Source organism: Ranitomeya variabilis, chromosome 6 (genome assembly GCF_051348905.1).
Source record: "Ranitomeya variabilis isolate aRanVar5 chromosome 6, aRanVar5.hap1, whole genome shotgun sequence".
In the NCBI taxonomy this organism is placed as follows: domain Eukaryota; kingdom Metazoa; phylum Chordata; class Amphibia; order Anura; family Dendrobatidae; genus Ranitomeya; species Ranitomeya variabilis.
Window position 1 is genome coordinate 471,961,596 of NC_135237.1, and position 243,793 is coordinate 472,205,388.

General features: G+C 44.1%; 1 protein-coding gene across 2 annotated transcripts; it reads left to right on the top strand.

The window, feature by feature from the left end:
• The first annotated feature begins 72,660 nt into the window (after positions 1 to 72,660).
• On the top strand, positions 72,661 to 243,584 carry SLCO5A1 (solute carrier organic anion transporter family member 5A1). Of its 2 annotated transcripts, XM_077270631.1 has the most exons (10): positions 72,661 to 72,868; positions 90,523 to 91,919; positions 168,475 to 168,607; positions 182,238 to 182,464; positions 183,644 to 183,808; positions 215,534 to 215,732; positions 221,234 to 221,393; positions 225,086 to 225,327; positions 238,579 to 238,643; positions 241,684 to 243,584. In XM_077270631.1, exons 2-10 carry the CDS (start codon positions 90,893 to 90,895, stop codon positions 242,148 to 242,150), a joined length of 2,685 nt encoding a protein of 894 aa, XP_077126746.1. In that variant the 5' UTR covers positions 72,661 to 72,868; positions 90,523 to 90,892; the 3' UTR covers positions 242,151 to 243,584. The 2 variants fall into 2 exon arrangements, with proteins under 2 accessions (XP_077126746.1, XP_077126747.1); XM_077270632.1 differs by lacking the exon at positions 183,644 to 183,808.
• The last annotated feature ends 209 nt before the right edge of the window (positions 243,585 to 243,793 follow it).

Here is a 243,793-nt window from a genome sequence, read left to right on the forward strand (position 1 = left end):
TTTTAAAAAACAAAATGGTGGTTAGGGCCTACTAACGGCTTCTGTCCCTCCCTGGTGTTGCCCTCAACTGAATAAAGCTGAGCTTCTACCTTCCGGCTCTGATTAACTGCTGTTTTTAAACACATTGCTGGTTCCGGCCTACTAACGGTGTCTGCCCCTGCCTGGTGTTGCCCTCAACTGAATAAAGCTGAGCTTCAACCTTCTGGCTCTCATTAAGTGTTTTTTAAAAAACAAAATGGTGGTTCCGGCCTACTAACGGTGTCTGCCCCTGCCTGGTGTTGCCCTCAACTGAATAAAGCTGAGCTTCAACCTTCTGGCTCTCATTAAGTGTTTTTTAAAAAACAAAATGGTGGTTAGGGCCTACTAACGGTGTCTGCCCCTCCCTGGTGTTGTCCTCAACTGAACAAAGCTGAGCTTCCACATTCTGGCTTTCGGCCTATACTATCAGATATTAAACTGCATTTGGCCTACTAGTGTGGTTAGGCCCTTGAAACAGTGTCTGCTGCTCTTGGGTTTGCTACTCCACTGAACAAAGCAATGCCGCCTGTTTAGTCCTGTTACCAATTTTGATCTGCATTTAGCCTACTTTATTCTTTGGCCCTATATCTGTTTCCTCATCATCCTGCCCATTGCCCAGCCACTGCTAGATGAGTCTGCTGGTACATTGACCTAGACCACTACATTCCCCTTGTACTCTACACAGCCAGAATCTGACCCTGCTGAAAGTAAGGTTCCCCTTCCCGCATATTATACCACCTTACACAGGGACAAAGAGGAAGGTGCAGATGAAAGTGCAGGTTCCTTCATCAGGTGGGGGGGCATACTCGTTGGCGACGTCACTGGCACAGGGCCACTCAGAGTACGCAAAAGTGTCGCTGCTGGTGGGAGGCGCCCCCGCCATGCAAACACACCGCCGTACTTTGAGGGGCCCTGTGCCAGTGCCAATGCGAACGAGTGGGCCCCCCCCGCTTGCTCAGGATCACAGCACTTGCAACGTTGAAATACTTACCTCTCCCTGCTCCACCGCCATGACGTAGTCCATGTTTCCTGGGCCCACTAAAACCTTGAACCAGCCCTACCCCCACAACTTTTGCCAAATGACCCCCAATTTCCAGTGCCCAACTATTATTATAAAGTTAATTAAGATTGACAAGCTTCAGAAAACAAGAATGGATGTTTTTGGCAGTAAAATGTGCACTGTAGGTGTTTTCCTGGCCTCCACTCACTGCCGGCTATGCTTCCCCATTGACTTGCATTGGGTTTCGTGTTTCGGTCGATCCCCGACTTTTAGCGATAATCGGCCGACTTCACTCGACTCGACTCTGGACTAAATCGGGTTTCACAAAACCAGACTCGATCTTAAAAAAATGAAAGTCGCTCAACCCTATTAGCCAGTATTTGCTCAAGGTTCTCATGTGGCATGATATTTTGTAATTTTCCTTTATATCGTGGATCCAGGAGGCAGGCCAACCAGTAATCATCATCGGTCATCATTTTCATAATGCGGGGGTCCCTTTTTAAGATACGCAAGGCATACTCAGCCATGTGGGCCAATGTTCCAGGTGTCAATTCACTGCTTGTGCTGGGTTGAGGAGCACTTTCTTGCAAATCAACATCACTTGTGTCCCGCAAAAACCCTGTACCTGACCTTGCAACGCCACCAGTTTTGTATTGCCCCCTGAGAAGCATCCTCCCCCCATAAATATTCATCCCCATCATCCTCCTCCTCCGCCACCTCGTCCAGGAGAGTTCCCTGAGCAGACAATGGCTGACTGTCATCAAGGCTTCCCTCCTCCTCGCCTGCAGATGCCTGCTCCTTAATGTGCGTCACACTTTGCATCAGCAGACGCATTAGTGGGATGCTCATGCTTATGATGGTGTCGTCTGCACTTACCAGCCGTGTGCATTCCTCAAAACACTGAAGGACTTGACAGAGGTCTTGTAGCTTCAACCACTGCACACCAGACAACTCCATGTCTGCCATCCAAGTGCCTGCCTGTGTATGTGTATCCTCCCACAAATTAAAGCACACCTCTGTTTGCACAGCCTCTGAACCATGTGCAGTGTGGAGTTCCACCTTGTTGCAATGTCGATTATTAGGCGGTGCTGGGGAAGATTCAGCGATCGCTGATGGTTCAGCATACAGCTGGAGTGTACGGGCGACCGGTGGATGTGCGAGTAAAGTCTTCGCACCTTCAGGAGCAGGGCTGGTAACTGCAGATAATTTTTGAGGAAGCACTGCACCACCAGGTTCAAGGTGTGAGCCAGGCAAGGTATGTGTTTCAGTTCTGAAAGGGCTATGGCAGCCATAAAATTCCTTCCATTATCACTGACTACCTTGCCTGCCTCAAGATGTACACTGCCCAGCCATGACTGAGTTTCTTGTTGCAAGTACTCGGCCAGTACTTCCGCGGTGTGTCTGTTGTCACCCAAACACTTCATTTGTAACACAGCCTGCTGATGCTTACCACTAGCTGTTCGATAATGGGACACCTCGTGTGCAACACTGGCAGCTGCGGATGGAGTGGTCGTGTGACTGCGCTCTGTGGACGAGCTTTCGCTTCTGGAGGAGGAGGAGGGGTGGCGAACGCCTACAGACCGTGGGTTAGGCAGAACTGTCCCACTATGGCTGTCCCCTGTGGACCCTGCATCCACCACATTAACCCAGTGCGCCATGATGGACACGTAACGTCCCTGGCCATGCCTACTGGTCCATGCATCTGTTGTGAGGTGCACCTTTCCACTGACTGATTGCCTTAGTGCATTGACAATGCGGTCTTTGACATGCTGGTGGAGGGCTGGGATGGCTTTTCTCGCAAAGAAGTGCCGACTGGGTAGGTCATAGCGTGGTACTGCGTAGGCCATCAGGTCTTTGAAAGCTTCGCTTTCAACCAACCGGTAGGGCATCATCTCTAACGAGATTAGTCTAGCAATGTGGGCGTTCAAACCCTGTGTACGCGGATGAGAGGATGAGTACTTTCTTTTCCTAAAGAGAGTCTCTTGTAGGGTGAGCTGGACTGGAGAGCTGCATATGGTGGAACTAGCGGGGGTGGTGGTGGACATGGCGGATTGAGAGAGGGTTGGTGATGGTATTCTTGATGTTGGCCTACATACAGTGTTTCCTACCAATAACCTTGTGATTACCTGACTGCTTTGGCCTTGCGACGATATCTCCACATTTGCTGCTGGTGGTGTCCTAACTGGTGGGCTTACAGTGAGGGAAGCAATGTAGCGTTGCTGACTACCTTCATTCTGAGCAGGTGCACCAACGGTACGGGACGTTTGGTAGTTAGTCCAGGCTTGCAAGTGCATGCTGGTTAAATGTCTAAGCATGCACGTTGTATTTAAATTTTGAAGATTCTTCTCTCTGCTAAAGGTCTTTGAGCACTTCTTACAGATAACTTTTGACTGATCATTCGGATCTTGGTTAAAAAATTGCCACACTACACTCTTCCTACTATGGAATACCTTTTCAGGCATTGCACGCTGTGCTACTTTCACCGGATGGCCACGCTGTCCTAAAACTGTTTTTGTTTTTGACAAACGTTTTTTTGCCTGATACGGGCCTGCCAGATGACAGCTGTTGCGATGTAGATGGCTGCTGCGGATCCTCCTCCTCCGCTTCTGAGCTACTGGCAGTGGCACCCTCTTCCCCCAATGGCTGCCAATCTTGGTCAACAACTGGGTCATCTATCACCTCCTCTTCAATGTCATGTGCACCTTCCTCTGTGTCACCGTGTAAGGTGCTATAGCGTTCGGGACGGGGCACCATAGTCTCATCAGGGTCAGATTCTGGCTCAGTACACTGCGAGGGCAATGTAATGATCTGAGTCAATGGAACAGCATAATAATCTAGCTGTGGCTGTGCATCAGTGCACTCTGTGTCCGATTCATCTTGTAATGGGCAGTTAACAATTTCCCTTTCTAACCCAGGCACGGTATGTGTAAAGAGCTCCACGGAGTAACCTGTAGTGTCGCCTGACGCATCCTTCACTTTTGGTTTGGGCGAAGGACACAAGGAAACGTCTTGTTCCTGACCGGGAGCATCCACTGACGACTCGCTGCTTTTATATTTGGAACTTTCTGAAGAGGAGGTGAAAGAGCTAGGAGGCTGAGTCAGCAAGGAAAGCCAAAACTTTTTCCTGCTGCTCCGGCTTTAAAATCTGTTTTCCTACTCCCAGATAAGGGAGCCTTCAAGGCCTTGCGTAGCCAGACGATGACGCTGGCTCAACACCTCCAGCCTTAGGTGCTATTGTGATTTTGCCACTACCACCAGATGCACCACCACCATCAGTAGGAGCTGGCAACCACCGCCCACGGGCTCTTCCACCAGACTTCCTCATTTTTTGGAAAATCTAACCAAAATAACAACCGTTATATGGTACTGTAAAACAAGGTAGAAGGTGTATATAAACTTGTTGAGAATTTAAATCTCCCTTTTTTTTGGGGAGACTGAACCAAAACTCAGGCCCTGTGCATAAAACAACACAATGTAAGTGGCAGAAAGTGGCTGGCTGATATACGACAAGCTAACAGGACTGAAGTATATCCACTTTGTGAGAATTTGAATCTCACTTTTTTTTTTGGAGACTGAACCAAAACTCAGGCCCAGTGTATAAAACAACAAAATGTAAGTGGCAGAAAGTGGCTGAAAGATATATGAAAAAATACAAGGACTGTAGTACAATTTCAGTCTCTCTACAATGATCTCAGGACAATTATGGCAGCAATAAAAAGGACTGCTGCACACAAAAGTGTGGACAAATGAACAAGATAACTGTGCAGAAAGGAGCAACAGGATTTTTGCTTTTAAAAAAGCAGTTGATTTGCACAGCAGCGTGCAAACAGCAATGCAGCTATCAGGGAGCCTTATAAGGCAGCCTAATAAGCTACAGAGCTGATGCACAGAAATCTAGCCACTGTCCCTGCAAAAAAATGTGGTGTTGGACAGTGGAAATCGCTACAGCACAAGCAGTTTGGGGGTTAATCTTCCCTCCCTAACTATATCCCTTCTTCTGATGAAGCTGCAGCAACCTCTCCCTATGCTAAGATCGGCAGAAGTAAGATGGCGGTCGGCGTGTACGCCCCTTTATAGCCCCTGTGACGCCGCAGAAAGCAAGCCAATCACTGTCATGCCCTTCTCTAAGATGGTGGGGACCGAGACCTATGTCATCACGCTGCCCACACTCTGCGTCCTCCTTCATTGGCTGAAAAATGGCGCTGAAAGCGTCATATGAAACGTGACTTTTGCGCTCAGATCGGCGACCTCATGGCCGATCCCACACTAGGATCGGGTCGGGTTTCATGAAACCCGACTTTGCCGAAAGTCGGCGATTTTTGAATTTGTCCAATCTGTTTCGCTCAACTCTCTCTCTCTCTATATATTTACATGACTAATTACTTGAACCAACACAATATATACACAGTGCAGGGTCCTCTTTGTGAGCGCTCAGAGCAGACGCCCTGACAGAATGTCTTCAACAGTAAACAACTGAACTTGTTATTCTGAAGTCCGGCCACTAGATCAGCTTCCTAGGCCACCGACTTCTCTGATAAAGGTGCAGGTGCAGATTCAGATCAGTCCCAGTAGTAATTCACGGAGCTCTCCTATGGTATTCACGTTTTTACCAGCATCTCGATATACAGGATTTCACACAGTCTCTATCAGTCGATATGCAGTCTCAGAGGCAGGAATGTTCTTGGAGATGCTGAGAATACTATCTAACTCTCCCTAACGAAACAGTCGGTGACCGGTCACACATCCCAGTTTACACATGGGAGCCGCTCCCTCTAGGTCACACCGTCCAATCTGAATCACTTCAGGTTCCCAGTCTCTCTGTGTCTCTCAGGCAGGACTTCTCTCCATTTACCTCACGAGCTCCAGCCTCTAACACTTCCTGTTTCCAGAACTTTCTTCTCTTGTTCAATGTTGAACTCTTGTGGCCGATCTAAGTTACTGCAACATCATTTCTTATAACAGGAAACCTTAAAGGGAACCTGTCATCCCGTTTTTTCCGTATGAGATAAAAATACCGTTAAATAGGGCCTGAGCTGTGCATTACAATAGTGTATTTTGTGGACCCTGATTCCCCACATATGCTGCCGAAATACGTTACCAAAGCAGCCGTTTTCGCCTGTCAATCAGGCTGGTCTGGTCGGATGGGCATGGTGACATCGCTGTTTCTTCCCCCAGATCTTGCTTATTTTTCCGTTGGTGGCGTAGTGGTTTGCGCATGCCCAACTGCCGAATCCACTGCACAGGTGAGGAAAAAGAGCGCGATCTGCGCTATTCCCCTGGTGATCGGTGGGGGCGGCCATCTTCCTGAGGCCGCGCGTGCACAGATGGAGCGCTCTGCTGCCCGGGGCTTCAGGAAAATGTCCGCGGGATGCGCGTGCGTGTGCGCAGATGGAGATCGCGGCGGCCATTTTCCTGAAGCCGAGTTCACATCTGCGCACGCGCGGCCTCAGGAAGATGGCCGCCCCCACTGATCACCAGGGGAATAGCGCAGATCGCGCTCTTTTTCCTCACCTGTGCAGTGGATTCGGCAGTTGGGCATGCGCAAACCACTACGCCACCAACGGAAAAATAAGCAAGATCTGGGGGAAGACACCACGCCCATTTGACCAGACCAGCCTGATTGACAGGCGAAAACGGCGACTTTGGTAACGTATTTCGGCAGCATAGGTGGGGAATCGGGGTACACAAAATACACTATTGTAATGCACAGCTCAGGCCCTATTTAACGGTATTTTTATCTCATACGGAAAAAACGGGGTGACAGGTTCCCTTTAACATGTTACAGTCAACACAATCTACCTTTATTAAACATTATAGGCTAGATGTGACAGCTTCTCAGCCTTTGGTAACAGTGTGTTAGAGAAGGCTGCTCCTTAGATCCCCTCATTTCTTTTCATTGTTTATTAATTCCCATAGTGTGCAGCAATAGGAGGTCCAATAAAGGATAACATTTGTTATTGAAATTTTCACTTCCTGGAGTCTGTAGGCAGCATAAAATCCCCCTCAATAAATGTATTGTTGTATACTAACTCAAGTCTGGTTTATTTTCACGGTCTAATAAAGTATCAACTATTATTGCTGCTAATTATTGGTGATTAATTCTGTCTTCTGTTGTAACCAGTGAAGTTACCTCAACCTATACATTGCAGCTGTAGGACTCCAATGAAATGAAAATTTCAGGTAACAAATTTTAATTATTTTTTTCAGAGATAGGGTCCATTCAAATGAAGGTCTAAGATTATGCAATGCTGCCATCTAGTGGTCAAAAATAAATTGACACTACATATAAGGGTTTGCAGAAATACAGCATTAGGGTCTAATTGACGTTAGTGGAACATGACTGCTATAAGAAATATTAACATTTTTGGTGCACTGCATATCACAGCTATTCACATAAGTCAGATGACAATAAAGAACAATCATGTTAAAGGGAACCTGGCAGCTGATACATTCTTCCTGATATGTGACAGCATGTATCAGACGATGTCTGCATGATTCCAGCAATGCATATTTGAAACATTGCAGCATTTCAGTGAGAAGCTTATTTTAAAACCTGCCAAGGACCAAACTGCATGGGAAACTAGTTGGAAAGGCAGGTCCCGGCGACTGGTGCGGAGAAGCCACCATGTGCCCGCCTGTCCTATTAGTGTGTGGCTCCATCCTCAGCATCTTTTAACCCCTTTCTGGCATTGGACGTACTATTCCGTCAATGTGACCAGGGACATAACTGCCATGGACGGAATAGTACGTCCCTTGGGGAGCATGGCCGGGTGTCAGCTGATTGTCACAGCTGACACCTGGCACTTAGTGCCAGGAGCCATCATGGACCGCTCCTGGCACTATAACTCCAGGAACACTGTGATCAAACATGATTGCAGCGTTCTGGAGCCGGCACAGGGGCTGACAACATCCAAGTTACCAGAGCTGAGAGACTTCCTGTCATGGGCAATGCATGTCAGAAAGTCTCTAAGGTTAGTGCACAGAAGTTGCAGCGCTGACAGCTTCTATAGCATGCAGATCTGCATGCTATAGAAGCGATCAGCCTGCACAAAATGAGTGTCCCATAGTGGGACAAAGTGTAAAACTAAAAATGAAATAAAAAAAAAATGTAAAATTGTAAAAATATTAAAAAAATAATAATAAATAATAAAAATAAATATTTATTCCATCAATAAATAAATATTTGAATAAAAAATCTAAACAATAAAAGTATACATATTTAGTATCGCCGTGTCCGTAACGACCCGACCTATAAAACTGTCCCACAAGTTAACCCCTTTAGTGAACACAATTTAAAAAAAAACAAGGCAAAAAACAATGCTTTATCATCATATCGCCGAACAAAAATAACACGCGATCAAAAAGACAGATATAAATAACCATGGAACCGCTGAAAACATCATCTTGTCCCGCAAATAACAAGCCACCATACAGCTCCATCAGCTGAAAAATAAGAAAGTTATAGCTCTCAGAATAAAGCGATGCAAAAATATTTTTTATATAAAATAGTTACTATTGTATAAAAGCACCAAAACATAAAAAAAGATATAAATGAGGTATCGCTGTCATCATACTGACCCGAAGAATAAAACTGCTTTATCAATTTTACCACACGCGGAATGTATAAACGCCCTCCCCAAAATAAATTCATAAATTGCTGTTTTTTGTTCATTCTGCCTCACAAAAATTGGAATAAAAAGCGATCAAAAAATGTCATGTGCCCAAAAATGGTACCAACAAAAACGTCAACTCGTCCCACAAAAACATGACTCTGTGGGCCAAAATATGGAAAAAATATAGCTCTCAAAATGTGGTGATGCAAAAACTATTTTTTGCAATAAAAAGCGTCTTTTAGAGTGTGACAGCTGCCAAACATAAAAAAACGACTATAAAAACCCACTATAAATAGTAAATCAACCCCCCCTTTATCACCCCCTTAGTTAGGGAAAAATAATAAAATAAAAAAATGTATTTATTTCCATTTTCCCTTTAGGGTTAGGTTAAAGTAAGGGTTATGGTTGGGGCTAAAGTTAGGGTTAGAGTTGGGGCTAAAATAAGGGTTAGTGTTGGGGCTAAAGTTAGGGTTAGGGTTGGGGCTAGAGTTGGGGTTAGGGTTTGGATTACGTTTACCGTTGGGATTTGGGTTAGGGTTGGGATTAGGGGTGTGTCAGGGTTAGGTGTGTGGTTCGGGTTAGGGTTGGGATTAGGGTTAGGGGTGTGTTGGGGTTCTGCAGGGGGTGACCACAGACCATTTCTCTGTTTTCATCCTTTTTGGCTGTTATTTTGGTCACTTTTGCATTTTGTCATTGCTATCACCCCTGGATGTACTGTACTGTACTGTAGATACCACATGAGGCGGTATATACAACCCACAAATGTTGCTCAGGTAGTGCAGCTCATCCAGGATGGCACATCAATGCGTGCTGTGGCAAGAAGGGCAGCTGTGTCTGTCAGCACAGTGTCCAGAGTATAGAGCAGATTCCAGTAGAATGGCCAGTACACCAGATGTGGAGGGGGCCATAAGAGGGCTACAATTCGGCAGCAGGACCGTTACCTCATCCTTTGTACAAGGAACAGGAGGAGTAGTGCCAGGGCCCTGCATGACCTCCAGCAGGCCACTAACATCCATCTGTCTGCTCAAACTGTCAGTAACAGACTCCATGAGGGTGGTATGAGGGCCCGACATCCACAACTGGGTGTTGTGCTTACAGCCCAACACTGTGCAGTGCGATTGGCATTTGCCAGAGGACAAGATTGGCAGATTCGACATTGGCGACCTGTGCTATTCATGGAAGAGAGCAGGTTCACACTGAGACAATGTGACAGAGTCTGGAGATGGCGTGGAGAACGTTCTGCTGCCTGCAACATCCTCAAGCATGACTGGTTTGGCAGTTGGTCAGTAATGGTATGGGGAGGAAATTCTTTGGAGGGCCGCACAGCCCTCCATGTGCTAGCTAGAGGTACCCTGACTGCCATTAGGTACTGGGATGAGATCCTCGGACCCATTGTGAGACCATATGCAGGTGCACTGGCCCTGGTTTCCTTCTGATGCATGACAATGCTAGGCCTCATGTGGCTGAAATGTGTCAGCAGTTCCTGCATGATGAAGGCATTGATGCTTGTGGACTGGCCTGCCCGTTCCCCAGACCTGAATCCAATCAAGCACGTGGGACATCATGTCTCATCCCATCCACCAATCTCGTTGCACCACAGACTGTCCAGGAGTTGACTGATTCTTTAATTCAGGTTTGGGAGGAGATCCCTCAGGAGAACATCTGCCGCCTCATCAGGACCATGACCAGGCATTGTTGGGTGATCATACAGGCACGTGGAGGTTTCACACACTACTGAGCATCATTTCCTTGTCTTGAGGCATTTCCACTGAAGTTGAATCAGCCTGTAATTTGATTTTCCACTTTAATTTTGAGTTTCATTCCAAATTCATGGGTTATTCATTTTGATTTACATTGATCATTTTTACGTTTTATTGTTCTCAACGCATTCCTCTATGTAATGAATAAAGATTTTCAACTGAAATATTTAATTCAGTGATATCTAGCATGTCTGTGAGCTTTCCATTTTAAAAGGACCTTTCATCAGATCAGAAGTTTTTGCTCTTATTTTATTAAGCCTACAACCTGCAGTAACCACCGATCGACCAAACCGCTGCATGACCAGCTCTATCCTCACCTACTGTATCCTCACCCATCCCTTGTAGATTGTGAGCCCTCGTGGGCAGGGTCCTCTCTCCTCCTGTACCAGTTATGACTTGTATTGTTCAAGATTATTGTACTTGTTTTTATTATGTATACCCCTCCTCACATGTAAAGCGCCATGGAATAAATGACGCTATAACAATAAATAATAATAATAATTCCCGCTACTCCAAGAGTATTCAGTTTTTTGCCATACTGTTCCAGAGAAATGGACCTTATTATTTAGAGCTACTTTTATGGTCTTTACTAAGGGGGCATTGCTCACAGGGTAAATATGCAGAGTAGACTAGAGACATCAAAGGAATCCTGTGAGCCATGTTCCCTTGGTAAAGATCATAAACATTAAAAGCTGTATCTCTGTGATAATATGGTGGATTTAAAAAACAAACAAAGGACTGTGGAACAATCAAAGATTCTGAAGGCTAGATTTCTTGAGAAAAAATATCCCAAAAAATTAGTGCAAGGTGCATATGCAAAGAATCTGATAAAAACTCAGGCTGATTGCCTACCACAGAATAACCAGAAAATGGGATTATGAGCAATCTGAACAATGGAAGGGCTGAATCTTGGGGTCCTTCAAGAAAGAACCTAACAATAATAACAAATCCCTGGCCTTTTAATTTTGTAATTTTAATTCCTTGAAGAATTTTGGTACCTTTTAATTAAAGATCCCATCTTTAAGAATTTGTTACCGAAAAAAACTGGTATTACCTTTAAGAGGGGTTGCAGCATAAAAAATGTAATAGCGCCCAGCAACCTAAAAAAAACCCACAGATTTCACTTGTGGGTTTTCAAAAGCTGTCTCTAAAAATTAATCTCCTGGCGTCTACAAATGTGGATCGAGGAATTGCTATACATGCAACATCTCACAACATGAGTCTTGCTCGATCACTTCATATAGCACGGGTGAGGTCTTTGCGATTAAGCAACATCTGTCTTGCGACAGTGACTATGTTGTAATAATAATAATAATCTTTAATAATAATCTTTATTTTTATATAGCGCTAGCGCTTGTTTATGTGGTCACGTGTTGTTGCGGCCTCCAATATGTTGGCCGTACAACACAAACAGAGCAAGAATGATCGGACACCGTCATAATACTAAAATCGGTTTCTTTCAGCATAGCTTATCGCGGCACGTTATTAAAGCACAATAAAAAATTCCAAATAACAGTTACACCAGTAGAAACTATACCTTCTAGAGTGCTTAATCGCAATCAAATTTTAAACAAGAAGGAGTTTTTTTTAGATAATCAGGTTACAAACCCTGTACCCGAATGGTTCGAACGATGTGATAAAATTTAGAGATGCTATACCTATTGACCTAGCAATTAGGTTTTTTTCTTTTGTTGTTTTTTTTTGTTTTTTTCTTTATAATGTATTATTACCTTTCACTACAGCATAACTTTATAAGATATGTGGTTCACATTTACATCTAAATTCCTTGTTCCTCTTAGTCAATTATATCTCTTATCCCAGTGGCGTATCCAGGGGGGGCAACCGGGGCATGTGCCCTGGGCGCAGCCGACAGGGGGGTGCCAGCAGGCCGCCTGATGCGGCGGTCCAAGGAGGAGGCTCCCCGTCGGTGGAATTCTGCCGTCCCCACACTGAGATTCTTCCCTTCTCTGAGCCGGCTGTCAAATTGACAGCCGGCTCAGAGAAAATGCTGTGCGTTGGTTCCCAAGGAACCGCCCTGACCGCCGCCGGCACTTCCGCATCAGTGAAGCGCCAGCAGCGTGATCAGGTCACATGATCACGCTGCTGACATCACTCGCCGGCTCTTCACAGGCAGCCTTGCGGTTTGTGGTAAGTGCTCCAGCTCCAGACGGCTGGGTAATGGAGGCTTGAGCTGAAGACACCAAACTGCCAGGAGAGATGCGGGCTGTGCTGTATGCTACTGTATGGGCTGTGCTATATACTACTATGTGGGCTGTGCTGTATACTACTATGTGGGCTGTGCTGTATACTGCTATGTGGGCTGTGCTGTATACTACTGTGTGGGCTGTGCTGTATACTATGTGGGCTGTGCTGTATACTGCTATGTGGGCTGTGCTGTATACTACTGTGTAAGCTGTGCTGTATACTACTATGTGGGCTATGCTGTATACTGCTACGTGGGCTGTGCTGTATACTGCTACGTTGGCTGTGGTGTATACCACTGTGTGGACGGTGCTGTATACTACTGTGTGGGCTGTGCTATATACTACTATGTGGGCTGTACTGTATACTACTGTGTGGACTGTGCTGTATACTGCTACATGGGCTGTGCTGTATACTGCTACATGGGCTGTGCTGTATACTACTGTGTGGGCGGTGCTGTATACTACTGTGTGGGCAGTGCTGTATACTACCATGCGGGCTGTGCTATATACTACTAAGCGGGCTCTGCTGTATACTACTATGTTCCTCAGATTTCTCCACCACATGCAACTGCACCCGGGAAGGGAGGGGATGGGGGCAGAAATCAGGACATTATGGTGGCAGAAATCTGAGGACATTATGGGGGCAGAAATCTGACATTATAGGGGGCAGAAATATGAGGGAGGAAGGGGGGGCGCAAAACTGATCATTTGCCCCGGGTGCAGGAAGAGCTAGATACACCTCTGTCTTATCCACCTGTGCTAAAGAGTTAAACCAATAAAGAGGAGTAAGCAAATTAAGTGAAGGATTGGTGCTAGTAACAAACACTCCTCCCTTTCCATTTGTAAAAAGGGTTTATAAAGACATGGTTATTGTTTCAGTATGGATGTATATTTTACCTGATGAAGGCTTTTTTTAAGCTGAAATACGCTGTTTTTACTTGGTACATTTCAAAATAAAATATTTTTAAATAATTTTTTTTTATTATTATTATTTATGTATATAGCACCATTGATTCCATGGTGCTGTACATGAGAAGGGGTTACATACAAATTATACAAATTACAGATATCACTTACAGTAAGCAAACTAACAATGACAGACTGATACAGAGGGGCGAGGACCCTGCCCTTGCGGGCTTACATTCTACAGGATTTTAAATAAGCCGATCTATCACGTTACAATTTTCTGGAGCGCCAGCACCAGACTGGATTTCTGTTTCTTTTTACTTTTCACCTGCGGACGACTGAGGATCGCCCCGTTGACCAGGAGCCATGCAGCAGACCAAGTAACTAGGACCTTGGTTTGGGATACTTCCCCAGGGCCAATACACTGTTCCTTCAACCTCAGTTTGGTGAGTGCATCAGCTTGCACTTTATTTGTGACATTTTTAATATTGTGCTTAGATCCTGCGCGGTGCTGTCCCTTTTATATTCCCTATCCTCAGGGTACTATATGAAAAAGGACTTTGAATGTAAAACCTTCTGGCTAGAGATGGAATTGATATGCAGGAATCCGGTCCATCGGTCAGGTCAGTAATCTGTTACCTCCGGATGAAGACATGCCATTTTCTTATCTCTCATTCCCTGTTCTCCTTTTGATTACCTGGCTAATCAAAAGAACTAGAAATGCCAAGCGGTAAGGAGATTTGCTGGTTTTCTGCCCAGCAGTCACTGATTACTGACCTGACCGATAGTTCCTGAGAATCAATTCTTGTATCTCTACTTTGAGCCTTACCCAGTGCAGATGGCAGAAACTTTTTTGACACTTACAATTAAAGGTGTCATCTCATCATGAATAATGCCTAATATGGCAAATTGTACAAATGGATAAACCATGGTTTGAGGGAGTGAGCTGCTGGAAAGTATTGTCTTCAAAACAAATTTGATAAGGTTTTTATTGCAACACGTTTCAACGCCGGATCGGCACCTTCTTCAAGACCAAAATACAAATATCCCTCTACAAAGCAGTTTATGTCTTTTTGGTCACACTTCCAAATAATAAACAAATCTTTGATTTATCTCTTATACAGCACAATATTTGCAGCAAACTTCAATTTGTAAATATGTTGATCCTCAAAATTGCCCATAAAGAGATTAGCATAACTAGTGGCAAACCGTGTGCCCAATGCTATCCCCATAACTGTATGATAGGCGGTAGTCTGGAACGTAAAATAATTGTTTTCGAGGATAAATTCAAACCTTCTAATATATAATTGCCTAGAATACTACTTCCTGCAATTTGTGCCAACTTCCGTGGCTTTGTCCGGAGCTAATGTCCGGAGCTAATGTCCGGAGATAATGTCCGGAGATAATGTCCGGAGATAAGTGACGTCACCAGTGTCCTACACCCAGGCAGAGCACAGGGGCCCCAGGCAGCATATGGGGCCCCAGGCAGAGCACAGTGGCCCCAGGCAGAGCACAGGGGCCCCAGGCAGCATATGGGGCCCCAGGCAGAGCACAGTGGTCCCAGGCAGAGCACAGGGGCCCCAGGCAGCCTATGGGGCCCCAGGCAGAGCACAGTGGCCCCAGGCAGAGCACAGGGGCCCCAGGCAGCATATGGGGCCCCAGGCAGAGCACAGGGGCCCCAGGCAGCATATGGGGCCCCAGGCAGAGCACAGTGGCCCCAGGCAGAGCACAGGGGCCCCAGGCAGAACATGGGGCCCCAGGCAGAGCACAGGGGCCCCAGGCAGAGCACAGGGGCCCCAGGCAGCATATGGGGCCCCAGGCAGAGCACAGTGGCCCCAGGCAGAGCACAGGGGCCCCAGGCAGAACATGGGGCCCCAGGCAGAGCACAGGGGCCCCAGGCAGAGCACAGGGGCCCCAGGCAGCATATGGGGCCCCAGGGAGAGCACAGGGGCCCCAGGCAGAGCACAGGGGCCCCAGGCAGCATATGGGGCCCCAGGCAGAGCACAGGGGCCCCAGGCAGCATATGGGGCCCCAGGCAGAGCACAGTGGCCCCAGGCAGAGCACAGGGGCCCCAGGCAGAACATGGGGCCCCAGGCAGAGCACAGGGGCCCCAGGCAGCATATGGGGCCCCAGGCAGAGCACAGGGGCCCCAGGCAGCATATGGGGCACCAGGCAGAGCACAGTTGCCCCAGGCAGAGCACAGTGGCCCCAGGCAGAACATGGGGCCCCAGGCAGAGCACAGGGGCCCCAGGCAGCATATGGGGCCCCAGGCAGAGCACAGTGGCCCCAGGCAGAGCACAGGGGCCCCAGGCAGAACATGGGGCCCCAGGCAGAGCACAGGGGCCCCAGGCAGCATATGGGGCCCCAGGCAGAGCACAGGGGCCCCAGGCAGCATATGGGGCCCCAGGCAGAGCACAGTGGCCCCAGGCAGAGCACAGGGGCCCCAGGCAGAACATGGGGCCCCAGGCAGAGCACAGGGGCCCCAGGCAGAGCACAGTGGCCCCAGGCAGAGCACAGGGGCCCCAGGCAGCATATGGGGCCCCAGGCAGAGCACAGGGGCCCCAGGCAGCATATGGGTCCCCAGGCAGAGCACAGTGGCCCCAGGCAGCATATGGGGCCCCAGGCAGAGCACAGTGGCCCCAGGCAGAGCACAGGGGCCCCAGGCACCATATGGGGCCCCAGGCAGAGCACAGTGGTCCCAGGCAGAGCACAGGGGCCCCAGGCAGCTTATGGGGCCCCAGGCAGAGCACAGTGGCCCCAGGCAGAACATGGGGCCCCAGGCAGAGCACAGGGGCCCCAGGCAGAACATGGGGCCCCAGGCAGAGCACAGGGGCCCCAGGCAGAGCACAGGGGCCCCAGGCAGCATATGGGGCCCCAGGCAGAGCACAGGGGCCCCAGGCAGCATATGGGGCCCCAGGCAGAGCACAGTGGCCCCAGGCAGAGCAGAGGGGCCCCAGGCAGCATATGGGGCCCCAGGCAGAGCACAGTGGTCCCAGGCAGAGCACAGGGGCCCCAGGCAGAACATGGGGCCCCAGGCAGAGCACAGGGGCCCCAGGCAGAGCACAGGGGCCCCAGGCAGCATATGGGGCCCCAGGCAGAGCACAGTGGCGACAGGCAGAGCACAGGGGCCCCAGGCAGCATATGGGGCCCCAGGCAGAGCACAGTGGTCCCAGGCAGAGCACAGGGGCCCAAGGCAGCTTATGGGGCCCCAGGCAGAGCACAGTGGCCCCAGGCAGAACATGGGGCCCCAGGCAGAGCACAGTGGCCCCAGGCAGAGCACAGGGGCCCCAGGCAGAACATGGGGCCCCAGGCAGAGCACAGGGGCCCCAGGCAGAGCACAGGGGCCCCAGGCAGCATATGGGGCCCCAGGCAGAGCACAGGGGCCCCAGGCAGCATATGGGGCCCCAGGCAGAGCACAGTGGCCCCAGGCAGAGCACAGGGGCCCCAGGCAGCATATGGGTCCCCAGGCAGAGCACAGTGGCCCCAGGCAGCATATGGGGCCCCAGGCAGAGCACAGTGGCCCCAGGCAGAGCACAGGGGCCCCAGGCAGCATATGGGGCCCCAGGCAGAGCACAGTGGTCCCAGGCAGAGCACAGGGGCCCCAGGCAGCTTATGGGGCCCCAGGCAGAGCACAGTGGCCCCAGGCAGAACATGGGGCCCCAGGCAGAGCACAGTGGCCCCAGGCAGAGCACAGGGGCCCCAGGCAGAACATGGGGCCCCAGGCAGAGCACAGGGGCCCCAGGCAGAGCACAGGGGCCCCAGGCAGCATATGGGGCCCCAGGCAGAGCACAGTGGCCCCAGGCAGAGCACAGGGGCCCCAGGCAGCATATGGGGCCCCAGGCAGAGCACAGTGGTCCCAGGCAGAGCACAGGGGCACCAGGCAGCTTATGGGGCCCCAGGCAGAGCACAGTGGCCCCAGGCAGAACATGGGGCCCCAGGCAGAGCACAGTGGCCCCAGGCAGAGCACAGGGGCCCCAGGCAGAACATGGGGCCCCAGGCAGAGCACAGGGGCCCCAGGCAGAGCACAGGGGCCCCAGGCAGCATATGGGGCCCCAGGCAGAGCACAGGGGCCCCAGGCAGCATATGGGGCCCCAGGCAGAGCACAGTGGCCCCAGGCAGAGCACAGGGGCCCCAGGCAGCATATGGGGCCCCAGGCAGTGCACAGTGGTCCCAGGCAGAGCACAGGGGCCCCAGGCAGAACATGGGGCCCCAGGCAGAGCACAGGGGCCCCAGGCAGCATATGGGGCCCCAGGCAGAGCACAGTGGCCCCAGGCAGAGCACAGGGGCCCCAGGCAGCATATGGGGCCCCAGGCAGAGCACAGTGGTCCCAGGCAGAGCACAGGGGCCCAAGGCAGCTTATGGGGCCCCAGGCAGAGCACAGTGGCCCCAGGCAGAACATGTGGCCCCAGGCAGAGCACAGGGGCCCCAGGCAGAACATGGGGCCCCAGGCAGAGCACAGGGGCCCCAGGCAGCATATGGGGCCCCAGGCAGAGCACAGGGGCCCCAGGCAGAGCACAGGGGCCCCAGGCAGCATATGGGGCCCCAGGCAGAGCACAGAGGCCCCAGGCAGCATATGGGGCCCCAGGCAGAGCACAGGGGCCCCAGGCAGCATATGGGTCCCCAGGCAGAGCACAGTGGCCCCAGGCAGCATATGGGGCCCCAGGCAGAGCACAGTGGCCCCAGGCAGAGCACAGGGGCCCCAGGCAGCATATGAGGCCCCAGGCAGAGCACAGTGGTCCCAGGCAGAGCACAGGGGCCCCAGGAAGCTTATGGGGCCCCAGGCAGAGCACAGTGGCCCCAGGCAGAACATGGGGCCCCAGGCAGAGCACAGTGGCCCCAGGCAGAGCACAGAGGCCCCAGGCAGAACATGGGGCCCCAGGCAGAGCACAGGGGCCCCAGGCAGAGCACAGGGGCCCCAGGCAGCATATGGGGCCCCAGGAAGAGCACAGGGGCCCCAGGCAGCATATGGGGCCCCAGGCAGAGCACAGTGGCCCCAGGCAGAGCACAGGGGCCCCAGGCAGCATATGGGGCCCCAGGCAGTGCACAGTGGTCCCAGGCAGAGCACAGGGGCCTCAGGCAGAACATGGGGCCCCAGGCAGAGCACAGGGGCCCCAGGCAGAGCACAGGGGCCCCAGGCAGCATATGGGGCCCCAGGCAGAGCACAGTGGCCCCAGGCAGAGCACAGTGGCCCCAGGCAGCATATGGGGCCCCCGGCAGAGCACAGTGGTCCCAGGCAGAGCACAGGGGCCCAAGGCAGCTTATGGGGCCCCAGGCAGAGCACAGTGGCCCCAGGCATAACATGTGGCCCCAGGCAGAGCACAGTGGCCCCAGGCAGAGCACAGGGGCCCCAGGCAGAACATGGGGCCCCAGGCAGAGCACAGGGGCCCCAGGCAGAGCACAGGGGCCCCAGGCAGCATATGGGGCCCCAGGCAGAGCACAGGGGCCCCAGGCAGCATATGGGGCCCCAGGCAGAGCACAGTGGCCCCAGGCAGAGCACAGGGGCCCCAGGCAGCATATGGGGCCCCAGGCAGAGCACAGTGGTCCCAGGCAGAGCACAGGGGCCCCAGGCAGAACATGGGGCCCCAGGCAGAGCACAGGGGCCCCAGGCAGCTTATGGGGCCCCAGGCAGAGAACAGTGGCCCCAGGCAGAACATGGGGCCCCAGGCAGAGCACAGTGGCCCCAGGCAGAGCACAGGGGCCCCAGGCAGAACATGGGGCCCCAGGCAGAGCACAGGGGCCCCAGGCAGAGCACAGGGGCCCCAGGCAGCATATGGGGCCCCAGGCAGAGCACAGGGGCCCCAGGCAGCATATGGGGCCCCAGGCAGAGCACAGTGGCCCCAGGCAGAGCACAGGGGCCCCAGGCAGCATATGGGGCCCCAGGCAGTGCACAGTGGTCCCAGGCAGAGCACAGGGGCCCCAGGCAGAACATGGGGCCCCAGGCAGAGCACAGGGGCCCCAGGCAGAGCACAGGGGCCCCAGGCAGCATATGGGGCCCCAGGCAGAGCACAGTGGCCCCAGGCAGAGCACAGGGGCCCCAGGCAGCATATGGGGCCCCAGGCAGAGCACAGTGGTCCCAGGTAGAGCACAGGGGCCCCAGGCAGCCTATGGGGCCCCAGGCAGAGCACAGGGGCCCCAGGCAGCATATGGGGCCCCAGGCAGAGCACAGCGATATTTTGGACCACTGTGCGGTGTTTCAGACCCCCTGTGTGATGTCTGGGGCCCTGTTCTTAAGTATATTAAAGATTAAAGTAACGTATATTAAAGTATATTATAGATCAAATTTGACACGTTTATGAGCACCATTGAGTGATATACTCAAGAATGACATAATTTTTCAACATTTTATGGTTTCAAACTGTAAACACTCAGAGTTTTTTTTACTTCAACCAGAAAACCTTAACGGTTCATAAAAAACTTGACTGTTCAGGATATGATAAAAGTCATAGTATTCTGAATCTTTAACTTATAAAGATACCTTTACATGGGGTGATTATTGGTTCCAGAGAGGCTTTCGGCCGATAATCGTACACATGGCTGGTGACAGGACAATACAATATAAACGTTCAAAGGTAAACACTGATAACATTAAAATCTAATATATAATTGCCTAGAATACTACTTCCGGCAATTTGTGCCAACTTCCGTGGCTTTGTCCGGAGATAATGTCCGGAGATAAGTGACGTCACCAGCGTCCTACACCCGCTCAGGGTGGACAAAGATATATGCCTTCGTGGTGCGCGGCACTTTTCTGATTGGTTGCCGCCTGCTGCGAGCGACCAATCAGAAATGTGCCGTACTGTCAAGAATTGTCAAGAGCTGGTGAGTGCAGCCATTTTTTGTTCTTTCTTACTATTATTTATTAATTGTATTATTCTTACATTTGAATAAATAAAGTATATATGGATTCTAGACTCCCGATTCTTTAGAATCGGGCTGCCATCTAGTTCTAAGATAAAAGTTTTGGAATGTATATTTATTATTCTGGTATAACTTTCCAGATATTTGTTGCTACAGTAAAGTCAATAAACAATTCCCTTATTCTCCTGTGATCATGCCTCCCCAAGACTCAAACTCTCGACTCCATGTTCACAGGTACCAGCTCTACCAATGAGCCACAGACAACATGATAAACAGAGGAGAATTTGGTAATCGTGAGCTGTATTGCAGAGAACCCAGAAACAGATTATACAGGTACACAGGGCTGCCACTAGAAATTTTGGGGTCCCATACTGGAAAAATTTTCGGGGCCCCCTTGAGACTCTGCCCAGGCTGCACCCCAGCCCCGCCTCCACGCTACACCCCTCAAACTGTCCACAGTCCCACCGCTCTTTCTTGGAAAAACTCCACTTCTCACCTATCACACAATAACAGTTCCCATCAGCAGATCACACATATAGCCGGCAGCTTTTGATTTGGCCAAAAGATTTTTTAAGCCGCCACCATAACACGGTAGACACTTTTGGCCGGGCCCTACTCTACTGTAACCTATTAAATATTTGTTAAAATATGCAATACAATTTAGGTATATTTTTATTTATTTTTCAATTTATAAAATGACCAATAATATCACATTCAAAGAACAAATACCGCTACACCATGACCAGACCACATATTACCACCAAAGTGATCGAATAATATCAAATACAGGGAACAAATACCACAACACCATGACCAGACCACATATTACCACCAATGACCGAATAATATCACATACAAGGAACAAATACCACTGCACCATGACCAGACACCATATTACCACCACAAAGTGACCAAATAGCACATACAAGGGACAAATACCGCAACACCATGTCCAGACCACATATTACCACCACATAGTGAATGAATACTACAATACTGATCAGTAATAAAAAAACCACACAATACTATCACCATAAGTGCCATTACACACAGGAGATCTGTACTTGGTATGCAGTGTCTGTGTACAGGTAATAGTGATCACTGGTGATATTATACACAGGAGCTCTGTATATAATGTATAGGTAATACAGTGATCACTGGTGACATTATACAGAGGACCTCTGTATATAGTATGCAGTGTATAGTGTCAGTGTATAGGTAACACACCAGTGACGTCTCTAGGTGAAGTCCTTCATCTTTGTTTTTCATCCAGCACAGATCTCCATCACTTATTCCAGCCAGGGCTCATCTCTGCAGGAAATAACACAGTTATCTCGAGCTCCGCTTGCAGAAAACATTAATTAATTTTTCCCAACTTCTACATTACACCACATGAAGAAAAAAAGGCGACATAGTATCACTCAACACAGTAACAGGACCGCCCCCCATTTAAAACAGTATACTCAAAAAAATAAAATAAATACATCACTGCAGTAATAATATCCCTTAATTAGCCCCTGTGGTAATAATATTCGCCATCCTGGCCCCCGTGTGCCTCATTCTTGGCATCAGCCATATGTTCTCCCATTCTGCCCTCATGAGTATCCATTCTGCTCCATATGATCTCCCCATCCTACCCCATCTGTCTCCATCATATCCATCCTGCCCCATGATCCAATCATGCCCCGTATCTCCATTATGCCCCCTATGTCTCCAGCATTCTTCCCCCAATATGTCCAGCATTCTGCCCCCAATGTGTCTCCAGCATTCTGCCCCAGTGTCTCCAGCATTCTGCCCCAGTGTCTCTAGCATTCTGCCCCAGTGTCTCCAGCATTCTGCCCCCAGTGTGTCCAGCATTCTGCCCCCAGTGTGTCCAGCATTCTGCTCCCAGTGTATCCAGCATTCTGCCCCCAGTGTCCAGCATTCTGCCCCCAGTGTGTCCAGCATTCTGCCCCCAGTACCTCCAGCATTCTGCCCCTAGTGTCTCCAGCATTCTGCCCCCAGTGTCTCCAGCATTCTGCTCCCAGTGTCTCCAGCATTCTTCCCCCAGTGTGTCCAGCATTCTGCCCTCAGTGTGTCCAGCATTCTGCCCAGTGTCTCTAGCATTGTGCCCCCAGTGTCTACAGCATTCTGCCCCAGTGTCTCCAGCATTTTGCCCCAGTGCGTCCAGCATTCTGCTCCAGTGTGTCCAGCATTGTGCCTCCAGTGTGTCCAGCATTCTGCCCTAGTGTGTCCAGCATTGTGCCCCCAGTGTGTCCAGCATTGTGCTCCCAGTGTGTCCAGCATTGTGCCCCCAGTGTGTTCAGCAGTCTGCCCCCAGTGTCCAGCATTCTGCCCCAGTGTCTCCAGCATTGTGCCCCCAGTGTCTCCAGCATTGTGCCCCCAGAATTCTGCCCCAGTGTGTCCAGCATTCTGCCCCAGTGTGTCCAGCATTGTGCCCCCAGTGTGTCCAGCATTCTGCCCCAGTGTGTCCAGCATTGTGCCCCCAGTGTCCAGCATTCTGCCCCAAGTGTGTCCAACATTCTGCCCTCAGTGTGTCCAGCATTCTTCCCCAGTGTCTCCAGCATTGTGCCCCCAGTGTCTCCAGCATTCTGCCCCAGTGTGTCCAGCATTCTGCCCCAGTATGTCCAGCATTGTGCCCCCAGTGTGTCCAGCATTCTGCCCCAGTGTGTCCAGCTTTGTGCCGTGTCCAGCATTCTGACCCCAGTGTCTCCAGCATTCTGCCCCTAGTGCCTCCAGCATTCTGCCCCCAGTGTCTCCAGCATTCAGCTCCCAGTGTCTCCAGCATTCTTCCCCCAGTGTGTCCAGCATTCTGCCCCCAGTGTGTCCAGCATTCTGCCCCAGTGTCTCCAGCATTGTGCCCCAGTGTGTCCAGCATTCTGCCCCAGTGTGTCCAGCATTGTGTCTCCAGTGTGTCCAGCATTGTGCCCCAGTGTGTCCAGCATTGTGCCCCCAGTGTGTCCAGCACTGTGCCCCCAGTGTGTCCAGCATTCTGCCCCCAGTGTGTTCAGCAGTCTGCCCCCAGTGTGTCCAGAATTCTGCCCCCAGTGTCTCCAGCATTGTGCCCCCAGTGTCTCCAGCATTCTGCCCCAGTGTGTCCAGCATTCTGCCCCAGTGTGTCCAGCATTGTGCCCCCAGTGTGTCCGGCATTGTGCCCCAGTGTGTCCAGCATTGTGCTCCCAGTGTGTCCAGCAGTCTGCCCCCAGTGTGTCCAGCATTCTGCCCCAGTGTGTCCAGCATTGAGCCCCCAGTGTGTCCAGCAGTCTGTGCAGCACCCCAGAGTCCTGGTCGTTGCAGTACTGTGGCTCAGCCACTAAGGGGGGCTATGGTACGTCTGATGGCACTGAAGGAGTTCATCTGACCAGGTATCACAGACACCAATACATTTCACAGCCGGGCCTCCAGGGGGAGCTAAGGGTTCTATTCATTAGGCCACTCCTCACATACTGGTAAAACTGGGGGTCAGGCAGGAAGTTAGAACAGAAAGCTGACTGGGTTGGAACCAGGCAACACCTTGTGGCAGAGGGTGTTGTGGGAGAAGATTCGGTAGGGTCCCTGTCTGGGGTGGGATCCTGACAGAGGCCTGGCAACTTGAGAGAACGTAACGGGACCGTGCCTGCTCAGCATAGCGGCGGTGCCCAAGGAGGGATTGGAAGCGAGATAGATTGTGCTGAGTGAGAAACGAGATCAAAGCAAGAAGGAGAATACCAGTAGGAGTCGTGCTGTGAGACCGAGGCAACATCCTATTGAGGCGCACAACCGGCGGCCGGAACGCCGAGGAAGTATTACTATATTCAGCTTCAGGCAATACTTCAAACCAACGGCAGGACAGTCATTCATAGGCGGGCTTTCTCACCTAAATCACCTACGAAGACATAGGGGGCAACTTGTGGAGAGGGGCGACTCTAGGGTCCCGGAAGAGCTCCGAGCCTACCCGTCATACGGGTGCCGTCCTAACCGTAACATCAGGGAGGGACGGAAGATTAGCAGAACATCATCTAATCGAGTTGTGAGGGAACTTAAGAAACAGACACAACAGTTTTGGGGACTTTCTGTAAGCACAGCAGGGAAGGACCGCAACACATAGCGCTAGCAGGAAGGCACAGATTTCCACCTGCAAGGAGAACTCTGGAGGTGTCATTGGACCGGCCGGACTTGCGCAGCCTGGTTAACCGTATTCCGGATTGAGGACCCAGAGATCTTCAGTAAAGAGGTAAAGAGACTGCAACCTGGTGTCCTCGTTATTTACTGCACCGCACCACCACCACCATCCACATTTATCATTCACTGTACGCCCCTCAGCAGGGTCATGGACCGGGCCTAGCCACCGTGACAACCCCAGAGCAGAGACTCAGAGGCCCAGTATCGGGTACCCCTCGGTCCTGCGGCAGTGGGGGCGTTACAACTGCCTCCAGTGTGTCCAGCATTCTGCCCCAGTGTGTCCAGCATTCTGCCCCAGGGTGTTCAGCATTCTGCCCCAGTGTGTCCAGCATTATGCCCTCAGTGTTTCCAGCATTCTGCCCCAGTGTGTCCAGCATTCTGCCCCAGTATGTGCAGCATTGTGCCCCCAGTGTGTCCAGCATTCTGCCCCAGTGTGTCCAGCATTGTGCCCCAAGTGTGTCCAGCAGTCTGCCTCCAGTGTGTCCAGCATTGTGCCCCAGTGTGTCCAGCATTGTGCCCCAGTGTGTCCAGCATTGTGCCCCAGTGTGTCCAGCATTCTGCCCCAGTATGTCCAGCATTGTGCCCTCAGTGTGTCCAGCATTGTGCTCCCAGTGTTTCCACCAGTCTGCCCCAGTGTGTCCAGCATTGTGCCCCCAGTGTGTCCAGCAGTCTGCCTCCAGTGTTTCCAGCATTGTGCCCCAGTGTCTCCAGCATTCTGCCCCGGGGCCCCCCAGATCACCGCTCTCAATAATAATAATAAAAAAAAAGTTCTTACCTGGCCGTGCGCTGCGGCTGACGTCAGCTGCCAGCCTCCAATTGGCTGGTGGCTGTTAACTATTGACGTGCGGGCACGGGCCCGCACATCAATAGCTTTGCTGCCGCTGCGCCGCTAAGGGCCCGGTTTAGCCTGCCGGTAGGGGCCCGGTGAGCAGATGAGATGGGGCCCGATGTGGGCCCCCTCTGCCCACCGGGCCCCATACGCCAGTCAGGGCAGTAATGCCCTGATGGCGGCCCTGCAGGTACATATACAGTTGAAACCAAGGACAAAAGCAAAATATATTGTGAAGATGATGGTGGAAGCTGGTAAAATTGTGTCAATATCCACAGAGAAACGAGTACTGCTTCACCATGGGCTGAAAGGCCACTCTGCCAGGAATAAGCCAGAAGAAACATAAAAAAGCCAGATTAATGTTTGCAAATGCACACAGGAACAAAGACCTTAATTTTTGGAGACATGTCCTATGGTCTGATGAAACGAAAATTTAACTTTTGGGGCATAATCACCTTAGTTATGTTTGGAGGAAAAAGGGAGAAGCTTGGAAGCTTTGGAACACCATCCCAACTGTGAAACACGGGGGCAGCATCATGTTGTGGGGTTGTTATGCTGCAGGAGGCACTGATGCACATCCCATCACATCAGGGACGCCGCTACCATGAGGCGACTTGATCTCTTTGCTTCAGGCGGCAGAAGAGAGGGGGCGGCAGATTCTGTAACTGGATTTGCGCTGCTAGGTTTTTTTTTGTTTTTTTTTAAAACTCTGGGGTCAAGTGCCCGCCCCCCCTCCTCCCTCCTGCCCCCCTCCCTGAAGACGTAATACTCACCTTCCTCCAGCGGTGGCTGCAACTGTGTCTCTGTCTTGTCTCAGTGCCGGCAGTGCGTCCTGTCTTCAGCGGTCACATGGTACAGTCATTAAGGTCATGAATATGCGCATATTCATCACCTTAATGAGCGCTACCATGTGACCGCTGAAGACAGGAAGGAAGATGCTGCAGAGATGCCGGGAAGATCTGCGCCACCCGGTGAGAGGTGAGTATGACAGGGAAAAAGTATGGGGGAGCCACGCACGCAGGGGAGAAGGATGGGGGAGCCATGAAAGCAGGGGAGAAGGATGGGGAGCCATGAACGCAGGGGAGAAGGATGGGGAGCCATGAACGCAGGGGAGAAGAATGGGGGAGCCATGAACGCAGGGGAGAAGAATGGGGGAGCCATGAACGCAGGGGAGAAGAATGGGGGAGTGTTATGACCCCAATGGCAGAGGGTCTCAGAAATAATTACTAAGTCTGCAAACACAAAAAACCAGCTCATAGGGCAGTGGTAACTGAGCTGACCATATATCTAATCCTAGCACCACAAATAGCAGCAGCCGGGGAACGTGACTACGTTGGTTCTAGACGTCTCGCGCCAGCCGGAGAACTAACTACCCCTAGAAGGGAAAAGAAAGACCTTTCTTGCCTCCAGAGAAAAGACCCCAAAAGTTGGATACAAGCCCCCAACAAATAATAACGGTGAGGTAAGAGGAAAAGACAAACGTAAGAATGAGCTAGGTATTTAGCAAAGAGAGGCCCACTAGCTAATAGCAGAATATAGTAAGATGACTTATATGGTCAGCAAAAACCCTATCAAAATATCCACGCTGGATATTCAAGAACCCCCGAACCGTCTAACGGCCCGGGGGGAGAACACCAGCCCCCTAGAGCTTCCAGCAAAGTCAGGAATCACATTTAGTACAAGCTGGACCAAAAATAAGAGCAAGCAAATAACCAAAAAACAAAGAAGCAGGACTTAGCTTAATTATGCACGAACCAGGACCATCAGACAGGAGCAAACAGAAAGGATCTGATTAAAACGATGCCAGGCACTGGACTAAGGATCCAGGAAGTTTATATAGCAACACCCCTGGACTAACGACCCAGGTGGGTGCCAAACTGAGGAAAGACAATCCCAGAGTCATATCACTAGTAACCACAAGAGGGAGCCAAAAAGTCTAATTCACAACAGTACCCCCCCCCTTAAGGAGGGGTCACCGAACCCTCACCAAGACCACCAGGGCGATCAGGATGAGCAGCGTGAAAGGCACGAACTAAATCGGCCGCATGCACATCAGAAGCAACCACCCAGGAATTATCCTCCTGACCATAGCCCTTCCACTTGACCAGATACTGAAGCCTCCGTCTGGAGAGACGAGAATACAAGATCTTCTCCACCACGTACTCCAACTCGCCCTCAACCAACACCGGAGCAGGAGGCTCAACAGAAGGAACCACAGGTACAACGTACCGCCGCAACAAAGACCTATGGAACACGTTGTGAATGGCAAACGACACCGGAAGATCCAAGCGAAAGGACACAGGATTAAGGATTTCCAATATCTTGTAAGGACCGATGAAGCGAGGCTTAAATTTAGGAGAGGAGACCTTCATAGGAACAAATCGAGAAGACAGCCATACCAAATCCCCAACACGAAGTCGGGGACCCACACCGCGGCGGCGGTTGGCAAAACGCTGAGCCTTCTCCTGTGACAACTTCAAGTTGTCCACCACATGATTCCAGATCCGCTGCAACCTATCCACCACAGAATCTACCCTAGGACAGTCAGAAGGCTCCACATGTCCCGAGGAAAAACGAGGATGGAAACCAGAGTTGCAGAAAAATGGCGAAACCAAAGTAGCGGAACTAGCCCGATTATTAAGGGCAAACTCAGCCAACGGCAAGAAGGTCACCCAATCATCCTGATCTGCCGAAACAAAACACCTCAAATAAGCCTCCAGAGTCTGATTAGTTCGCTCCGTTTGTCCATTAGTCTGAGGATGAAAGGCAGACGAAAACGACAAATCAATGCCCATCCTAGCACAAAAGGATCGCCAGAACCTGGAAACAAACTGGGATCCTCTGTCAGACACAATATTCTCAGGAATGCCGTGTAAACGAACCACATTCTGAAAGAACACAGGAACCAGATCGGAAGAGGAAGGCAGCTTAGGCAAAGGCACCAAATGGACCATTTTAGAAAAGCGATCACATACCACCCAGATGACAGACATGCCCTGAGACACCGGGAGATCTGAAATGAAATCCATGGAAATGTGTGTCCAAGGCCTCTTCGGGACAGGCAAGGGCAAGAGCAACCCGCTGGCACGAGAACAGCAAGGCTTAGCTCGAGCACAAGTCCCACAGGACTGCACAAATGACCGCACATCCCGTGACAAGGAAGGCCACCAAAAGGACCTAGCCACCAGATCTCTGGTGCCAAAAATTCCCGGATGACCTGCCAACACCGAGGAATGAACCTCGGAAATGACTCTGCTGGTCCACTTATCAGGAACAAACAGTCTGTCCGGTGGACAAGAGTCAGGTCTACCAGCCTGAAATCTCTGCAACACAAGTCGCAAATCAGGAGAAATGGCCGACAAGATAACTCCCTCTTTAAGAATACCAACTGGTTCTGCGACTCCAGGAGAGTCAGGCACAAAGCTCCTTGAAAGAGCATCAGCCTTCACATTCTTTGAACCTGGTAAATACGAGACCACAAAGTCAAAACGGGAGAAAAACAATGACCAGCGGGCCTGTCTAGGATTCAGGCGTTTAGCAGACTCGAGATACATCAAATTCTTGTGATCAGTCAAGACCACCACACGATGCTTAGCACCCTCGAGCCAATGACGCCACTCCTCAAATGCCCACTTCATGGCCAGCAACTCCCGATTGCCAACATCATAATTCCGCTCAGCAGGCGAAAACTTCCTAGAGAAGAAAGCACATGGTCTCATTACCGAGCAACCAGGGCCTCTCTGCGACAAAACGGCCCCTGCCCCAATCTCAGAAGCATCCACTTCGACCTGAAAGGGAAGTGAGACATCAGGCTGGCACAAAACAGGCGCCGAAGTAAACCGGCGCTTCAACTCTTGGAACGCCTCCACGGCTGCAGGAGCCCAGTTAGCAACATCAGAACCTTTCTTGGTCATATCCGTCAAAGGTTTAACAACGCTAGAAAAATTAGCGATAAAAGGACGGTAGAAGTTAGCAAAACCCAAGAACTTCTGAAGACTCTTAACTGACGTGGGTTGAGTCCAATCATGAATAGCTCGGACCTTGACTGGGTCCATCTCCACAGCAGAAGGGGAAAAAATAAACCCCAAAAAGGGAACCTTCTGTACTCCAAAGAGACACTTTGAGCCTTTAACAAACAAAGCATTCTCACGCAAAACCTGAAACACCATCCTGACCTGCTCCACATGTGTGTCCCAATCTTCAGAGAAAACCAGAATATCATCCAGATAAACAATCATAAATTTATCCAGATACTTCCGGAAAATATCATGCATAAAGGACTGAAACACTGAGGGAGCATTAGAGAGCCCAAAAGGCATCACCAAGTACTCAAAATGACCTTCGGGCGTATTAAATGCTGTCTTCCATTCATCTCCTTGCTTAATGCGCACAAGGTTGTACGCACCACGAAGATCTATCTTGGTGAACCACTTGGCACCTTTAATCCGGGCAAACAAGTCCGACAACAGAGGCAAAGGATACTGAAATTTAACAGTGATTTTATTCAGAAGCCGATAGTCAATACAAGGTCTCAAAGATCCGTCCTTCTTGGCCACAAAAAAGAATCCCGCACCAAGAGGGGAAGAGGATGGACGGATATGCCCCTTCTCCAGAGACTCCTTGATATACGAACGCATTGCGGCATGCTCAGGTACAGACAGATTAAATAGTCTTCCCTTAGGAAATTTACTACCTGGAATCAAATCTATGGCGCAGTCACAGTCCCTATGAGGAGGCAGAGCCCTGGACCTGGACTCGCTGAATACATCCTGATAATCAGACAAATACTCAGGAACTTCCGAAGGAGTAGAGGAAGCAATAGACACCGGCGGGGAATCAGCATGAATTCCCTGACAGCCCCAACTTGACACAGACATTGCCTTCCAATCCAAGACTGGATTGTGGGTCTGTAACCATGGCAGACCCAAAACGACCAAATCATGCATTTTATGCAGAACAAGAAAACGAATCACCTCCCGATGTTCAGGAGTCATGCACATGGTTACCTGCGTCCAAAACTGCGGTTTATTTTCCGCCAATGGCATAGCATCAATACCTCTAAGAGGAATAGGATTTACCAACGGTTCAAGAACAAAACCACAGCGCTTGGCAAATGACAGATCCATAAGACTCAGGGCAGCACCTGAATCCACAAACGCCATAACAGGGTAAGAAGACAATGAGCAAATTAAAGTCACAGACAAAATAAATTTAGGTTGCAAATTACCAATGGCGACAGGACTAACAACCCTTGTTAGGCGTTTAGAGCATATAACATGTGTAGAATCACCACAGTAAAAACACAACCCATTCTGACGTCTATGATTTTTCCGCTCATTTCTAGTCTGAATTCTATCACATTGCATTAAATCAGGTGTTTGTTCAGACAACACCACCAGAGGATTAGCGGTTTTGCGCTCCCGCAAACGCCGGTCAATTTGAATAGCCAGCGCCATGGAATCATTCAGACTTGTAGGAATGGGGAAACCCACCATCACATTCTTAATGGCTTCAGAAAGGCCATTTCTGAAATTTGCGGCCAGAGCACACTCATTCCACTGAGTAAGCACGGACCATTTCCGAAATTTTTGGCAATACACTTCAGCTTCATCCTGGCCCTGAGAAATAGCCAGCAAGGCTTTTTCTGCCTGAACTTCAAGATTGGGTTCCTCGTAAAGCAATCCGAGCGCCAGAAAAAACGCATCAATATTTGCCAATGCCGGATCTCCTGGCGCTAGCGAGAAAGCCCAATCCTGAGGGTCGCCCCGTAAAAAAGAGATAACAATTTTAACTTGCTGAGCTGAATCTCCAGATGAACGGGGTCTCAGAGATAGAAACAATTTACAATTATTCCTGAAATTCCTAAACTTAAATCGGTCTCCAGAAAACAGTTCAGGAATAGGTATTTTAGGTTCAGACATTGGACTACTGGTAACAAAATCTTGTATGCCCTGCACACGAGCAGCAAGCTGGTCTACACTTGTAATCAAGGTCTGGACATTCATGTCTGCAGCAAGCACAAGCCACTCAGAGGTAAAGGGGAGGAAGAGAGGAAAAAAAAAAAAAAAACCTCAGAATTTCCTTTCTTAATATCCCACTTCTGCAATGCATTAAACATTCAATGTTGGCCTGGCATACTGTTATGACCCCAATGGCAGAGGGTCTCAGAAATAATTACTAAGTCTGCAAACACAAAAAAACAGCTCATAGGGCAGTGGTAACTGAGCTGACCATATATCTAATCCTAGCACCACAAATAGCAGCATATCCCAGAGTCATATCACTAGTAACCACAAGAGGGAGCCAAAAAGTCTAATTCACAACAGGGGAGCCATGAACGCAGGGGACAAGGATGGGGAGCCAAGAACGCAGGGGAGAAGGATGGGGGAGCCATGAATGCAGGGGAGAAGGATGGGGAGCCATGAACGCAGGGGAGAAGAATGGGGGAGCCATGAACGCAGGGGAGAAGAATGGGGGAGCCATGAACGCAGGGGAGAAGAATGGGGGAGCCATGAACGCAGGGGAGAAGAATGGGGGAGCCATGAACGCAGGGGAGAAGGATGGGGAGCCATGAACACAGGGGAGAAGGATGGGGAGCCATGAACGCAGGGGAGAAGGATGGGGAGCCATGAACGCAGGGGAGAAGGATGGGGGAGCCATGAACGCAGGGGAGAAGGATGGGGAGCCATGAACGCAGGGGAGAAGGATGGGGAGCCACGCACGCAGGGGAGAAGGATGGGGGAGCCACGCACACAGGGGAGAAGGATGGGGGAGCCACGCACGCAGGGGAGGAGGATGGGGGAGCCACGCACGCAGGGGAGGATGGGGGAGCCACGCACGCAGGGGGGAGGATGGGGGAGCCACGCACGCAGGGTGAGAGGATGGGGGAGCCACGCACGCAGGGGAGGAGGATGGAGCCACGCACGCAGGGTGGGAGGATGGGGGAGCCACGCACGCAGGGTGAGAGGATGGGGGAGCCACGCAGACAGGGTGGGAGGATGGGGGAGCCACACACACAGGGTGGGAGGATGGAGTATAAATATGGAGTATAAATACTAGGCCCTATAGGGGGGACACAGTGTGTATAGAAAGGAGAGGTCAGTGTAAAGAGCATGTACCATAAGAGGGACAGTGTGGGGGTCATATTTTGTGCAGACAATATAGTGAGGGGCAATTTTTCATTCAGGAGCATTATAATGACTTGTATCTTTAAGGGCATCATGTGGAGACTTTCTGCAAAAGAGCGGAGAAGATGGAAGTCTGCAGAGATGGCTGTGGATGAGAAAACGCATCATGGGGTCTGGATAAGATGAAGAAAAGGAGAACGACTCCAGAGACAACGTCATCTATAAGGTACCTGGATGTAAATGTTATTTGTGATACTGACTAACTCTCATGTTTTTATTTGTTAGGAGCATTAAAGGGGATGTCCAGTGTTATGATCCCAATGGCTTAGGATCACAAATCTAACCAACTAAGTCAGAGATAATAGGACAAGCTCTGGGGATGTGGTAACTGGACTGACTGCAAAACCTGATCCTAACCAAACACACTAAAGGTAGCCGTGGAACGTATCCTGAAATCCTAGACGTCTCTTCACGGCCTGAGAAACTGACTACCCCTAAAGAGAAAGTACAGACCTCACTTGCCTCAGAGAAATAACCCCAAAGATATAGAAGCCCCCACAAATAATAACGGTGAGTTAAGAGGAAAAGACAAACGCAGAGATGAAACAGATTAAGCAAATGAGGCCCGCTAACGCTAGATAGCAGAAAATAGCAAGGGATCTGTGCGGTCAGTAAAAAACCCTATGCAAAAATATCCACGCAGAGAATGCGAGAACCCCCACACCAACTAACGATGTGGGGGGAGCAACTCAGCACCCCAGAGCACCAGCAAGCAGGGAAATCACATATTAGCAAGCCGGACTAAACAAATCATATACTAGGACACATCTTGAACACAGATGAGCAAAAATAAGCAAACAAAACTTAGCTTCTCTTGGAGAGACTGATAACGGAAGTAGACAGGAGCAATCAGAATAGCACTGAATACAACGACAGCAGGCATGAACTGAGAGTCCAAGTGAGCTTAAATAGAAACCCAGACCACAGATAACGAGACAGCTGATGCCGGTCACCAACCTGCAGAAAGACAGCACTCACACAGTACCACTTGTGACCACAAGAGGGAGCCCAGAAATAGAGTTCACAACAGTCCAGGTTTGTAATGAGTCTGCAGTCATTCTTTGTGACTGCAGACTTCTGAGTTCTCACAGTGCGCCCTGCAAGCTGTCAGGATTCTCTCGTGCCGGCGATTTACATACATGCAATCACGTGCTGACTAGACATGTGTGGCCCCACTCTATGAAAATGAACTGAGTGAGGCCGGCCACGTCTAGTCGGAATGTGTTCAGAAGTATACAAATCGCATGCTTGTGCTGACATGACCGTCCACCGGCAAGGGAGAATCCTAAAAGTGTGCAGTGCATGAGTTGTGAGAATTCAGAAGCTGCGATGTCAGGATTCAGCTCTGCAGGTTCCAGTAGTCGTCACATGGACACTTCACTCACATGCGATTTTCATACTCATGGTCCTGTGACAACGAGCTTCTCTTCCCGCTTCTCTCAGTTTTTCACTGAACATTGAGAGCATTAGGGAGAGGAGCTCGTGGGTACATGACTGAGTGTGCAAATCGCATATGTCCTTGGTGGAGGGGGGGGAGGGGGGGCCAAAATGAATTCTTGCCCCTGGTGCCAGAAACCCTAGATACACCTCTGCTGGTATGCTACTGTGAGCGGCGATTACCGGGTTCGGTGGAGGGATGTGTGTGCACAGGCAGTGAGGCAGGGACTGTGTGTGTGTGTGTGTGTGTGGGGGGGGGGGGCGCCATTTTTCCTTTCGCCTCAGGCAGCAGAGAGGCTAGGTTCACCCCTGCATCACATCACAAAATAGGTGGCATTATGAGAAAAGAATATTATGTGGCAATACTTAAGCAACATCTCAAGACATCAGCCAGAAAATTAAAGCTACTGCCAAAATGGTAACAAAGTAGCTTAAGGATAACAAAGTCAATGTTTTGGAGAGGCCATCACAAAGCCCTGATCTCAATCCTACTGAAAATTTATGGGCAAAACTGAAAAGGCAGCTCCGAGGAAGGTGACCTACAAACCTGGATCAGTTACATCAGTTTTGCCAGGTGGAATCCTAATTGACCTAAAACGGGAAAGGTTTATTCTGATTTCATGTCAGATATTTAGAAAAACATGCGTATGTTTCTTTTTATATACTGTATGTAAACTTCTGGTTTCAACTGTACATTGTATTTCTATGCATCTTTACATGTGAGGAAAAAGTCACATCTTTTTTGTTTTTTTGTTGCTATAAAACTTCTAAAAATAGTGAAAAACAATTACAAAAATATTATTTACTCTTTTTTTTCTGAGTCTTCCAGGGGCTCTATCATTGTAGGCAGGAGATAAAGTTATTGAGCCACAGACTCATTTGATGTCAGTGAAATAATTTTGAATCCTTGATCTTTGGGCTCATTTCCACTGGCGAGGAAAACGGACGAGTGCAATCCGATAAAAAATCGGATTGCACTCGGACCAATGTTATTCAATAGGTGTCTTTTCATTTGCGATTTTTTTCTCAGCCGAAATCGGACTGAGAAAAAAATCGCAGCATGCTGCGATTTGCTGCGAGTCTCGGACGAGACTCGCCAATGCAAGTCAATGGGTGCGAGAAAAAAATCGCACAGCAGTCGCACCATGCGAGTACTGTCCGATTTTTACGCACCGGTGTCCTTTGAAAAGCCGGCAATTCAGCGCGGTGTACAGTAAAATCACACTGACAGGTTAGAATAGAGTAGATATATACACATAGAATAGGTATATATACATATATATATGTCAGTGAGACACCTATATATGTATATTTATATTTAATGCAGCGCAAGATAGCATTAAAGCCGCTAATTCAATTACCGGCTTTTTCTTTCTCCTTCCCATACCCGACAGGATATGAGACATGGTTTACATACAGTAAACCATCTCATATCCCCCTTTTTTTTGCATATTCCACACTACTAATGTTAGTAGTGTGTATGTGCAAAATTTCGGCGCTGTAGCTATTAAACTTAAGGGTTAAATCGCGGAAAAAATTGGCGTGGGCTCCCGCGCAATTTTCTCCGCCAGAGTAGTAAAGCCAGTGACTGAGGGCAGATATTAATAGCCAGGAGAGGGTCCATGGTTATTGGCCCCCCCGTGGCTAAAAACATCTGCCCCCAGCCACCCCAGAAAAGGCACATCTGGAAGATGCGCCTATTCTGGCACTAGGCCACTCTCTTCCCACTCCCTGTAGCGGTGGGATATGGGGTAATGAAGGGTTAATGCCACCTTGCTATTGTAAGGTGACATTAAGCCAGATTAATAATGGAGAGGCATCAATTATGACACCTATCCATTATTAATCCATTTGTCTGAAAGGGTTAAAAAACACACACACACATGATTAAAAAGTATTTTAATGAAATAAACAAACAGGGTTTTTAATAATTTATTGCTCTCTCAATCCATCAGCAACACCCTCGCTTGGCAAAATAATAAACACACAATATACATACCCTCCGATAAACTGTCACGTCCCACGAGGTAATCCATCTGAAGGGGTTAACTAATATTACAGGCAGGAGCTGTGATAATGCACTCGCTCGTGTCTGTAATCCCCGGGTGCTGAAAGGAAAGCAGTGATCTATACTTACATTCAGTCGCGGTGATGCGCCCCTGCTGGATGTTCTCATTAACTGCAGCCTGGGAACTTTTTCCCACGCTCCAGGTCATATGAGGGCATCCACCAGGGGGCGCATCACCGCGACTGAAGGTAACTATAGGTCATTGACCTACATTTCCTTCATTCCCCGGGGCTTACAAGCACGAGCACAGCTGCATTATAGCAGGGCTCCTGCTTGTAAAATATTTTAACCCCTTCAGATGGATTTACATCGTGGGACGTGAGAGTTCATCAGAGAGGGTATGTATATTGTTGGTTTATTATTTTTCCAAGCGAGGGTCATCACATGGATTGAGAGAGCAATAAAATATTAAATCAACCTGTGTGCTTATTTCATTAAAATACCTTTTAATCATGTGTGTGTGTTTTTTTAACCCTTTCATACTATTGGATTAATAATGGATAGGTGTCATAATTGACGCCTCTTCATTATTAATCTGGCTTAATGTCACCTTACAATAGCAAGGTGGCATTAACCCTTCATTACCCCATATCCCACTGCTACACGGGAGTGGGAAGAGAGTGGCCAAGTGCCAGAATAGGCGCATCTTCCAGATGTGCCTTTTCTGGGGTGGCTGGGGGCAGATGTTTTTAGCCACGGGGGGGCCAATAACCATGGACCCTCTCCTGGCTATTAATATCTGCCGTCAGTCACTGGCTTTACTACTCTGGCGGAGAAAATTGCGCGGGAGCCCACGCCAATTTTTTCCGCGATTTAACCCTTAAATTTAATAGCTACAGCGCCGAAATTTTGCACATACACACTACTAACATTAGTAGTGTGGAATATGCAAAAAAAAAGGGGGATATGAGATGGTTTACTGTATGTAAACCATGTCTCATATCATGTCGGGTTTGGGAAGGAGAAATGAAAAGCCGGCAATTGAATTAGCGGCTTTAATGCTATCTTGCGCTGCATTAAATATAAATATACATATATAGGTGTCTCACTGACATATATATATGTATATATACCTATTCTATGTGTATATATCTACTCTTTTCTAACCTGTCAGTGTGATTTTACTGTACACAGCACTGATTTGCCGGCTTTTCAAAGGACACCGGTGCGTACAAATCGGACAGTAATACGGATGTCATACGGATGTAAAACGGATGGTGCGATTAAAAATCGCATTGCACTCGCATTGCACTCGCATGACACTCGCATGACAATCGCATACGCTACATCCCTTTTTTCGGTCCAGATTACGGACCGATTTGTCTCTCGCCAGTGGAAATGAGCCCTTTATTTCAGGCTGTGACCCCTCAGACAGATTATACTGATACATAGAGATTAGGGATGAGGGAACTCAAGCCCTAGGTTTAGTAATGAAGCTAAACCAGTAAGTAGAGTTAAATAAACGCACACCCAGTCACCAGCCTATGTAGGAGCATTAACCCATATAGCTGTAACCAAACAGCAACTGTTAATTTTTGCAAAAAAAGAAAAAAAAATTGTGTGGGCTCCCGCATATTATTCACAACCAGCAGAGGGAAAGTTGACAGCTGATGTTAATATTCCCAGGCTTTAATATCAGCTCACATCTGTTTGCTTAGCCTTTACTGGTTAGTTTACAGAGAGACCCAGAAAAAAACAACTGATGCAGGGTCCCCCTATAAAATATAACCAGCAATGGCTAAGCAGACAGCTGCAGGCTGATATTAATAGCCTAGGAAGGGGCCATGGATATTGGCCCCCTCCCAGACTAAAAACATTAGCTCTCAGCCTCCCCAGAAATGGCGCATCTATAAGATGAGCCAAATCTGGCACTTGGCTTCGCTCTTCCCACTTGCCCTGTAGCGGTGGCAAGTGGGGTAATGGTTGGGGGTTGATGTGAGCTTTGTATTGGCAGATGACATCAAGCCCAGAAGTTAGTAATGGAGAGGCATCCCCATTACTAACCCCATAGTCATATTTTTTAAAAAGCACACCCTGAATAAAGTCCTTTATTTGAGATAATGACAGACTCCTTTATTAAATCGAAATTAAACCAAACGCCTAATCACCCCAAGCCAACGTCTCCTGTAAATGAATTAAAATAATAAACAATATTCCTCACTTGTCTGCCGAGAAGATAATAATCCATAATGTCCCACGACGAACCTGATGACTTTGACATTAGTGACTGCTCTCAAGGGCTACACACTAACACAGAAAGTAATCAATCCTGCAGTGTGTAGCGTTGGGTTGCTAGGAGAGAGTTCACTAGTATTCATCAGCTAATGAGTCCCGGTGATCTCACTTACGGCACCTTTGTTGTATGAGAAAGTTCTCACGGAACAGAGGTGCTGTGAGATTACCGAAGCTCATCAGCTGCACAGCACTTCAGGATTATCATTAAATTAGCTGGTATAAGGATTCTATAGCATTTTTTTGCCCATTTTCACGCAGAAAAACGCAGCGAAAACGCACCGTGTGCACACATCCTTGGACTCTCAAACTGGCGTCATCAGGGGAATGAGGCTACAAAGATGGTGACATGAGTTTGGTGAGACATGTTGGGGAGGCAAATGGTTGTTAATTTTTAATATCATAGGAGATGGCAGGTTCTAATAATATATGTGGGATATGAATATTACTATGATGGTCAAAAGCCACACAGCTTATAGATATTGGCAAGTACTCAACTACTTCCAATGTCTAGGGATTTATGTAACTAGGAGACTCCTTTCAGAGACTGATTGATCCTGGTATACTTTGAGACTTTAAACACTTCTTATTATCAAAAGAAAAACAATTTAAGGGCTAATTCAGACATCTGTGGGTCATGTAGGGGTTATGTTTGTGTTTATATAGCTAGGACATGTACCCCTTATAGTCTGTGTTTTTTGTTGACCGAGCCGTCTACATTACATCTTACTAAAAATTTTTTAGGATTTGATGTCTATTTCTTCTCATCAGAATTACTTTTACACAGGCTTAATTACCACTCTAAGGCTGCCGTCACACTAGCAGTATTTGGTCAGTATTTTGCATCAGTATTTGTAAGCCAAAACCAGGAGTGGGTGATAAATGCAGAAGTGGTGCAAATGTTTCTATTATACTTTTCCTCTAATTGTTCCACTCCTGGTTTTGGCTACAAATACTGATGTAAAACACTGACCAAATACTGCTAGTGTGACGGCAGCCTGAAAAACGAGGACAGTTGTTTTATTTGTGAGGCTGCTGTATTTTTAGAATATTATTTCTTTTTTGTTGAGCTTGATCAATTCTACTTTGGCTCAGTGAACTAAATAGCAGAAAGCGAACACGCAGTCAACTCAATAAGGAATTCCTGCACTTGCGTGACATTTTCCATGCGTACATGACTCTATGAGCCTCGATCCTTAATCCGCATCTCCCAACGTATATTCAGTCTGATGCTTTCCAGCTAAAATAAGTGTTACATAAGGACACAGAGACTTCATTAAATATGAATCATCGGGAGCACATCTGTTAAATGAAGCAAAAACCTTATATAAATGATAAACCAACAGCTGCGTCATTACTATCACTTGTGTATTAAATTGTCTAAGTGCAACCGTACTGTATTACTTAAAAAGATAGCAGAACTTATCGATGAAAACAACATAAATATATTTGAAACTTTTAGGAAAAAAATTGAAAGAATATGTTTCCATAGGTCGCTGAATGTATTGGAACCAGTAACACACATAAGTTGCAGATGTTAGTGGCGCCACGTGCAGCTCCATGACCTCGTCCACATAGCGGATGGGTGCAGGAGCTACCTGTCACACTAATAAAAATTAATGTCCCATAAAGGGACTAAGTAAAAATAAATTATTAAAAGTATGATTAAAAAATTATAAAATAAAAAGTTTAAACAAATATTAAACCAATAAATAGGTATATTTATGTAAAAAAAAATATAAACAAGAAATTACACATATTTGGAACGGCCTGACCTGTAAAACTGTCACACTATTTAAGCCCTTCAGTGAACGCCGTAAATAATAATAATAATTAAAAACCTATCAAAAAACAATGCTTTTTTATCATACTACCCAAAAAATGAGGAATAAAACGCAATCACTGAAAACGTCATCTTGTCCCGCCAAAAAAAAAACAGTTGTGATAAGTTTTAGAATTTTGGTGCAACTCAAGGCTGTACTATAAGTTGGTGACTTTTGGCGTTCTCATGCCATTTTTGCCCAGATATGACAAAGTAGGTGGGGGTCGTGGTGACCGACGCTCCTCAAATTCACAAGCGTTTGCTACGCCACAAATCTTGCTCCAGCGGTGTACGTAACTCGTCCAATACTCCCGATTCATGAAGATGCATAAGACTCTTCATGAATCAGGAGCGTCTGACTCCAGCACATTTCCTCAACACCTGCGTGAACAACATCAGTCTTGATGAATTGGGACATAAGTGTTGAATTCATCAAGATGTTTTCCTCAGTTTTCAGGCATAAAACACATTGAAATGTCACAAATGTTTGCACAAATTGATAATTTACAGCATTAGGGCTCACTCAGACAGGTGTATAGCCAGCATATTATATCACTCGCTCCAATATTATACTATGGAGCAGTGCTGACTTGCGTTTATTTTCTCGTGCCAAGATACCATGAAAAAAAAATCACTGCATGCTGAAATGGCAGCATATATCAGACAGCACGCACCCATACAAGTCTATGTGTGAGTGCAAAACATCTGACTGCAATTGGATGTTATTCGAGTGCAGTGTGATTACTGCGGACACCGGCAATGGAAGAGACAGAGAAACTACTCTCTCCGTCTCCTCTGCACCTGTGCTGCGATTCCCTCATGCAAGAAAATCGGAGCACAGTAAAATAGCACTCAGCTCCCGCTCACAGCAGAGTTTGAGCCGAGTGTCATTAGCATCAGATGCTATATGCTAATGTGACCCCGACCTTTAAGTGGTAGAAATAAGGACAGAAGTGTATTCTAGAACCTGGAGTCACATTTTTGACAGTGGCACATGGTAGTTGAAAGATGGACCAAATTTATTAAGAATCGCACGCCTTTTAATCAATTGGAGTATAAGCTGGAATGGTGAAAAGAAGCTTGAAGGACTGAACATATGCACAACAAGTCGTTTTTACATTGCAATGCTTATGTTCATTCTTTTTAGTGTCTTTTTAGAGCTTTTTCAGGTGGGTTATGTACCCTCCTGAAAAAAATGTGCACATGACCTTAGGTTGTTTTTAATTATTGCTGGATCATATCTTGTAAAATTTGAAGACTTTTGGCCTGGGAGATATATGAAAGGTATAGTGCCATCAAATAAGGGTAATTGGCCGATTTGTGCAGGAATGCCATTTAACACTCATACACTCAATGTTTGCATAGATCCATAGACTTGCACGGGTGATTTTGATCAATGACCGATCAAAAATGGACATGTCTCCGTGTTTTTTTTGTGGACCCGTGGTTCACACAAAAATAAGGACCCATGAACGATAGCCCCATAGAATATACTGTATACAGTATACTCGAGTATAAGCCGACCTGAGTATAAGCCGAGACCCCTAACTTTGCCACAAAAAACTGGGAAAACTTAAAGGGAACCTGTCACCCCGTTTTTTGAAGATGAGCTAAAAATACCGTTAAATAGGGGCAGAGCTGGGCGTTACATTAGTGTCTTTGTGTGCCTTTATTACCCACCTAAGCTGCCGAAATACCTTTGTAAAATCGCCGTTTTCTGCTGTCACTCACGCTGGTCCTATGGGCGTGGTGACAGCGCTGTTTCTCCCCCAGAAACCTGCTCATCATTACGTTGGTGGCATAGTGGTGTGCGCATGTCCAAAGCGAAGATCCACTGCCCAGGAGATTCAAAACAGCGCGGTCTTCGCTATTCGCCGTTTACCGGTGGGCGCGGCCATCTTTCCTGTGGCCGCGCGTGCGCAGATGGAGCGCTCTGCTGCCCGGGGCTTCAGGAAAATGGCCGCGGGATTCCGCACGTGCGCAGATGGAGATCGCGGCGGCCATTTTCCTGAAGCCCCGGGCAGCAGAGCGCTCCATCTGCGCACGCGCGGCCACAGGAAAGATGGCCGCGCCCACCGGTAAACGGCGAATAGCGAAGACCGCGCTGTTTTGAATCTCCTGGGCAGTGGATCTTTGCTTTGGACATGCGCACACCACTACGCCACCAACGTAATGATGAGCAGGTTTCTGGGGGAGAAACAGCGCTGTCACCACGCCCATATGACCAGACCAGCGTGAGTGACAGCAGAAAACGGCGACTTTACAAAGGTATTTCGGCAGCTTAGGTAGGTTATAAAGGCACACAAAAGACACTAATGTAACGCCCAGCTCTGCCCCTATTTAACGGTATTTTTAGCTCATCTTCAAAAAACGGGGTGACAGGTGCCCTTTAATGACTCAAGTATAAGCCTTAGGTGGAAAATGCAGCAGCTACCGGTAAATGTCAAAAATAAAAATAGATACCAATAAAAGTAAAATTAATTGAGAAATCAGTAGGTTAAGTGTTTTTGAATATCCATATTGAATCAGGAGCCCCATATAATGTTCCATACAGTTCATGATGGGCCCCATAAGATGCTCCATATTAAAATATCTATCTATATAATCGTCTATGGGTAACTTCCGTCTGTTTGTCTGTCACGGAAATCTCGCGTCGCTGTTTGGTCGAGGCTAGAGATGAGCCACCTCCCTAGTGTTCGGGTTCGGTTCGGTTTGTCAAACAGGGACGTATTCGACGAACACCGTCGAACCCCATTAAAACCAATGGCAGGCAAACACGAACACATACAAACACATGGAAAACACATAGAAAACACCTTAAAAGGTGTCCAAAAGCTGACAAACTGCTCAGAAGACACAACAAACACATGGAAAAGTCACAACTACATATAGTCATGTGAAAAGAAAAGAGGTGGAGGAGTAAAAGGAGGAGGAGACACATATATAGGCATGTCATGCCCTTCTAAAATCAAGAAAGGCTGGAGTAAAAATCTAAACTCACTCTACCAACACCCAGACGTCTTGACAAAAAAAATAAAAAAATAAGTATCTTTAGGTAGAATGGCGGCGGGTCCATTCAGAACACTTTCCTTAGAAGACGTAGTGGTACCCCCATTGGGAGTTGTGCCAAAAAATGAACCCAATACATTCAGACGAATCCACCATTTGTCATATCCAAGGGGCAGGTCAGTAAACGACAACATCAACGCGGAACCAAGTACAGTACTATGTACTGTACCTCCTTTGACGAGGCAATCAGGCGGGTCAAGAAGTTGGTAAGGGGCACCCTAATGGCTAAAACAGACATTGAGGGGGCGTTCCGGTTACTACCTGTGCCTCCGAATAGTGTCCTCCCATTGGGCTGCTTCTGTGAAGGAGCACACTACATAGATCACTGTTTGCCCATGGGGTGTTCCATAACCTGCTCACTATTTGAGGCGTTTAGTTGCTTCCTCGAATGTGTCGTCATGGACGTTTGTAAGGCGGCACATATTATCCATTACCTCGACGACTTCTTATGCCTGGGCCCAAAAGATTTGCCACAGTGTGAAAACACGCGGTAGTCCACCTGTGAGAAGGAGAGAGCTGGAGGGAGAGTGGACACCTCAGAGCCGAGGGGTTAGATTGAGAAAGAAAGAAGGCGGTGTAGCTTGCTTCATGGGTGAGGTACTCTGCTGAGTAGCAGAAATTGCTACTAGGCCCAAAAGGATTTACTGGGCCAGATGCCGTTACAAATAGTACTTAGGTAAACAGGCGGTGGGTGGCTGGGCTACTCTGCTGACTAGCAGACACTGAAGCTTTGGAGCAGACCTCTGAATCCCAGGCCATAGTATGAGTAAACAACTCTGCAGACGACCCCACCCACCTGGAAAAATTCGGTCACAGACACCACTTAAGTGGCATCAATTTTGCCAGAGTTTTTTAAAACGGTTGGTGAGGTGATTTTCAAAAATCATCAAGCTTTTAGTCTCCCCAAGATGACACAGGGGTAGAAAAGTCCTTGCGGATCCAGGATTTGTTCATCTTGATGAACGTTAGTCTGTCTACATTGTCACTGGACAGCCGCGTGCGCTTATCTGTCAGCGCTGAACACACAAAATGAGCAAGGGTCCAGTTCTACAGTCATGGCATCGATGTTAACTTGGAGATACTCTTGTACCATCCTCTCTAGGCATTGGCTGTGCGTCAGACTTCTTGTCTCCTGTGGCCTTGCAAAGGATGGTCTAAATAAATCTTGAAATGATTAGAAAAAATTGCTGTTACCACCAGATACGATGTTACTGTTACAGTTAGAGTGATGACTCGATAGTCCCACGGTTGGCAAGTTAGAACTCAGAGATTGACTACGCGCACCACTGGTGTTTTGTGGAAAAGCAGATGTTAGATTCTGTAACAGTCTCTGCTGATACTCCTGCATGCGTGAATCCATTTCTATGGCAGGAATTATTTCGCCAAATTTGCTTTTGTATCGGGGATCTAAGAGTGTGGCAACCCAGTAGTCGGCATTACTTCGGATTATGACAATCCGAGGGTCATGTTGCAGGTAGTGCAGCAAGAAGGCACTCATGTGTCTTGCGCATCCAGGAGGACCAAGTCCTTGTTGTCTTGGTGGTGGTGAGGTGAGAATCATGCTTCCTTCATCTGCCCTCTCCCCCAACCTCGCACAACAGAAATTTGATCAAGGTCTCCCTCATCTGATGAGTCTTCCATGCCCAGCGCCAGTTCGTCCTCCACTTCTTCCTCGCCTCCTGCACCTTCCTCAACAGTTTAGCTGCTACCATGCGCCCTCGGTAATCCTTCTCCCCCAACCTCCAATGCCAGCCGCCTTGGTGCAGCCAACCTTCTTGACCTTGGAGATATGATCCCTTCCGCATATGACTCCTCCTGTTCCTCCTCCTTCTCTTGTTCCACTACCAGACTCCGAACACTGTGTAAGGTGTGCTCCAGCATATAAATCACCGGAATGGTCATGCTGATAATGGCATCATCAGCACTAAACATCTTCGTTGCTATTTCAAAACTGTGCAGAAGGGTGCATAGGTCCCTGATCTGAGACCACTCCTGCAGCGTGATTTGCCCCAACTCTTGAGCTCGTTGGCCCAGGCTATACGTCATAAAGTATTGCACCAGGGCTCGTCGGACAGTGCAGACACTGCTCCTAGGCCCAAAACTATTAACTGGATTAGATGCAGTAAAAATTGAGATACACAGGCAGTATAGTTTGTTTCACAGGCGGGCTACTCTGTTGACGTGCAGACACTGCTCCTAGGCCCAAAACTATTAACTGGATTAGATGCAGTAAAAATTGAGATACACAGGCGGTATAGTTTGTTTCACAGGCGGTCTACTCTGCTGACGTGCAGACACTGCTCCTAGGCCCAAAACTATTAACTGGATTAGATGCAGTAAAAATTGAGGTACACAGGCGGTATAGTTTGTTTCACAGGCGGGCTACTCTGCTGACGTGCAGACACTGCTCCTAGGCCCAAAACTATTAACTGGATTAGATGCAGTGAAAATAGAGATACACAGGTGGTATAGTTAGTTTCACAGGCGGGCTACTCTGCTGACGTGCAGACACTGCTACTAAGCCCAAAACCCCAACGACTCGAACACCGAACAAAACAGCTCGAATTTGAAATTGGCGAACAGTTCGACTCGAACACCGCTCATCTCTAGTCGCGGCCCGCTATATCATATGATGGGGAATCTTCACCATAAACCTCTTCCATCTCATCAAACATCTCCTTTGGTGTGCAACCTTTCAAGTAAAGGAACTTAATAATGACTGCTCTTTATTCCACTGGGACCATTATCAAACCTCACACAACTTCAGCACCTGTAACATCAAGACCGCTATCAGTTCTGAGTTGCAAATTGACACGTGACCTTTAGAGACTTATATCATTACACATGTGCAGTTTCAGCATCCTGTGATAAATAGAAGTGGGTCAGGGGAAATCTTTAATGAACGCCCCTCAAATCTATATTAACCCCTTAATCCCATTGGACGTACTATCCCGTCGAGGTGACCTGGGACTTAATTCCCAGTGATGGGATAGTACGTCCAGCGCGATTAGCTGCGCTCACAGGGGGAGCGCGGCCGAGCGTCAGCTATCGCAGCTGACATCCGGCACTATGTGCCAGGAGCGGTCACGGACCGCTCCTGGCACATTAACCCCCGGAACACTGTGATCAAACATGATCGCAGCGTTCCGGCAGTACAGGGAAGCATCGCGCAGGGAGGGGGCTCCCTGCGTACTTCCCTGAGACCCTCGGTACAAGCGATGTGCTCACCTTGTACCGAGCGTCTCCTCCCTGCAGGCCCCGGATCCAAAATGGCCGCGGGGTTGCATCAGGGTCCTGCAGGGAGGTGGCTTACCAGCGCCTACTCAGACCAAGCGCTGATAAGCCTGCAGCCCTGCATGTCAGATCGCTGATCTGACACAGTGCTCTGCAAAGTGTCAGACCAGCGATCTGACCCTATAACATGATGCCCCCTCCCCGGGGCAATGTTATAAAGTAAGAAAAAAAATATTCACGTGTGAAAAAAAAAAAAAATCCTAACTAAAGAAAAAAATATATATATTGTTCCCATAAATACATTTCTTTATCTAAATAAAAAAAAAAAATAAAGTACACATATTTAGTATCGCCGCGTCCGTAACGACTTCACCTATAAAACTGTCCTGCTAGTTAACCCCTTCAGTGAACACAGTACATAAAAAAACGAGGCAAAATACGCTTTATTATCATACCGCTGAACAAAAAGTGGAATAACACGCGATCAAAAAGACGCATATAAATAACCATGGTATCGCTGAAAACATCATCTGGTCCTGCAAAAAACGAGCCACCATACAGCATCATCAGCGAAAAAATAAAAAAGTTATAGTCCTCAGAATAAAGCGGTGCAAAAATAATTATTTTTTCTATAAAATAGTTTTTACCGGATAAAAGCGCCAAAACATAAAAAAATGATATAACTCAGGAATCGCTGTAATCGTAATGACCCGAAGAATAACACTGCTTTATCAAGTTTACCAAACGTGGAACGGTATAAACGCCCCCCCCCAAAAAAAAAAGAAATTCATGAATTGCTTGTTTTTGGTCATTCTGCCTCACAAAAATTGGAATAAAAAGCGATCAAAAAATGTCACGTGCCTGGAAATGTTACCAATAAAAATATCAACTCGTCCTGCAAAAAACAAGACCTCACATGACTCTGTGGACCAAAATATGGAAAAATTATAGCTCTCAAAATATGGAGACGCAAAAACTATTTTTTGCAATAAAAAGCGTCTTTTAGTGTGTGACAGCTGCCAATCATAAAAATCCGCTAAAAAAACACTATAAATAGTAAATCAAACCCCCCTTCATCACCCCCTTAGTTAGTTCCACTTTCCCATTAGGGTTAGGGCTAGGGTTAGGGTTAGGGCTAGGGTTAGGGTTAAGGCTAGGGTTAGGGTTGGGGCTAGGGTTAGGGTTGGGGCTAGGGTTAGGGCTTCAGTTAGAATTGGGGGTTTCCACTGATTAGGCACATCAGGGGCTCTCCAAACGCGACATGGCGTCCGATCTCAATTCCAGCCAATTCTGCGTTGAAAAAATGAAACAGTGCTCCTTCCCTCCCGAGCTCTCCCGTGCGCCCAAACAGGGGTTTACCCCAATATATGGGGTATCAGCGTACTCAGGACAAATTGGACAACAACTTTTGGGGTCCAATTTCTCTTGTTACCCTTGGGAAAATAAAAATTTGGGGGGGCTAAAAAAACATTTTTGTGGGAGAAAAGTGATTTTTTTTAATTTTCACGACTCTGCATTATAAACTGTAGTGAAACACTTGGGGGTTCAAACTTCTCATAACACATTTAGATAAGTTCCTTGGGGGGTCTAGTTTCCAATATGGGGTCATTTGAGGGGGGTTTCGACTGTTTAGTTACATCAGGGGCTCTGCAAATGCAACGTGACGCCTGCAGACCAATCCATCTAAGTCTGCATTCCAAATGGCGCTCCTTCCCTTCCGAGCTCTGCCATGCGCCCAAACGGTGGTTCCCCTCCACATATGGGGTATCAGCGTACTCAGGACAAATTGCACAACAGCTTTTGGGGTCCAATTTCTTCTGTTAACCTTGGGAAAATAAAAAATTGGGGCCAAAAAATCATTTTTGTGAAAAAATATGATTTTTTATTTTTACGGCTCTACATTATAAACTTCTGTGAAGCACTTGGGGGTCAAAGTGCTCAACACACATCTAGATAAGTTACTTAGGGGGTCTACTTTCCAAAATGGTGTCACTTGTGGGGGATTTCAATGTTTAGGCACATCAGGGGCTCTCCAAAAACGACATGGTGTCCTTTCTCAATTTCAGTCAATTTTGCATTGAAAAGTCAAATGGCGCTCTGTTGTGTATCCGCTTTTTGGGCTCCCCTGGTGGTTGCTGGTGGTACTGGTGACTTGTTTGCACTTTGCTTCTTCTGTTCACCTGCTTCCATCAGTGTTTGGGAGTTTCCTATTTAGCCTTGCTCTCCAGTCATTTCCTTGCCGGTCATCATTGTAACCAGAGCCTTCGGTTGCATGTTCCTGCTACTAGTCTGCTGATCAGCTAAGTGGACTTTGTCCTTTTGTTTTGTACCTTTTGTCCAGTTTGCAGTTTTTGTAATCCTCTGTAGCTGGAAGCTCTTGCGGGCTGAAATTGCCACTCCTGTGTCATGAGTTGACACAGGAGTCTTAAAGTAATTTCAGGATGGTTTTTGAAAGGGTTTTCAGTTGACCGTGAAGTCCTCTTTTGTATCCTTCTGCTATCTAGTAAGTGGACCTCTCTTTGCTAAATCTACTTTCATACTGTGTATGTCTTTTCCTCTTAGTTCACCGTTATTACATGTGGGGGGCTGCTATCATCTTTTGGGGTATTTCCCTAGAGGTAAGCCAGGTCTGTTTCTTCCTCTACCAGGCGTAGTTAGTCCTCCGGCTGGCGCGTGGCATATAGGAAGCCGTAGGTATGCTCCCTGGCTACTGTTAGTTGTGTGGTAGATTTAGCTCACGGTCAACTCGAGTTTCCATCACCCGAGAGCTCGTTCGTTACTTATGTGTTTTTTACGTTCCCTTGCCATTGGGAACCATGACAGTATGACCGGCCCCCAAAGTGTTAATTGTTTGGGCTGAAGCAGGAGAAAAAGAAGTGTTGAAGGGAAATTTTTTTTTTCTTTCCCTCAGAGTTTTGCTGCCTAGCCCTTAATTGCTGTCTAGCTGCTTCTTACCTCCTCTTAACCCTTGAATGGCTCTGATCTTAGCTGTTTAACATGGATGTCCAGAGTTTGGCTGCAGGTTTAAATAATCTTGCTACGAAGGTTCAAAATTTACAATATTTTGTTATACATGCTCCTATTTCTGAACCTAAAATCCCTACACCAGAGGTGTTTTCCGGAGATAGATCTCGGTTTTTGAATTTCAAATATAATTGTAAATTATTCCTTTCTCTCAGACCTCACTCCTCAGGAGATCCTGTCCAGCAGGTTAAGATTGTACTCTCTTTGCTGCGAGGTGACCCTCAAAATTGGGCATTTTCATTGGCACCAGGGGATCCTGCGTTTCTCAATGTGGATGCGTTTTTCCTGGCTTTAGGGTTGCTTTATGAGGAACCTAATTTGGAGATTCAAGCTGAAAAAGCTTTGATAGCCCTATCTCAAGGGCAAGATGAAGCGGAGATATACTGCCAAAAATTTCGTAGGTGGTCTGTGCTTACTCAGTGGAATGAGTGCGCCTTAGCGGCAAATTTCAGAGAGGGCCTTTCTGATGCCGTTAAAGATGTTATGTGTTGTGAATTTACTTTTTGCTCCCTCTAGTGGTTACTAGTTTTTTGACTCTGGTTTTTCTGTCATTCCTTTTATCCGCACCTGGGTCGTTAGTTTAGGGTGTTGCTATTTAAGCTCCCTGGACCTTCAGTTCAATGCCTGGCAACGTAGTTATCAGAGCTAGTCTGCTGTGCTCTTGTCTACTGATCCTGGTTCCAGTTATATCAGCTAAGTCCGCTTTTTGCTATTTTGTTTTGGTTTTGTATTTTTGTCCAGCTTGTTCCAAATATATATCCTGACCTTTGCTGGAAGCTCTAGGGGGCTGGTGTTCTCCCCCCGGACCGTTAGACGGTTCGGGGGTTCTTGAATTTCCAGTGTGGATTTTGATAGGGTTTTTGTTGACCATATAAGTTACCTTTCTTTATTCTGCTATCAGTAAGCGGGCCTCTCTGTGCTAAACCTGGTTCATTTCTGTGTTTGTCATTTCCTCTTACCTCACCGTTATTATTTGTGGGGGGCTTCTATCCAGCTTTGGGGTCCCCTTCTCTGGAGGCAAGAAAGGTCTTTTGTTTTCCTCTACTAGGGGTAGCTAGATTCTCCGGCTGGAGCGTGTCATCTAGAATCAACGTAGGAATGATCCCCGGCTACTTCTAGTGTTGGCGTTAGGAGTAGATATATGGTCAACCCAGCTACCACTGCCCTATGAGCTGGATTTTTGTATTCTGCAGACTTCCACGTTCCTCTGAGACCCTCGCCATTGGGGTCATAACAGTTTGCCAGGCCAGTATTAAATGTTTAATGCATTGCAGAAGAGGGATTATAAGAAAGAAGATTCTGAGGTTTTTTTTTTTTTTTCTTCTTCCCCTTTACCTCAGAGTGGCTATGCTTGCTGCAGACATGAATGTCCAGACCTTGATTACAAGTGTGGACCAGCTGGCTACTCGTGTGCAGGGCATACAAGACTATGTTATCAGTAATCCTAGGTCAGAACCTAAAATACCGATTCCTGAACTGTTTTCCGGAGACAGGTTTAAGTTTAGGAATTTTGTGAATAATTGTAAATTGTTTTTGTCCCTGAGACCCTGTTCATCTGGAGACTCTGCTCAGCAAGTAAAAATTGTTATTTCGTTCTTACGGGGCGACCCTCAGGATTGGGCTTTTTCGCTGGCGCCAGGAGATCCGGCATTGGCTGATATTAATGCGTTTTTTCTGGCGCTCGGTTTACTTTATGAGGAACCCAATCTTGAGATTCAGGCAGAAAAGGCCTTGCTGGCTATGTCTCAGGGGCAGGACGAGGCTGAAGTGTACTGCCAAAAATTTCGGAAATGGTCCGTGCTGACACATTGGAACGAGTGTGCACTGGCCGCTAATTTTAGAAATGGCCTTTCTGAAGCCATTAAGAATGTTATGGTGGGTTTTCCCATTCCCACAGGTCTGAATGATACTATGGCACTGGCTATTCAAATTGACCGGCGGTTGCGGGAGCGCAAAACCGCAAATTCCCTCATGGTGTTGTCTGAACAGACACCTAATTCGGTGCAATGTGATAGAAAAATCGCAAATTCCCTCATGGTGTTGTCTGAACAGACACCTGATTTAATGCAATGTGATAGAATCCTGACTAGAAATGAGCGGAAAATTCATAGACGCCGGAATGGCTTGTGCTACTACTGTGGTGATTCTACACATATTATGTCAGCATGCTCTAAACGTATAGCTAAGGTTGTTAGTCCTGTCACCGTTGGTAATTTGCAACCTAAATTTATTCTGTCTGTAACTTTGATTTGCTCACTGTCGTCTTTTCCTGTCATGGCGTTTGTAGATTCAGGTGCTGCCCTGAGTCTTATGGATCTGTCATTTGCTAAGCACTGTGGTTTTACTCTTGAACCATTAGAAAATCCTATTCCTCTTAGGGGTATTGATGCTACGCCATTGGCAGCAAATAAACCGCAGTATTGGACACAGGTTACCATGTGCATGACTCCTGAACACCGCGAGGTGATACGTTTCCTGGTTTTACATAAAATGCATGATTTGGTTGTTTTAGGGCTGCCATGGTTACAGACCCATAATCCAGTCCTGGACTGGAAGGCTATGTCAGTCTCAAGTTGGGGCTGTCGTGGTATTCATGGGGATTCCCTGCCTGTGTCTATTGCTTCTTCTACGCCTTCGGAAGTTCCGGAGTATTTGTCTGATTATCAGGATGTCTTCAGTGAGTCTGAGTCCAGTGCACTGCCTCCTCATAGGGACTGTGACTGTGCTATAGATTTGATCCCAGGCAGTAAATTTCCTAAGGGAAGACTGTTTAATCTGTCGGTACCTGAACATACCGCTATGCGTTCATATATCAAGGAGTCTCTAGAGAAAGGACATATTCGTCCGTCTTCTTCCCCTCTTGGTGCGGGATTCTTTTTTGTGGCAAAAAAGGACGGATCTTTGAGACCTTGTATTGATTATCGGCTTTTAAATAAGATCACTGTCAAATTTCAGTATCCTTTACCGCTGTTGTCTGACTTGTTTGCCCGGATTAAAGGTGCCAAGTGGTTCACCAAGATAGATCTTCGTGGTGCGTACAACCTTGTGCGCATTAAGCAAGGTGATGAATGGAAAACCGCATTCAATACGCCCGAAGGTCATTTTGAGTACTTGGTGATGCCTTTTGGGCTCTCCAATGCGCCTTCAGTTTTTCAGTCCTTTATGCATGACATTTTCCGGAAGTATCTGGATAAATTTTTGATTGTTTATCTGGATGATATTTTGGTTTTTTCTGATAATTGGGATTCGCATGTGGAGCAGGTCAGGTTGGTCTTTAAAATTTTGCGTGAAAATTCTTTGTTTGTCAAGGGCTCAAAGTGTCTCTTTGGTGTACAGAAGGTTCCCTTTTTGGGGTTCATTTTTTCCCCTTCTGCTGTGGAGATGGACCCAGTCAAGGTCCGAGCTATTCTTGATAGGACTCAGCCCTCGTCAGTTAAGAGTCTACAGAAGTTCTTGGGTTTCGCTAACTTCTACCGTCGTTTTATCGCTAATTTTTCTAGCATTGTGAAACCTTTGACGGATATGACCAAGAAGGGCTCCGATGTAGCTAACTGGGCTCCTGCTGCCGTGGAGGCTTTCCAGGAGTTGAAACGCCGGTTTACTTCGGCGCCTGTTTTGTGCCAGCCCGATGTCTCACTTCCCTTTCAGGTTGAGGTGGATGCTTCAGAGATTGGAGCAGGGGCCGTTTTGTCGCAGAGAGGCCCTGGTTGCTCTGTTATGAAACCTTGTGCCTTTTTCTCTAGGAAGTTTTCGCCTGCCGAGCGAAATTATGATGTGGGCAATCGGGAGTTGTTGGCCATGAAATGGGCATTTGAGGAGTGGCGTCATTGGCTCGAGGGTGCTAAGCATCGTGTGGTGGTCTTGACTGATCACAAAAATCTGATGTATCTCGAGTCTGCTAAACGCCTTAATCCGAGACAGGCCCGCTGGTCATTGTTTTTCTCCTGCTTTGATTTTGTTGTCTCGTATTTACCAGGTTCAAAGAATGTGAAGGCCGATGCTCTTTCTAGGAGCTTTGTGCCTGATGCTCCTGGAGTCGCTGATCCTGTTGGTATTCTTAAAGATGGAGTTATCTTGTCAGCTATTTCTCCGGATCTGCGACGTGTGTTGCAGAGATTTCAGGCTGATAGGCCTGAGTCTTGTCCACCTGACAGACTGTTTGTCCCGGATAAGTGGACCAGCAGAGTCATTTCCGAGGTTCATTCCTCGGTGTTGGCAGGTCACCCGGGAATTTTTGGCACCAGAGATCTGGTGGCCAGGTCCTTTTGGTGGCCTTCCTTGTCAAGGGATGTGCGGTCATTTGTGCAGTCCTGTGGGACTTGTGCTCGAGCTAAGCCTTGCTGTTCTCGTGCCAGCGGTTTGCTCTTGCCCTTGCCTGTCCCGAAGAGACCTTGGACACATATCTCCATGGATTTCATTTCTGATCTTCCGCTATCCCAGGGCATGTCCGTTATCTGGGTGATATGTGATCGCTTCTCAAAGATGGTCCATTTGGTTCCTTTGCCTAAGCTGCCTTCCTCTTCCGATCTGGTTCCTGTGTTTTTCCAGAACGTGGTTCGTTTGCACGGCATCCCTGAGAATATTGTGTCAGACAGAGGATCCCAGTTCGTTTCCAGATTCTGGCGATCCTTTTGTAGTAGGATGGGCATTGATTTGTCGTTTTCGTCTGCTTTCCATCCTCAGACTAATGGACAGACGGAGCGAACCAATCAGACTTTGGAGGCTTATTTGAGGTGTTTTGTCTCTGCTGATCAGGACGATTGGGTGACATTCTTGCCGTTGGCTGAGTTTGCCCTTAATAATCGGGCTAGTTCCACCACCTTGGTTTCGCCTTTTTTCTGCAACTCTGGTTTCCATCCTCGCTTTTCTTCGGGTCATGTGGAGCCTTCTGACTGTCCTGGGGTGGATTCTGTGGTGGATAGGTTGCAGCGGATCTGGAATCATGTGGTGGACAACTTGAAGTTGTCACAGGAGAGGGCTCAGCGCTTTGCCAACCGCCGCCGCGGTGTGGGTCCCCGACTACGCGTTGGGGATTTGGTATGGCTTTCTTCCCGCTTTGTTCCTATGAAGGTCTCCTCTCCCAAATTTAAACCTCGTTTTATTGGGCCTTACAAGATATTGGAAATCCTTAATCCTGTATCTTTTCGTCTGGATCTTCCTGTGTCGTTTGCTATTCACAATGTATTTCATAGGTCCTTGTTGCGGCGGTACATTGTGCCTATAGTTCCTTCTGCTGAGCCTCCTGCTCCGGTGTTGGTTGAGGGCGAGTTGGAGTACGTGGTGGAGAAGATCTTGGATTCTCGCCTCTCCAGGCGGAGGCTTCAGTACCTGGTCAAGTGGAAGGGCTATGGTCAGGAGGATAATTCCTGGGTGGTCGCCTCTGATGTTCATGCGGCCGATTTAGTTCGTGCCTTTCATGCCGCTCATCCTGATCGCCCTGGTGGTCGTGGTGAGGGTTCGGTGACCCCTCACTAAGGGGGGGGTACTGTTGTGAATTTACTTTTTGCTCCCTCTAGTGGTTACTAGTTTTTTGACTCTGGTTTTTCTGTCATTCCTTTTATCCGCACCTGGGTCGTTAGTTTAGGGTGTTGCTATTTAAGCTCCCTGGACCTTCAGTTCAATGCCTGGCAACGTAGTTATCAGAGCTAGTCTGCTGTGCTCTTGTCTACTGATCCTGGTTCCAGTTATATCAGCTAAGTCCGCTTTTTGCTTTTTGCTATTTTGTTTTGGTTTTGTATTTTTGTCCAGCTTGTTCCAAATATATATCCTGACCTTTGCTGGAAGCTCTAGGGGGCTGGTGTTCTCCCCCCGGACCGTTAGACGGTTCGGGGGTTCTTGAATTTCCAGTGTGGATTTTGATAGGGTTTTTGTTGACCATATAAGTTACCTTTCTTTATTCTGCTATCAGTAAGCGGGCCTCTCTGTGCTAAACCTGGTTCATTTCTGTGTTTGTCATTTCCTCTTACCTCACCGTTATTATTTGTGGGGGGCTTCTATCCAGCTTTGGGGTCCCCTTCTCTGGAGGCAAGAAAGGTCTTTTGTTTTCCTCTACTAGGGGTAGCTAGATTCTCCGGCTGGAGCGTGTCATCTAGAATCAACGTAGGAATGATCCCCGGCTACTTCTAGTGTTGGCGTTAGGAGTAGATATATGGTCAACCCAGCTACCACTGCCCTATGAGCTGGATTTTTGTATTCTGCAGACTTCCACGTTCCTCTGAGACCCTCGCCATTGGGGTCATAACAGTTATGGTCGGGTTCCCTGCGCCTACAGGTCTGAATGAGTCCATGACAATGGCAATTCAGATTGATCGGCGTTTGCGGGAGCGCAAACCCGTGCACCATTTGGCGGTATCTTCTGAAGAGACGCCAGAGAAAATGCAATGTGACAGAGTTATGTCCAGAAGCGAGCGGCAGAATTATAGGCGTAAAAATGGGTTATGCTTCTATTGTGGTGATTCTGCTCATGTTATATCGGCATGCTCTAAGCGTACTAGGAAGGTTGACAAGTCCATTTCAATTGGCACTTTACAGTCCAAATTTATTTTGTCTGTAACCTTGATTTGTTCATTATCAGTTATTACCGTGGATCCCTATGTGGACTCGGGCGCCGCTCTGAGTCTTATGGACTGGTCCTTTGCCAGGCGCTGTGGGTTTGATTTAGAGCCTCTGGAAGTCCCTATACCTCTGAAGGGTATTGATTCTACACCTTTGGCTTGTAATAAACCACAGTTCTGGACGCAAGTGACTATGCGTATGACTCCAGACCATCAGGAGGTGATTCGCTTCCTTGTGTTGTACAATTTACATGATGTTTTGGTGCTTGGATTACCATGGTTACAGTCTCATAACCCAGTCCTTGACTGGAAGGCTATGTCTGTGTTAAGCTGGGGATGTCGGGGGGCTCATGGGGACACTCCTATGGTGTCCATTTCGTCATCTATTCCATCTGAGATTCCGGCATTTTTGTCTGATTATCGTGATATTTTTGAAGAGGCCTTGGACGCACATCTCTATGGACTTTATCTCGGATCTCCCTGTTTCTCAGAAGATGTCTGTCATCTGGGTGGTGTGTGACCGTTTTTCTAAAATGGTTCATTTGGTGCCATTGCCTAAGTTGCCTTCCTCATCTGAGTTGGTCCCTCTGTTTTTTCAAAATGTGGTTCGCTTGCATGGTATTCCGGAAAACATCGTTTCTGACAGGGGTACCCAGTTCGTGTCTAGATTTTGGCGGGCAGTCTGTGCCAGGTTGGGCATTGATTTGTCCTTTTCGTCTGCATTCCATCCTCAGACCAATGGCCAGACGGAGCGAACTAATCAAACTTTGGAGACTTATTTGAGGTGTTTTGTGTCTGCGGATCAGGATGATTGGGTTGCCTTTCTGCCGTTGGCGGAGTTTGCTCTTAATAATCGGGCTAGTTCTGCCACTTTGGTTTCTCCTTTCTTTTGCAATTCAGGGTTTCATCCGCGTTTTTCATCTGGTCAGGTTGAATCTTCGGATTGTCCTGGAGTGGATGCGGTGGTGGATCGGTTGCATCGGATTTGGGGACAAGTGGTGGATAATTTGGAATTGTCCCAGGAGAGGACTCAGCAGTTTGCTAACCGTCGTCGTCGTGTTGGTCCCCACCTTCGCGTTGGGGACTTGGTGTGGTTGTCTTCCCGTTTTGTCCCTATGAGGGTTTCTTCTCCCAAATTTAAGCCTCGGTTCATCGGTCCTTATAGGATTTTGGAGATTCTTAACCCCGTTTCCTTTCGTTTGGACCTCCCGGCATCTTTAGCTATCCATAATGTGTTCCATCGGTCGTTGTTGCGGAGATATGAGGTACCGGTGGTTCCTTCTACTGAACCTCCTGCTCCTGTGCTGGTGGAGGGTGAATTGGAGTACGTCGTGGAGAAGATCTTGGACTCCCGTATTTCCAGACGGAGACTTCAATATCTGGTTAAATGGAAAGGCTATGGTCAGGAAGATAATTCTTGGGTAACTGCCTCTGATGTTCATGCCTCGGATTTGGTTTGTGCCTTTCATAGGGCTCATCCAGATCGCCCTGGCGGTTCTTGTGAGGGTTCGGTGCCCCCTCCTTAAGGGGAGGGTACTGTTGTGTATCCGCTTTTTGGGCTCCCCTGGTGGTTGCTGGTGGTACTGGTGACTTGTTTGCACTTTGCTTCTTCTGTTCACCTGCTTCCATCAGTGTTTGGGAGTTTCCTATTTAGCCTTGCTCTCCAGTCATTTCCTTGCCGGTCATCATTGTAACCAGAGCCTTCGGTTGCATGTTCCTGCTACTAGTCTGCTGATCAGCTAAGTGGACTTTGTCCTTTTGTTTTGTACCTTTTGTCCAGTTTGCAGTTTTTGTAATCCTCTGTAGCTGGAAGCTCTTGCGGGCTGAAATTGCCACTCCTGTGTCATGAGTTGACACAGGAGTCTTAAAAGTAATTTCAGGATGGTTTTTGAAAGGGTTTTCAGTTGACCGTGAAGTCCTCTTTTGTATCCTTCTGCTATCTAGTAAGTGGACCTCTCTTTGCTAAATCTACTTTCATCTGTGTATGTCTTTTCCTCTTAGTTCACCGTTATTACATGTGGGGGGCTGCTATCATCTTTTGGGGTATTTCCCTAGAGGTAAGCCAGGTCTGTTTCTTCCTCTACCAGGCGTAGTTAGTCCTCCGGCTGGCGCGTGGCATATAGGAAGCCGTAGGTATGCTCCCTGGCTACTGTTAGTTGTGTGGTAGATTTAGCTCACGGTCAACTCGAGTTTCCATCACCCGAGAGCTCGTTCGTTACTTATGTGTTTTTTACGTTCCCTTGCCATTGGGAACCATGACAGCGCTCCTTCCCTTCCGAGCTCTGCCATGCACCCAAACAGTGGTTTACCCCCACATATGGGGTATCAGCGTACTCAGGACAAATTGCACAACAGCTTTTGGGGTCCAATTTCTTTTCTTACCCTTAAGAAAATAAAAAATTGGGGGTGAAAAGATCATTTTTGTGAAAAAATATGATTTTGTATTTTTACTGCTCTGCATTATAAACCTCTGTGAAGCACTTAGTGGGTCAAAGTGCTCACCACACATCTAGATAAGTTCCATAGGGGGTCTTCTTTCCAAAATGGTGTCACTTGTGGGGGGTTTCAATGTTTAGGCACATCAGTGGCTCTCCAAACGCAACATGGCGTCCCATCTCAATTTCTGTCAATTTTGCATTGAAAAGTCAAACGGCGCTCCTTGCCTTCCGAGCTATGCCATGCGCGCAAACAGTGGTTTACCCCCACATATGGGGTATCGGCGTACTCAGGACAAATTGTACAACAACTTTTGGGGTCCATTTTCTCCTGTTACCCTTCGTAAAATAAAACAAATTGGAGCTGAAGTAAATTTTGTGTGAAAAAAAGTTAAATGTTCATTTTTATTTAAACATTCCAAAAATTCCTGTGAAACACCTGAAGGGTTAATAAACTTCTTAAATGTGGTTTTGAGCACCTTGAGGGGTGCAGCTTTTAGAATGGTGTCACGCTTGGTTATTTTCTATCATATAGACCCTTCAAAATTACTTAAAATGAGATGTGGTCCCTGAAAAGAATGGTGTAAAAATGAGAAATTGCTGGTCAAGTTTTAACCCTTATAACTCCCTAACAAAAAAAAAATTTTGTTCCAAAATTGTGCTGATGTAAAGTAGACATGTGGAAAATGTTACTTATTAAGTATTTTGTGTGACATATCTCTGTGATTTAAGGGCATAACAATTAAAAGTTGGAAAATTGCAAAATTTTCATTTTTTTCACAAATAAATGCAAGTTTTATCAAAGAAATTTTACCACTATCATGAAGTACAATATGTCTCGAGAAAACAATGTCAGAATTATCAGGATCCGTTGAAGCGTTCCAGAGTTATAACCTCATAAAGGGAAAGTGGTCAGAATTGTAAAAATTGGCCCGGTCATTAACGTGCAAACCACCTTTGGGGCTTAAGGGGTCAATTAACATAAGATGTTTTGATCGTTTTTATTGCATTTTTTAGTGAGGTATGGTAACTGAAAAAAACGTAATTCTGGTGTTTTGATATTTTTTCTCTGTTTGGGTGCATGGCAGAGCTCGGAAGGGAAGGAGCGCCGTTTGACTTTTCAATGCAAAATTGACTGGAACTGAGAAAGGACACCATGTCATGTTTGGAGAGCCCCTGATGTGCCTAAACATTGAAATCCCCCACAAGTGACAGCATTTTGGAAAGAAGACCCCTAAGGAACTTATCTAGATGTGTGGTGAGCACTTTGACCCCCAAGTGCTTCACAGAAGTTTATAATGTAGAGCCGTAAAAATAAAAAATCAATCATATTTTTTCATAAAAATGATTTTTTGGCCCTAATTTTTTATTTTCCCAAGGTTAACAGAAGAAACTGGACCCCAAAAGCTGTTGTGCAATTTGTCCCGAGTACGCTGATACCCCATATGTGGGGGGGGGGGGGGGAACGACCGATTGCATGGCAGAGCTCGGAAGGGAAGGAGCGCCGTTTGAAATGCAGACTTAGATGGATTGGTCTGCAGGTGTCACGTTGCATTTGCAGAGCCCCTGATGTACCTAAACAGTAGAAACCCCCCACATGTGTGTATACTGGAAACTAGACCCCCAAAGGAACTTATCTAGATGTGTTGTGAGAACTTTGAACCCCCAAGTGTTTCACTACAGTTTATAACGCAGAGCCATGAAAATAAAAAATCTTTTTTCCCACAAAAATAATTTTTTAGCCCCCAATGTTTTTATTTTCCCAAGGGTACCAAGAGAAATTGGACCGAAAAGGTGTTGTCCAATTTGTCCTGAGTACGCTGATACCCCATATATTGGGGTAAACCCCTGTTTGGGCGCACAGGAGAGCTCGGAAGGGAAGGAGTACTGTTTTACTTTTTCATCACAGAATTGGCTGGAATTGAGATCGGACGCCATGTCGCATTTGGAGAGCCCCTGATGTGCTTAAACAGTGGAAACCCCCCAATTCTAACTCCAACCCTAACTCGAACACACCCCTAACCCTAGTCCCAACCCTAACCCTAACCAAACCCCTAACCCGAAAACGCCCCTAACCCTTATCTCAACCACACCCCTAACCCCAACACACCCTTAACCCTAATCCCAACCCTAACCACACCCCTAACTCCATTACACCTCTAACCCTTTTCCCAACTATAACCCTAACCATACCCCTAACCCTGACACACCCCTAACCCTAATCCCAACCATAAATGTAATCCAAACCCTAACTTTAGCCCCAACCCTAACTTTAGCCCCAACCCTAACTTTAGCCTTAACCCTAACTTTAGCCTCAACCCTAACTTTAGCCCCAACCCTAACCCTAACTTTAGCCCGAACTCTAACCCTAACTTTAGCCCCAACCCTAACTTTAGCCCCAACCTTAACTGTAGCTTCAACCCTAAATGTAGCCCTAACCCTAACTTTAGCCCCAACCCTAACTCTAACTTTAGCCCCAACCCTAACTCTAGCCCTAACCCTAACGGTAAAATCGAAATAAATACATTTTTTAAATTTTATTATTTTTCCCTAACTAAGGGGGTGATAATGGGGGGTTTGATTTACTTTTATAGCGGGTTTTTAGTGGATTTTTATGATTGGCAGCTGTCACACACTAAAAGACGCTTTTATTGCAAAAAATAGTTTTTGCGTCTCCACATTTTGAGAGCTATAATTTTTCCATATTTTGGTCCACAGAGTCATGTGAGGTCTTATTTTATTGCGGGACGAGTTGACGTTGGTATTGGTACCATTTTTCTGCACGTGACATTTTTTGATCGCTTTTTATTCCGATTTTTGTGAGGCAGAATGACCAAAAACAAGCAATTCATGAATTTCTTTAGGGGGTGGGGCGTTTATACCGTTCCGCGTTTGGTAAAATTGATAAAGCAGTTTTATTCTTCGGGTTAGTACAATTACAGCGATACCTCATTTATATCATTTTTTTATGTTTTGGCGCTTTTATACGATAAAAACTATTTTACATAAAAAATAATTATTTTTGCATCGCTTTATTCTGAGGACTATAACTTTTTTATTTTTTCGCTGATGATGCTGTATGGCGGCTTTTTTTTAACGTTTTCAGCGGTACCACGTTTATTTATATCCGTCTTTTTTTAATCACGTTAGTCCAGTTTTTGTTCGGCGGTTTGATAATGAAGCGTTGTTTTTTGCCTGTTTTTTTAACGGTGTTCACTGAAGGGGTTAACTAGTGGGACGGTTTTATAGGACGGGTGATTACGGACGCAGCGATACTAAATATGTGTACTTTTATTGTTTTGTTGTTTTTTATTTAGATAAAGAAATGTATTTATTGGAACAATATTTTTTTTTTCGTTATTTAGGAATTTTTTTTTACACATGTAAATAATAATAATAATCCTTATTTTTATATAGCGCTAACATATTCTGCAGCGCTTAACAGTTTGCACACATTATCATCGCTGTCCCCAATGGGGCTCACAATCTAAATTCCCTATCAGTATGTGTTTGGAATGTGGGAGGAAACCGGAGAACCCGGAGGAAACCCACGCAAACCCGGGGAGAACATACAAACTCTTTGCAGATGTTGTCCTTGGTGGGGTTTGAACCCAGGACCCCAGCGCTGTAATGCTAACCACTGTGCCACAGTGCTGCCCATATTTTTTAAAAAACTTTTTTACTTTGTCCCAGGGTGGGACATCATGCTATAGTGTCAGATCGCTGATCTGACACTTTGCAAAGCACTGTGTCAGATCAGCGATCTGACAGGCAGTGCTGCAGGCTTGCCGGCTTGCAAGACACCTCCCTACAGGACCCGGAAGGAGCCCCGTGGACATTTTGGATCCGGGGCCTTCAGGGAGGTGACCGGAGACCCTCAGAACAACGCGATCACATCGCGTTGTTCCGAGGGTCTCAGGGAAGCACGCAGGGAGATCCCTCCCTGCGCGATGCTTCCCTATCATGTTTGATCACAGTGTTCCGGGGGTTAATGTGCCTGAGCGGTCTGTGACCACTCCTGGCACATAGTGCCAGATGTCAGCTGTAATAATCAGCTGACACCCGGCGGCGATCGACTGCACTCCCCCCATGAGCGCGGCTGATCGCCTATGACGTACTATCCCGTCCCTGGGAATTAAGTCCCAGGTCACCTCAACGGGATAGTATGTCAGATGGCAGAAAGGGGTTAATCTACGAGTTCCTGCTCATCTGCAATTTTTTTTTTCTCAGCTGTAATCAGACTGAAAAAAAAGCATGCATGCTGCGATTGTCCTCCTATCTCGAACGAGATTAACCAGTGATTTTTACACCCCCATGTCTTTGAAAACCCGACATTTCATCTGTAAAATCACAGCATGACACGACAAAATAGAATAGATAGATTACATATATACACATAGAATAGATAGATATAAAGATGTCAGTGACACATATAATTAGTACAGTGCGTGTGTAAAAAATTACGCTGGATCCCCTGATATTCTATTAACCAGCAGAGGGAAAGGGGACAGCTGGGAACAGATGTTTATAGCTCATTTGACCTGGTGCGGTGGCAAGTGGGGTAATATTTGTGGGGTTGATGTCAGTTGTTTCATGGCGGCTGACATAAAGCCTACTGGTTAGTAATGGAGAGGCTTCTATAAGATACCCCTATTACTAACTCCATGGTTAGACTGTAAGGCTATGTGCACAAGTCTGGAACTGCTGCGGAAATTTCTGCAGCAATTCCGGAACTCCCTGCCGCGGGAAAAACGCATGAGGAATTGGTATGCATTTTCCCGCTAAACACTAGCGTTTTACAAGCGTAATTAGCTTGCAGAATGCTAGTGTTTTCCATGTGATCTGTAGCATCGCTTCGAAAACTGTTTGACAGGTTGGTCACACTTGTCAAACATAGTGTTTGACAAGTGTGACCAACTTTTTACTATTGATGCTGCCTATGTAGCATCAATAGTAAAAGGATCTAATGTTAAAAATAATAAAAAAATAAATAAAAAATCGTGATATTCTCACCTTCCGGCGTATCTCGCAGCCTTCCCGCTCCTCCCGCTCCCAGTAATGCCTCGCGGCAATGACCCCAGATGACGTAGCAGTCTCGCAAGACTGCTACATCATCACAGGTCATTCCTGCAAAGCATCACTGGGAACGGAAGCATCTCGAGGAGCGGGAAGGCTGCAAGGGACGCCGGAAGGTGAGAACATCACGATTTTTTATTTTAATTCTTTTTTTTAAACAGTTATATGGTTCCCAGGGCCTGGAGAAGAGTCTCCTCTCCTCCAGCCTGGGTACCAACCGCACATGATCTGCTTACTTCCCGCATGGTCGGCATAGCCACATGCAGAAAGTAAGCGGATCAATGCATTCCTATGTGTGCGGAATCCCCACAATTCCGCACGAAGAATGAACATGCTGCGTTTTTTTCCGGAATGCGATTCCGCCACGGAAAAAAAACGCAACATGTGCACAAAAATTGCGGATTGCATTCTAATAATAGGATGCTTAATGTATGCGTTTTTTTCGTGGTTTTATTGCGAAAAATCCTGAACGTGTGCACATAGCCTAAAAACGACACAAGCAGAATAAAATCATTTACCGGTAATTGAAATAATGACACAGACTCCTTTATTTGAAATAAACATAAAAAAGCACAGTTAGGCCGGTTTCACATGTCCTGATATTTCCGCTATTGGAAAAAAACGGTGCTGGAGATGTCAGTGTCCATATGTGTAATACGTGTGCAAAATGTGTGGCAAACGCATGCCGCCTGTGCGCTGCATCAGTACCACAAAACGAGCACCAGGGAAGCAGCAGTGTAGTAAGTACTGCCGGGTGCTGAAGATGGCTCTCATCATTCTCCCCTGCTCTGCCGGCGATCAGCGTGAGCAGGAGGAGAATGATGAGTGTTGTATTCAAGCGAGAACAATTTCTCAACGTGATCTGCGGTGAAGTCACTGAGCTTCAACTGCGGTGACCTCAATCAGGGCTGCCACTAGGAATTTCGGGGCCCCATACTGGCAAAATTTTCGGGGCCCCCTTGAGACTCCGCTCAGGCTCCACCCCAGCCCCACCTCTATGCTCCACCCCTTGAACTGTCCACAGTCCCACAGCTCTCTCTTGGAAAAGCTCCACTTCTCACCTATCACACATTAGCAGTTCCCATCACCAGATCACACATATAGCCGGCAGCTTTTGTTTTGGCCAAAAAGATTTTTTAAGCCGCCACCATAACACGGTAGACACTTTTGGCCGGGCCCTACTCTGCTGTAACCTATTAAATATTTGTTAAAATATGCAATACAATTTAGGTATATTTTTATTTATTTTTCAATTTTTAAAATGACCAATAATATCACATACAAGGAACAAATACTACCGCACCATGTCCAAACCACATATTACCACCACAGTGATCGAACAATAACAAATACAGGGAACAAATACCGCTACACCATGATCAGACCACATATTACCACCACATAGTGATCAAATAGCACATACAAGGGACAAATACCGCAACACCATGTCCAGACCACATATTACCACCACATAGTGACTGAATACTACAATACAGATCAGTAATAAAAAAAACCCCAAAATACTATCAAGATCAGTGCCATTATACACAGGAGATCTGTACTTAGTATGCAGTGTCCATGTACAGGTAATACAGTGATCACTGGTGATATTATACACAGGAGCTCTGTATATAGTATACAGTGTATAGTGTCAGTGTACAGGTAACACACTGACTCACCAGTGACTTCTCTAGGTGAAGTCTTTCATCTTTCATCCAGCACAGACCGCCATCACTTCTTCCAGCCAGGACTCGTCTCTGCAGGAAATAACACAGTTATCTCGAGCTCCACTTGCAGAACACATTACTTAGTTTTCCCCAACTTCTACATTACACCACATGAAGAAAAAGAGGTAACATAGTGTCACTCTACACAGTAACAGGACCGCCCCCCCATTTAACCCCTTCACCCCCAAGGGTGGTTTGCACGTTAATGACCGGGCCAATTTTTACAATTCTGACCACTGTCCCTTTATGAGGCTATAACTCTGGAACGCTTTGACGGATCTTGGCGATTCTGACATTGTTTTCTCGTGACATATTGTACTTCATGTTAGTGGTAAAATTTATTCGATATAACTTGCGTTTATTTGTGAAAAAAATGGAAATTTGGTGAAAATTTTGAAAATTTTGCAATTTTCCAACTTTGAATTTTTATGCCCTTAAATCACAGACATATGTCATGCAAAATACTTAATAAGTAACATTTCACACATGTCTACTTTACATCAGTACAATTTTGGAACCAAAATTTTTTTTTGTGACGGAGTTATAAGGGTTAAAAGTTGACCAGCAATTTCTCATTTTTACAACACCATTTTTTTTTAGGGACCACATCTCATTTGAAGTCATTTTGAGGGGTCTATATGATAGAAAATACTCAAGTGTGACACCATTCTAAAAACTGCACCCCTCAAGGTGCTCAAAACCACATTCAAGAAGTTTATTAAACCTTCAGGTGTTTCACAGGAATTTTTGGAATGTTTAAATAAAAATGAACATTTAACTTTTTTTCACACAAAATTTATTTCAGCTCCAATTTGTTTTATTTTACCAAGGGTAACAGGAGAAAATGGACCCCCAAAGTTGTTGTACAATTTGTCCTGAGTACGCTGATACCCCATATGTGGGGGTAAACCACTGTTTGGGCGTATGGCAGAGCTCGGAAGGAAAGGAGCGCCATTTGACTTTTCAATGCAAAATTGACTGGAATTGAGATGGGACGCCATGTTGCATTTGGAGAGCCCCTGATGTGCCTAAACACTGAAACCCCCTACAAGTGACACCATTTTGGAAAGTAGACCCCCTAAGGAACTTATCTTGATGTGTGGTGAGCACTTTGACCCACCAAGTGCTTCACAGAAGTTTATAATGCAGAGCCGTAAAAATAAAAAATCATATTTTTTCACAAAAATGATCTTTTTGCCCCCAATTTTTTATTTTCCCAAGGGTAAGAGAAGAAATTGGACCCCAAAAAATGTTGTGCAATTTGTCCTGAGTACGATGATACCCCATATGTGGGTGTAAACCATTGTTTGGGCGCAAATCACTACAGATTATAACGCAGAGCCGTGAAAATAATTTTTTTTTTCTCTCAAAAATGATTTTTTAGCCCCCAGTTTTGTATTTTCACAAGGGTAACAGGATAAATTAGACCCCAAAAGTTGTTGTCCAATTTGTCCTGAGTACGCTGATACCCCATATGTGGGGGGGAACCACTGTTTGGGTGCATGACAGAGCTCGGAAGGGAAGGAGCGCCATTTGGAATGCAGCCTTAAATGGATTGGTCTGCAGGCGTCACGTTGCATTTGCAGAGCCCCTGATGTACCCAAACAGTACAAACCCCCCACAAGTGACCCCATATTGGAAACTAGACCTCCCAAGGAACTTATCTAGATGTGTTGTGAGAACTTTGAACCCCCAAGTGTTTTACTACAGTTTATAACGCAGAGCCGTGAAAATAAAACATCTTTTTTTCCCACAAAAATGATTTTTAGCCCCCCAAATTTTTATTTTCCTAAGGATAACAAGAGAACTTGGACCCCAGAAGTTGTTGTTCAATTTGTCCCGAGTACACTGATAACACATATGTTGGGGTAAACCCCTTTTTGGGCGCACGGGAGAGCTCGGAAGGGAAGGAGCACTGTTTTACTTTTTCAACGCAGAATTGGCTGGAATTGAGATTGGACGCCATGTCGCGCTTGGAGAGCCCCTGATGTGCCTGGACAGTGGAAACGCCCCAATTCTACCTGAAACCCTAACCCAAACACACCCCTAACCCTAATCCCAACGGTAACCCTAACCACACCCCTAGCCCTGACACACCCATAATTCTAATCCCAACCCTAATCCAAACGTAAATGTAATCCAAACCCTAACCCTAACTTTAGCCCCAACCCTAACTTTAGCCCCAACCCTAACTTTACCTCCAACCCTAGCCCTAACCCTACCCCTAACCCTAAACGTGACTGAAATACATGGCACTGAAATACGTGGCACTGAAATACGTGGCACTGAAATACGTGGCACTGAAATACGTGATACGTGGCACTTAAATACGTGGCACTGAAACACGTGGCACTGAAATACGTGATACGTGGCACTGAAATACGTGGCACTGAAATACGTGGCACTTAAATACGTGGCACTGAAATATGTGATACGTGGCACTGAAATACGTGGCACTGAAATACGTGGCACTTAAATACGTGGCACTTAAATACGTTTCACTTAAATACGTGGCACTTAAATACGTGGCACTTAAATACGTGGCACTTAAATACGTGGCACTGAAATACGTGGCACTGAAATACGTGGCACTTAAATACGTGGCACTTAAATACGTGGCACTTAAATACGTGGCACTGAAATATGTGATACGTGGCACTTAAATACGTGGCACTGAAACACGTGGCACTGAAATACGTGATACGTGGCACTGAAATACGTGGCACTGAAATACGTGGCACTGAAATACGTGGCACTGAAATACGTGGCACTGAAATACGTGGCACTGAAATACGTGATACGTGGCACTGAAATACGTGATACGTGGCACTGAAATACGTGGCACTGAAATACGTGGCACTGAAATACGTGATACGTGGCACTGAAATACATGGCACTGAAATACGTGGCACTGAAATACGTGGCACTATGACTGTCAGAAAATGTTCATTAAACGGTTAGGGGTGAGGTTAGGGGTAGAGTTAGGGTTAGGGTTTGGATCCCTTTATCACCTTGATGGTGGTGGGTGGCTTTTCAGTGTGTTTTCTGTTTTTTTTCGATAAAAATGCATGCGTTTTTAACGCAAACAAACGCATGTGCTTAAAAACGCAAGAAAATACTGCAGGTTGTATTTCTGAAAATGAACGCATGCAGAAAAAAACCGCATGCGTTTGAAAACGCGACCAAACGCGTACAAAAAAAACGCATGCGTTTTCAATGTTAAATATAGGGAAAAAACGCATGCGTTTTTTTGTGCAAAAAACGCTGCAGACAAAAACGCAAGTGTGAAACCAGCGACGCTTTTTATAGCAAAAAAGTTTTTGCGTCTCCACATTTTGAGACCTATAATTTTTCCACATTTTGCTCCACAGAGTCATGTGAGGTCTTGTTTTTTGCGGGACGAGTTGACGTTTTTATTGGTAACATTTTCGGACACGTGACCGTTTTTGATCGCTTTTTATTCCGATTTTTGTGAGGCAGAATGACCAAAAACCTGCTATTCATGAATTTCTTTTGGGAGAGGCGTTTATACCGTTCTGCGCTTGGTAAAATTGATAAAGCATTTTTATTCGTCGGGTCAGTATGATTACAGCGATATCTCATTTATATCATTTTTTTATGTTTTGGCGCTTTTATACGATAAAAACTATTTTATAGAAAAAATAATTATTTTGGTATCGCTTTATTCTCAGGACTATAACTTTTTTATTTTTTTGCTGATGATGCTGTATGGCGGCTTGTTTTTTGCGGGACAAGATGACGTTTTCAGCGGTACCATGGATATTTATATCTGTCTTTTTGATCGCGTGTTATTCCACTTTTTGTTCGGCGGTATGGTAATAAAGCGTTGTTTTTTGCCTCGTTTTTTTTTTTTTTTTCTTACGGTGTTTACTGAAGGGGTTAACTAGTGGGGCAGTTTTATAGGTTGGGTCGTTACGGACGCGGCGATACTAAATATGTGTACTTTTATTGTTTTGTTTTTTTTATTTAGATAAAGAAATGTATTTATGGGAATAATATATATATTTTTTTTATTATTTATTTAGGATTTTTTTTTTTTTTTTTTACACATGTGGAAAATTTTTTTTTTTACTTTTTTACTTTGTCCCAGGGGGGGACATCACAGATCATTGATCTGGCAGTGTGCACAGCACTCTGCCAGATCGACGATCTGCTGTGCAGGGCTGCAGGCTTACCAAGCGCCTGCTCTGAGCAGACACTCGGTAAGCCACCTCCTTCCCTGCAGGACCCGGATGCCGCGGCCATCTTGGATCCGGGACCTGCAGCCAGGAAGGAGGTAGGAGACCCTCGCAGCAACGCGATCACATCGCGTTGCTCCGGGGGTCTCAGGGAAGCCCGCAGGGAGCCCCCTCCCTGCGCGATGCTTCCCTATACCGCCGGTACACTGCGATCATGTTTGATCGCGGTGTGCCGGGGGTTAATGTGCCGGGGGCGGTCCGTGACCGCTCCTGGCACATAGTGCCGGATGTCAGCTGCGATAGGCAGCTGACACCCGGCCGCGATCGGCCGCGCTCCCCCCGTGAGCGCGGCCGATCGCGTATGACGTACTATCCCGTCGGCGGTCATACGGGCCCACCCCACCTCGACGGGATAGTACGTCAGATGTCAGGAAGGGGTTAAAACAGTATACTCAAAAAATAAAATAAATACATCACTGCAGTAATAATATACCTTATATAGCCCCTATAGTAATAATATTCCCCATCCTGACTGTTGTGAATTCTGTTCTCGAGCTCCCTCCTGTGGTTATGAATGGTACTTCGGCGAGTTCTGTTCATGGACTCCCTCTGGTGGCTGTGAGTGAAGCAGCTGGTTCTGAGATTCCTTCTCCAGCTGATCTCGTTCAGGTCTTGGCTGGCTGCTCTATTTAACTCCACTCAGATCGTTACTTGATGCCAGCTGTCAATGTCCTAGTACTGGTTCAGTTCTCTTGGATCTTTCAGATGACCTGTCTACTTCAGCAAAAGCTAAGTCCCTGCTAGCTTATTTGTTACCATTGTGTTTTTGTCCAGCTTGCTATTATATTTAATCTTGTTAGCTGGAAGCTCTGGGATGCAGAGTGGCACCACCGCGCCGTGAGTCGGTGCGGTGGTTTCTTTTGCACACTCTGCGTGGTTTTTTGTTAGTTTTTTATGCTGACCGCAAAGATACCTTTCCTATCCTCAGTCTGTTTAGTTCAGTCTGGCCTCCTATGCTGAAACCTATTTTATTTCTGTGTTTGTGACTTCCATCTTAACTCACAGTCAATATATGTGGGGGCTGCCTATTTCTTTGGGGAATTTCTCTGAGGCAAGGTAGGCTGTATTTTCTATCTTTAGGGGTAGCTAGCTCTTAGGCTGTAAAGAGGCGTCTAGGCAGAGTCAGGAACGCTCCACGGCTATTTCTAGTTGTTGTTGATAGAATTAGGGGTTGCGGTCAGCAGAGCTCATCCTGTATTGCTAGTTTGCTCATCTGGTCATTTCTAGTGCTCCTAACCACCAGCCCAACATAACACCTGGCCCCCGTGCGTCTCATTCCTGGCGTCAGCCATATGATCTCCCATCCTGCCCTCATGAGTATCCATTCTGCCCCATATGATTTCCCCATCCTGCCCCATCTGTCTCCATCGTATGCATCCTGTCCCATCTGTCTCTAATTCTGCCCCCAGTGTCTCCAATCATGCCCCCATGTCTTTCATCCTGCCCCGTGTCTCCATTCTGCCCCCCAAGTCTGCATTCCTGCCACGTGTCTCCAATCATGCCCCCTGTGTCTCCATTCTGCCCCATGTGTCTCCAATCATGCCCCCTGTGTCTCCATTCTGCCCCATCTGTCTCCAGTCATGCCCCCAGTGTCTCCAGTCATGCCCCCATGTCTTTCATCCTGCCCCCTGTGTCTCCAATCATGCCCCGTATCTCCAATCATGCCCCGTATCTCCATTCTGCCCCCTGTGTCTTGCATTCTGCCCCAATGTCCAGCATTCTGCCCATGTCCAGCATTCTGCCCCTGTGTCCAGCATTCTGCCCCCGTGTCTCACAGTCTGCCCCTGTGTCCAGCATTCTGCCCGTGTCCAGCATTCTGCCCCCGTGTCTGATAGTCTGCCCGTGTCCAGCATTCTGCCCCCGTGTCTCACAGTCTGCCCGTGTCCAGCATTCTGCCCCGTGTCTCACAGTCTGCCTCTGTGTCCAGCATTCTGCCCCCGTGTCCAACATTCTGCCCCTGTTTCCAGTATTCTGCCCCCATGTCTCACAGTCTGCCCCGTGTCCAACATTCTGCCCCGTGTCCAACATTCTGCCCCTGTGTCTCACAGTCTGCCCCTGTATCCAGCATTCTGCCCCCATGTCCAGCATTCTGCCCCCCGTCTCACAGTCTGCCCCTGTGTCCAGCATTCTGCCCCTGTGTCCATAATTCTGCCCCGTGTCCAGCACTCTGCCCCTGTGTCCAGCATTCTGCCCCCGTGTTTCACAGTCTGCCCCTGTGTCCAGCATTCTGCCCCTCTGTCCACCAGGCCCCATATGCCAGTCAGGGCAGTAATACCCTGATTACCCTGACCTCAATGACTTTTTCCCACGATGCAGAGGTCATCGCATTTCAGCCAAGCTGGGTACGCAGCCTCAGTGACCGGAGGTAACCTCAATGATGTCACCACTAGTCACTGAACCTGCGAGCAGCTCATTCCCCAGTGGTTCTCAGCCTGGACGGTCAAATCTTGGCACCATCCAGATTGGAAACTGTATATCCCCCAGGCATGAATTACAGCACCTCTGCCAGTCCTCAGTTCTGCAGCTCCTCCCTCTGCCGCTCCTCAGTTCTGCAGCTCCTCACCTCTGCCAGTCCTCAGTTCTGCATCTCCTCACCTCTGCCAGTCCTCAGTTCTGCATCTCCTCACCTCTGCCAGTCCTCAGTTCTGCAGCTCCTCAGTTCTCCAGCTACTCACCTCTGCCAGTCCTCAGTTCTCCGGCTCCTCACCTCTGCCGGTCCTCAGTTCTGCAGCTCCTCACCTCTGCCGGTCCTCAGTTCTGCAGCTCCTCACCTCTGCCGGTCCTCAGTTCTGCAGCTCCTCACCTCTGCCGGTCCTCAGCTCTGCAGCTCCTCACCTCTGCCAATCCTCAGTTTTGCAGCTCCACACCTCTGCCGGTCCTCAGTTCTCCGGCTCCTCACCTCTGCCGGTCCTCAGTTCTCCGGCTCCTCACCTCTGCCAGTCCTCAGTTCTGCAGCTCCTCACCTCTGCCGGTCCTCAGCTCTGCAGCTCCTCACCTCCCCTCACTCCTGTGCTTGCCCCGGAGATCCTCCGCTGTCACATGTCACTCATCGTCCTGAGCGCTGAGCACCAGTGGTGGGCGGGGCATCTCAGCAGGTGGGGAGGGCTGGGAGAGAACAGACGGACAATAGGAATGCTGCGCCCTGATTGGCTGACAGTCCCTGCTCTCCTCTCTCTGATTGGCTCACAGGGCTGCGCTTGCCCCTTGCATCCCACTAGAGCAGCTTGTGAGGCAGAAGAGAGTGGATGTGTGGCCGGAGATTCCCCTAGTCCTGGGGATAACGGGAGCAGTGACCGGGCAGCGCGTCAGGGCTTCTCCTCCTCCCTGTGGTAAGAGCCTGCGCCCGGCGGAGCACGCATGGTGACTGTGCACACACAGCGGACGCGGCTCGCACGGTGAGTAGTGAGCTCTACTACATCTCTGCATTTTGCACTTTATTTGCCCCATAACTCCGTTATAAAGCGCCGGTGTCTGTGTGTGAGCCGTGCCTGTGCTGCACTCATCCCTCAGCTCATGTTACCCAGCCCTCCAGCCTCACCCCTGAGGGGGAGACAAAGGCACAAGCTGAGGATGGGATTACAGGAACAAAGGGGCAACGCTGGCACTGGTGGGCTGTGTGCTGGCACTGGTGGGCTGTGTGCTGGCACTGGTGGGCTGTGTGCTGGCACTGGTGGGCTGTGTGCTGGCACTGGTGGGCTGTGTGCTGGCACTGGTGGGCTGTGTGCTGGCACTGGTGGGCTGTGTGCTGGCACTGGTGTGCGGTGTGCTGGCACTGGTGGGCTGGCACTGGTGGGCTGTGTGCTGGCACTGGTGGGCTGTGTGCTGGCACTGGTGGGCTGGCACTGGTGGGCTGTGTGCTGGCACTGGTGGGCTGGCACTGGTGGGCTGTGTGCTGGCACTGGTGGGCTGGCACTGGTGGGCTGTGTCCTGGCACTGGTGGGCTGTGTGCTGGCACTGGTGGGCTCTATACAGATGGTGCAGTCAGGATCAGACCTCACTGTACAGGACACCAGTTAACCCCTTGCCTGCCTCTAGCCTCATGGTCTGTGCGGGGCATGCTCCTGTATAGCACTGACATAGCAGAGGCAGCTCTGCGGTCAGTCACCTGGTGTGCCCTGATACACTCTGTGCATTGTCGCCCTATTAGATTACTGGCTCCTTCTCACTGTGTCCTGCCATGTTCCAGCTCATCTCCTTGCAAAAGCTGCCAGAACACTTAATATGATCCCCTTAGTCCTTGGAGGAAAAAAGGAAGCTGTCAGTGCTATATAAAGTCCTAACTGCAGCGGCATCAGTGGTGTATTGTGCCGCCTGATAATGGGCTCCGCTTACCATGTGTTACATGCATCTATTCATTGGGAGCCAAATACGGGGCATTTCTTCTCTCTCGCCCACGGGCATGGTGGCGTTGGCTCTGGATGGCTTTGTATTTTATCTTGCATGGCCCATCAGTGTCGCCACATAACGACAGACTTCTTGTGTGATTATTTGCTGGGATTTAACAAAATGAAGAACTTGGCACTCAATTAGAGATGTGGTGAAATAACGTTCCTTTTATTATTGCATCGAAGGTTGTGTTAAATGTTTTCGGTCTTACATCAGACCTTCATCAGAACTAAAAAGGTGTGTAGGGGGGAAATATACAGAAGAAAGAGGGGTCGTATAATACATAGAAATGATAAAATCGCAGTACAAGTGAACACAATACAATCATGCAATTTGTCTAGTAGGAGCTCAGACGTTATTACATTCATAACTCTGTCCTTCATGTATAGAACAATTATTTAAAGTAACAGTTCAGAGAGATAAATGCAAGGAATGTAAACAGTTAATAATAAAGTATTGGTCATTCAAGCTAGTATGACTTTAGGAAAAAGCATCCATTAGGTTCCTACAAGGGATCTGGGTGAGGGAGTGTCCAGTTGATCACTTTAGGTGAAGGAAACATATAGAGCATGTGAGACTCCTGATTTCATAGATGCAGGTTTTCCAGTATAAGGTCAGTGAAATCATAGGGAGACCCAGAAGGGAAGAGGAAGAAGACCTGGGGAGGGGGGTAAGAGCATTGTTAGTCACAGTTCAGTAGCATGATGAAAGCTGGTGGGAAGTAGAGGGAATCATATAGCCCCTGGTCATATAATGGTAATGGGGAGAGGCTACCTGAATGCCTGGAAGGAGGAACCACGGAAAGTCGGCGCTTGTGTAGTGCAACCTGCATAGCTTGTGAAGGGTGAAGGGGCTGCCTGCAGGGAGCACACGCCGGGAATAGTAGTGAACTAAAGAAGAGCCCCCCAGGGAGAAAAGAAACACAGAGAAATAGAGTTCACATATTCACATGGGTGCTCATACTATAGCATAGCTTACCAGAAGGTGATGGGTAAAGTGTGAATAATCAAAGTTTTATCAATTCTAAAAAGAATAAAAGAGAATGTATGTATATACAGTATATATAATTAGTACAAAGTATAGCAAGGGATTTGTAAGTTATGCATGATTCATGAATGAAATAGAGCAAAGAGACATAAAGGCACCCCAAGGGGGTCTATAAGAATCTTGCAACATCATAGTCCTTGTTTAGGCCTTTAGGCTCCAAAGTTTGTAGTGAGAAGATCCAGAAGGCTTCTCGTTTTTTAAGGGTTTTGACCCTGTTCTGACCTCTTCTTGATGGTTCGATCTGTTCCAAAACCTGGAACCTCAGTTAAGTCAAATTAGGGCCCAAGTTATGAACATGGAAGGGAAGGGATAGATGGACTTTGTTACATCTGATGTTGGACTTGTGTTGTGAGATCCTATCTCTCACCGGCTGGGTTGTTTCCCCTTCATTAACGTCCCCGGCGCCTGCATAGTTATTTTTTTTTTCGGGCATGCACAGTTGTGTTGCCCTTCGAACTTACAGCGCAGGCGCCGGGGACGCTAATGAAGGAAGAGGAGGCGCCGCCCGGCGCACAGAGGCCATGATTGACAGCTGTGAGGCGTCTGGATTAGGGGGGAAAGACCTGCCCCCCCTGGCGATTTCACGGTATGAGGGACAAATTTCAAAAGCGATTCTTTCAGCAGTGCCAGGGACCCAAACTAAAAGAGCCACCTTGTCAGAATGCAGCATTAGTGCAGCACAAGGTGGCTCTTTTAGTTACAAACGCCTTGGGTGACAGTTTCCCTTTTAAAGGGACTCTGTCACGTGAATTTGGAGGGAACAATTTTCAGTCATATGGTCGGGGTTTTCGGGTGTTTGATTCACCCTTTCCTTACCCGCTGGTTGCATGCTGACTGCAGTATTGAATTGAAGTTCATTCTCTGTCCTCCATAGTAGATGCCTGCGTTAGGCAAGATTGCCTTGTGCAGGCGTGTACTACGGAGGACAGAGAATGAACTTCAATCCAATATTGCAGCCAGAATGCAGCCAGCGGGTAAGGAAAGGGTGAATCAAACACCCGAAAACCCCGACCATATGACTGAAAATTGTTCCCTCCAAATTCACGTGACAGAGTCCCTTTAAATCATTCTCATGGGTGATAGATATATTGAGACTACTGATGTCCCATGTAACAAGGGTAGAAGATGGGGATAATGTGCCCAGTGATTTAATGATCTTTAAAAACTTGTTTGTGTCCAGCAGGATGGATTTGGTTTTCTTGACCAACGGTGTCAGGATGCACTCAAGCACAATGGCTAAAGGTGACAAGATAAAATCTGTTGAGGAGTCTATCGGTCTACCCCGTGGGTTTGTGTAGTCTCTTGTGGATCTTGGGAAGGATATAGAACACTGGTGTAGTGGGGTCTGTTTTTGTAAGATACGCTCTAATATTTTGATTTATTGTGCCCTGTTTTGTATGTCAGTACAGGACCGTTTTGATGGTAATTCCTGACGTTGGGTTGTGTGAGACAATCCTGTATATCTGGGAGTTATTTAATTGTGAGTGAATCTCCTCGAGATAGTCTGTATGGTCCATTACTATAGCCCCGCTCTTGTCCACTTGTTTAATCACAAGTGATTTATCTATGGAAAAGTGCATTTATGGCGTTTTTTTTTTTTTTCATTTGTGGAAAGATTGGGAGTATAGTGTAACTGGCCAGAGTTGATTTCCCTTCCGATGGTGTTGATGTTCTCTCTAAGATAAAAAAAAGTTTCTACGGGAGGACTATCCTTTGGGTGCATGTAGGTGCTGGGTGATCGTAAACCCAGGACCCCTAGGTTTAATAGGGATGTGTCCTGATCAGAGGTGGACCCTTGGCTAATCTCCACTTTAGGGAAATGGGCTCTTAGATGTAGGTTTCGGTAAAACCTTTGTAGGTCCATACTGAGATCAAACAAATTATACTTGTATGAGGGACAAAATGACAATCCTTTTTGTAAAAGAGATAGTTTCACTGACCTTATACTGGAAAACCTGAATCTATGAAATCAGGAGTCTAGTGCTCTATATGGTTCTTCCACCTGAAGTTACCACCTGGACACTCCTTCACCAAGATCCCTTGTAGGAACCTAATGGATCCTTTTTCCTAAAGTCATACTAGCCTGAATGACCAATACTTGATCATTAACTGTTTACATTCCTTGCATTTAACTCTCTGAACGGTTACTTTAAATAATTGTTCTATACATGAAGGACAGAGTTATGAATGTAATAACGTCTGAGCTCCTACTAGACAAATTGCATGATTGTATTGTGTTCTCTTGTACTACGATTTTATCATTTCTATGTATTATATGACCCCTCTTTCTTCTGTATATTTCCCCCCTACACACATTTTTAGTTCTGATGAAGGTCTGATGTAAGACCGAAAACATTTAACACAACCTTCGATGCAATAATAAAAGGAACGTTATTTCACCACATCTCTAATGGAGTGCCAAGTTCTTCATTTTGTTAAATCCCAGCAAATAATCACACAAGAAGTCTGTCGTTATGTGGCGACACTGATGGGCCATGCAAGATAAAATACAAAGCCACCCATCTCTAATTGAGTGCCAAGTTCTTCATTTTGTTAGTACATACGGGCTGGAAACCCTACTTGTGCACCGTCCACACCAACCCCAAGAGTGCCCTATATACATCCTTATATTTGCTGGGATTTGCCATAGGGCATGTCATGTATGTGGGACTGGCCATATGGCATGTATGTGGGACTGGCCATAGGGCATGTATGTGGGACTGTGGCCGTAGAGCATGTATGTGGGACTGTGGCCGTAGGGCATGTATGTGGGACTGTGGCCGTAGGGCATGTATGTGGGACTGTGGCCGTAGGGCATGTATGTGGGACTGTGGCCGTAGGGCATGTATGTGGGACTGTGGCCGTAGGGCATGTATGTGGTTGAAATGAACACATATCTGTAGAGGCTTCTTGTGGATAGATTTGTATTGCTGCTTGTGGATTGAGCACAGATTGTTTTGGATCATCTTGGTTATTCACATCATGTCTTTTGTTATTTCTAGGGGCAATCAAAGTCTCTATATTTGTATAATTATCTAGGTGCCCAAAGCTTAAGATTTTCATTTATGAAGAATGTTTTCATTGCTGTCATCACATATGTTCTTTACGATGTCACTAACTTGCCCTGGGCAGATCAGACATTGACAGTGAGATACATACTCATAAGCAATAGATCAAGGATGAATTTCAGACCAATGTACCTAGTTTTTAGAATATTTGTTGAAATAGTCATTGGTAATGGCGAATCTATGTTCGTATGATTTATGAAGAATAATTCTTTCCATAATATCTGGGAATTTAGGTGGGTCTGGCTTTTGGCCAATGGAATGCAATTGCGTTTTTAATGTAGTCATATTCTTGACCAAAGTTATTGTATTCAGATATTCCCTGGTTCATGGTCGTCTTTTACGCTGACCAGAGCATCAAAGTCATATAAAACAATACTCATATCCAGTGTAATATGCAAGAAGAACGGGAGTGGTGCAAACCCTCTACCTGTTGTTTAGGATTGGTACATATATGGTTATTGAATTTAAATTCATAGATTCCATATTTCCATAATGTACTACCCTAAAGTGATATACAGGTGCTTCTCACAAAATCAGAATATCATTAAAAAGTTAATTTATTTCAGTTCTTCAATACAAAAAGTGAAACTCATATATTACATAGTCATTGCAAACAGAGTGATCTATTTCAAGTGTTTATTTCTGTTAATGTTGATGATTATGGCTTACATCCAATGAAAACCTAAAAGTCATTATATTAGAATACTTTATAACACCAGCTTAAAAAAGGATTTTAAAATCTAAAATGTTGGCCTACTGAAATGTGTGTTCAGTAAATGTGCTCAATACTTGGACGAGGCTCCTTTTGCAACAATTACTGCATCAATGTGTGGTGGCATGGAGGCGATCAGCCTGTGGCACTGCTGAGGTGTTATGGAAGCCCAGGTTGCTTTGATAGCAGCCTTCAGCTTGTCTGCATTGTTGGGTCCGGTGTCTCATCTTCCTCTTGACAATACCCCATAGATTCTCTATGGGGTTAAGGTCAGGCGAGTTTGCTGGCCAATCAAGTGATACTGTTGTTTGTAAACCAGGTATTGGTACTTTTGGCAGTTTGGACAGGTGCCACGTCCTGCTGGAGAATGAAATTTCCATCTACAAAAAGCTTGTCGGCAGAAGGAAGCATGAAGTGCTCTAAAATTTCCTGGTAGATGGCTGCGCTGACTTTGGTCTTGATAAAACACAGTGGACCTTCACCAGCAGATGACATGGCTCCCCAAACCATCACTGATTGTGGAAACTTCACACTAGACCTCAAGCAGCTTGGATTGTGGCCTCTCCACTCTTCTCCAGACTCTGGGACCTTGACTTCCAAGTGAAATGCAAAATTTACTTTAATCTGAAAACAACACCTTGGACGACTGAGCAACAGGTAAGACGCTTCTGGCCTTGTCTATTGGTCATGAGTGGCTTGACACAAGGAATACGACACTTGTAGCCCATGTCCTGTATACATCTGTGTGTGGTGGCTCTTGAAGCAATGACTCCAGCTGCAGTCCACTCCTTGTGAATCTCCTACAAATTTTGAACGGCCTTTTCTTGTGCACCTTTTTCTACCACACTTTTTCCTTCCACTCAACTTTCCATTAATATGCTTGGATACAGCACTCTGTGAACAGCCAGCTTCTTTAGCCATGACATTTTGTGGCTTACCCTCCTTGTGGAGTGTGTCAATGACCACTTTCTGGACATCTGCCAAGTTAGCAGTCTTCCCCATGAAGAGCCTACTGAAACAGACTAAGGGTACTGTCACACAGTACCATTTTGATCGCTACGACGGCACGATCCGTGACGTCGCAGCGTCGTATGATTATCGCTCCAGCGTCGTAGACTGCGGTCACACGTTGCAATCACGGCGCTGGAGCGATGCCGAAGTCCCCGGTAACCAGGGTAAACATCGGGTAACTAAGCGCAGGGCCGCGCTTAGTAACCCGATGTTTACCCTGGTTACCAGCGTAAACGTTAAAAAAACAAACAGTACATACTTACATTCCGGTGTCTGTCCCCGGCGTTCTGCTTCTCTCCACTGTGTAAGCGCCATAGCCGGCAAGCACAGCGGTGACGTCAGACGTCACCGCTGTGCTCGCTTTCCGGCTGGCAGACGCTCACACAGTGGAGAGAAGCTGAGACGCTGGAGGACAGACACCGGAATGTAAGTATGTACTGTTTGTTTTTTTAACGTTTACGCTGGTAACCACGGTAAACATCGGGTTACTAAGCGCGGCCCTGCGCTTAGTTACCCGATGTTTACCCTGGTTACCAGCGAACGCATCGCTGGATCGCTGTCACACACAACGATCCAGCGATGTCAGCGGGTGATCAAGCGACGAAAGAAAGTTCCACACGATCTGCTACGACGTACGATTCTCAGCAGGATCCCTGATCGCTGCTGCGTGTCAGACACTGCGATATCGTAACGATATCGCTAGAACGTCACGAATCGTACCGTCGTAGCGATCAAAATGGTACTGTGTGACAGTACCCTTAGGGACATTTGTAAATGCTTAGGAAGCCTTTGCAGGTGTTTTTTGCTAATTATCCTAATTTACTGAGATAATGACTTTTGGGTTTTCATTGGCTCTAAGCCATAATCATCAACATTAACAGAAATAAACACTTGAAATAGATCACTATTTGTAATGACTCTATATAATATATGAATTTCACTTTCTGTATTGAAGAACTGAAATAAATTAACTTTTTGATGATATTCTAATTTTGTGAGAAGCACCTGTACTATACAGTGTCCTTGAACTTTCCTATACATGCAGCAAGATTGCTATGGTAACCTATATATGAAAATTCATACATGTGAATTTCTTCAGTAGTGTCAGATATGCCGTGTAGCCATGGAAAATAATACTAAGAGTTGTGTTGACAGATCTGAATTCCATAAGGTGCCATTTCTCCATATAGATAAGCATGCATACCTAGAAGCATTCCTCCTTCCGTTATCCATACATAGATGCTATATTTAGGGCACCATTTCCAAAGCATCCACAGTATAGATGTTTTATTAAAAAGCAAGTTTCTCTTCTTGTGGTTTACCCTAATTGGAACTAATTAAAGTGATGCTTTGGGCAAAATCTGCTATTGTTATCTATCCCAAAGCATTACTTACCTGAGGTGCCACACTGCAGGGCGGCCTTGGTCAGCTTCTCTTAGATCATGACCTCTCAGGACCTACAAGGAGCAATGAGGTAATCGTTTATAGTCAAATCCTGATAGATTTAATGGCAAAATTCTTTGCTTTGAATTTACATTTTAAAGTTTTGATGATGTTAATATAATTCACGAGTGGCCCAGTTTCCGGAGACATTAGGCTTTGAAGCTAAATTTCTTTGTCACTGAACACTTACACTGTTCTCTAGTTCTGAACTTACCGTATATACTCGAGTACAAGCCGACCCGAGTATAAGCCGAGACCCCTAATTTTGCCAGAAAAACCTGGGAAAACTTAATGACTCGAGTATAAGTCTAGAGTGGGAAATGCAGCAGCTACCGGTAAATTTAAAAAATAAAAAGATATCAATAAAAGTAAAATTAAGACATCAGTAGGTTAAGTGTTTTTGAATATCCATTGAATCAGGAGCCCCATATAATGCTCCATAAAGTTTATGATGGGCCCCATAAGATGCTCCATACAAAATACTCCCCATATAATGCTACATAAAGTTTATGATGGGCCCCATAAGATGCTTCATACAGAAATATGCCCAATATAATGCTGCACAAAGGTTGATTATGGCCCCATAAGATGTTCCATAGAAACATTTGCCCCATATACCGTATATACTCGAGTATAAGCCGACCCGAGTATAAGCCGACCCCCCCTAATTTTGCCACAAAAAAATGGGAAAACTTATTGACTCGAGTATAAGCCTAGGGTGGAAAATGCAGCCGCTACCGGTGAATTTCAAAAATAGAAATAGATGCTCCATACCGTTCATTATGGCCCCATAGCTGTGCCATATAAAGCTGTGCCACATATAATGCTCTGCACCGTTCATTATGGCCCCATAGCTGTTCCATAGAAAGCTGTGCCATATAGTGCTCTGCACCGTTCATTATTGCCCCATAGCTGTGCCATATAGTGCTCTGCACGGTTCACTATTGCCCCATAGCTGTGCCATGTAGTGCTCTGCACCGTTCATTATTGCCCCATAGCTGTGCCATATAGTGCTCTGCACCGTTCACTATTGCCCCATAGCTGTGCCATATAGTGCTCTGCACCGTTCATTATTGCCCCATAGCTGTGCCATATAGTGCTCTGCACCGTTCATTATTGCCCCATAGCTGTGCCATATAGTGCTCTGCACCGTTCATTATTGCCCCATAGCTGTGCCATATAGTGCTCTGCACCGTTCATTATTGCCCCATAGCTGTGCCATATAGTGCGCTGCACCGTTCATTATTGCCCCATAGATGTGCCGTAGAAAGCTGTGCCATTGCTGCTGCTGCTGCTGCAATAAAAAAAAAAAAATGACATACTCACCTCTCTTGCTTGCAGCTCCTCAGCGTCCCGTCCCGGCGTCTCTGCACTGACTGATCAGGCAGAGGGCGGCGCGCACACTATATGCGTCATCGCGCTCTCTGACCTGCACAGTCAGTGCGGAGACGCCGGGAAGATGGAGCGTCGCCCGGCGTGTGGAACGCTTACAGGTGAATATGTAATACTTACCTGCTCCCGGCGTCCCGCTCCTTTCCCCGGATAGCTGGTCTTCGGTGCCGCAGCCTCTTCCTCTATCAGCGGTCACCGTTACCGCTCATTAGAGAAATGAATATGCGGCTCCACCCCTATGGGAGTGGAGTCCATATTCATTTCTCTAATGAGCGGTCCCACGTGACCGCTGAACAGGGGAAGAGCTGCGGCACCTGGAGACCGTGGGACTGCAGGGACAGCGCCAGGAGCCCGGAAGCAGGTAAGTATGCCTCAGCGCCCTCTCCCCCTCACCCGCCGACCCTGCCGCCGACCGTGACTCGAGTATAAGCCGAGAGGGGCACTTTCAGCCCAAAAATTTGGGCTGAAAATTTCGGCTTATACTCGAGTATATACGGTAATGCTGCATTAAGGTTGATTATGGCTCCATAAGATGCTCCATAGAATATTATGCCCCATATGCTATATCCAATCACTCACTCTCTTGTCACCTGCATCTTAAAAACATCTCCAGAATCCGACCTTTTCTCACCTTTGAAACTGCTAAGACTCTTACTGTCGCTCTTATTCATTTCCGTCTGGACTATTGCAACTCTCTTCTGATCGGTCTTCCTCTTACCAAACTTTCTCCTCTCCAATCCATCTTGAATGCGGCAGCCAGGGTCATGTTTCTGTCCAGCCGCTTCACCGATGCCTCCATCTTGTGCCAGTCATTACACTGGCTACCCATTCGCTACAGGGTCCAGTATAAACTCATCTCTCACCCACAAAGCTCTCCAGTGTTCTGCACCGCCTTATATCTCCTCTCTAATCTCTGTCTATCGCCCTACACGTGCCCTCCGTTCTACAAATGACCTAAGACTAACATCCCCTGTAATCCGAACCTCACACCTCCGTCTCCAAGACTTCTCTCGTGCTGCGCCAGCTCTCTGGAATGCACTTCCCCAGACGATCAGGCTGATACCTAGCCCCGACCTAGTCAAGCGCTCTTTAAAAACCCATCTCTTCAAACAAGCCTACCACATCAACTACTCAGTAAACTAACTTTGCCCTGTTCCCTCCTTCCAAATATTATTCTGAATCTGCACCCTACTATTCATCAGTCTCCACACCCTCCATGTACATGATAACTGCACTCGATACTTGACTATTGCACTTAAACACACGGGCTGATGACCGGATCATGCAGCTTTTTATGAAAATCCCTAGTTATTATAATTGCCAGACCTGAAATAACAAGCACTTTTCACCTATTGTGCCCCCCCATTTCCTTGTAGATTGTAAGCTTGCGAGTAGGGACCTCACTCCTAATGTCACTGTTTAAATTGTCTAAACTTGTATTGAATTTATTGTCTGTACATGTCCCCGCTTAATTGTAAAGTGCTGCGGAATATGTTGGCGCTATATAAATAAAAATTATTATTATTATTATATGCTGCTGCTGCTGCGATTGAGAAAAAAAAAAGACTCACCTCGCATCGCTCAGGCCCCCGACACTTGCGATATTCACCTGTCCCCGTTCCACCTCCGCGTGCCGCTGTGTCTTCCGGGTCTCTGCAGTGACTGTTCAGTTCAGGCAGAGGGTGCGCACTAACCACGTCCATCGCACCCTCTGACCTGAACGTCACAGCCAGAGGACTCGGAAGACGGAGCCCGGCGGTGGAACGGAGACAGGTGAATATCGCGCAATGCTCACCCTCCCCCCTGTCATACTCACCCTCCCAGCGCGGTCCCTGGCAGCTTCTCCGATGCGATGGTCTCCGGGCGCCGGCAGCTTGTTCCTGTGTTGAGCTGTCACTGGTACCGCTCATTAAAGTAATGAATATGCGCTCCACCCCTATGGGAGTGGAGTCGTCCATATTCATTACTGTAATGAGCGGTACCAGTGATCGCTCAACACAGGAAGAGCTGCTGGCGCCCGGAGACCATCGGAGAAGCTGCCAGGGACCGCGCCGGGAGGGTGCATATGATGTGACAGCTGCCGCTCCCCCTCCCTCGCCGACCCCTTGGGACAATGACTCTAGTATAAGCTGAGAGGGGCATTTTCTGCCTAAAAAAAATGGGCTGAAAATCTCGGCTTATACTCGAGTATATACGGTATCTATCTGTCTATCTGTATATCTATCTATGTGGTACTGCGGAGAGTAAAGAGCTTTATATAGCTTTGTTGTTCTTTTTAGGTTACAGTTTCATACAACATTGACTTTGAAAATGGTAAATACGTAATAATGCTATAAATTTGATATAAATTTATAGATTCTTATATTTATAAGGCTGGAAGCAGACATTTAGTTTTAACATACTTTTTGGGCCATAGCCAGGAATGGATCCAGAAGAAAACAGTCAAAGTATAAAATAATAAATATAAAAGTAAAAATATAAATGAAAGACTGATACTCGTGTTTTCTTTTCTATCCATTCTTAGGTTTGGCTCAAAAATAACGTTCACAACTGCAGCAAAAAAAAAAACCCTGCATGTATTATTCCAGCCTTAAATGTCTATCCATTTAATTAAGGGGGTATTTTCATCTTAGAAATTTATTTCAAATCCACAGGATGTGCTTTTAAGGGGTTGTCCGATCCAATAACGACAAGTCTGCAGTCCCTTTAGGTGTCACTCTATGTGACCCCAGACTTGCGAATCCTCATGGCTCGCCTACGGCACGCTGTGAGAATTCTCCGGTGTCAGCCCTGGAAACAGCGTGACCGCAAGTATGTGCTATGCATACTTCTGTCCAGAATCAGAGTTGACTGTTTTCGGTGCGCTCAATGCAAGTGTATTGCGTGAGGCCGGAAACAGTGTAGTCAGATTCTGACCAGGGTTATGCATATCGCATACTTGCATTCACGCAATTCCCAGTGCTGACATCGGAGAATCCTGACAGCATGCAGTTCGCAAGCTGTGAGGATTCGCAAGTCTGCAGTAACATAGAGTGGCTGCAGAATTTTTGTTTTACTAATTGTTCTAATCACGCAGGTAAATCCGCATGTGTTCCCTGAACCATTGGATTCACTGCGTCCAATACATTCTATTGTTGATGTTTCTGTTGCAAAGACTAGTGTGCCGCAACAGAAATTGACCCGCTTCTGCTCATAAACCCGCACTGCAGGTGAGTTTACGCCGCATCAAATAAAAGCAGTGTCCAAAACGCTACTGTTCCTGATCGTGGGCACGTGCCCTCAGATTTTCTGCTCCGTGTTCACTTGTGAAATATCTGCGTTGTTTTATATGCATAACATTTCAGAAAATCTCTTGCGCACACACTGCGAAAAATATTAACAAGAGCTTAGGGTTTGAGAGCTAGCACTGCAGATATCTGTACATGACCTCCGCCAATAGTCAATCCCACATACCGTAGAAAAAAATAGATAACCATTTTGTATGATATCTGTATATACAGGGGTGGAATTATCTTTGGCTTAACCTGTGCATCTGTACAGGGGCCCAAAAGGTAGGGGGCCACATCTACCACCTAAGCAGGTAGAGTTGTACATTATTATGAGCTATCGGACTGCAAAGGGCCCGTAATCTGTTCTTCCACAGGGGCCCTCTTCTGTCTGAGTCTTACTTTGCAGATCTACACCTGCCTTAAACTTTAACACAGTACTGTGTATATATGTACAGTGGGGGAAATAAGTATTTGATACACTGCTGATTTTGCACATTTTCCCACCTACAAACAATGGAAAGCTCTGTAATTTTTATTGTAGGTACACTTCAACTGTGAAAGACAGAATCTAAAAATAAAAACCAGAAAATCACATTGTCTGATTTTACATAATTACATAGCATTTCATAGCATGAAATAAGTATTTGATCACCTATCAACAAGCAAGAATTCTGGCTCTCTCAGAGCTGTTTTTCTTTAAGAAGTCCTCCTACTCTGCACTCATTACCTGTATTAATTGCACCTGTCTGAACTCGTTACCTGTATAAGACACCTGTCCACACACTCAATCAATCACACTCCAACCTCTCCTCCATGGCCAAGACTAAAGAGCTGTCTAAGGACACCAGGGACAAAATTGTTGACCTGCACAAGGCTAGGATTGGCTGCAGGACAATAGGCAAGCAGCTTGGTGAGAAGGCAAAAAACTGTTGGCACAATTAGAAAATGGAAGAAACACAAGACAACTGACAATCTTCCTCGGTCTGGGGCTCCATGCAGGATTTCACCTCATGGGATAAGGATGATTCTGAGAGAGGTCAGGAATCAGCCCAGAACTACACGGGAGGACCTGGTCAATGACTAGACGAGCGCTGGGACCACAATCTCAAACAGTACTGTTAGTAACACACACAAGGTCCCCCTGCTCACACCAGCACATGTCCACGCCCGTTTGAAGTTCACCAATGATCATCTGGATGATCCAGAGGAGGCATGGGAGAAGGTCGTGTGGTCAGATAAGATGTTTGGAGGAAGAAGGATGAGTACAACCCCAAGAACATCATCGTCCAAATCGTGATGCATGGTGGAGAAAACATTATTCCTTGGGGGTGCTTTTCTGCAAAGGGGACAGGACATATGCACCGTTTTGATGTGCGGATGGTTGGGGTCATGTATCGCGAGATTTTGGCCAACAACCTCCTTCCCTAAGTAAGAGCATTGAAGATGGATCTTGACTGAGTCTTCCAGCATGAGAATGACCTGAAACCCACAGCCAGGGCAACTAAGGAGTGGCTCCGTAAGAAGCATTTCAAGGTCCTGTAGTGGCCTAGCCACCCTAGAACCCAATAGAAAATCTTTGGAGGAAGCTGAAACTCAATGTTGCCCAGAGACAGCAACGAAACCTGAAAGATCTGGAGAAGATCTGTGTGGAGGAGTGGGACAAAATCCCTGCTGCAGTGTATGCAAACTTGGTCAAGAACTACAGGAAACGTCTGACCTCTGTAACTGCAAACAAAGGTTTCTGGACCAAATATTAAGTTCTGTTTTTCTGTTGTATGAAATACCGTACTTATTTCATGCAATAAAATGCAAATTATTGTTTCAGTTAGAATTCGGGGGTTTCCACTGTTTAGGCACATCAGGGGCTCTCCAAATGCGACATGGCGTCCGATCTCAATTCCAGCCAATTCTGCGTTGAAAAAGTAAAACAGTGCTCCTTCCCTTCCGAGCTCTCCCGTGTGCCCAAACAGGGGTTTACCCCAATATATGGGGTATCAGCGTACTCAGGACAAATTGGACAACAACTTTTGGGGTCCAGTTTCTCCTGTTACCCTTGGGAAAATACAAAACTGGGGGCTAAAAAATCACAACACATCTAGATATGTTCATTGGGGGGTCTAGTTTCCAATATGGGGTCACTTGTGGGGGGTTTCTACTGTTTAGGTACATCAGGGGCTCTGCAAATGCGACGCCTGCAGACCAATCCATCTAAGTCTGCATTCGAAACGGCACTCCTTCCATTCCGAGCTCTGCCATGCGTCCAAATGATGGTTCCCCCCACATATGGGGTATCCGCTTACTCAGGACAAATTGGACAACAACTTTTGAGGTCCAGCTTCTCCTGTTACCCTTGGGAAAATACAAAACTGGGGGCTAAAAAATAATTTTTGTGGAAAACAAAGATTTTTTATTTTCACAGCTCTGCGTTATAAACTGTAGTGAAACACTTGGGGGTTTACAGTTCTCACAACACATCTAGATAAGTTCCTTAGGGGGTCTACTTTCCAAAATGGTGTCACTTGTGGGGGGTTTCAATGTTTAGGCACATCAGGGGCTCTCCAAACGCGACATGGCGTCCCATCTCAATTCCAGTCAATTTTGCATTGAAAAGTCAAGTAGCGCTCCTTCCCTTCCGAGCTCTGCCATGCGCCCAAACAGCGGTTTACCCCCACATATGGGGTATCGGCGTACCCAGGACAAATTGTACAACAACTTTCGGGATCTAATTTCTCCTGATACCCTTGGAAAATAAAACAAATTGTAGCTGAAGTAAATTTTTTGTGAAAAAAAGTTAAATGTTCATTTTTTTTTTTTTTTTTAAACATTCCAAAAATTCCTGTGAAACACCTGAAGGGTTAATAATCTTCTTGAATGTGGTTGTGAGCACCTTGAGGGGTGCAGTTTTTAGAATGGTGTCACACTTGGTTATTTTCTATCATATAGACCCCTCAAAGTTACTTCAAATGTGATGTGGTCCCTTAAAAAAAAAAAATGGTGTTGTAAAAGTGAGAAATTGCTGGTCAACTTTTAACCCTTATAACTCCCTAACAAAAAAATGTTGGTTCCAAAATTGTGCTGATGTAAAGTAGACATGTGGAAAATGTTACTTATTAAGTATTTTGTGTGACATATCTCTGTGATTTAAGGGCATAAAAATTTAAAGTTGGAAAATTGCGAAATTTTCTAATTTTTCGCCAAATTTTCATTTTTTTCACAAATAAACTCAGGTAATATCAAAGAAATTTTACCACTATCATGAAGTACAATATGTCACGAGAAAACAGTGTCAGAATCATCAGGATCCGTTGAAGCGTTCCAGAGTTATAACCTCATAAAGGGACAGTGGTCAGAATTGTAAAAATTGGCCTGGTCATTAACGTGCAAACCACCCTTTTAAATTGTTGTTTTTTTTCACAAATAAATCCAAGTAATATCAAAGAAATTTTACCACTATCATGAAGTACAATGTCGCGAGAAAACAGTGTCAGAATCATCAGGATCCGGTATGTGTCAGAAAGATTTTTTTTTTTACAAGCTGATATCAGTATAAATATATATATTTTTTTTATGTGTAAAATAAGGCAAAATATATGGTGACCTTATGGTGCAATCTTATAGTCATTGTCTAACATAACTTTAAAGGCCCTGTCACACATAGCGATTTACCAACGATCACGACCAGCGATACGACCTGGCCGTGATCGTTGGTAAGTCGTTGTGTGGTCGCTGGGGAGTTGTCACACAGACAGCTCTCTCCAGCGACCAACGATCAGGGGAACGACTTCGGCATCGTTGAAACTGTCTTCAACGATGCCGAAGTCCCCCTGCAGCACCCAGGTAACCAGGGTAAACATCGGGTTACTAAGCGCAGGGCCGCGCTTAGTAACCCGATGTTTACCCTGGTTACCAAAAATAACAAACAGTACATACTCACAATCTGATGTCCGTCAGGTCCCTTGCCGTCCGCTTCCCGCTCTGACTGAGTGCCGCCGTACAGTGAGAGCAGAGCGCAGCGGTGACGTCACTGCTGTGCTGTACTTTCACTTTCACTTTGCGGCGCTCAGTCAGTGTGGGAAGCAGACGGCAAGGGACCTGACGGACATCAGATGGTGAGTATGTACTGTTTGTTTTTTTTTACATTTACGCTGGTAACCAGGGTAAACATCGGGTTACTAAGCGGGGCCCTGCGCTTAGTAACCCGATGTTTACCCTGGTTACCAGTGAAGACATCGCTGGATCGGTGTCACACACACCGATTCAGCGGGACCTCAACGACCAAAAAACGGCCCAGGCCATTCCGACACGACCAGCGATCTCGCAGCAGGGGCCTGGTCGCTGGTACGTGTCACACATAGCGAGATCGCTACTGAGGTCGCTGTTGCGTCACAAAACTTGTGACTCAGCAGCGATCTCGCTATGTGAGACGGGGGCTTTAGACTTGTCTTTATCAGATAAGAAGTCTGGAGTTATACTGTGCAATCTTATTTATTTGGTACTTGTTGGACAAAATAGAACTTTTTGATGTCATTGTGGACTTCTGGCTGCAGTTGTGTTCTTCTTGGAAAACTTTCTCACTTTTGCAGATCAGGTATTTTCTTAATAATTTGTGCAATAAAGAAGAGTTAGCACATATAGCACTTAAGATTCCCATAAGCCTCGTCCGTGTTTTGCTGACAGAAGCACAGCGTTGACCTTCTTTGCTTTTTCTCTATGCATTACAGATCAGCACAATTGCCGGTGGAAACATTTACTGGAGACAATGGGGACGAAAGAACTGCTGCCTATGGTGGAACCAGAGATGTGAAAGATGACGGTGATTGCGGAATGGCGACGTATTGTATCACAGCCTGAGGCCTCATCTCTTCTAATGCCTCTTCTTTGTTGATCACCATCTTACCCGGATGGAACAGCGTACAGGAAATCAGTGCAGGGACAGCTGCTTGGCTGTTTTTCTGTTAATCCTAAGGACATGTATTCTAAAGACTATTAAGTTCATTATACCACCTTTATGGATAGCCCAGTTCAGAATCACTACTGTTCTATAAGGTAGCAAGATGAGGAGCCATGAAGATATGTGAAATGGTTTAGATTATGACATTTAGCATTTCAGGACATTTTTATATCATTTCACATTTTTGTCATTTTCTGGCCATGGAAGATCCAAATCCACAATTATTCAGCGTCACTTACTACTCTAGTGAGGGTCATCAGGATGAACAATTGGGGCCCACAGAGATCAATGACACTTATCGGTCACTAAGTTTGCCTGTCTTAAATGGGTTTTGTAAGGCAAACTTTCAAGCATTTCAGCCTATGGTGGTAGATACGTCACAGACGGCAGTTATTGAGAAAAGAGGTTTCCTACATAGTCAAAGAGAATCAAACTTGAAACGTGGCCATCACCGGACCTTGTCATCTCAAAGCAGTGCGCCTTCCTCTAGGACAATCTTTTCTTTTACAGCATCTGGTTTTCTAAGTGCAGAGAGAGCTGAATGCAGTGGCACCACTAACAATAAAAAAGGCATTTCTCCATCACTCTCTACAATAAAGAGTAGCCGTGGTCTTGGCATAGCACTGACAGATTCCCGATGCTTTCTTGTCTGTATGTCTTTTTTGACTTTCATCCAGTCATTGATGGTGTCTGGCTACTTAAGCAGTGTGATAACTACTATTGAAAGACGGTATAGTCTAAAAAGCTCTGAGTCTGGACTTCTAGTGAGTTGCTTTGATATTGGTAGCCTTTTAGTAGTGGTTTTCATCAGCTATTTTGGTGGAAGAGGACGTAGACCACGTTGGCTCGCCATCGGTGGTTTGTTTATTGCGATCGGAGCAGCTCTGTTTTCCTTACCTCATTTCATTTCTCCACCATATCAAATTCAGGAGCTGAACTCTTCTATTTCAAATGAAGGGTTGTGCACAAATGGCAACACAAGTGCCAAAGATCCCTTAGAGTCGTCCATGTGTCCCGCAGACTCGAGTGGAAAAGACCATTCTCTCTATGTAGCTTTATTCATCTGTGCTCAGATTCTCATTGGCATGGGATCGACACCGATCTACACCCTGGGCCCAACCTACTTGGATGACAATGTTAAGAAGGACAATGCTTCACTCTACTTAGGTAAGTGTATAAACGCTGTTTTTTGGCAATCATTGTGCTTTTGGTCATTATACGTGGAGAAATTGAAGGAGAGTAAAAAATAAAAGCCTATTGTTGGATGGCATTTGTGTTCTGAAATGAGGCGAAACTAGCAATGGTTATGCATAAGGGCTCATGCAGACAACCATAATAATTGGGCAAGTGATATCCGGATTGCACTCCTTCCCATGTTGTTCTATGGGGCCGTGAACATGTCCGATTTTTTTTTCCAAATGCAGAGCACAACCAGGGAAAAAAGTTCTGCAATTTCAAGTTTGATCCGATATTCCAGCGCACTTGATCATGCAAGCAAATGAATCGGTGGAAAATATTGGACTACACTCGGATGACACCTGCAGTCAGATTTCCACGGACTAACACAATGGAGAAGATGGAGACATTTTGTTCTCCATCTTCCCCTCATCAGAGAGAATCAGATCATACTCTGATCAGAGTTTGGTCAGAGTGTGATTTGCATAATCTACCCTATTTTCTCGGCTGACAAAACATATGGTCATCTAGACCTAGTCTCAGGGACTTATTTACCTTTTTCTAGATCAAATTGCTAGATCTGAGTGAGGTTACAGTTGATGTGTCTGTGGGTTTAACATGTTATTTTAGACTTACAGTTTTCTGCATTGATTGCTTGCGATTTTCATTTCCAGATGTTTAAGGATGTTTTCCAGTAATATTTTTCACCCCTATTGGTTTTCTCTAGATTAGTGTAATTAAATTCTAACTAACTAAATTCCCTAATCCAGAAATGCTGTTTTTTGTTGACAAGGTGCAATGGTGACTTCAAGACTACAGCCTATGTGACCGCTGCAGCAAATCACTTGGTTCTGCATTCCTGCCCATGTAAATAGCAGCAGTCATATGCAGTGCACTGCAGAAATAAAGCTAGAACTGCTATTTTTTTTTTTTTGTCACTTCACGTTGAAAATATTTTATAAAAAGCGATGAAAAAGTCAACCAGCCCCATAATTATACCAACAAAAATTACAGTTCATCCTACAAAAAAATCAAGCCTTCATACGCCCTTGTCACCCAAAAATAAAAAAATTAAGGCTCCTAGCATGTGGTGACACAAAACCCCCCATTTATAATGTGCGATAGTAGTCATATAAATCAACGACACATACATGGCATCGCTATATGCAGCATAAAATGAGCACGATGTTTATCCTATCCAGTGAACACTTTGCTTAAAAATTGGAATAAATAGCAATCAGAAATTTTCACAACCCCCAAAATGTTACCAATAAAAACTAAAGTTTGTCACTAAAACAACAAGCCTCATTCAGCTTTGTCTGAGAATAAAAAGTTACCATGCTTACCATTTAGCGGCACATAAAAACATTACTATTGTTGATAGAGAGAGAGATAGATATATATATATATATATATATATATATATATATATATATATATATATATATATATATATATATATATATATATATATATATATATATATATATATATATATATATATATATTATTTTTTTTTTTTTTTTTTTTTTTTGCAAATTTGGATTTTATTGAAATAAGTGATTAAATATGCATACTATTTAGCCCACACAGTGAACACCATAAAAAAAAAAAGTCAGAATCGCTGTTTATGTGTCATTCATTTGAAGAAAAGATGCTTGCACCGCAGCTTTACAATTACAATACAATAAAGCCAAGCAGGGGCTCACAAGCTTTTGTCAGTGTTGCTTTTCAATGTGTAGACACTCCTAGGAGTATGTGCACATGATGCTTTATTCCACCTGGAACCTGCTTGAAAAAGTGCTAAAAAATGCTCAAAATCTAAGAATGTCACATGTGCCCGGCAATGTAGAAAGGACCCGCTGCTCACATGTTCAGTTTTCTTTTAACAATTCTGGCAGCTTATACACGGAAAGTCGCTCACTTTTATTAGATACAGTTTGCAAAAAAAAAAAAAAAACAGCCGCAAAGCAGCTGCAAATCATTATTAGAGAAAACGTAAAAAATAAAAACGTGAAGAAAAACACTACGGGTGTTTTCCTGGAGCGTCTTATGAAGGAAAAACTCTGTGCTCTGTGTGCACATTCTCTAAACTGCAGTCCCAGCACATATGGAAAGTGTCACTGTACGCTGACGCTTTAATCCACTTTATTCCGTTATAAAGCACAAGGTCACACATGTTATAAAAGAGGCATACAGTTTACAGCTGTTTCTTTTTTAAAGGGAACCTGTCACCTGAATTTGGCGGGACCAGTTTTGGGTCATATGGGCGGGGTTTTCGGGTGTTTGATTCACCCTTTCCTTACCCGCTGGCTGCATGCTGGCCGCAATATTGGATTGAAGTTCATTCTCTGTCCTCCGGAGTACACGCCTGCGCAAGGCAATGCCTTGCGCAGGCGTGTACTCCAGAGGACAGAGAATGAACTTCAATCAAACACCCAAAACCCCGCCCATATGACCCAAAACTGGTCCCGCCAAATTCAGGTGACAGGTTCCCTTTAAAGAGGTGGTCACTACAAGGACAACTTCTTCTTAAACTAAATGTTCAGCCCTGATAAAATAATAAAGCCTACAGTGGTGGAATTAAGTATTTGATACCTTGCTGATTTTGTAAGTTTGCCCACTGAGAGACATGAACAGTCTATACTTTTAAGGGTAGGGTAATTTTAACATTGAGAGATAGTATATCAAAATAAAATCCAGAAAATCACTTTTGCAGCCTCTGTCCCACCCTGAAATGAAGCGTCAGGGACATCTGCTGCAGGGGCTGGGCTAGTTCCTGCTCTACTGAGCATGTGTCAGTTGTCGCTTCTGAAGCATGCTCAGTATAAGCTCCTTTGCCTCTGCGTGATACTCTTGTCGTTGTACAGTGACAGTTCGCTCCCTCGCCAGTTCTTATGAGAATTAATGAGCCAGCAATTTATGGAAAATATTATAATCAGATGCTGGTTACTCACGCAGAAATTTATCAAGAGCATTACACTGCCTCTTCCAGCTTGTTTTTTACCCATAGTACATATCAGTACAATCTATTCCTCAAGCACACCCTGATCTGTCCACATACTATAAAAAAAAATGTGATTCTTTATACCAGACCACCTGGTTCCATTTCCTTGGTCCAGTTCTGAGGTTCACCCTCCCATTTTAGGACCTCTGGGTAGTGGATTGCTAACACCTTTGTAGCATAGTGTGATGCACCTTGGGTTCTGATCAGTTTCTCTCATATTCAGCATTCGTTATTTCAGCATTTTGTGCTACAGTATCCATTCAGTAGGTTTGGACAAGATTGGCTAACCTTTCCTCCCCATTCACATTAATGAGCCTCTAGCATCCATGCCACTCTCACAGGTTCACAAGTTGTCTTTCCTTAGACTACATTTTATAGTTAGGAACCATTTACAAACTGGGAACACCTCAAACCGATCATTTTGAAGATGCTGTAATCCAGATGTTTATCCAGTGATTTTTGGCCATTATCTTTCAGATTGTGTTACTTTTGTCCATTCTTTCTAGTTCCAACATGCCAATATTAAAGAGGATGACCACTGTTTTTTTTATTGATGGCCTATCCTTAGGACATGTCATCATTGTCTGATCGGTGGGGGGCGTGACACCTGGCACTCCCACCGATCGGGTGTTACCTCCACCAGCGTTGGCCGGAAGCTCTGGAACGCAGCTGGAATCTATGGTGGCCTTTGCCAGGTACTACAGTTCGTCGTGCCTCCACTTATCAACTATTGGTGGCCTTTCCCGAGGATAAACCCATCAATATAAAGTAGTGGCCAACCCCTTTAAGAACTAACTGTTAATTTGCTTGTTTAATACATTTCACTCTTTGATAAATGCCATTGTAATGAGGCAATCAATGTCAGTGATGTTAGTTGTGGCTGACCGAAGCATATCACTACTGTATAACTGGTGTTTAAGGGATCTAAAAAAGTTTCAGGCAACTTAAGCCGTTGGTATTTAATAGTGGAGACATTTATTATAAGAACAATTTCTTTTTAACGTGACGCCAGTCTGGCGATCAGATGGTCTTTTTAGGTGACATTTAATATTAGGGACTTGTGGGACGACTTCTCTAAAGTTGATAGGATCTGAATAGGTTTGTGATTTACAGCAATGACACATGTTTATCAGTGCCGAATGGAGAAATGTTATTATTTAATGTATGGACATATTTCTAATGAGCCAAAAAAGTAAATCTGATCCTGTGTGTTTGGGAGTCAAGTATTTAAATATTTGCTTTTTACAAAAGTAGAAGAAAAATTATTATAGAAAAATGTTGATTACTGACACCTCGCCCTCCACCATGTCACACATTAAATAGTTTTACACCCAGGTCATGAATTTCAAAGTAATGGACAAACCCTTTAAGATATGGGAAAGAATTAAAAGTTAGCCTATGCCTGACTTTAAGAAGAGTTGCGACTTAGTATAGCAGGTTTCAGAGATGCTTGCTATTATTTCATAGTCTCTAGTCTTCTTTCAAAAAACTCGGTGATTGACTGACTGCAGCTCTATCGACATGTTAAAACTGCACATATCGACAAAGAAGAGACAATCAAGCAGCTGGCGCTGGAACTAGAGAGAGTGAGGCTACTTTCACACATCAGGTTTTCAGTGTCAGGCTAAATCCGGCTAAATTTAAAAAAAACGGATCCGGCGAATGTTGCCGCCGGATCTGTTTTTCCCCCCATAGACTTGTATTAGTGCCGGATGACATTGCGTTTCATCCGGTTTTCGCCAGATCCGGCAAATCAGCCGTTTCCGGTTTCTGGAAAAAACGTTCATAGCAACGTTTTTTGTTTCCTGCGAAAAAGCCGGAAGCGCTTCCGGCTGTTTGCTAGAATGGGAGCCGGAAGGTGCCGGATCCGGAAAATGACGGATTCCGGCGCCGGATTCTGTTTTTTTTAAACTGAGCATGCTCCAATTTTTTTTTTTCCAATCTAGATAAGCTAGCCGGATCTGTGGAAAAAAAAACGGATCCGTTGCATCAGTTTTTCACAATCTGCGCCGGATCTGGTTTTTCCAATATTTGCCGGATCCTGCCTGATGCAAAAAACCTGATGTGTGAAAGTAGCCCAAGTGGTACAGTTTATTTTTTTTTTTTATTATTATTATTTTCCCAGCTTAAAGTCCAACATTTTCTGATTGGCGACAACTCCTTTAAAATATTGAAATCTGAATTTTAGTATAAATGTTATTAGACTGGTTGTTTAGCTTTGTATAATCCTGAGCACATGGGAATTTGCAGGCACTTGTCCGGCGATATATCCTATATGAATCGAATATCATACGTGCCATTCGTTTTTATCTTCAACCCCTTCTATGGAGGAAGTAAGATATCAAATTTCCTTTGTTCTTTCTTGACATCAATTTGATACCTCACATTACCTCAGCCACATTGATCTAGAATTCTTAAGATTCTGGCTTAGAACAAATGGTTGCAAGGTCATAGTCTTAATCTGCAGGAATTAAGTGGCATTAGTAAAATGATAACTGTATCACATGAAAGTCTAATGGTTTGGGACAAGTTACAATGAAATTAATGAAATATGAATACTTAAAAATAAAAAAAATAATTGTGTACTAAAAGCCATTGCAAAACTATGCCTAAAGAGTGTGTCTGTCTTTCAATAGAAAGACGTGTAATCTGACAGCCCTCTATAATACAGGAAGGTATCTTAACATGAGTGTCTGTAGATTGGAGGTGGATTATCGTTTCGATTATTATGTGTGTATTGTTACGTCCAATAAAATGAAGCATAAAGGCGCACATAGCTTTCCAATTTACTGATTTATTCACTAATACACTCCTCAACATTGAGATTGTAACACCAATAAGGAAAATTTTGTCGATTTATGGAAATCACAGGATCAATAGACATGACAATTATACGTGTTTTGACTCCATAGCTAGGCTGTGTCTGTGTACCATTACTCACACAAAGAAATTTAATCAGATGGCTTGACTTGACTGCAGGAGGAACTTACAAAGATTCCAGAAAAAGTTTTTTTTTCAAGCTGAAATCTTGTATGTTATGGGTAACAGCCAGGGGGGGCAGATGTCACAGATGAAACTGGAGAGATCATGCAGATCCCACTGCTGTCACCAGTTCGTCAAGGAAATGCAACTCTAGTGCCTCCAATCAACAATTACGCACTTGGCTGATGAGTGGTACATATAGCTGCGTATAGTATATACATCTCCCATTCCAACTCATAAACTATATATGCCCCGATACAGTCACTGCGAGCTCCACAATAGCTAAAAAAGGAACCACTAACACAGGTCAACAAAAAAAAATTTTTTTTCTGGTGTCCAAAATATTTTAATGAATTTGGGGTATTTTTGGGGTGCTGATTCTGAATATGCTATCAGTTTTGCCAGATTGGCTCAAGTTTTTGACATTTTTGGTATCTTATTTATAGCACTTGTTGGTAAATGCGACGCATCATCTCATTAATTTCTTTGGATTAGTACTTGAACTGAGCAGTTCTCAATATAGTTTTGTGTTAATTAGTGTTCTAAAAGTTTGTTCATAGCTTGATTTTTGCACTAACTTTATGTTGTTGTCTGTTTTCCAGTGAAAAGCATGAACTCATCAAGAAGAAGTTGTCTTAACGATCCAGACTCATTCTGTTACATTTGTGGTGAATACACACTGCCAAAACATAGAAGAAACATAACAGACTTCGTAAAAAAAGTGTATTTTGCCTATTTTGGGGTTATGCTTGGGGACCAAGACAAGTTTTGGGCACCACACACAGTGTGCAAAGCATGTGTCGAATTATTACGAAAATGGAGCAAAGGACAAAGAAAAAGCTTCAAATTTGGTGTTCCAATGGTGTGGAGAGAGCCAAAAAAAACATCATGATGACTGTTATTTCTGTGCAGTGCAAGTGCAAGGATTCAATAAGCATAAGAAACGAAAATGGGAGTAACATGGAATCTGCAAGAAGGCCTGTCCCTCATTGTGAAGATGTGCCTGTACCTGTGTTTACCATAAATAACAGTCATCATGATGATTTTTTGGCTCTCTCCACACCATTGGAACACCAAATTTGAAGCTTTTTCTTTGTCCTTTGCTCCATTTTCGTAATAATTCGATACATGCTTTGCACACTATGTGTGGTGCCCAAAACTTGTCTTGGTCCCCAAGCATAACCCCAAAATAGGCAAAATACACTTTTTTTACGAAGTCTGTTATGTTTCTTCTATGTTTTGGCAGTGTGTATTCACCACAAATGTAACAGAATGAGTCTGGATCGTTAAGACAACTTCTTCTTGATGAGTTCATGCTTTTCACTGGAAAACAGACAACAACATAAAGTTAGTGCAAAAATCAAGCGATGAACAAACTTTTAGAACACTAATTAACACAAAACTATATTGAGAACTGCTCAGTTCAAGTACTAATCCAAAGAAATTAATGAGATGATGCGTCGCATTTACCAACAAGTGCTATAAATAAGATACCAAAAATCTCAAAAACTTGAGCCAATCTGGCAAAACTGATGACATATTCAGAATCAGCACCCCAAAAATACCCTAAATTCGATGAAATATCTTTGGCACCAAAAATGCTGTTGACCAGTGTAATAGTTGCCACTACCAGTCATTTATACAGGCCGTTTGGACAACCGTTACAGGTAGCGTATGACTTTATTGGTGCGGTTTACAGAGCAAGAGGAACAGAGCTATTAAATTTTATACACTTAATCCAGAAAGATAGGTAGTATTTATAAAAAAAATTACACAAAGATGATACAAAATGGGAACAAAACAATACAATATATACAATCAGATGAAATAAAAAGGAGTAATAAAAGTGAAGGGCTAAACCTGATGTTCCAGGAATGGCTCTTATATTTATGGAGGGAAACACTTCTTCGATTTGGAAAATCGACCACATTCACAGCGAGCTATGACTTCCAGAATGTACAAAGACAGAGATCCAAACTTTAATTTTTTATTAGCTCAATGTTACGCTCACATACTCCCCTTAATGAGCTTACATGGGGGCTGCTTGTGTTATGTCCTAGATACTTCAGAATTCTATGAGATCCCCAACTTACAGAATATCTATGCCTCTGAAGGTCCCAGGGGGTAGATATTGTCAACATGTTTCTTATAGCAATTTTATCTGTCTATAGAGATGAAACATGGCCTGAATATCACCATCCATCGGAACGTTATTCAGTTGGAGGGGTTAGAATGGCGTTACAGTGGTGTGATTAAATGTGTTATGTTCTTCCCTTCGCTACAACGCCAAAAATATTTCCCCTAAATATTGGTTCAATGGAAACCTCAATATTTATCACTGACAGCTAGCTCCAAAACATCTTATTTGATCAGAGGAAGCCCTATCCCTGGGAAAGGTACTTCTCTGCCTCTTTGTAAACAGATCTGCGTAAACAGAACAAACCAGAGCTCAGCTTTCACTTTACCTCAGCAGCTTCAATGCCGAAAGCTGCACTGTGCTTGTTATAGGCAACCAGAGCGATTTTGCCATGAGGTAATTCTCATAAATGAGGCCCCAGTTACTTCTGCAACAGCCTTTGCTATAATTGCAGACTTTAGAGCGACTTATCAAGTTGCCCCACCTTAGCTACTATATGGTTTCTGCCCCTTTAAGAGTGACTTTTCTGGCGCTGTCGTTTTAATTCTTTAAGACCCTTTGGGCAAGAACTGTGGTTTTGCATTCAACACACAGACACCCATTTTCTCCTTTATTTCTATATAGCCTAAGTTTGGGGGGGCAAATCTCATGAAGTGGGGGAGATTTAGGGTACCGTCACACAGTGCCATTTTCATCGCTACGACGGCACGATTCGTGACGTTCTAGCGATATCCTTACGATATCGCAGTGTCTGACACGCAGCAGCGATCAGGGATCCTGCTGAGAATCGTACGTCGTAGCAGATCGTTTGGAACTTTCTTTCGTCGCTTGATCACCCGCTGACATCGCTGGATCGTTGTGTGTGACACCGATCCAGCGATGTGTTCGCTTGTAACCAGGGTAAACATCGGGTAACTAAGCGCAGGGCCGCGCTTAGTAACCCGATGTTTACCCTGGTTACCAGCGTAAACGTAAAAAAAAACAAACAGTACATACTCATATTCCGGTGTCTGTCCTCCGGCGTCTCAGCTTCTCTGCACTGTGAGCGCCTGCCGGCCGGAAAGCGAGCACAGCGGTGACGCGGTGATGTCACCGCTGTGCTTTCCGGCTATGGTGCTTACACAGTGCAGAGAAGCAGAACACCGGGGGACAGACACCGGAATGTAAGTATGTACTGTTTGTTTTTTTTACGTTTACGCTGGTAACCAGGGTAAACATCGGGTTACTAAGCGCGGCCCTGCGCTTAGTAACCCGATGGTTACCCTGGTTACCCGGGGACTTCGGCATCGCTCCAGCGCCGTGATTGCAAAGTGTGACCGCAGTCTACGACGCTGGAGCGATAATCATACGACGCTGCGACGTCACGGATCGTGCCGTCGTAGCGATGAAAATGGCACTGTGTGACGGTACCCTTAGAGTTTTAATGTTTGCAGTATTTTTAGTCTGGTGTTAAAGACGGGGCCGTGCAAAATTTCACTCAAATCGGGTGAAAAATGTGGTTTTGTATTCAACGGGCTACTGCACACAGATTTTGTGCTTTATTTACAGTATATAGATTTGTAGGTTGGAGCCGTCCATTATAACAAGTATGGACAGAAATGTGCCTACTTCTAATGAGAAAACCATTCGTGATTTAGTGACTGGTATTTCTGCTCTCTCTGCCTCATCTACAAGTGCTTCTCACAAAATTAGAATATCATCAAAAAGTTAATTTATTTCAGTTCTTCAATACAAAAAGTAAAACTCATTTATTATATAGTCATTACAAACAGTGATCTATTTCAAGTGTTTATTTCTGTTAATGTTGATGATTATGGATTACAGACAATGAAAACCCAAAGTCATTATCTCAGTAAATTAGAATACTTTATAACACCAGCTAATATATAAATATGGATGCCACACGGGTGGGTGTCAGATGCACAGAAAATAGGGGCACGTGGTTTTCTGGATGCAAACTCAGACGATTTTTCATACGCTTGTCTGACCCCATCCTAATGCTGTTGAGAATTGAAAGTATGCCATGGAAGAAAATGTACTGGGGTGATAAAAGTAGTAAAAGTAGTATAAAAATGTATACATTTTACCCATAAATGTTAAAAAATGACAAGATTAAGATAAAAAATATACTGGTATACAAAGAGATGAGTGGGGGAGCCAGGAGCTACTAAATAGGGTTAAATCAGAATTGGTATAGACAATGCTATACACATAGGAGGTTACCCGATGTATGAAAATAAGCATTAATAAAGTGAAAGACTAAAGTCTTAACATAGAAATAGTAATTGCATGAGAGGTAGAGTGCCCCTGACATCATGGACCACAAAGCACAGAAAAATGAAAGCCCATTGTTAAAGTGCATGTAGACACTTGAAAAAGCCTTGTGCAATGTCTGACGTTGTGTTTTTTTAATTTCTGCTTGGGGCTCGCTCACCCGACCGTATAAATCATGAGTGCAATCCGATAAAAAGGTATTGCGCTCGGACTAATGTTTTTCAATGAGTCAGTGCAAATTAGTGTATATTTTCTCACATGTATTTGGCGTGTTAAAAAAAGTCACAGCATGGTGCGATTTCACTCCGAATTTTAGGATGGGTGCGAGAAAAAAAATCTCAAGCCATACGGACCATCAGAGTGGCATCCTATTTGTACAGATACATTACAATTCTGTAACATGGGAAACTGTAAATCATGATCAGGAATAATAGTGTTTTGGATGTGGTGCATTTATAGAAATCCCGCTGTGTAAACTCACCCACAGCGCAGGTTTCCGAACCGCAGCATGTCAATTTCTGGATCGGAGACGTCAGTCTCCTCTGCGTATTTTGACCAATAGATTGTCATTAGGTGCGGTAAATCCGCATGTTCTGACAAACAAGTGCGGTAATTAGGACACAGCGTTTTGGACTCAACGAAAACGCATTGCTCCCAAAAGGCTGCTATTCCTGATCGTGGACACGTAGCCTAATAGAAACACGTCAACACTTCTGCATTTATCCCCCACTTCTGGTTTTGGCTTACAAATACTGATGTAAAATACTGACCTAATAGTGAATGTGTGAACGTGGCCTAACTTTTACTCTCATTATGATCTACATTTATCAGTGTTTGAAAATTGAAGTAGTAAATGAACAGCTAACCCTAAAGTTCTTACCGCGGAGCTATGCTACTAAAATGCTTACCTGTGGTGAGAGATTTTTCCATTTTGCCTACATGTGACCAGCTTTGATGAGTCAGACCTGCATTTTGACTACCCTTGAACGTGGTAGCCTAGAAAAGAGAAGCCCTGGAGGATTCAGACTGCTGCTGCCTGTCACGCTATGGTCTTTCTTCCGCATGACGTTCTGCTCTCCACACTTCTTGCTTCATTATTCGGAATTCATTATAAACGCATATTTGGCTAAGTTGTGCCTCTTTATCTTATACATATTTTTTATACCTTATATATTTGATATTTTTTTTGTGCCTGTTATTGTCGTAGCTTGACCTATTTGAAACAAACACAACGAATAATGTTCTGGCTTGTTACTGTCTTGTTTTGGCTCACGGTCTTATGTGAAAGCTAGCAGTTTGAGGCGTGTGGGTGGGATGCAGGCAGGAGAAAATAGATGATTTAGCGTTGACTTTGGCCCCCACAGATGAGTCTTACCCTGCAGTTTGCAAGAATAAAATTAGTTACCGATATTGTCTTTCCCGTGACAGACTCATGTAGTGTTAATCCATGGAATCCTATAGTCAGTACCGAACGCAAATTAAATTTTAAGTATCTTCCACCTACACACAGCAGAAGCAACTACATTGTCAGGATTACTATTCTTCACCACACTGCATCTAATGAATTCACTAGAAAGAGGCAGCCGTGCACTAATATCACTGCAGAAAACTGAAGACTTTCTTCTCTCTTATGTTAATGATCCTTCGCCATCTTATGAGCCATTATTTAAAGAGAATCCCATCAGTAGGACGAACCCTCCTAAGCCATCTATAAGGGCATGTTGGTCATAGGAAGCTGAATAAAATGATACCTTGATATCTGCGATCTGATGTTTTATTCCAGAGAAATCCACATTTTTGCCATATGTAAATGAGCTGTTTAGGACAACGTATCCGACACTGATTTGCCTGAGAATCTGCCTCCAGAGCTTATTTTACATGTAGGGGGCGGGAGCAGTGTGATGTGTGATGGTTACCAGTGTTACCAGCGTAACTCTCTGCTTCTCAGCTTCAGCTTCCATCTCACAGGCAGACAGGGCTGCAATAATGTTGCGAAACAGCAGAGCTGTGAGAGCCGCAAAATGTTATCAACAAAATTCAGTTCTACTGTTCTTTGTTGGTTACACATCTCACACTGGTAAGGCCGGCGTCACACTAGGCGTAAGACAATACGGTCCGTTTTTTACGGCCGTAATACGCAGAAAAGTCCCCAAAATAGTGGTCCGTATGTCATCCGTAGGCAGGGTGTGTCAGCGTATTTTGCGCATGGCATCCTCCGTATGTAATCCGTATGGCATCCGTACTGCGATATTTTCTCGCAGGCTTGCAAAACTGACATCTAATGGATTTATGTGCTCAAATGTCCGTTAAAACATATATACAGTATATATATATATGTAATTGAGACACATATATATATATATATATATATTCTGTATTTATATTTAATTCAGCGCGATATATGTGAAAAGCCGGTAATTCAATTGCCGGCTTTTCATTTCTCCTTCCCAAACCCGACAGGATATGAGACATGGTTTACATACAGTAAACCATCTCATATCCCTTTTTTTTTGCATATTTCACAATACTAATGTTAGTAGTGTGTATGTGCAAAATTTGGTTGCTGTAGCTGCTAAAATAAAGGGTTAAATGGAAAAAATTGGCGTGGGCTCCCGCGCAATTTTCTCCGCCAGAATGGTAAAGCCAGTGACTGAAGGCAGATATTAATAGCCAGGAGAGGGTCCATGGTTATTGCCCCCCCCCCCCCCTGGCTACAAACATCTGCCCCCAGCCACCCCAGAAAAGGCACATCTGGAAGATGCGCCTATTCTGGCACTTGGCCACTCTCTTCCCACTCCCGTGTAGCGGTGGGATATGGGGTAATGAAGGGTTAATGCCACCTTGCTATTGTAAGGTGACATTAAGCCAGATTAATAATGGAGAGGCGTCAATTATGACACCTATCCATTATTAATCCAATTGTCTGAAAGGGTTAAAAAACACACACACATTATTAAAAATGATTTTAATGAAATAAACACACAGGTTGTTTTAGTATTTTATTGCTCTCTCAATCCACCTGAAGACCCTCGCTTGGCAAAATACTAAACCAACAATATACATACCTTCTGATGAACTGTCAGGTCCCACGAAGTAAATCCATCTGAAGGGGTTAAATCATTTTACAGGCAGGAGCTGCGCTAAAGCACTCGCTCGTGCTTGTAAACCCCGGGTGCTGAAAGGAAAGCAGGGTGATCTGTACTTACATTGAGTCGCGGTGAGGCGCCCTCTGCAGGATGAACTCACATGAACTCGAGCGTGGGAACTTTTCCAAGGCTGCAGTTCATGAGAACATCCAGCAGAGGGCACCTCACCGCAACTCAATGTAAGTACAGATCACCCTGCTTTCCTTTCAGCACCCGGGGTTTACAGGCACGAGCGAGTGCTTTAGCGCAGCTCCTGCCTGTAAAATGATTTAACCCCTTCAGATGGATTTACTTCGTGGGACCTGACAGTTCACCAGAAGGTATGTATATTGTTGGTTTATTATTTTGCCAAGCGAGGGTCTTCAGGTGGATTGAGAGAGCAATAAAATACTAAAACAACCTGTGTGTTTATTTCATTAAAATAATTTTTAATAATGTGTGTGTGTTTTTTAACCCTTTCAGACAATTGGATTAATAATGGATAGGTGTCATAATTGACGCCTCTCCATTATTAATCTGGCTTAATGTCACCTTACAATAGCAAGGTGGCATTAACCCTTCATTACCCCATATCCCACCGCTACACGGGAGTGGGAAGAGAGTGGCCAAGTGCCAGAATAGGCGCATCTTCCAGATGTGCCTTTTCTGGGGTGGCTGGGGGCAGATGTTTGTAGCCGGGGGGGGCCAATAACCATGGACCCTCTCCTGGCTATTAATATCTTCCCTCAGTCACTGGCTTTACCACTCTGGCGGAGAAAATTGCGCGGGAGCCCACGCCAATTTTTTTCCGCCATTTAACCCTTTATTTTAGCAGCTACAGCAACCAAATTTTGCACATACACACTACTAACTAATGTTAGTAGTAGTGTGGAATATGCAAAAAAAAGGGGATATGAGATGGTTTACTGTATGTAAACCATGTCTCATATCATGTCGGGTTTGGGAAGGAGAAATGAAAAGCCGGCAATTGAATTACCGGCTTTTCACTAACACCGCTGCCTATTTCTCGCAAGTCACACTGCTGGTCCGTGTGGAATCCGTATTTTTCTCGCCCCCATAGACTTTCATTGGTGTATTTTATGCGCAATACGCTGACAAACGCAGCATGCGATTTTGTACGGCCGTAGAAAGGCGTATAATACGGATGCGTTATATGCGGCTGATAGGACCTGACCCATTGGGAATAATTGGGCCGTTTGTTAGGCGTGTTTTACGGACGTATTTTATGCGCTCTTACGTCCGTAAAACTCACTAGTGTGACGCCGGCCTTATTCTCCCTTTTTTAAATTAAGCTCTGGAGGCAGATTCTCATGCAGATCTGTGTCCGGCCCATAGCCTGGAACAGGCCAGTTGTATGTAAGAAAAACATGGATTTCTCTGGAATAAAACATCATATCACAAATATCAAGGTATCATTTTATTTAGCTTCCTGTGACCTATATGCCAATATAGATGCTTAGGAGCAGGGTGGATAAAAATCAATGTTTTTTAAAAAAAATCAAAAAAATCGGATTTTTTTGATTTAAATCGGATTTTTTTGATTTAAATCGGATTTTTTTCAATAAACTGCTTTTTGAGGAAAATATTTTACCATCCAAAGGTTCTTCCATCATGAGATAAAGCGGAGTTGTTTAACTCAGTAGAATAAAGGCTGTATATGTGTAACATTCACAATGCCATGCTCTTCCAGAGGTTTCTGTAGGATGCTGACTATCCAACAAGTTTGGGCATGTCAACTGAATGGAAAAAGAAACTAAACCAAAAGTGAAACCAAGCTAGAAGTGTGGAATTAAAGGGGCAGTATGAACAAAATGTGGAGGCTATTAATAGTTTATACAATTAAGACATGCTGCTTTTAAACACCTACCTATTGCCATATAGTAAAACAAAAAAGATTTTTACTTACTTTGGGGTCCCCCCCTCACCCTGGCGTTAGATCGTTGCCCCTAGTTTCGTCCGTGTAACTATGGGCGCACATGCGCACTGCTCTCACTTCTCATTTTATTCGTGATTTATATTAAAAAAAACCTTTTGATTTAAATCAGTGATTTAAATCATGATTAAAATCATGATTTAAATCGATCCGATTTAAATAGAAAAAAATCTTTTGATTTAAATCGTGATTTAAATCATGATTTAAATCGGCGTGATTTAAATCAATCCACCCTGCTTAGGAGGGTTGATCCTACTGACAGATTCCCTTTAAGGTTCCATCGCAACAGCACTATCGTACCGTTCAGACTCAAAGTAATGCTGTGCATTTTACTGTTCCTATTACAGCCACAGTAAGGCTGTGTGCACACGCTGCGGATTTTGCTGCGGATCCGCAGCGGTTTTGACGCTGCGGATCTGCAGCTGTTTTCCATGAGTTTACAGTACCAAGTAAACCTATGGAAAACAAAATCCGCAGTGCACATGTTACGGAAAATACCGCACGGAAACTCTGCATTTATTCCACAGCATGTCAATTCTTTGTGCGGATTCCGCTGCTGTTTACACCTGCTCCATAATAGGAATCCATAGGTGGAATCCGCGGTAATTCCGCAGGTAAGTTTACCTGCGGATTTACAAAAACCTGTGGAAAAATCCGCAGACATCCCACCTACGTGTGCACATACCCTTACTGAGCCCCCACAGAACTCAATGATTTCCGCATATCCAGCCATCCATGTTATCTACTTTAGTAGGGAAATGCTGGAGGAAAATGGGAAGGAGTACCGATACAATAGATTACTTTTGGATCATTCCCAGGCATCTGATATATCAGTTGTTGAGCCAGACTGTTCCTAGTAACTGCTACATGCAATGTTTTTTTTATCCTGCTGTCCACACTGTGACAACTTTGCATCAGTTCAGTCAGTCTATGGCCCCTTTCACACATCAGTTTTTTGCCGTCAGTCACAATCCGTTGGCTCGACAAATCCGTCGCAGATTGTGAAAAACTGATGCCACGGATACGTTTTTTGGACGGATCCGACTAGCGGATCTGGCCAATTGGATCAGAGCATGCTCAGTTAAAAAAAATGGAATCCATCGCCAGATTACATCATTTGACAGATCCGACGCCCATAGGCTTCCATTCTAGCAAGCGACGGATCCGTCGCTGTCTGTTTTTTTTAACGTACACAAAAAACTTTACTTTGTCCATTGTCTCCGGCCGCCGGACAAAGAATTTTCGACGGATCCGGCGAACGACTGATGAAACGTGAGGCCATCCTTCGCAATTCGTCGCTAATACAAGTCTATGAGAAAAAAACGGATCTGGCGGCATCAAAATTCGACAGATTGCAACTGATGGCAAAAAACTGATGTGTGAAAGGGGCCTATAAAGACTCAAAATTCTGGGGGAAGATGTAAAAGTATAATTTTTTTGGTCCAGGATATTGCAATTTGTTGACCCATTTGACCAAGATCGGAGTATATAAAGAAGGGATACAGGATGGCATGCAGTTGTGAGAAGTAGTGTTACACATAATACGTGTAATACATTTCCATCTAGTGAAGGTAATGGAGTTATTTGATGCTGCTCCATACAAGACCGTTCTCCTGGGAATATTCACAGCATGACTCCGATGTGCCTGATGAATTCATACCCCTCAGTAGTTCTTCATGTGGATACAGCATGTCAGGCACACACAATCCACATTTAACTGAGCATAGAATAAAAAAGGCGAAAAGCTACGGCCCAAATTTCCCAAGTGTATTATGGATTAATCAGCATGTATGAAAAATGAAGAGCAAATTGACTTGATCACTTGGATGTTTTTTGAGGTCAAATGTAATGCAAAGACGTTGGATGCCAATCCTCCTGTAAGTAATGTAAGCCCCAGATAATTCGTCTAATAGACGCAAGCGATCATGTCACCCTTTTCGGAATAAAAGTATTAATTGGAAAATTGGTGAATGTTATTTGGAATGGAGCAGGAACTCCAGAATTGCAGGGTAGGACATATCAGGAATATTGTGTAAAAAAAAACAAAACAAAAAAACATTGCAACAAGACATAAAACCAGAGTGTGAGCCTGGACTAAGGTCAAGAACAGATTACAGGGAGCATGTAATGTCCCAAAATGATTTGGGTGTAGGGTTAAGCTGCAGGTTACTCAAGTTTTAAAGTTGTGCGGCCTCCAGACTGAAATCCTGGCTGCTGGGAGAAATTAACTTTATTTCTTCTGGCAGCCTCTTGCTTTCAGTCATAGAGCTGTGACGTCAGTCACTGCTCAGTACATAGTGAGCTGAAGCTGTGACCATACCCCGGCAGTGATGGACAGCCGGCGTAGCAGGATGCTTCTAGGATTATCTGGCAAGAAACATGTGCCCTGAAATGACCCATTTTTTCTGAACAGGCTGTTAACAATTTCCAGCCTATAATGAACAATTTTCACCACTTAGGAGCCACTTATTTTCCCACAGTACCTTTCTTTCCTATCACTCCCTGGACTTGTCACGCACAGTTAAGATATGTGTAAACCAAATGTCAGCTTCTAACTCACTGAGGGGTCAGATTACAGCTGTGAAGAAAGGAGGGCGAGGGAAAATCAGAGTGAAAAAGAGGCACAAACACAAAAAGTGTACATCGGCTTTCCAGTAAGTGTCTTATCTCATCCTAGAGGAATTAATACAAAAACAGCTCTTCTACTATATAATTGTCTAAGGGTCACTTCCGTCTTTCCGTCTTTCTGTCTGTCTGTCACAGATATTCATTGGTCGCGGCCTCTGTCATGGAATCCAAGTCTCTGATTTGTCTCGCCAGCTGCCTGTCATGGCTGCCGCGACCAATCAGCGTCGGCCACAGTCCGATTAGTCCCTCCCTACTCCTCTGCAGTCAGTGCCCGGCGCCCGCTCCATACTCCCCTCCAGTCACCGCTCACACAGGGTTAATGCCGGCGGTAACGGACCGCGTTATGCCGCGGGTAACTCACTCCGTTACCGCCGCTATTAACACTGTGTGACCAAGTTTTTACTATTGATGCTGCCTATGCAGCGTCAATAGTAAAAACATCTAATGTTTAAAAATAATAAAAAAAATAAAAAATCATTATATACTCACCCCTCCCGCTCCTCGCGACGCTCCGGTGACCGCTCCATGCAAGCGGCAGGTTCCGGTGGCAAGGATGGTCTGCGAGAAGGACCTGCCATGACGTCCCGGTCATGTGACCGCGACGTCATCACAGATCCTGCGCGCCTGCGTGAGAAGGAGGCGACAGGACTACAAGGGTCCCTGGAAGGTGAGTATATGCTTATTTTTTATCTTTTAACCTGTGACATACGTGGCTGGGCAGCAATATTCTACGTGACTGGCCAATATACTACGTGGCTCTGTGCTGTATACTACGTCGCTGTGCAATATACTACGTGGCTCTGTGCTGTATACTATGTCACTGGGCAATATACTACGTAACTGGGCAATATACTACGTGGCTGGGCAATATACTACGTAGCTGGGCAATATACTACGTAACTGGGCAATATACTACGTGGCTGGGCAATATACTACGTGACTGGCCAATATACTACGTCACTGGGCAATATACTACGTCACTGGGCAATATACTACTTCACTGGGCAATATTCTACGTGACTGGCCAATATACTACGTGGCTCTGTGCTGTATACTACGTCGCTGTGCAATATACTACGTGGCTCTGTGCTGTATACTACGTCACTGGGCAATATACTACATAACTGCGCAATATACTACGTGGCTGCGCAATATACTACGTAACTGGACAATATGCTACGTGGCTCTGTGCTGTATACTACGTCGCTGTGCAATATACTACGTGGTTGGGCAATATACTATGTGGCTGGGCAATATACTACGTAGCTGGGCAATATACTACGTGACTGGCCAATATGCTACGTGGCTGGGCAATATACTACGTGACGTGGCTCTGTGATGTATACTACGTTACTGGGCAATATACTACGTGGCTGGGCAATATACTATGTCACTGGGCAATATACTACGTCACTGGGCAATATACTACGTGGCTGGGCAATATACTACGTGGCTGGGCAATATACTACGTGGGCTGGGCAATATGCTACGTGGGCTGTGCAATATACTACGTCGCTGGGCAATATACTACGTGGGCTGGGCAATATACTGCGTCACTGGGCAATATACTACGTGGCTGGGCAATATACTACGTGGGCTGGGCAATATGCTACGTGGGCTGTGCAATATACTACGTGGACATGCATATTCTAGAATACCCGATACGTTAGAATCATGCCACCATCTAGTATAAAAATAAAACAAGATAGTTAAAGAAGCACTCCCATGTATATTTTGTTATTTAATGTGTGTATATGTGCATGTAATGCAGTGTGAGGCCGGGGTCACATTTGCGAGTTAAATGCAAGAAACTCGCACGAGTCTCGTATGAAGTGCTGACACTGCCGCCGGCACTCGGGACTGGAGCGTTCAGCTGCATAGAAATACATACAGCCGCAAACTCCGGTCCCAAGTGCCGGCGGCAGTGCCGGGTATTGATGTGAGAGACTCACGCGAGTTTCTCACATTGAACTCGCAAGTGTGACCCCGGCCTAAGTGTATTAATGTACTCACCTACTGCTGCTCTCTCCAGGACCCAGCACTGACCTGCTCCTCTGCTCAGTGATGTCAGCGCAGTTACGACTTGCCAGATTGCTCTATGATCTATGTCATGGGTGGGCAATTAATTTTCCCAAGGGGCCACATGAGGAACTGGGACAGTTATGGAGGGCCGAACCAGTCGGCTGAATTTAATTGAGCTCAATATTTTATTGTTTTTTAAAATACGGTTTTAATTAGATGTATATACTGGTAAGAATACAGGTTACAATAAGCTTTATGGTAAAATCTACTAGACTTTTGATGTCATTTCTGTTACGGAGCCTCGCATCTCCACAAGACAAATTGACGTATTGTGGTCCTGAAAGATGCGCCACATGTCAGTGTCCACAGAGGAGCTGCGGGTGTCTGTGGACACATAGTAAACATGGGATTTCTTGAAATCCCATCCACTATGCTGTAACATCTGGCCACTGTGGTTTTGACGCTGTGGATGTATGCAACGTCAAACCCGCAGCAATTACTGGCTGTACGCACGTACCGTTAGAAAGCCATTCAGTTGCTACAATGACAGCCCAGCGACCGGGAAGAAATTAACTTTATTCCTACCGGCAGCATCTGACATTCAGTCGGAGACGTGGCTTCAGTCACTGCTTAGTACATGGTGAGTGGCAGATGGAAGCAGTACAGCCAGGTGAGTACTGATGCGCTGCAAAACAAGCTGTCAAAGATTCGGGACATGCTTACACCCGCCGCTCACCATGTACTGAGCAGTGACACTAGCCGTGTATCACCCTGAGGCTGCCGGGAGGATTAAAGCTCGTTTCTTCCCATAGCTGAGCTTCCAATGCGGCTGCACAGTTGTAGAACACTATTAACCTGCAGATTACACCTTTATATGCAGGTTAATAGCGTTTACACATTATGAATTTCAATTATATACATGTGCCTTATTTAAAGGGGTTATCCAGGTTATCCAGGCTTGGGGCTGAAGTCTGCAGTTACTCTATGTAATGGTGTATACACTGTCAGGATTCTCTGTGAGCAGGCAGGTGTGTGACCACAAGTACGTGATTTGCATTCCTCTGACCACATTTTGGCTAGACATGTCCGGCCTTGCTCAATATACTTGCATACTTGCATTAATCGAGTACACAAATCACATACCTGAATCACACAACTGCCTGCTCTCTCCCTCCTGGAGTGACTACAGACTGTAATCCCAACTTTGGACAACCCCTTTAACTTGTATTGAAATATATAGAGCCTCATGCACATGTGGATCCGTGCACTCCTCATGTCACATGTGTATGAAGCCAAATATCTTGCCCTATTCTTACCTGGGACATGCCTTTAATAAAACTGCAGGTTTATGTAATGGGGTGTACTGAGGCTGGAGTACTCACTGTGACAAGTCAGGAGAGTCCAGGGCAGCGTGCAGTGGTCATCTGCTGCATCTCTACGCAGGTCAGATGCACACAGTAATGTTCAGGACCTTGAACAGCACCGCCCACCGCTCCGCCTCCTTTTCGCCCTCCCCTGATGTTCTTATGATGGCCGCTCCGCCCCCCTTAATCCTTATGCTTGCTGTAGTCCATGGCCGCTCTGCCTCCTACACGCTGAAGTGCTACCGGACCTGCACACTCCAGAGAGCTGTCACTGCTGGAGCATTCGTTGTAGCCTGTCTGCGGGCCAGATGTGGCCTGCGGGCTGCAGTTTGCCCAGCCCTGATCTATGTGATCTGATGTTTTAAAGACTTAGGCTATGTGCACTCATTGCGTTTTTGATGCGTTTTTTCCAGTCAAAACCTGCTCTTGACAGTAAGTAAACTTGCTTTAAAAAAGCAGATTTTGCTTAGTTTCTGTTGCGTTTTTGGTTTGTTTTTGGTGCATTTTTTTCCTGCATTTTTGTCGTGGTACATTTGTTTCTTGTGATAAAATTTAATGCATAAAAAATCTAATAAAACAATGAAAGAAGTGACATGCTGCATTTTGCAAAAAAACAAAGTTTTGCACAAAATAACCTAGGACAAAAAAGCAAGGTGTGTGCATGAGAGTTCTGAAATCTCATAGACTTTGCTGGGAATGTGAAACGCAGCTGAAAATTTGCCTAAAAAAAAAAAAAAAGCATAAAAAAATCGCTGAAAAACCGCAACGTGTGAACATAGCCTAAGACTGTAACAGTCTCTTCCGAGTCACGCAGAGCAGAGTGTCACCTGGAGAGTCTGAAGAGCGCTGGCGTCACTGAGAAGAGGAGCAGAACAGCCCTGGATCCCGGAGAAGGCAGCGGTAGGTGAGTTTATTAATACATTCACACTACATTACATGCATATATACACACATTTAATAAAAAAATATAGATGTGAGTGGTTCTTTAAAAATGATACATGGCCATTAGTTATAACTGTTTTTAAAATAGAATAATTGATCATTAGTTGGAAAAGTCAGGAAAATATAATAAATGAGCAAAACTCAGAGTAGTGTTGGGTATAAAGTATGTTTTACATAGACTTTTAAAATGTAGATTTATGAGATGTTATTTTAGTAGTAGTAGTATTCTTTATTCTCCTCTCTGTTGGATTTTCTTTTGCAGATCACTGACTGTGAAGTTCTTTCTATCCTTACAAAGTATTCAAAGTAAAAAGGCCTCTTATATGATATAAGTCATGTGAGGACATTTTTCACTCGCATGCAACATTTAGTCATTCTAAAGCTTTGAGAATATTTGTACGTCTTTTATATATACAAGGTCATGTACGGCTGACATATATTGTACTTTGGCTTTGAACATGCTTTTATTGTAATTAACTGTTTGTTTACCAGAACCGTGTAGTTACATATGTTGTTGCAGTCACCGGGAAAAGCTCTCAGTTTGCCTCCGATACCGCCTACAAATCCAGGACTAAAGTTGGATACCTCTCTTGTTGTGCCTCAGTGTAATTTAATTTTAGTGTCTTCCATTATATGGAATAATGTAGTCTATTGCACAATTTCAGTTTTGTTTGTGATATTTTGATGTTTTGCAGCCTAATACTTAATGTAAAGCTATGGATGTGATTTGCATATACAGTACTGTGCTAAAGTTTTAGGCATGTGTGGGAAAAAAAATGCGACAAACTACAAAAACTTTCTGTAGTCTTAAGGCCCCGTCACACATAGCGATTTACCAACGATCACGACCAGCGATACGACCTGGCCGTGATCGTTGGTAAGTCGTTGTGTGGTCGCTGGGGAGTTGTCACACAGACAGCTCTCTCCAGCGACCAACGATCAGGGGAACGACTTCGGCATCGTTGAAACTGTCTTCAACGATGCCGAAGTCCCCCTGCAGCACCCAGGTAACCAGGGTAAACATCGGGTTACTAAGTGCATGGCCGCGCTTAGTAACCCGATATTTACCCTGGTTACCAAAAAAAACAAACTCACCATCTGATGTCCGTCAGGTCCCTTGCCGTCTGCTTCCCGCTCTGACTGAGTGCCGCCGTACAGTGAGAGCAGAGCGCAGCGGTGACGTCACTGCTGTGCTGTGCTCTCACTGTACGGCCGGCAGTCAGTCAGAGCAGGAAGCAGACGGCAAGGGACCTGACGGACATCAGATGATGAGTATGTACTGTTTTTTTTTTTTTTACATTTACGCTGGTAACCAGGGTAAACATCGGGTTACTAAGCGCGGCCCTGCGCTTAGTAACCCGATGTTTACCCTGGTTACCAGGGAAGACATCGCTGGATCGGTGTCACACACACCGATTCAGCGATGTCAGCGGGACCTCAACGACCAAAAAAAGGTCCAGGCCATTCCGACACGACCAGCGATCTCACAGCAGGGGCCTGATCGCTGGTACGTGTCACACATAGCGAGATCGCTACTGAGGTCGCTGTTGCATCACAAAACTTGTGACTCAGCAGCGATCTCGCTAGCGATCTCGCTATGTGTGACAGGGCCTTTAACAGTTTGTTTTTAGCAATTTAAAAATGCAAAATGAAAGAAACAAAGGAAAAAATTACTGTAAATTAAATCAATATTTGGTGTGACCGCGCTTTGCCTTCAGTACAGCTTAAATTCTTCTAGGTACAGAGTATATGAATGAACTCAGCAGGAAGGTAGTTCCAGAACATCTTGGAGAACTAGCCACAGATCTTCTGTGTAGGCTTTGTGCGAATCCTTCTTTCATTTAATGTAATCCCAGACAGACTCGATGTTGTTAAGATCAGGGCTCTGTGGAGGCCATATATTCACTACTAGGACTCTGTGTTCTTCTTTATGCTGAAGAAAGATCTTGGCCCCACTCCAGAGTTTTTATTTCAGCACTGGAGTGGTGCCACAAAAGCAAGGTCAAGGACCCTAGTATTATACTTACAAGCCGCTGTCTTCAGCTCTTCCTGGCGCTAGACCGGTCTAGCGCCGTCATCTTGTGACCACAGCTTCTAACTGACCAGAAGTCAGAGGTAATGGTAACAGTCTCTCAATGTAAAGTCTGTGAGAGAAACGTTCTGGTTCTCATAGACTTCCATTGCGTTGTGACTTCCAGATTGCCCAATAAACACTTGAACGATCCGGCTGGTCACAAGCTCCTGGAAACTGACAAGAGCGGTGCTAAGAACAGAAGATGGTGGATGGTAAGGATGAGGCTAAGTGCAGGAAGTTAGGTTAGTGTGGTAGCACTTCAGCTATAAAATAATTAAAAAGGGGCTACTAGTCTCGGTGGGTGAGGGACCCACCAATGCCAGCCCCTACTTCAGCTGGATATGCGTCCTCGGAGTGCTGGGGAAGGGAGTAGGATTGTTTCATTGTTTTCTGTGTATTGAAGAACAGAGGTGCCATACACCAGGATGGGGCCCAGGATGGGGGCCATATACCAGGATGGGGAACATATACCAGGATGGGCTGTGCATTGTGCTATTTGGAGGACTATGGGGAGTGCATTATACTACACTTAGGACTATGGGCTGTGCATTACACTGCATGGATAAGTATGGGATGTGCATTATACTGTATGTAGGACTATGGGGGCGCATTATACTGTATGGAGGATTATGGAGGGCGCATTATATTATTTGGAGTACTACCGGGTGCATTATACTATATGGAGGAGTATGGGGAGTACATTATATTATATGGAGGACTATCGGGTGCATACTGTGGGCTATAGTTCATACTATAGGAAAGACTATGGGCTGTGTATTATACTGTAAGGAGAACTATATGGCTCATTATACTGTATGGAGGAGTATGGGGAGTGCATTGTATTATCTAGAGGACTATGGGGTGCATAATACTGTAGGGGGACTGGGCTGTGCATTATACTATATGGAGGACTATAGGGAGGGCATTATACTACTGCTATGGGGCCCCATGACTTCTATATTTACCCCTATATATGTATAATGGTTTACTTTTTTCTATGCATTAAAGAATAGCAGCAGAACGGGGACATATATACCAGAATTTGGCCCAGGATAAAGGACATATACCAGGATGGAGGGCACATATATGCATATATACCATAATGAGGGACATACATACCAGGATGGAACACATATATATTTGGGGTTGGGGGGCTGGTCCAAATCTTGCACCGGGACCCATCAGACTCCAGTTACGCACTAAGCATGAAAGTAACCACAACAAAACTGCCAATCAGACTCCTCCTTGATGGTTTTGTTATGCTGCTGCAGTGCAGGTAGGTGCAGGCTTCCCTAGATGGCAGTAGAAAGGAAGCAGGTCTGCACCTAAACAGAGCTGACCTGCAGTGCAGCAATGAGGCTACCACAGGTGGCAGCAGAATAGTCAAACAAGCCGGGTCAAATCCTAGACTGTAGCGCAGTACCAAAGGAATAAGCAAACTCGCGGTCAGAGACAAGCCAGGGTGTCTGAAATGGTCAGAAGCGGATAAGCCAAAAGACAAAGGACAGAAACAGGTCAGGATACAAGCCAGAGTCAAAACCAGGAAGTCTGCACACTAAAGGGTAACACTGAGTCAAGACGGGAACAGGGGAAAACAGAGACACGGGTTCAGACAGCGAACACAGCAGGACCAATCAGAGAAATCAGAGTCAGCTACAGCAGCACTAGGCAAAAACTATAACTGACATCGCCTGCAGGAAGCAGCGGAAATAAATAGCCAACCTGAACCCAGACAGAGGCTGAAAACGGTTAACTCTTTAGGCCGGGGTCACACATGCGTGTTTTACGGACGTAAGAGCGCAGAAACTACGTCCGTAAAACTCGCATTACATACGGCACAATTATTCTCAATGGGGCTGCTCCTATTAGCCGTATATTACGGATCTGTATTATACGGCTTTCTACGGCCGTACAAAATCGCAGCATGCTGCGTTTGTCAGCGTATTGCGCAAAAAAAATCGCCAATTAAAGTCTATGGGGGCGAGAAAAATACGGATTCCACACGGACCAGCAGTGTGACTTGCGAGAAATACGCAGCGGTGTTAGTGAAAAGTCGGTAATTCAATTGCCGGCTTTTCATTTCTCCTGCACAAACCCGACATGATATGAGACATGGTTTACATACAGTAAACCATCTCATATCCCCCTTTTTTTTGCATATTCCACACTACTAATGTTAGTAGTGTGTATGTGCAAAATTTCAGCGCTGTAGCTGCTAAAATAAAGGGTTAAATGGCGGAAAAAATTGGCGTGGGCTCCCGCGCAATTTTCTCCGCCAGAGTGGTAAAGCCAGTGACTGAGGGCAGATATTAATAGCCAGGAGAGGGTCCATGGTTATTGGCCCCCCCGTGGCTAAAAACATCTGCCCCCAGCCACCCCAGAAAAGGCACATCTGGAAGATGCGCCTATTCTGGCACTTGGCCACTCTCTTCCCACTCCCTGTAGCGGTGGGATATGGGGTAATGAAGGGTTAATGTCACCTTGCTATTGTAAGGTGACATTAAGCCAGATTAATAATGGAGAGGCGTCAATTATGACACCTATCCATTATTAATCCAATTGTATGAAAGGGTTAAAAAACACACACACACATGATTAAAAAGTATTTTAATGAAATAAACACAGCGGTTGTTTTAATAATTTATTGCTCTCTCAATCCATTTGCAGGCCCTCGCTTGGCAAAATAATAAACGCACAAGATACATACCCTCAGCTGAACCGTCACGTCCCACGAGGTAATCCATCTTAAGGGGTTAAAATATTTTACAGGCAGGAGCCCTGCAAATGCAGCTGTGCTCCGTGCCTGTAATCCCCGGCGAATGAATGAAATGTAGGTCATTGACCTACATTTCCTTCAGTCGCGGTGATGCGCCCCCTGGTGGATGTCCTCATATGACCTGGAGCGTGGGAAAAAGTTCCCAGGCTGCAGTTCATGAGAACATCCAGCAGGGGCGCATCACCGCGACTCAAAGTAAGTATAGATCACTGCTTTCCTTTCAGCACCCGGGGATTACAGGCACGAGCGAGTGGTTTATCGCAGCTCGTGCCTGTAATATTAGTTAACCCCTTCAGATGGCTTACCTCGTTGGACGTGATAGGACATCAGAAGGTATGTATCTTGTGCGTTTATTATTTTGCCAAGCGAGGGTGTTGCTGATAGATTGAGAGAGCAATAAATTATTAAAACAACCGCTGTGTTTATTTCATTAAAATACTTTTAAATCATGTGTGTGTGTTTTTTAACCCTTTCATACAATTGTATTAATAATGGATAGGTGTCATAATTGACGCCTCTCCATTATTAATCTGGCTTAATGTCACCTTACAATAGCAAGGTGGCATTAACCCTTCATTACCCCATATCCCACCGCTACAGGGAGTGGGAAGAGAGTGGCCAAGTGCCAGAATAGGCGCATCTTCCAGATGTGCCTTTTCTGGGGTGGCTGGGGGCAGATGTTTGTAGCCATGGGGGGGCCAATAACCATGGACCCTCTCCTGGCTATTAATATCTGCCCTCAGTCACTGGCTTTACCATTCTGGCGGAGAAAATTGCGCGGGAGCCCACGCCAATTTTTTCCGCCATTTAACCCTTTATTTTAGCAGCTAAAGCGCCCATATTTTGCACATACACACTACTAACATTAGTAGTGTGGAATATGCAAAAAAAATGGGGATATGAGATGGTTTACTGTATGTAAACCATGTCTCATATCCTGTCGGGTTTGTGCAGGAGAAATGAAAAGCCGGCAATTGAATTACCGACTTTTCACAGATATCGCGCTGAATGAAATCTAAATACAGAATATATATATATGTGTCTCAATGACATATACGGTATATATATACTGTATATATGTTTTAATGAACATTTGAGCACATAAATCCATTAGATGTCGGTTTTGCAAGCCTGCGCGAAAATCTCGCAGTACGGATGCCATACGGATTACATACGGAGGATGCCATGCGCAAAATACGCTGACACACCCTGACTACGGATCAATATTTTGGGAACATTTCTCCATATTACGGCCGTAGTACGGATGTATAATACGTGGCGTATTGTCTTACGCCAAGTGTGACCCCAGCCTAACATGACCAGACCGGGAAAACAGGACTCAAAACCCAGGCTGGATCATGACAGATTTTGCAAGAATGTAGTCTGACTTTTTTTATACTCTCTTTCCTCTCTTTACTTTTTGAACTCTATTGTAACACACATTTGGTAGGATAACAAGAAGAATGGAACAGATAGGGAACAGTATTCATTCTAAGTCAGACTACACAGTGTTTGTTTTCTGTTTCCGTGGAAATGCAAAGGTCTGCATAAGAGCTATAGAAACAAAAAATAGTTTACTATAATACAGACTGTTGTAAAAGTTGCTTCATTTTATATTGTAGATACTTTTGACAATAAGAACATTTTTTTTTTTTTTAAAGGTGGACATTGTCTTTAAAATCTTGGGTATAAACTTACCGTATGTAATTTCTCACACCATTGCACAGTGTGACTGACGTGCAATGTGATATGAAGGTTGGTGGGAAACATGACTGAACTCGACCAGTGGCAATATTTTAAAAATGTCTTTGTGAATGATCCAGGGAACGCTGAGGGAATGATGAGCGCTGTCTGTGCATGATCAAGTTTCCTTTTCAGATGCCAAATCAAGTAGCCGCACCAGACCTAATGCGTAGTGATGGGAACACATCATACATTGGATCTGTACATGAATAACCATGTCAGAGGGGACATAAAAATAAATCCGCAGATCTTCCCTATCCGATTACTGCCACTAATACAAGTGGACTGGAATACAAGATTATTGTGTGTAATTACTTCTGTTTTTTGGAGCTTTGTCAGAAGTTACCGCTATGTATATTTAACCTCTTATCACTACAGCTAGTTTTGTACTTTATTACAATGTGAATTTTTTTCCTGTATTTCTGCCTCACTTTCTGAGAGCTATAACTTTTCAATTGTATTCTGTTTAGAAAATATAAAGGCTTGTTTTTGCTGGACAAATTGTATTTTTCAAAGGCACAATTTGGTGTAAATGTAACTCATTACTGAACTTTTATTAACTGTTTTGGGGATAATGGGGAAAAAAATCATTGTGGCCAAAGAGTTCTATTTTAACCTCATCAGTCAACACGTCTTGTTTGAAAAATTCATCAGGCTTCTTTACATGTTCTTTTGCATACTTATGACGCAGAATTTTGTGGTGAGGACACAGGCAAGGTTTTCTTCTGATGACTCTTCTATAAAGTGCATATTTGTGCATATGTCTCTAATTAGTAGAACAATGTATCACAACTCCAGAGTCTACTAAATCTTTCTAAAGGTCTTTTGCAGTCTGTAGCAATCCAACGAGCAGCTCTCACTGAAATTTTGATTGGTCTTCCTGACCTTATCTTGACCTCCACAGTTACTGTTAACTTTCTTAAATACATTTCTAACTTAGGAAAGGCCAAATTGACAACTGTTTGCTATCTTCTTATTGCCACAAGTCGTGACCTTAGTCCTGGCACATTTGTTTGTTTTAAGGTTTGTTCATGTCTTATAGTGCCTTCTGGGGGTTTACAGGTCCGGGTTTACAGATCTTTGATGCATCACATACTGTACATGCATAATTTCTCTAATTTATCAAGAATTCAAGAAATCGTATGGCTCAACACGTGTTCTCAAAACTGCAAAGTAAATCCATACAAGCAAGTAGCCCTGAGTAAAAGACTGTCCCTTACTGATGGAAAGTCACATTTTGAGAAACAGGATCATAGCCACATATAGAAGTCGCATATTCCATATAAATGTTAATAGGAGACCAAAGGATGGTGGTGTTCCTACCACCTTCTTTACCCATGGACCTCACAATATATACTGGTGGTAAAGGTGGTCTCCTGATACTCATCCACCCAGGTCATATGTCAGACAAATACATTATAGCAGGGGTGGGCGATTAATTTTCCTGAAGGGCCACATGAGACCATGACTGTGTGGAGGGCCGAACTAATAGCTTGAAATTAATTCTACTCAATATTAATTTATTAATATTAATTGTATCACTTAATATTGAGCATAATTAAGTATGCTGACACCCCCTATATATCTTTGAACCCCCCCACAGCCCCTTAGATACAGCATGAGCCTCACACAGCCTACTACATATGCGGCATGAGCCCCACACAGCCTCCCTATATACGGCATGAGCCCCACACAGCCTCCCTATATACGGTATGAGCCCCACACAGCCTCCCTATATACAGCATGAGCCCCACACAGCCTCCCCATATACAGCATGAGCTCCCTATATACGGCATGAGCCCCACACATCCTCCCTATATATGGCATGATCCCCACACAGCCTCCCTATATACAGCATGAGCCCCACACAGCCTCCCCATGTACAGCATGAGCCCCACACAGCCTCCACATGTACAGCATGAGCCCCACAAAGCCTCCATGTACAGCATGAGGCCCCACACAGCCTCCCCATAAATTGCATGAGTCTCAGACAGCCTTATATACAGCATGAGCCCCACAGTCTCTCCACATACTGAATGAGGTTCCGCACAGCCTCCCATATACTGCATGAGGCCCGCACAGCCTCCCCATATATTGCATAACAGTATACAGCCTTTCCATAGCCATGTGCAGCATGTCACCCCCATAGCCTCCCCATGGTCAGCATGATACCCCCATAGCCTCCCCATATGCAGCATGACACCCCCATAGCCTCCCCGTGTGCAGCATGACACCCCCATATCCATAAAGATATTTGCGCCATATAGTGCTGCACAAACGTTGATTATGGCTCCATACAGACACTTGCCCCATTTGCTGTTGCTGCGATAAAAAAATTAAAAATCACATACTCGCCTCTCGTCGCTCAGGTCCCCGGCACTTTCAATATTCACCTTTCCTCGTTACAGGCGTCGCTCCATCTTCAGCGTTTTCTGCACTGACGTTCAGGCAGAGGGCGCGCACTATCCACATCATCGCGCCCCTCTGACTTGAGGGTCACTGCAGAAGACGCTGAAGATGGAGCGGCGGCTGGAACGAGGAGCAGGTGAATATCGCGCAGCGCTCCCCTCCCCGTTATACTCACCTGCTCCTGGCGCGGTGCAGTCCCTGCTTCCCCGGCGCCGCAGCTTCTTCCTGTATTGAGCGGTCACCGATACCGCTCATTACAGTAATAAATATGCGGCTCCACCCCTATGGGAGGTGGAGCCGCATATTCATTACTGTAATGAGCGGTACCATGTGACCGCTCAGTACAGTTAGAAGCTGCGGCACCGGGGAAGCAGGGACCTGCAGGGACCGCGCCAGGAGTAGGTGAGTATAATTAGACAGCCCCCGTTCCCCCTCCCCTGCCGACCCCTGGGTATGACTCGAGTAAAAGCCGAGAGGGGGACTTTCAACCCCCCAAAAATGGGCTGAAAATCTCAGCTTATACTCGAGTATATACGGTAATCAGTTCCCTGTGCGCCTCAAATTATTTATTGTTCCTACATGATTAATGAATTTATAATTATAATATTTTATTGATCTGTATAATTTATTGATTTGTTACCATCACTGATCATGTAAGGAAATTTTGTATCATGTTTCCATTTTATTATTTGGTGTCATTGTAATTGTTTTGTGCCTATATTTACCCCGTACTTCCCTGCACATTTTTTCCACCTGATTTTGGCCTTCCCCTTTTATTTCTTGGTAATTGAGTTTCAAAGATTTAATAAATAAATATGTAAAAAAAATCTTTTAGTTGTGTATCATATCTATAGGTGTTATTGTTCAGTAAATATACTGTACAAAGCATGTATATTTGTGCTGTATCTGTATTTGTTAGACCTCTTTCACACTTCCATATTTCAGCTCCCGTCACAATCCGTCGATTTTTGAGAATGCAGGATCCTGCAAAAAAATTAGCATTTTCTCATAGACTTGTATTAGCGACGGATTGTGACGGATGGCCACACGTTTCATCCGTCGTGCACTGGATCCTGCGTAAAAAAAACGGTCTGTCGAGCAGAGAAAACGTTGAGAGGAATGTTTTTTCTGCACGTCGGAAAATCAGTCAGCGACGCATCCTGCGCTGCCCGTCACTGGCTACAATGGAAGCCTATCGGCGCAGGATGTGTAGCTGACTGTGAAAAGCAGGAATCCAGTGACGGTTCCCGTCTTTTCAAACTGAGCATGTGTGGAAGAATTTCCCGGCAGGGAAATTCTCTCTCGCTCGCTCTCTTTCTCTTTTTACTATTGATGCTGCCTATGCAGCATCAATAGTAACAAGATATAATGTTAAAAATAATAAAAAAAATAAAAAATCGCAGTATTCTCACCTACCGGCTGCGATTTTTTTATTTTTTTTTAACCTGGTTAACCGCTGCGAAGATGCATACACAACAGGTGCACATAGACTCGACGGGTCCGTCAGAAAGACGGGCCCAGTGCACCCGTTTTTTACAATCTGCACAGGATCCGTCTTTTCAACATTTTGACGGATCCTGTGCAGATTGTAAAAATGGAAGTGTGAAAGAAGCCTTAGACCTCAAATTAGGTTAAACATAAAAAATAACCACACACTGCAGTGTGGCGCTCGCCATGAGCATGTGAAGCCGTACAGCAGGTAGATCACATTTCTTAGATAAGGTGTAAGAATGGTTCCAAATCAAGAACCGAGGAAATCCTTCACTGCAACCATCAATATCTATTGGAGGTTTTTAGTCATGGTGATAGTGATGTCATAGTGGTGCTATCATAGCTATGACTTTTTAAATCGTGTCAGAATTGTATAATCTTGATAGTTTTTTTAGTCTAGCTAACACTAGAACTACCGCAGGTTTCATAATACCTATAACTACCATTAGGGGTCATTTTGACCCCCATTCAAAAGTACTGACTCTGGAGTAAAAATAACTTTTTTGTTGCCAACAAATTAAAGAACATTTATTTTAACTTAGTAGGAACGGTGTTAAGATCAAGTACAGCACGCTTTTTACTTTTACATGGTCATAGCATGAAGCTGAAGAATGAACTCCCGTCTGCTAATTTTACTCCCAGTTGCGGTTTTATAGAGTATAGTTGCGTTTATAGCTGCTAAATCAAGTACATTACAAAACACCTGAACAGGCCATCGTCGGCTTCCAGATTTTGTGGTGTACTTTCGAGCCATCTGGTCTACTGTGTCCACTCCAACCTTTGTTTTATTGTAAAATTGTACCGTTTCCGGTTTTTTTTTCCTTGTCGTTTCCAACTGCTACATCTGGGTGAAGACTATTGAGCAAAATGACATTCTTATTTGGCTTACCTTGGTAAACTGTAAGAGTGATGTCACCATTCTTCATCAGAGTAGTCTCATATGTATTTGTTATTAGGAGACTTGCCTACTACTACTTTTATGTATGGGGTCAAATTGACCCCTTCAGTACTTATAGGTATGAATTGTAAAATCCGGGCCCCAGAAAAAGTTTCAATTCATTTTTGTGTCCTAAAATATACACTACCAGGAAGAAATAAAAGTCTCAAAAACTCAGAACTCATTTGTTAAAATTTTAGAAATTATAGGAAAAAGAAATAGCAAAAGGGTCAAAATGACCCCTCCGGTAGTTCTAGTCTAGCTAAATAGTGAGTGAGCTCATGAGTCCACATGTATTCAATCTTCGCCCATCCAGCATCTCTGGCAGTTGCAGCTTGTACTGAGCACTAGGAAATCTCAGCAGCAGCAGAGAGGTGGGACACTGAGGAACTGTCAATCAGGATGGGTGGGCAGAGATTGAGTATAAATCTTAAAAAAGGATTATTCAGTCATTCTGATGGGGATTTTCAAACTAAGTGCACCAGCCTCATCAGGTCTAACATATGCATTTAATATGTTGGAATTCTGGTGACTTTTTAAAGGGTTATTCCAAACTTCTAAGATGAGTAAATTTGCAAATTGCTTGTAAAAACAAGCAACATTGCAATTGAATAATTATTTAAATGTGGTTCTGGTCTCCCCAAATATTTAATATTTTATTTTATAGCTTACAACTTGTCACCAAGGGGACTGACCTCCACTGCAGGTCTAGCTGTGGTGGCTGACCATGCACCGTACTTACAAGATCTTTTCTCTTGCACTTGCAAGCACTGCACTGAGGTTTGCTGGGATGACTGATGGGCACCTTTATGATCAGCTCTGGTCACAGTTCCATGCCACTTCCAGTCCTACAGAGACACAGCTGCCTCATATATCCGCATCTGGAGCTCACAGTTTGGGCAAGCAGGGTGGTGATGCCACTGGCCGGAATTGTCAATCAATTGGGATGTCAGAAAGCCGGTGAGGGGTATGTTCCTTAAATAGACAAGATGGAATTAACTCTTTTAAGTGTTTTTGACTAATGGCCCTGCTTTATGGATGATTGTAGTGCTGTATTTCCTTGATTCTTGTAACTTGTGTTTAGGGCATGTTTGTTTCTTATGTAGCGCTACAGCTGCTTATTATATTGGGTGTATCTTTGCTTCTGTTCTCCGGAGACATGACTTGTTGACTCTGTTGGTGTTCTTACTAGTGATGAGTGAACGTGCTGGGATAAGGTGTTATCAGATGATGCTCCCGTGCTGACTGTCTTCAGCGTGCTCGAAAAATATTTTTGAGTCCCCGCGGCTGCTAGACAGCCATAACTCAGGCAGGGATCTCCTGTTTGTTAGGCAATCCCTGCATGTGTTGCGGCAGTCGAACATCTGCGGGGACTTGAACATATTATTCGAGCACGCTGAAGACTCAATAGATCACGTATGGTTCAGTTATAAAACAACCCATGCAGCATTTACCGCACACTATGTTATTCCAGGAGAATGTGCCAAAGTGATTGTTACAAATCCTCTTCATAGTAATGTAACATCTGGCGGCTGCTATAGGTTATGGCCGCAGCGAAAGGCTCTGTGATTGTTGTGTATGACCTGGCCTCACTGTATTACAGACTGTAGACATCATTTTCTTAAAGAGGGAAGATATATAGAGAGACGCCAGGTTTGCAGCGTGATTTAGCATCGTGTAATTTCATTATGTCCCAAGCAAAAATAAAGTGTAAAACAATAGGTTTGTGATGGAAGTCTGTAAGCCCAGGAGAGCCCAGGGTGCTTTGTGCTGTTCTGAGACTCTCCCTACAAATAGCAGCAATATGGCAGAGAAGATAAGTACACAACTATCTCTGTCCTCATCGGGCTTCCCACTCTTATTATAGCTATGCTGAATTTTCTGCTTCTTCCTCTTCACAGCAACGTGCAGATTAAATCCACCCTAAAGGCACTCATCTTGGTGTATCTTTTTCTTTTCAAGTATTGGGCTTCTTTTGTTGTTCAAAGGGCGCAAATATCAGACTTTATGTAGTACACAATTTTTTTTTACAGTTTTTATGTGTCAATTTTGTGCATTTGGAACATGATGTGATGGCTGAAAAGACCCAGGGAACACTATTGTATGTTAAACTTTTAGCTTTAAAGGGCATCTGTCAGTAACCTTAACCCCTTGAATAGTGTATATGACCGTGAAGCCCTTTTGAAAATCAACCTGTTTATATGTTTTTGGACACAAAACACTGTACCAGCAGTGAGAAAATGTGTTTTGAAGTTGTACCTGGAAGTGCATTAGGGCGTGCCGGTGCACTTCCAGCTTCTCTGCCTCACACTGTATTTCTTAGCTACCAGCTGATTGACAGCATTAAAGCAGAGCAATCGTGCTATCAATCAGTCAAGGGGGTCCTGCTAGGTAGGAAAAACAAAAACCTAAACAGTTGAACTGGAGTTTATGTTGGTTTGCATGCAATGTGTAGGCGCATGTTCACACTGGCCACTAAACAGGCAGAACCTAGGATAAAAACAAAGTGAGCAAATACTTTGCAGTAAATAAATAAATAGCAATAGTGCATAAAAATAACATAGGGTACTTAGCAGGGCTGTGGAGTCGGAGCCCATTTTGGTGGCGTCGGAGTCAGTGTCGGTGTCATGGAAATTGAGGAGTCGGAGGTTTGGCTTACCGATTCCACAGCCCTGGTACTTAGTAGGAAAAACAGCTTGAGGCTGAGAAGCTGTAATTGTATCATCACACCCAAATGTGCTTCCAGACACCATGAAAATGTGATTTCTCACTGCTGGGTTTAAAGTTTCTCACAGGTTCTTTTTAACTTAAAACCATACTCTGGTTATCAATAATTGTCCGAAGAAATCCATCATGATTTAAAATCAATCTTTATTAATTTTAATAAAACCAATACCAATAAAAATAACAGACTGCCTCATGAGGGGACGCAACTGTATCCTGACAGTTATTTAGTAATACTGTATATTGCTGCTTACATTGTACTATGGTGGTTAGCAAAAAATGTGGTACTATATAGAAAAGGTCATGACTCCCCCCTATGATTAATCACACACAGATAAATGCAACAAATAACCTATATCCCATATATTTAAAGTAATAGAATAAATACCGTGCATGCAAAAAAAAATGGCAATAAGATTTTATGAACAAAAGAGGGAATAACATATCAACTAAACAGTATATAGTGACACGTTTCCTATCATAGGACTTCCTAGGGCTAAAATAACAATATTATATCCGAAAACGTAAATGTTAGCTAATACTAGTAAGGTTTAAAGTGCAAACATGCATCACATACAGGTATCACATACAGGTATCCTTAGTGGTGAAGATGTGTGTGCCCCAGCAGGTATATAATGGTAACACACTCAGAGAAGGAGGTATAAAAAGGCCCAAAATGTTTTACCTAAGAATAGGAAAATACAGAAATAAAAGGAGAAGTCAGGTGTAGCGTCCCCACACCTTGCATGTTTCGCCGCTAGCTTCTTCCGGCAGCAGTAAATAAATAAATAGTAATAGTGCAAGAAAATATCATAGGGTACTTAGTAGGAAAAACAGCTTGAGGCTGAGAAGCTGTAATTGTATCATCACACCCAAATGCACTTCCAGACACAACGTCAAAATGTGATTTCTCACTGCTGGGTTTAAAGTTTCTGACAGGTTTCCTTTTAAAGAAGCTCCCCCATCAAAGTTTTTATCCTCTTAATATATTGCAATCATCATATTATATTTCACCTTCTATTGCTCATTTTGCCCTTCTACCCAGTTAATTCTTTTCTCTGCTCTATGTAGAAACATGAAGTCTCTTTTCCCTGCATGAGTCATCTCCCTCTTCAACTTCTGATCCAGCTGCTCCCTCCTACCAGGGTCTTCTGCAGTGAGGGGCAATTGACCTCCTGTTTCTACATGGAGCTTAGAAGGATTCATCTAGTCTGTTTTTAATCATGTGATGTCATAGACCTACTGGAAAAGAGAAGAATTAACTGTATAGAAGGGAAAAATGAGCAATTGTAAGTACACAGAGCTATATAATATGATGATTTCAATATATTAAGAGGATAAAAATGTTAATGGGAGGAGGAGGGCTTCTTTAAGGGGTTGCCAAATATGCAAAAAAATAGGAAATGGCAGGGATGGTTTTCTATACTGAGGCATACGAACGTGTTCAAACTCCTGTGAATACGGCACAGGCGCTCCAGTGGTCTGACCTGGGCTCGGAAGTGATGACTTGCCGTTCTTTGGTCGTCTGGTAGCTGGGGTCTGTGAAGGGCTGCAGTGGTCAGGGAGCTGGAACAGAGTATCATCCGAGACTCATCCAATGACGTACCATCTTAGTCATCTATATTATAAGAAGTCAAATCAACATGCCTTATATACTCGAGTATAAGCCGACCCGAGTATAAGCCGAGACCCCTAATTTTGCCACAAAAAACTGGGAAAACTTAATGACTTGAGTATAAGCCTAGGGTGGGAAATGCAGCAGCTACAGGTAAATTTCAAAAATAAAAATAGATACCAATATAAGTAAAAATTAAGACATCAGTAGGTTAAGTGTTTTTGAATATCCATATTGAATCAGGAGCCCCATATAATGCTCCATAAAGTTCATGATGGGCCCCATAAGATGCTCCATACAAAATACGCCCTATTTAATGCTGCACAAAGGTTGATTATCACCCCATAAGATGCTCAATAGAAACATTTGCCCAATATAATACTTCATTAAGGTTGATTATGGCTTTATAAGATGCTCCATAGAAACATTTGCCCCATATAATGCTGCGATTTATAAATAGGATAAAATACAATGACTGATGCTCGCAATCCTAATCCTAATGATGTAAACCATTATGATCCTGTATACCCTATAAATAAGTCCATGTCTAATGCATAAAGAACTATAAAAAACCGGTAGAGGATCGGGAAAGGGGCGAGGCCTGTAGAGGAAGGGGAATAAACAGCAGGACCTCAAATGAGGTGATGGAGTAAATAGAGCGGCCAGTTCTCTACCAGTGGATCCGTATTCCTGATGGGAGCCAATTGATAACAAAACGTCTCCTGCACCGAAGGTCCAATATAATATAGATGCTCATTATCCTTTCAAAGCCAAGAAGGGATGGCAACTCATATACTAAAAGAAGAAAAACAGTGTTAAAACCACATAATACGCAACACACGGATAACCCCCCCAACCCATAAAAAGGATGCCAACTTAAAGAAAAGCAGAGAAACCCATGTTTTCGTTTAGCCCAGCAGGACTGAGAATACCCAAACGATAAATCCAGTGACACTCCAATTTCGCGATAGCTTTACTAATGTCATCCCCTCTAGAACCCAGATCCAATTGATCAATGGCTTTCACACGGAGACCGCGGGGATTGCATTTATGATGTGTTTTTAAAATGGCGCAGCAACGTTTTCAACAAGACATCATTATCAACTGTAGAAGCCTTTTCTATATGCAAAACATATTTCCTCACTCTGAAGTTAAGTTCTCTTGTGGTTAGACCAACATATACTTTCCCATCCACGTAGTAAACCACCCCCTTGGAGGTACACGTGAGATGTTTACGGATGTCATATAGGTGTGATCCATCAAAGATTTTTAATTTTTTTGTTTAACAAGATTCAAACAAGCCTTACACGGGCCACATGGAAAAAATCCCGGAGTCAAAGACATACGATGCAATGTTATTTTTAGGGTCATAATGACTATGAACCAAGAGATCTTTAAAATTAGCTGATCGTCGGGCTACGCATTGAGGAGAAGATAAAGCTTGTCTCAAAATAGTATCCGTTAATAGAATTTCCCAATGTTTGTTGATAATTTCCTTCAAGTTTTGCCACTGGCCTTTAAAGGCAGAAATAAATCTCACCCGTTTGTCTCCATTGGATCTTATTCTTTTATTACAATATAACAATTCATTTCTTGGGGTGGTTACAGCTCTCTTGTATCCTCTCTTAATCATCCTACAGCTATAACCCCTATCTTCAAATCTCCCGGTCAGTTCCAGACGCTGTCAAAAGTTATTTGATCCGAGCAGATTCTTTTAGCTCTAAGGAACTGACCTATAGTGATGCCGCGGATCGTGCTTGCTGGGTGAGCCGAGTCAGCTTGAAGATACGAATTGGTAGCTGTCGGTTTCCTATATATATCCGTGTGGATACCTCCATCACTTGGAGCTTCAAACCATATATCCAAGAACTCCAGGCTCCTGCCGGATTTAAATGTGAATTTCCCATTAATGTCATTGCGGTTTAATATCTGGGTCAGAATGCCCAACTCGTATTCTGTACCCTCCCAGACAAACAAAATGTCATCTTATGTATCTCATCCAGTTCAGGACTTTACCCATTTCTGCATATCCTTCCTCCATGAAGATACTGTATCTCTCTTCCAGGTTCCTAGGAATGAATTTGCATATGAGGGGGCACATGATGCCCCCATAGCCGTACCTTGGAGTTGAAGGTAAATCTTGTTAAAAATAAAGGTGTTATGTCTTAGAATGAACTTCAACAGAGTCAAGATGAGATCTGCCAAGGGGCCTTCAATGTTGCTGGAACGTAGAAAGCATGCTGTGGCCGCTAGTCCATCACTGTGTTTGATTGAGGTGTACAAAGCATCTGCGTCCGCTGTCACCAAAATCTGATTGTCCTCCAATTGTAATTGAACGATTCGTTGTAGGGCTTAAGTAGTATCCCTAATGAAAGAATGCTAGAATGTGCCGTCCTCATGGATCCAATGCATTTTTGTGTACCTTGGGAATGAGGTAAAACATGGGTAATTTGGATTGATAATCACGAATCCTGTCTTTAAAGCCTTAGAAATCAAACCATAATTGAATGCCCTCTCCAAGATGGAAATCAGTTTCTGTTGGAAAGAACATACCGGGTTGTAAGTCAGTCTCCTATAAAACTGGTTATCACCGAGTAATTTCTAGGCCTGTCTTTCATATATGTCAGTTGCCCATATAACCAGGTTCCCCCCTTTGTCAGCTGGTTTAAATATAACATCTTCCCATCCTCTGAGATCCTTCAAAGCTTCTTGTTCATCATAAGTCAAATTATCCCTGTTTTTCTGATTGTGTGCCAATAATTCAATGTCTTTCGTTCCCAATCAGGTAAATACTTCTACTGCAGGGCACAAACTAAGGAGGTATAGTACTAACCTCATTGGTTTCACTTTCATCAGCCAGAGTTTCCAATATCCGAATAGCTTCCTGTTCTTCAGCTGTAGTAAAAGAAGAGGACCATGGATCTTCAGATTTAAAATGTAACTTCTTCAACACAATTTTTCTAGCGAACAAGTTGAGGTCTTTTACCACTGTGAAGGAGTCTAAGCGGGAAAGAGGGGAAAAAGTGAGACCCCTTTCCAACAATCTAATTTGAGGTGGTGTCACACGTGCGTCGATAAATTAATCACCTTAAGTTGATCCTTGGATCTTCTCTGTCTTTGTGGTTTATTAAACATGTCAGGGTATCTACGTCGCCCTCCACTTCTGAAATGAAAATCCCTGCTGTGTCCATGTTCACTTGTGGACATAGCACTTTCACTTCCTGATATGCTGGAGGTATCGGACCTGTCTGATATTGATGTATCAGTATTCTTCTGTTGTTGCCACCGATAAACTTTCTGTGAATCATAATCCTTAGTGTCTTCTTTGTCCTATGTTATTTTATATAGGACTAGTTGTCATGTATTATAAGTAGGTTATGACCTTAGTTCCACTCCACATGTACCGTAATCACTTTGAGCAATATTACTAGGCATACCATGATAATACCGCAGGTCTTGCTGCAGATTGGGGGTGCCAGTACAGGGGTAGCACTGCTGCAGCCAGGCATGTCCTCTGAAAGCCGGAGGAGTGACTGCTCCAGTAAGGAGGGAAAAAGGAGAGCAGGGCAGGCCAGACAGGTGCTGGTAGTGGGGGACTCAATTATTAGGGGAACAGATAGGGCAATCTGTCACAAAGACAGGGATCGTCGGACGGTGTGCTGCCTACCTGGCGCTCGAGTCCGACACATCGCTGATCGGGTGGACAGATTACTGGGAGGGGCTGGTGAGGACCCAGCGGTCATGGTGCACATTGGCACAAATGACAAAGTTAGAGGTAGGTGGAAGGTCCTTAAAGATGATTTCAGGGAATTAGGCTGCAAGCTGAAAGCAAGGACCTCCAACGTGGTATTTTCCGAAATACTGCCTGTACCACGTGCCACGCCAGAGAGACAACGGGAGATTAGGGAGGTTAATAAGTGGCTCAAGAATTGGTGTAGGAAGGAGGGGTTTGGGTTCCTGCAGAACTGGGCCGACTTCTCAGTTGGCTACAGGCTCTACGCTAGGGACGGGCTGCACCTCAATGGGGAAGGTGCAGCTGTGCTGGGGGAGAAAATGGTTAGAAGGTTGGAGGAGTGTTTAAACTAGGGATTGGGGGGGAGGGTATTCATTTTATAGGAGGGGAAGATAGTGCAGATAGAGACCTGGGCACAAATAAGGAAGTTGGGGGTGGCGGTGGCATGGGGGGTGGGGTTAGAACAGTTAGTAATTTAAGAAAAAATAAAGGTACAGAGAGTAACATCAAGTGCATGTATACTAATGCCAGAAGCCTCGCCAACAAAATGGATGAATTAGAACTAATGTTGTTGGAGCATAATTATGACATGGTGGGGATATCTGAGACGTGGCTGGATGCGAGCCATGACTGGGCTGTTAACTTGCAGGGCTATAGCCTTTTCAGAAATGACCGTACAGATAAGCGAGGGGGTGGGGTGTGTCTGTTTGTAAAATCGACCTTAAAACCCATCCTGCGTGATAATATAGGTGAATCTAATGAAAATGTAGAGTCTCTGTGGGTGGAGATAAGGGGAGGGGGAAAAAATAATAAATTACTGATAGGGGTTTGTTATAAATCTCCAAAACTAATGGAAGCAATGGAGAATATCCTCGTAAAGCAAATAGATGAAGCTGCGACTCAAGGAGAAGTCATTATTATGGGGGACTTCAACTACCCTGAAATAGATTGGGGAACAGAAACCTGCAGTTCCAGCAAAGGTAATCGGTTTTTGACAACTATGAGAGACAATTACCTTTCACAACTGGTTCAGGACCCAACAAGGAGGGGGGCACTGCTAGACCTAATATTAACCAACAGGCCAGACCGCATATCAAATATAAGGGTTGGGGGTCACTTGGGGAATAGTGATCACAAAATAATAAGTTTTCATGTAACCTTTAATAAGATGGGTAGTAGGGGGGTGACAAGGACACTAAACTTCAGGAGGGCAAATTTCCAACGGATGAGAGAGGATCTTGGTGCAATTAACTGGGACGATATCCTGAGACACAAAAATACACAAAGAAAATGGGAGACATTTATTAGCATCCTGGATAGGACCTGTGCACAGTATATACCGTATGGGGATAAACATACTAGAAATAGGAGGAAACCAATATGGCTAAATAGAGCTGTAAGGGGCGCAATAAGGGACAAAAAGAAAGCATTTAGAGAATTAAAGGAAGTAGGTAGTGATGAGGCAAATACAGAAAATTAAATACATTCTGTAAAAAGCAAATCAAGGCAGCAAAGATTGAGACAGAGAGACTCATTGCCAGAGAGAGTAAAAATAATCCCAAAATATTCTTTAACTATATAAATAGTAAGAAACTAAAAAATGACAGTGTTGGCCCCCTTAAAAATAGTCTGGGTGAAATGGTGGATGAGGATGAGGAAAAAGCCAATATGCTAAATGACTTTTTTTCATCAGTATTTACAAAAGAAAATCCCATGGCAGACAAAATGACTAGTGATAAAAATTCCCCATTAAATGTCACCTGCTTAACCCAGCAGGAAGTACAGCGGCGTCTAAAAATAACTAAAATTGACAAATCTCCGGGCCCGGATGGGATACACCCCCGAGTACTGCAGGAACTAAGTACAGTCATTGATAGACCATTATTTTTAATCTTTAAAGACTCCATAATAACAGGGTCTGTACCACAGGACTGGCGTATAGCAAATGTGGTGCCAATATTCAAAAAAGGGGCAAAAACTGAACTCGGTAATTATAGGCCAGTAAGTTTAACCTCTACTGTGGGTAAAATCCTGGAGGGCATTCTAAGGGATGCTATGCTGGAGTATCTGAAGAGGAATAACCTCATGACCCAGTATCAGCACGGGTTTACTAGGGACCGTTCATGTCAGACTAATTTGATCAGCTTCTATGAAGAGGTAAGTTCAGGACTGGACCAAGGGAACCCAGTGGACGTAGTATATATGGACTTTTCCAAAGCTTTTGATACGGTGCCACACAAAAGGTTGTTACATAAAATGAGAGTAATGGGGATAGGGGAAAATATGTGTAAGTGGGTTGAGAGCAGGCTCAGGGATAGGAAACAAAGGGTGGTTATTAATGGAGCACACTCGGACTGGGTCACGGTTAGCAGTGGGGTACCACAGGGGTCAGTATTGGGCCCTCTTCTTTTTAACATATTTATTAATGACCTTGTAGGGGGCATTCAGAGTAGAATTTCAATATTTGCAGATGACACTAAACTCTGCAGGGTAATCAATACAGGGGAGGACAATTTTATATTACAGGATGATTTATGTAAACTAGAAGCTTGGGCTGATAAATGGCAAATGAGCTTTAATGGGGATAAATGTAAGGTCATGCACTTGGGTAGAAGTAATAAGATGTATAACTATGTGCTTAATTCTAAAACTATGGGCAAAACCGTCAATGAAAAAGACCTGGGTGTATGGGTGGATGACAAACTCATATTCAGTGGCCAGTGTCAGGCAGCTGCTACAAAGGCAAATAAAATAATGGGATGTATTAAAAGAGGCATAGATGCTCATGAGGAGAACATAATTTTACCTCTATACAAGTCACTAGTTCGACCACACTTAGAATACTGTGCACAGTTCTGGTCTCCGGTGTATAAGAAAGACATAGCTGAACTGGAGCGGGTGCAGAGAAGAGCGACCAAGGTTATTAGAGGACTGGGGGTCTGCAATACCAAGATAGGTTATTACACTTGGGGCTATTTAGTTTGGAAAAACGAAGACTAAGGGGTGATCTTATGTTAATGTATAAATATATGAGGGGACAGTACAAAGACCTTTCTGATGATCTTTTTAATCATAAACCTGAGACAGGGACAAGGGGGCATCCTCTACGTCTGGAGGAAAGAAGGTTTAAGCATAATAACAGACGCGGATTCTTTACTGTAAGAGCAGTGAGACTATGGAACTATCTGCCGTATGATGTTGTAATGAGTGATTCATTAATTAAATTTAAGAGGGGACTGGATGCCTTTCTGGAAAAGTATAATGTTACAGGGTATATACACTAGATTCCTTGATAAGGCGTTGATCCAGGGAACTAGTCTGATTGCCGTATGTGGAGTCGGGAAGGAATTTTTTTCCCCATGGTGGAGTTACTGTTTGCCACATGGGTTTTTTTTGCCTTCCCCTGGATCAACATGTTAGGGCATGTTAGGTTAGGCTATGGGTTGAACTAGATGGACTTAAAGTCTTCCTTCAACCTTAATAACTATATGTAAGATTGGGTGAGTCGGCAAGTTGCTATGGCAACGCGATCCAACGTTTTAAATCATTTTGATATTATTAGGAGGTCAGATGGCAGACTAAACACATCTCTGCCGGTAATGCTCACCGAGACCCTAGTACTAACATTACACTATAAACATGCGCTTATTCTGCCCTTTAGAAAAGCTTCAGAAGCTGAAGCTAATAGATGATAAAGCAAACATATAAGGCGGCTGCTACTGACTCTTCTGTACACGTCCCTACACTTCCATTTCAATGAAGCTTAAAGGGTTATTCCCATCTCAGCCATTTGTGACATTCTCTCCATTCAGGCAGCGTCCAGATATGGAGACCACCTAATCAGATGGCACAAGGGTCAGCACACATTCTTTCTCAACATAGGTGCTGGGCAATAGGGTGGGACGTGCATTTATCAGACATCAAAAGAGTTGTCCATAAGAAAAAAATATTTATAATAATACAAAATAATAAGAATTTTATTATTTCTATTGCGTCAACTTTTTCCTCAGAACTTTACAAATTCAGGGGGACATGTACAGATAATATCAGACATCAGACATCACATTATAAACAATTACCAAGAGGAGTGAGGGTACTGCTCGCAAGCTTACCATCTATAAGGAAATGGAAATTACACAAAAGGCTAAAAGGTTTTGTGTTGTATGAGCCAGCCATAATAAGTAGCAATGTCTAAATAAAGGTGTATGAAGCGGTCATCAGCCAGTTGTATAAGTACAGATACAAGGTGCTATTGAGCTCATGGAGCATCCTCTACCGTAGTAAGGTTTATGTTGAGGCGAAAGGTGTAGCTAGGGGTCACCTCGGGGGAGCGAAACATCTGAGTGGGCCACTAATTGGTAACCCTGATTACAAAAATGGTTGTGCACCCTGATCGTCGATATAGGTGAACCTCAGGAGATGACCGCACTGTTTCTAAATCTCTATACAAGGACCAACACTGATATTACCGCCATACGGTGACCATATAGTGGTAGATGCCAGACCTGCAGAACATATAAGAGATCACCGCACAGTAACAGATAATGACTTACTGCTGACGTTCGTTCTGATGGAGTCGTTCACTTTTCCCGTCTTTTCCATCTGGCCCAGACCAACATGACAACTTCTTCCAGCCACGACTCGGCTGCAGAGAATACAACAAAGACACATTTCAATTCTCATATTCCAGCCCCATCACCATCTATTCCCAACCTGCACAACCTCCCCATCTTGCTGATACCCCAATACTGAGCCGCTGCTGCCGTATGTGTCCCTATTACAGCACCTGCTGTGTGGTACAAAAAGAGCGCTCCGCTTAATACCCCACATAACAATGCCCACAACTGTGCCGCTTACATAGTAATTGCCTCCTCTGTGCACTCTGGATCTTAAAATTGTCCAGTAGTAAATTTTGACCCTTTGAAGGACACAATACTCTGAGTTCCCCTATAACAATTATGCTTCTTAAGTGCCCATTTAACCTTTAATAATGTTCTGAGTCCTCCAATGTACAACTCCTCCATTCACAGTATGCTAGTCCTACAGCTCCTCTATACACAGTATGATGGGCCCACAGCCCTGATATACACGGTATGATCTCTCCACTGCTCCCCTATACATAGTATGATGTCCAAACTACTCCCCCAAAACACAACTCCCCCACACAGAAGCCCTCACACTACATATTGGCCCCCAGAGTAGAACCCACACTGTATAATGGCCCCCATACTGTATAGTGGCCTCCACAGTAGTCCCTAGATTAGCCCTCAAACTGTATAATGGCCCCTGCATTAACCCCCACACCGTATAATGGCCACCCGCATTAGCCTCCAAATGATACAATGAACCCACATTATCCCCCAAACTGTATAATGACCCCCACATTAGCCTCCAAACTATATAATTGTCACCACATTAGCCACCAAACTGAATAACGGCCACCACATTAGCCCCAAACTGTAATAGCCTCCACACTTTATAATGGCCTCCACAGTAGTCACTATGTGTCACAATGTATGAGGGGCCCCACACTGTTTCAGGGTCCCCAACAATAAACCCCACTCTGTATGAAGTTCCCGCTTTGTTTATAGTGCCACCACAAATTAAAATTAAAAACGTCATTTACTCACCTAATCCAGGTCCCTGATGAGTCCACCGGCAAGGTCCGGGCAGACCAGCTCTCTTTCATCGTGCCATCAGATGCACAGGAGGTCTGAGGCGCGTTGCGATGATACCACTGCGCCGGGGCTCTGACATCCTGTGCGTTCTTTGGTCTGCTGTTCTATAGATCGCAGGCGTGATTTATTAAGTGCCTTATTTATTAAGAAAGAACAATTCCAGTTAATGAATTGAGGCCATAGCTCTTAACTAAAAGTCATGTTTCATTGTTGAAAGGGGATTTCCACATGTTGCTCCTTTAACCCCTTTCTGACATCAGACGTACTATCCCGTCGAGGTGGTATAGGCCCGTATGCCCACCGACGGGATAGTACGTCATCACCGATCAGCCGCGCTCTCGGGGGGGAAGCGCGGCCGATCGGGGCCGGGTGTCAGCTTACTATCGCAGCTGACATCCGGCACTATGTGCCAGTTGCGGTAACGGATCGCTCCTGGCACATTAACCCCCGGCACACAGCGATCAAAGATGATCGCAGCGTTCCGGCGGCACAGGGAAGCATCGCGCAGGGAGGGGGCTCCATGCATGCTTCCCAAAGACCCTCGGAGCAACGCGATGTGATCGCTTTGCTCCGAGGGTCTCCAACCTCCTCCTCCCTGCAGGCCCGGATCCAAAATGGCCGTGGGGGGGCCTTCCGGGTCCTGCTCAGAGCAGGCGCCCGAAAGCCTCCCTGCAGTGCCTGTGTGATCGCTGATCTGACACTATAACATGATGTTCCCCCCTGGGGCAATGTGATAAAGTAAAAAAAAAAAAAAAATTTACTTGTGTAAAAAAAAAAAAAAAATTAAAATAATAAAAAAAAAATATTGCTCCAATAAATACATTTCTTTATCTAATTTAAAAAAAAACAATAAAAGTACACATATTTAGTATCGCCGCTTCCGTAACAACCTGACCTATAAAACTGTCCCACTAGTTATCCCCTTCAGTGAACACCGTAAAAAAAGGCAAAAAACGTCGCTTTATTATCATACCGCCAAACAAAAAGTGGAATAACACGCGATCAAAAAGACGGATATAAATAACCATAGTACCGCTGAAAACGTCATCTTGTCCCGCAAAAAACGAGCCATCACACAGCATCATCAGCGAAAAAATAACAAAGTTATAGTCCTCAGAATAAAGCGATGCAAAATAATTATTTTTTATATAAAATAGTTTTTATCATATAAAAGCGGCAAAACATAAAAAAATGATATAAATGAGGTATCGCTGTAATCGTACTGACCCGAAGAATAAAACTTCGGGTCAGTACGTGCCCGAAAATGGTACCAATAAAAACGTCAACTCGTCCCGCAAAAAACAAGACCTCACATGACTCTGTGGACCAAAGTATGGAAGAATTATAGCTCTCAAAATGTGGAGACGCAAAAACTATTTTTTGCAATAAAAAGCGTCTTTTAGTGTGTGACGGCTGCCAATCATAAAAATCCGCTAAAAAACACTATAAATAGTAAATCAAACCCCCCTTCATGACCCCCTTAGTTAGGGAAAAATAATAAAATTTAAAAAAATGTATTTGTTTCCATTTTCCCATTAGGGTTAGGGTTGGGGCTAAAGTTAGGGTTGGGGCTAAAGTTGGGGTTGGGGCTAAAGTTAGGGTTAGGGTTGGGGCTAAAGTTAGGGTTGGGGTTAGGGTTAGGGTTGGGGCTAAAGTTAGGGTTGGGGCTAAAGTTAGAGTTTGGATTACATTTACTTTTTACAAAACCGGGGGCTAAAAAATAATTTTTGCGAAAAAAAAGATGTTTTATTTTCACGGCTCTGCGTTATAAACTGTAGTGAAACACTTGGGGGTTCAAAGTTCTCACAGCACATCTAGATAAGTTCCTTGGGGGGGTCTAGTTTCCAATTTGGGGTCACTTGTGGGGGGTTTCTACTGTTTAGGTACATCAGGGGCTCTGCAAATGCAACATGACACCTGCAGACCAATCCATCTAAGCTTGCATTCCAAATGGCGCTCCTTCCCTTCCGAGCTCTGCCATGCGCCCAAACGGTGGTTCCCCCCACATATGGGGTATCGGCGTACTTTGGACAACAACTTTTGGGGTCCAATTTCTCCTGTTACCCTTGGGAAAATACAAAACTGGGGGCTAAAAAATAATTTGTGTGGAAAAAAATTATTTTTTATTTTCACGGCTCTGCGTTATAAACTGTAGTGAAACACTTGGTGGTTCAAAGTTCTCACAGCACATCTAGATAAGTTCCTTAGGGGGTCTACTTTCCAAAATGGTGTCACTTGTGGTGGGTTTCAGTGTTTAGGCCCATCAGGTGCTCTCCAAACGCGATATGGCGTCCCATCTCAATTGCAGTCAATTTTGCATTGAAAAGTCAAATGGTGCTTCTTCCCTTCCGAGCTCTGCCATGCGCCCAAACAGTGGTTTACCCCCACATATGGGGTATCAGCGTACTCAGGACAAATTGCACAACAACTTTTGGGGTCCAGTTTCTTCTGTTACCCTTGGGAAAATAAAAAATTTTGGGCGAAAAGATTATTTTTGTGAAAAAATATGATTTTTTATTTTTACGGCTCTACATTATAAACTTCTGTGAAGCACTTGGCTTGTCAAAGTGCTCACCACACATCTAGATAAGTTTCTTAGGGGGTCTACTTTCCAAAATGGTGTCACTTGTGGGGGGTTTCAATGTTTAGGCACATCAGGGGCTCTCCAAACATGACATGGCGTCCCATCTCAATTCCAGTCAATTTTGCATTGAAAAGTTAAATGGCGCTCCTTCCCTTCCAAGCTCTGCCATGCGCCCAAACAGTGGTTTACCCCCAGATATGGGGTATCAGCGTACTCAGGACAAATTGGACAACAACTTTTGGGGTCCAATTTCTCCTGTTACCCTTGGTAAAATAAAACAAAGTGGAGCTGAAGTAAATTTTTTGTGAAAAAAAGTTAAATGTTCAATTTTTTTTAAACATTCCAAAAATTCCTGTGAAACACCTCAAGGGTTAATTAACTTCATGAATGTGGTTTTGAGCAACTTGAGATGTGCAGTTTTTGGAATGGTGTCACACTTGGGTATTTTCTATCATATAGACCCCTCCAAGTGACTTCAAATGAGATGTGGTCCCTAAAAAAAATGGTGTTGTAAAAATGAGAAATTGCTGGTCAACTTTTAACCATTATAACTCCCTAACAAAAAAAATGTTGGTTCCAAAATTGTGCTGATGTAAAGTAGACATGTGGAAAATGTTACTTATTAAGTATTTTGTGTGACATATCTCTGTGATTTAAGGGCATAAAAATTCAAAGTTGAAAAATTGCGAAATTTTCAAATTTTTCTCCAAAATTTCATTTTTTTCACAAATAAACTCAGGAAATATCAAAGAAATTTTACCACTATCATGAAGTACAATATGTCACGAGAAAACATTGTCAGAATCATCAGTATCCGTTGAAGCGTTCCAGAGTTATAACGTCATAAAGGGACAGTGGTCAGAATTGTTAAAATTGGCCCAGTCATTAACGTGCAAACCACCCTTGGGGTAAAGGGGTTAAATTAAAAATGAGCGCTCTGTCCTCCTCCAGTATCGTCACATAAACTAGCTGATTGGCAAAAGCATTCAGAATTCTTCAGCGCGGGTTCCCTGGAATGAAATCCACTGGTTGGGCTTATGTTTGTAGGGACAAATTATGATGGACCATGCCAGAAATCTATCTTAAACACTTATGTGGCACTGGAGAGCCTGGTATTGCACAGAATATATCTGTATACTAGGTGATAGATAGGTAATAGACAGACAGATAGGTATACAGATTATGCGGTCTTGTGTAGTAACTGGTATATAGCATTTTTTAGCATGATTTAGCTTAATTCTTGAGTGTAGACAGGTTCAGTCTTCAAGGTCACACCAGGATGAGATTTCATTTGAGATGCCTTTGGGGGCAGCTGCCAAATTTGTGTAAGCCATCTAAGTGGCTCAGTGAAGTAACGTGCATCAGGAATGTGCTGACAACCTTTGGAAGAAATGTTCCTCTAGTATCTGAAAATTAATTGTTACTTAAATATTATTTTAATAGCTTTGATGTTAGATACTAAGAAGATAAAAGCTGTGTGCACTGACACAATGGAAAGGCCAAGATCTACTTGTGACCCATTTAGGCTGTGTGCCCACAATGTGTTTCTGGTATATGACGCTTTCCCATGGGTCAAAAATACAGCATCTTACAGTCCCAGCAAAGTGATTGGGATACATAGAAACCTTCTGCCTTCTGTGCTGCAATTTCACTCAGGGTAAACTGACCTGCGGGGTGATTCAAATCCGCAACATGTCAGTTTCTCTTGCGGGTGTGCGGAGTTCTATGTGTAGATTTTTCTTATAGATTTGAATTAGATGCAGAAAGTCCTCAAGTGAAAGCGCACATAAGTTTTTATTGTGTTTCTACAGTGGAAACGCATCAAAAACACATGTAATGTGCATATGACTATATTAATAAAGTTCTGCCAAAGCCAAATGCCAGGAAGTATCAAAAACAAAGAAGCTTTATTTAAAGCATGACATGACATACAAAGCAGAGACAAATAATGCATTATCAAAAATGTGATAAAAATGCATGTATAAAAAACCTCTGAAAAACGCAAGTAACGTAATTTACTTAAAGCACCACTCCTGTGTGTTTTTTTCAGCACTGGAGCGGTGCTACTAAATTAAGATCTCTTCCCCCCGTCTTATACTTATGCACCGCTCTCTTCACCTTTTTTTGGCTTTGCTCCAGTGCCACAGAGCTGTCTTTTGACAGCAACTTCTGACTGACCAGTAGTCTGACGCTATGTCACAAGCTTCAGTGTAAGTCTATGAGGACAGAACGAGGCTCTCATAGACTTGTATTGAACTGTGACCTCCGTTCCGCACGGCAAACACTGGAGCGATCCGGCAGGTCACAAACTACCGGAGGCCGACGGGTGCGACGGTGATAGAAGGGGAAGACAGCGGCAGGTAAGTATCAGACTAAGTGATGGGACCTTACATTAGAAACACCACTACAGTGCTGCAAAAAAAATAACAATATAACTCTGGAGTGGTGCCTTAATAGGTGCAAAAATGGTGCAGAAAATCTGCAACATCAACATCTGCATCGTGGGAATATAGGCTTGAAGTACTTACAGTTTTTCTTCCCAATGTTTCTGTTTTATGGGCACAGATACCGTAGTTCACGATATAAAACCACAGCTTACATATTTCAGGCTCAGACTCCTCTTAGTCACAGCATAGCAGACATTACCACAAAGGAATGCTGGAGTATAAGGGGACATTCACACCTACCCGAATTGCTGCAGCTTATCAGTAGCTATTTACACTTGGAAAATGAACACCAGAATGCAGTAGCAGCACATAAGGTATGATAAGATTTCAACAAATGTGCTGGGGAAATTTTCTGCACTAACATTGACCTGGGATGTAGTGATGAGTGAACTTGCTTGGATAAGGTGTTATCTGAGCATGCTCAGGTGCTAACAGAGTGACTTTGGTGTGCTGGAAAAATATGTTTGTGCTGCCGCAGCTGCGTGTCTTACAGCTGTTAGACTACCTTGACACCTGCAGGGATTGCCTGTTATGTGAAATAAATCGCAGCATCAATAGTTTCAATAGATCAGATGAGACTTGCCTATTCAAGTCTATGGGTGCGTGAAAAAAATTGGATGCCACAGTACATAATGATTAATAACTGCTGCTGTAAAAAACGTATTGTATACAGACTGCACACAGATGACAAGTGAGAAAAAATTGTCCAAGTTTTCTGGACAAAACTCTGAAAGATTATGTGATACGCTTGTGTGAGCCAGCCATTTCAAGGATGCATACAGTAGGGAACATAAGTATTTGACACACTGACAATTTTGCAAGTTTTCCCACCTACAAAGAATGGAGAGGTCTGTAATTTTTTATCGTGGGTACACTTCAACTGTGAGAGACAGAATCTAAAAATTAAAGGCAGAAAATCACATTGTATGATTTCATTCTATAGAATTTTACTGCATGAAATTTGAGCACCTATTAACCAGCAAGAATTCTGGCTCTTACAGACCTGTTAGTTTTTCTTTAAGCCCTGCTACTCTGCACTCATTACTGTATTAATTGCACCTGTTTGAACGTATTACCCTTATAAATATAAGACACCTGTCCACACACTCAGTCAATCACACTCCAACCTCTCCACCATGGCCAATATTAAAGAGCTGTCTAAGGACCCCATGGACAAAATTGTAGACCTGCACAAGGCTGGGATTGGCTGCAGGACAATAGGCAAGCAGCTTAGTGAGAAGGCAACAACTGTTGACACAATTATTAGAAAATTGAAGAAACACAAGATGACTGTCAATCCTCTGTCTAGGGCTCCATGCAAGTTCTCGCCTCATGGGGTTAGGATGATTCTGAGAAAGGTCACTTATCAGCCCAGAACTGCGCAGGAAAACCTGGTCAATGACCTAAAGATAGCTGGGACCACAGTCTCAAACATTACCGTTAGTAACACACTACGCCGTCATGGATTAAAATCCTGCAGCACACGCAAGTCTCCCTGCTCACACCAGCACATGTCCACGCCCGTTTGAAGTTCGCCAATGAGAATCTGGATGATCCAGAGGAGGCATGGGAGAAGGTCATGTGGTCAGATTATACCAAAATAGAACTATTTGATATCAAATCCATTCTCCGTGTTTGGAAGAAGGATGAGTACAACCCCAAGAACACCATCCCAACCGTGAAGCATGCTGGGGGAAACATCACAGTTTGGGGGTACTTTTCTGCAAACAGGACAGGACTTATGCTCAGTATTGAAGGGAGGATGGATGGGTTCATGTACCTAGAGATTTTGGCCAACAACCTCCTTCCCTCAGTAAGGGCATTGAAGGTGGGTAATGTCTGGGTCTTCCAGCATGACAAGAACCTAACACAGAGCCAGGGCAACTAATGCTTAAGAAGCATTTCAAGGTCCTGGGGTGGTCTAGCCAGTATCCAGACCTGAACCTAATTGAAAATCTTTAGAGGGAGCTGAAACGCAATGTTACCCAGCAACAGCCCCAAAACCGGAAAGATCTGGAGAAGATCAGTATGGAGGAGTGGGCCAAAATCCCTGCTGCAGTGTGTGCAAACTTGGTCAAGGACTGGGAAACATCTGACCTCTGAAATGCAAACAAAGGTTTCTGTACCAAATATTAAGTTCTGTTTTTCTACTGTATCAAATATTTATTTTATGCAATAAGATGCTATTTAATCATTTAAAAATCATACAATGTGATGAGGCTGGAAGCTAAGTTTGGGTTAAACCCCAACTGTGTCTATTTAGCTCTTCATCTGTTTCTTATAGCCACAAATTGTATAGTTAGTTGCTCCTTTTGCGCCCAATGTGGCGACTTTATTATGTACAAACTGTGTTGAAAAGCTAGTCATATGGCCCCTTGGTCTTGGCGTGCAGGCTTTGATTAGCTGTTTGAGGTCCGTGAGGTAAATTCATGCTGTATGTATGAGTCCCATAAAAGCTACCTAGTACGCACTATCTATATATAAGGGTGTCAATTGGCACATAACCTATGTTTTTTGAATATTAACCCCTTAATCCCGTATGACGTACTATCCCGTCAAGGTGACCTGGGACTTAATTCCCGGTGACGGGATAGTACGTCATACGCGATCGGCCGCGCTCACGGGGGGAGCGCGGCCGATCGCGGCCGGGTGTCAGCTGCCTATCGCAGCTGACATCCGGCACTATGTGCCAGGAGCGGTCACGGACCGCCCCCGGCACATTAACCCCCGGCACACCGCGATCAAACATGATCGCAGTGTACCGGCGGTACAGGGAAGCATCGCGCAGGGAGGGGGCTCCCTGCGGGCTTCCCTGAGACCCCCGGAGCAACGCGATGTGATCGCGTTGCTCCGAGGGTCTCCTACCTTCTTCCTCCCTGCAGGTCCCGGATCCAAGATGGCCGCGGCATCCGGGTCCTGCAGGGAGAAAGGTGGCTTACCGAGCGCCTGCTCAGAGCAGACGCTTGGTAAGCCTGCACCGATGTAAGTGAGATCGGTGATCTGATAGAGTGCTGTGCACACTATCAGATCATCGATCTGTAATGTCCCCCCCTGGGACAAAGTAAAAAAGTAAAAAAAAAATTTTTCCACATGTGTAAAAAAAAAAAAAAAAAAAAAAAAATCCTAAATAAATAATAAAAAAAAATATATATTATTCCCATAAATACATTTCTTTATCTAAATAAAAAAAACAAAACAATAAAAGTACACATATTTAGTATCGCCGCGTCCGTAACGACCCAACCTATAAAACTGCCCCACTAGTTAACCCCTTCAGTAAACACCGTAAGAGAAAAAAAAAAAAAACGAGGCAAAAAACAACACTTTATTACCATACCGCCGAACAAAAAGAGGAATAACACTCGGTCAAAAAGACTGATATAAATAATCATGGTACCGCTGAAAACGTCATCTTGTCCCGCAAAAAACGAGCCGCCATATAGCATCATCAGCAAAAAAATAAAAAAGTTATAGCCCTGAGAATAAAGCGATACCAAAATAATTATTTTTTCTATAAAATAGTTTTTATCGTATAAAAGCGCCAAAACATAAAAAAATGATTTAAATGAGGTATCGCTGTAATCGTACTGACCCGACGAATAAAACTGCTTTATCCATTTTACCAAACGCGGAACAGTATAAACGCCTCTCCCAAAAGAAATTCATGAATAGCAGGTTTTTGGTCATTCTGCCTCACAAAAATCGGAATAAAAAGTGATCAAAAATGGTCACGTGTCCGAAAATGTTACCAATAAAAACGTCAACTCGTCCCGCAAAAAACAAGACCTCACATGACTCTGTGGAGCAAAATGTGGAAAAATTATAGGTCTCAAAATGTGGAGACGCAAAAACTTTTTTGCTATAAAAAGCGTCGCTGGTTTCACACTTGCGTTTTTGTCTGCAGCGTTTTTTTGCACAAAAAAAGCATGCGTTTTTTCCCTATATTTAACATTGAAAACGCATGCGTTTTTTTGTACGCGTTTGGTCGCGTTTTCAAACGCATGCATTTTTTTTCTGCATGTGTTCATTTTCAGAAATACAGCCTGCAGTATTTTCTTGCGTTTTTAAGCACATGCGTTTGCATTAAAAACGCATGCGTTTTTATCGAAAAAAAACAGAAAACACACTGAAAAGCCACCCACCACCATCAAGGTGATAAAGGGATCCAAACCCTAACCCTAACTCTACCCCTAACCTCACCCCTAACCGTTTAATGAACATTTTCTGACAGTCATAGTGCCACGTATTTCAGAGCCACGTATTTCAGTGCCACGTATTTCAGTGCCACGTATTTCAGTGCCACGTATTTCAGTGCCACGTATCACGTATTTCAGTGCCACGTGTTTCAGTGCCACGTATTTAAGTGTCACGTATTTCAGTGCCACGTATCACATATTTCAGTGCCACATATTTTAGTGCCACGTATTTAAGTACCACGTATTTCAGTGCCACGTATTTCAGTGCCACGTATTTCAGTGCCACGTATTTCAGTGCCACGTATCACGTATTTCAGTGCCACGTGTTTCAGTGCCACGTGTTTCAGTGCCACGTATTTCAGTGCCACGTATTTCAGTGCCACGTATCACGTATTTCAGTGCCACGTATTTCAGTGCCACGTATTTCAGTGCCACGTATCACGTAGTTCAGTGCCACGTATTTCAGTGCCACATAGTTCAGTGCCACGTATTTCAGTGCCACGTATTTCAGTGCCACGTATTTCAGTGCCACGCATTTCAGTGCCACGTATTTCAGTGCCACGTATCACGTATTTCAGTGCCACGTATATCAGTGCCACGTATTTCAGTGCCACGTATTTCAGTGCCACGTATTTCAGTGCCACGTATTTCAGTCACGTTTAGGGTTAGGGGTAGGGTTAGGGTTAGGGCTAGGGTTGGAGGTAAAGTTAGGGTTGGGGCTAAAGTTAGGGTTAGGGTTTGGATTACATTTACGGTTTGGATTAGGGTTGGGATTAGAATTATGGGTGTGTCAGGGCTAGGGGTGTGGTTAGGGTTACCGTTGGGATTAGGGTTAGGGGTGTGTTTGGGTTAGGGTTTCAGGTCCACTGTCCAGGCACATCAGGGGCTCTCCAAACGGGACATGGCTTCCAATCTCAATTCCAGCCAATTCTGCGTTGAAAAAGTAAAACAGTGCTCCTTCCCTTCCGAACTCTCCCGTGCGCCCAAAAAGGGGTTTACCCCAACATATGGGTTATCAGCGTACTCGGGACAAATTGAACAACAACTTCTGGGGTCCAAGTTCTCTTGTTATCCTTGGGAAAATAAAAATTTGGGGGGCTAAAAATCATTTTTGTGGGGAAAAAAAAGATGTTTTATTTTCACGGCTCTGCGTTATAAACTGTAGTGAAACACTTGGGGGTTCAAAGTTCTCACAACACATCTATATAAGTTCCTTGGGAGGTCTAGTTTCCAATATGGGGTCACTTGTGGGGGGTTTGTACTGTTTGGGTACATCAGGGGCTCTGCAAATGCAACGTGACGCCTGCAGACCAATCCATTTAAGGCTGCATTCCAAATGGCGCTCCTTCCCTTCCGAGCTCTGTCATGCGCCCAAACAGTGGTTCCCCCCCACATATGGGGTATCAGCGTACTCAGGACAAATTGGACAACAACTTTTGGGGTCTAATTTATCCTGATACCCTTGTGAAAATACAAAACTGGGGGCTAAAAAATCATTTTTGTGAAAAAAAAAAAGAATTTTTATTTTCACGGCTTTGCGCTATACACTTTAGTGAAACACTTAGGGGTTCAAAGTTCTCAAAACACATCTAGATAAGTTCCTTGGGAAGTCTAGTTTCCAATATGGGGTCACTTGTGGGGGGTTTGTACTGTTTGGGTACATCAGGGGCTCTGCAAATGCAACGTGACGGCTGCTGACCAATCCATTTAAGTCTGCATTCCAAATGGCGCTCCTTCCCTTTCGAGCTCTGTCATGCGCCCAAACAGTGGTTCCCCCCCACATATGGGGTATTAGCGTACTCAGGACAAATTGGAAAACAAATTTTGAGGTCCAATTTATTCTGTTACCCTTGTAAAAATACAAAGCTGGGGGCTAAAAAATCATTTTTGAGAAAAAAAAATATATATTTTCACGGCTCTGCGTTATAATCTGTAGTGAAACACTTGGGGGTTCAAAGCTCTCAAAACACATCTAGATAAGTTCCTTAGGGGGTCTACTTTCCAAAATGGTGTCACTTGTAGGGAGTTTCAATGTTTAGGCACATCAGGGGCTCTCCAAACGCAACATGGCGTCCCATCTCAATTCCAGTCAATTTTGCATTGAAAAGTCAAATGGCGCTCCTTCCCTTCCAAGCTCTGCCATGCGCCCAAACAATGGTTTACACCCACATATGGGGTATCAGCGTACTCAGGACAAATTGCACAACATTTTTTGGGGTCCAATTTCTTCTCTTACCCTTGGGAAAATAAAAAATTGGGGGCGAAAAGATCATTTTTGTGAAAAAATATGATTTTTTATTTTTACGGCTCTGCATTATAAACTTCTGTGAAGCACTTGGTGGGTCAAAGTGCTCACCACACATCTAGATAAGTTCCTTAGGGGGTCTACTTTCCAAAATGGTGTCACTTGTAGGGGGTTTCAATGTTTAGGCACATCAGGGGCTCTCCAAACGCAACATGGCGTCCCATCTCAATTCCAGTCAATTTTGCATTGAAAAGTCAAATGGCGCTCCTTTCCTTCCGAGCTCTGCCATGCGCCCAAACAGTGGTTTACCCCCACATATGGGGTATCAGCGTACTCAGTACAAATTGTACAACAACTTTGGGGGTCCATTTTCTCCTGTTACCCTTGGTAAAATAAAACAAATTGGAGCTGAAATAAATTTTGTGTGAAAAAAAGTTAAATGTTCATTTTTATTTAAACATTCCAAAAATTCCTGTGAAACACCTGAAGGGTTAATAAACTTCTTGAATGTGGTTTTGAGCACCTTGAGGGGTGCAGTTTTTAGAATGGTGTCACACTTGGGTATTTTCTATCATATAGACCCCTCAAAATGACTTCAAATGAGATGTGGTCCCTAAAAAAAAATGGTGTTGTAAAAATGAGAAATTGCTGGTCAACTTTTAACCCTTATAACTCCGTCACAAAAAAAAATTTTGGTTCCAAAATTGTACTGATGTAAAGTAGACGTGTGGGAAATGTTACTTATTAAGTATTTTGTGTGACATATGTCTGTGATTTAAGGGCATAAAAATTCAAAGTTGGAAAATTGCGAAATTTTCAAAATTTTTGCCAAATTTCCATTTTTTTCACAAATAAACGCAAGTTATATCGAATAAATTTTACCACTATCATGAAGTACAATATGTCACGAGAAAACAATGTCAGAATCGCCAAGATCCGTCAAAGCGTTCCAGAGTTATAGTTTATGAGGATAAAGGGACAGTGGTCAGAATTGTAAAAATTGGCCCGGTCATTAACGTGCAAACCACCCTCGGGGCTTAAGGGGTTAAGTACTATCCCTTCATCTCTTTTAATTGCTTGCTGTTTTCCCACCTATAGTACATCAGGGAATTATCAGGGTGAGCTTGGGACAGCCGCCGTGGAGTGGGGGCGCCAAAAAATCGTTTATTTCTAGGGCACCAACCCCCCCTAATAGGAAGGGGTAGCAGGCAAGACTAGGGCTTTTGTAGGTTATGTTAGACCATATTTATATTGTGTGATTTGTACTGGGAGGGTGTTTTTTTAATACTTTTTTTCATTAAAGAGAATTTTAAAGGGATTACATGATATACACTTTGATTTTTCTTCCCTGGTACTATATTTTGATCTGGTTAAAATAAAAGGTCCTGGAGAGGCGTAGCCAGTATCCAGACCTGAACCCAATAGAAAATCTTTAGAGGGAGCGGAAACTCAGTGTTAGGCCGGAGACACACTGGTGCGAGAGACGGCCGAGTCTCGCTGGTTAAAAGCAAGCTGTGGCACCTGCACTCCGGAGCGGAGCGTGCGGCTCCATAGCAATACATGGAGCTGCACGCTCAGCTCCGGAATGCAGGTGCCACAGCTTGCTTTTAACCAGCGAGACTCGGCCGTCTCTCGCACCAGTGTGTCTCCGGCCTTACCCAGCAACAGCCCGGAAACCTGAAAGATCTGGAGAAGATCTGTATGGAGGAGTGGGCCAAAATCCCTGCTGCAGTGTGTGCAAACTTGGTCAAGAACTGGGAAACATCTGACCTCTGAAATGCAAACAAAGGTTTCTGGACCAAATATTAAGTTCTGTTTTTCTTTTGTATCAAATATTTATTTCATGCAATAAAATGCTATTCAATCATTTAAAAATCATACAATGTGATTTTCTGGTTTTTATTTTTAGATTCTGGCTCTCCCAGTTGAAGTGTACCTGCGATAAAAATTACAGATCTCTCCATTCTTTGTTTTGGGGAAAACGTGCAGAATCGGCAGTGTATCAAATGCTGATTTTCCCCCTGTAGGTGATCGCTTCTATATACAGTGACATGTAAGAGTTTGGTAAAAATTACTTTTATTGTGAACAGTTAAGCAAGTTGAAGATGATATGATCTCTAAAAGGCCTAAAGTTAAAGATGACACATTTCCTTTGTATTTTAGGCACAATTTTTTTTTTAACATTTCACATTTTAAAATTACAAGAAAGAAAATGAGCCGATGCAATAACTGTAATTTTTACCAGGAGTGGCCAAACTTTTACATGCCACTGTCTACAGCCAATAATTCTGATATGAAGACATCAGCTGCGCACACTGCAATCTGTAAAATGATAATTACCGGCAAAATAATCCGTATAAATTTCTTCAGCTTCAGAAAAATAATGGACCACTTTAATTTTTTTTTACGAACAAATCAAAAAAGTGTCCATTATTCACGGACTGTCCTGGAATTTTTGGAGTTTCTTAGGTTATCATAGCTGAAATGAATGCTACGTTGTGATCTTGAAAATATATTATATTGATTTTCCTTCCATGTACATAAACAGTTAAATCTTTCAGCGCTATATAAGGCAACTTCTAGCAACTGATCCACAGTGGTTTCCCTGACGACTCCAGATGTTGCTTCATATAGAATCTATAGGATGATTATTGACTACAGATACATTGTATGGAACAATCCATCACTGCTCTGAGCATTCTCACATTGTTATCATGATGATTAACCAGATCCTGTTTCATATTTTAGGGTATGTGCACACGTTCAGGTTTTTTCGCTTTTTTTTGTGTTTTTTTGCTATAAAAACGCCATAAAAACTCATTAAAAACGCATACATTATGCATCCTATCATATAGAATGCATTCTGCATGTTTTGTGCACATGGTGCGTTTTTTCCGCAAAAAAAACACATCGCGGTAAAAAAAGCAGCATGTTCATTAATTTTGCGGATTTTCCGCGTTTTTCCCGCAATTCTATGCATTTGGAAAAAAACGCACAAAAAACGCATCAAAAACGCATGAAAAAAATCGCATGGCTGAAATGTCCGGTTTTTGTCAGGAAAATTTCTGCTAGAAATCCTGACGTGTGCACATAGCCTTAAGGGGATGTTCTCCTTTTCAGGGAATAAATGCTATTTTTTTTCCAATATATTTTCTATTTTACATTAAATATCTGCCGTGGGTCAGCTGTCCCTCCCATCTCCCCTATACACATGAATGCTCAGCAAAGTGATTCTTCATATTAAAAATAAAACTTGTACATAAAATATTTATGCTGTTGGAATATCTGTCCTATAGTGACTCAAAAAAGCATTTTTTTTTTTAAATCTGCCATACAGATCCACTGTATTTACTTTAAGGGTGTGGTCACGGGATTCTCTGAGGACTCTTCCGGGGGCTTGGTTCACAGGACTTTACTGGGGCGTGGTTCACAGGACTCTCCTGGGGCGTGGTTCACAGTATTCTCTAGGGACGTGGCTCACAGGACTCTTCTGGGGCGTGGTTCACAGTATTCTCTAGGGGCGTGGCTCACAGGACTCTCCTGGGGCGTGGTTCACAGTATTCTCTAGGGGCCTGGCTCACAAGATTTTCTGGGGGCGTGGCTCACAGGATTCTCTGTGGGCATGGCTCACAAGATTTTCTGGGGGCATGGCTCACAAGATTATCTGGGGGCATGGCTCACAGGATTCTCGAGATATGGCTCACAGGATCCGCTTAGGGTTTTGCTCACAGGATTCCTCTGGGGGCATGGTTCATAGGATCTTTTGGAGGCATGGCTCACAGGATTCTCTGGGGGCATGGTTCATAGGATTCTCGAGATATGGCTCACAGGATCCGCTTGGGGTTTTGGCTCACAGGATTCCTCTGGGGGCGTGGCTCACAGGATCTTTTGGAGGCATGGCTCACAGGATTCTCTGGGGGCATGGTTCATAGGATTCTCTGGGGGGCGTGGCTCACAAGATTTTCTGGGGGCATGTTTTTACTCTGCTCTGCATGATTACCCTGTGAGCAACGCCCTTCAGGTAAATAAATACCATAAAAAGTAGTGCTGAATAGAAAGACCCATATCTCTGGAACTGTGGCAGATAAAAAAAAAACTTAAGGGAGCAACAGTAATAAAATAACAGCAAACATTGGTCACTTTTGAGCAAGCTATATAACTTTACCATTATTAAAGGTTTTGGTCAAAAACAAATTTTTTTTTCCAAAGACTGAGATTGCTTTAAGCCCAGGTGCCCATGATCTGGAACAAGCAGCGCATGTTCGCTATGTCCAAAGAGCTGCCATCTATTGAACGCAGGTAAATCCGCATGTGATCACTGAACTGTGCGGATTCACCACATTCAATACATTCTATTGATGACATTTCTCTTGTGAAGACTAGCATCTCTATCAAGAGAAATTGACATGCTGCGGTCTGGAGAGACGCGCTTCATGTCAGTCTCCACGGGTGATCCGCAGGCCACTATGGATGCATAGTGGGCATAGGACTTCTTGAAATCCCATCCACTATGCTGTAACATCTGGACGCTGTGGGTTTGACGCTGCATAAACCCACAGCAATCACTGATCGCGGGCACATACCCTAAAAGTTATTTACCACTCATGTGGTTTCTCAAATAACATTTTGATACTTTTCCATTCTTCTCTGTATCCAGCTAATTTCTGACTTCCTTCTCAACAAACTATATTTCCCACAGTGCTTTTGCTCTCGCTCTCACCATTTCTTAGAAGCATTTCCACCCATTCCACTGCCCTCTAGCTATTCTGTTGTTTCTGCCCTTGATAACAAAACAGAGACCTTGTAATAAAGCACAAATGTGAAGGGAAAGCTGTATTAGTTCTTCTATACAAAAAGTGAAACTCATATATTATATAGAATCATTACAAACAGAGTGATCTATCTCAAGTGTTTATTTCTGTTAATGTTGATGATTATGGCTTACAGCCAATGAAAATCCAAAAGTCATTATCTCAGGAAATTAGAATACATAACAAAAAACACCTGCAAAGGCTTCCTAAGCCTTTAAAATTTTTTAGAACACTTCATGCTTCCCTCTGCCGACAAGCTTTTTGGAGATGGAAATTTCATTCTCCAGCAGGACTTGGCACCTGTCCACACTGCCAAAAGTACCAATATCTGGTTTATAAACAACAGTATCACTGTGCCTGATTGGCCAGCAAACTCACCTGACCTTAACCCCCATAGAGAATCTATTGGGTTTTGTCAAGAGGAAGATGAGAGACACCAGACCCAACAATGCTGATGAGCTGAAGGCTGCTATCAAAGCAACCTGGGCTTCCATAACACCTCAGCAGTGCCACAGGCTGATCGCCTCCATGCCACGCCACATTGATGCAGTAATTGAGGCAAAAGGGGCCCCGACCAAGTATTGAGTGCATTTACTGAACATACAATTCAGTAGGCCAACATTTGGGATTTTAAAATGATTTTTTCAAGCTGGTGTTGTAAAGTATTCTAATTTACTGAGATAATGACTTTTGGGTTTTCATTGGCTGTAAGCCATAATCATCAACATTAACAGAAATAAACACTTGAAATAGATCACTCTGTTTGTAATGACTCTCTATAATAGGAGTTTCACTTTTTGTATTGAAGAACTGAAATAAATTAACTTTTTGATATTTTAATTTTGTGAGAAGCACCTGTATTTAATAGATAGTTTTGTGTATTTGTTTGTTAATAAGTAAAAATTTCAATAAAAATATTTGAACAAGAAATACTAATGTAAAATACTGACCAAATACTGAATGTGAGCATGTGGACTAAGTGAAAACATCTGACAGAATTTGGATGTCATCTGTGTGCTGTCCGTTTCCCACTGCCTGATAGAAGGTGGAGAAACTTTTTTTTCTCATCACTTCTGAAATTCCCCACAGATTATTACATTGTAGGATTCTTCTACCATAAGCTGATTTACCAAAGAGACAAATTGAATCCTATGGGCAGGTCCATGGATCTAAATAGCTCGCTGCCTGGACATGCGTTTTTTTTCTCAAAAACTGTTGCATACAGGACATGAGGGATGAATTTCATGTGATATATGCAACTTGCAAAATGAATGCTAAGCACGAATGTTCTGCCCTTCCTAATGAAGGACAGGGGTTCGTTTCAAGCATTAAAAGGTTAACTATTATTATAGTTCTGGTTTTGTTGTGTTATAGCACCACCCAGTGGTGGATAAATTTATAACCTGTGTTTTCCATGAATAATAGAGTGTTGCATTGTGGGTTTCAGCAAAGCATCATGGGATTGGGGAATTCCCCAGCCTTTTCTCTTGTATTTCCTGTTCACTCGTGTTATTCAGCTGTGTTGGAACTACTTCATTTACCTGCCACCCTGGTTAGTTTATCCGGTAAGATTGCGATCCTTGTTCTGGTAATATATTGTTCTATAGAATGTGATTACTGTATAGCAGCCAGTACACAGGAAATGTGGTTACCAGAAATCTGCTGTATGTAGTTATGTAGAGGTTGCACCATACTGTATGTTTCCCTGTTAGTTGCAGTTGTGTTATCGTTTAGCCCAATACTTATACATATCATTTGTATTCTTCTAGTTTTACCACGCTCATGTTTACCAATAAACAAGTTAGACTACAGAGAACAGTCCGCTTATTTGGGAGACAGAAGTGGTTTATGCCGTATGTCGGATCACACACCGTATCAACGTGTATGAAGACAGAACAGTAAAACGGGAGCTAGGCGCCGGGATTACAGTAAAGGGAGGCTAGACGCCAGCGATAGCAAATACCACCTACGCAGCCGCTTGTACCACACCGCACTGCCTGCAGATACCACAGCGGCCGCCATACAGTCACAAGTACCGAGAGTGCAGCCCACCAAGCACCACACGTCTCAGTCCACGCTGAAGTCACCCCTACCCGCTCCGAGACGTCCTACAGCCTGCAAACGGACATAAAATGTCTGCAAGTCAAACATCTTCACTCAGGACGAGGTCCCAAACAAGCCGCTCTAGCAAGTCTTCCTCGAAAAGGTCTGCCACCCTCGCCCGAGCAGAAGCTGAGGCGGCGAAAGTGAGATCCTCCTTCGCTGCACAAGAGATGCAGTTAAAGTTAAGACAAGCAGACCAAGAAGCAGAAAGAGCCCGCCAAGAAGCAGAAAGAGCCCGCCTGCGAGCAGAACAAGAAGCAGAAAGAGCCCGCCTGCAAGCGACCTTAGAAAGGCTTTCCGCTGAAAAAGAAGCAGCAGCCGCAATAGCCAAAGCTGAGTTTTTAGAAGCCGTGGAGTTTCCTGAATCCGAGCGAGGCAGCGACATACGCGGACCAGACCTTGATCATCAGGACCCTGCTCAACGCGTCTCAGAATATGTCCGCCAACATTCCAAAGTGGAAGACAACTCTGATCCGTTACACCAACCAGCCTATACAGATTACCAGAGATCCTTCCTCCAAACACCGTACTGGAAGCAGGAAAGTATACTGCGAAACGACATTGATCACCACTACCGTCCTACGGAACAGAAGGTACGGCCTCCACCCAGACTGACAGGGACACCCTTCGCCACTGAACGGGTTTATACAGACTTTCCTATGCCAGAAGCTCCTACGAGGTATGAGGATGCACCACAAACACCGCATAACAACAGCACACCAGCTCACGTCGGCACAGACTCGGCCACTATGAACTTTGCAAGGTTCTTTACCCGCCGGGAGCTGGTGACCAAGGGACTTGTAAAGTTCACTGATCGAGCTGAAAGCTACAGAGCATGGCGAGCCTCTTTTCAGAATGCCATCAGAGACTTGCATCTTTCCAGTAGTGAAGAGTTAGATCTTCTGGTTAAGTGGCTTGGGAGCGAGTCAGCTGAACACGCCAAAAGAATCAGGAACATTAACATAAAGTACCCACACACAGGACTTCGTATGGTGTGGGAGAGACTCGAAGAATGTTATGGGTCAATAAAAGCTATAGAAAATGCTTTGTATAAAAGAATTGATGATTTCCCCAAGATAGCAAATAAGGGTTATCAAAAGCTCAGGGAACTGAGCGACTTGTTAATGGAGGTACATGCTGCTCAGGCAGAAGGTGATCTACCAGGGTTGGCATTTCTGGACACTGCCAGAGGTGTCAACCCGATTGTCCAAAAGCTCCCTTACAACTTACAAGAAAAGTGGGTCAGTCACGGGTCCCGTTACAAACAGGCTCATAAGGTACCATTTCCTCCTTTCAGGGTGTTTGTAGACTTTGTTGCTCAGCAGGCTAAAGTTAGAAATGACCCTAGTTTCTATTTCACTATGTCATGTACCGCTGCCTCTGGTGTAAAACCCAGTAAAACACCAGTGGCAGTCCACAAAACTAATGTTACCTCCACAGGTTTTCCTTACAGGGCAAGTAAGTCTTCTCCAGAAGAGGACAAACCGCAGGATCTCAGCAAACACTGCCCCCTACACAAGAAACCTCATCCTCTCCTAAAATGTAGAGCCTTCAGGGAGAAGTCTCTAGAAGACCGTAAGAGTTTCCTAAAGGAAAACAAGATATGCTTCAGATGCTGCGCGACAACCTCACACTTCGCCAAGAACTGTGAAACCAGTGTGAAATGCACAGAATGTAGTAGTGTGGAGCACAACACGGCCTTACATCCTGGACCACCCTCAGGGGTATCGTCACGAGTAGAAGAGTCTGCCGAAAAACAGACGGACCCCGACGTGGACACCCCAGTGGTCACTTCTCGGTGCACAGAAATCTGCAAGGAACTCGTAGCAGGAAGATCCTGCTCAAAGATCTGTCTTGTCAGAGTATTCCCAGCGAGCCAACGGGATAAGGCGATCAAGGTATATGCAATCTTGGATGATCAGAGCAACAGGTCTCTAGCTAAATCCTTTCTCTTCGACACCTTCAACATTGCTGGTCCCGGCTCTCCGTACTCCTTGAAGACATGTGCAGGTACTGTCGAGACGGCGGGGAGGAGAGCAACTGGATTCAAAGTAGAGTCTATAGACGGTCAAACCTGCTTATCCTTGCCATCAATACTGGAGTGCAACCAGATTCCAGACAACAGGTCTGAGATACCTACACCAGAGGTAGCAGCTCATCACACCCACTTGAGATGTATAGCTCACCTGATACCAGAGCTCGACCAAGGAGCTCCTATTGTCTTACTTCTCGGAAGAGACATACTACGGGTCCACAAGGCTAGAGGACAGATCAACGGCCCACAAAACGCCCCATATGCTCAGAGACTTGACCTAGGATGGGTCATTGTGGGAGATGTCTGTTTGGGTGGAGCACACAGGCCGACATCAGTCAACAGCATGCTCACCAATACCCTCGAGAATGGACGCCCGTCTCTCTTCCAGCCATGCGAGAGCAGTTTCCTGGTTAAAGAATTGCCACACCACACCCCTCCACCTTGTCCGTTAGCTGATCCTTCCTGTGAAGACCATGCATGCGACGGTGAGCAAGATCATATAGGGTGCACAGTTTTCCACAGGAAAAGAGAAGACAACCAGGTAGCAATGTCCATAGAGGACAGACTGTTCTTGGACATCATGGAGCGAGAGATAGTAAGAGATGAATCAAAGAGTTGGGTCGCACCTTTACCATTCAAACCACAGAGGCAACGCTTACCCAACAACAGAACTTGTTTACAGTCGATTTGTCTCCCTTACACGCAAACTGCAGAAGGCACCAGAAACAAAACAACACTTCTTTACCTTCATGGAGAGAATATTCCAGAGTGGCCACGCGGAAATTGCACCTGTACTTCAAGATTCCGAGGAATGTTGGTACTTACCTATTTTCGGCGTGTATCATCCGAAGAAACCAGGTCAGATAAGAGTGGTATTTGACTCAAGTGCCAGATACGAAGGTGTTTCTTTAAACGACGTCTTCCTGTCTTGTCCAGACCTCAACAACAGACTTCTGGGAGTACTTCTTCGTTTCCGCAAAGACGCAGTAGCATTTATGGCCGACATACAACAGATGTTTCACTGCTTCCTTGTTAAAGAAGAACACAGAAACTACTTGAGGTTCTTCTGGTACCGCAATAATGACCCATACAAGGACATCGTGGAATATCGTATGAAGGTTCACATCTTCGGGAACAGCCCTTCCCCTGCTGTCGCTATCTATGGCCTTAGACATTCAGCCAGAGAGGGTGAAGCAAAGTATGGATCGGATGTAAGATCTTTTGTGGAAAAGGATTTCTACGTAGATGACTGCCTGAAATCCACACCCTCAGAGGAGTCGGCAGTCAGTCTCCTGAAAAGGGCACAAGAAATGCTCGCTTCATCCAATTTGAGGTTGCACAAAATTGCTTCCAACAGCCAGAAACTAATGGCAGCCTTTCCCTCTCAAGATTACTCAACCGATTTAAAAGACTTGGATTTAAGCACAGACTCCCTTCCCATGCAGCGGAGCCTGGGTCTACTCTGGGATTTGAAAAAGGATGCATTCACCTTCCAGATCAGCGAAGAAGAGAAACCCTTCACGCGTAGAGGCGTCCTGTCCGTTGTGAACAGCTTGTACGATCCTCTGGGATTTGTAACCCCTGTAACTATCCAAGGTAAAATGATGTTGAGAGACTTCACCCAAGAGACATCCGATTGGGATGATCCGCTTCCCAGCGATAAAAAAGAATTGTGGGAAAGATGGAAAAATTCTTTAGAAACCCTGTCAAGTCTCTACGTGGCACGACCATATGCTTCTGTGCCTTCATCAGAAATCAAGGTGCAAAGGCTTTGTATCTTCTGCGATGCTTCAACCAAGGCAATTGCAGCAGTGGCATATTCGAAAACAACTGACATCAATGAACAATGCCACGTAAGGCTTGTTATGAGCCGGACAAAATTGGCCCCACTCCGTGAACACACAGTACCCAGACTGGAACTCTGTGCAGCTGTGCTGGCAGTAGAGTTAGCTGAGCTTATCTCGACAGAAATGGACCTGGAAATCAAGGAAGTCGAGTTCTACACTGACAGCAAGGTAGTGCTGGGATACATTTGCAATGAAACTCGTCGCTTCTATGTCTATGTCAGCAATCGGGTGCTAAGGATCAGGAGATCCACCGAACCTAAACAGTGGCACTATGTGTCCACGCACCACAATCCGGCGGACCACGCAACCAGATCCGTTGAAGCAAGACAACTTAAGGACACAACCTGGTTCACCGGCCCTACATTCTTATACCGTTCGACGCCATATGTGGACGAGTCAAACATCTTTGAATTGGTGGATCCAGAGGCAGATGAGGAAATCCGCCCTCAGGTATCCGTTCTACGTACTGTGACTAAAGACAATCACCTCAAATCCCACCGCTTCAACAGGTTCTCAACTTGGGACTCACTTGTTCGTGCCCTCGTTTGTTTAATTCATGTGGCTCGATCCTACAAGTCAACGTCACCCGCCATCCAGAAACCTTGCAAAGGTTGGCACCACTGCAAGCTTGCTTTTACCGTTCCAAGCATGGAAAATGCCAAGAACTTTATAATCCGTACCATACAACGTGAATGCTACGCCAAAGAAATAGATAACCTCGATAAAGGCCAACCTGTTTCTAGAGATAGTGTCTTGAAGAAGCTTGATCCAATCATTGACCAGGATGGGCTGTTAAGAATTGGAGGTCGTCTTCAAGAAGCTGAAGTGGAATTTGGGGAGAAACACCCTATAATAATTCCTGGACATCATCATGTCACGACCCTGCTTGTGCAACACCACCACGTCTTGGTGAAACATCAGGGACGACTGTTTACTGAAGGAAATCTACGAACTGCTGGACTATGGATAGTCGGAGCAAAGCGATGCGTGAGTAAACTCATTTACAATTGTGTGATTTGTCGCAAACTCCGTGGCGGGACTCAAAAGCCGAAGATGGCCAATCTCCCACCAGACAGACTTAGTACAGAACCTCCATTTACCAACGTCGGACTGGACGTATTCGGGCCATGGTCTGTGGTTGCACGGAACACTAGAAGAGTCCAGGCCAATGCCAAACGCTGGGCTGTAATGTTCACCTGTATGTCCATTAGAGCAGTCCACATTGAAGTAATTGAGTCCATGGACACTTCAGGGTTTATAAATGCACTCCGACGTTTCATCGCCATCAGAGGTCCCGTGAAGCACATACGCTCCGATAGAGGTACCAACTTTGTAGGAGCAGTGAAAGAACTTCAAATCCCTTCCAACCTAGACACCACCGGTGTGGAAAGATACCTGAGTGAGCAGGGATGTACCTGGACTTTCAATCTACCACACTCTTCTCACATGGGAGGTGCCTGGGAGAGGATGATAGGAATAGCACGCAGAATCCTCGACTCCATTTTCTTGCAAGCAGGTAGTGCAAGACTCACACATGAAAGTTTGACCACATTCCTAGCAGAAGTTTCAGCCATCATTAATGCCAGACCATTGACTTCACTTTCTAGTGACTCTGAGGATCCAACCATTCTTACTCCTGCCATGTTACTTACTCAGAAAGCCAGCGTTCTCAGCGCTCCACCTGGAGAATTTAGCAACAAGGACCTCTACAGACGACAGTGGAGACAAGTCCAAAGTCTCTCCAATACCTTCTGGGACAGATGGAGGAAGCAGTACCTCTCCACCTTACAACCAAGGAAGAAGTGGCAGACCGACAAACCAAACATCAAAACCGGTGATGTCGTTCTCATGAAAGACAGCCAGTCACACCGTAATGAGTGGCCACTAGGCCTCATCACTAAAGTATTCCCAAGCAAAGATGGGAAGATCCGTAAGGTCGAGGTCAAAGTAGGCAAGTCCGGGGAAAGCAAACTATTCCTCAGACCAGTGGCGGAACTCGTCTTACTGTTTTCGCCAAAAGAACCTGTAGGTGGCATCGGTTGATGCCAAGCGGGGAGTGTTCTGCCCTTCCTAATGAAGGACAGGGATTCGTTTCAAGCATTAAAAGGTTATTATTATAGTTCTGGTTTTGTTGTGTTATAGCACCACCCAGTGGTGGATAAATTTATAACCTGTGTTTTCCATGAATAATAGAGTGTTGCATTGTGGGTTTCAGCAAAGCATCATGGGATTGGGGAATTCCCCAGCCTTTTCTCTTGTATTTCCTGTTCACTCGTGTTATTCAGCTGTGTTGGAACTACTTCATTTACCTGCCACCCTGGTTAGTTTATCCGGTAAGATTGCGATCCTTGTTCTGGTAATATATTGTTCTATAGAATGTGATTACTGTATAGCAGCCAGTACACAGGAAATGTGGTTACCAGAAATCTGCTGTATGTAGTTATGTAGAGGTTGCACCATACTGTATGTTTCCCTGTTAGTTGCAGTTGTGTTATCGTTTAGCCCAATACTTATACATATCATTTGTATTCTTCTAGTTTTACCACGCTCATGTTTACCAATAAACAAGTTAGACTACAGAGAACAGTCCGCTTATTTGGGAGACAGAAGTGGTTTATGCCGTATGTCGGATCACACACCGTATCAACGTGTATGAAGACAGAACAACGAAAATTAGATGGAATATTTATCTTGTGGAGATTCCCATCCATCCGGCTCATCTTCTGATGATTGTATAATAATGCTATGGCTGGATGTCAGCATTTACATCCTGTAATGAGCGGCTATGCTCCGTCAGCAGAAGTACAATGTGATTGCACCTGCGCTCTGCTGCTGGTAACTGTAGATATGACTCTTTCCTTGTGAGACTGGAGCCTACATCCATGAAGTAATGACTGCAGATACACAGCAGCACGTACACACCATTACCCAATGGACGGCTGTGCTTCTAAGAGTTGACACTATCCTTGGTGAAATGAATGTCTTGGAAAATCTTAAACCATTGATTGGATTCATTAATTTCTAAGGGGTTAATAGCTGATAGTGTTCAATTGGTTATTTCCTATTACTATCTAATACTCGGGAGCTGTATTTGGCAACCTGCTGCTATGGTCATCATTAAAGAAGTGCTGAGCTAACAGTCAGTTTTCTTACATGGCCAATTTCTTCAGATTGGCGCAGAAGGGAGAAAATAAGAGGTAGAGCTGCTTAGAGTGCTGACATTTCTTTTCAGGGCCATGGGTTAATAACGGATACTGTCAGTATATGTATGATGCTATTATGTCATCCTCATGTTCATGTGAGTTTCGAGTTTATTATCTTTACATTATCCAAAATAATGCTCCACAACTGCTAGGACATATGGAGGTCATAGTTCCCCGCTCGGGACCCCCCTCTATGAGCCAGATTGGACATAGGGCTGGCAAGTAATTTCCTAGCCGCAGCAGGAGGACTGTGTACCAGACGTAGCTGCCCCATGCCAATAGCGGCTTATTGCTGGGGGTTAGAGGAGCGGGACCTGCGGCCGTCCTCTGATCACTCCGCCAGTTTATTTTTACAACTAAATGTGTCTGTGAGATGATCCACAGAGAAATTAGTAATTCATTAGCTATGAAACTGAACCTAGAGTATGTATGTGTGCATGAGACTGCAAAATTACATCATGTCCCCTTTTGGGGACTTGTACTGCTGTGAGTATATTGTAATGCGGCCGTCTTTGATTTAGTATCTGACATTAGAGGTGCTGTCCATTCTTTTTTATATTATTATGATTTTGATGGTATTGTGATAACAGTCAGTACAATTCTATGCCCATTGCCACGCGGTTTGTTTGCTCCCTGTCCCCTGCTGGACACATCTATTCTCATATATATTTTCTTATGATTATTATATCTGTCTACATATTGGATTTTTTTCAATAGGACATAATGTGATTTTAATTATACTTTTAATAAAATATTCTTGCATTGTCATCTGTTTATTATATTTATTGATATTTTTGTGTGTAATCATGATCTGATTATTTATGAAATAAAAATGTATTGAAATGTTTTATTTTTTCTTTTGGATACTTTTGTTGGGTAATATCATCAGTTTCAGTATTCATAGTGTTTCATTTCTTATTATATTGGTATTTCTTTTCTATATAGGTTTTGTTCTTCTCTGCTGTTGTCTTGATAGTATTGGTTGCTGGTATTCCTCTTCGCATTGCTCCTTCTATTCTTCCGACCATGATGTCTTTCTTCCGTGATTGCTCTCTTTGAATGATGTGTCCAAAGTCGGTAAATTGTCTCCTTAGATAGGAAGAGGACTAGAACTCTAGTGTCACCTATTGGAAGTAGCAATTCTAAAAGTCAATGTCGACGCTTTAACGAGCCTTGTCACATGACGTAGGATAAAAGCCAAAACCAGAATCTCGATTCGCAGACACTGTGTGTTTCGGGGTACTGCCCCTCATCAATACAAAGTATGAGCTCTGGTTTGGCTGGATGAGAAGTGTCTGACTGGGATCCAAGGGGTAACGATTCTCCTTGTGGAGACATGTCGAGATGAGGAGACTTCATAGCTTGGTGATCCTTGCTTCAAGTGACGTCTGGCTTCATTTGTTTCAAAATGTATTTATTCTTTTTGCCTTCCATGGTATTGATAACATTCGTCTCCGGCGCCACATTTCGAAAACATCAGTTTTTCTTCTGTCTTTTTTTTTTTAATCTTCCAGTTTTACATCCATATGCTATCTATTTATCTATACATATAAAATTCTTGCAGTTCTCGCACCGGCCCTTAGGATGAATATTACACTCCTACTTCCTGTTCTTCATATGGACATTAGCCACTATAGACTGATTCCGACCCCATGTTTTTTTTTTATATAAGCGTTATCTGAGCATAAAAAACATTACAACAAATTCTGAAAAAAAATGGATTGAAGTAATAGGCCATTTTCTGATGACACATTCCCTTTAACACAATTATTCGATAACACCCTAGCTATGAACTGTTATCACTGAGTGAAGCCACATCTGAGCAAGCATTTCTGCAGATACATGTAGTGGAGATGCAAATATGACTTATAGCTTCAGCTGGACATATCAGGGGCGTATCTATAGGGTCGCTCTCAGGCCTGGAGCCTTGGGGTCCGCCTGCCCCATAAAATAACAATAGGCGCTTCTAGCTATTCCTCAGATAGCAGGTTATCATTCTTGCCATAGAAAAGTCCCAAGTGGAAGTGGCAGATTTTCTTTTATGACATCCATTATGTCCTAAGACGACAAATAGAAGGCATTTTTTATGTAAAGCAACTCGTTAAAGGCGGTATACCAAGATTGCAAGTTATCAAATATTAACGGGATTGGTGATCTTTTGTTGGCTGGAATTTGAGTACAATCCTATAAAGTTCAATTTTACAATAGAGATGTGACACTGAATATGGCAGTTTTGGTAAAAACAAAAGCTCATCATGGCCGTGGTCATAGTTTCATGATATATTTTTATTTCTGAGATGATTGAAAGTTTCCCTTGCAGTGACCTGGATTCTGTGCCCTTTTTCCTGACAGTATGATTTGCTGTGGATCATTTCTGAATGTCTTCAGAGACCTCTCTTTCAGAGACAAAAAGCTAAATATGATTCCATGGCTTCATGACTTATTAATGAATTTCAACGTTTCGGAAGTTTTCCTGTCTTTGGTTTCAATTATTTTTTATATCATGTATCATCTTAACCAAACCTGGACAAAGTGTGGCCCGACACTGTGTCTGCTCCACCCCAGACAGAGACAGCCGGAGGGCTGAAAACACTGGCCCACAGGTCGCATTATGTCTGCTCCCAGTAGCACCATTATCTGCATCCTCAGGACATCACTACATCGCTGTTCAAGCTATGAATAAGGGTTGCTAACCTGAGACACATAAACTTATGGATCCTTGATCTTTTTTATCTTTTTGATTTTTCTCAGCAGGTTTTTAATTGCACAGTAAAAGTTTATGTTTTAACATTTTTCAATGGTGATTGAGCTCAGGCACCATGGACCTTCTCTTCCATTTTTTGGATGGGTTGTGTGGGGGTTGTGTGAGGGCTCATACTGTATATAAGGGGACTGTGTGGGCTCACACTGTATATAGTGGGCTACGTGGGGGCTCATACTGTATATAGGGTCTATGTGGGGGCTCATACTGTATGTAGGGGGACTGTGTGGGCTCATACTGTATATAGGGTCTATGTGGGGGCTCATACTGTATGTAGGGGGACTGTGTGGGCTCATACTGTATATAGGGTCTATGTGGGGGCTCATACTGTATGTAGGGGGACTGTGTGGGCTCATACTGTATATGGGGGCTATGTAGGGACTGATACTGTATGTAGGGGTGTTGGCCCGTTTAATTCGGTTCAATATTAAGTGATAGAATTAATATAAAATAATAGTTATAATTCATATGTTAATATTAATATTGGGCAGAATTAATTTCAGCCTGTTGGTTCAGCCTCCACAATTGTCACGGTCTCTCATGTAGCCCCTCAGGAAAATGAATTCCCCATCCTTGATCTTAACCTGGGCTGTTTTATTTGTTACAGTAAGTAATAGAAAGTGGTATTTTCTATTTTCTGTTATACATTTGATATGAATTTGAGCTCTGATACTATTCTTCTGGTTTATGTTTTTACAGCAATCATGTACGTCATGGGTGCCCTTGGTCCAGCAGCCGGCTATTTGTTAGGTGGAGTACTTATTGGATTTTACGTTGATCCCCACACCATTGTCAACATTGAGCAGAGCGACCCACGATTCATTGGAAACTGGTAAGGCCATAACTAGCTGAAAGAGAAGAAGTAAATCCAAGGGTTGACCACAATTTTCTACAGCAAATTCCAGTACAAATGCATATTAGACTTTTCTAAACAGCAAATCCTCTATTGAACATTCCTTCAATTGCTCCATCATTTAGTAAAATCATGCAGTCAATTAGTATAAAATGCTGATCTTTTGTTAAAGGGAATCTGTCAGCAGGCTTTTGCTATGTAGTCTGAGGACAGCATGAAGTAGGGGTCAAAACACTGAATTCATTGATGTGTTACTTATCAGGCTGTGTTCTGTTGTTTACTTACAATGAATATTTTATCACTAGTTGATTATCATTGCTGGAGCTAGCTGCCTTGTGCCAAATCATCTTACCATGTCCCCTCCTGTGATAAGCAGCTTACTGTCAATAGACTGTGTACACAGAAAGCTGTGGTGTGGGCAGAGTCAGCTTTCTGAGCTCTGCTATATGCTACAGCTAAATAACCTAAGTGATACATCATTGGAATCTGGGTCTCTGCATCATCATTATGCTGTTCTCAGATGAGGTAGAGAAAACCTGGTGACTGATTCCCTTTAGCTACATTCGTAATCATTTTAAAATGGCTCCAATGAATCTTAAGATTAAAAAAAAACAACAACTTTACAAATTGAGTTCTACGAAACCATTTACTGGTTGTATGTACACGTTCTATGATGTCTCCATGGTAACAGACTATATATTATGTAGTCTGAATCTTGATTTTGCATCATCTACTTTCAATCTGTTACTGTACTCACTCAGCTGTGTTTGAGGTAGGCACTGGAACCGGATTCATAAAAATGTCCAGTCAGGTTTATTAAAGCGAACCTGTCACCCCCAAAATCGAAGGTGAGCTAAGCCCACCAGCATCAGGGGCTTATCTACAGCATTCTGTAATGGTGTAGATAAGCCCCCGATGTATCCTGAAAGATGAGAAAAAGAGGTTAGATTATACTCACCCAGGGGCGGTCCCGGTACGATGGGCATCGCGGTCCGGTCCGGGGCCTCCCATCTTCTTACGATGACGTCCTCTTCTTGTATTCACGCTCCGGCACAGGCGTACTTTGTCTGCCCTGTTAAGGGCAGAGCAAAGTACTACAGTGCGCAGGCGCCGGGAAAGGTCAGAGAGGCCCGGTACCTGCGCACTGCAGTACTTTGCTCTGCCCTCAACAGGGCAGACAAAGTACGCCACAGCGTGACTACAAGAAGAGGACGTCATCGTAAGAAGATGGGAGGCCCCGGACCGCGACGCCTAACCTCTTTTTCTCATCTTTCAGGATACATCGGGGGCTTATCTACAGCATTACAGAATGCTGTAGATAAGCCCCTGATGCTGGTGGGCTTTGCTAATCTTCGATTTTGGGGGTGACAGGTTCCCTTTAAACTTCACAAATCTGCTTAAGCATAAGCAAACAAAAGATAGCCTTCTCCTGCACAAAGTGACAACAAACAGGAAATGAACAGTCCACCTGCTCAGGTCATTGTCTTTCAGCAAACACACTTGAGGCCTCCACACCTCCAGTGACAGACACTGTATAAGACACTTGGTCTCCATTTTATCTGCCAAACCACGCCCCCGAAGTGGGGATATGCGAGTAGTCATTCCCACCGATCTCTTTTGACTGCTCGTAAAACCCTGCGCTGGAATGCCCTATTAACTCTCTCAGCACTAAAAAATTTCCCACGGCGCTCGCGCTGACATCAGAAAGGTGAAGTGAGTTAATTGGCTGTGAACTCGCAGGACCTGTGTGATGGCACTGCAAGCAGAACTTCCTCACACTCGCAGTGTCGTCAGATAGTTAATAGGAGTTCACAGGAAGACATTGAGCACATGCTGCTCAGTGTCTGCTGGATAACGGACTGTATGGTCGCATCATGCAATCATGCAGCCTGCCATCTAGATGTAGCAGAGCTAGACCCGCATCTCTGCGGAAAGGTGAGGAATGTTTTTGCTAGTTTTTTTACTCTTTTACAGATTACGAGGGCATCGGGGGAATGTGCGAGGCCGTAAGTATGGTTTAATTAAGATTATTAAAGTAGTCTGTGTCATTCTTTGAATTAAAGGACTTTTTTCTGGGTGTCTGTGTTTTCATACAATATGACTATGGGGTTAGTAATGGGGGCGTCTTATTGACGCCTCTACATTACTAACTTCGGGACTTGATGTCACCTGACAATACAAAGGTGACATCAACCTCCCCAACTATCACCCCACTTGCCACTGCTACAGGACAAGTGGGAAGTGCGAGGCTAAGTGCCAGAATTGGCGCATCTTAGAGATGTGCCTTTTCTGGGGCAGCTGAGAGCTGATGTTTTTAGCCTGGGGGGCAGTATCCATGGCCCCTTCCTAGGCTATTAATATCAGCCCACAGCTGTCTGCATAGCCTTTGCTGGTTATTAACTATAGGGGTACCCTACATCTTCTTTTTTTTTTTAGGGTCCCCCATTTTATTAGCCAGTAAAGGCTAAGTATACAGTTGTGAGCTGACATTAATAGCCTGGGAAACTCCTTGGGTATTACCCCCTTCCTAGGCTATAAACATCGGCCCCCAGCCATCTGCTTTCCCGGCGACAAATATATATATACATATATAATATATATACAGTTATATATATATATATATATATATATATATATATATATATACACTGTGTTCCAAATTATTATGCAAATTGGATTTAAGTGTCATAAAGATTTAATCGTTTTGTTTTTCAAATAAACTCATGGATGGTATTGTGTCTCAGGGCTCAATGGATCACTGAAATCAATCTTAAACACATGTGATATTTAGTTTTCCAGGTGATTCTAATTAAAGGAAAACTACTTAAAAAATGATGTTCCACATTATTAAGCAGGCCACAGGTTTCAAGCAATATGGGAAATAAAAAGGATCTCTCTGCTGCTGAAAAGTGTTAAATAGTGCAATGCCTTGGACAAGGTATGAAAACATTAGATATTTCACGAAAACTTAGGAGTGATCATCATACTATGAAGAGATTTATGACTGAAACAGAGTTCATGCAGATAAAGGCATATTGAGGAAGGTTTCTGCCAGACAAATTCATTGAATTAAGAGAGCAGCTGCCAAAATACCATTACAAAGCAGCAAAAAGTTATTTGAGGTTGCTGGTGCCTCTGGAGTCCCTCAAACCTCAAGGTGTTGGATCCTTCAAAGGCTTGCTTTGCTATTCTGCCACCCCTAAACAGTGATCACAAGCAGAAATGGTTGCAGTGGGCCCAGACATACATGAAGACTATTTTTCAAGCAGTCTTGTTTACTGATGAGTGTCGAGCAACCCTGGATGGTCCAGATGGATGGAGTAGTGGATGGTTGGTGGATGGCCACAATGTCCCAACAAGGCTGCGACGTCAGTAAGGAGGTTGAGGAGTCATGTTTTGGTCCAGAACAGCTGGTAGGGCTCTTTAAAGTTCCTGAAGGTGTGAAAATGACCTCTGCAAAGTGTATAGAGTTTCTGACTGACAACTTTCTTCCATGGTATAAAAAGCAGAAACATGCCTTCAGGAGCAGAAGCATCTTCATGCATGACAATGCACTATCTCATGCTGTCATGCTGCAAAGAATACATCTGAGTCATTGGCTGCTATGGGCATAAAGGGAGATAAACTCATGGTGTGGCCACCATCTTCCCTTGTCCTCAACCCTATCGAGAACCTTTGGATTATCATCAAGCAAAAGATCTATGAGGGTGGGAGGCAGTTCACATCAAAACAGCAGCTCTGGGAGGCTATTCTGACTTCATGCAAAGAAATACAAGCAGAAACTCTCCAAAAACTCACAAGTTCAATGGATGCAAGAATTGTGAGGGTGATATCAAAGGAGGGTTCCTATGTTAACATGTAACTTGGCCTGTTAGGATGTTTTGGAGTTAAATAGCTTTTTTGCTCAGTGAATGTGACCTCCTAATGCTGCAAATTCTTCAAATGAGCATTTGCAGTTCTTTAAAACAGATCAAATGTTTAGAAATTCTACTGTGCCTAATAATTTGGAACAGTGCATTTTAAGTTTTTATTCATTTTAGAGATTATACTGTTATCATTGGGAGGTTTCTTCAATAAAATTCGATGTATGCTCTATCGGGTGATGACTTTTATTAGACTGATTGTCATTTGGACCGACCATTTAGGAAAATCAGAGAAAAATGTCATTTGCATAATAATTTGGAACATAGTGTATGTGTGTATATATATATATATATATATATATATATATATATATATATATATATATACACATATATATATACATATATGTATATACAGTTAAGTCCATATATATTTGGACAGAGACAACATTTTTCTAATTTTGGTTATAGACATTACCACAATGAATTTTAAACAAAACAATTCAGATGCAGTTGAAGTTCAGACTTTCTGATTTCATTTGAGGGTATCCACATTAAAATTGGATGAAGGGATTAGGAGTTTCAGCTCCTTAACATGTGCCACCCTGTTTTTAACCCCTTTCTGTCATTGGACGTACTATTCCGTCCATGTGGGGTGGGCCCTAATTCCCAAGGACGGAATAGTACGTCCAGCGTGATCAGCCGTGAGCGCGGTTGATCGCGGCCGGGTGTCAGCTGAATATCGCAGCTGACATCCGGCACTATGTGCCAGGAGCAGTCACGGACCGCCCCCGGCACATTAACCCCCGGCACACTGCGATCAAACATGATCGCAGTGTACTGGCGGTACAGGGAAGCATCACGCAGGGATGGGGCTCCCTGCGGGCTTCCCTGAGACGATCGGTACAAGGCGATGTGCTCACCTTGTACCGAGCGTCTCCTCCCTGCAGTCCCCGGATCCAAAATGGCCGCGGGGCTGCATCCGGGTCCTGCAGGGAGGTGACGTCAAAGCGCCTGCTCAGAGCAGGCGCCGGGAAGCCTCCCTGCTGTGCACGTCAGATCGCCGATCTGACACAGTGCATAGCAAAGTGTCAGATCGGCGATCTGTCACTTTACTGTGATGCCCCCTCCCCCGGGGCAAAGTAAAAATGTAAAAAAAACAAAAAATCACATGTGTAAAAAAAAAATAAAAAATTCCTAAATAAATAATAATAAAAAAATGTATTGTTCCAATAAATACATTCCTTTAGCTAAATAAAAAAAAAAACAATAAAAGTACACATATTTAGTATCGCCGCGTCCATAACGACCCGCCCTATAAAACTGTCCCACTAGTTAACCCCTTCAGTGAACACCGAAAAAAAAACAAAAAAAAACGAGGCAAAAAACAACGCTTTATTATCATACCGCCGAACAAAAAGTGGAATAACATGCGATCAAAAAGACGGAAATAAATAACCATGGTACCGCTGAAAACGTCATCTTGTCCCGCAAAAAACGAGCCGCCATACAGCATCATCAGCGAAAAAATTAAAAAGTTATAGTCCTCAGAATAAAGCAATGCAAAAATAGTTATTTTTTCTATAAAATAGTTTTTATCGTACAAAAGCGCCAAAACATAAAAAAATGATATAAATGAGGTATTGCTGTAATCGTACTGACCCGAAGAATAAAACTGCTTTATCCATTTTACCAAATGCGGAACGGTATAAACGCCCCCCCCCAAAAAAAAGAAATTCATGAATAGCTGGTTTTTGGTCATTCTGCCTCGCAAAAATCGGAATAAAAAGCGATCAAAATATGTCACATGCCCGAAAATGTTACCAATAAAAACTTCAACTCGTCCCGCAAAAACAAGACCTCACATGACTCTGTGGACCAAAATATGGAAAAATTATAGCTCTCAAAATGTGGTAACGCAAAAAAATTTTTTTGCAATAAAAAGCGTCTTTAGTGTGTGACGGCTGCCAATCAAAAATCCGCTAGAAAACGCGCTATAAATAGTAAATCAAACCCCCCTTCATCACCCCCTTAGTTACGAAAAATTAAAAAAATTAAAAAAATGTATTTATTTCCATTTTCCCATTAGGGTTAGGGTTACGGTTAGGGTTAGGGCTAGGGTTAGGGCTAGGGGTAGGGCTAGGGTTAGGGTTGGGGCTAAAATTAGGGTTGGGGCTAAAGTTAGGGTTGGGGCTAAAGTTAGGGTTAGGGTTTGGATTACATTTACGGTTGGGAATAGGGTTGGGATTAGGGTTAGGGGTGGGTCACGGTTAGGGGTGTGGTTAGGGTTACAGTTGAGATTAGGGTTAGGGGTGTGTTTGGATTAGGGTTTCAGTTAGAATTGGGGGTTTCCACTGTTTAGGCACATCAGGGGCTCTCCAAATGCGACATTGCGTCCGATCTCAATTCCAGCCAATTCTGCGTTGAAAAAGTAAAACAGTGTTCCTTCCCTTCCGAGCTCTCCCGTGCGCACAAACAGGGGTTTACCCCAACATATGGGGTATCAGCGTACTCAGGACACATTGGACAACAACTTTTGGGGTCCAATTTCTCCTGTTACTCTTGGGAAAATACAAAACTGGAGGCTAAAAAATAAATTTTTGTGTAAAAAAAAATTGTTTTTATTTTCGCGGCTCTGCGTTATAAACTGTAGTGAAACAGTTGGGGGTTCAAAGTTCTCACAACACATCTAGATAAGTTCCTTGGGGGGTCTAGTTTCCAATATGGGGTCACTTGTGGGGTGTTAATACGGTTTAGGTACATTAGGGGCTCTGCAAATGCAACGTGACGCCTGCAGACCAATCCATCTAAGTTTGCATTCCAAATGGCGCTCCTTCCCTTCTGAGCTCTGCCATGCCCCCAAACGGTGGTTCCCCCCCACATATTGGGTATCTTCGTACTCAGGACAAATTGGACAACAACTTTTGGGGTTCAATTTTCACTTTTTCCCTTGGAAAAATACAAAACTGGGGGCTAAAAATAGTTTTTGTGAAAAAAAAGGATTCTTTATTTTCACGGCTCTGCGTTATAAACTGTAGTTAAACACTTGGGTGTTCAAAGTTCTCACAACACATCTAGATATGTTCCTTGGGGGGTCTAGTTTCCAATATGGGGTCACTTGTGGGGGGTTTCTACGGTTTAGGTACATTAGGGGCTCTGCAAATGCAACGTGACGCCTGCAGACCAATCCATCTAAGTCTGCATTCCAAACGGCGCCCCTTCCCTTCCGAGCTCTCCCATGCGCCCAAACGGTGGTTCCCGCCACATATGGGGTATCAGCGTACTCAGGACAAATTGGACAACAATGTTTGGGGTCCAATTTCTCCTGTTACCCTTGGGAAAATACAAAACTGGGGGCTAAAAAATAATTTTTGTGGGAAAAAAATGTTTTTTTATTTTCACGGCTCTGCGTTATAAACTGTAGTGAAACACTTGGAGGTTCAAAGCTCTCACAACACATCTAGATGAGTTCCTTAGGGGGTCTACTTTCCAAAATGGTGTCACTTGTGGGGGGTTTCAATGTTTAGGCACATCAGTGGCTCTCCAAACGCAACATGGCGTCCCATCTCAATTCCAGTAAATTTTGCATTGAAAAGTCAAATGGCGCTCCATCCCTTCCGAGCTCTGCCATGCGCCCAAACAGTGGTTTACCCCCACATATGAGGTATCAGCGTACTCAGGACAAATTGGACAACAACTTTTGGGGTCCAATTTCTTCTCTTACCCTTGGGAAAATAAAAAATTCGGGGCGAAAATATCATTTTTGTGAAAAAATATGATTTTTTATTTTTATGGTTCTGCATTATAAACTTCTGTGAAGCACTTGGTGGGTCAAAGTGCTCACCACACATCTAGATAAGTTCCTTAGGGGGTTCACTTTCCAAAATGGTGTCACTTGTGGGGGGTTTCAATGTTTAGGCACATCACCAAACGCAACATGGCCTCCCATCTCAATTCCAGTCAATTTTGCATTGAAAAGTCAAATGGCGCTCCTTCCCTTCCAAGCTCTGCCATGCGCCCAAACAGTGGTTTACCCCCACATATGGGGTATTGGCGTACTCAGTACAAATAGTACAACAACTTTTGTGGTCCATTTTCTCCTGTTACCCTTGGTAAAATAAAACAAATTGGAGCTGAAGTAAATTTTTTCTGTAAAAAAGTTAAATGTTCATTTTTATTTAAACATTCCAAAAATTCCTGTGAAACACTTGAAGGGTTAATAAACTTCTTGAATGTGGTTTTGAGCACCTTGAGGGGTGCAGTTTTTAGAATGGTGTCACACTTGGGTATTTTCCATCATATAGACCCTTCAAAATGACTTCAAATGAGATGTGGTCCCTAAAAAAAAATGGTGTTGTAAAAATGAGAAATTGCTGGTCAACTTTTAACCCTTATAACTCCCTAACAAAAAAAATATTTTGGTTCCAAAATTGTGCTGATGTAAAGTAGACATGTGGGAAATGTTACTTATTAAGTACTTTGTGTGACATATATCTGTGATTTAATTGTATAAAAATTCAAAGTTGGAAAATTGCGAAATTTTCCAAATTTTCGCCAAATTTACGTTTTTTTCACAAATAAACGCAGGTAATATCAAAAATTTTTTACGACTATCATAAAGTACAATATGTCACGAGAAAACAATGTCAGAATCATCAGGATCCGTTGAAGCGTTCCAGAGTTATAACCTCATAAAGGGACAGTGGTCAGAATTGTAAAAATTGGCCCGGTCATTAACGTGCAAACCACCCTTGGGGGTAAAGGGGTTAAAGGGACTAAAAGTTATTGTACAGATTAAATAATTTTAAATAAAATGTTCATTTCTAGTACTTGGTTGAAACCCTTTGTTGGCAATGACTGCCTGAAGTCTTGAACTCATGGACATCACCAGACGCTGTGTTTCCTCTTTTTTGATGCTCTGCCAGGCCTTCACTGCTTTGGTTTTCAGTTGCTGTTTGTTTGTGGGCCTTTCTGTCTGAAGTTTAGCCTTTAACATGTGAAATGCATGCTCAGTTGGGTTGAGATCAGGTGACTGACTTGACCATTCAAGAATATTCCACTTCTTTGCTTTAATAAACTCCTGGGTTGCTTTATGTTTTGGGTCATTGTCCATTTGTAGTATGAAACGACGACCAATCAGTTTTGCTGCATTTGGCTGGATCTGAGCACACAGTATGGCGGCTCTGAATACCTCAGAATTCATTCGGCTGCTTCTGTCCTGTGTCACATCATCAATAAACACTAGTGACCCAGTGCCAATGGCAGCCATGCATGCCCAAGCCATCACACTGCCTCCACCGTGTTTTACAGATGATGTGGTATGCTTTGGATCATGAGCTGTACCACGCCTTCGCCATACTGTCCAAAGAATGTTCTTCCAGAACTGTGCTGGCTTTTTTAGATGTTTTTTAGCAAAGTCCAGTCTAGCCTTTTTATTCTTGATGCTTATGAGTGGCTTGCACCGTGCAGTGAACCCTCTGTATTTACTTTCATGCAGTCTTCTCTTTATGGTAGATTTGGATATTGATACGCCGACCTCCTGGAGAGTGTTGTTCACTTGGTTGGCTGTTGTGAAGGGGTTTCTCTTCACCATGGAGATTATTCTGCGATCATCCACCACTGTTGTCTTCCGTGGGCACCCAGGTCTTTTTGCATTGATGAGTTCACCAGTGCTTGCTTTCTTTTTCTTTCTTGATTTCTCAGGATGTACCAAACTGTAGATTTTGCCACTCCTAATATTGTAGCAATTTCTCGGATGGGTTTTTTCTGTTTTCGCAGCTTAAGGATGGCTTGTTTCACCTGCTCCTTTGACCGCATGTTTACTTCACAACAAAACCTTCCAAATGCAAGCACCACGCCTCAAAATAACTCCAGGCCTTTTATCTGCTTAATTGAGAATGACATAACGAAGGGATTGCCCACACCTGTCCATGAAATAGCCTTGGAGTCAATTGTCCAATTACTTTTGATCCCTTTAAAAACAGGGTGGCACATGTTAAGGAGCTGAAACTCCCAAACCCTTTATCCAATTTTAATGTGGATACCCTCAAATGAAAGCTGAAAGTCTGAACTTCAACTGCATCTGAATTGTTTTGTTTAAAATTCATTGTGGTAATGTCTATATCCCAAATTAGAAAAATGTTGTCTCTGTTCAATCATATATGGACTTAACTGTATATATATATATATATATATATATATATATATATATATATATATATATATATATATATATATATACACACACACACATACATACATACATACTAGAGAGGATGGTGTGTAATAAGGAACGGTGTTATACATAACAAAAGAGGAAACTATGTAAGGATTGTGTTATACATAATAAGTGAGTACACTATACACTAAAGGACTGTGCTATACATAAGTGAGTACACTATATACTAAGGGACTGTGCTATACATAATAAGTGAGTACACTTTGTACTAAGGGACTGTGTTAGACATAATAATCGATAATAACGTCTTCCTCCACCTCCCCTGTTACTAAATCCATTATAAATCCCTCTTCCTCCCATCCCAATCCCCCACACCCCTCATTGTCCTCCCGCATCCCATTATTGCCCTTTCTCCCGCCCCCATAATTGCCCTCTTCACCACCTCCATCATTGCTTTCTCCCCACCACCCCATCATTGCCCTTTCCACCTCCATCATCATTATCTTCTCCCCCGCCACCCCCATCATTACCCATTCCACAACCTTCATCATTTCCTCCTCACCACCACCCCCATCATTACCCATTCCACCACTTTCATCATTACCTCCTCCCCACCACCCCATCATTGTCCTTTCCACTGCCATCATCATTGTCTTCTCCCCATCATTACCCATTCCACAAACTCCATCATTCCCTCCTCCACCACCATCCCCATCATTTCCCTTTCCACCACCACCATCATTGTCTTTGCCCCACAACTCCCATCATTGCCCATTACACCTCATCCATCAATTCCTCTTCCCCCCACCCCCCTTATTGTCCTTTCCATCACCCCCATCATTGCTTTCTCCCCCATCACCCCCATCATGGCCCTCTCTGTCAACCTAATCATTGCCTTCTGCCCCACACCCCTATCATTGCCCTCTCTGTCAACCCAGTCATTGCCTTCTGCCCCATCACCCCCATCATTGCCCTCTCCTCCACCCACACACAGCACCATTTACCTCTCTGCATGCACACACACACACACACAGCACCATTTACCTCTCTGCATGCACACACACACACACACACACACACACACAGCACCATTTACCTCTCTGCATGCACACACACACACACACACACACAGCACCATTTACCTCTCTGCGTACACATAGACACAGTCAGCACCATTCACCTCTCTGCATGCACACACACACAGACACACACTGCATCATTCACCTCTCTACATACACACACACACACACACATCACCATTTACTTCTCTGCGTACACACACACAGACACACACAGCACCATTCACCTCTCTACATACACACATACACACCTTACCTCTGCGCACGGTATCCTGAAGCCGCACCATCTCCGGCACCTTCCTGTCTCGCACAGCCGGGGCGCTGAATGATGATGTCATTCAGCCATTGCTGTGTGAGACAGGAAGCAGGATGGATCAATTCCCTGCAGCTCCGCTGACATTTTCTCTTGCAGGCAGCAGAGCTGCAGGGATTGCTCCCTGCCTGCCGCACATGACGGCAATCTGCCCCCCCCCCCAGGAACCTCTGGGCCAGATAAACTTGCCAGATTGCCCTCATTAACAGCCGTCCTGCAGGGGCCCCCTAGAGCCTCCGGGCCCTGATGCAGACTCATCGGTTAAACCGGCGGTATGTCCGCCAATGCACTCGTCCAAGTGATACGCTCGTGTGAGCGAGTCCTGATAATGACATTTGTGATTTCTCACAAGCTGATATAAACCCGTAAACAGCTGAGTAGAACTTAACTCAATTTATATTATAGCAAGTGACGAGCTACCATTGGTTAAGAAATACTGAACTTTAAAATTACTGTAAGTAAAAATTACATATCAGCTACTTACATCCAGCCCCTCCAGGTCCTGTCATTTTAAGTTTATGTAGTGCCAGCATCTTTTCAGGGGAAGGAGAAAAGCCACGATTAGCTTTTAGTCTTACACTGAGTCAGCAGCTGCAGTAATTGTCAGAAACCATACATTTTAATGGGTACCTATGATTTTATTTTTTTCTTCTCCCCCTAAACATGCTGCAGGTCAGACCCTTGGACAGAGTGGTGTACGGGCTCAGTAGTAAGTCTAAGAGATCATACAGCACTATGCTGGTGCAATCGTGCAGGAACTGAGCGCTGCTGCTTTCTGAAGTGAGCGCTTGTGAACAGTCTTTTTTTGGATTTGTGGGGATCTCAGCACCCAGGCCCCATCGATCTGTAGCACCTTTGGGAAGGAATAGCGTATCAGTAAAAAAATGTAATGATAGACGACTTTCATTAGCATTAACTACGTAGTCAACTCTTTTTTTCATTTAGTGTAGTTTGTTTGAATTCTTGAAATATAAAACTGAAACTTCAAAAACATTTCAATGCAAGGTATCCCTACATTGTGTATAATGTCTAGAGACTTTTATGAATGTTATGCCGTAGGATCAAAACTATGGAATAAGCAAATAGCAAAATATTACGCTTGCTTGGTTGTCAAACGGACTAGTTTTAAACAAAGTGTGGCCCTAGGCAAAGCTGATGGCCCTAGGCCATCAAATACTGAAATACTGAAGCACACTTTACTCATTAGTTTAGAAGGCGAAATGCCTGGGGCATTGCTAGAGTCTTAAGAGCAGGGTCACACGTCCTAAGGCATATGCCATCCGCCTTCCAAAGAAAAAAAGAAAAAAAAGGATATTGTCTATATGTACTGTATGTGAAAGAAGAGTTGACAGATAAGCCCCACTAGAAGTACAGTACATGGCAGGACAGAGAGCCCCATGGTGGATGCATAAACCTTCTTTTCTTTAAACCTACTGCCAAGCTGTGCCATGTTACAACAGCAGAAAGGACCTACCGCTGGTGTAACATAATGCAGCTACTGAGGTGGGTAATGGTTCATGAGAGTACAAAGGTATGTGGACCCTGAATAATTGCTCAGTTCTATTTGCTTCCACCCACTTCTACCTGTATAGTTGAGAAAAGTTACATTGGATAACAAAGGGTTATTCCCCAACTAGTAAGTTATTACCTGTCCTGAGAATACGGCATAACCTGCTGATTGCTAGGGGTTCTGAATGCTGAGAGCCCCAAAGATCCTGGGAAGGGGGCCCTGGAACCCTGAGAACGGGGGTCTGTAGAGCCCCATATTGAATGGAGCAGCAATTTGCCATCTCTACCTCCATTGCATTCACAGTCTATAGGACTAGAAATAGCCGGGCATTCTACTTGGCTTTCTCCATCAGTCCCATAAATAATAAGTGTAGCGGCGGTCGATCATGCGCACTACCGCTCCATTAAATATAGGCTGTTTTCATAGGTCAAATCCGTGTTCTCAGTGGGGTTGGACCCCATGTAATAAAAAAATACCCTATGGTTAAGGGCTAGCTGCTATTTTGGGTTACGGACTTGACAGGCTGGACCCTATCAATTACTAGAGCACTTCCCACTCCCCATCCCACAAACATGGTACAAAGGCTTTGAATGAAGCGCTGCTGCTATTTTACGACTGACCCAAACATCTGGGCATTAGTATACTGATCTCACTTTCTGCTTGCAGGTGGAGTGGGTTTCTACTCTGTGCTATGGCCATGTTACTTGTCATATTTCCAATGTTTACCTTTCCAAAGAAGCTTCCTCCTCGACAGAAGAAGAAAAAGAAGAAAAAGAAAAGTAACTCATATGATGTTTCCAGTGATGATGATGTGATGAAAGAGAAATCTAGCCACACAATGAAAGCCGATACTGCTGTTGGCCCATCCATAGGGTTTGGACAGAATTTTAGAGGTAAAGTAACACCAGGGATGTCATTATTTGTACGTTTTATTACATTCCCAACTCCTCATTAAAATAAAAGAAATCTTTGATATTAGGCTACTTTCACACATCTGTTTTTTGCCGTCAGGCTCAATCCGTCAAATTTGTAAAAAAAAATGGATCCGTCGCAAAATGTGAAAAACTGAAGCGATGGATCCGTTTTTTCTGATCCGTTGCTGTCCGTTTTTTCGACAGACACAAAAAACGTTCCTATGTCCGTTTTCTCCAGCCGCCGGAAAACTAATTTTCAACGGATCTGGCAAAAAACGGATGAAATGTGAGGCCACCTATCGTTAATGCAAGTCTATGAGAAAAAAAACGGATCTGGCAGCAACTTTTGCTGGATCTATTTTTTTTTAAACTCGCCAGATTGTGCCTGACGGCAAAATACAGATGTGTGAAAGAGGCCTTATTGCTCGAGAGGTTTCTAATTATTTGTTATGGGGCAAGATGCAAGTAAAATGTGATTATCATCTATGAGAAATGTTAAGCTCATATAGGTGGGAGCTCCTAGTAATCGAGACCTTCATTTATTACCCAGAGCAGAGATCAGCTACATGGAATGTGTCTGGTTCTAGAGGATTGACATATCCCTGCACCACATAGACCGTCCACTAATTACACGGTGCAGTGATTAAAGGGATTTTCACAGGGATTCAATAATCTGAACTTGTAAGACAATTGGGCACTGACCATTGGCTCAAGCAAGAACCTGGTGATGCATTTTCTTGTTAGCATTGATTATTGTATCATCTAGGTAACTTATGCCCTAATATTCACACATGGAATAAGGTTCCTCTCCAGAAGTGAACCATTGGACTTTGCTGAAGAATTCACGATGCCTTGACCTTCCTCAGATAGCAGTTTGCTAGCGATAGGTACAGAGGTTGTAGGGATCATAGTATAACTACTGTTTGCGGTAAGCTTCAACATGTGTATTAGTGAGCGTTCAATTATTTTCAGAGAGATTAAATAAATTGAGCCTTTCCTGTATTTTTGACAATTATCTACAATAATGTGTGACTTGTCAACTTGGTGACAAAACTCTTGCAAGGAAATCCATTACACTCCCATCATTTCAGGGATCCTGCATATATTGTTTTATTTTTCCATTCATTTTCTATAAACTTCATCTCTTGTCATTTTTAGACCTTCCAAGAGCAGCAGTCAGAATTTTAAGCAACATGACTTTCCTTTTTGTGAGTTTGTCATACACTGCTGAGAGTGCCATTGTCACCGCTTTTATTACCTTCATTCCCAAGTTCATCGAGTCTCAGTTTGGCATCCCAGCTTCCAGTGCCAGCATCTACACTGGTAAGATCATGCTACTGGTGCATGTCAATAACAGTAGGAACTGGACTTTGTTAATGAAATGATTGATAAAGGCATCATTTACTTAAGGGTTGTAAAGAATTTATGTGAAATGGTAAGTACGGTAATTTGTTAAAGCGGTTCTAACTACTTGATGCCATATTTGTAAAATATCTTTCTTGGCTACTCCTAGATTAGTTTATCAGCTCTTAAATACTAGATTAGGAAGCACATGGACATACATGTTTTTCTCTTTAAAGAGCATTTCCCCAAAAAATAAAATAAAAACACACCTGAAAATGACACAATATTTTTTTTAGTGAAAACCTTTACATTTTCACTTAAAGGGAACCTGTCACCACGTTTTTGGAAGATGGGATAAAAATAGCGTTAAATAGGGGCAGAGGTGGGCGTTACATTAGTGTGTGTGTTATGCGTTTATTACCCACCTAAGTTGCCGAAATAACTTTGCAAAGTCTCCGTTTTCGCCTGTCAATCAGGCTGGTCAGGTCGCATGGGCGTTGTCTTCCCCCAGATTTGGCGTAGTTTTCCGTTGGTGGCGTAGTGGTGTGCGCATGCCCAAAGTCCGGAATCCTCTTCCAGGGGATTTAAAATAGCGCGGTGTTCGTTATTGCATTGGTGATCGGTGGGCGCGGCCATCTTCCTTTGGCCGCGCGTGCGCAGAAGCGGCGCTCTGCTGGCCGCGGCTTCAGGAAAATGGCCGCCGCGATATCCATCTGCGCACGCGCGGCATCCCGCGGCCATTTTCCTGAAGCCGCGGCCAGCAGAGCGCCGCTTCTGCGCACGCGCGGCCAAAGGAAGATGGCCGCGCCCACCGATCACCAATGCAATAACGAACACCGCGCTATTTTAAATCCCCTGGAAGAGGATTCCGGACTTTGGGCATGCGCACACCACTACGCCACCAACGGAAAACTACGCCAAATCTGGGTGAAGACACCACGCCCATGTGACCTGACCAGCCTGATTGACAGGCGAAAACGGAGACTTTGCAAAGTTATTTCGGCAACTTAGGTGGGTAATAAACGCATAACACACACACTAATGTAACGCCCACCTCTGCCCCTATTTAACGCTATTTTTATCCCATCTTCCAAAAACGTGGTGACAGGTTCCCTTTAAAGGGAACCTGTCAGCAGGATTGTGCACAGTAACCTACAGACAGTGTCAGGTCGGCGCCGTTATACTGATCACAATGATACCTGGTGATGAAATCCGTCTTGCGGTTGTTGTGTAATCTTTATTTACAGTTTTTAGTTAATGATATGCTCGTGCTCCAGGACGGCTTGTGGGGATCTTCATGTGGTGCTCTAATTAGGTATTCATAATGCAGACTGCTGACAGGTCACTGATCCCTCACTGACCTGCCCCCTAGTTTACATAATGAGTATTATTATTATTATAGCGATCCAATAAATGCTACTGCGCAGGCGCAAGCAGCGCTATCTTGGAAGAGGCCATTTTTTTGTCTAGCAAGATGGCAGCACCTGCACAGTAGCAGCTTTCGAATCACTGATAGCTGCTACTGCGCAGGCACGGTCAGTTAAATTTTACAGCTAATTTTTTTTTTTTTTTCGGAATTTATGGATACCATCAAAAATAATAATTAAATGCAGATTACACATGCGATCAGGCTCCGCCGCCTGCCTACAGAAGGGATTTTTTAAATACATATAATATTCAGTATGTAAACTAGTGGGCAGGTCATTGAGGGATCAGTGACCTGTCAGCAGTCTGCATTATGAATACATATTCCGAGCACCACATGAAAACCCCCACAGGCCGCCCTTGAGTATGGGCATATCATTCACTCAATACTGAAAATAAAGATTAAACAACAACCACAAGATGGATTTCATCACCTGGTATCATTATAATCAGTGTAACGACTCCGACCTGACACTGTGTGTAGGTTACTGAGCACAATCCTGCTGACAGGTTCACTTTAAGCTATTTTAGTTATATCTGTTTTAGTATAAAACAATAAATGAGCAGATTTATATCTTGGGATATGGGAATACTAAGTGGCATCTTTTGTGAAATCTGTAATGTCAGCCAAATTGGTCTTTATCCAGCACTTCCAAAACGGAAATAAATCAACTTGACAGAGAAGGACATAGTAAGGACTTTTCAGAATTCTGGATAAATATGTTGTTCTACTTCAAGAGAATTGTTCTTCCATCTAGATTGGAGGTTTACCTTAAACCTTAAAAAAAGATACATTTATACGTACTTCATTAAACCCCAAAAAATAAGTATAGATATGTGTGTGTGTGTGTGTATTTAGTTTTTAATAAAGTACAAAAATTAAATAATGCTTGTCTCCAGACACAAGACGTTTTTATATGCGTTTTTGATGCTTTTTCCCCCCATTGTTTTCAGTGGATGAAAAATGCTGTAAAAACGCTGAGACAATTGGCCTGCTTCAGATTTTAAACTGCTTCAGAACTGCAAAGTAATATAATCATCATATTCAGATTGCACAAATCTCATTCACTTTGCTGGTACAGTAAAATACTGCTTTTTTGCTACAACAACGCAACGTGTGAACATACCCTTAGATGTACAAGTTGTATTTAGCCCTCTCACTCATATTTATCCACATCGTCTCACGTCCTTTGGTTAAACTTGATAAACACTTGCAGCCATATTTATTATGTAATTTGTGTAACACCAGCACATACTTCCCCTTTACCCACCTGAAGACTAGCTGCAAATCTTTACATTTAGGAAGGGGATGTGTAAAGGTACCGTCACACTCAGCAACTTTGCAACGAGAACGACGACGATCCGTGACGATGCAGCGTCCTGGTTAGCGATCTCGTTGTGTTTGACACGCAGCAGCGATCTGGATCCCGCTGTGATATCGCTGGTCGGAGCTAGAAGTCCAGAACTTTATTTCGTCGTCAGGTCGGCGTGTATCGTCGTGTTTGACATCAAAAGCAACGATGTCAGCAATGTTTTACATGGAGCTAACAACCAGCGAGAACGATAAGTGAGTCGCCGTTACGTCACTGGATCGCTCCTGCATCGTTCTGGAGCTGCTGTGTTTGACGTCTCTACAGCGACCTAAACAGCGACGCTCCAGCGATCGGCTCGTTGTCTATATCGCTGCAGCGTCGCTGAGTGTGACGGTACCTTAAGAGGTTCAAGCTTTAGCTTCTCGCTCTGTCTTTTTGTAACGTGAATGATGTCAGAGGAAAGAGGGTGTAGAAGTTTGGAGAAATTCGGAGTGTAGTCAGTATGATTATAGTGTGAGGGATATTGGAAACAATATAAAAGTAGGGACAACATGAGCAGACTAAATGCTGATTTCATGCAAGGATATCAGGACAATCTCAGTTGCAGAGGGTGTGACCTGACCAAGTGGGAAAAGGGTGTTGAAGCGGGAACAGTAGAGTAGAATTTTTTTTTTAATGCACTAAAGAGCAGTAGAAGAAAAAGAAACATATATACTAGGATGGATCCAGGATGTGGAACATGTATATCAGGATGGGAGACATCTACACGAGCATGGGTCCAGGATGGGAGACATATATACTATGATGGGAGACGTATATACCAGGAAGGGAAACATATATTATACGTATATACCAGGATATGCAACATATTATTATTATTTATTTATATAGCACAATTGACTCCATGGTGCTGCACATGAGAAGGGGTTACATACAAATTACAGATATCACTTACAGTAAGCAAACTAACAATGACGGACTAGTACAAAGGGGAGAGGACCCTGCCCTTGCGGGCTTACATTCTACAGGATGGTGGGGATGGAGACAATAGGTTGAGGGTTGCAGGAGCTTCGGTGTTGGTGAGGCGGTAGCTTCAGTAGTGGTGAGGAGGCAGTAGGCTTTCCTGAAGAGATGGGTTATCTGGTTCCGTCTGAAGGATCCGAATGAGGTTGCTAGTCGGACGTGTTGGGGCACAGAATTCCAGAGGATGGGGGATATTCGGGAGACGTCTTGGAGGCGGTTGGGTGAGGAGAAAATAAGTGTGGAGGAGAGTAGGAGGTCTGGGGAGGACCAGAGATTATGTGAGGGAAGATATCGGGAGATTAGTTCAGAGATATATGGAGGAGACAGGTTATGGATGGCTTTGTAGGTTAGTATTAGTAGTATTAGTCAAGGCGGGAGATAAGGGCATGCAAGCATTCAAAAGCATTTTAGTAGATTGACAGTTGAGGAAAGGACGGATTCTGGATATATACTAGGATGGGAGACATACATACCAGGATAGACCCAGGATGTGCAACATATGTACCAGTTTGGTGGACATATATACCAGGATGGGGGATATATATATACCAGGACGAGCCCAGGATGGGAGACATATATACCAGGATAGGCGCAGGATGGGGGACATATATATCAGGATGAGAGACATGTATATCTTGACTCTGTAGACCGCTCAGTAGGGTACGTGCAACAGTTGTAATCTATATACCAGAATGGAGAACATATATACCAGGATGGGAGACATATATACCAGGATGGACGACATACATACCAGGATGGGCTCAGGATGGGAGACATACATACCCGGATAGGCCCAGGATATGCAACATATGTACCAGCTTGGTGGACATACATACCAGGATAGGGGACATACTGTATATACCAGGACAGGCAAAGGATGTGGGACATATATACCTTGACTCTGTAGACCCCTCAGTAGGGTGCGTGCAACAGTTGTAATCTATAGAAGTTAACCGACAGAGAATGTGCATAGACAGAGTATTGCACCCTTTCCCAGAAACCAGTGTTTGAAAGGGGAAATGCATACAGAGCCATATCTAAGCATATGATATTGGTATCCTGCTTTATCTAAAGCCACCCCACACCCTCCCATACACCTTAGGTAGCTGTAAAACTGCAAAGAGCTCCTGCGTTCTACTGTTATGATCTGGTGGCCTAAGAGCAGCATGGGACGTACTCTGGAGAAGGTGGTACCTGTACTGACCGCAGACCCTGAACCTAACACCGCAACTAGAAGTAGCCGTGGAATGTACCTAGCCCTCCCTAGACATCTCGACACAGCCGGAGGACTAATTACCCCTAGAGATAGAAAAGGGAAAACTATCTTGCCTCAGAGAAAATCCCCAAAAAACAGGCAGCCCCCCACAAATATTGACTGTGAGAGGAGAGGGAAAAAACATACACAGACTGAAATGAGAATTTAGCAAAGGAGGCCACTTCTAGCTAAATAGAAAGGACAGGACAGAGTACTATGCGGTCAGTATTAAAACACTAGAAAATATCCACCACAGAAAATACAAAAACTCCACAGCTAACTAAAGACATGGAGGGTATATCTGCATCTCCAGAGATACCAGCTTGGCTAAACAAATCCTTATACAGACCAAGCTGGACAAGACAAAACATGGAAAATAACTGAACAATAAGACCACAGCATGTGGACAGCAAAATCAAGGCCAGAACTTATCTTTGTTGAAAAGAACTGCAAAGCAGAAGAGACCAGGCAGGGATGAAATCCTCCAGGAACAATGGACAACTGGCACTGACTAAAGGGTGAAGCAAGACTAAATAGCCCTGTCCAAATTGCAAAAAGTGAAAACACCTGATAAATGCTGTGATTCAGAGACAGCAGCGCTACCACTTACAACCACCGGAGGGAGCCCAAGAGCAGAATTCACAACATTCTACTGTATATAAGGAGGAAGCTGCCAGACATCTCTTATAAAACAAAGGGATCGGCGGACTGAAATTGGACATGCAGGATCTCTATCTCGCTCAACATCATCTGTCAGATGAGAGTCAGGGTATCCCAAACACATTAGACTGCCAGCCGAAGCCGACGATATTAGTGGTTTGGCCTATGCTAGTCTAATTAGGGGGGGGGGGGGCTTAAAGGGGTTGTCCAGGCTTTCTGTATAATTTGTGTGTGTACCTAGGAGGCGGAATGCTGACAGTTTGTAATATACTCCCTGTCAGCATGGTGTCCTATAGAGCACACTTAATCATGTGAGCAGCACTGTCCTGATTCTGAAGAAGCTGGTCAGACTTTGACTAGAGTTTTCCTGTCTGGCAGAGACTAGTCGGTAATGCCACAACCGACATCACTCGCCCGGTCTCTGCCAGGTCCTCCCTCTGCTTCCTGCTCCAGCCTTCCATGCAGCACACAGTGGGATGCAACAGGGTAATAACTCCGCTGATTGGACTAACCAGGAAGGAGAAGGCTTCTACATAGGTGAGTATAATGTGCTCTGTGCATCCATCCCTCCTTCATCCATCCATGCATAACTCATCCATCCCTAACTCATCCATCCCTCCTTCATCCATCCATGCATAACTCATCCATCCCTAACTCATCCATCCATCCCTCCTTCATCCATCCATGCATAACTCATCCATCCCTAACTCATCCATCCATCCCTCCTTCATCCATCCATACATAACTCATCCATCCATCCCTAACTCATCCATCCATCCCTCCTTCATCCATCCATGCATAACTCATCCATCCCTCCCTCCCTCATCCATCCATTCCTAACTCATCCAGCCCTCCTTCATCCATCTATGTACAGTGGGGAAAAAAGTATTTAGTCAGCCACCAATTGTGTAAGTTCTCCCACTTAAAAAGATGAGAGAGGCCTGTAATTGACATCATAGGTAGACCACAACTATGAGAGTCAAAATGAGAAAACAAATCCAGAAAATCACCTTGTCTGATTTGGCAAGATTTATTTTGCAAACTATGGTGGAAAATAAGTATTTGGTCATTAACACAAGTTCATCTCAATATTTTGTTATATATCCTTTGTTGGCAATGACAGTGGTGAAAGGTTTTCTGTAAGTCTTCACAAGGTTGGCACACACTGTGGGTGGTATGTTGGCCCACTCCTCCATTCAGATCTCCTCTAGAGCAGTGATGTTTTGGGCCAGTCACTGGGCAACACGGACTTTCAACTCCCTCCAAAGGTTTTTTTTATGGGGTTGAGATCTGGAAACTGGCTAGGCCACTCCAGGACCTTCATATTCTTCTTACGAAGCCACTCCTTCGTTGCCCTGGCAGTGTGCTTGGAATCATTATCATGTGCTGAAAGACCCATCCATATTTCATCTTCAGTGCCCTTGCTGATGGAAGGAGGTTTGCCCTCAAAATCTCACGATACATGACCCCATTCATTCTTTCATGTATACGGATCAGTCGTCCTGGTCCCTTTACAGAGAAACAGCCTCAAAGCATGATGTTGCCCCCCATGCTTCACAGTCGGAATGGTGTTCTTTGGATGCAACTCAGCATTCTGTCTCCGCCAAACACGACGAGTTTTGTTTCTACCAAACAGTTCTACTTTGGTTTCATCAGACCATATGACCTTTTCCCAATACTCTTCAGGATAATCCAAATTCTCTCTAGCAAACTTCAGATGGGCCCGGACATGTACTGGCTTAAGCAGGGGGACACTTCTGGCACTACAGAATCTGAGTCCCTGCAGCGTAGTGTGTTACTGATGGTAGCCTTTGTTATGGTGGTCCCAGCCCAATGCAGGTCATTCACTAGGTCCCCCCGTGTGGTTCTGGGATTTTTGCTCACCGTTCTTGTGATCATTTTGACCCCACGGGGTGAGATCTTGCGTGGAGCCCCCAGATCGAGGGATATTATCAGTGGTCTTGTATGTCTTTCATTTTCTTATTATTGCTCCCACAATTCATTTGATCACACCAAGCTGCTTGCCTATTGCAGATTCAGTCTTCCCAGCCTGGTGCAGGGCTACAATTTTGTTTCTGGTGTTCTCGCATTCTCTGCTTGGATATTTTTGCATAGGGTTTTTTACTGACCGCACAGATCCCTTGCTATTTTCTGCTATCTAGCCTTAGCGGGCCTCATTTGCTTAACCTGTTTCATCTCTGCGTTTGTCTTTTCCTCTTAACTCACCGTTATTATTTGTGGGGGGCTTCTATATCTCTGGGGGATTTCTCTGAGGCAAGTGAGGTCTTACTTTCTCTTTAGGGTAGTCAGTTTCTCAGGCCGTGAAGAGACGTCTAGGATTTCAGGAAACGTTCCACGGCTGCCTATAGTGTGTGCGGTTAGGATCAGGTTTGCGGTTAGTCCAGTTACCACATCCCCAGAGCTCGTCCTATTATTTTCTACTTAGCTGGTTAGATTTGTGATCCTAAGCCACTAGGATCATAACAGTGCAACAGGCCAAAAGTGTTAAATGCATCGCAAAAGTGGGATAAGAGAAATCCTGAGTTCAATTTTTTTTTTTCTGCTCTGCAGTCTGTCCTGCTTCTCTCCTCCCCTTAATCTCTGGGTGGCTTTGAGTTCTGCTGCAGACATGGATATTCAGAGTCTGACTTCTAGTGTGGATCATCTTGCTGCAAAGGGTGCAAAGCATTCAGGATTTTGTTGTTCACAGTCCTATGTCTGAGCCAAAAGTACCTATTCCTGAGTTTTTTTCTGGAGATAGATCTAGGTTTCTGAATTTTAAGAATAATTGTAAATTATTTCTTTCTTTGAGACCTCGTTCCTCTGGTGATTCCGCTCAGCAAGTTAGAATTGTTATCTCCCTGTTACGTGGCGACCCTCAAGATTGGGCCTTCTCCCTGGCGCCAGGAGATCCTGCATTGCTGAATGTGGATGCATTTTTTCTGGCGCTTGGATTGCTTTATGAGGAACCTAATCTGGAGAACCAGGCAGAAAAGGCCTTGCTGGCTCTCTCTCAGGGTCAGGATGAAGCTGAGGTGTATTGTCAAAAATTTCGGAAATGGTCGGTGCTTACTCAATGGAATGAGTGTGCCCTGGCTGCAAATTTCAGAGAAGGTCTTTCTGAAGCCATTAAGAATGTTATGGTGGGGTTCCCCACGCCTGCGAGTCTGAATGAGTCAATGGCTTTGGCCATTCAGATTGATCGGCGTTTGCGGGAGCGCAAACCTGCGCACCATCTGGCGGTGTTTTCTGAACAGAAACCTGAGTCTATGCAATGTGATAGGATTCTGACCAGAATTGAACGGCAAAATCATAGACGTCAGAAAGGGTTGTGCTTTTACTGTGGTGATTCAGCTCATGTTATCTCAGCATGCTCTAAGCGCACAAAAAACTTTGCTAGATCTGTCACCATTGGTACTGTACAGCCTAAATTCATTTTGTCTGTTACTTTGATTTGCTCTCTGTCATCTTACTCAGTTATGGCTTTTGTAGATTCAGGTGCCGCCCTGAATCTGATGGATTTGTCATTTGCCAAGCGCTGTGGTTTTATCCTTGAGCCATTACAGTTCCCTATTCCATTGAAGGGAATTGATGCTACACCATTGGCCAAGAATAAACCTCAATACTGGACTCAAGTGACCATGTGTATGACTCCTGCACATCAGGAGGTGATTCGCTTTCTTGTGTTATATAATTTGCATGACGTTGTCGTGTTGGGTCTGCCATGGTTGCAGGCTCATAATCCAGTCCTGGATTGGAAAGCTATGTCTGTGTTGAGTTGGGGTTGCCAGGGAATTCATGGCGATGCTCCCTTGGTATCAATTGCTTCCTCTACTCCTTCTGAAGTCCCTGAGTTTTTGTCGGACTACCAGGATGTATTTGATGAGCCCAAATCCAGTGCCCTACCTCCTCATAGGGATTGTGACTGTGCTATAAATTTGATTCCTGGTAGTAAGTTCCCTAAGGGACGACTGTTTAATTTGTCAGTACCAGAGCATGCTGCTATGCGGAGCTATGTAAAGGAGTCTTTGGAGAAGGGACATATTCGCCCCTCCTCGTCCCCTCTTGGTGCGGGATTCTTTTTTGTGGCCAAGAAGGATGGTTCGTTGAGACCCTGTATAGATTATCGCCTTCTAAATAAAATCACGGTCAAATTCCAGTATCCCTTGCCATTGTTGTCTGATCTGTTTGCTCGGATTAGGGGGTCTAGTTGGTTCACCAAGATAGATCTTCGCGGTGCGTATAATCTTGTGCGTATAAAACAGGGCGATGAATGGAAGACAGCATTTAATACGCCCGAGGGCCATTTTGAGTACTTGGTGATGCCTTTTAGACTTTCTAATGCCCCTTCTGTGTTTCAGTCCTTCATGCACGATATCTTCCGAGAATATCTGGATAAATTTATGATTGTGTATCTGGATGATATTTTGGTCTTTTCAGATGATTGGGAATCCCATGTGAAGCAGGTCAGGATGGTATTTCAGGTCCTGCGTGCCAATGCCTTGTTTGTGAAGGGTTCCAAATGTCTCTTCGGAGTCCAGAAAGTTTCCTTTTTGGGCTTTATTTTTTCTCCTTCTTCTATTGAGATGGACCCAGTCAAGGTCCAGGCTATTCATGATTGGACTCAACCTACATCGGTTAAGAGTCTTCAGAAGTTCTTGGGTTTTGCTAATTTTTACCGTCGCTTCATTGCTAATTTTTCTGGTGTGGTTAAACCTTTGACGGATTTGACCAAGAAGGGTTCTGATGTGACTAACTGGTCTCCTGCGGCCGTTGAGGCCTTTCAGGAGCTGAAGCGCCGGTTTTCTTTGGCTCCAGTTTTATGTCAGCCAGATGTCTCTCTTCCCTTCCAGGTTGAGGTTGATGCTTCTGAAATTGGAGCAGGGGCTGTTTTGTCACAGAGAAGCTCTGATTGCTCTGTGATGAAGCCATGTGCCTTCTTTTCAAGAAAATTTTCGCCGGCTGAACGAAATTATGATGTTGGTAATCGGGAGTTGTTGGCAATGAAATGGGCATTTGAGGAGTGGCGACACTGGCTAGAGGGAGCTAAGCATCGTGTGGTGGTCTTGACTGATCATAAAAATTTGATTTATCTTGAGTCGGCCAAGCGGTTGAATCCTAGACAGGCTCGTTGGTCGTTGTTTTTCTCACTTTTCGATTTCGTGGTCTCGTACCTTCCTGGTTCGAAGAACGTGAAGGCTGATGCTCTTTCTAGGAGTTTTGTGCCTGACTCCCCTGGAGTTTCTGAGCCGGTTGGTATCCTCAAAGAGGGGGTAATTTTGTCTGCCATTTCCCCAGATTTGCGACGGGTGTTACAGGAATTTCAGGCGGATAGACCTGACCGTTGTCCATCAGAGAGTCGCGGGATGTGCGTTCCTTTGTGCAGTCCTGTGGGATTTGTGCTCGGGCTAAGCCTTGCTGTTCTCATGCCAGTGGTTTGCCTTTGCCGGTTCCTAAGAGTCCTTGGACGCATATTTCCATGGATTTTATTTTGGATCTTCCGGTCTCTCAGAGAATGTCTGTCATCTGGGTGGTTTGTGATCGTTTTTCTAAAATGGTACATTTGGTGCCCTTGCCTAAGTTGCCTTCTTCCTCCCATTTGGTTCCGTTATTTTTTCAGAATGTGGTTCGTCTGCACGGCATCCCTGAAAACATTGTGTCTGACAGAGGATCCCAGTTTGTGTCCAGATTTTGGCGGTCCTTTTGTTCTAAGATGGGCATTGATTTGTCTTTTTCGTCGGCCTTCCATCCTCAGACGAATGGCCAAACCGAGCGAACTAACCAGACCTTGGAAACTTATTTGAGATGTTTTGTTTCTGCTGACCAGGATGATTGGGTGACTTTTTTGCCTTTGGCCGAGTTTGCCCTTAATAATCGGGCTAGTTCGGCTACTTTGGTTTCGCCTTTTTTTTGTAATTCTGGTTTTCATCCTCGTTTTTCCTCGGGTCAGGTTGAGTCTTCTGACTTTCCTGGGGTGGATTCTGTGGTGGATAGGTTGCAGCAGATTTGGAACCATGTGGTGGACAATTTGATGTTGTCACAAGAGAAGGCTCAGCGCTTTGCTAACCGTCGTCGCTGTGTGGGTCCCCGACTTCGTGTGGGGTATTTGGTGTGGTTGTCTTCTCGTTATGTTCCTATGAAGGTTTCTTCTCCTAAGTTTAAACCTCGTTTTATCGGTCCTTATAAAATTTTGGAAATCCTCAACCCTGTGTCATTTCGCTTGTACCTCCCGGCATCGTTTACCATCCATAATGTGTTCCATAGGTCTTTGTTGCGGAGGTATGTGGTGCCTGTGGTTCCTTCTGTTGAGCCTCCTGCTCCGGTGCTGGTTGAGGGAGAATTGGAATACGTGGTGGAGAAGATCTTGGATTCTCGTATTTCAAGACGGAGGCTTCAGTATTTGGTTAAGTGGAAGGGCTATGGTCAGGAGGATAATTCCTGGGTTGTCGCCTCTGATGTTCATGCGGCCGATTTGGTTCGTGCCTTCCATGTGGCTCACCCTGATCACCCTGGGGGTTCTGGTGAGGGTTCGGTGACCCCTCCTCAAGGGGGGGGTACTGTTGTGAACTCTGTTTCCGGGCTCCCTCCTGTGGTCATGAGTGGTACTGTGTGAGTTCTCTCTTTGGGCTCCTCCTGGTGGCTCTTTTTGTTATTTTGCAGGTTTCTGACAGGATCAGCTGTCTCGTCATCTGCTAGTTAGGTTTCCTATTTAATCCACCTGGTCCTTCATTCCTTGCCTGTTGCCGTTGTATTCAGTGCTATTCTGATTGCTCCTGTCTACATCCGTTATCAGTCTCTCCAAGAGAAGCTAAGTTCTGTTTGCTTATTTTTGCTCATCTGTGTTCAAGATGTTTCCTAGTATATGATGAGTTTTTGTCCAGCTTGTTAATATGTGATTTCCCTGCTTGCTGGTGCTCTGGGGTGCTGAGTTGCTCCCCCCACATCGTTAGTTGGTGTGGGGGTTCTCGCATTCTCTTCTTGGATATTTTTGCATAGGGTTTTTTACTGACCGCACAGATCCCTTGCTATTTTCTGCTATCTAGCGTTAGCGGGCCTCATTTGCTTAACCTGTTTCATCTCTGCGTTTGTCTTTTCCTCTTAACTCACCGTTATTATTTGTGGGGGGCTTCTATATCTCTGGGGGATTTCTCTGAGGCAAGTGAGGTCTTACTTTCTCTTTAGGGGTAGTCAGTTTCTCAGGCCGTGAAGAGACGTCTAGGATTTCAGGAAACGTTCCACGGCTGCCTATAGTGTGTGCGGTTAGGATCAGGTTTGCGGTTAGTCCAGTTACCACATCCCCAGAGCTCGTCCTATTATTTTCTACTTAGCTGGTTAGATTTGTGATCCTAAGCCACTAGGATCATAACAGGGGGTGTCCGATAGATACCTTTCCATTTCTAAACCCAGGGATTGATGACAGTTGAGAAATCACAGCTGATAACAACCCTGTAAACTATTACCCCAATTGTCACCCCACAAGGGCAATTGAGAAGAACCATGGCTAAGTGCCAGAATTGGCACATCTAATGTGATGCGCTATTTCAGGGGCAGTTGTGGGCTGGTATTTTTAGGGTGGGAAGGGCCCAATAACTAGGGACCTTTGCAGCCTGATAATATCAGCTTCCAACTGCCCGCTTTACCTTGGCTGGATATCAAAAATAGTGAGGACCCCCCAAGTCATTTTTTCTATTTATTTATTTATTTAGTTAATGCAAAGCTGGACAATAAGCTCCATATGCCAGGCACTAAAGGGTGCATTTTTATAATGTCTTTGGTTGTTACGTTATACTGTAGACCAGGGGTGGGGAATCTTTTTTCTGCCAAGGGCCATTTGGATATTTATACCATCCTTCGGGGGCAATACAAACTCTGCCCACAAAGTGAATCCTGACTGGCACTGGTAATCTTTCATTGCATGTCCTTCAGTGTTCAGTAGTGAACACTGCGTGTGTGTGCGCTATCAGAGCAAAAAGAAATTTAATGAGCTGGTTGTAATCAAAATATACCTCCCTGCCCTGGGGCCTGAGGTTCTCCACCCCTGCTGTAGACTATAGACAGCAGCTGAAGTGTATTATGTGATATATATGTAGATACACACATTCATATGTATTTACACCTTTGCACACACATGACTATAGACTATTCACTTCACAGTATTCCTATGTTAGGGGTAATGTGGAGATGTAATGCTCTGCCACCACTGTGGATGTGATGTGGAGACATGTGAGGCTCTGTCACCATCGTGGATGTGATGTGGGGACATGTGATGCTCTGTCACCACTGTGGATGTGATGTGGGGACATGTGAGGCTCTGTCACCACTGTGGATGTGATGTGGGGACATGTGAGGCTGTATCACCACTGTGGATGTGATGTGGAGACATGTGATGCTCTATCACCACTGTGGATGTGATGTGGAGACATGTGACGCTCTGTCACCACTGTGGATGTGATGTGGGGACATGTGACGCTCTATCACCACTGTGGATGTGATGTGGGGACATGTGACACTCTATCACCACTGTGGATGTGATGTGGGGACATGTAATGCTCTATCACCACTGTGGATGTGATGTGGGGACATGTGAGGCTTTATCACCACTGTGGATGTGATGTGGGGACATGTGAGGCTCTATCACCTCTGTGGATGTGATGTGGAGACATGTGATGCTCTATCACCACTGTGGATGTGATGTGGAGACATGTGACGCTCTGTCACCACTGTGGATGTGATGTGGGGACATGTGAGGCTTTATCACCACTGTGGATGTGATGTGGGGACATGTGAGGCTCTATCACCTCTGTGGATGTGATGTGGGGACATGTGACACTATCACCACTGTGGATGTGATGTGGGGACATGTGAGGCTCTATCACCACTGTGGATGTGATGTGGGGACATGTGAGGCTCTATCACCTCTGTGGATGTGATGTGGGGACATGTGACACTATCACCACTGTGGATATGATGTGGGGACATGTGAGGCTCTATCACCTCTGTGGATGTGATGTGGGGACATGTGATGCTCTATCACCACTGTGGATGTGATGTGGGGACATGTGAGGCTCTATCACCACTGTGGATGTGATGTGGGGACATGTGAGGCTCTATCACCACTGTGGATGTGATGTGGGGACATGTGAGGCTCTATCACCACTGTGGATGTGATGTGGGGACATGTGACACTCTATCACCACTGTGGATGTGATGTGGGGACATGTGAGGCTCTATCACCACTGTGGATGTGATGTGGGGACATGTGACACTCTATCACCACTGTGGATGTGATGTGGGGACATGTGAAGCTCTATCACCACTGTGGATGTGATGTGGAGTGCAGTGATTGTGCTGCTTTCCACAGATGACGAAGCCGTCCTTGCAACGGCGACATGCGTTGGGCTCTTCCCCATGCTGATTCCTGCCTGACCTTGCTTTTCCCCCCGGCTGCAGCGCTTTCCATCTGGGCTGCGTTATACATGGGTGCCGCTTATTCCTGCTGATTTCTGGCTGCGGTAGTGTATCTTGGCACAGTTTTTTATTCTTAACTCCTGGTTTCTTGTGCCCTTTGGCCTTTGGTGCTACACATATTTCGCTTTGCGGTCCTCTATGCTGCTGTTCTGTGACCACTTACAGTGTACTGTTACGTTAGCATACAGGTATTTTTGGTTTATATGTTTCAGGGAGCGTTGTATATAGTGTCGTTTCCATCTTCACAGTTATTGCCCATTGGTTTGATACCCTTCCGGGGTTGCGTGCATTTGGCATCTTCGATATTTAAGGTCATTCCTGTATCATTAGTTATTACTATTATCTACATTATTCGGATATATACCATGACCTTTTCTATTTTGGCAGGATCACTGGGGATGTTGTTGCATACATGTTATTTTTAAGTGTTTTAAACTATTGTATCAATAAAAGTTTTGCCTTTTTATATTTAATTATACAGCGGTGTGCACTTTTTTGGAGTAGCTCTTTCTATCCATTTGTCTGCTTTCCACAGATGAGGGCACAGAATCACTGCTCTGCTACTTCCAATATTGGGGTGATGACAGAGGTCAGCGCAGGTGCAGATACTGACAGCCAATGAGTGTGCAGTGGTTGGGCAGAGGGCAGGGCTGGACACTGAGGCCAGGCGGTGCCAGCTCTGCCTGTGAAGTTAGATAATAAAGCACACGGAGCTCTCAAGTTTGGTAGAGTTGCAGGTAACCAAAATGGGTGCTGGGAATGAAGTGAAATTCAGGAGGCGCGAAAAAGAGAAACAGAAACCTAAATTTATTGGGGTTTTGTATATCACAATGCAGCATTGAAAAAAATGTTTTTGATTTCGGGGTCGGACAACCTCTTTAAGCTTTCAGCAGTACAACAGTACTGCCAGTAATGTCCTGCCTCTGATGATTCTGTCCCATTCTACACAGCAAAGCTAAACAGTTAAATTAATAAGCAGGTAAAAAAGTGCACAGTGACAATATTTTGAATAGGTTTCTATTAAAAACATAATTTAAATAACTCATTAACTGATTATTCATTCCCCTTAGTGATCTTATAGAATATGTTCCATGACTTTAGGGGTTTCCGTTAGGTTACAACGTTTAGAACCTAGTGTAAGCTTGTGTGAGAATGTGCAGCGTCCACTTGGTGAGCAGATTATTGCGCTTTGATTTCCCTATAGATGTATACATCTGGTCTCTTCTGTCGAATGTGAAAAATGCAAGCGCAGACAACTTCATTCTGCAGCAGTAATCACAGAAGAATGCCGGGCTGTAATCACCCAGGGCGTTGTGTTTGTATATTAAGCATTGCTGTCACAAATGGCACAGCAATTATTTTAGCCAAACAAATCTTTCATTTTGAATCATTACCGAGTCTTAAATATCAAACCCCTATAATAAATGTTGACATTTTCTTGGAAATGGCTAGCAATATGTACGACTGGAAATAATAACAGGACATGTAGTTTTTTAATTAAACCGGATCTTCAGCCTCGACTTTATTACCAAGAGTCTTACGCCTACATTATCTGCTGATAAAAAGCAAAAGAGGCTTTGTAGTTTATAATGGAAAGTAGAGTAAGAAAGATTCGCAGGATACTGGTCCAATATCATGATCGCGTCACACCGCAATGCAGACGCTGTGCTTGGCCTACTAATCAGAAGAACTGCATGGAATGGGAGCAGGTAGGAGGTTCACAGGGCTTTGGTTCGGTGGCCACAGTCTTAGCGTTGTTGCTGATGGATCAGGGTTCTGCAAATGTATTTGCTGTACTCTAGTGAAAAGTACATAAAACTAGTAAAATGTTTGATCTATTTGGACATCCCTTTGTGAAAAAGCAGATACAATATTGAAAGCGGAATAAATGTATGATTACATGTCACCTATAAGTGTAAAACTTGTATATGTTCTTTGGGAATTTTAATCTTGTAATGCCATATATTTCAATTGCTATAACTAGTCGGAGAGGCGTGCACTTAGTGCTGAAACAGCACAGCCCACCGATATCAATCACATAGATGTGTAGTTGTAGTCTTTGTAGTCCCCGTTGGCCTCTTTCCTTTTTCCTAAATCACACAAGTGCCTTATGGCCACCGTGACTTTGAGAAGGCTCAGTGATCTTCTGCCTATGTGCCAATGCCCTGGCGTCACTGTGTAGACTTGAAAACTTACCGACTGAGAGCTTGCCTCTGCAATCTCACAGCATAATAGTAATAATAATATTGCACGCCCCACTTTTCAGTTTTTGAATTTCCACAAAAATTTAAAATAACCAATAAATTTCGTTCAACTTCACAATTGTGTTCCACTTGTTGATTCTTCACTAAAAATTTACATTTGGTATCTTTGTTTGAAGCATGATATGTGGGAAAAGGTTGAAAAGTTCCAGGGGGCCGAATTCTTTCGCAAGGCACTGTATATACATACACATTTGTTTACACACACTGAACATGCATACACATGTACACACACACACTGCTCATACAGTGCATATGTATATACACACACTGCACATTCATACACTCGTATGTACACACACTGCACATACATACACATGTACGCACATACTGCACATACATACACATGTATATACACACACTGCACACACATACACATGTACACACACACACTGCACATACATACACATGTACGCACATTCTGCACATACATACACATACACACACTGCACACACATACACATGTACGCACATACATACACATGTATATACACACACTACATACACATGTACACACACACTGCACATACATACACATGTACGCACATACTGCACATGCATACACATGTATATACACACACTGCACACACATACACATGTACACACACACTGCACATACATACACATGTACGCACATACACATGTATATACACACACTGCACACACATACACATGTACACACACACACTGCACATACATACACATGTACGCACATACTGCACATGCATACACATGTATATACACACGCTGCACACACATACACATGTACACACACACTGCACATACATACACATGTACGCACATACTGCACATGCATACACATGTGTATACACACACTGCACACACATACACATGTACACACACACTGCACATACATACACATGTACGCACATACACATGTATATACACACACTGCACACACACACATGTACACACACACACTGCACATACATACACATGTACGCACATACTGCACATGCATACACATGTATATACACACGCTGCACACACATACACATGTACACACACACTGCACATACATACACATGTACGCACTGTAAGACTATTCTTACTGAGTGTGTTGGGGGACACTCGCTTGGCTGCGATATTCAAGCAGACGGCACGGGTTTTTAAAACAAAGCAGTCCATACGGTTTATTAAGCCTCATAAACCGGGTTATGCTCAGTTCATCATGTATGTCTCACGAAACACAATAGGCACCAACTGGTGACATTAACTTGCCTCTTCAAACACTTTAACTACGGGTTTGACTCACGGACACTAAACATGCTGGTCCTCACTGACCAGTTGCCGTGGGTTACCACACAGTCCAGGTTACAAGCACCAACAGCTTGTGGAGGTACCTTATGGGAGCTCCTGCTCCGTCTGCTGACTCCTTGTCAGTCCTCTCTCCTGGGGAAACTGCCTTACGGGGTTCACCAACTTGCCTGGCCGGCACACATCAGTCAGTCCAGAGCCACCGAAGGACTGTAGCTTCCCCAAGTTCCACTGTGTGTTGCTCAGGGGTCCTGGTACACCTCCCAGGACCTCTCACGCCAGCATGTGCTCTCCAGGAAGCCTCCTACCAGGTCTTCCAGCACAGGGGCATACACAGCCCACACACAGCGCTCAGGAACCCCCTGTAACCTCACCACTCAGGTCCACTCACTGGAACCACACAGGAACCCAGGGACCATGTGACCCACACCCTGGTCACGTTATGTACCTGTAACCACACCCACAGTAATGGATCACATGGCTGGTCACGTGATCCTGACATCACTGCAGGTCTATTCTCACGGCCTCAATACAACTCCGTGCACATACCGGGGAGACCATGCAGCGCCCCCTACCTGTTACAGGGGTCACTGCATCACAGCACATACTGCACATACATACACATGTACACACACTGCTCATACAGTACATGTGTATATACACACACTGCACATACATACACTCGTATGTACACACACTGCACACACATACACATGTACACACACACTGCACATACATACACATGTATGCAGATACTGCACATACATACACATACACACACTGCACACACATACACATGTACACACACACTGCACATACATACACATGTACACACATACATACACATGTATATACACACACTGCACACACACACATGTACACACACACTGCACATACATACACATGTACGCACATACTGCACATACATACACATGTATATACACACACTGCACATACATACACATGTACACACATACTGCACATACACATACTGCACACACATACACATGTACACACACACTGCACATACATACACATGTACGCACATACATACACATGTATATACACACTGCACACACATACACATGTACACACACACTGCACATACATACACATGTACGCACATACTGCACATACATACACATGTACACACACACTGCTCATACAGTACATGTGTATATACACACACTGCACATACATACACATGTATATACACACACTACACATATGATACAAACCAGCCTGTCTCCTCTTCAGTTCCTCCACACTGCCGCAGTTACATCATGATCACATGAGTGTGATGTCACCAAAGGTCCTTAAGCAGTCTTTATCTCGGAATAGAAATGCTAGGGGCCCCAAAGAGAGTGGGGACCATGAGAAATAGCCCAGTTCTATTTATTTTTGGAGTAGGGCTTATATTTTAATCATACTCCAAAAAGCCTGTAAAATCATACAAGGGCTTTCTTTTTAGGTAGGTCTTATTTTTCATGGAAACGCGTGAACGTCTGTAATGAGGTTGGTGGGTATTGCATTTGCAGAGTAGTGACTCATATACATTTCTTGAATATTACTTTGAATTGCATATATCCTGCAAATAACCAGTAATAGTATGTACATTTCTGCTGATGGATCCCTGTGGAGGAGAGATGAAAGGATGAGAATGGAAGGGATGAGTAGACAGGTCTTCCTTTCCCATGACAGGAGGTACAATTATTACTATTATTTCCTATTATATTGCAGTTGGAGGCCAATTAACACATTTTTGTAGGTTGAGCGAGTGGTGCAGCAAATTGCACTTTGTGTCTGGAGCTGGAGGAGCGTAATGACTGCGATGCTATATTGCATTTGTACGTCTGTTCCGCTTGACTTGAGATTACATTAAGGCAAATAGCTGAAAGTGTCAGTAACCACCCGGCATGTCTAGTTGTATCTGACGGATGTGATAAAGCGCTTAACGCATTTTATATAATATTCAGAATCAGACAAATACTTTATCTACTCAAATGTCCAAAACATGAATATTTTACACCTGGAAAAAGGCAAAAACTGAAGAATACGTGTAAATTATTGAATAATATCACTGGTTTCGTGCCCCCTATTATAACAATAGATGTATTGTTCCGTACTTGTCAGTGATTTATGGTAAATCAATGATCCTTATATTACATTGCGGTTTCTGTGCCAGGGAAGACTGTAAGCCCCTTAATGCATTGCATTAAAGACTAGAGCACAATGAAAGCTTTTAGTGGATTTCATATCACAGCTATAAATAAGCAGCAGCATTTCTAGAAAGTAGATATTCAGCCGGGGGATGACGCATAGGGGATCCAATGTTTAAACAGGTTAAGAATGGAATATTTTTAGCATAAGGTGACTTTCTGTCCCTGCGTTACTGCAGAATATTCACAGGCCGGACCGCGCAGTGCTGTGTCCTGCTGGAGATCCGAGTGCTTTGTCCTTGAGAAATATCTCCGTGCATAATCCAAATGTATTATCATGTCGCAGTATAGTGGGTGTTCTATTTATACAGCCAGTATGTCTGGGAGCCGCTGGTAACATCATTTGTGTTCGCTACCAGACGGCATAGCTATGGTATGAGACATGATCACGTGCAGCTGGTCCTGTTTGAGCGATAACAGATTTATCTTGAGATTACGGCATTTTGATTTGGTCTTCAGCCTTGGTATTTTACATCAGTATTTATAAGCCAAAATGCTGCCATCTGAAAGGGGCCTTCACATATAACTGAGATAGATGGTGATGTCATTATATATCTACATCATGGCTTCAGATAGAAAACCATCTTGATATCAGATAAGCTGCAGCTAACTTCACTGACCCCCAAAATGATATCTCAGCATTATAGTTTAGGTATAAGCTAAGAAAAAATGGAAAAACTTAGCAAATTTCTTTACATACTAAGGTCTCATTCAGACATGACTTCTGTGAGTACCACAAACAGCACTGATGCCTATGATAATCTATGAGGTAGCTCACGTGTCCGTTTTTCTCTTCTGCCTGAGTGGTCTGCACAAAAGCCAGAGACTCATCAGATATTGCTCCAATTGTTGGATCAAACTCGCCAATTCAAGTCTATGGATCCATGAGAAAAATCAGACAGCACCCAGATGCCATCCATGTACTGTCCGTTTTTCACTGACTTATTCCTAGAAAGTTGAGAAAATTCTATCAGTTCTTTTTTTCATACGAGAAAAACTGACCAAACTCTGATGACATTCTGATGGTAAAAACTAACATTCTGACCAAACTCTGATGACACTACGTTGGTAAAAACTAACACTGACCAAACTCTGATGACACTCAGATGGTAAAAACTAACACTGACCAAACTCTGATGACACTCAGATGGTAAAAATTAACACTGAGCAAACTCTGATGACATGTACTGTAGATGGTAAAAACTAACATTCTGACCAAACTCTGATGACATTCTGATGGTAAAAACAAACACTGACCAAACTCTGATGACACTCAGATGGTAAAAACTAACACTCTGACCAAACTCTGATGACACTACCTTGGTAAAAAGAAACACTGACCAAACTTTGATGACACTTAGATGGTAAAAACTAATACTCTGACCAAACTTTGATGACACGTAGATGATAAAAACTAACACCCTGACCAAACTCTGATGATACTCTATCAAAAACACTCATGAAACTTGGATGTTTTTTTGCACTCTTAAAAAAACAAACAAAAAAAAAAGGCATCTGAATGAGCCCTAACCCCGTAATAGGCAGCAAAAAATCCATCGAGTAGTGCAGTCCCAGCAAAGTCAATGTAATTTTGAGAAATCTCATCCATTATCAGTGTAGGGACCTACGCTGTGTATTTGAAGTCTGCAGGACATACGGTAAATTAAAGCTGTAGATTTCCGCCACGGATTTCATCCTTTGCAATGCATAGAATGAAATCTGCAGCAAAATAGCTTTTCTAATGCTCGTTTTCCATTGTGAAAAGTCTGCAACAAATCAGTGTGGACTCAAGTCCTTTTAGTTCACTTTATGATCACACAGTGTATATCCAGATAAAGACAAAGCAACCTCCTTAAGTAGTAGTCTGTTTTCTTGAAGAAGATACTATACAAGAAATGTAATACATTCCTGGCTCATTGACCCATCTCAAGCACTCCACTAAAGATAGGTTCTAATATTCTCTCTTTCAATAAAGGCATCCAAATCCCTTTTAAATTAATTGAACCCTTTGAGAGCCTGGAATTTGGATGCTGTACTTGCTCAGGTCAATTTTTGGCTAATTGCCAACTGACTCACAGTAGACATTTCATTGGAGGATCTTCCTAGAGAAGTCTGTGGCTAGGCTTAGATACCTTTATTATAATATTTCCGGGGTTGATTTGATGTGTAATGCAGTATATTGTATTGTATATTGTATTATAAATGCAAAAGAAACACAGCACACAGATAAGAATACAAGGAGAATAGCACAGGAAAGTAAAACACATTTGCCATTTCTTTCTGGGAAACATGATTCAGTACCATCAAAATGCTATGGACCCTATCACTATTGACTTAGAATGGGTCTGCCGGTACTGGCATGTTTTCTGCTAACTTTAGGTAAAGAATAATTCTTCTAACCTTCACTGCTAGAATTAACAATGTACAAATGTAGCATTTCTTTAAAATAACAACGATATCACGATGCAGAAAGGTGTAAGTCAGCACCTAAATTTACAAGTCCAGTGACTTTTCTTGTGTTAAAAGGAAACCTGTCAGATAATTTGAACCACAGTCCGCATTAATCGGACACTGGCTGTGTTATTGGAGCTTTGTATGTTTTCCTCTGAAATTCTGGGGTGTTTTGGAGAAAACATATGGTACTTTGAAATGTTATCCAGGGACTATATGTCTTGGATGACTCCTCTGGGGAAGGTCCCTGGTGGCTTCTTCCTGTTTACTCTCCGTGACTCACTGGGTCTTTCCCTATATGACTGTATAGGGAAAAACATGTCAATCCAGGGGAATGGGCGGGATAGGCTGCAGGTCCAGCCTCAGAGTTAGTTATCCAAGACGCCAAATTCCTGGCTGACTTTTCAGTGTATGTTTTTTCTGAGCCACTGCAGCGTTTCTTACTAAAACATACATGGCTGCAATAATGTTACCAGTGTCTGATTCGTACCAATTCTCTTTAAGTGTATATTTTTTGCCTCATGAATAGGGATGGGCAGACCCATAGATGTTCAGGTCCGTCGGGTTTGTCCGAACTTTATAAAAAAAAAGTTTGGTTTGGGTGCCAGAACGGTACCCAAACTTGATCCCGAATCCCATTCATGGGGGCCCGAACATCCGGCTGCTCCCACGCTGTCCTCTGTGACAGCATGGGAAACACTGGTTTTGATCCGAGGTAACCCTACTGAAGTCACCGCCGGTCACAGCCGCTGGGCCTCACGGACAACTCCAAGTTCCCACACTGTCACATAGAGGACAGAGTGTGAGCCAGCGAGTGTGATCAGCGGTGAAAAGGTTACCGCCGGTCAGACGTCGCCTGATGACTACCACTGTCATCAGCGTTGCCTGCTGTCGCTGATAGCAGCAAAAGCAGGTGAGGCTGATGAGATTATTCACTAGCTGTCGCCTTTGCATAGTAAGGAATATGTCAGTGAAATATATAATAAGTGCAGTGCGTGTGTAGCTTACTGTACATGTATTTAGCTAATAAATAAAGAAATAAAAGAAAAAAATGATGTGGCGTTCCCTTTATTTTTATTAACCAGCTGAGGGAAAGCATACATCTGAGGACTGGTTTAATTATTCTGGGAAGAGCCCAATATCCATGAAACTTCCCAGCCTATTAATATCAGCCCACAGCTGTCTGCGTAGTCTTTACTGGTTATTAAAGGCTAAGCAAACAGATGCAGACTGAAATTAATAGGCTGGGAAAGGGGCCTTAGATGTTGGCCTCTTCCAGACTAATAACACCAGCCGTCAGCCACCCAGAAATGGTGCATGCATTAGATACACCAATTCTGGTGCTTAACCTCAATTCATCCCACTTGCCCTGGGGCGTTGGCAAGCAGGGTAATGGTTTTGAGGTTCATGTCAGCTGTGCAATGTCCACTGGCGCCAAGATCAGGGGTTAGTAATGGAGAGGTGTCTATCAGACACCCCCAAGACTGACCCGATAGACAAAAGAACTAAACACACGGAGAAAAGTCCTTTCATGGAAAAGGCACTCCCCAACAATTACCCTATTTTATCTATTTATTGCCTTTAAAAAAAAATAATTCAAAGGGGTCTGCTGTTAATCCATCCCACATCCCACGACGATCCCCGACTTTGCTACATCCGGATGCAATGCTAAGTGGTGACATCAGTCATGTGACCTCTCAGCTCGGCAGCCGGAACACAATGACAGTAGCATGTAAATCCGGCTGCTGTGACAAGCGCTGACGTCAGGCAGCTTATCGCAGTTCATAGCCGATGAACTGCGGTAACCTTTCTGAGGTCACCTTTTCACAGAAGGGATCATCGTGGGATGGATTTACGGCAGAACCCTTTGGATTATTTTATTTTTAAAGGCAATAAGTGTGTAAAAAGGGTCTGGGAGTTTCTGTTTACAATGAAAGGACTTTTCTCTGTGTGTGTGTTTATTGCTTTTGACTTGATATCAGCGGACATTACACAGCTGACGTCAACTCCAAAATATCACTCCAACACACGACGGCAAGCGGGCAGAACCGGACAAAGCGCCAAAGCTGCAAGGTGCTTTTTTTAGGCTGGGAAGGGACAAACATCCATGGATTTTCTCAGCCTGAGAATAGCAGCCCCAGATGTCTGCTTTACTGTGGCTGGTTATGAAAAAAAAAATAGGGGGGACCCCATGCCTTTTTTATCATTATTATTTTTTTAAATAATTTAAAAAAAACAGCTATATTTGATAACCAGCCAAGATAAAGCAGATAACTGAGGGCTGCAGCCCGCATCTGTCTGCTTTACCTGTGCTTGTTATAAAAAAACAGAAGGAACCCAATGTCTTTTTTATTTATTTTTTTTAACATATTGCGCCGGCCAATCACAGCCATGCCATGATGGGGCTGGAAGTGTCCACCCTGGAAAAGCTTGTTGACTTGCTGCGCTGCAGCCTTTCAACAAGCTCTATTCAGGGGTGCCGAACCCAGGAGAAGTCCATGTTCAGTCACTAGATGTCCAGTACGGACCCCAAACTTTACCATTCAGAGAAGCTCATCACTGATCATATTTTTCTTGTGTGTTAGTTGAAGAAATGCTGCTTATGTAGGCTTCAACGCATATGTGAACAGAACCTGAATCAGTGGGCCGGTGATTTGATTGTGCCAGGTCCTCGAGAATGTGAGACCTTGTACAGAAAATCAACCTTGATATGTACTGCCAATCCGGTCTGCCCTTTTGATTGTTATTGCTTAGAGACATTACTCTCCAGCGCTTACTACAAATACCTTGATTGGTATGGTACACTTGGAGGCCTTCACACCAGGTGCAACCCTTTAAAAGTGTTGGCCCCCACTCTGTCTGCAATCTCCATTGACTTTACTGAACAACATCAATTTTAGAACAGTATTTGGGCTTCAGCATGTACTTAGAATAGAAATGTATCCTTACAAATATTTGGATGTCATCCATAGAAACATTTGGATATAATTGACTCCGAGAAACGAATAGGAATAGTTATACAATGCAAACAGGACAAGATGTCTAAATAAGTACAATATTTTTGTTGCAGTGCAGCAAATGTGTCGCATGCACACTGCCATCCCCTTTAAAGATTATAACACTGTCAGAGGTGAGCTGAATGTTACACCCATTCTGGGGATGATTTTCAGGCGCCGCAACTAGAGATGAGCAATCCAGGCAAAATTCGAATTCGCCTGTTCACACGTATTTTCCCGGGAAATTCGATAAGTCCTGGCTAAATTTGGTAGACCTGGTGATTTCAGCCCGCGCAATGGAGATCTGAGGCCGCGATGAGAACCAGATGTGTGATGGTGAGAAGTGGCGGAGCCAGAGAAGTGAGTGTTGAGGTAAGTATAAGAATTTGTATCATTTTTCTAAACATTTTTTAACCTTTTGATAGCCCTGTACAGTTCGGAAAATACTGAATCTGCGCAGAAGCTTATTACAAAATAGCTGCATTTGTGAATTGTAAAAAAAATTTGAGTAGAATTCAATTTGTGTTGAACAATGATCGCCAGTTCAGTGGATAATGGATCATTTATTTCAACTGGAATACACCATATATTCTCTACTAATACCAAATACACAAAAATCTGAGTATATCACAAAATGTATCCCATGACATAAACTAGAGATCCTGTAAGATAAGGTTCATTTCAATAATAGATCTCAACAAATTTATAGACCGCATTTTCTAAATATAAAATGTGCTATCCATGGAAAAAAGATCCATTTAATATTAATAGTAATAATTTTTATTTCTATAGCACCAACATATTCTGCAGCACTTTACATTTTAGAGGGGACTTTTACAGACAATAGACGTTACAGGATAATACAGAACTCAGATACGAAAGGAGTGAGGGCCCTGCTCGCAAGCTAACCATCTATGCTATGAGTTAATAATACAAAATGTATGTACACTATGTTCCAAATTATTATGCAAATGATATTTTTCTCGGATTTTCCTAAATGGTAGGTGCAAATGACAGTCAGTCTAATAAAAGTCATCACCCGTTAGAGTATACATCACATTTTATTGAAGAAACCTCCCAATGATAACAGTATAATCTCCAAAATGAATAAAACCTCACAATGCACTGTTCCAAATTATTAGGCACAGTAGAATTTCTAAACATTTTATATGTTTTAAAGAACTGAAAATGCTCATTTGTGGAATTTGCAGCATTAGGAGGTCACATTCACTGAACAAAAAAGCTATTTAACTCCAAAACATCCTAACCGGCCAAGTTACATGTTAACATAGGACCCTTCTTTGATATCACCTTCACAATTCTTGCATCCATTGAACTTGTGAGTTTTTGGAGAGTTTCTGCTTGAATTTCTTTGCATGAAGTCAGAACAGCCTCCCAGAGCTGCTGTTTTGATGTGAACTGCCTCTCACCCTCATAGATCTCTTGCTTGATGATCCTCTAAAGGTTCTCTACAGGGTTGTGGACAGGGGAAGATGGTGGCCACACCATGAGTTTATCTCCTTTTATGCCCATAGCAGCCAATGAGGTTTTCTTTGCAGCATGAGATGGTGCATTGTCATGCATGAAGATGATTTTGCTCCTCAAGGCACGTTTCTGCTTTTTATACCATGAAAGAAAGTTGTCAGTCAGAAACTCTATATACTTTGCAGAGATCATTTTCACATCTTCAGGAACTTTAAAGGGCCCTACCAGCTGTTTCCCCATGATTCCGGCCCAAAACATGACTCCTCCACCTCCTTGGTGACGTTGCAGCCTTGTTGGGACATGGTGGCCATCCACCAATCATCCACTACTCCATCCATCTGGACCATCCAGGGTTGCTCGACACTCATCAGTAAACAAGACTGTTTGGAAATTAGTCTTTATGTATGTGTGGGCCCAATGCAACCATTTCTGCTTGTGAACACTGTTTAGGGGTGGCCGAATAGTAGGTTTATGCACCACAGCAAGCCTTTGAAGGATCCTACACCTTGAGGTTCGAGGGACTCCAGAGGCACCAGCGGCTTCAAATATCTGTTTGCTGATTTGTAATGGCTTTTAGCAGCTGCTCTCTTAATCCGATGAACTTGCCTGGCAGAAACCTTCCTCATTATGCCTTTATCAGCATGAACACGACTGTGCTCAGATTCAGCCACAAATCTCTTAACAGTAAGATGATCACGCTTACATTTTCAAGAAATATCTAATGTTTTCATCCCTTGACCAAGGCATTTCACTGTTTGATGCTTTTCGGCAGCAGAGAGATCCTTTTTCTTTCCCATGTTACTTGAAAACTGTGACCTGCTTAATAATGTGGAACATCATTTTTAAGTAGTTTTCCTTTAATTAGAATCACCTGGAAAACTAATTATCCCATGTGTTTAAGATTGATTTCAGTGATCCATTGAGCCCTGAGACACAATACCATCCACGAGTTTATTTGAAAAACAAAACAATTAAATTGTTTTGACACTTAAATCCAATTTGCATAGTAACTTGGAACACAGTGTATAGAATATCTGCAATTTATCAAATGCAAACCTGATATGTGAAATATCCTCCTGACAGCCTTTTCTCGCAGACCTTATTAGAGGTGAACACATCAGTGGGACTATTCATATTCCTAAAGGGGTCACTCTGTGTGACTGTAGATTTATGAATCCTCCCAGCACACGCAATGTGTGCTGTGGGGATTCGCTGGTTTCAGACATGGCAATGGAGGGTATGTATGAGTTAGGCCACATTCACGTGTTCAGTGTTTGGTCAGTTATTTACTTCAGTATTTGTAAGCCAAAACCAGGTGAGGAACAATCAGAGGAAAAGTGTAATAGAAACACGTTACCACTCCTGGTTTTGGTTTACAAATACTGATGTGAAATACTGACCAAATACTGCTAGTGTGACCGTGGCCTTATACATACTCCTGGCCAGTGGGCATGGCCTCACTACATATACTTGTATTGAGCGAGGTCGCGAGCCGACTAGTGACACAGCTGACCAGCGGGTGTGGCCGACAAGATAGCGCGTCCTTGCTCCATACAAATGTATAACTCATACATATCCTCCGGTCACGTGTCTGAAATTGGTGAATCCTCGCAGCGCACATTGCGCACACTGGGGGATTCATAAGTCTGCAGTCACACAGAGTGACTGCAGACTTATCGGTTTGGACCGGACATTCCCTTTAACTGTTTTCAGACTTCCCATAGATAGTGTCATGATCCAGGTCGGGGTTTGCTTTCTGCTCCCCGACCTGGTCAGGCAGGGGTTAACCTTCTCTGCTTGACTTCTGACCTGCCCATCCATCTTCCGTTCCTGTTTTGTATTGTTACGTCTGGCTCTGACCTTTGGCGATTTTCTGGCTGTGTTTTCGTCTCATCCTCTTGCTATGGCGCTCCCTGCCGGCTTTTTGACCTCTGGCTTGCTTCAGGCCTTGCTCCTGCCTCCTCCTCTGACACTGCGTTCCAGGCTGTTGCTTATTTGGCTTGTACTTCTTCTCTACTGCCCCCTAGTGGAGTTTGCCCAGCTCTACAAGTCTCCACTTGAGGTGAGCTCCTGTTACCTCCCTTCCTCGCCCCCTGGTGGTTGTGCCTGTATTGCACGACAGATAGACTGTAAATATCCAAGTGGTCTGCACATTACTCTGCAATAATGTTCTAAAACGCCACTGCGTAATATAGCAGCTGCACAAGATTATGTATCTGCCATTTTTCCCATAGAGAAGGCAGAGCCGGTTTATTACCATCTTTGCCTTCCATATTGCTCTATACACAGAGCTGAACACGCGTTGTGCATACAGTATAGGAAGCAATGACAGATAAAATGTAAAACATATTTTAGTGGTCCTTTCTGATCATAAAAAAAGTGAAAAATAGACACAATATTACCGAAAAAATAAAGAGTATAAAAATAACATAAAAATTCGGCCTCACTCATCGCGATAAAAAGACAAAAATAATTTGAATTCTTACACAAATTTTTTCTTACAGCTCTTTAAACCACATGTATGAAAAAAATCCAAGAATGTGCCTTGATTTGGTGAATGAATTCCTGGGGTTTGTCTAATTTGTATTATGTTTTAGCCAGGAGCCTGTTTTGCATTATATGAAATAAAGTTTGTGCAATTATCATATTTTAGCTATTTACTTTGTGTATTTCTTGCATGGCTGGCTTTCCAGATATCATTAGCATGTGGTCAGTTTTTTAAAGCCTGACCCGGACACAGCTGATGCACAGTTTGGCTAAACTGGGGCATCCACTAATGTGGCGGATGAATGGGAATAATACCATAGAAAAACTAAGGGATCACTTCCGACATCAGTTTCCTTCCAGCATTATTGAAACACGCTGGGGAAACAAAGCTGGGTGGATGGATAAATGGAAGCAAGGCCTAAACTAGAGGTATCATGCATAGCTGGTGATGTGTGGCCACGGGATGCATGGTGGCTCCATGCAGGACTGATTCTGGGGCCTGGGTTCTCCTAGTTCCAGTATGTACGTCTGTCTTATGTTGCCTGGTCCTGGTACAGTGAGTTTCAAATTTGAACTACAAATCCATGAGGGTTCCCTTGTAATTACCAGTAGTGTCAGAAACTTTAGTGCCAACATTACAGTGACCAATGTGAAAGGTCCAATACAAAAAAGACAGGTACATCTAATAATAAAAAAAATCTCCAAGCTTTATTCCAAATACATATCTTTAAGAATCCAAACAAGTATGATGCACAGGAACCTCTCCGATGCGTTTCTGGCAACTACTGCACCCTTAGTCATAGAGCACTCCGTAAAATAAAGACAGGTGTTTCCTAAAATGTGAGCACGATGGAAATTTTCTCTTTTGTTTTTATGGAGTACATAACAGAAAGGCTTTCAGCTTCGAGCAGGCAAGCAATTGGACAATGCAAGCACAATTTAATGCATAGGATATGTGGGAGGGAAAGTTCTAGCACCTACAGTGCTGGCAGAATGCTGATAAAGAGTAACTGCCCACTCTAACAGGATGGATGACAAGTTACAGAGCATGGGAGTCAGAACTGTTTCTAGACATATTACACTGGTATTAAGCAATATAAAACTGACAAGAAAAAAATAAACATAGCAAACTGTGATATACAATAAGCTGATCAAAAATAATATTTGATTTAGGGGGAATTCACTTTGAGCAAGAGATGAATCGGATCATTTTCGTTATTTTTAATCGTCATCCTGCATTATTACAGCTGACACCTCTGTGTCCAGAGTAATAAAGCGTATCGATGCACATTACATATATTGTAAATGACCGAATGCGGAAAGCAATCAAGGAATCAGGTGAGAACAGAAGATGATGATGATCTCTTCTTTTTCTGCTTCTAGGCCTTATCATTGTGCCAAGTGCTGGTGTGGGGATTGTGCTTGGTGGCTACATCATCAAGAAGCTGAAGCTAAGTGCACGGGAATCGGCCAAACTGGCCATGATCTGCAGCGGCGTCTCCCTGCTCTGCTTTTCCACCCTTTTCATTGTGGGATGTGAAAGTATCAATCTGGGTGGAATCAATATTCCTTACACGACTGGGTAAGTATGCAGAAAATGGAACCGTATCGGAGAGCATTCATTGTGGTGACGCAGTGCTGCCGATGGCACCTCCCGGAGTCAATATCCTGACAGCCCGGGCTGGATTTATGGCTAGTGCTGCCAAAATCTGAGCTTTGCCCCTTTACTGGGGCTTTCCTGAATGTTTCCCTAGATGTTGGCTGGTATGGTATTAATTTATAGGAGCTCTGTGAAATTATTTGTTTTTTTATCATAGCAGGGAATTCTATGAAATACTTACCAGTTAAATATCCTCCATCACCACAACTGGAGTGGTCCTAAATGGTCAATGATAACTTGACTGCAATCATCACGTAGCGTAGAGTTAAACAAAAAGATCCTGCAGGACCCTGGCTGAGAGGTCATGTGTGTAGTCTATGACTGCCAGACCAGAGCCCTGAAAACCCGCTCCCTCCTGCTGGCATTCCCCATGCCTCTTCTGACAGCTTGGAACAATGTGATGTGTGGTTTGTGCCGCAATAATGATGTCTGCTAATCAGACAAAGTGCCAGGGATGACCACAGATAGGGCAGAGACAGACTGCCGTATTTCTCGTGCGAAAATTGCATGGTAAACCTCGTACTGGCTGTCGGCTCTCCTGACCTGAGCTTGACAGCTGCATAGTAATCCATCATGCTGTCTAGCTCAGGTCAGGAGAGGTGCCGGCCCGTCCGTGCAGTGCGATGCGATTATCGCACGAGAAATACGGCAGTCTGTCTCTGCCCTTAGGAGGAGGATTGCAGGACTCTGGGCCGGCGACCATAGACTATGTGTATGGCCGCTGAGCCAGGATCCAGCAAATCATCTCCTGTACCATACCATACCATTGTCTACCAAAGCCAATCAGTATGTACGGCTGGCTGCAGCGGTCATGCGAATGCATGCAGCATGACCGCTGCAACTGTTGATATCACTGGAGTAGCAGAGCGGTAATGGCAGTGTTTTTTATCCTTATCTCAGTTGCTTGCTTTTTTTTAGTTCTGGAAAGCCTCTTTCATAAATGCTACCTACAGTACACACATAGAAACAAGTGTACACTATATATAACTTATATATAGCTATACACAATATTTCTGTATCACTATATATACATAGCGGTTGTATTTCCACATGTAAAGCGCCATGGAATAAATGGCGCTATAATAATAAATAATAATAATAATAATATTTCCAGGTGTTTTTTTTAGAGTTTTAACTGTCTCCCTAATATGGTTGTTACAGAGAAAGATCACATACTGGGAAACCCCATTCAGCCCTATTGCTAAAAAACAACATGACTGTCTGGTGCTTTGACTGAACAAGAACACTCATGTATTACATGGATAGCTGGGATTTAAAGGGGTTTTCTATTGCCATAAACTGATGGCATATCGTTAGCATAATGGTATCCCCCACCAATTCTAAGAATGAAGATACCACTATATGCTCTTGTATAGTGCTGTGCCCACTGGCATATTTTCCCTGCACGGCGGTGTCCGGACACGTGGCTGTGCAGGGAACTGAACCTGGATCCACTCACTTGCAAAACACAGATAATAAGCGATTGCTAAGTGGTGGTAGATCCTAGTGATATTCCATCACTTTACATGATTTCAATTCTCCTTTACCAGCCAACTATTCTAATGAATTGTCAACCATGTAATATATGAATGGGAGGGAAGGACGCTCTTGCTCAGCGACTTTCCACTGTGATCTATATGTTCTTATATGGCATTAGAACTAGAGTTCTCTTGTTGAGGCAAACCCTTTAAAGAAGCCCTCCTCCTCCCATCAACGTTGTTATCCTCTTAATATATATTGCAGTCATCATATTATATAACACTGTGTACTTACAGTTTCTCATTTTGCCTTTCTACCCAGATAATTCTTCTCTTTTCTCTACTCTATGTAGAAACAGGAGTCTCTTGTCCCTGCATTTATCATTCCCCTCTTCAACTCCTGACCCAGCTTCTCCTCCTCCTCCTCCCGCCAGTCATTTTTGCAGTGACTCATAACTCCTACAGGTAAAATTGACCTCCTGTTTCTACATAGAGCTTAGAACAATTCAGTTAGTCAGTTTTTAATCATGTGATGTCATAGACCTAATGGAAAAGAGAAGAATTAGATGGGTAGAAAGGGAAAATGAGCAATTGTAAGTACACAGTGCTATATAAAATGTTGACTGCAATATATTAAGTATATCAAAACTTTTATGGGCGGTGGGCATCTTTAATAGCCCTTTGGTAATCTGCTGCTACTGTATGTCATCAGCCAAGATGGGAATAACCCTTTTATTACTACATTTCTCCTGCAGCTGGGTTTAGAGAACTGCATTAACGTCATTTTATCAATGACGGTAAAAGATATAGATTGAGATGAGCAGCAGATGTGTCCATATAACATGCCTGAACTGGTGTAGCATAGCACTACTGGGAGTACTGGGAATGACCTCGGCAGACTAGACAAACACTTTTGGACCTCTCCTAACAACACTATGAATACAAATTCATTACCAACTGCTCACAGACTATAGTACAAATCCATGTGCCTTTGGCAGGGAAATGTTAGATTTCCTTCACATATGACGCATTAATGGTTTTGTGAGTGCAGGTCTGTGGCTGAAGCTCTCAGGGCTCTGACAGCTTTAATCCACCTTGAAGGATGAGGTTACAGTCCTGACATTGTTCGTTACTTGTGGTCTCGCTAACCTGTTCTACACATAATAGTTTGGGAATCTAGATACTGTTTTGGCTTTTTTTTTTTGGAAAGATGAATGACAACCGATATAGTCAGCATTACATCCCAGTGACCCTTCTCCTACACTTGTAGTAGGGGTGTCTTTAGGGTGGGAGGCGGGTAGGCATATAACATAGGAAGTAGATACTTGGAGATGGAGCACCAACAAGCTACTCTGCTTGACCTGGATATTTAGATGCAAACCTAGGACAAAAAAGGGGAAGAAAAGCCTAGCTGCTTGTCGGGATGCATAACAAGGCTGATATGGAGTTCAGTAGACAAGGAAAGCGAGGTCTCAACCCTATAGTAACAACATTGCCAGGACTGCCTAGCCCTAGGAATTGTTGAATGAATCCTAGTAAATTAGGGCAGTTCCCTGTCCAAAAAGGGATGAGCTCTACACAAATCTAAAAGTGGGTGGTTTAGTCTAGTTTTTCCAATTTTGGGAAGGGGAACTTAAATATCCCTAGTTTATCAACTTAGACTGTTAAAGGGGTTTTCCGATACATAAAAGGCCCTGTATAAGTAACTATTTTTAAGTCCTGACCACTCTTATTATTTGCTTTATTTGAAAATTCCCTACTATTTCCCCTGCCCATCTAATCCCTATTTGTGTCTTTATTACTTTACTTCTTGTGATGTTTTGTTTGAGGAGCGTCTACAACAAATGTCATCAGGAGGATAGCCCTGCAGTCACTTCCACATAGCTTATATCACTCTACGTGTAAGAGGATGTCATCAGGGGCAGCGCTGCAGTCACTTACCACAGATTCTTTTCGCCATCCCCTGACAACATCTAGAATTAATTGCAGCGACAGAGGCAGACAGAAGTGACGCAGCAGCACTACATCTTTCGTCGCCATTCTGCAGCTTCTGTGCCCATCGTCACACTGGTTTTGTCTGCACCACCTCTTTCACTGAAATGATATGTCATCGGGGTGGGATGGTGTAGGAGATAGAAGCAATGTGAGTGAGACGCCAGTGCCACCACCTGATGATGATTTCTTGACGGGTGGTCAAACTAGTTGTGATGCAGCGCTGTTGTCACTTCTATCACTGGTCCCTTATGACAGCAAAAAGTGGAGATGGGGGCAGAACCAATGTGGTGGTGGGCACAGAAGCTGAAGGGCGCAGGTGATAAAAGAAGTGTTACGGCAGTGATAGAAGATGTGACACTGTGGTCACGTCTTTCTGCCTTCATCACCGTGATTGATTCCGAATGTCATCAAGAGATGGCAGTGAAAGAAGCTGCGATAAGTGACCGCAGCGCCGCCCCTCGATGATGTCCTGTTTCAATGGGGGGTTATATAAATGTGGAAGTGACTTCAGATCCATCCCTCTGATGATGTCTTGTTTCAGTGGGGGTTATATAAATGTGGAAGCGACTTCAGGTCCATTCCCTCTATGATGTCCTGTTTCAGTGGGGGTTATATAAATGTGGAAGTGACTTCAGGTCCATCCCCTCTATGATGTCCTGTTTCAGTGGGGGTTATATAAATGTGGAAGTGACTTCAGGTCCATCCCCTCTATGATGTCCTGTTTCAGTGGGGGTTATACAAATGTGGAAGTGACTTCAGGTCCATCCCCTCTATGATGTCCTGTTTCAGTGGGGGTTATACAAATGTGGAAGCGACTTCAGGTCCATCCCCCCGATGATGTCCTGGTTCAGTGGGGGTTATATAAATGTGGAAGTGACTTCAGGTCCATCCCCTCTATGATGTCCTGTTTCAGTGGGGGTTATATAAATGTGGAAGTGACTTCAGGTCCATCCCCTCTATGATGTCCTGTTTCAGTGGGGGTTATACAAATGTGGAAGTGACTTCAGGTCCATCCCCTCTATGATGTCCTGTTTCAGTGGGGGTTATATAAATGTGGAAGTGACTTCAGGTCCATCCCCTCTATGATGTCCTGTTTCAGTGGGGGTTATATAAATGTGGAAGCGACTTCAGGTCCATCCCCCCGATGATGTCCTGTTTCAGTGGGGGTTATACAAATGTGGAAGCGACTTCAGGTCCATCCCCCCGATGATGTCCTGTTTCAGTGGGGGTTATATAAATGTGGAAGTGACTTCAGGTCCATCCCCTCGATGATGTCCTGTTTCAGTGGGGGTTATATAAATGTGGAAGTGACTTCAGGTCCATCCCCTCGATGATGTCCTGTTTCAGTGGGGGTTATATAAATGTGGAAGTGACTTCAGGTCCATCCCCTCGATGATGTCCTGTTTCAGTGGGGGTTATATAAATGTGGAAGCGACTTCAGGTCCATCCCCCCGATGATGTCCTGTTTCAGTGGGGGTTATACAAATGTGGAAGCGACTTCAGGTCCATCCCCCCGATGATGTCTTGTTCCAAATTTCACACAAATGTAACTGGAAATAAAGTAAAAAAAAAACACATACAGGGATTATCTGAATGAGGAAAATAGTAGGACATTTTCAAATAAAGCAAATTACACAAGTGACTAGGGCTTAAAAATAGAAAATTGTATGGGGCCTTTTTAGTATTGGACAACACCTTTAATAAATATGCAACTCGTTTTCACAACACATGGTTTTATATTTACAGCATGTGTGTTATTATTATTTTAATTCTATGGAGAAATTGTAATCGCTTTTGAATTTGTCACTAATGGAAACAAGAACTTGTAGCTCCACAGTTGCTGGATCTCCACAAGTTCCCGAGATCCTTTATAATGAACCTTATGGTAAGTGACTTAATGCAACATGTGAAGTAACATTGTATCCGTGCTGTAATTTATCTCTTTTGCAGTCCCACACTAACGATGTCACACAGGAATCTAACAGGTGGCTGTAATGTTAACTGCGGTTGTAAAATCCATGAATATGAGCCAGTGTGTGGATCAGATGGAATTACATACTTCAATCCTTGTCTCGCTGGATGCATCAATGTGAGAAATCAAAGCATTGCTGTAAGTACAAAATGTTAGCTACTTGCCTGCTAACTGTTTCCAGCTATTAGTGAGGACAGACAGATTTTTGTAATTGTGGCCAAGGCTGTTCCTGTACCCTGCATTTACAACAAATTAATGAAATAACATATGCAAATTGCCTCTTTAGAGAAAATGAGGACTTAAACTCTATAGCGCCACCTGTTGGAAGTAGCGATCCTACAAGTCACAATCAATCCTTTAACGGGTCTTGCAATATGACTCCAACAGGTGGCGCTATAGAGTTCAAGTCCTCTTTTTCTCTAAAGAGGCAATTTGCATATTAAATTTCCCAGAGGAGCATTGCACGGCGAATAAGCCTCCTTACCTTGACAAGCCAGAGCTGGTATGTCACTCTCCACAAGGAGAAACCTTACCCCTCAGACCTGAAATAACATAGACACTGAAAATGTGCTTCCTATGGAAAGTATCCCTCCGTTCATGTGTAGATGGTTGTATTATCATTCCAAGAATAATCCGAAAAAACATTGTATTGCACCCGTGACCAATGTTAGTCTATGGGACCGTGCTCATGTCCGATATTAAAAATTGCTGCATGTTCGAGTTTCGGACTGCACTCAGATGAGTCTCAACAACAAAAAATGGGAGTGTACGAGGCTGTAGTGACTGTCACCTCTGAAAATGGGAATAACATGCTTCCTAAGGCTATGTGCCCACGTTCCGGATTTTTAGCGTTTTTGTGGAGGTTTTTCGCTGCGGAAACGCTTAAAAAACACTTACATGAAGTATTTCTTTATTTTAATGCATTCCGCAATTTTTGTGCCCATGCTGCATTTTTTTCTGCGGCAGAAAAGCATTGCGGAAAAAAATACAGCATGTTGATTAATTTTGCGGAAAATCGGCAGTTTTGCCACTATAGAATTGTATTTGGACCATTGGGAAAAAAACGGTAAAAATCCGCGATAAATACGCGCAAAAAACGCAATAAAACCACAAGCGGATTTCCTGCAAAGGGAGTCCGGATTTCAGCAGGAAAATTCTGCATACTTTCTGCTACATGGGCACATAGCCTAAATGCGGTTCTGGGACGCAGGACTGTCAGTATGGTATAGCAATCCAAAGTGAGATGTGATCTCTGTACACAGAAGGCAAATCTATGGCCTGCTGGCATTCCAGGCTCACAGATCTGAACCCAGGCAACTGTCAACCACCAAGTTATTGTTTCTTCTATGTCTGATGGTCTTGCTGCAGGTTTACCTACTTATTGTGTTATGTGTCTGAGTACTGAATGATACCGTGTGTCAGAACCTGCCATGTCAGTTGCATATACTGTATCTAAATGATATATTCCTGGTTAATCAGGGTCTGGTTGCTGCAGTGAACTTCATACTTTATATTTGTATCACTTATTATTGAGCAGATATGGTATTAGTCTGTTGACCAACTAACTGCTCCTGCTAATCTATGTTATGACAGGGCTTATTGTAACGTGTTCCTTCCATTATCAGCTAATCAAAACTCTAATTAACTGCTTTTTATAAAGTTCATAAAAAGCAGAAAATCATACTGCTTATGTTACTCCCTAAGTATATATAAATAGTGTGCCTTGGTCAACAGCTCCCACACACAATATGGTGTCCCCACATCTCCCCCCCAGACAGTATAATGCCTCTAAAGCTCACCCGTACAGTATCATGCCTCCACACATAGTAGGATGCCCCTCCAGCCTACTACACACAATATTATGCCCCTAGTCACCCCCACCCAGTATCATGCTCCCACACAGAATGATACTCGTATTGACCCTCCCACACAGTATAATGCCCTCAGTTACCTCTACACAGTATGATGACCCCACAGCTTCCCATACAGTATACTACTCCTTTTGCCCCTCATACACAGTATGATACCCATATATTTCCCACGCACAGAATAATAACACAGCTCTACCCACACACAGTATAATTACCACACAGCACCCCCACACAGTATAATTTCCCCATACCATTATTTCCCCACAGTACCCCACACACACTATGATGCCCCTCATCTCTCACATTATCATACATTCCCAGCCACTTCCAGACAGTATAATGGCCCCACAATCCTCCCCTAATACAGTATGATTCACCCATACAGTATGATTCTACCACTGCCCCCAACACAGTATGATTACCTCACAGCCACGCACACAGTACGATGCTTCCACTGCCCCACACACAGTATGATACCCTCACTGACCCATACACAGTATGATTACCTCACAGCCACGCACACAGTACGATGCTTCCACTGTCCTACACACAGTATGATACCCTCACTGACCCACACACAGTATGATTACCTCACAGCCACGCACACAGTACGATGCTTCCACTGTCCCACACACAGTATGATACCCTCACTGACCCATACACAGTATGATTACCTCGCAGCCACTCACACAGTACGATGCTTCCACTGCCCCACTCACAGTGTGATACCCTCACTGACCCATACACAGTATGATCACCTCACAGCCACTCACACAGTACGATGCTTCCACTGTCCCACACACAGTATGATACCCTCACTGACCCATACACAGTATGATTACCTCACAGCCACGCACACAGTACGATGCTTCCACTGCCCCACTCACAGTATGATACCCTCACTGACCCATACACAGTATGATCACCTCACAGCCATTCACACAGTACGATGCTTCCACTGCCCCACACACAGTGTGATACCCTCACTGACCCATACACAGTATGATTTCCCTACAGTTCTCCACACAGTATGATGTCCCCACATCGCCCCATAACCAGTACAATGTCCCCACATCGCCCCATAACCAGTACAATGTCCCCACAACCATATAAATAGTATGATACTCCACAGCATCCAACATAGTATGATACCCCCACTGATCCACAGTCAGTATAATAACCCACTGCCCCACACTCAGTGTAAGGCTGGTGTCACACTTGTGAGTTCAGTGCGAGAAACTAGCACATCAATACTCGGCACTGCCGACGGCAGTCGGGACTGGAGCATTCAGCTGCATAGAAATACATGCAGCCGCACACTCTGGTCCCGAGTGCCGGCGGCAGTGCCGAGTATTGATGTGCTAGTTTCTCGCACTGAACTCACAAGTGTGACACCGGCCTTACAGACCCACTACAGCACGGAAGTCATGATGCCCTCATGTACTTCTATAGACAGTATGATTGCCCCAGAGTCCCCCGCACACTATTATGTTGTGACATCCCTTTTGATAGTTCCACAGCCCCCTACACAGTATGGTACCCACACAGTTCACCACTCAATATGATGCCCCCTACACAGTATGATGCCCAACAGCCCCCACACAGTATGATATTCCCACTGTCCATTGTAACGGCACTGTAGATGTGGGCAAATCAATAGATTAGTATAAGGTTTTTATTTATCTTAGCACATTCCCTCATTTTACGTATGGTATGGTTTTTTAATATATACAGTAACTATGATATTATTTCCTATTAAAAAGACACCCAAAGCTTTTGATATAAAACCCGCTTATTATGATGAAATCATACACTTTTCACAATTTGATAAGTTGTATATGACCAAAAATGTATTTTGAAGGAAATAACATATTTGTCATAATTGTTTAATTTTTCAGCACTGTGACTCAAATATTCCTAGTACATTCAGAAATAATGGTGCATGTGCTTCTGTCATAGGTGAAGAATTATACTGAATGTGCTTGTGTCCAGAGTCGACAGGTTATCACTACACCCACAGTCGGTCAGCGAAGCCAGCTACGAGTGGTCATTGTTAAGACTTATCTAAATGAAAACGGCTATGCTGTATCAGGAAAATGTGATCGAACGTGCAACACACTCATTCCATTCTTGATATTCCTCTTCATCGTCACTCTTATCACCGCATGTGCACAACCCTCGGCCATCATAGTGACTCTCAGGTGAGAAGGAGACATATGTACTCAGAACATTCATATGGTCGTGTGCACATTGGGGCCAATTCATCAATTTCTTCGTGTAAAACACTTTGAAAAGAAAACCTCTTTGGTCTGTCAAGAAATTCAAGGACAGTCCGTAAAAATTAGTCTATTTTTTGCCCTGTCAGTGAAAAAAAATTAACGGCGATTTTTTGAAGCTGAAGACACTTATACAGATTATTTTGACTGTAATTATCATCATTTTACAGATTACAGTGAAATGAATACAGATGGTGTCTTCATATCAGAATTATGGGCTGTAGACATTGATCACTAATAATATAAAAATATTGTCCATGATTTTTTTGATAAGCTGTGCAGAAAAAATAAGTAAAATTGGCCACCCTGATGCCAGTTCTGGTCAGCCCCGCCAAGTGGTGGTGAGTGGCGGGATAGGTGGTGGGAGTGCCTGCCAAGTTCATCAAAAGCTATGCCATTGCTTACACTACCAGAAATGCTACTCAACTCTCTGGTTTATTGTAAAAAAAATGTGTGCTCATAGCAGCCAATCAGAGTGCAGCTTCGTTTTGCCACAACAGTTTGAGAAATGAAAACAGTAATTAAGGGCGCTGCATAAAAAACTCCCCAATAAACCTACTGCAGCAAATCCTGGACACAACTACCACAAATTGTCCAATAATAGGCCCAAAAGAGGGCTTCAGTCAGCAATATACACTCACCGGCCACTTTATTAGGTACACCATGCTAGTAACGGGTTGGACCCCCTTTTGCCTTCAGAACTGCCTCAATTCTTCGTGGCATAGATTCAACAAGGTGCTGGAAGCATTCCTCAGAGATTTTGGTCCATATTGACATGATGGCATCACACAGTTGCCGCAGATTTGTCGGCTGCACATCCCAAAGATGCTCCATACAAGGCAGGATGGATCCATGCTTTCATGTTGTTTACGCCAAATTCTGACCCTACCATCCGAATGTCGCAGCAGAAATCGAGACTCATCAGACCAAGCAACGTTTTTCCAATCTTCTACTGTCCAATTTCGATGAGCTTGTACAAATTGTAGCCTCAGTTTCCTGTTCTTAGCTGAAAGGAGTGGTACCTGGTGTGGTCTTCTGCTGCTGTAGCCCATCTGCCTCAAAGTTCGACGCACTGTGCGTTCAGAGATGCTCTTAGGCCTACCTTGGTTGTAACGGGTGGCGATTTGAGTCACTGTTGCCTTTCTATCAGCTCGAACCAGTCTGCCCATTCTCCTCTGACCTCTGGCATCAACAAGGCATTTCCGCCCACAGAACTGCCGCTCACTGGATTTTTTTTCTTTTTCGGACCATTCTCTGTAAACCCTAGAGATGGTTGTGTGTGAAAATCCCAGTAGATCAGCAGTTTCTGAAATACTCAGACCAGCCCTTCTGGCACCAACAACCATGCCACGTTCAAAGGCACTCAAATCACCTTTCTTCCCCATACTGATGCTCGGTTTGAACTGCAGGAGATTGTCTTGACCATGTCTACATGCCTAAATGCACTGAGTTGCCGCCATGTGATTGGCTGATTAGAAATTAAGTGTTAACAAGAAGTTGGACAGGTGTACCTAATAAAGTGGCCAGTGAGTGTATATGTGTATTTGCACTAAAGGTTTATATAACTCTAAACCTACAAAAGATTAACTCAGAAATTACCACAAAAATAAAATACATATCATTACCTTCCTAAAAATAAGTCCTGTAGTCCTCATAGAATGCTGCAATCCATCCACAGGTCCTTGCAAATAGCTGAATCCAGATGTCCAAAAAATGTATATATCTTCCCGTGAAAGAATAGTTTTGTATCCACGATGATTTCTGAAGCTACGGAGAAGGGGTGTTGATCTGTCCCGGCCGGTGACAGGCACCCCTTTGTCCTATAGATAATTCCCGGCGCCTTACTAGTAGCACACGCTTCCGCATACACTTGCCGGCGAGGTGCAGTGAAGCTGCAGGACCTCACGTGACGTCACAAACACGTGATGCCTCACGTGATCGGCTTGCAAGTCTTTACAGAGCGCACCTAGGACCACAATTCATCCAACGCGTTTCGAGGTCATCAGACTCCTTCCTCAGGGATCCCTCACGCGACGTCCTGCAGCTTCACTTTAGCGAAAATACACATATATATTGCAGTTTGAGAAATGAAAGCTGCAGTCTCATTGGTTGCTGTGGGCAACAAATACAGTATTGAGGGAAAATTTGTAGAAGCCGGCGGAATCCAGTTACAAAAGATCCACTCATCTCTTCACACGAGTCTATGGCAAGACATTTGGAAACCGTTGCAACTTTGTGTCGCAGTCACCATAGGGTGACACACCAAGCTCTTCCCTGGCCCAACCTGTGACCGATTCAGACATCCCTTTGAGAGAGGCTCTGCCATATTGAGCCAGAACGTTACATAAAATTAGTTTTTTCACTGTCTGACTTTGGATGCTATCCACAGTTTTTCGATTTGTATTTAAAAGGGTTTTGGTGACTACCTTGTTGGCTTTGCGCCCATTGCATGAAAACTGCTGCTTTTATTTTTCTATCTCTCTCTGCAAACTCCTCAACAGTGAAATCACAATGCCAAGATGGAAATCACAGGATGCGTAGACCTGTTAATGATATGCAAATTATGAAAAAATGGAAACAACATTTTCAAAACATCTTCATTGATTCAGTGTCGCGTATGAAAGCCAGACACAGAAATATTGCAGTTACACACCTTGAGGTTATTAGTGGCTGTCCGATGAATGTTCTGCCATGCTGAAAGCATTTGCGCACGCAAACAATCAAAATCCACTCCCTGCGCTATGACTTACCTGATGTGCTGGATTGTGACAAGTCCGCAGATGTTTAGGCCACACAGGCTGCTCCCAGTAGCACAAACAACATGTGTGTGACACTTTCACATTCCTTGTGGAGAGCATTTCATGGTGCTGCCCATGTGGTCTGCAGAGGAATCTCTAACTATCATTTCGTCCAAGACAAAAGCAGGACTCATCGCGAGTATTCTGTGTGTGGCATTCATGTATGATACTGAATAAATCGAGATGTTTCAAAAAATTTTCTCTATTTTTTTCATCATTTGCAACTCTTTAGCATGTCTATTGTTTCTGTGATTTCCATAATTCCACAACGTTTCCTCCTTGGTGTTGCAATTTCAATGTTGAGGAATATGCGTATATTTGTGTATCTATATGAAATAAGTGTTGAACACATCACCCATTTTCTAAGTAAATATATTTCTAAAGGTGCTATTGACATGAAATTCTCACCAGATGTCGGTAACAACCTACCCACTCCATACAGGGAAAGAAATGAAACCATAGATGTCTATAAATTACTAGATGGTGGCCCGATTCTAACGCATCGGGTATTCTAGAATATGTATGCAATTTGTAAATGTACAGCAATTTGGTTCATCAGTTCATCAGTTCACAGCCCCCCGAGGAAGCTCTAAAACGCGAAACGCGCGTCGGGGCTATCTATGAGGACACCTGGCATAGACGGCACACATGGGTAAGCACACTATTGAGTCCATGGCTTAGCTATATCACTTTGTTTGGGCAGGTTGCAATATAGGTGGGAGTTAGTACAGACAGGGGTGTTCTTACATGAAGAGTTATTACCACTTGGTTTTATACCACTGTCTCCCCTTCCTATTTTACTATCCGTGTAAATATCCATAGGTTCACTGTGCCATGTTAGTGACTCATTGCAGGTTATACATGATCCTGCAAGTGCACCCTTACATTTTCTATTGTGTGCATATCTATGTCTGTGTTACCTCTTAGTCATGCACCTTATCCTCATTACCTCTTATTTTATGTGTTTGTATTTTGCTAATAAAGTTTACCAATTTTAGCTATATTGTATTGTCATCCATTCTTTAAGATGGGGCATTATGCTCTTTTGAGCTTATAGGTTTATAAATTTGTAAATGTACAGCAATTTGGTTCATCAGTTCAGCATCACACTTTTCATTTTCTTTTAGGTTCATCCTTTGTTCTGTAGCCTCATTTGTATCAATGATGTATAATTGTGCAAATTTTGGTGGTTGTCCTATTTCTGGGTGAAGTGTTCCAGTGCAGTGGTAGATCTGGCCGTGAATTTTAAAACAATACGGTCCGAATCCAGGGGGCGGTGCAATGTTGGCACCGAATGAAGCAAACACATGAGAACTGTTGATGCTTCTGATATTTTCCATGAAATTTCTACTGTGTTGATGCATTCCTTTCATTAACTGCTCAAACAGATCTGAGTAGTGAGGTCTCGGTAGCATAACTTTTCCTTTTTGGCAGCATTGAGTAAACTGATTGTCAGATGGTTTTTCATCAATGAAATTCAGAGAGTCGCATTTAGAGCAAACTGCATTCATATTCCCACAGTAGTGTTCATGAATTGTACTTTCATTGTCTGTTACGTAATGTGCAAGTTGTTAAATATTGTCCTGGTCGTGCCTTAGTTGGTAGAGCATTCGTTTTTTATGAATTTGGCGATCATGTTGTTCCTGTGGTACAACAGTTTGTTGTGGTGTCTCCGGTTGGCGACAGTGTCTGTGAGATTCCGCATCCTGGGCTTGTCTAGCAGCAGTTTGTTGTGGTGTCTCCTGTTGGCGACGTTGTGTGTGAGATTCCACATCCTGGGCTTGTCTGGCGGCAGTTTGTTATGGTGTCTCCTGTTCCCGATGTTGTCGTTTTCTTGCTGCTGCTGCTGCTTTTCTGTCATCCTCATTGGTGTATTTTCGTTTACGACCCATTCTAAGATAGAAACACAGGGAGATGCCACCCATACAGGGAGACGCAGGCACACACCCTACACAATGGCGGCACTTGACAGCAGTGGAGGACAATGATGATTCCAGAATTCGCGGCAGACTGTGCCCGTGGCTGATTGGTCGAGGCCGGCTGGCCTCGACCAATCAGCAAGGCGGGATTTCCGAGACAGACAGACAACTAGACCCTTAGACAACACAATGGCGGCACTTGACAGCAGTGGAGGACAACAATGCCCGTCGCTGATTGGTCGAGGCCGGCTGGCCTGGACCAATCAGAGACTGTGCCCGTCGCTGATTGGTCGAGGCCTGGTGGCCTCGACCAATCAGACGCGGGATTTCCAGGACAGACAATTAAACCCTTAGACAATTATATATATAGATAGTTATGTGTAACAAGGAGAAATGACACAGGAAACAAAATATTGAACACATGAAGAAAAGAAGTGCAAAAGGCCATGGAAAGTGATGACACCACCTGAAATCTATCAGTACTGTATATACTCGTGTATAAGACGACCCAAGTATAAGTCGGATATGCATTGTCCCCTAATCCCTATCCTGGTATGCATGGTTCCTCATCCCCATCCTGGTATGCATGGTTCCTCATCCCCATCCTGGTATGCATGGCTCCTTATTCCCATCCTTGTCAGCATGGCTCCTTATCCCCATCTTTGTCTGCATGGCTCCTTATCCCCATCCTTGTATGCATGGCTCCTTATTCCCATCCTTGTCAGCATGGCTCCTTATCCCCATCTTTGTCTGCATGGCTCCTTATTCCCATCCTTGTCTGCATGGCTCCTTATTCCCATCCTTGTCTGCATGGCTCCTTATTCCCATCCTTGTCTGCATGGCTCCTTATCCTCATCATTGTTTGCATAGCTCCTTATTCCCATCCTTGTCAGCATGGCTCCTTATCCCCATCTTTGTCTGCATGGCTCCTTATTCCCATCCTTGTCAGCATGGCTCCTTATCCCCATCTTTGTCTGCATGGCTCCTTATTCCTATCCTTGTATGCATGGCTCCTTATTCCCATCCCTGTCTGCATGGCTCCTTATTCCCATCCTTGAATGCATGGCTCCTTATTACCATCCATGTATGCTTGGTTCCTTATTCCCATCCTTGTCTGCATGGCTCCTTATCCCCATCCTTGAATGCATGGTTCCTTATCCCTATCCTTGTCTGCATGGCTCCTCATCCCCATCCTTGTCTGCATGGCTCCTTATTCCAATCCTTGTCTGCATGGCTCCTTATTCCCATCCTTGTCTGCATGGTTCCTCATCCCCATCCTTGTATGCATGGCTCTTTATTCCCATCCTTGTATGCATGGCTCCTTATTCCAATCCTTGTGTGTATGGCCTCCGTGAGAATAGCATAAAAAAACCAAAAAACATCCTACTTACCTTCCATGCTCGCTCTCGCAGCATCTCGTCCCGGTGCCAGCAGCTCCTGCGGTCAAGCGATCAAGTGTCCCCGCTCATTAACAGAATGAATATTCACTTATCTGCACCCCTATGGGAGTGGAGAGAGGTGAATATTCATTACCTTAATGAGCGGGCACCTGTGATAGCTGGCAGCTGCTTTGAAGCCGATGACTGCTGCTAACACTGTGTTCTCGCGCTTTAAGAGAAATGAATGTTCACTGCAAGTGCAGTGAATATTAATTTATTTTTAGCAGCGGGCACAGGCTTTAGCCGCAGCTGCTGGCTTCTGCCTCCTGTGATGCCCTGCTCCCCCTCCCTCCATCTTCTGAGACAGTGACTCATGTATAAGCCGAAGGGGCATTTTCAGCAAAAAAAAGTGCTGAAAAACTCAGCTTATACACGAGTATATACGGTAATTAGAAAGCAATCATGCCACTTAGTGAAAAATAATATCAACCGGTTCACCTGTTAGCATCAAAAAGGTGTCTCATTGCCAAGGTGTCTCATTACCAAGGTGCCACACAAGAAACCGCTATTGATGGGTAAAACCAGTGAGCTGTCTCAAGACCTTCACAACCTTGTTGCAAAACATACTGATGGCATTGGTTACAGAAGAATTTCTATACTACTGAAGATCCCACTGTTGGGGTCATAATCAGTAAGTGGAAATAATATAATTTCACCATTAACCAGCCACGACCAGGTGCTCCCTGCAAGATTTCAGACAAAGGATGCAAAAGAATTATCAGAAGAGTTGTCCAAGAGCCAATGACCACCTGTGGAGAACTGCAGAAAGACCTGGGACCAGCAGGTACAAATGTTTCTAAGAAAACTATAGGTAATGCACTCAAACTCCATGGCCTATATACACGCGCACCATGCAAGACTCCATTACAGAACAAAAATCATGTTCAAGCACGTTTACATTTTGTTCAACATTTAGACAAGCTTGTGTAATATAGTCTGGTGAGATGTGACAAATTGATTGCTTTGGAGGGCATAATACACACCATGCTTGGAGGCCAAAAGACACTGCATATCACCACAAAACAGTGAAGTTTGGAGGTGGGAACATCATGGCATGAGGCTGCTTTTCAGTATACATGTAGTACTGACAAAGTTTATATAACTGAAAGAAGGATGAATGGACAAATGTACTGAGACATTCTTGATAAAATCTGCTGCCATCTACGAGGATGATGAAGATTAAAGGAATGTGGACATTTCAACAAGACAATGAATCCAAACACACAGCTAAGGAAAGTCTCAATCGGTTTCAGATAAAGAAAATACTATGGCCTAGCCAATCATCTGACCTGAATCCAATAGAAAATTTAAGGAAGGAACTAAAGTTTGGAGTTCATAGAAGGAGCCCACGGAACCTTCAGGATTTGAAGAGTGTTTGTGTGGAAGAATGGGCCAAAATCACACCTGAGCAATGCGTGCGACTAGTTTCTCCATACAGGAGGCATCTTGAAGGTTTTGTGTAAAGTATTAAGTACATTTCACTAAGCTTGTTCAATAATTTTTCCCCGTGTCATTTCTCATAATTATATGTGAACCTTGATGCACATTTACACAATAAACCGCAATTATGCTACATCCCTGTCTATGATCGTACTTTGGATACTTGGCAGCGTGAATTTTGAATCACCAGATTCCTCGTTCTATTATGTTATTTCTCATTATTACATATAACTTAATTTATGGACAGCTATGGTGTGATTTCTTTGCCTGTGTGGATTGGATGGGTTGTTACTGACATCTGGTGAGAATTTCATGTCAATAGTACCTTTTAGTTATAAAATTGATAACTCGGTCAATACTTATTTCACCCACTGCATATATATTTATATTTAAAGTACTGTGCAAAAGTTTTGGGCAGGCTTAGTAAAAAGGTTGTATAGTAAGAATGCTTTCATAAATAGAAGTGTTGAATTTACTTTTTGTCAATGAACCAACTGCAAAGTGAGTGAATAAAACAGATATCTAAATCAAATCAATATTTGGTGTGACCACACTCTGCCTATAACACGGCATCAATTATTCTAGGTACATCTGCACACAGCTTTTGAAGAAACTTAGCATGGACATTGTTCTGAATATCTTGGAGAACTAACCACAGATCTGTAGATGTAGGGTTGCGCAAATCCTTTTGTCTTTATGTAATCCTAGACAGACTTGATAATGTTGAGATCGGGTTCTGTGGGGGCCATTTCATCATTTCCAGGACTCCTTGTTCTTTATGCTGAAGATAGTTATTAATGAAATTGGCTGTATGTTTGGGTCGTTGTCCTGCTGCTGAATAAATTTGGAACCAATCAGAAGTCTCCCTGATGATGCTGCATGATGCATCAGTATCTACCTGTATTTCTCAGCATTGAGAGCACCAAGAAATGGATAATGTTGAGAAGCATAGAGGATGTGGTCAGCCAAGGAAACATAGTGCTGTAGATGAAAGACACATCATGCTTACTCTCCTTTCAAATCCACCAGCAAGATGTGTGGTTAGTTCTCCATGATGTTTGGCACAATCTTCCTGCTGGGTTTCTTCACTGTGTGCATGTGTACCAAGGAGAATTAATGCTTTGAAGGCAAAGGGTGGTCACACCAAATGTTGATCTGATTTAGATTTTTCTGTTCATCCACTTTGTATTATTTTAATTGTTAGAATTAAACTACTACCACTTCTATTTCTGAAAGCATTTTTTGCAGCATTTCCACACCTGCTTAAAGCTTTTGTAAAGTACTTTGCTGATGTGCCTGGGATCATTGCCCTTTGCATGAGCCACTTTCAGCCCAGCTATGAAGCTTGGATATATGGCCTCGTATTTGAGCCTAGAATACTCTAGTACAGAGAAGAGTTCATGGTCGACTCAATGATTGCTACGTGCCCAGGTCCTGTGGCTGCAAAATAAGCCCAAATCATCACCCCTTCACCTAACTGAACATTTGTTAACAAATTCTTGTGCTGATATGTTGTGTTCTGTTTTTGACTAACATGGCACATGATATGATGGCCAAACATCTCCAATTTGGTCTCGTCTGTCCTAAAGGACATTGTTTCAGAAGTCTTGTTTTATTGATGCAACTTCACAATCTTAAGCCATGCTGAAATGTTTGGTTTTTTTTAAAAAAAAGAGGTTTTTATTTTTGGCAATCCTTAAAAACAAGCCATACATGCTTAGATTTTTTTTCAAATCATACTGTCATGAATTTGAACATTTACCATGTTATCTTAGGCCTTTAGAATCTGAGCTGTGTCTCTTGGGTTTTTGCAGTTTTCTTTGAACATTTCACGGTTTGACCTTGGGGTGAATTTGCCAGGACGTTCACTTCTGGAAACATTGTCAACTATCTTGAATGTTTTCCAGTTGTGGATGATATTTATCACTGTAGAATCATAGACTCCAAATTGTTTCGAAATGGCTTTATAATAATTCCCAGAATGATGAGAAGCAACAAATGCTTCTATACGATCATTGCTGATGTCTCCCCCCCCCTTGGTATTGTGCTAATACACTCCTTAATGCTCCATTTTTCTCACACATGCTGTCATGTGTGAATACATTGGGCCTCATTTACCGAAACTGAAAAAAAAGCTGACTTTGATGCTCATGGTAATCAATCATTGCTCAACTTCTGCCATGGTAAAATGAAAGATGCCCTGTGGTTGGTTATTGTGAATTTTAATTTTAGACACTTTTATTTTTCATTGTATTTACATCAGAAAAATTGCAAATGTCCTAAATATTTTGATAAAACTGCCTGATATACATTCAATCATGCACACAAATAATATTATACCAGAACAAGCAGTGAGTAGCGGGCTTTTTCATGTATTATGGTGGAATAGTTTTATAACTATGTGACATCCCATTCCTTAGGATTAACGTCAATTATTAATTGGGCAGTCTGAGCGTAAAATGCCTGAAATCTGACATTTGTTACTGTGGAGGCACACACAGACCCTTCCTTTCAGCTGCACATGATACAAGTCACATAGCCTGCAAACACATCGCTTTACCATTCTGCATCATTTGTTCTGTCACCAGTGTCCTGGAATAAACTCCATAAATATCAAAGACTCTTAGTTTATGAAGCTGAAGCCTGGGGCTTGTTATTCACCAAACTGTTCACTTTAAAGGGTAATTCCAATTGGACCTGTCACTTGCCAAAAACATGTATTTTGTTTTTTTCAACCTGGTGTAATTACCACTGTTTTTCTGAATCGGGTATTGTTTATTTTTTGTTCTTGCTCCTCTCCATTCCTGAGATATGGCCTCCTCTTCTTAGTATATAAATCTATTTTTTTTTAGCCAAGTGGGCGTACTCCTCACCGCTTCTTTGTGGGAGTCTTCTTGAGGACCTCACCCAATTGGCTAAAAAGACTAGATTTATATACAGAGAGAAGGTGGCAATATCTCAACAAGGGAGAAATGGAATAAGATAAATCAATTATATCTTCAAGAGAACATCAGGTAAAACGTTACATATTCATTATTAAAGGGATATTCCCATTTCCAAGATACTGTCCCAATATGTAGTAGATTTAATAATAATATTCGCAACTACATCCAATTAGAAATATTGTACAGTTCTTCTGATTTGCTATGTCACTTACCCCATGTGCAGGGCATTGCAGTAGCTTAGGGTATCCAGTCATATAGTGACAGTTAGATACAGTCATATGAAAAAGTTTGGGCACCCCTATTAATCTTAAGCTTAATGTTTTATAAAAATTGTTTTTTTTTGCAACAGCTATTTCAGTTTCATATATCTAATAACTGTTGGACACAGTAATGTTTCTGCCTTGAAATGAGGTTTATTGTACTAACAGAAAATGTGCAATGTGCATTCAAACAAAATTTGACAGGTGCATAAGTATGGGCACCCTTATCATTTTCTTGTTTTAAATACTCCTACCTACTTTTTACTGACTTAGGCTACTTTCACACTAGCGTTAACTGCAATACGTCGCAAATGCGTCGTTTTGCCGAAACTACGCATCCAGCAAAAGTTCTTGCTGGATACGTTTTTTCGTCATAGACTAACATTAGCGACGCATTTGCGACGCATTGCCAAACGGTGCGTCCGTTTTGCGACGCTTGGGCGTGTGGTAGCGGACCGTCGGGAGAAAAAAACGTTACATGTAACGTTTTTTGCTCCCGACGGTCCGCTTTTTCCGACCGCGCATGCGCGGCCGGAACTCCGCCCCCACCTCCCCGCACTTCCCCGCACCTCACAATGGGGCAGCGGATGCGTGGGAAAAATGCATCCGCTGCCCCCGTTGTGCGGCGGAGACCACGCTAGCGTCGGGAACGTCGGCCCGACGCACGGCGACGGGTTGTTCCCGACGCTAGTGTGAAAGTAGCCTTACTAAAGCACTTTTTTTGGTTTTGTAACCTCATTGAGCTTTGAACTTCATAGCTAGGTGTATGCAATCATGAGAAAAGCTACTTAAAGTGGCCACTTGCAAGTTGTTCTCCTGTTTGAATCTCCTCTGAAGAGTGGCATCATGGGCTCCTCAAAACAACTGTCAAATGATCTGAAAACAAAGATTATTCAACACAGTTGTTCAAGGGAAGGATACAAAAAGCTGTCTCAGAAGTTTAACCAGTCAATTTCCACTGTGAGGAACATAGTAAGGAAATGGAAGAACACAGGTACAGTTCTTGTTAAGGCCTGAAGTGGCAGGCCAAGAAAAACATCAGAAAGGCAGAGAAGAAGAATGGTGAAATCAGTCAAGGACAATCCTCAGACCATCTCCAGAGAGCTGCAGCATCAACTTGCTGCAGATGGTGTCACTGTGCATCGTCAACTATACAACGCACTGTGTTTTTTTGCCGCCATGCATAACGCCTTTTTGTATTACCAAACAACTCAATCTTGGTTTCATCAGTCCACAGGACCTTCTTCCAAAAAGAAATTGGCTTCTCCAAATGTGCTTTTGCATACCTCAGCCGACTCTGTTTGTGGCGTGCTTGCAGAAACGGCTTCTTTCGCATCACTCTCCCATACAGCTTCTCCTTGTGCAAAGTGCATTGTATAGTTGACCAATGCACAGTGACACCATCTGCAGCAAGTTGATGCTGCAGCTCTCTGCAGGTGGCCTGAGGATTGTCCTTGACTGATCTCACCATTCTTCTTCTCTGCCTTTCTGATGTTTTTCTTGGCCTGCCACTTCTGACCTTAACAAGAACTGTACCTGTGTTCTTCCATTTCCTTACTATGATCCTCACAGTGGAAATTGACAGGTTAAATCTCTGAGACAGCTTTTTGTATCCTTCCCCTGAACAACTGATTGAATAATCTTTGTTTTCAGATCACTTGACAGTTGTTTTGAGGAGCCCATGATGCCACTCTTCGGAGGAGATTCAAACAGGAGAACAACTTGCAAGTGGCCACTTTAAGTAGCTTTTCTCATGATTGCATACACCTAGCTATGAAGTTCAAAGCTCAATGAGGTTACAAAACCAAAAAAAGTGCTTTAGTAAGTCAGTAAAAAGTAGGTAGGAGTATTTAAAACAAGAAAATGATAAGGGTGCCCATACTTATGCACCTGTCAAATTTTGTTTGAATGCAGATTGCACATTTTCTGTTAGTACAATAAACCTCATTTCAAGGCAGAAACATTACTGTGTCCAACAGTTATTAGATATATGAAACTGAAATAGCTGTTGCAAAAAATTTTTTTTTTATAAAACATTAAGCTTAAGATTAATAGGGGTGCCCAAACTTTTTCATATGACTGTAGCTGTTAGTGGTCGTAACCATGGATACCTAAGCTACTGCAATGCCCTGCACATTAGGTAAGTGACTTAGCAAATCAGTAGAACTATACTACATTTCTAATTGGAGGTATTTACTAATATTATTATTACACCGATTACTTATTGGGATAGGATCTTAGAGATGAGAATAACCCTTTTAAAGCAATTTTGAATCCTATGAGTAGCAAAAATATGGACTTCTGTGGGTGCTGATCAGAATTAATGAAGATGGTGCCTTGTTTCAGTATCACTAACTTTATATATTGTTTTTCAGGTCAGTAGATGAAGGAGAAAGACCTTTTGCATTAGGAATGCAGTTTGTTTTGTTGAGAACTCTTGGTAAGTACTAAAGGTAGTATCCCCGCATGTGTTGCAGTTGTCTAATAGCCACGAAACTTTCAGCCATGGGGACTCGAACATATTTTCCGAGCACGCCGAAAACACTCAGATAGCCCCTGAGCATGCTCAGATAACACGATATCCAAGAATGCTCGCTCATCACTACTGATAACCTGTCCTAAGGATAGGTCGCCTATTTCAATGTAGTTGGAATCCCATTTAAAGCGAGAGTCTAATCCTTGACATTTAAAGGACATTCCATAAATGTCTGATCAGTGGGGGTAGAACCATTTTTGCCCCCACTAATAAGAATGAAGATCCCATTTTGCCTGTTGCTCCTGAAAACCCATCAAAAAGTGAGCCATGGAACTGCAAGTGCAGGACAATAATTTATTAGCAAGCCTTCTCCCTAGAATTCTCATTTAAAGGGGATTCCTAGGATTCTAGCGGTAGAGAATGGTGGCTCTTATAAAGAAATAACAATCCCCCACTGTTCCAGCACTGCTGCTTTGGTAATACCTCTCCGTCTTGCAGTGATGAGCGCCTCCATCATTCACGTAAAGGCTGCAGCCAATCAGCAGTCACAGAACATGCTTATGTTGCTACTGGAATTGGTGATTGGCTGCAGCGGTCACATGATTGAGAGATGGGACATTATCATTGCGGGACCAGCAGAGTTAAGGAGTAAGTAATGATTTTGTTTATCCTATTCTTTGCCCACTTTTAAAAGATCATGTAAAAGGTATATGTACAAGTGTAACGCATGAGGAACAGAATAAACTGTGCTCATGACGTAGTAATTTCAGATTTTCTTTGCCATGAAGAAGTGAAATATACCCCCCCTCAAGAAAAAAGCAAAAAACACAATTTTAGTTCTACATATGAGTCAAAAAACACCAAATCGCTTAAACATGTTTTCGAGCACCGGAGCTGTAACATTTATGACAATAGTTGAGAGTTTGACGATAAAGAGCATTAACATGTTTTTTTTTGCTTTTGCCTCAAATACGTTACTTACATACAGTATAAGTTTCCATAAATTTAGTCAAAATAAAGTACAGCTTATCAGTGAAAATATATGCTGAATATTTACAAAAAAAATAATTTATTCCAAAATGTTGAAACATTGCATTTGTAGCGTTTGTCCACTAGGAGGCGCTGTTCAGCAGTTTATAAAGAGAAGACCCTTATTTCCTATGTAGGCTCTGTTTGATTCCACCAATTGTCAGAAGTCGCCGAATATCAAAATATTAATGATGCGTGCAACGAGGTGTTCTTAGGCTTTGTTCACATATCCGTGATTTAAACAGACAGCACACAGATGCAACACAGATGACCCCCATGTGCTGTCTGTTTTTAGCAGACCCTTTCAGAAGAATAGGCGAGCTTGGTCCAAAGAAGGAAACATATTTAGGTTTTTTGTTGTAGATCATCGACCTGCAGTTATAAACAGACATGAGGATTTGGCCATAAATCTGTGACAAAATCTGCCTGTTTTACATGTTGTCACATATTTCATCCTGTGCATTACAAAAAGGAAATGTCGAAGGTTGGAAAGTCCGGGACATAAGCGGACATGCTGCAGATTTAATGTCTGCACTTCAGGTCAATTATTTTTTCCCACTGCATGTGGATGAGATTTGGTGACATCTCTTCAGCTGGGCTGCCGCCATAACACACAACAAACCCAACAGAAAATGTGCAACATGTCCACGTTGTGTGATTGCAGCCTGAGGGGCTCTACACACGGGTTCTGAGCAGTGCATGGGAACAGTCCTGCTTCTTCAGTATGGAGATGTGTGAGCTGTGCCGTACATGCTTTGTCAGACCTTCAGTGCACAGTCATATTCTCATTTCAGAATATCTCTGTGCATATGGTATTTAATGTGATATACCACATTTTTAATATACAAATGTAACAGAAAATAACTGTATGCCAATGTATAAAACTGGGGAACAAAATAATGCAAAAATGTCTTATCCGATGTTCAGAGATAGTATTGTGAAAGAAAGTGTTCACCTGGTTCAGTTGTGTAGAACACAACAACTGAGAAACCCAGAAATGTCATCTGGTGCAGTCCCACTGGTTAGGAGAGCGGTAAAATGTCAGATAGGAAACGTGGGTCCTCTGCGCCGCTGACGAAGATCCAAAGGAATATTCCAGGAGACAGGATTGGTAGCAATGCGCTTCATTATCAACGCGTTTCAAAGTCCACCGACTCCTTCACTGTCTGTTGTTTTCCCTGATGAAGCAGTCAGATGACTTCCAAACGCATTGCTAATTAGCTGCATCACTACCACCCCTGTCTCCTGGAGAAGACCCGCATGTTTCCTACTTAACAATATGTAAAATCCGAGTCACGTAGTGGTCTATTAGAGGGCTAGTGGGCCTCTACCCCTGATGGCCATATGCATGATTAGTCACTTACCGGTAGGTTTTAGGAGAACTATTTCTGGTATTTTTGGCCCATGACACCATTTTTAGATCGATCATAAAATATATTAGGTGAGGGTTTGACATTTGCTGTCATACCGTGCATATTTGACCATTATTATAAATATTAATGCATCATCATAACCTTACAAATGCGTGCTCCATTGTTTCCGGCAACGGTTTATTTTTATGGAGACAACTGTTGATGTTGTCATGAACACATTTACTGTTCTAGATGACCAGGGATGGTTACATTGCCCCTTTCTTCACTAGGGATGCTTACAATAACCCCTTACCTGGTCCAAACCACCTGGTATTTTCATATTTGACTTTAAAGCAAGGTTTGACCCTGTTACTACCTTAGGTCCAAAAAGTCCTTTGATGTCATGACCTATAACCTAGTTTGGCGTATTACTTTGCATTTGTCATATTTTCTGACTTATTACATGTATCCGATTTAGCATATGGGTTTTGTGAGAAGTCAAACATTACGAATACTGTAGATGTCGTGTGATTACATTGGCAGTAGACATCAGTTTTACAAGTCATTTATTGTGAGAAAAGCTGCCGATTTCTAAATGTTCCAATGTTCCTTTGTTGTTGCAGCTTACATTCCTACACCAATCTACTTTGGGGCTGTTATTGATACTACTTGCATGCTTTGGCAACAGGACTGTGGCGTACAAGGTTCCTGCTGGGAATACAACGTGACATCATTTCGTTTTGTTTATTTTGGACTGGCAGCTGGTCTCAAATTCTTAGGATTCATTTTTATATTTTTGGCTTGGTATTCCATAAAACACAAAGAGGATCAGATGCAGAGACGAAGGTGGCGGGCGTCCCCAATAAGCACAGTCAGCGAGATGGTCGGCAGTGGTAGAGCAGAGCCAAATTATGCACGAACGAGATCCTGTCCTGCCTTCGGCGCCAAGGAAGACCCAAATGAAGACAGTGATTTGGACAAAGGAATCCAACACTCAGCACAAACCTATCCTGGACCTTTCATGGAAGCAATAAATTCATCATTGGAAAATTCTCAAGAAGAGACCCGAGCAGACAAGGAAATAGGATAATCAGAATCATTGTTGGTTGAAGTCAATTTGGCGCCTTGAGTAACACGTGCCTTTTACTGAACTGCGTGCATATGAAATAAGTGAAATCACATTTCAATCTGAAGCTACAGGGTTATTGAGGGCTGGTTACCTCAACTGTTATTTTACTCACTCCATGGAGTATTTTTTAATTGTTATTAATATAGCCCTTATGCTTCACTTCTGTAACAGATTTTCCCAAAGGGCAAAACGATAAATGAACAAGACAGCATGAAACGGCACACTTAGAAGTCCTCATAGAGTCCACTGTGGGGAATGGAGACGGTAGAAGGGAGGGTATCCCTTAACAAAGATTCACATGGTCCCCATTATAATGCCCTGTATTTTCACCCAGGACAGAAGAATTTCTAGTTTGTTGTCACTCAGTGCCCTAATAAGTGTCATAAGGCCAATTCCCTATCTTGGAGACGGAAGTGCTGAACCAATTATTGCCACAAAATAGCTAAAGGGATGGGACAACTGGGGTTGAGCCTTCTTTCTCCTAGGACCCCAAAGTATCCTTAAATTTATTGTTAAATATGATGTTTCCAGCTGTCTTCTCATTGTCTTCACATTTCTCCTTAGGGCTCATTTCCACTGGCGAGGAAAACGGACGAGTGCAATCCGATAAAAAATCGGATTGCACTCGGACCAATGTTATTCAATAGGTGTCTTTTCATTTGCGATTTTTTTCTCAGCCGAAATCGGACTGAGAAAAAAATCGCAGCATGCTGCGATTTGCTGCGAGTCTCGGACGAGACTCGCCAATGCAAGTCAGTGGGTGCGAGAAAAAAAACGGACGGAATACGGACCATCCGTATTCCGCCCGTTTTTTACGGATACATCACCATTCTGTGGCCTAGAACACTGTCCATGGTCCTGTAAATGACTGAATAAAAATAGTTGCAGAGAAAAAAAACGGATTGCATACGGATGTCATACGGATGTAAAACGGATGGTGCAATTAAAAATCGCATTGCACTTGCATAACACTCGCATGACAATCGCATACGCTACATCCCTTTTTTCGGTCCAGATTACGGACCGATTTGTCTCTCGCCAGTGGAAATGAGCCCTTAAGTCTGAGGACCAACTTCTTGAAGGTTCTTTAATGAATGTTTTCATGTTGAAACTATTTGAATGTCGAAAGGCGATCCAAAATAATCCCAGATCAAGTTGTGATTGGAGGCCTTCATGCATCCTAAAGTTTGATGCTTCAGCAATATGGAAGTATCGTGGAGAAAGTAGATGTCTGGCCCATAGGGTAACGGGAATCCCCCGGTGGGCCCCTGTGTAGATCTGGGCCCCCAACCCCACTGTTTGGGCAGTACTTGGCAAGATTCACTTGATTCACTCTGTACAGAAAAAAGCAGCATCTCATCATTCATTAACCACGCTACCCAGTTTATTATTATATAGCGCAGTGTTCCCCAACTCCGGTCCTCAAGAGCCACCAACAGGTCATATTTTCAGGATTTCCTTAGTATTGCCCAGGTGATGGACTTGTTGCCTGTGCAGGTTCTGCAATTATCACCGGAGCAATACTAAGGAAATCCTGAAAATATGACCTGTTGGTGGCTCTTGAGGACTGGAGTTGGGGAACACTGATATAGAGATTTAGGTAA

Bases quoted from the DNA above. Each gene is read 5' to 3' on its own strand.
- SLCO5A1 (XM_077270631.1), top strand. From the start codon at position 90,893: ATGACATTTAGCATTTCAGGACATTTTTATATCATTTCACATTTTTGT. The intron at 183,809-215,533 runs GTAAGATCATGC...TTCTGCTTCTAG, and splicing joins CAGTGCCAGCATCTACACTG to GCCTTATCATTGTGCCAAGT. The intron at 215,733-221,233 runs GTAAGTATGCAG...TCTCTTTTGCAG, and splicing joins AATATTCCTTACACGACTGG to TCCCACACTAACGATGTCAC.